Genomic DNA, 236,982 nt, shown 5'->3' with positions numbered 1-236,982 from the left:
TCATAGATTAATACATTGATACCACTCCCCTTGTTTACTTAACAAAAGAAGCACAGGAAGAAGACAGTCATAAGATGGAAGAATACAGGTCATTCATAAAACCAAACTGGAATTTGTAAATTGTATAGAGACATATTCTCCGCCCAAACCACCACAGAGGTCAGAAAGAATCTTGCCAAGCAATTAATCAAAGTTCTTTACCAGATGGAGCAGTTGATAAGAGAGGGAAATGTCCAATTCCTATGTTGCCATTTTAAGAAAACCCTTTGTACTTCCTTGGAAAGTAGAGTGAAGTACACTTATCCTGTAGTTGCTTGGCAAATAATTACTGAAAACAGAACATAAAACAAATGTCTCTGTTCAGCGTTGTTATTTGTTTAATGCTGTGGGGATTTTGTAATAAATAGTCTGGTGTCATATTTGATTTTATTTTACAGATGTTTTTCCATTAATTCAGATGACGATAAAAGCTCCTCCCACAGTTCTGGTGAAATCTTTATTTTGCTCTGAGGAGCCAAATTAGGATTCCACCCACTCCTGCAAGGGCATGTCTTCTGTAGCGAGGAGGCGTTGCCCCCCTCAGATGCAGACGTGCAGGGAACTCCGCATGCAACCAGGTGGGAGGAGTCAGGAGAGCCATGCCCCACACACCAGAAGGAGGGGGGCGGGACAGGAAGCTGAAATATAAAAGGCTGGCCCAGCTGCTTATCTGGGAAGAAGCCACTGGAGGTGATTGATAGACACTTCTTCCCTGCTGTTGGAGGCAAACACCAGGAAGAACTACTGTTGCCCCAGGGACCAGCATGAGCTTCCAGGGAGCCCCAGTGCTCTCGATGCAGAGGAGCTGCTACTGTTACCCTTGGCAGTGTACCCAAAGGACATTGAGGCTGCCTCCTGGATCCAGGTAAGCCTGAGGGGGAGAGAAGAAAGCAACCCAGGGGAGCCAGCCAGTAGCCTGGTGGAGAGCGAGCTTGAAACCAGGTCAGCATGTTGTGAACGGATTCCGGCTGACCCAGTGGCAGACTGCTCTGCCACTGATAGGTCCCTGGGTTGGGACATGGTGGAGTTGGGTGGGCCTGTGTCGCTGGTGCCACCCAACCCCTGGGGTGGAGTACTCCCACTCTGTAGGCCAGGAGGCCTGTGCTCCTCAGCTCAACCCATTGCTTGAGTGTCCTGGACTGCATGTGACACTCGCCCCAAACCTGAGACTGTGTGGTGTTCAATCCCCTACCTGAGCCCCTGCACTTGGCTGGTATGATAGCTCTTCCTGATTGCAGGCCACAGCCTTAACTGTTGGCTGCCCTGCCTTGCTTAAGGGTCGCGGAAATAGACTACTGCAGCTCTTCCTGATTACAGGCCAGAGGCTTAACTGGTGGCTGCCCCGCCCTGACTAAGGGCTGGGTGAATAGACAGCTGCACCCTGCCCTGGTCACCAGCCAGAGCCCGACTGTGTACGGCCTGCCCTGCTTGAATTCACTAATTCTCTCACCCTTCGTCTTCTTAGAGAAGGCTTTCGCAGACCCAAATTGTGAGGAGGTGTCCCCCCGCCTCAAATGCAGACAGAGAGGGACAGCTCTGCAAGCCTACACATGGTTATGTAGTCTCCAGCGTCACAAGGGTATGAAACAATTTCAAATTAGCGAAAGGCAACTCATGCAAGTTTCCTCTATTTTTACCAGTGTTATCTGACCATTTATTACTGAGCCTACTGATGTTAAGAAGCCTGATTCTTGATGCTAAGTTTACAGAAAACTCCATGCATATTAAATAAATTCATCCCATGTGAGGTCCTTTCTCCGTTGTTTTTCATTTCGCCTCTCATTTTGGGTCTTTGTCACACATGTTAAAATCTAGTTTCACAGCCTTGATAGATTGAAAAGTATTTCTTTTATTTTGGCACATGCTTAATTGCTGCGAATAGCACAGATAATAGATGATGCATGCAGTTTCTAGTGTGCCTGGCTACAGGGGATTTTTTGTCATACCTCTGTGTTGCATTTCTGTGTTCTGTAGCTGTTGTCTGGGTGTTGTTGCTTCATATCCAAATCCACCAGGACATTCCAATGAGCATCACAACTTGTATCACAGGAAATATCTGGCCCTTCTTTCCTTTTTAATTTTTATTTGTGTGAATGTAGATGTCCTGAAAGTTGCCAGAGTCACAGCATGGAATAGCTACAGCACAAGCAGTGAAGCTACAAGTTTGCCCAAACTGCCCCAGTCGTGTGCCTCATTCCTGACCAACAGGGATCTCTGGGGGGGGGCAAGGATAGATTGGTCTCCATATTAACAACTATATACACATGGCCATATAGAAGTGTTGCCAGAGTTAATATAGTACATCAAACGTATGCACTGAGGGCAAGTTTCACAATAATATGAACTTTGTACTGTCTGTTTGGTATTCATTTGTTCCTTGGCCTCTACTGAGACTACTATGAAAATTGCCAGTTAGTGCCAATTGTGATGGCTCTTACTTCCTTTTATACTTTCTTCTGTCACTAAACATATTGGAGGAAACTAACTACCCCAAATAAAATGCACAGTTGGAATAAATTTTGTATGGCTAGTATGCTGGGCTGGGATTCATGCTTGCTTTTAAGCAACTGAGGCTACTTAGCATCTTGCAGGATTAGGCCCATAGCTTAAAAATGTTGCTTAAATTGAATCGGGCAGCTTCACCAAATATGAAGTGTAATACATAGGGGTTCACAGTGAAATGATCTAGGAAACCAAAAAAATGAATGATGCTTTGGGATGTTCAAATGGAGTCAGGAGGCCTGGTAGACTAGATAAATACCCTTCTTGCTAAAGTGGCTCAGGTAACTCATGTTATTAGCAGAAATAGAGGCATCCCCAGGTTTAGAACCAAAACGTTTTAAAAGGCTCGTTTATTTACCATTTAGAGATGGTGAAAAGAACTCCTCATCCCTCCTGTCAACTGATATGCCAGCAGCAATGGAGATGAAGACAAATAGAACGTTATAGTGTCTCTCTGAAAGTATGATAATTAGGAACTTGATACTGTTTAAATAAATTTCCTTGATGGATTGTTCCTGTCTGGCCAGCTTAGTTTAGTGATTGTTTTGGGGGTAAAATTTAGTGGGCAGTAGTACTACATTTATTAATGATATCAGCCTCAAGGTGCCTTCTATTTCTGGCTTGTCTAGATGGGATAAAATTGCCCAGGTTTGACATTAAGCATGTTGTTTTGCTCAAGGATGATTTTTAATGACTTTAACCTATGCTTCATTGTTGTGCCCAGCAATTACTTTTTAAAGTGACAACCAGCATAGGTTCAGTTGGTTAATAATTGTTTTTACATATTGTTTGGTCCTAGCTTATCAGCCTTCTGAAGAAATCATCACATATTTGCACTGTAAATACCTAGTTTTGTACATTTAGTTCCCTCTGGTTCAAACTGGTATTTTTAGGAGTTCTATCTTGGTCACATTTAAGGAGATATGTGTTTGGAGGGCCAGGTTTATTGCTTGCTGAAGCATTCTTTGTTTGGCAAAGAAGATTTATAGTGTATCTATTTTAATTCAGTAGAGTTGGTTTCAGACTTCAGGGGAAGATAGAGTTAATTTCCTGGATCCCTTGGGCACTCTTTCCAGTTGAATTAAACAATAACATCTATTTTTAATTGTCTTTAGTGCCTTCATGTATAGATGACCTATCTAATATGTGCCTTGTAAAATATATGGAGAGTTACATGCCCCTAATGCAAGTAAAAGCAAGTTATTAAATCTCTGAAACCATGTAGAATTTTTTTGAAATTGTTTCTCCACCCCCCGCAAAAAAAAACAACCCTCTACAGAGGAATCATCAAAGACACACAGGAACTCCATTATCTAGCACTTAAGAAACCAAGACTGAGAAAGCAAGGCCAGGGCTTAAAGTCTTTGTCACAGCAGGATGTCAAGAAGGAAAATTGAAACTGTTGTTCTGCCCGTGTTCCACATTTACCAGCAAGTCAGTCCCACATAGGGTTGCCACCTTTCTGATTGTTGACACCCGGACTCCCAAGGCCCTGCCCTTGCTCCACCTCTTCCCCGCCAAGGTCCTGCCCCTTTTCTTGCTCTCCTCCCTCCCTGCATTGCTTCCTGGATTGTCTCAAGGAGCCTGCCTGGAGGTAGGAGGTGGCCCCAGTTGATCAGGGACCGGTTCAGGTTAATGACTCAGTGCCACCCTGCACCCCATTGTAACTTTTGGTTTGCGTGCCGTTTAGGGTTACCAGGTCCCTTTTTAAACTGGACTTTCTAGGTAAAACCTGGATGGGTGGCAACCCTAGTCCCACATTAGTGACTGCCGTACAAGCCTTCTGAGTGGTAAAGGTGTAAGTGGGTTCCTCCTTCCCAGGACATAAAGAGAGTGGAAGAGAGAACCTGGGGAGAGATTGTGAGTACCAGCCAGCATAGGCGCCGACTTCCCTGGGTGCTCGACTCCCACTCCACCCTTTCCATGTGGCCTCACCCTGCCCCTTCTCACCACTGCCCCCATTCCAACCCCTTCCCCAAATCTGTGCCCCAGCCCCACCTCCTCTCCTAAGCGTACCACATTCCCGCTCCTCCCTCTCCCTCCCAGCAGGCCACCAAACAGCTGTTTGGTGGCAGCTCCGGGGGAAGTGTTGGGAGATGCAGCACACTTTGGGGGGGAGCTTGGCTGCCAGTGGGTGCAGAGCACTCACTAATTTTTCCTTGTGGGTTCTCCAGCCCCAGAGCATGCATGGAGTCAGCGCCTATGCAAGCCAGGCAGGAAGAGGCTGTGAAAGCCTGTGGGGAAGGTACACTCAGGATTCTAGTTTTGAGTAAACTAACTGTTTAGTGACATGAAAAATATTGTTGCCCATTCAGGAGTCCTTTCATATTTATAGAAAAACAAAAATAACTGCATAAAGCCAAACCAACTACATTTATTGTAGTAAGTATCAGAGGGGTAGCCGTCTTAGTCTGGATCTGTAAAAGCAGCAAAGAGTCCCGTGGCACCTTATAGTCTTGTCTGTTAGTCTATAAGGTGCTACAAGACTCTTTGCCACATTTATTGTAAATCATCAGTAGAGTAACCATAGAAGGAAATATACACTTGACAAAAATGACTGCTCTGAATTTGAGCCCTTTGCTATGCTTCATGGAAGCCCTGACTGCATGTTTCTGACCTGATTCTGCTCTGTCACATTGTGGTAAATCTGGAGTGATTCCACTGATTTCAGCTGACTATACCCATGAAAGAAAGATAACATTCAATCTCATTGTGTTCAGGAGGCTGAGAAGTTTGAGAAATAGCCATTTGGAGGCAGATTCTGCAACTTTGATTTCAATGGGGTTACTTGCCGAATGAAGTAATACTCCCCATGAGTAATTATGGTGGAATCCAGGCCCAGATTATTGCTTCTGATATGTCTCAACATTCTGAATACCAGTGGGCCTGAACCAGACCTCACTTACACTGGTGTAACTCAGTTAAATTTGGTGTTACTTTAGATTTGCAGTGGTATAACGGAAAGCAAAATAAAAGAACATTGCATATAACATTCTACAAATGTATCTCAAAATACTTTACAGAGTTAAATGATATAGCTATGAAGCTAAAATAAAAAGCAACGGCAGAGGGAAGTATAGGCATAGAAGAAAAATGTCTTGAGATGAAACCTGAAAACAAATGATGATTTAGAAGTAGTGAGGAAGGGGAAAGAAGCTTCTGATAACAAGAGCTAAAGAAGGCTTTCAATCTAACAGTTGCAAGATTATATGTAGTGACAGAAAGGGGCCAGGGCTAGACAAATGGATGGGCAGGGAAGAGATCAAAGGTAGACAAGGTCTGTGAAGATGACTGAAACAAGTTTCAGAAGGTTTAAGGAAACAAGGTCAATTTTGAACTGATTCCTAAAATGAAAGGGGAGCCAATGGAATTGTTTGAGGATAGAGCTGATGTGGGCTCTATCTATGAGTCTGCTAGCACTTCTCCCACAGCCATCCCTTTGCTTTCTCCAGTGCTGCCTCTTACTCCTGGAAGGGAACACTCTCCGCAGAGTAGTCCATAAACCTCCTGCTTGGTACTCCTCTAAAACCTTCCTCAAGACCCACTTTATCAGGAGATAATATGGTAAATTGCCAGATGAAAATGGCTTGGCAGGTTGCCTGCAGGGATACTGAGATCACTAACTTCTTTGCTTATATTTAAAAAAAAAACCTTCTATTCTAAATCTGATAATTTTGCCTGGACCTCTGTCTACATAGTCACTTGTTCCCTCCTTCTCTCTCTCCCCCCCTCCCCCCCTTCTTTGTTACACCTACTCGAGTATTTTCTTAAATTAGACTGGGAGTTCTTTGAGGCCTAGACTGTCTCTTACTGTATGTTTTTACAGTACAAAAGTACTAACCTTTTTGTTCTGTGTTTATACAGCACCTACAGTGAGCATAGCCAATGGGTCATTTTCAAGGCACTGAAGATGTCCTGATCACCCACTGCAGCTAAGGAAGTCCCCAGCTGTAACGATTCTTCGTGCCGCTGGAATCTGGCTTCCACGGCCAAGAGTGGGACTGCCCCTGTGCAACAGCTTTCTCACTCAAAGATTTCCCACACAGGTTTTCTCGCAACTCTCATCCCATTAACATCGTTTTATCAAATCTCCTCATCCTTACATCCTAGAAGGGACTAGAAAAGGTGCCCTAAACATTGCTTTCCCCATAACATCTCGCCAGACTACCATGACTGGCAGATCATCCTACGGTGGTCAAAAAACAATACAGAAGAAAAGACTCACCTTAGGGGTATAGAATGTCTGCACTCTTATGGATGGAGGTGATGCACAAAGGCCTGAGAGAAGAACAGCTCTTGTCTCCTGAGAACTTGCCTGCCACAATATTGATATTGCAGCACTGAGGGTATGTCTACACTACGAAATTAGGTTGAATTTATAGAATTCGTTTTTTTAGAAATCGGTTTTATATATTCGAGTGTGTGTGTCCCCACAAAAAATGCTCTAAGTGAATTAAGTGCATTAACTCGGCGGAGTGCTTCCACAGTACCAAGGCAAGCGTCAACTTCCGGAGCGTTGCACTGTTGGTTGCTATCCCGCAGTCTCCGCTGCCCATTGGAATTCTGGGTTGAGATCCCAATGCCTGATGGGGCTAAAACATTGTCACTGGTGGTTCTGGGTACATCTCGTCAGGCCCCCATTCCCTCCTTCCCTCCCTCCGTGAAAGCAAGGGCAGACAATCATTTTGTGCCTTTTTTCCTGAGTTACCTGTGCAGACGCCATACCACAGCAAGCATGGAGGCCACTCAGCTCACTTTGGCAATTAGAAGCACATTAAACACCACACGCATTATCCAGCAGTATATGCAGCACCAGAACCTGGCAGAGTGATACCGGGCGAGGAGGCGACGTCAGCGCGGTGACGTGAGTGATCAGGGCATGGACACAGATTTCTCTGAAAGCACGGGCCCTGCCAATGCATGCATTATGGTGCTAATGGGGCAGGTTCATGCTGTGGAACGCCGATTCTGGGCTCGGGAAACAAGCACAGACTGGTAGGACTGCATAGTGTTGCAGGTCTGAGACGATTCCCAGTGGCTGCGAAACTTTCGCATGCGTAAGGGCACTTTCATGGAACTTTATGACTTGCTTTCCCCTGCCCTGAGGCGCATGAATTCCAAGATGAGAGCAGCCCTCACAGTTGAGAAGCGAGTGGCGATAGCCCTGTGGAAGCTTGCAACGCCAGACAGCTACCGGTCAGTTGGGAATCCATTTGGAGTGGGCAAATCTACTGTGGGGGCTGCTGTGATGCAAGTAGCCCACGCAATCAAAGATCTGCTGATATCAAGGGTAGTGACCCTGGGAAATGTGCAGGTCATAGTGGATGGCTTTGCTGCAATGGGATTCCCTAACTGTGGTGGGGCCATAGACGGAACCCATATCCCTATCTTGGCACCGGAGCACCAAGCCGGCGAGTACATAAACCGCAAGGGGTACTTTTCAGTAGTGCTGCAAGCTCTGGTGGATCACAAGGGACGTTTCACCAACATCAACGTGGGATGGCTGGGAAAGGTACATGATGCTCACATCTTCAGGAACTCTGGTCTGTTTCAAAAGCTGCAGGAAGGGACTTTATTCCCAGACCAGAAAATAACTGTTGGGGATGTTGCAATGTCTATAGTTATCCTTGGGGACGCAACCTTACCCCTTAATGCCTTGGCTCATGAAGCCGTACACAGGCAGCCTGGACAGTAGTCAGGAGCTGTTCAACTACAGGCTGAGCAAGTGCAGAATGGTGGTAGAATGTGCATTTGGACGTTTAAAGGCGCGCTGGTGCAGTTTACTGACTCGCTTAGACCTCAGTGAAACCAATATTCCCACTGTTATTACTGCTTGCTGTGTGCTCCACAATCTCTGTGAGAGTAAGGGGGAGACGTTTATGGTGGGGTGGGAGGTTGAGGCAAATCGCCTGGCTGCTGGTTATGTGCAGCCAGACACCAGGGCGGTTAGAAGAGCACAGGAGGGCGCGGTATGCATCAGAGAAGTTTTGAAAACCAGTTTCATGACTGGCCAGGCTACGGTGTGAAAGTTCTCTTTGTTTCTCCTTGATGAAACCCCCCGCCCCTTGGTTCACTCTACTTCCCTGTAAGCTAACCACCCGCCCCTCCTCCCGTCAATCACCGCTTGCAGAGGCAATAAAGTCATTGTTGCTTCACATTCATGCAGTCTTTATTCATTCGTCACACAAATAGGGGGATGACTACCAAGGTAGCCCAGGAGAGGTGGTGGAGGAGGGAAGGAAAATGCTACACAGCACTTCAAAAGTTTACAACTTTAAAATTTATTGAATGCCAGCCTTCTTTTTTTTTGGGCAATCCTCTGTGGCGGAGTGGCTGGTTGGCCGATGGCCCCCCCCCCACTGCATTCTTGGGTGTCTGGGTGTGGAGGCTATGGAACTTGGGGAGGAGGGCGGTTGGTTACACAGGGGCTGTAGTGGCAGTCTGTGCTCCAGCTGCCTTTGCATACACTGGAGCATACTGGTTTGATCCTCCAGCAGCCTCAGCATTGAATCCTGCCTCCTCTCATCACGCTGCCGCCACATTTGAACTTCAGCCCTCTCTTCAGCCCGCCACTTACTCTCTTCAGCCCACCACCTCTCCTCCCGGTCATTTTGTGCTTTCCTGCACTCTGACATTATTTGCCTCCACGCATTCGTCTGTGCTCTGTCAGCATGAGCTCAGAGAACATTTCATCACGAGTGTGGTTTTTTTTTTCTTTCTAATCTTCACTAGCTTCTGGGAAGGAGAAGATCCTGTGATCATTGAAACACATGCAGCTGGTGGAGAGGAAAAAAAAAACAGCGGTATTTAAAAAGACACATTTTATAAAACAGTGGCTACACACTTTCGGGGTAAACCTTGCTGTTAACATTACATACATAGCACATGTGCTTTCGTTACAAAGTCGCATTTTGCCTCCCCCCCACCGTGTGGCTACCCCCTCAACTCTCCCCCTCCCCGTGGCTAACAGCAGAGAACATTTCTGTTCAGCCACAGGCAAACAGCCCAGCAGGAACGGGCTCCTCTGAATGTCCCCTGAAGAAAAGCACCCTATTTCAACCAGGTGACCATGAATGATATCTCACTCTCCTGAGGATAACACAGAGAGATAAAGAACGGATGTTGTTTAAACGCCAGCAAACATACACTGTAATGCTTTGTTGTACAATGATTCCCGAGTACGTGTTACTGGCCTGGAGTGGTAAAGTGTCCTACCATGGAGGACGCAATAAGGCTGCCCTCCCCAGAAACCTTTTGCAAAGGCTTTGGGAGTACATCCAGGAGAGCCGCGAATGCCAGGGCAAATTAATCCTTTCACATGCTTGCTTTTAAACCATGTATAGTATTTTAAAAGGTACACTCACCCGAGGTCCCTTCTCTGCCTGCTGGGTCCAGGAGGCAGCCTTGGGTGGGTTGGGGGGGTACTGGCTCCAGGTCCAGGGTGAGAAACAGTTCCTGGCTGTCGGGAAAAACGGTTTCTCCGCTTGCTTGCTGTGAGCTATCTACAACATCATCATCATCTTCTTCATCCCCAAAACCTGCTTCCGTGTTGCCTCCATCTCCATTGAAGGAGTCAAACAACACGGCTGGAGTAGTGGTGGCTGAACCCCCTAAAATGGCATGCAGCTCATCATAGAAGCGGCATGTTTGGGGCATTGACCCAGAGCGGCCGTTCGCCTCTCTGGTTTTCTGGTAGGCTTGCCTCAGCTCCTTAAGTTTCACGTGGCACTGCTTCGGGTCCCTGTTATGGCCTCTGTCCTTCATGCCCTGGGAGATTTTGACAAAGGTTTTGGCATTTCGAAAACTGGAACGGAGTTCTGATAGCACGGATTCCTCTCCCCAAACAGCGATCAGATCCCGTACCTCCCGTTCAGTCCATGCTGGAGCTCTTTTGCGATTCTGGGACTCCATCATGGTCACCTCTGCTGATGAGCTCTGCATGGTCACCTGCAGCTTGCCACGCCGGCCAAACAGGAAATGAGATTCAAAAGTTCGCGGTTCTTTTCCTGTCTACCTGGCCAGTGCATCTGAGTTGAGAGTGCTGTCCAGAGTGGTCACAATGGAGCACTCTGGGATAGCTCCCGGAGGCCAATACCGTCGAATTGTGTCCACAGTACCCCAAATTCGACCTGGCAAGGCCAATTTAAGCGCTAATCCACTTGTCAGGGGTGGAGTAAAGAAATCGATTTTAAGAGCCCTTTAAGTCGAAATAAAGGGCTTCATCGTGTGGACGGGTGCAGGTTTACATCGATTTAACGCTGCTAAATTCGACCTAAAGTCCTAGTGTAGACCAGGGCCCAGTGAGATTAGACTGGCCAGAGAAGTTTCCATCAGTGAGCTAGGAGGTGATTATCGTTTCTTTTGGAAAGGAAAAGTAGAGGATGAAGACAAGATCCAAGGAGTTGGCTTTGCAATAAGAAACAAATTCCTGACCTCCCTGTTGGCCTGAATGAACGGCTCCTGAAACTTCAGTTTCCCCTGAATCCTTTACGGCATGTCACTGTCATCAGTGCCTATGCACCTACACTGATCACCGCAGAGGAAAGCAAGGAGCAGTTCTACTCTGACTTGGACTCCAGCATCAGATCAACCGCTGCATATGACAAGCTCATCCTGCTGGGAGACTTTAATGCCAGAGTTGGTAGAGACAGCAGTTACTGGAAAGGTGTTATAGGTCAACATGGAGTGGGAAAGATGAACAGCAATGGCCTCCTCCTCTTTGGTAAACGTGCAGAATAGTCTGTTCATTACTAGCATCTTTTGGCAAAATGATAAATATAAAACATGGATGCACCCACGGTCCAAACAATGGCACCTGATCGACTATGTTATCACCTGCCAACGAGACATCTGCGATGTCAGAATTACCAGAGCCATGCATGTTGCAGAATTCTGGACACACCACAGATTGGTAAGAGTAGTGCTTAACCTGCATATAGTCCCTTCACAGCACAAGTGCCCCAAACTTAATAAAATAGCCTTCAACACAGCAAAGCTCAAGCAAGCCAACTATCAGTTGCAGTTTCAGCAGTTACTTGATGACAAGCTTTTTTTCATGCCTGCCAGTCACTGGCAACTCAACAGAAAAATGGAACCAGTTCAAACATGTGATTATGACACAGCTAAATCAGTACTGAGGCCAAAGATAAGGGTACACCAGGCGTGGTCAAGGACATTTCCAAACTGCTAAGTGACCAGCATAAAGCATTTGTTGAATGGCAGAATGATCTCACTTCCATCTCAAAGAAAGATAGGTTTAAGTACCTACAGAGCAAGGCCCAGTCTGAACTGAGGAGAATGCAGTATGAATGGTGGGAGAAGAAAGCTGCAGAAGTTCAGCATTAAACAGATACAAACAATGCAAAGATGTTCTTTGACTCTCTCAAAGCAGTCTATGGACCATCTAAGTCTGGCAAACCTTCCTTGAAGTTGGCAGATGGCACAACCCTCATCAAAGAGGACGAGGAAATTGTACAGATAGGGCTGAACACTTCAATAGTCTACTCAATAGATCATCCACAGTCGATTGGCATGTCCTTGATCATTTACCTGAGAACCCCATCAAAGAGGATCTTGACCTCCGTCTATCAGTTGAGGAAGTTTATGAAAGCCATCAAACAAATGAACTCTGGCAAAGCCTCTGGAAAGGATGGTATTCCAGCAGAATTATATGAAGTAGCAGGCCCCAACACCATCAAGGTGTTTCATGACATCTTGAGTAGCATTTGGGAGGAAGAAGAAATGCCACAAGACTTCAAAGATGCTATTATTGTATCATTGTTCAAAAACAAAGGCAGAAAAGCTGACTGCAGAAACTACAGAGGCATTGTTTTCCTCTGTACAGCAGGGAAAATACTAGCTCGCATTCTGTTGAACAGACTCATTGCAAACATATCTGAGGGGAATCTGTCAGAAGTGCAGTGTGGTTTCAGACCAGGTCATAATATTATGGACTTGATCTTTTTTGTAAGGTCCAGGAAAAATGTTTAGAGCAGAACAATGGACCTGTATGCAGTTTTCATCTATTTGACCAAAGCTTTTGATACGGTCAGAGAGGGTCTATGGGCTATTCTGCATAAACTGGGATGCCCAGGAAGGTTCATTCAAATCACCTGTCAGTTCCATGAACACATGACAGGGCAAGTGCTCACCAGTGGTGCCTTTTCTGATGCATTCAAAATCTCAAATGGAGTGAAACAAGGCTGTGTACTTGCTCCAGTGCTGTTCAGCTTGTTCTTTGCTTGTGTCCTCAGCCATACTACAAGGGACTTGAATCAGGGGATATACATCCGCTGCCACCTCGATGGCTTCATCTTTGATCTTCGAAGATTCAGTGCTAAGACCAAGGTGCTGCAGAAAAGTCTCGTCAAGGCACTTTTTGCAGATGACTGCGCCTTGATTGCCCACAGACAAGATGACCTTCAGATCATCATTGAGAGATTTTCTGAAGCATCCCAGCTCTTTGGCCTCACCATCAGTCTTGGGAAGACAGAGGTCTTGTTCCAACCAGCACCTGATTCCAGTGCCCCAGTGCCAGCCATCTTCGTCCAAGGCACACCATTGAAAAATGTGGATCAGTTCAAGTATCTGGTCAGTACCATCTGAAGTGACGGTTCCCTTGATAAGGAAATTTCCTCCAGAATTAGTAAAGCCAGCCAGGCCCTTGGCAAACTTCAAACAAAAGTCCTTAACCAACATAACCTTTGTGTCTCCCCCAAACTAAGATCCATAGTGCAGTGGTTCTAACAGCTCTCCTGTATGGATCTGAGACGTGGACTCTTTATAGACATCACATTAAACAGTTTGAGCAATTTCATGTGTGCTTCCTCTGCTCATTAATGAGCATTTCCTGGCAGGATAGAGTGATCAGTATTCAGACCCTTGAAAGAACAAACCAGGACTGAGGAAATGTTACTGAGACCACAACTTAGGTGAACCGGACATGTCATCAGAATGGAAGACCACTGTCTTCCAAAACAGATCTTATAGGGGGAGCTGAGTCAGGGCAAAAGAAAGAAGGGTCATCCAGGTAAGCATTTAAAGATCATTTGAAGAGCAGTCTCCAGTGGACTGGTATCAATCCCAAAGAAGTTGAGCAAATGGCTCAGAATAGGACTCACTGGTGGTCTCTGACAAGATCAGCATGTAACTCTTTTGAGCAGGATCAACAAATTCATCTCCAGGCCTGCATGTGAAAGGCTAATAGAGCTGCATCATCAAACATCATAGATACAGACTTCCCCTGCCCTCAGTGCAGCCAACTCTGCATCAGGTTTCGGACTTTGGAGTCACATGTGTGGCCATAGATGAGAACTGCAACAATATCATCGTCATCAGCAATGGACTACCAACACATACAGCACATAGCAGAGTGTGGATCTTTGCCTTGCAGCTACTGAGGGAAGGCAGGATCTCTCCCATCAACAACTGTCTGAAGGCCCCTACCTGAGGGAAGAGAGGACCTGCTTCTGTTATACCCGGAAAGGGAGGCGTTTCCTCCTCTTCCCTACTAACCAGTTTATTTGTGTTGATTTCCCATGTTTTGTTTGCGGGCTATCCCTGAAGGGAACTGACCTGGACAGAGAGCCAAGGCACGAGAGGAGGCAGAGAGCTACCATGCTATGCCTGGCTGCAAAGAGGTGCCAAGCAGTGAGCGAACGCCCTTCACGCTCTCCTGTTACACATTGCAAACTTTGGACAATAGCAGGGTGGTAGGAAGTGGCCCAGGGAGGGCAGTTTTAAGGCGCTTCTGGGTGTCCGTATTTAATTGGAAATGAAAGAGGTGCTGGAGCTCAAGCAATATTTTTATTTTCATAACTAAAGCAGCAAGCCCAGAAGTGCCGGGGCTATGAACCTCCAGGTGCCGGGGTTCAGCCCTGGCAAGCCCTGGCACAAATTAAGCACTCATGTCAGACCCTTTGGTTGCCCCCACAGCTCTCTGGGCCAGAGCCTGGTGCAACGGGGGCACCTGGACTTCCCTACCAACCCCCCCTTTCTGAAGGTTGACGGGCCTAATCCTGAGACTACTGGGCAACATTCCCCACAAGCAAAGACCATCACATCTGGAAATACACTGGTCATGAGGGAGAGAGACTCATGTCTCTGCCCAAGAGAGGCAACAGCCTGGGAGCCAGAAGTCTAGGAGCGGGTGCCCCTGCTGAACCACAGAGGGGGAATACAGGTAGAGTTGTCGGAACTGTGACAAATGTATCCCGTGAAGTATGCAGCTGGAGATTTTCTCCAGGAGCCGCCTGCCTGATGTAGAAGGCTCAGCTAAGCCCCTATTCTCAGGGATGAAAGAAGGCTTCGTCCGAACAACTCTTGCTACAACTTCCTCATAGCATGTTGTCTGTGTATCACAAAACACTCTGGGTGCGTCAAGTCCAGGAATAATGAAGGTGTCAAGTCCAGGAATAATGAATGGGTTGTAAAAGCAGTGCACAGAGCTTGCAAATGGCTCCTTTGAAGGCTCTCACTTACTTTTTCTGACTACACATAAATCATCAGCTCCATCTGTCTGCCATTTTCCTCAGCATCCTGTGCATCGAAACTCACTAGGAAAGAGCAGGGAAGCCCATCCCAAATCTCAACTGCTTTCTCCCGTGAGTGAAAGAACATAAGAATGGCCATACTGGGTCAGACCAGTAGCCCATTTAGCCTGTTAGCCTGTCTCTAACAAGGGCAATGCCACATGCTTCAGAGGGAATGAACAGATAATATATGACTGTTGAAAAGCACCAGCCCCAGTACAGATCCTTGGGAGACCCCACTGTTTACCTCTCTCCACTGTGAAAATAGATCATTTGGGGAGGGATAGCTCAGTGGTTTGAGCATTGGGCTGCTAAACCTAGGGTTGTGAGTTCAGTCCCTGAGGGGGCCATTTAGGGATCTGGGGCAAAAATTGGGGCTTGGTCCTGTTTTTAAGCAGGGGGTTGGACTAGATGACCCCCTGAGATCCCTTCCAACCCTGATATTCTATGATTTATTCCTACCCATTGTTTCCTGTCTTTTAACCAGTTTCTGATCCATGAGAGGACTTTCTCTCTTATTCCATGGCTGCGTACTTTGTCTAGAATCCTTTGGTCAAAGGCTTTCTGAAAGTCCAAGTGCACTATATCCCCTGGATCATTCTTGTCCACATGTTTGTGGACCCACCATAAACAATTTTAATAGATTGGTGAGGCATGGTTTCCCTTTACAAAAAGCCATGTTGATTCCTCCCCAACATATCATGTTCAGCTGTGTTCTTTACTGTAATTTCAACCAGTTTGCCTAGTACTGAAGTTAGGCTTGCTGGCCTGATATTGCTGAGGTTACCTCTGGAGACTTCCCCCCCCAAAAAAATGGGCATTACATTAGCTATCCTACAGTCATCTGATTTATGTGGTAGGTTACATACCACAGGTAATAGCTCTGCAATTTCATATCTGAGTTCCTTCAGAACTCTTGGGTGAATACTATCTGGTCCTGGTGACTTACTATTGTATAATTTATCAGTTTATTCCAAAATCTTCTCTCCTCTATTGACACCTCCATCTGGGACAGTTCCTCAGATTTATCACCTAAAAAGAATGGCACAGGTGTAGGACTCTCCATCACATCCTCTGCAGTGAAGGCTGATGCAAAAAATTCATTTAGTTTCTCCACAACGGCCTTTGTCTTCCTTGATTTGCTCCTTGAACGCCACAATTGTCCAGGAGCCCCACTGATTGTTTGGCAGGCTTCTTGCTTCTGATGTACTTACACAAAAATGAACAGCAAAATATTTTTTTTTATTTTGCTTGTTGCTCTTCAAATTCTTTTTTGGCCTGCCTAATTATACTTTTACACTTGACTTGCCAGAATTTATGTTCCTTTCTATTTTCCTCAGTAGGATTTCACTTCCAATTTTCATAGGATTTCTTTTTGCCTCCTGCTCCCTCTTCTATTCTGTTGTTTAGTCTGGGTGCCATGGTTTTGGTCTTCTTACTGGTTTTTTTTCCCCAAATACATTTAATTTGAGCCTCTATTACGGTGTTTTTAAAAAATTTATATGCAGCTTGCAGGCATTTCACTCTAGTAACTGTTCATTTTATTTTACATTTAATTAGCTTCCTCACTTTTGTGTATTTCCCCTTTTAAAAGTTTAAATGGTACTATGGTGAGTTTCTTTGGCATTTTTCCCACTACAGCTATGTTTAAACTTAATTACATTACGGTCACTAATACCAAGCAGTTCAGCTATATTCACCTCTTGGACCAGATCCTGTGCTCCAATTAGGACAAAATAAAGAATTTCCTTTCCCCTTGTGGGTTCCAGGACTAGGTACTCTAAGAAGCAGACATTTAATGTGTCTAGAAATTTTTATCTCTGCATCCCTTCCTGAGGTGACATATACCCAGTCTATATGAGGATAGTTGAACTCCCCCATTATTATTGCGTTTTCTATTTTGGTAGACTCTCATCTCCCTGAGCATTTCACAGTTCTTCTCACCATCCTGGTCAGGTGGTTGATAGCAGAAGCGTATTAAGATTTATTGGGGCCCTGGGCACACAGAACATTTGGGCCCCACCCCCTACTCCTCCCCTTCCCCTAAGTCCCCAGTCCCTGACCTGGCTAGAAGCCAGGCCATGGTAAGAGCTGTCCAGGGAGCTTGGGCTGCTGTGCGGAGCCCTGGACTCTCCACCTGGCCTGGGTGGTGCACCCTGGAGGGCAGGGACACGGGCTGGGGACTGTCCTCAGGCATCCCGGCCCTCTGCCCAGGGCAGGTGGAGGCCTGGGGCTCCCCACAACTGCCCTGGCTCCCCGGGTTGCTCTTACAGCAGCCTAGGGCAGTGGTCCACAAACTGTGGGGCACTCCACCCTAAAGGGGCATGTAGGAATGCTCAGGGGATGCAGCAGGGCCTGGGTTAGCCCCCCCTTTTAAATTGCTTGGGTGGGCCGCAGGGCACCTAGGCGTGCGAGACCGCTCTGGGCCCTGCACTTTGGGGGGCCCCCTGGGCTGGCGTGGGCAGTCCCAGAAGTGACTGATTTGTCACTTCTGCCCTGGCCACGGCCCCGGCCTTGGCCCTGGCCCTGGGCCTGGAATTTCTGTCGGCGGGCCTGGGGAATGGCAGAGGGAAATACTCTCTCCATACCACAGGCTCTGTCTTATGTCTTCTCCAGGGGGTGGGACCTCAGGGAGAAGAGGAGGACCAGGGCTGAGAGGCGGGGGGGAGAGGAGGAGCGGGGGGGGACAGAGTTCCGGTGCTCCTGCAGGGGCCCCCAAATTGGCCAGGGCCCCTGGGTATAGGCCCTGTTCACCTGTGTGATAATCCGCTACTGGTTGACAGTATAGTCTTACTGCTAGGCTCTTATTGTTCAAGCATGGAATTTCTATCCATACAGAATCCATGGCATTGTTTGATTCAGTTAAGTTTTTTACTTTATTTGACTCTATGCTTTCTTTCACATATAGTGCCACTCCCCCACCAGTGCGACTTATTCTGTCATTTTAATATATTTTGTACCCCAGTATTACCACATCCCATTGATTATCTTCATTCCACAAGTTTTTGGGATGCCTATTATATCAATATCCTCATTTAATTCTAGGCACTCTAGTTCACTCATATTAGTATTTAGATTTTAGCACATGCACATTTTGTCAGTATTCAGTTACTTGCCTTCTTGTGTTCTATTTAAATGGGACTCTTTTACATCTGACTGTTCCTCACTAGCTCCTGCCTGTACTTTACAAATTGCTTTCCTAAACTCATACCTAAGTGATGTCTTCACCCAATCCATGTGTCCCTCTACACCTGTTGGCTTTCCCCCAGCCCTTAGTTTAAAAAAAACTTCTACAACTTTCTTAATTTTATGTGCCAGTAGTCTACTTCCAGTTTGGTTTAGGTGGAGCCCATTCTTCCCATCTAGGCTTCTCTTTTCCCAATTCCTAATATATCTAAAACACGCTTCTCTACTCCATTGTCTCATCCACACACAGAGACTCTATCATTCTGTCAGGCTTTCTGGCCCTGTGCATGGGAAGTGTTTCAGAGAATGCTAGCATGGAAGTCCTGGACTTCAATCTCTCACCTAGTAGCCTAAATTTGGCCTCCTGCATCTCTCTCCTACCTTTCCCTTTGTCACTCATACCTACATGTATCATGACCACCAGCTCCTTCCCACCACTGCACAAAAGTCTGTCGAGATGTCTCATGAGATCTACAACCTCCAGACCAGCAGACAATTTACCATGTGGTTCTTCTGGTCATCACAAACCCAATTATCTGTATTTCAAATCCCCCATTATTCCTACTTGATTCTTCCTAGTAACTGGGGTTCCCTCTGCAGGAGGAGTATGCTCAGTGTGAGAGGAAAGCATGATATCATCTGGAAAGATGGTCCTAACTGTGGGATTGTTTCCTTCCTCTCCAGCTTGATGTTCTCCTTCCCCGAGACTTTCATCGTTCTTAACAGGACAGAGGCTGTTAGACTGGATTCTACTGTGTCCCTGAAAGTCTCCTCTATGTACCTCTCTGTCTCTCTTGGCTCCTCTAGTTCAGTCACTCTGGCCTCAAGCACCTGTACTATGTCTCTGAGGGCCATGAGCTGCTTACACCACATGTACACATATGCCCCCTATTCACAAGGAAGATAATCATACATACTGCATTCAGTGCAATAAACTAAATAGCCCCCCACTCTGCTGCTCAACTTCTCTGTGAGTTTTTTTGAGGGGGATAGAGGGTTGTTGGCCTAATTTAGAGTATATTTGTGGTGTATCTGCTTCTCATGCTCCCTCTCCAAAGTCCCTCACAAAATTCTCATTTCATAGCTCCTCTAGTCACTTAAGGAGCTGGCTTCTTAAAACCCTGTTCTCCCTGAGGTAGCTCCACCACCTTGTTAAGGGGTCCTAAGATTATGTCTACACAGCAACTAGATACCCACGCTGGCCCAAGCTCCGAGACCCTCCCACCTTAGAGGGTCCTAAAGCCTGGGCTCCAGCCCAAGCCCAGAAATCTACATAGCAGTTAAACAGGCCTCCTGCCTGAGTCCCGTGAGCCCAAGTCGACTGGGGTTTTTCTTTGCTGTGTAGACATATCTTAAAGGGGATTAGGGATCAAACTCTGGCAGGCTAGAGCCTCCTCAGTAAGCTCTCAGTCTAGCCTAGAAGGTCTCTTGGCTCAGCACACTGCCCCCACAACAGAACTCATTATAATATTTAATCAAGCAAGCACACAACAGACAGACAAACACTCCAAGGGTCACGTAGTCTCTCCTCCTTCACCTGGAGAACTCCCTTGCAAATCTCTCCTGTTTACTATTCCTGTTCACTAGTGTGGCAAAGTGTACTTGACCATCAAGTTAATACACCTGCTTCAGAATTTTGCTGATGGTTTCGTCACAGAAAGAAATGCCTCTCCTATGCTGCCTGCTTTCTTTTACATTCTTGTTGAAGAGGAAGAAGAGCCATCTGAAAGTTTGGGGGATCAAGCAGAACATCCTTCTTCCCCTACTTGGCTTGTTTTGCAGCCAGCTGGGTGTGACAAGCAAATTTCCTGACAGATCTCTCTATCACACTGTTTTGCCTGGAGTCCTTTGGAAACAGCTCTGTACTTACCTGCTTACCATAAATAACATATTGTCAGATACAAAGGATTCACAGTTATTGATTCTGGTCCTTGCAATAGCAAGATATTTTCATGCTGTTAGTGAAATACTTTGGGCATTGACACAGATATCTGTGAGCACAACACAGAATGAAATCCAAATAGACAGTAGTGAGCTACTCTAGAGTTCTGTGTTGTTCAGAATTATTTTCTTTATCTAACTCATCCCTTTATTCAACCAAATAAAATCCATTGCAAGTTCTTATTTACTTTGGTGATCTCAGCATAACTCAGAACCAATAATATGTACCATTACATTTATTACTTGTTAAAATATGCCTATTGTGACCTCCACAGGCACATACTATGTAGTAACTAGTTTGCTATAACCATTTACACAGCCATGAGTCATCCCCAGAACAGGGCCAACCTGTGCACTGAATGAATCTGGGATTCTGTGGGGAAAAAAATAGTATGTGATTACGTAATTAAAGACTGTAGCATAAAGCACATGCACAAGAGTGTCAGTGACCTAGACATTGGTGTTCATGTGTAGTGGTCAGAACAGAGGTCAGTAACCAGGAGTGGGAGAGTCAGAGGACAGATACCAGAACCAAGGGGCTGAACCAAAGTCCAAAATCAGGAATCAGAGTCGAGGATCAGGACTGGGTTACCTGGAGTTAGGTGAGGCAGAGACAGGACTGGGAACAAGCAGGGACAGGAGCCATCACAGCCATTGGCAAATGCTTTGAGCAACTGTTACTGCTGCTGGGCTTAAGAGCTGATCTGCTGACCTTTCCAACCAATCAAGCAGTGCAGCCAATCAAGCAGCCTACTACTGATCAGCGGTATTTGTTAGGTTGCATAGAGGCTGGCTCTGCTTCAGCCCCAGCTTCCAAACTGGCTCTGCTGTAGGCTCTGATTCTTGACAAAGTGACAGGTTTCAGAGTAACAGCCGTGTTAGTCTGTATTCGCAAAAAGAAAAGGAGTACTTGTGGCACCTTAGAGACTAACCAATTTATTTGAGCATAAGCTTTCGTGAGCTACAGCTCACTTCATCGGATGCATACTGTGGAAAGTGTAGAAGATCTTTTATATACACAAAGCATGAAAAAATACCTCCCCCCACCCCACTCTCCTGCTGGCAATAGCTTATCGAAAGTGATCACTCTCCTTACAATGTGTATGATAATCAAGTTGGGCCATTTCCAGCACAAATCTAGGTTTTCTCACCCTCCCCCCCCCCACACACACACAAACCCACTCTCCTGCTGGTAATAGCTTATCTAAAGTGACCACTCTCCTTACAATGTGTATAAATTTGTGCTGGAAATGGCCCACCTTGATTATCATACACATTGTAAGGAGAGTGATCACTTTAGATAAGCTATTGCCAGCAGGAGAGTGGGGTGGGGGGAGGTATTTTTTCATGCTTTGTGTGTATAAAAGATCTTCTACACTTTCCACAGTATGCATCCGATGAAGTGAGCTGTAGCTCACGAAAGCTTATGCTCAAATAAATTGGTTAGTCTCTAAGGTGCCACAAGTACTCCTTTTCTTTTTGACAAAGTGAGGCGGGGTTGTAAAATAAGTTGTAAAGGCTATCTTAATTTGGGGATTTCCTAATTTTTGAGTAATTGACTTCGTACTTTATTATTCTTTTAGTATAGCTTTTGGCATGTGTAATTTCCTAGGTTTTAAAAAACCAACTAAAAAAACAGCAGTTCTATCATACGGAATCATGTTGACACTCACAGGGATCATCAGCAAGATTGGAATCTTTAGATCCACAGTACAGACCTCTGCCACTTAGCTAACCGTAGCTGATAGCAGCAGTAGGTTGTCATCCTCTGCATGGCCCAACGCTAAAGGGGGGCCCGAGACACTTTGCCATTGGATTTCACAGCTCTTTGCTGACATCAGAGGAATGGTGACATCAGGAATCTTGGGTTCCATTTCAGATTCTGCAGGGGAAATATATTGTAGTGGTTCTAGACCCTCTTGCTCCCAATCTTGACCTGTTCTGTCCATGTCCCTGTTAGGATATAGATATTTGGCCTGTCTGTAAAGGCGTATACTCTAAGAACTTAGGTGTATTCTTATCACTTGGCTAGTTAGACGTATAAAAGAAAGAATCAAAATCACTGTCTGCCAGTGTAAGGTCCTTCTGTTACTGTGACAGTCTGAGGCCCTGTTCTTAGGCTAAGGCCTTTGGGAGGCAGTCATAAGCTGGGAAGCGACTGGTCGCCTCCTCACATTCCAAACTAGTCACATTGAAATAAGGTACTATTGGGCTGTTAGGAATACAATCCTATCCTGATAGTGCCTATTGCCTCCAGAGAAAGGGAAGTGCCTAGAAAATGTAAAAGGAAACTTAGTCTGATAGCATCCTGTCTGGCAAGAACTCACTTACCAATAGCTGGGATGTGAAATCCTCACTTCTGTATTGTTTTGTCATTATAGTTCCCACTTTGCTATTGTTTGTCTGTATAATCTCTGTCTGGTTCTGTGATTGTTCCTGTCTGCTGTATAATTAATTTTGCTGGGTGTAAACTAATTAAGGTGGTGGGATATAATTGGACACATGTTACAATATGTTAGGACTGGTTAGTTAGATTTCAGGAAAATGATTGGTTAAGGTATAGCTAAGCAGAACTCACGTTTTACTATATAGTCTGCACACAATCAGGACGTGAGCGGGTGTGTGTTGGGGAAATGGGAACAGGGAATGGGGGTGGGGAAATTGGAATCATGTCCTGCTAAGGGCAGGAATGGGAACAGGGCCACAGGTAAGGCTCTGTGGTGTCAGAGCTGGGAAGGGGGACGCTAAGGAAGGAAACTGGAATCATGCTTGCTGGAAGTTCACCCCAATAAACATCGAATTGTTTGCACCTTTGAACTTCGGGTGTTGTTGCTCTCTGTTCATGCGAGAAGGACTAGGGAAGTAAGTGGGTGAAGGAATAAGCCTCCTGTTCTGGGCCAAGGTGTTCTAAGCACCGCAGGCCGGCAGAGGTTGTATTGGAAAACAAGGCCCACACGCAGCTAGGCAGTGAGTTATTGGCTTTATTGAAGGTTAGTGACACACCCGCAACGGGGACTGCAAGCGTTGCTGTCACGGAGGCAGAGAACCCAGCACACCGGAGCTTTGCCTGGGACGGAGTCCGACGAAGGGGTAAACAGCGAGCCCTAATAAGCAGTACACAAAATCAGCTCATGAATATATAAGAAGGTACTTCCCAACGGGGGCTTTCCGCTCCCTGCACAGGGCAGAGAGAACCGGCCGAAACCAGTTAGTGTTGGTTCCCCATGTCCTAAAGTGACCGGGCGGCTTCGAGAAAGCGGAAGTTCCCTAGCTAGGCCGTAACAAAATCTTCCGCAGTCCCTTACGCCCCCTAACAGTCCCCTTCAGTCTGTCTCTGTCCTGTTTCTTCACTGCCCCACCCCAGGCTTCTTGTCCCAGTACCCTTTCCCAGGCAGTCTCAGTCTTCTTTCCACCCATTTCCTTACCTGCTTAGTCCCTGGCTTAACAGCTGATCAGTTCAGGCAGGTTGCCTCATCCAATCGCAGTCTTTCCTCCTGGGTCCCAGTCTTCCCCTCCCAGGCAACTTGTTCCAATCTCCCCACCTAGCCAATCCCAGTCCCCCAACCTCCTTGTACTAGTCTCCTTGCCCAATCTCCTCTTCCCCACTGCTTCCACCCCCAGCTACTTGTCCCAATCTCCTTGCCCAGTCAGTCCCAATCTTCTCCCTCAACCCTACAGCTCCTCATCCAATCTAAGTCTTCTTTCCATCCGTTGCTCCCAATCCTAGGGCATGTCTACCCTATAAAATTATGTCGACCTAACTTATGTCAGTATACAGCTGCTGCAGTAATTAAACTGCTTTTGCAGGTCCACATATGCTCCTTGTGTCAACGGTGCACGTCCTCACCGGGAGCACTTGTACTGACTGTACTGTCAGTGTGGGGCATTGTGCGATGGCTTCTGAAAGGCAGTAGCAGTCAATGTAAGCAGCGCAGTGTCTACACTGACACTGCGTCAACCTAAGTACGTCAACGTTGACTCTATGGCTCTCATGGAGGTGGAATTAAGTAAGCATAGCGGGGCAGTTCCATCAGCGAGAGTGAAATTCTGTAGTATAGACCAGGCCCCAGTCTCCCTCCCCAGGCTCCTCATCTCAATCTCTCCTTCCAGGCTCTTTGTCTCAGATCCCTTGCCCAGTCGCCTCTCCAACCTGGCACCTCTTTCATTCTCTCTCTGTCTCCCATCAGGCTCCTTGTTCCAGTATAGACTTTCCACTGTTCCCCATCACTAACCAGTTCAACTGTTGTCCTATCTGCACTCAAATCAAGATTCCTCCACCTCACTGCCTGGGTGTCAGCAAGAGGAGCACTGAGAATACAGGAGAGACAATCTCATTGCTCGCAGTTCTGGTGTTTGGGTCCCACAGTGGCCTACAGCAATTGGGAGCAACAGAGGCAGGGAAAGTCCTGCTTAGCCTTGCAGCTTTGGGATTGAGCATGCCCAGTGTAGAGGGAATCTTCAGAGAATTTAACAAGTTTGTACTAAGAATGTGTTAACTGAGATATTTTGAAGGCTTATAACTTGGACAAATTTTGGTAGATTTTAATTGGGACAGGAAAAGGCAGGTCTGTGACACCACAATGACATCTCTGCCAAATATCAAGTCCTTGCTCCAAAGCATGCTGGTGCTAAAGCTTCTCAATAAAAAAAGATTCACAAATGTTTATCTTTTACATGGGCGATGTAGCGAGGAGGCCTGGCCTCCTTCAGAGACCACTAAAGGACCACAACTCACTCGCTGGCCAGGGAAGCCATGCCCACTGAAAGCTGGGGGGTGGGACAGAAAGCGGAAGTACAAAAGGCAGTCCCTGCAGCTCATTGGGCTGGAGCTGCTGAGGGAGACAGACCCTTCTTCTTTGCTGCTGGAGTGGGATGTTGAGAAGGAACTCCTGGGTCTGCAGCCTGAGGACTGGCCAGAGCTCCCAGAGCCACCAGCCAACTGAGGTGCTGATGAGCGGCTGGGCTACTGCTGACCACCAATCCCAGGGAGACAGAGGACACCAACAGCACAGAGGTACCAAACTCAGGGGAGGTAGGAAGTAGCCTAGGGAAACTAAATGACAGTCTGGTTGGGCCTTGGCCTGATACTAGGTTAGTGTGCTGTGGGCAGATCCCAGCTGACCCAATGGTGGACCATTCTGCCACTGCTACGCCCCTCCTGGGCTGGGACTTGCTGGAGTTGGGTGAGCCTTATGTGTCCCCCCTGGGGTGGTAACCTCCCTGCATTAGGCTAGGAGGCCTGTGTTTTGGTGCTCACCCCTGAGCCCTGAGATTGTGTTACTCTGTCCTGGTTGCAGGCCAGAGCCCCTACCTGCTTGCTGCCCCACCCTGACTAAGGGCCTGGGTTTATAGACTGTGTTACTCTGCCCTGACTGCAGGCCAGACCCCTAACTGTTCATGGCCTGCCCTGCCTGAGGGCTGGGGTTCATAGACTTGCTATTGCCCAGATCAAGCAGACTGAGCTCTAAAGACTGCTAATTCCCCACTAATTGATTGCAGTGCTAAGGGCTTGACAGTGAAGAGGTGTGGCCTCCCTCAGAGAGAGACCAGGAGGAATGGCTATGCAGGTTTACGGACAAAACAAATATCTTTTTTTCCCCCCTAATCTGGGTCTTGGAAATGGCTGAACTATTTTAGGTGAAACTCTCAGAAAAATTTAGCAGGAGGCAGACACCCAGCATGGAAAGTTTCATCTCAAACAGTTACAATTTGACAAAGTTATAAGCAACTGAAAATGGGATCTTGCAATGAGATGTGTTGGGCAACCTTAGCTATAGGTATCACCACTGGAGCTGGCTGGGAAACAGAATTTCTGTTTTTATGATTTTTTATGATTTACGATTTATTTATCAATTTATGATTTTTGAGTTTCCAGCAAACAAATGGGGACAAAAAGCAAAAAACTCAAATTGTCATGGAACTGAAATCCCACAATATTTTGTTTTGGAAATGCCAACAGATTGTGTTTCTGAAATCAGATATGCTCCCTTGCAACTGCTGACTGAAATTGACAAGAATCCTATAATATCACAGCTTATAGCACCACCTTATAGCAGTGGTCAGTTTCAGGACTGCCTGGTGCAGCAGGTGTGCACCACCTTATAGCAGTGGTCAGTTTCAGGACTGCCTGGTGCAGCAGGTGTGAAACTGACATGTCAATGTCAGTCAGCTGCTGCCTGGGCTTCCAGGGTCCCTGACTCCATGGTAGCCGCACCATGCTAACTGTCACCACATTGGAGATTGCAGGGTTGACAGATTCTCAGGACAGCTGGCTCCCTGAACTTCTCAACTCTTGTGGCAGCCATGTCCCCAGGCTGTGGGAGCCTGGTAGCTCAGGAAGCAGGCGAGTCCAAGGGTCTGAAAGCTTGGCTCCAGGTCAGTCTGATATAGGATCTGCTGTTCTGAGGCAGCCCTGCTAAGTACTGGGGTCCTAACTCCAAGATAACCCTTCAGGCAGGCTACTGAGGAGCTAGGCAGGTTAGCTAGCAGGAAACAAGCCTGGCAGCTGAGTTTCAAACCATGCCTGTGTTCTGTTAAAGATTTGTCAACTATTGACATGTTTCCATGAAGTGTTTTGCTTTCAATAAATTAGCAGTTTTGCATGGAAAAGCATTCCATCAGAACAGTTCTGGCCAGCTCTCATTACCAGCTGTGCCCTATAATACCCATCATCATTTGGTAGGGTAAAGGAGTACTAATTTAATTACTATGTGAGTTGCAGGACAAAGACACAGAAAAACACATTAGTGCACTCTCATTTTTTCCCCTCGCTAGCTCCTTTGCTTCTAGTTTCTATCATTGTTCCTTCCACCTCCTCTACATGTGGGCTGTATTTCTTCTCCTCTCCGCTTCTTGTCTCTTTCCATTTTTAAGTGAAATTCTGGCCTCATTGAAGTTAATGGAAGTTTTGCCATTAACTAGTGGGATTGGGATTTACCCTTTCTATTTATTCTGAGAAGCTTGGCAGCTGGTACTTCTGCTTCACACTTTGAGAAACACTTTGCATGTATTCTTGCCATACTGAGCAAGCCTTAAGCAGTTCAATATCTCAAGTCGTGTCTATACACAAAAGTTGCACCGGTTTAATTAAATGATTTAAATTTGATTTAATTAAACCAGTACAAACCCCTTGTGTGGGCACACTTAAATTGGTTTATATTGATTTACTTTCAGCTGGTAATCAAGATAAGTTAAGTGTAAAATGATTTAACTGTGTCTACATAAGAACACTACTTTAAGTCCATATAAAAACATAATTTGATTAAATCAATGCACGTGTGTATTCAAGCTTAGTGATGGCTCTTCATTTACAATTTGAATTACCCAGGCTTGGGTGGCTAACATAAGAAAGCCTGGCTGTATGCGGTGGTGTTGTAGCTATGTGGGTCCCAGCGTATCAGAGAGAGACCATGTGGATGAGGGATATCTTTTACTGGACCAACCTCTGTTGGTGAGGGAGACAAGCTTGTGAGTCACACAGAGCTCTTCTAAAGGTGAAAAAGATTGTTTAGCATAAGTAGTTAATGCATTTCAAGGGACCATTCAAGGTGAAGTGGCCAGTTAAAACCATTGCAGTCATAGGGAGGGAAGGGGTAGGATGGGAGAAGAGAAGCAGTTGGGGTGGTTATTTTTGTGGGTTACAGATTGTTGTAATAAGCCATAAATCTAGTGTCTCTGTTCAGTCCATTATTTTTAGAGTCTAGCAAAGTTAAGCTCTCAGGCTCATCTTTTGAAAGTGTTATGTGGATTTCCTTTGAGGATGAGGACTGATGGCTTTGTGAAAAGTGCTCAACCACAGGTGATAGGGTGTGTTTGTCTTTTATCATTTTCAGGTATCAGTTCATTTGGGAGGGTGTAATGATTGTCTGGTTTCACCCACATAGTTGCTATTGGGCAGGGGCGGTGGGAATAATAGGCTGGGGAGGCCGGACCCCTGGTTGCGGGGTTTGGCAGTGAAGTTTTTGTTTTTATTATGCCCCATGCAGGATGTGGGGCTCCTGAGGAAGCACATACATCTCAGTCACGCGGAACCTGCATGGGGCATATCAAAAGCATCTTCTAGGTAACAGAAGATTTCCCCCAGGTGGGTTGGGTCCAGGGAGGGGAGGCATGGCGTGGCTTCGGCCAGCCTGGGGCTTCTTGGGGCAGGCAGGGGGCTGGGGCTTCAGCCAGCCAGAGAGTGTGGGGCTGCAGCCAGGCTGGGGCTCCTCCAGCCAACGGGGGTGTGTGCTCCAGGCTGTGGCCAGGCCAGGGCTCCTGTGGGTGGCGGGGAGGGGGTGCTCCTGGCCTGTGGTGGGATTGTGGCTCTGGCTCTGTGTGTGTGTGTGGGGGGGGGGGGGGGAGCAGGAGGTCTTGAGGCTCCAGCTGTGGGGAGGGCATGGGCGGAAGGGGTAGAGCTGGGGGGTAGCCGCACCAAAGGGGTGGAGTTGAGGTGGGGTAGGAGTTTGTGGGAAAGTGTTGGGTGGGGATGGAGCCTGGGGCAGAGCAGGGTGTTCAGCATCTCTGGGGCCCAGAGAAAGCCGGTGCCTGTGGGGGGGTGTTGATCATTGTAGCCGTGGAGATATGCCTGAAGGTTTTGTATCTGTTTGTTTTTTCTGGCAGGGTCTGGTGCTGCTTTGAGTTGATGTGTCCTGGTCTACAACTTCAACAATGGAACCCTACAGCCAACTATATACGAGAGACCCATGGATCACCACACCCACCTTCATAGAGCTAGTAACCACCCCAAACACACCAAGAAATATGCCAGGCATTCAAATACCAGAGAATATACTCTGGGGAGAAAGTCTGGGATATATGTACCTTAAGACATTCAAAACTGATTTCACCAAACAACGACGTTACCAGAGAAGTAGATTGCATCATGAAATGAGCCGCCCAAATATCCCGAGAGAACCTACTTCAATACAGAAATAAACCTCCCTCTGACTGCACACCCCTAGTTGTTACCTACCACCCCATAGTGGAACCCATACTGGTGTATCATCAAGCAAATACAACCCATCCTCAAGGGGGACCACATCCTGAAATAAATCTTTCCTGAACCCCTGTCTTCTGGCTTTTAAACAATCCCCCAATCTCTCCAAGTTTACCATCAGGAGCAAGCTCCCCATAGACCAGAACACAACAACTCAAAGTGGCGCCAGAACAACAGATGCAAAACCTGCAGACATATCTCTGCTGCTACAATGATCAGCACCCCCACAACACACTGTTCAAGATCCATGGGTTTTACACATGCCTGTCAGTATCTGGTATACCTCCTCCAAGGTGCTAAATGCCCTAATAGCAACAATGTGGTGAAACAGACAATCGCTTCTCTCTCATGAACTCCCACAGGAAAATGATAGAGACAAAAACACCCTGTAACCTATTGGTGAGCACTTTTCACAAACCAGTTGCTCTGTCTGACCTGTCTGTCCTCATCCTCAAAGGAAACCTGCACAATGCTTTCAAAAGACGAGCCTCGGAGCCTAAATTCATAACTTTGCTAGACACTAAAAATCATGGACTGAATAGAGACACTGGATTTATGTCTTATTACAACAATCTATAACCCACTAGCAACCTCTCCCTCTTCCTTTCCTCCCTATGACCGGGACATTGTTATTGGGCCATTTTACCTTGAATGGTCCCTTGCAATGTGTTAACTACTTGTACTAAACAGCCTGTTTCACCTTGTATTTAGCAGTAATACTGTGAGTTGGCTTCCCGGATGTGAAGAAGAACTCCGTATAAGCTCACAAGCCTGTCTCTCTCACCAGCGAAAGTTGGCGCAATAAAAGATATTACCTCATGCACTTTGTGTCTAATAAAAAAGCCTTAGCAGATATTCAGCTTTACTGATTCTTCCACATCTCCCCTTTGTACACCTCTTTCACACATCCCAAAAGAAATTCCTAATTTGGCTAGATGGCTGGAAATGGGTACGTTTAAAATATTTCAAGTTACTGTACCATCTTGGGGCAATACCAGCTTTTGAAGGTTTTAATTTGGTACGCTGTGTTTAGATGAGCTAATAGAAAGATAGCTCCAGTATTGTAAGCTCAAAATCAGTATATTCAGAATATGCCAGAGTCTGGTCAACCATAATCAAAACCAACATTCCCCTTGAGTAAGTAGTATCTCCTAACTGTGTATATATCCCTCTTAATTCTTTAACAATACTGACACTGCTTGAGTGTATGATGCTTCTATTAAGTGTACTTACAACGCAGCTAAGGAACCGTTTTATAGATTGATATTTTTCATTTACAGGGCTTCAAATCAAAATAATTAATTATCATTCTAACCTATGGCACCACACGGGCCCTGTATTGTTTTTCTGGCTGTTCATGAGGCAATTATAATCTACAGCAGCAGGATCACGCTTGGGGGGGGGGAGTGGGGAGGGGAATTGTTCTGTCTCAGGCGCCTTGGGTATTAGGCGGAAGACCATGAAAAATGCTAGGACATTGTAACTGCACAAAAGAGAGAGCAACTGAGGTGTACCACAGCTGCTACTACAGGTTAGAGCTTTGTGATAAAATTTCTCAGGCTCCTCATTCACTGTCAGCATGCACTTGACCTGTTGTATATAGTAAATTTGTTAGGAACTTCCTGGTCTGCCAGAGCTGGATTTGTTAACCTTCTGGGTACACTGGAAAGTCTGTCTTTTCTCTATTTTCACCAGCTATTTAGGCGAGAACAGGCTGTGGATTGTGTTGGCTATCTTCATGGGCAGCCCTTTTGCGCTATTTTGTATTTTTAACCTAGGAGATAAGTTCCCAGACCATAGGATAAGCGCCTATAGCTGTATCTTGTACATTTGAAGAAATAAATAGGACTGGTGCTACTTACACTACCTCGTTCTTTATTTTTATACTGTCCCTGATTGTTTTATTACTTCGTAACATAGGCAGTTGTTCATCAGGACATAAAAGATCTGAGTTTTTGACAGTTCTAAATGTGCACTAAGCAGAGTACCAATGTTTTCAACCTATGTGGCTTTAGTGTTTTGTTTGCTTGATTTACATGCCACTGGAGTGACTAACAATGTTTTTGATTTGAGAGACGACGCTGCCACAGCGACTGCAAACAGCCATGTTTATGGTTCTGATTTAAAGAATTATTTAAGAATGATACTTTTGGAAACTACTGAATTATAAATTAAGGTTTTCAGAATTGGGTGCCTGCATTTAGGCAAGTATAGGCACCCACCTGTTTGGCCTCTATTTCTAAGTTGTGGAACTGAGCGGGGGAAAAGCTCTCTGACCTCCTGAGGTCCCTTCCAACCGTGATATTCTTTGAACTCTCCATATGTCTAGCTGTATTGTCGCTTTTTACAGCATAGTGGGATGTTGCATCATACTGAAAAGCCAGGTTTATTTTGGGAGTAAATATCAGCAGTGTTTACATAGAAAATAAAAGCTTATTTTGCATTTATATATGTGTTGACAGTATAAAGGGGCTCTGTAAGACTCTAGCAACCACACTCAATTTATCTCTATTCTTGGGCTTAGTACAGAATGGAGAATGACTCGCATTAAAACGGGTGCAAATGAAACAGATAGAAGCCTGTAGCTATCAAACATACATTACTGGGGGAGGTCAGACAGGAAACAGGACGTGTGGGTACACACGTGCCCTGTGTTTGAAGCACCTGCTTACTGAGGCAAATGTGATGGCTTCTGTTGTCTTTAATAAAGCTGTAGAATAATACCTGCTTTCTAGGGTAAACAGGGAAGCACGATTTAATATTTTTTTCAACTGAACTCATGCTATAATCAGTGTGTTCTCCAGATAGCCTCAAAAAGTTTAAACAGATGCCAGATACCGTAGGATGGAAAAATCTATCAAGCCTGGTTTTTGTGCTTTGTCTATGGCACGTGGTAGCTTGAAGTCCTGCAGAAAGACAGAAGTGCCAGGGATCCCAAAGAATTGGGTTCCCGCTGTGAGAGCTCACTTTCTGAACTGGCAATACAAAACCAGTCAGAACCTACCAATCTTTTACATGAATCACTGCATTGCACTGCAAATGACAGGCAGTATAAAATAAAGCCAGCCCTACGTTGGTCCCTGCTGGTTTTTGCTGTATTGCTTCCTAAAGAAAAGGCAGGTATAGTTTTACAGCTGGTGAGGATGTGCAGAAATTAGTCCTATATTCCTTTCTTGGTTTTCATTCTTAGATAATCTAATGCATGGAAAAGCATATTTGCTGAAACAGGCACATCTGTTCAGTTAAGCTGCTCAGCCCACCTGTACTGTGGTTGAACAAAGGATCTAGGGCAGCTCCGTTATTTCCATTGGTGTACTGAGGCATTCAGAAACTACTTCTTCTTGCTCTCTGAGTGGTCTAAAGAGATGTTGTGGGTAAAGCCATTAATAAAGAGCTGTAGTACGTTGGAAAACTGCTCCAGGATATACGACTTTGGATGCTGTTCTAGTCAGCTTGACAAGCTGGTTTTGCAGGAATATTGTATTAAATTGATTCATGCTGTGCCTAAATCAGTATAAAGAAAATACTGCAACATAAGCCCTTTTGTCTATAACCACCTTACGGTCATGTTAACTGGATGTTTTATGCCCAACCACAGTGGAGAATTATGCTCCATGAATGTCCTCAAAGAGCTAATTAGTCCTGGAAGTTTGAGACTAGAGCAGAACATTTAAGACAAAATGTTAGTAGATACAGCACATAAAAGGAATTAATCAAGAAACTACACCCACAAGATGATAAAACAATCAGGAGTAGCACTGTAACTAATAACAAATAACTTACTTTAAAAAAAATCAAAATAAAAACTGTGGCTTTGGAGGAAAAAATAAGAAGGTACAACTGGAGACAGCAAATAAAAGGGAGCCAGAATAGATCTTCTGTCCAGTAGAGGGCAGGGTGTTCTCACTAACACAGCCAGCTAACAGAGGGCCAGATCCAGTTTCTTTTTCAATCAATGGGAGACTGCATTTGCTTTGGTAGAGATTGGATTGGATTCTCCAACCTAGGGATATCAGAAAGGACAAGTAGTTGCTTGTTAAGCCCACTGCCAGTCGACGTGCATTTCAGACTCGAGAGAGCAAGGAAAGCTTTTCTGATGATTCAAATGTTGTGCTCAAATCCTTATTTTAAGTTGAAAGCCACATTTCTAATTTTTAAAAAATCATTTACAATGACGATTGTGCAACTCTGATTATTTACTGGTGTTGTCCACTGTCTTGTGGCTAAGGCATTAAACCAAGACTCAGGAGATGAGGGTTTTAACTCCTGGCTCTGCCACAAACATTATTGTGTGTGTCCTCAGGTATGTTACTTAATCACTCTGTGCTTCAGTTCCCCACCTGTAAATTGGGAATAATACTTCCCCACCTCGCAAAGGAATTGTGTGGATATCTTAATATTTCTGAGGTGCTCAGTTACTACAGCAGTGGGACTATTCATTTCCTTGCTAGAATGATAACTATAAATTGGAACTCTATTAGGGCAGTTCCTTTGTATTTACTTTATTGCTTCTTAAATCTCTCTTTAAACCTCTTCTTCTGCAGCGCTGCTCAATGCTGGTCTGCTAACTGACAACATCTGCAACCCCTATCTCGCTAAAGTGGTATATCAAATATATCTGAACTAGACTGAAAACTCTTTACAGCAGTGTAAGTCCACTGGCATAAAACTGGTGCAAGAGAATGGAGAATCAGGCCTATAGTAAAGCACTATGTACTCTTGTGGCATTCTATACACAATAGAGATCTTTATATATTATACTTTGTTATATTATTCCTGAATTATTGGCTGAATTGGCATCTTTGAATATACTTAGATTTTTATGGTATTTGGTTTTCTCTTGTGATAAGCCTTAACTGTAAGAAGCATCACACTCCACCAGCCCATACATGTTGCATAAACTGAGAACATGGATTGATTCTTGTCTCCTCTCACTTTAACCACTAGGTTCTAATCTATAACCAATATAATCCCAAGACCATTTATAAAAGCAGCATTACATGGGGTAACAGCAGTCCTCCCTTATAATATTCGAGTTTTTTGTTCCAGCAATTTTAGAAACTCCAGCTATGTCTACGTTTAAAATGCCAATGACACAGCTGTAGCTGGGCCTCTGTAGCGCTTCAGCGTAGACCTGCAGTTGACGGGAGGTACTCTCCTCTTGCTGTAGGTAATCAGATGGTATCTAGGCTAAGGGAAGAATTCAGTCACAGCAGCTAGCTAGGAATCCACATTGTGGCCTGGACACTTCCTGGTATGCACCATGGATTTATATAGGGACAAGGAGCCAGCCAGGGATCACGAAGACCACTGTCAGTCAGATCTCTTGAGTTGGAATGTCCAGTAGTGTTGCACCTCTGTGGACTGTGGGTCACAGGAAGTAACAGGTTACAGCTGCTTCTGGGTGGCAGTGTGGTGCTATTGGTTGCCAGATCGCTCTGAGTTCAAGTCCTGATGATCCTTACAGTAACTTGTGCTGAAGGGGTTTTTGTGTTAATTGGTTTTACAATATGTGATAAATAGTAAAATACTTCTTAGTAGGGCCTGATTCTACTGTGCTTACTCACTTTAAGTACCTTATTTTGCAAGCTGTCACGTTAAAAGCAATAGGACAACTCAGAAAGTAAGGTGCTGTCACCTACACCCCTGTACACAATTTAAGAAGAATGGTGATAAATTGGAGAGGATTCAGAGAAAAGCCGTGAGAATGATTTAAGGATTAGAAATGTGCTTTATAGTGAGAGACTCAAGGAGCTCAATCCATTGAGTTTAGCAAAGAGGAGGTTAAGGGGTGACTTGATCACAGTCTATAAGCACCTATATGTGGATCAAATATATATATAATGGGCTCCTCAGTCTAGCAGACAAAGACACAACATGATCCAGTGGCTGGAAGTTGAAGCTAGACAAATTCAGACTGGAGATAAGATGTAGTTTTTTAACAGTGAGGGTAATTTAATAATTGGAACAATGTACCTGGAGTTCTAGTGAATTCTCCATCACTGGCAATTTTAAAATCAAGAGAAGGTGTTTTTCTAAAATACATGCTGTAGTTCAGACAGGAATTATTTGGAGGAAGTTCTGCGGCCTGTGTTATACAGGAGGTCACACTAGATAATCAGATTTCAGAGTAGCAGCTGTGTTAGTCTTTATCCGCAAAAAGAAAGGGAGGACTTGCGGCACCTTAGAGACTAACACATTTATTTGAGCGTAAGCTTTCGTGAGCCACAGCTCACTTCATTGGATGCATGCAATGGAAAATACAGTGGGGAGATTTATATACACAGAGAACATGAAACAATGGGTGTTACCATAGATAATCAGAGTGGTCCATTCTGACTTTACAAACTATGAATCTATAAGAAGATGCTAATTCATCCCCTTACATCCCCTTACAAATGTTTAGAATCTTACTCCAGCAGATAGCCAAGGGAGCAAGAAGGAAAAGAATGTGACTCCAGTGTGTCTCCAAGGCACAATGCTTCCTGGGACAGCCTAAGCCACTCCTTGCTCAGGGCTGTAGCTCTAGTCACAATCTAACCCTCAGAGAATGAAGAGGGGAAACAAGAATTAATTGGTTTGAGTTGTCCACCTTGTCTCAGTTGAGAGGTCAGATTGGAGACAGGAAGGTGGAGGAACCTTCTAGAGCTAGATGCGGAGCTAATACCTGAAGAATGGGACAATAATAATTGGCCCAGTGGCTAGGGCACTGCCCTGGGACTTGAGACAGCCCAATTCAGTTCCCTTCTTCACCAGAGATTTCCTATGTGATATTGTACAGGTCACTTGGTTTCTTTGTGCCTCAATTTCCCCATCTGTAAAATTGGAAAGAACTCTTATCCCATCTCACAAGGGTGTTGGGAGGATAAAGACACTAAAGGCTGTGAGGCACTCCCATAGTGTGATAAAGGGGGCCATATAAGTAGCTAAGATAAATATTCAAGACAGGTGGAATTATTGTATGGGGAATAGGGAGTATTACAGAGTACTGGATCAAGCAATACCATGTGGAAAGGTTGCTGTAACCTCACCCTGAGAGATGATAAACTGATATGAGATGACCCTGGATCCAGGGATTTAAAAACAAGTTGGCTGAAGGAGTAGGGGAAAGATCTGGGAGACAGCCTGTCTGACTGAAGAGAGTCAAGGAGAGTAGACATTTCCCCCAAATTCTAGAAAGGTAATGTATTAACCATTTATTCTTCTATCAGTAAGCGAAGAGTACTTTTAAGGGCTGGTCTACACTGAAAACTTTCATTGGCATAGGTATGTCTCTTGGGGGTGTGAAAAAGTCACACCTCGAGAGACATAGCAATTCTGACCCAACCCCTAGTGTAGACAGTGCTAGATTGACAGAAGAATTCTTCTGTTGACCTAGCTACTACCTCTCTGGGAGGTGAATTAACAATGGCAATGGGAGGACCCCCGCCCGCCCCCATCACTGTAATAAGTATCACATACTCGGCCGCTCTAGTGCTTTAAGTGTAGATGTACCCTTAGTTAGCGTAGTCATTTCACTTTGTGTAGTCATTTCTACCTGCGTAAAGTGGGTGTAAAACACAGACAATCTAATTTGGTATTGTTTTTACACCGACTTTGCACACTCATTTTCCACAGATATAAATGCCTATAAAAGATGCCAGGCAGAGGAGAATTGGGCCCATTGGCTACTGGTGGGAGGTCTGGTTCATGCATAAGCTATTTTCATTTACCCAATGCCCTCTCCTCTTCTTTAAAACTCACTTTCAAAATGTAGTAGTTTCCACCATTTTTCTCCAGAAGTGCTGTAGAGAAGAGGCTTCTACCCTAGTCCTCTTCGGATTCTGATGACTTTGAGGTAGATGCTCTCTATTCTAACAAGTAATGAATAAGCTGGAAAAGTTCAACAGGGCAAACTGCACCTTAGGGGGAAATGCCCATAATGCTGTTGGTGCACTTGATCATTGTGCAATAATAATTGTTTCTGTGTTTAAGTCTTTGCATCTTTCCTAGAATCAGGGATCATACATTTTTTAAGATGTCAGAGACACTACAAAAATACAAATTAATAATAATAAATATTGTATAGTAAAACTCCAGATAGCAGTTATAAATGAGGAAATGTGTTCATGGTGTGATGCTGGTCCACAGACAAGACAGCACATTTCATTAACATGTATTTCTTTAGTAGCTTAGTTGATTTGTTAAAGGCATTTCTATCTTCGCTGAGTTCACCTTGGAAAACCTTTTGAGAAGTATAGTCAGCTAAGAGGCAGAATATTCAGTGATAGCATCTGCAATTGTGTTGTCTGACCATGGAATATGAGTTGCTTCTATGTCTATTGTATTAGAAGCTTTATAGGCTCAAACTGTGTTCCACAGAGCAATTGTTGATAGTCCATGGAGAGCTGTTACATAGTGCTGGTTCCTCCTCTTCATTTCCAGTTGCTAAGATGTATTAATAGACAGTTAAATTATATTACATACTTTCTTAAGGTTACTTTTCCATCTAGGCAACTGCAGTATTGCCGTGTGGATGTTAAGTGATTCTGAATGGGAGAGATGGGGGCTCTGAGACAAGTTCTCTATGAAGATGTGCTACCTACTACGAGAGAATTTGAAGTGCCCTTAAGCGTTTAAGGGAACAATGACCAATGTGGAGAGGGAGGAGGAAGCAAAGGAGAAAATACCCCCTGGTCTCAGCAGCCAGGAAGGTGAGGGAGATGAGTAAGAGTAGCTACAGCAATGAGCGGAGTTGCAAATGATATGGTGGCAATGCATTATAATACTCGTACTGGGGTAGTGCAGCAATATGGAATGTCACTGCATTTTGACCCAATTGTATTACTCAAATTCTTTATGACTGAGTACCAATGCTCTCAAGGTTTTTATGTAGGATACAGCATGGCAGTCTTCTGGTTTAACACGCTTTTTACTAAATCAATGGGCCAAATCCTTTCATCAAGCTGCCCTTAGTAATAGGTGTTGTCAGTGCATGGAAGGAACAGGCTTTTCCTGTAGCTATTTGGCTGGTCCTGCTAATGTTCCCTTTGGCGCTGAGACAGTCCAACTGCCCTCAGCACTACCTGGCTGAAGCACTCTATTAAATGTAAACACAACACTTACTCCTTCTCTTCCATATGTGGTGAAGTTTCCATCAAGGGCATGGTTTAGGGGCTGATAGGCTGATGGGAAGGAGAGAGAACACAGAGGGCAAGCAATTGTTTTTTCCTTTGATCCCTGGGAGAGCTTGGCCTTACACACTGAAGACTGTTCTCCACAGCTGCATTCATAACAGTCACCTCTGGTTGAATGTGCAAGGTCAGTTTTTCATTTAATGTGTCCAGTGAAATATTCAAAAGTAGCATTGTTCATTTTGCCTGATCTGTGCCAGTGCAGTTCCCTGGGATTGGGATGTTAGACTAGACCCAAAGAGAAGTAGTGTGGTTGCAGTTATCCTGGCATTTCTAGTGTCTGAGAAGGATTTGGTCAGTTTACATTAAGATACGTCATTACTAGAAATCTGCACATGGTCTTCAGGTCCTTGGGATAGCCAAACTGCAAGTGTTGCTACTGTACATGGCAGTGAACCACTCAAGAAATATCCTTCTGGCATGTCATAGACATGACCCCACCCAAATCTTTACAAAAATATTATTATAAGCATGACCTTTGTCTTTACAAAATATGGAGGGCTCAGTCTTCAGCTGTGCTCAATAAGCTTTGAGATGGAGCCCCAAAAGAGCCACTTGCAGCTCCCTGATCACGGGGACAGTTTCCACCAGCCCTGGTATATTTTACAGCAGCCTATATTATTTCTGCTGGCTATGGCCAAGGATCAATAGAGTGCAGCAGCACTCCAGCCATGTTCCCATACAAGCCTTACACGGTGGGTCAGGGAGGGGGCATAGGAGCCAGCTACACCAATTTTAAGCAATAGAGGATTTTGGGAATCCTCAGCTGGCCAGTTATGCCTCTTCTGTTGCCAAAGTGGTGTACAAAGAAGATGCAAAAGTGCAGTACAGTATGTACTGCATGGGGACACCACCTACTCAGATAAAAGCAAACCAAAGCTAGGCGAGCTAAAAGCAAACCTTCATAAGTTTTCTCTAGTAGCAGGGGAATGTCACTCATGACCAGGATGTTGGAACAAATACTGACTACACTGCCCCCAGAGAATCCATCCCAGGTTTTACAGCAGCTTGGTGAATCCTGGGGCAAGATATTGGGAGTTTGGTCTGTGCTATGTGAATATTCAGTACAAACATGGCCTGAGTTCTTCAAAGGAGCCTAAAGGGGTTAGGCACCCAACTCATTGAATTTGCTCTGACTGAAGAAGATTCCCAGTACCCTGGGACATAGATTGACATCCTCTTAGGCTAGTCACTATAGGAAAATAGGAGTACTTGAATGGGAGGAACATACTTCATCTTCACATCTTATGAGAAAAGGGGTCGGTATTTGGGGGTGGGAAAAAGAGCTGAGTGGAAGGGAGCACACAATCACTTTCTTTTACAGATCAATCACTGGATTAGACAAGGACAGACCACAAAACACTCAGTCCAGTGTGATTCTGTCCAGCAGAGGGCAGTGATACACATCGACACAGGCCAGCACATTACCAGAGTTGGTATGATGAGCTTCCACTATACAGTGTGCTCTTTTTGGCAAGAAAAGTGATTTGAATTAATGGAGAGTCTGTGATTATCTCCTCATTTGTGCACTGGCTTAACTATGCTGATGAACTGTAGCCTTCTGAGATCTGAGTGTATAAGGCTGGTCTGTCTTCTTTGAGCTACTATGACATATGGCAGCCCTTTATGGATTTTGAAAAGGATCAGATAAATGGAGGTTTTGTGTTACATTAACTCATTTTCCTGTCTCATTAGTTGCTGCCTTTGTAAACTTGTATACCTTGCCTGAGATTAATTGACTCACTTCACAGAAATTAGAGATGAAAAAGACTCATCAGGTCATTTTGTCCATCTCCGTGCCACTTTGAATACTCATTTGATTCATTCTACTTGCCTTGTGACTAATGTGCATGGAACTAAATGGATTTCTAGTATACAAGCTCCTGCTCTGTACTCTATTGCCTTATTTAAATGTTTGCTGCTTATTTTTCATATTGCTCAGAGTAATGAATCTTACTAATTATAGGGAGATCTTATAGCACTGCTTATGGATAAGGCTGCCTGACACATCCTGTTATAAGACCCTGTTTACAGTGGCTTATAATGTTTACAGTGGCTTATAACGTTGCCAGATTTTACCCAGTCAAGTTAAAATTTTCCATGCCAGGTATCTGGTCTCAGGCTGAATTTTTTTTGGAAAGTTTCAGCAAAAATTGTTCAGCTGTTTCTGAGAATAAAGTTAGGGGAAAATACACTGTTTTGCTCAAGTAAAAAAAAAAAATTCTTGATGCCAGTTTTTTGAGACGTTCCAGCACCCACCTCCAGGCTTTGGAGCAGGGACTTGAAATCTGGCAAGGGGGCCCTGCTCATGTCAGGGATTTGTCGTGGGCTGTTTTTCACAGGACCAGCACAAATGTGGCCAGGCTAGCTGTCCCTGAAATATCTCAGTTCACAGATGCTCAGTACAGACTTCTTAGAGTTCAGCAGCTTAATTCTCCAGTCTGTCTGTCTGTGCTGAGGATGCTCCAGCCCAGGGATGCAAGGGCTGAGCAGCACATTCTAGACCAGAGGTGGGCAAGCTACGGCCCACGGGACCATCCTGCCCAGCCCCCGAGCTTGTTGCCGGGGAGGCTAGCCCCCAGCCCCTCCCCTGCTGTTCCCCCTTCCCCCACAGCCTCAGCACTCTGGGTGACGGGGCTGCACACTCATGCAGGGCAGCGCATCTGGCTCCAGCCGGGCAGCGCGGCTCCAGACTTGCTGCTCTGAGTCACATGGTAAGGGGGCCAGGGCGTTGGATATGGGGCAGGGGACTCTGCGGGGCAGTCAGGGGACAGGGAGCCAGGGGCAGTTGGATAGGGCAGAGGTTTCGGGGGGCGGAATGGGGAACAGGGAGGGTAGGATAGGGGGTGGGGTCCCGGGAGGGGGTGGTCAGGGGACAACTAGCCAGGGGGGTGGTTGGATGGGGGGGTATTCTGACGGGGGCAGTCAGGGGGCAGGAAGTGGGAGGGGTGGATTGGGGGTGGGGGCCAGGCTGTTTGGGGAGGCACAGCCTTCTCTACCCGGCCCTCCATACAGTTTTGCATCCCGGTGTGGCCCTCGGGCCAAAAAGTTTGCCCACCCCTGTTCTTGGCTCAGGGGCAGAGGGCGTAGATTAGGACCAGGAGCTAGTAGAGGACGGTAGGGGTTGGGAGCTAGGACTGTATGGATAAAGAGGCTAGGACTAGGAAGACATTTCAGGTGTCCTGAAAGATGATCCTGGGAAACAAGGAGATCATATGAAAAAGAACAGGACTGTCCTGGTAAAATTAGGACATAGGGTCATTTTACAAATAGACTAAAAATTAGTTTGCAAATAGAAAAAGTGGCAAAATTCATCAAAGTGTTTTTAAATGAATTGTTTACCTCGCCCTACATACTAGACGAAAGTAGAGGAGACTAGAAACAGAAGAGTAAACAGAAAAAAGGCACAAAGATATAGGGGGGAAACATCAGGACTATGGGAAGAAAAGAGTTTGAAATTATAAAAAGGAAGACTGGCAAAGGAAATAAATGGAAAAACGGTTATAATAGTTCCTGTGAGACTTTAGAAAGTCAGTTTTAAAGTGAGAAATCGCAATTTGCCACACATTTAAAGACTGTGCCAAATAACATATTTTATACAAATGTTTCTTTCTAGAAGAATTTGCCCTCAAGATCCCTAGATTAAGTGCTGCTTCAGGACAATTATGCCTATTACTTTTCCTGCAATGTTGGCTGTGCTGAAGTAACAGTAATGTTCAATCATCAGTGAAATCATCTAAATTATCCATTCTATTCTGGACACAAAACAGAAAGGAAGACAGTTGAAGAAACAGGATGCTGGTAGTGCAAGCTTCATTACACTTTCTTTATGGCTGTGGGATATTCCAGAGAGATTAAATACAATTAACAACAAGAAACAGAAGGAAGAGGGTCAGGAGAAAAGTGGAAATGGACTTCTTAGCATAAAACTATGTGACTAACTTTCAATGCCTAGACAAAATGCAAATTTATCCTTGGCGGAGGTGGACTAGTGCTGAATTTGTGGTCAGCATTCTAGAATCAATGTGTTCTTCTGTATCCAATAGTAAGCTTCTCAGATGGTTTTGTGTATGTTTAAAGAAGGTGGTGAAAGAGCCAGGACTCCTGGGTTCTGTTCCCAGGTTTGCTACTCACTAGTTACAGCTAGATTGTACCTAGCCTTCTGTGGATAAGGAGGGCTCAAGAAACCTTTCCCACCGTTGCACTCCAGCAATAGCACTCCAGAAGCAAACATTGCAGGATGGGGCAATGGTGGGATTCTGATTCTCCTGCCCACTCCACTGTCCAAGAGCTATATTAGCGTAGGCAGAGCACAAGCTCACTCCGTAAAAGGATGTAGCCATAAGAGCTGCTGTGTGTGCTTCTCCAGTGCTCCTGGGGCCATTGTGATTGCTTCTGATGAAATGCCTCTTGGAACAGCCCCAGGCATACAGCTCCTCCTCACCCCTGCAATTCAACCAATGGCAGAAAGCTACTATTTTATCCTGAGCCTCTCTGTGCCTCAGTTCACCCATCTTTAAAATGGGCATAATAAAGCTTCCTTCACAGGAGTTTTGGATGATGTAGGGCTCATCTACACAAACATTTTGCTCTCGGCAAGCTGGGGTGTTAATCTGATCCTTTGTTTTCGATTATCTGACCGAAGGAGAGTTGTGTCCGTTTACTACTGTCAGCAAACCTCTTTTTCTCACACACTAAAATCTAGCCTCAGGCCTTCAGAACACCTTTGTCTAAGTCAAAAATGAGGCTTTATTTGTGCAGATTCACTCATGATATATTCTCATCTGACATTACGCAGTTTGCCATTTTGCATTTATCTAGCTATCTAGGGTTGCCAACTTTCTACTTGCACAGAACCGAACACCCTTACCCTACCCTCTGATCACTCCATCCCCCCTCCCTCTGTTGCTTGCTCTCCCCACCCTCACTCACTCATTTTCACCCAGCTAGCACACGGTGTTGGGGTGCGGGAGGGGATGAGGGCTCTGGCTGAGGGTGTGGACTCCGGGGAGGGGCCAGAAATGAGTTCAGAGTGTGGGAGGGGGTCTGGGCTGAGGCAGTGGGTTGGTATGCGAGAGGGGGTGAGGGCTCTGGCTGAGGGTGCAGGCTCTGGGGTGGAGCCAGGGATGAGGGGTTTGGAGATCAGGAAGGGGCTCCAGGCTGAGGCAGAGGTGTGGGGTGTGGGAGGGATGTGGTGACTGCTGCTTCCCGCAGCCCCTATTGGCCGGGAACAGTGAACCGCAGCCAGTAGGAGCTGCAGTCAGATGAACCTGTGGACCCTGCAGGTAAACAAAGCGGCCCGGCCCGCCAGCGGATTTTCCTGATGGGCCGCGTGCCAAAGATTGCCAATCCCTGGTTTAGTGGATACATTTTTATATCACAAAACCACCACTACAGTTTTAATTAGTTGATTCCTCTTGTACACTTGGATGGTGGAATTTATGCTCATCTTTATCCAATAACTTCCACTAGCATTAACTGAAATGTGCTGCATAAATCTCCCATGCAACAAGGGGAGAGAGACCGTTCTTTAGACTGACTTTTTATTAGAGCCATTACTTTATACATATGTAAGTTCTAAAGTGACATCAAAGGGTTTTAGTTTAAATTGTGTTTTATGAGAACCAGCCATTAAGCATCTGGTGCCTCTAATGACAGTAGGTTCCCCATGAAAGGTCATAGATGTCAGAGTTTTACCTTGGACCACCTCTGATACTACAATATTTAATGCAAGTGTATAATTTAGATATTCCCCAGGATCAAACTCTGAATTTTAACAGTAGACTCCAAATTTTTAAAAATGAAATCACTAGAATTTTTAAAGGGGGACCACCCTGTCAAAGGGTAGCTGGCCCTTTGAAGGAGTAGGGGCCAGTCTACCTCAGGCAGGCTCCACATAGGGGGAATGAGGCAGCTCAGGTTCACCTGGGAGTAGTTAACGCGCTGAGTAACTGGGAGGCAGTTAATTAGGCAGGGAAGGGCCTGGGCATGATAAAAGATTAAGGACCTCCGTTAGAGAGGAATCTCCTGAGAAGAAAGGCAGCTGTTAGAGAGAATGGAGAGGGAGAGGATCCCTCCAGCAGACTGGTGAGAAGCTGCCTGGGAAGTCAACCCTCCAAAGAGGAAGAAACAAAGAGGCTGGGAAAGCCCACAGAGGCAGAGAGTAGGAGGTATCTCAAGGTGTGGCCAGGGACTGAGAAGGATTTGTTCTGGCTGTTCCAGAGAAAGGCCCTGAACTGGAACCCAGTAGAGTGGATGGGCCTGGGTTCCCCTACCTCCTCTAGCCAAGGACTTGGGAGAAGAAGCCTCTAAACCCAGGAGATCTAGGGCTGTCTAGCCTCCACTAGAGCCATGGAACTTCCAACTCCCCATTGTCCTGAGGCCCCGACCCAAGGGCCGGATGATGAATTTGACAAACACAGAATTGAGTGTGGCTGCGTACGGGGGGTGGAGTCAGCTGGTGTAGCTCCCCATCCTTTTGCAAGGTGGTGCTAACAGATAAAGGCCCTTTCCTACACCCACAAACATTTATGATCCAGTGGAGTAGGATTCCACAATTCTGTTTCTTTTGTTTTTTGTTCTGTTTGTCAATTTCTCAATGAAGGAACAGTGACAATGAGAGAGACAAAAATTAGAGCAACCTGAAAACCACTTAGGAACATCCAGAGAGGTTTGATTTAGAGCATCTGCTAATGAGGCTGCCAAATGCCTGTCCAGTTTCAGATGTTTTTATTGAAAACCCAGGTAATAAGGGCTGCCAACGGATTGTTAAAAATAACACCGGGAACACACCCTTTCTAGGTGATAGCTGACTGTTGGACTGAGTGCACTGTAATTATAGTGCAGTCAACGAATTACAGTTTGAGCTAATAATACCCTACTGAACTAAAGAGCTGTAATTACACAGAGATATAATATAAGAATGACAGGATTTTCTGTGGTGATCAGACAGCATCTGGTAAAGTTAAAAGTCCAACTTGGTGGTCACTGCAAGCCAAGGCTCAGATGGGCCAGTTTAAAATTTAGTAGCTAAAACAAACCAAGTCCTGTGCTCCATTGAAGAACAAAACAGTGGGGTCCTCCCTAGAGGAGGAGACCTCCATTGCTAAGTTTGATGTAAGGAAAAGTCTAGATGGCAAGAGCATATTAAAATTGCAGGCTCAGCAATGCAGGATCCAAGTGTGGAGGGGCTTAGTGTATGGGGATCCAGGTATGGGTTGAAAGGGCTCTGTGTGGGGCAATCTGGGTGCGGGCAGGACAGTGGGTGATCTGGGTGCAGGGGGAGATCTGGATGCACAGGGGCTTGCTGGGGGGGGGGGTTCTGGGTGCAGGGGCCATGGGACTGTGCAGGGGCGTCCAGATGAAGGTGGTTGGGGCTCAGTGTGGGGATGGGTCTGGAGTGTGGGGGTATAGAGCTCAGCAGGGGAGTCTGGGTGTGGGGAGCTCTGGGGGCAGTTCCAGATGCTGGGGGAGTGGGGCTCAGTGGGATGGGGAACTAGGTGCAGCCGGTTGGGGCTCAGTAGGGTGGGGATCCGGATGTAGGTGGCTCATTGGGGTGGTCCAGGGGCAATGGGACTTGATGGGGGGGTTCTGGGTGTGGGGGCAGTGAGGCTTGGTGGGAGGGTCTGGATGCGTGGGGATTGGGCGGATGGGTAGTAGCTCCCTATACCTGAGGGTAGCAGCTGACGTGTGATGGGCGCAGAAAGTGGGGGCGTGGGGGGGGGAGGGCTTGCAGAGCGTCGAACAGCTGGGGGAGAAATCTGCGGGAGGGGAACAGGAAGTCCCATGCTCCTCAGCTCAGCTGGGACTAGTAACTGAGTCTGGCACAGGGTAGGAGCCACCAGCTGGGTCTTCCCCAGTCCTGCCCTCTGCCCTACAGTAGTCTGCCGGCTGCCCTGTGCACCCAAAACATACTGCTGGGGTGGGTCATATGACTGCTTTTGTGGCTTCCCTGGCAGAAAGTCATTTTCTGTGGGGAAGCAAAGAAATCTGTGGGGGACATAAATTCTGGGCATGTGCAGTGGCACAGAATTCCCCCAGGAGTAAAGATGTAGTTGAATTTATGGTAGCCTGGGAAGCACTAGGCATCTGACAAAGGGAGAAGTGGCATCCTACACACACACATGCTGTTCCTGAACTCATTGGCCATGAATGAGAGAACTGACTGGAAAGGGCTATGGAAAACAAGAATGGAGGAAAGAAAATGAAGACATTAGTGTCAGCAGGAGTTTGTCAAGGTTGTGCAAGTCCCATAGGGAAACTAGACCCCTTTGAAATAGTGGTGCTTGGATTATACAGTCAAAAGTATCTTCACAATGTACAGGGTAAACAATTAAACATGCAGGAAGGTTGTCAGAGGCAGAATAACCCTCCGCAATTTACAAATGCTTTCTAAGCTTCCGAAAATAGTGATCAAACACTTTAAAACCCCTCATCCTGTCCTCCTTCTCACATCAGCTATCCATCTCTGGCCCCTCTTGCCTTGATCCCTAAGTCAGCACCTAGAAAAGCAGTTCCTTTAGAGTGATTGACATAAAGCCCTGTTTGGTGGTGCGGGTTTTACACAGCAGAAAAGCAGCAGACTTTAGCAGAGAAGGTGGGATGGAATAACAAACAAAGGCAGGAAAATGAAGAAGGCAAGATGAAAACTGGTGTCATCGGGCTCTTAGGACAATAACCCCAAGGACTGATCTCTGTCCCTGTCCTAAAAGTTTCTCTAGGTGCATAGTATGAGGCATAATATTTCACATAAATCTCATTAACCCATTATAGTGTCATGACTTTCTGTGTGAATTTGATGCTCATGGAAAAGTGTTATTAAAAACACAGTCCAGAGCCATTATGAAGGCAGGGCCTACACAGATTCTCTCACACAGCTTAACTAATGTATCCCCAGTTGTGACCTGCAAAGCCCTTGGTACTCCAGTTCTGAACCTTTCCTAAAAAATAGTTGCTAGCCTTACACAATGGTGAGGGGATCATGTTTTCCTTCTCCGTTTTCCTGTCCTGAGACCTGGAGCATGCTGGTACCATTGGGCCCCCAAAATAGATTCTTTACATTGATAGACTTCTTTGGTCATCCTGAGATTCTCAGATGAAAAGCACTATATAAGTGCAAAATTTTGATCATTATTATCTTTTACTTTGTTCCCCAATCTGGTTCATAGTCAAAATATTCCTGACTGAAAAGCCTGCATCTGAACACCCTCAAACATTGTGGAAATACAGAACTGGGTTCAGACCTGAATCTGTAGCTCAGACAATTCTCTAGTTCCTCTAAAGCAGTGGTTCTCAGACAGGAGCCTGCAGGCCACATGTATGGTTGCCAACCCTCCAGGATTGTCTGGGAGTCTCGAGGAATTAAAGATTAATCTTTGATTAAAGATTATATCATCTGCTGAAACCTCCAGGAATATGTCCAACCAAAGTTAGCGCACAGCTGAGCTGTGCGCTAAAGGCCGGACTGCTTGGCGGGGTCCAGGTTCCTGGCTGTCCAGCGCCGTGGGGGCCGGGCTACCCTGCCACCCAGTGCAGCGGGGTCAGGGTTGGGGCTGATAGCCAACCCTGTGTGTGGGAGGGTTTCAGGGGCGAGGCTCCCAGCTGGCCCCGTGGGATTGGGAGTTGGCAGGGGGGTGACGAGGGGTCTGGGGCTGCTGGCTGGCCCAGCAGGGTCAGGGATCTGGGCTGCTGGCTGGCCCCACAAGCTCCTTTTTCCCGTGGTTTTTTTTTTTATCTTCACTCTTTGTACATTTCAGTCTTGGCAGCTAACTTGATGTAAAACTATCACCCATAATACAGACCCAGAGAAGTGCTAAATGTCTTTGTTTCACAGAGACAAGGTGGGTGAGAGCAACAAGATTTCAAGCCACACAGCGCTCTTCTTCGGGTCACAGTTTGTTTCACAGTTTGCTCTTGCTTGTGGCAGTTTGTAAAGTCAGTCTTCTGAGAACACTGGGCGGGCCAAAGTCTGATCTCTATTCCCTTAGTGGAAACCCATCAATTGCACAAGTTTAAAGGAAAGTAAAATGTAACCCTGCCAAGTTAAGAAACTTTTTTTTGTTTCTTTCAAAATTCCTTATAGGTCCATATTTTGGGGTCTCATGCCCTTATTTCAGGAGGGAAACCACTTTGATTAATAAGTTATTCTTAAAACGCCTCAGAATGATTCAGTCCTATTCTTTAAAGGGTACCGAAAGGATATCCTAGACTTCAATTGCAATTTTCTCTTCTGAAGCCATTGGAGGAACTGGCTTTGCTTTAGTGTCCTCTGGTGTTGAGTGAGAGCCACTGTTTAGAGTCCCTTTGCGTCACTGGCAATGCTATTTAGTTTCCATTTTTGGGTGCTAGCTTTTCGCTGTGCTTTTTATAACTTCATTTGATATCAGTCTCTTAGGAATTCAGAGTCAGATGCTGGTACTCTGGCTCACACTAAATGATACTGCAATCGTTGCGCCTCATGGGGGAGTAATACGGCCATCAAACTCTGTCTTGAAACAGTCCCTAGTAGTGTGCCAGGCATATCATGTCTCAGATGAGCACTGTAGGCACTTCAGCTGCTAAAGCTCTAGCACCTGGTGAGTCACAAATAGCACCCAACTAAGCTGTCTGCAACCCCACACTTCTCCCAGGGCCCCCCTACCAGCCCAGGCTCTGAGCCCCACTCCTCCCTAGCCCCTTTCCAACTTGCACAGAACCTACCCTGTTGGTGAACTTTGTCCTCTCAGAGCAGGATTAAGAGCGCACCAGCCAATTTACCCAGTGCAGATTCCTTGCAGTAACTTGTCCCACGAGTGGTCCCCGTTGACTTCAGCAGGACTACTCCTAGAGTAAGGCGCTTCTCATGGGGATTAATATCAAATGCACGGAGGTCTTGACATCTGAATGAAGGGGAGTGACTGAAAGTTCTTTATGTCCTGCTATCTTAGAGCTTTTATAGTTCTCCCCTTGGGCCCCCTAGCAGCCTGCCTGCATAGGCACTTCAGGCAGCCACAGCTATCCCTGTGACGAAAGGTGGCAGTATCTTGCCCGCATTGATGTTGGTAGATTTGGATGTTCCACTACTGCATTTTTTGTTCCATGAGACAATGTTTCTCAGTATTGGCATATGTGTTTTTAGAAACCGATATCCTGTAAGCCTCTTTGTGCGCCACTCAGTTTCTGATTCTGTTTAATGATTCTTTTTCAGGACAAGAGTCAAATCCATCAGGGTAGATGATCTCTTGGCCTATGTGCTAATGCCAGAGTGTAAGGGACAGTAAGACTGCCCCGTATCCATAAGCCCCTGCATGGGCTACCTTGGATTAGGTTGCACAGGGATAAACAGGCACTGTGCATCTTCTGCTTCCCCATCTCCTCACAGAATGGGGGAGCAGGCAGGATCATGGCTGTCCCACCTTGTAACATGCCAGCTGGTAGAGTGGAGCAAAGACAGAAATCTACTGTGGAACAGGCCAACAGAAAACTACTGCGACCTTGGAGGCAGTGTAGAACTAGGCTGTGAACTGGTGGCACACGCTAGCCCTGAGATGCAGCTCGAGAGTCTGTAGGCATTCCGTTGCCTTAGGGTAAACAATCAAATGTTCTCCCCTCACCGGCCCACAGCTACCCAAACAAAACCAGTTGCTGAATGTTTTGTTGACCTGATGTGCTGCTGTCTGTTCTGCTTGCAGAGTAGTGCCACCCCTGGCACAAGCTAGCACATGTTGTAATGTAACAAAAGGCACGAGTATGAAATTTACAAGAATCCAGATCCCCATAATGCTGTGCCTTGGACTAATGACCATTTGTTTCCATTTGCATGAAGTGTCTGAGGAGGTGGCAGAGATCACAGGTGAACACAGACCCAAACCCTTGGATCTTAAGAACAAGGAAAAAGCAATCAGGTTCTTAAAATAAGAATTTTAATAGAAGAAAAAGTAAAAGAATCACCTCTGTAAAATCAGGATGGTAAATACCTTACAGGGTAATCAGATTCAAAACAGAGAATCCCTCTAGGCAAAACCTTAAGTTACAAAAAGACACAAGAACAGGAATATCCATTCCATTCAGCACAGCTTATTTTATCAGTGTCAAGGTTCCTCCCCCCCTCTGAACGCTAGGGTACAGATGTGGGGACCTGCATGAAAACCTCCTAAGCTTATCTTTACCAGCTTAGGTCAAAAAGTTCCCCAAGGTACAAAATATTCCACCCTTTGTCCTTGGATTGGCCGCTACCACCACCAAACAAATACTGGTTACTGGGGAAGAGCTGTTTGGAAACATCTTTCCCCCCAAATACTTCCCAAAACCTTGCACCCCACTTCCTGGACAAGGTTTGGTAAAAAGCCTCACCAATTTGCCTAGGTGACTACAGACCCAGACCCTTGGATCTTAAGAACAATGAACAATCCTCCCAACACTTGCACCCTCCCTTTCCTGGGAAATGTTGGATAAAAAGCCTCACCAATTTGCATAGGTGACCACAGACCCAAACCCTTGGATCTGAGAACAATGAAAAAGCATTCTGTTTTCTTACAAGAAGACTTTTAATAGAAATAGGAGTAAATAGAAGTAAAGAAATCCCCTCTGTAAAATCAGGATAGTAGATACCTTACAGGGTAATTAGATTCAAAACATAGAGAATCCCTCTAGGCAAAACCTGAAGTTACAAAAAAGATACACAGACAGAAATAGTTATTCTATTCAGCACAATTCTTTTCTCAGCCATTTAAAGAAATCATAATCTAACATGTACCTAGCTAGATTACTTACTAAAAGTTCTAAGACTCCATTTCTGGTCTATCCCCGGCAAAGGCAGCATAAAGACAGACCCCCAGACCCTTTGTTTCTCTCCCTCCTCCCAGCTTTTGAAAGTATCTTGTCTCCTCATTGGTCATTTTGGTCAGGTGCCAGTGAGGTTACCTTTAGCTTCTTAACCCTTTGTCTTTCCTCAGCCTGAAATCTGGCTAATTCCAGCTTTTGTCGAGCCGTAGATTTTGTCATTCTAATCTCTCTGTTTTTAACTAACTTTACACCTGAGGTTTAGAAATAAACAAACAAAACTTGGCTGTAAAATATTGCTGTGCTGGAATAGAATACCTATTCTCTGATAGTGGGATTCTCTATGTTTTGAATCTAATTACCCTGTAAGGTATCTACTATCCTGATTTTACGGAGGGGATTTCTTTACTTCTATTTACTCCTATTTCTATTAAAAGTCTTCTTGTAAGAAAACAGAATGCTTTTTCATTGTTCTCAGATCCAAGGGTTTGGGTCTGTGGTCACCTATGCAAATTGGTGAGGCTTTTTATCCAACATTTCCCAGGAAAGGGCAGGGTGCAAGTGTTGGGAGGATTGTTCATTGTTCTTAAGATCCAAGGGTCTGTAGTCACCTAGGCAAATTGGTGAGGCTTTTTACCAAACCTTGTCCAGGAAGTGGGGTGCAAGGTTTTGGGAAGTATTTGGGGGGAAAGACGTTTCCAAACAGCTCTTCCCCAGTAACCAGTATTTGTTTGGTGGTGGTAGCGGCCAATCCAAGGACAAAGGGTGGAATATTTTGTACCTTGGGGAACTTTTTGACCTAAGCTGGTAAAGATAAGCTTAGGAGGTTTTCATGCAGGTCCCCACATCTGTACCCTAGCGTTCAGAGGGGGGGAGGAACCTTGACAATCAGCCATTTAAACAAAACAGAATCTAACGCATATCTAACTAGATTACTTACTGACTTCTTACAGGAGTTCTGACCTGTATTCCTGCTCTGGTCCCGGCAAAAGCAACACACAGACAGAGAGAACCTTTGTCCCCCATCCCGCCCCGCCCCGCCAGCTTTGAAAGTATCTTGTCTCCTCATTGGTCATTTTGGTCCGGTGCCAGCGAGGTTAGCTTTAGCTTCTTAACCCTTTACAGGTGAAAGGGTTTTTCCTCTGGCCAGGAGGGATTTAAAGGTGGTTCGCCTTCCCTTTATATTTATGACACACATGTTCTCCTTTTATAGGAAAAATGTGGAGGGGGGGAGTGTGTTCTTTCTACTTAAAGATTTTAAAATCTGCCAGTGGTTTTATTCATTTTTATATAGTCTCACTCTATAGATAATCAGTTAGAAATCTCAGGGCACATTCTTCTGGCTGGCTGAGCTCTGCTCAGTGCAGACCCCAAGGATGGAACAAAGGTGGCTTTACATCATCTCTGCATTTTCCCCCAGTCCTGAGGCTGGCTGGGGTGCAACTTAGAGCAGCTTCCAGGGTGCTTGAAAATGTGTTCAATGACCTATAATCCCAAAGGACTGTTCCAAAAGTCAAAGCACTGTAGAGAAAGGGGGCATGGGACTTTAGAGTTAGGTGTGCTTGCTCTACATCATCTGAGGATTGTTCTGCACTGGGGGAATCTTTAGGAGACCATTTAAACTGGTTTTACAATCCCTTTTTGCTGCTAGAGTGGTGCAAAGGGGATGTAATAAGCCACAGAATCTGTCCCAGCAATTGAAAGGTCTGAATCTGAGCTTTAAAATTACGCCCTTCCTATCTTGATATTCCAAATAGGTAAATAGATTTAAATTATTGGTATATATTTAATAAGAGATCTTGAAAGTGTTTCATTATTTTGAAATACAAGTGAGCTCTGTACAATCCCACCCCCTAGAATTGCTGTCTGATGTGCTTGTATGATCAGTGCTTCATCTTTGGTACACTAAGTAGCAGTGGCTTGTCTTAACTCAGAATCAGTGACTGTATAAACAGTGCTTTGTTTAGAACACCAGGAAGAGATTTCTAATTCTTAGGGATGAATTTCACCCCTGTGCAGAGAGCCAAAATAGGGCTGAAGTGGGGCTCAAGTGGCACATTGGTTCTTAACACCAGGGTGAATTTCATTCTAAGAACAGGTGTAATTCTGTAGTTTTCAAGGATTGGTGTATTTTGTTTGACACTCCATTGGAAGTTTTACAGTGATGTCTACTTGGAAAACATTCATGTATTTGTACTAACTTAACCCTTTCACTGCAGATCCTCTACACAGCATGGTGCCTGCTGCTCTAATATGGTCCATTTAGTATGTCATGGAAATCAGAGACCAGATATATTCAGCAGTACAGCAGACAGATTCACAAGGAAATATCTAGAATAGTCAACAGCAGCAGTCAAATGGATAATAAGTTAAAGGATCCAGTGGAAAGGGTTTATCAATATATGTAATATATAGAGTCTAGGATCAGTGTGATTCTCAATCCTATAGCTTTCAAAATCCTGTCTACAGTTGATCTCATACTTTTTATATTAATCAAAATGATCTATTTGCAATTGGTTCAAGTACAGGAAGAAAATTCGGCCAGATTCACTGTGCCTTGATGTCAATGGAGTTACACCTGGAATGAATTTGGCCCTCTGTCTTCTGCTGTCACCTGGGAAGTATACCAAAAGCAATATCCCAATTAGGTATGCAATATTAATGAGCTATGTCTTTGTTTAAAGGATTGTTCTACATTAATAAACCCGATTTTTGTATTGCATGGTTAATGACTGTCAACACAATTACCATTACTAGGTTGGATGGATGACTCTGAATTACAATGACAGTTTCCAAGATTTGACAGAATTGCCTTAATGGATCATTAAAACTTATTTCCAGTTTTCAGTGAGTACAGTTACATCCCTTCCCCTCAAGTGTGCAATTTTAAAAGATCACAAATAGCAAACTGGAGGACTGGGAGACTGGAAATTGATTCAGGGGCTACTTCTAGTAATCCCAATGTCTCTGGTTTATCATTACTGCACCAGTTAGGGCAAAACTCCCAACACTAGCAAGCTGTGTTTAAAAAAAAAAAAGTGCCTTTGATGTATAAAAGATGAATAGTGTGACAAGTATATATTAGGGTTACCATACGCCCATATTTTCCCGGACATGTCCGGCTTTTTGATTCTTAAATCGCTATCTGGGAGGAATTCTTAAATATCTAAAAATGTCTGGGATTTTGCCACTATTATTTTTTCCCTAAGAAGAGTTGATCATTCAAGAAAGAGAGTGAATGTTGATCACTTGAGAGAGTGCCCACTTTTTCACCCTAGCTCCCAGTGCTTGCGCCCCGAAACAACTGTTTCACATGGCTAGGAGGGAGAGGGAGGAGGGGGAACACAGCGCACTCAGGGGAGGAGGCAGGGCTGGGGCAGGGATTTGGGGAAGGGGTCCAATGGGGAAGGGAGGGGGTGGAGTTTGGGCAGGGACTTTGGGGAAGGGGTGGAGTTGGGGCGGGGCTGGGGGGCACAAGCAAATACCCCTCACCCCCCCGTGGAGTGTCCTCTTTTTTTTTGAATGTTCAAATATGGTAACCCTAGTATATATGTAATTATATAGCCCAGCTAGGTAAATCGGTGTAGCTCCAATTATGTAAATGACCCCTACCCCTTTCTTTGACCATGTCCATTGTGTCAGTGGCTGGGAGGGGTAGTATAGGAGATACTACAGTGGAATTATGCTACCCACCAATTCCCCCATGTAGGGAGAAGTCTCTGTCAGCAAGACAGACTGGCATTTTGGCTGCCTGGCTGTACCCTAGGAAGGGCCCTTCAGATTATAATATGAGAACCATTAGAGTCTGATATGTGTTGTGCTTAAAACTAGTTTGGAGGGAAAATGCTTTGGACACTTTTTTTTTTCTTTTATAACTAGATTTATCACTTTGCTTTAGCCCACGTATGCCTTGTTTGTTGTAAATGGTTCATTATATATTTTCATCTTTTGTGCGTTTGCAATTAATATAGCTTGTCAAGCGGGAAATTTTCCCAACTCCCAAATGTCGAAAACTGCTTGTTAAAATCAGAAATATTTACTGTATATGGCTAAGGGAATCTCCTTAATTATATACAGAATTGTAGGAAGTATGTACATTTTTTATTGCATTTATTTTGTCTTACAAACTAAGGTTTTATTGTTTTCTTATCTACCTACCAGAGGTTTAATTCATTCTTCATTGGGCCTATATTGAACTAAGCTGTATTTTTTTTTTTTTTTTGTTCAAAACACTACCATATAGGCATTTTAAACTCTAAGGGGACAGTTTAATTTTCCACTTGCTAAAACTGATTTTTAGGATACTGAAAACTAGTTATATTTCCAATTTCTCCACAACTTAATTTGTAATTGGACAGAGCCACTTTTGTGACTAGCAGGAATAAGGTAGGAATAGTTTGTGGTAGTTTAGTCAACAGTATTAGTGCATCTACCAAGTACTTTCACTCTATGAACTGAATGTCCCTAATTTTGAATTCCTCAATTTGTAAGGTGTATCACCTTAATAATTGAACTTCCACAGTGATTTCCATCTGAGGATATTCCAGTGCCTCACATATATTAATCAAATAATCCTCCTAAAAGCCCTCCCTCAGGTCATACCCGTAGTCGGTATCAGAGCTAGGATTAGAGTCTCCTGACTCCCAGCCCTATGATTTATTATTATTATTTATTTGGTTTTTGAGCACCAAAGCATTCTCAAAACTGTACAAGCCCCAAAGGAAGACAGAATGTGCCCAGGGGCCAGCAATTAGAAAAGCTGGACCACACAGATTGGACTCACGATACCCAGAGGATTGTTCTGTCTCAGAGTGCACCTTTTTAAGAAAAATGATTATTATATTTCGTAGAAATTTTATATTATTGGAGGAAACTGGTCTTAAATCTTATCCCAAAAAAGGCTTGCTTGTTTGGGCTCAATCTACTAGCATTATTAGAACATGGACCAGTGGCTCTGCAATTACGTTGGCTCTCTAAATTTGTAGGCCTGGAAGCTGGGGGCTACCAATGAGCCTTTTGAGGCTTGCATTAGAGTAAAGGTTTGGGAAAGTTTCCAGTGATGTTCCTAAGACCATGAGCTTAGGCTGTGAGCTTCCTAAGGCTCATCAGAGTAGCTGGAGGGAACTTGCATGGGGCAGGATTGAGCCCTATTGTTCTACATCTGGGTTTAGGAATCTAGTATAAATCTAATCCAAGAGATATTATGGACAGTTCTGTAAACTAAAGGAACTAGACTTGCTCTTCCAATTATTTTATTGTTTAATATTTATACTGAGGTATCACCTAAAGGCCACAACCAAATTGGGCCCCATTGTGGTAAGTGCTGCATAGTCATAAATTATAGTCCCTTCCCCAAACACCTTACAGTTTAAAGGCAAGATATAAAAGGTGGATGAGATGGGGTAACAAGTATAATAGGTTGTGCAAATTCTTAGCCATTTAACAGTAGTGATCACAGTTCGCCACCTGCCTAGTTGTTTTCAGGCTGTACGTTACCATAAGCATTCTATCCAAGGTGAGCTGTGAGGAAGGACTTGGAGGAGAAGGTAATGGCTCTGTTGATTTTGTCTGGGAGCTCTTCCATCTTGTAAGTAGTGGCATGGAAGTAAGTACCGCCATGCTTCTCAGAGATATGAAGCGTGATTGAGGTCAGCATCATTGGCAGCATAAAGGTGGAAATTGACCTTATGATAAGATAATAGATAGGCAAAATTGTCCTTTCTTTCAAAGCCCTGCACAATAAGCTTGTGTTTGCTACATAGTAAGAAGGAGAGCCAATGGAGAGACTTAAAGTGCACAATGATGTAGTCAATGGTGACCCAAGAAGAGACTTTTAGCAGCAGCATTTTGAATGGATCTGAGGGAGAGAGGCAAGATTGCAGGGATTAAGGCCAAAGAGATGGAGATGACAGTAGACAAGATACAAGATGATCAGGGTTTGGACAAGTTTAGCAGCATGGGTAGAGGGGAATGGTTGTGTCCTGAAGATGTTGGGCAGGAAGAAGCAACAGGATTTAGACACAGTCTGGTTGTTGGGGTCTGAGAAGAGGGATAAGGCCAAGATGATGAGCCTGAGTGACAGGGAGGATAGTTTTGTTGTCCAGCATGATAGAAATAGGTGAGGGGAGTGCTTGGGGAAAAAATCAGTTAAGTTTCATTTGACACTCCATGAGGAGATGTCAGAAAGACAGGACAAGATTTTAAATTTGGATGGAGAACAGGTTGAGAGTAGAGAGGTATATTTGTGATAGCATAGATCAGCATAAAGGTTGTATTTAAAACATGTTTGTGCCAGAGATAGGATACAGAGAGAGAAGAGGAGGGGGCCAAGAATGGAGCACTGAGGAATCCCTCCCTGAAAGCAGGAGAGGGGAGGAAGATGACCCACAGAATGAGATAGTAAAGGAGTGAATTGAGGAGAACCAAGAGAGGATGGAGTAACAAAAGCCCAGGGATGATAGACTTCTGAAAAGAAGAATGTGGTCAACACTGTCAAAGGCAGCCAGGAGGTCAAAGAGATTGAGAATGGAATACCACCCCTGAAATTTGTCCAGAAAAAGCCAAAAGGAGCTGTTTTGGTGGAGTGTCGGGAGCAGAATTTAAGATGGTCAAGAAAGGAATGAGAGGAGAGGAACTACAACTGCTGTCTTAAGACTACATGCTCAGTAACTTTGGAAAAGAAGGGGAGAACAGAGATGAGGCAGTCATTTGAGGGAGAGATGGAATTGAGGTTCATTACTTTTTAAGATGGGTAAAACCAAAGCATATTTGTTTTGTGAGGGGAAGGAACGTGATGAAAGTGAGAGATTAAGGAGAAAAATGAGGAGGGGTAAGGCAAGTTAAGATCTTTAGATAGAAACAAGAATTCTGTAACCATTCCTGAAGCTCTTAAACCTCTTACCATAAAATAGAGAGACAGTACACATGTAAATTATTTTTATTTTGCAAGTTATGTTATTGTTCCCTTGAAAGTTGCAGGAAAGCGGTATCTCTACCAAATTTAGGAGAAAGAGGAAATGGCAGTATATAGAATTAAAATCATCCTAACTTTATCCAGTCTATTTGGGCCACATTCTTCCCTGATTTGTAGTTGTCATGGGGTACAAGTCAGGATAGTATATGGCATATTATGTTTAATAGTCATTAAGAAGTTGTAGCTATTATTTTATTCATAAAGGGCTAATAACCCATCCCACACAGAATGATGATTATTATTATTCCATGTAGACCGGGTAGGATGGAATCCTTATTAGGCTGCACAGTGTGTGCTTCTGCAGCACTAATACTTCCATTCTCACTTGTAAGGACAATGACTGATGGATCCACAAACTTGCCCTACTCATTCCCCCACTTGCCTCTACCCCGCAAACCCTAGTGTGTAAGAAGGACATACAGAGACATCCCTGTGGACTCCCTATGAGGGTTCTCTATATCTCTGACCCTCCTATCCCTCACTGTGAAGTACAACTACACTGGTTCTGCTACATGTAGGGCCTTCTGCACTGCAGAGGAAGAAGCAGGATTTGCTTCTTAGTAGTTTCTCATTTAAATAAATGTTAGCGAAAGATGAAAATATCAGTGCCTTGTGTGCTCAATTTCAATGGGAAGGAGGACAAGTGGACTGGAAAAATATATTAATTTAGTGCAAAGCTTCTGATTTTTGTCTACTTCATTTGGTAACCAGTGATTTCAGAAAAGCTTTTATATAAACAAGAATATCTATGCAAAACTAAGGCTGTGTTAAGAAATCATTGACATAAAGTGAAATGGGGATCAGTGACCTGAAAACTCTGTCAGAATCCAGTTACATAATATTTGAACTAGAGTGTGCTTTTCAAAGGCATAAAGAGGCAACTTTACTCCTCTGTTTTGGAAAAGGGCAGGATAACACACCAAAATTATTTACCCCGGGGGGAATTCTGTGCCAAAAAATTATGTGCACAATATTTTTAAATTCTGCATATTTTATTTGTCAAAAGAACACAGTATAATCATGCCAGTTTCAATTATTTTGGTCATTGATTTCAAAATACCTATCAGCAAGTATGTCTAACAGTATAGCCAACAAAAATTCAGGAAATGTTTTTTGACAAATAGATTCCTTACTAGGCATATTAATACAGAACTTTGACTAATTCATTTAAACTAAAACACAGAAATGTATTTCCTGCACCCCACAGAAGCAGTGCAAAGACCTGGGGGAGTCAGGGGAATGGAGGAGCTGAGGGAAAGGGAAGTAATTGCTGGGAAAGAGCCTGGGAGTGAACTTGGAGAGTTGTTGGGTATGGGTGGGAGAAGTATGGAACAGGGTGGGTTTTTTAGGGGGTGGGGGGATTGTTAGGGAACTTCCCCATGCAGCCCCTGGTTCACCCCTAGCATTTCTCATTCAGTCAGGCACATCTGCCTCTATCCCCATGTGTTCCTGCACTCCCTCCCCCTGTTCCCATGTGTTCCTGCACCCCACTCAGCCACCCCTCCTCCCCATCCCCATGTGTCCCTGCACCCCCACACCCATTCAGTCCCAGTCTGTCCCCCCAACTCGCCCTTTTGAACCACAGTCTGTGATCCCCCAGCAGCCCCATGTGCCCCCTGCAGTCCATCCCTCCATATCCCATGCCTCCTGACCTGGTCCCATGGGCAGGGAGCTGTGAGGAATGCAGACTGTTCTCTTCCCTATCCACAGCTGGGGCTGCTCCTGCCCAGGACTGGGTTCTTGCTGTTCTAACACTACAGCAGCCCCTGGTGGACAAAAGGCATAACTGCAGCGCCTGTCTGGCAGAATGTATTTTCTGCAGAGAAAAAAATTCCACGCAGGGCATAAATTCTGCACATGCACAGTGATGCAAAATTCCCCCAGGAGTAAAAATTAGTCATATGAAAGTGTAGACTGGAAGATAATTCCAATTGATGAAAAATTTCAAACAAGATGTAACTTTTCCAAACTGACTTTTGGAGTGGAAAAGAGGCAAAATCAAAGCCACTGGAGAGGAGACATGCACACAAGAGCAGAGATTTAGAAGTTTTTCATTCTTTCTTTGCAGCCAAATTTATTGTATTTTACTAAAGAGCTACATTTTCCACTTATATAACTGCATTTTCTGCGTAAGTACCTAATCAAGGCAATTTTAATGGTGCATCAAATGTACCTTAACTCTTTGTTTAAAAGTAAATTGGGGAATGTCTGTGGAACTCATTTTATGCTGAATAGTCTGTTTAAAATTATCTGCATAGAACAAATGTATAATTCATTAGCTGGAGTGATGTAATCAGCATGTGTGTAGAAAGAACTTTAACTGAACCAAAAAGATTAGAGAGGTTAACTCCCTAACACATGGTTCTTGGCAGGTCTGGATGGTTCACGCTGCAGTCCTTTTAATAGACGTGTGCACCACTGTACTTGTGTAGATAAATGTCCAGTGAAATACAAGCCAATAAGTAACTTCTACTTCTCCAGATTATATTTAAATCTTTCATACTACAACATATTATAGCCTGCATGACACTTTTTTTCCTGGCTCACTTTATATTCAGAAATGTTCTTTACTCTAAGTTTGCAGTATTTTCAAGAGACTTTCTTCTTCTCTGTTTCATCTTTCAATGGCAGGCCAAAAAATTTTTAAGTGCAACTAGAAAAAGACACAAACTAACAGCAAATTTTTAAGTACTTCAGAAGCAGGAAGCCTGCCAAACAGTCAGTGGTGACTGGATGATTGAGGTGCTGAATGAGCACTCCAGGAAGACAAGGTTGTTGTGCAGAAGCTAAATGAATTCTTTCCATTAGTCTTCACTGCAGAGGATGGGAGGGAGATTCCCACACCTGAGTCATTCTTTCCTTTTTTATGACAAATCTGAAGAACTGTCCCAGGTTGAGGTGTGAATAGAGGAGGTTTTGGAACAAGCTGATAAATTAAATACGGCTGTCGGTTAATTTTTTTTGAGGTAATCGCGTGAGTTAACTGCAATTAATCGTGATTAAAAAAATTAATCCTGATTAATTGCAGTTTTAATCGCACTGTTAAATGGAATGCCAATTGAAATTTATTAAATATTTTGGATGTTTTTCTACATTTTCAAATATATTGATTTAAATTACAACACAGAATACAAAGTTTTCAGATTACAGCACTCACTTTATATTATTATTTTTATTACAAATATTTGCACTGTAAATATGATAAACAAAAGAAATTGTATTTTTCAATTCACCTCATACAAGTACCATAATGCAATCTCTTTTTATTGTGAAAGTGCAACTTACAAATGTAGATTTTTTTTGTTTGTTTTGTTACATAACTGTTTTGTTTTTTGAGTGCAATGTAAAACTTTAGAGCCAACAAGTCCACTCAGTCCTACTTCTTAGCAAATTGCTAAGACAAACAAGTTTATTTACATTTATGGGAGATAATGCTGCTGGCTTCTGATTTATGTCAACTGAAATTGGGAACATGTATTTGCAAAGCACATTTGTAGCTGGCATAGCAAGGTATTTATGTGCTAGGTACGCTAAACATTCGTATGCCCCTACATGCTTCAGCCACCATTCCAGAGGATATGCTTCCATGCTGATGATGCTCATTAAAAAAATAATTCATTAATTAAATTTTGACTGAACTCCTTGGGGGGAGAATTGCATGTCTCCTGCTCTGTTTTACCCTCATTCTGCCATATATTTCATGTTCTAGCAGTCTCGGATGATGAGCCAGCACATGTTGTTCATTTTAAGAACATTTTCACGGCAGATCTGACAAAACACAAAGAAGGTACCAATGTGAGATTTCTTAAGATAGCTACAGCACTTGACCCAAGGTTTAAGAATCTGAAGTGCCTTCCAACATCTGAAAGGGATGAAGTGTGGAGCATGCTTTCAGAAGTCTCAAAAGAGCAACACTCTGATGCAGAAACTACAGAACCCAAACAATCCAGAACCCAAACAATCAAAAAAGAAAATTAACTTGCTGGTGGCATCTGACTCAGCTAATGAAAGTGAACATGCATTGGTCTGCACTGCTTTGGATTGTTATCAAGCAGAACCCATCATCAGCATGGAAGCATGTCTTCTGGAATGGTGCTTGAAGCATGAAGGGACATATGAATCTTTAGCACGTCTTACACGTAAATATCTTGCGAAGCCAGCTACAACAGTGCCATGTGAATCTGTGTTCTGACTTTCAAGTGACATTGTAAACAAGAAGCAGGCAGTATTATCTCCTGCAAATGTAAACAAACTTGTTTTTCTGAGTGACTGGCTAAACAAGAAGTAGGACTGAGTGGACTTGTAGGGCGCTAAAGTTTTACATAGTTTTATTTTTGAATGCAGGGGTTTTTTTGTACATAATTCTACATTTGTAAGTTCAACTTTCATGATAAGGAGATTGCATTACATTACTTGTGTGAGGTGAATTGAAAAATACTATTTCTTTTTTTTCCAACACAAATATTTTGTAATAAAAATAAATATCAAGTGAGCACTGTACACTTTGTATTCTGCATTGTAATTGAAATCAATATATTTGAAAATTTAGAAAACATCCATTCTGTTGTTAACAGTGTGATTGATTAAAAAAATTAATCATGATTACTTACAGCCCTAAAATTAAACTAGTAAGTAATCATAATCAGATGGTGGTCACCCAAGAGTTCTGCAGAAACTCAAATATGAAATTGCAGAACTAACTATGGTACATGACCTATCACTTAAATCTGCCTCTGTACCACGTGACTGATAGATAGCTTACGTAACCTTGTCAATTTTTAAAAAGATTCTAGAGGCGACGCTGGCCATTACAGGCCAGTAAGCCTAACTTCTGTACCAGCCAAATTGGCTGAAACTATAGTAAAGAACAGAATTATCACACACATTAGATGAATATAATATGTTGGGAAAGAGTCAACACAGCTTTTGTAAAAGGTAATTATGCCTTCCCAGTCTATTATAATTCTTTGAGAGGGTCAACCAACATGTAGACAAGGGTGATCCAGTAGCTATAGCATTCTTGGACTTTCAAAAAGCCTTTGGCTAGATCCCTCACCAAAGGCTTTTAACCAAAGTAGTCAGTCATGGGATAAGAGGGAAGGTCCTCTCATAGATCAATAACTGTTTAAAATATAGGAAATAAAAGGTAGGAATAATTGGTCAGTTTTCACAGTGGAGAGATGTAAACAGCTGGAATGTCCCATAGCCCTTGCTTAGCAAGTGCCTTTATCTCCTTTTTTTTATATATAGTTCTCTCTAGTTGTATAGTAGTTAGTTAGTTGGGGGTTTCCCCACCCTTCCGACTCTCCAGAACCAGGGTATGCTGTGGTCCCCAGGTTTCAAAACCTGTAAGTCCGCACTAAGCGCATGCCAAAGAGTGACCCCCACACTTCTTGTCTAAGGTGCCTAGGGCAAGGTCACCAAAAGGACCAGTGTAGGATCTGCCGCGAGTTCCATCCCAGAACTATTAAAGAAAGGGAACAGCAGCTTAAGGTTTTCCTAAGGGAGGCAACTCTTCACCCCCACTCAGACCCCGGGGTGGGGAATACGGCACCCAGCACGTCTTCGTCGAAGTGAAGTGCCCTGGCACTCAATCCTGGGAATCTGTGCCGAAAAAGGACTCCTCCCGAGATGGTTGGCGCTGGCATGGCTCCTCCTGTGGCCAGTTGGCCAGGCACCGGTCTCAGTCACCAGTGCCTCAGAAGAAGAAGCTGGAGAGGGACCATTCTCCCACGGCTAAGTATAAGGAGCCAATGCCTGTGAGATCCCAGTTGGGCCACAGCACCAGGTCCCCGGGCAGGGCCACGTCGACTCCTGCCCAGGCGAGGCAGTTGAGTCTGGGCCCATCACAATTGCCGGACCCTACTGGCCAGCAACTGCCACTCCCCTCGACACCGGAGGTTTTTGAGGTGGTTCATGACTTGCTGCATCTCATGGTGCCGTTCTCGCCCCCTAGCACAGAGGTGGCTCCAGCCCCCTCTGCACCACCGCGACCCCAGGTGCAATCAAGAGGGAAGCCGGCGATGATGTCCCGGTGCTCTTTCACAGCACCCTCCGACCCCTCCAGAGAGAGAACCCAGTCAGTCCCTGAGCTCTGGACGCTCAGTGCCCTGAAGCACAGCTCCTCCGTGGTCTTTATATTTGGAGACCTTGGAGTCGGAGTCAGACTCCTACCGCTCTTATAAGAGCAGGAGTTCCAAGTCATGGCGAGAGAGCACTCAGGTTCTTACTGCAAAACAATCCTTTTCTAGAACACTATCACTATTCAGTTACTGGAGTTGTTCTTACCCTTGCAGTTATATTCCCAAGGTAAGTCACATATAGAGTTGGTTTTAAACACTTCATTACAGGTGAAATCCTGGCTCCGTTGAAATCAACGGAAGTTTTGCCATTGACTTCAATAGGGCTAGGTTTTCACCCTACAAATTTAGACCCTTTCTTAATAAGTGAATTTGTTGACAAAAAGACCTTTATCATCATCAGCTGTATTCATTATTGGCAAATATTCATCAAATAGTTTAGATGAATAATTTTTAGGCTGTGAATTATTTCTACTAATCTGTTTGTGTTGTGTGGTTGGTTACCTAAATCACATCACACTGTTTCAACTCCCTGAATGGATGACTGAAATGTTTCTACCAAAAGAATAACTAATAGCAAAGAGTGGCCATTATGGATAATCCTATATTATTCAATGCATAAAAAACAAACAAGCCTTTCTATGGGTTGTTTTGGGCCATCCAATAGAATTTATGAGAAGAAAATTGGATCCCTTCTATAGGATGGCTTAAAAAATTAAAACTATAGAAGGGATTTCATTATCTAGTAAACTATAGATTGTAAATTACTTTCATATCACCATATTAGTTTTACCTATATTACATTCTATAGGACTTTTCATTGTTCCCTTTACAGAAATAATTAACTACCTGTCTTAATTTTCAGACAAATAATTATTTGTGCTAAAACTTAGGAAACTTTCTGGATTCACAAAAACGTCCCACACAGCTGCTAGCAGTTTGAAAATTGACAAATAGCTTGACCCGTTGAATCACAGCCAAACAAATTCAACTCTTCATCTATCACATTCTTTAAACTATCCACCCAATTCCTGTTAGTTTTATTGAGACTAAGCCTCCCTCTTTCTGGTACTGTCCCTTCAGTAAGGTAGCCACGTGGCTCAATAACAGCCATGCAAAGTGCCTCTTGTGTCTTGGGGAGAGGCACATCCCTAATACATGTTTTATCTGCAAGTCCTCTCAAAAAGGACCCAGAAGTTGAGGGATACTTTCCTTATGTTGTTCCTGATAGGTCTATGATGCCTGCATCAGACCTGGGTAGTCTAGCCACCCTCTCCCTGCCAAAAATGTCCCCACAGTTTTTTCCCAGCCAATTTAACCAAATTCCTAAAGGGCTTCTGGATGTTTTACTCCCAATTAGAAAGTCACCTCTTCCCTGGAACCTTAGTGTGGTCCTGGCAGGCTTAAGACTCTTCCACCGCCCACCCCCCCACCCCGCAAGCTTTTGGCAACTTATTCTTTGTTCCATTTTATCCATTACAATAGCATTTTCAGTTGCAATTACCTCAGCCAGGAGAATTGGAGAAACTCAGGCTTCTATGGCAGGGCCTCCCAAAAGGATAAAGTTACCCTTATGTCCCATCCCAAATTTTTGTCCAAGATAGTCCCTGATTTTCATTTATGAATCTAAGTCATTTACCTGTTTGTTTGTTTGTTGTTTTCTTCCCCCCCAGTTTGTGTATGAATCAAGGGGAGGCTAGGTGGCATATATTAGCTGTCCTTAGAGCACTATCCTATCTACACAGGACTAAATTGTTTAGAGTCTCCCTGACATTCTTTATAGCATTTATTGAAGGGAAGACTATTTCAGCCAAAAGGCTTTTGAAATGGGCATCCAGTTGCACTAGTGTCTGTGATGAGCTAGCCAGCGTAGATTCCCCCGGTCAGATTAGGATTCTTTCTACTGGAGCTCGGAGAGCATGTGCACCTTTCTTGAGGAGCATGCCCACCTCAGAAATACGCAGAGCAGCAACTTGGGCTTTAATCGATGCCTTGAAGAAGCACTAGTCTCTAGTGGAAGCATCAGTATTTGCTGCTTCTCTTAGCAGAACTGTAATACATTTTCTGTTTGGGTAGACTACAAGTACCTGCTACCAATTTGTGAGGTCACTTCTTGTGAGTCACCAAGAGTAGAATATTTATGGGCAACGACTCGAAGAAGAAACACTTACTTAACTTACGGTAACTGTGGTTCTTTGAGATGTGTAGTCCATAGTGTGTGTGTGTGTATATATATATACACACACCGAGCATGACCCACCCAGCCTCCTTTCCCAGCACTACCAGAGTCTTTAACATTTAGATTCTATATTGGTGAAGGAGCTGAGGAGTATTTGGGCCCACTCTATCCTCTTTGCCCTCTGTATAGGCATGAGGATGCTCAGAATTCATGTGCAGCTCCAATGGATACTGCTGGCCAAAATATTCAAATCTAGGGCACATGATCACTGAGAGTGGAATATATGTGAACAACACATTTTGCAGAACCATCGTTACTGTAATGTAAGTAACCATCTCTTGTGTATTTACAGTATCATAATATTTGCATTTCCCTGCTGCCCTCTGTTTGTAAATCTCACAAGAAAAGAGCTATCCAAGTATTAATGAACAGGAGCAAAGAACAGCAGCAAACAGGGGAGTTTTGTGAGGGTGTTCTCCAGGTGAAGGCGACGAGACTAGATGATCCTTCGGGTGAGTCTGTCTGTCTGACTTCCTGTTCGGTTTTTGCTTGGTTGAAGATTAGTGTGGTCTGTTTTGGGAGCTGTGTGCTGAGCCAAACAGCCTGAAAAACAGGAGCAGCAAACAGGGGTTTTGTGTAGGAATGTGAGATGTATTCCTTCCAGGCCCCACTCTCAAGCAGACACAGCCCTATGACAGAGTGAGAGAGCATAAGACAGAGCAAGCTACCAATGTAAGGGGAGTTTGGTTGAAGTGAGAGTTCAGCAGCAGAAGGAGGAGGCTGAGGGACTATAATCTAACAATTAGAAGAGTGCTAGAAAAGTCTCTTAAAAAAAGAAACATGGGGTGGGGGAAGAAACCAATACACCTACCAAACATATTCTAAATTTAACCCAATAAACCTTCACATGTCATTTCCCTCCACCCCCACCCCCCATCAACACAAATCCCTGCAAGAGTAAAAATTAATGTAGCAGAAATTGAGCAGCAGAGTGAGGGCAATCCAGTTTATTGAACACAGCATGTATAATTACCTGCCTTGTGGGAAGGTGGCATGTGTGTGGCCCTCAGGTTATGTCTACGCTGCTATTTAACACCTGCTGCTGGCTGATGCCAGCTGACTTGGGCTTGGGATGAGGGCCTGTTTAATTGCTGGAGCCTGGGCTCTAGGACCTTGTGAGGTGGAAGCATCCAAGAGCTCAGGCTTCAGCCTGAGCCCAAACCTCTACACTGCAATTAAACAGCCCTTAGCCCAATCCCCAGGAGTCTGAGTCAGCTGGCACAGGCCAGCTGTGGGTGTCTAATAGCAGTGTAGACACGCCATCAAAGATACGGTATGGGCTCTTGACACCAAAGTGGCTGAACTGGAGGAGCTAAGGGGGAGAGAGTGTGCACAGAGGAGACTTTCAGGGATACAGTAGAGTGGTCCCAACCTAGTCTGACAGCCACTGTCCTGTTGAGGATGAAAGTCTTGGGGAAGGAGAACAACAAGCTGGAGTGGAGGGAAATGTTCCTATAATTGGTACCCTCCTTTCAGATGATGTCATGGTAACCTCTCGCACTGAGGTTACCTCTTTGGGAGGGAGCCCCAGTTAGTAGGAAGAATCGGGTAATAGGAATAGGGAGATTTGATTATTAGAAATATTGATAATTGGATTTGTAATGACCAGGAGAAGTGCATGGTAAATTGCCTGCTGGGTGCAAAGGTTGTAGATCTTATAAGACATTTAGACAGATGTATGTGCAATACTCGGGAGGAGCCAGTGGTCGTGGTACATGTACCAGTGACATAGAAAAAGGTAGGAGACAGGTCCAGGAGGCCAAATTTAAGATGTTAGGTAAGAAATTAAAGTCCAGGACTTCCATAGTAACATTCTCTGATATGTTTCAGAGTAGCAGCCATGTTAGTCTGTATTCGCAAAAAGAAAAGGAGTACTTGTGGCACCTTAGAGACTAACAAATTTATTTGAGCATAAACTTTCATGAGCTACAGCTCACTTCATCGGATGCATTCAGTAGAAAATACAGTGGGGAGATTTATATACATAGAGAACATGAAACCATGGGTGTTACCATACACACTGTAACAAGAGTGATCACTTAAGGTGAGCTATTACCAGCAGGAGAGCGGGGACGGTGGGGAGCTTTTGTAGTGATAATCAAGATGGGCCATTTCCAGCAGTTGACAAGAACATCTGAGGAACAGTGGGGGGTGAGGTGCGGGAATAAACATGGGGAAATAGTTTTACTTTGTGTAATGACCCATCCACTCCCAGTCTCTATTCAAGCCTAAGTTAATTGTATCCAGTGTGCAAATTAATTCCAATTCAGCAGTCTCTCCTTGGAGTCTGTTTTTGAAGTTTTTTTGTTGAAGAATTGCAACTTTTAGGTCTGTAATCGAGTGACCAGAGAGATTAAAGTGTTCTCCGACTGGTTTTTGAATGTTATAATTCTTGACATCTGATTTGTGTCCATTTATTCTTTTACGTAGAGACTGTCCAGTTTGACTAATATACGTGGCAGAGGGGCATTGCTGGCACATGATGGCATATATCACATTGGTAGATGTGCAGGTGAACGAGCCTCTGATAGTGTTGCTGATGTGATTAGGCCCTATGATGGTGTCCCCTGACTAGATATGTGGACACAGTTGGGAATGGGCTTTGTTGCAAGGATAGGTTCCTGGGTTAGTGGTTCTGTTGTGTGGTGTGTGGTTGCTGGTGAGTATTTGCTTCAGGTTAGGGGGCTGTCTGTAGGCAAGGACTGGCCTGTCTCCCAAGATCTGTGAGAGTGATGGGTCGTCCTTCAGGATAGGTTGTAGATCCTTGATGATGTGTTGGAGAGGTTTTAGTTGGGGGCTGAAGATGATGGCTAGTGGCGTTCTGTTATTATCTTTGTTGGGCCTGTCCTGTAGTAGGTGACTTCTGGGAACTCTTCTGGCTCTGTCAATCCGTTTCTTCACTTCAGCAGGTGGGTACTTTAGTTGTAAGAATGCTTGATAGAGATCTTGTAGGTGTTTGTCTCTGTCTGAGGGGTTGGAGCAAATGTGGTTGTATCGCAGAGCTTGGCTGTAGACAATGGATCGTGTGGTGTGGTCTGGATGAAACCTGGAGGCATGTAGGTAGGAATAGCGGTCAGTAGGTTTCTGGTATAGGGTGGTGTTTATGTGACCATCGCTTATTAGCACCGTAGTGTCCAGGAAGTGGATCTTTTGTGTGGACTGGTCCAGGCTGAGGTTGATATTGGGATGGAAATTGTTGAAATCATGGTGGAATTCCTCAAGGGCTTCTTTTCCATGGGTCCAGATGATGAAGATGTTATCAATGTAGCGCAAGCAGAGTAGGGGCATTAGGGGACGAGAGCTGAGGAAGCGTTGTTCTAAGTCAGCCATAAAAATGTTGGCATACTGTGGGGCCATGCAGGTACCCATAGCAGTGCCGCTGATCTGAAGGTATACATTGTCCCCAAATGTGAAATAGTTATGGGTGAGGACAAAGTCACGAAGTTCAGCCACCAGGTTTGCTGTGACATTATCGGGGATATTGTTCCTGACAGCTTGTAGTCTATTTTTGTGTGGAATGTTGGTATAGAGGGCTTCTACATCCATAGTGGCTAGGATGGTGTTTTCAGGAAGATCACTGATGGACTGTAGTTTCCTCAGGAAGTCAGTGGTGTCTCGAAGATAGCTGGGAGCGCTGGTAGCGTAGGGCCTGAGGAGCAAGTCTACATAGCCAGACAATCCTGCTGTCAGGGTGCCAATGCCTGAGATGATGGGGCGTCCAGGATTTCCAGGTTTATGGATCTTGGGTAGCAGATAGAATACCCCAGGTTGGGGTTCCAGGGGTGTGTCTGTGCGGATTTGTTCTTGGGCTTTTTCAGGGAGTTTCTTGAACAAATGGTGTAGTTTCTTTTGGTAACCCTCAGTGGGATCAGAGGGTAATGGCTTGTACAAAGTGGTGTTGGAGAGCTGCCTAGCAGCCTCTTGTTCATATTCCGACCTATTCATGATGACAACAGCACCTCCTTTGTCAGGCTTCTTGATTATGATGTCAGAGCTTTCTGAGGCTATGGATGGCATTGTGTTCTGCATGGCTGAGGTTATGGGGCAAGTGATGCTGCTTTTCCACAATTTCAGCCCGTGCACGTCGGCGGAAGCACTCTATGTAGAAGTCCAGTCTGGTTCAACCTTCAGGAGGAGTCCACCCAGAATCCTTCTTTTTGTAGTCTTGGTAGGAAAGTCTCTGTGGGTTATTATGTTGTTCAGAGGTGTGTTGGAAATATTCCTTGAGTCGGAGACGTCGAAAATAGGATTCTAGGTCACCACAGAACTGTATCATATTTGTGGGGGTGGAGTGGCAGAAGCAGAGGCCAGAGGCAAGATAGGACAGATTCTTACGCTGGGCTAAGAGTATAGTTGGATAGATTAATGATATTGCTGGATGGGTTAAGGGAGCCACTGTTGTGATCACTCTTCTTACAGTGTGTATGGTAACACCCATTGTTTCATGTTCTCTATGTATATAAATCTCCGCACTGTATTTTCCACTGAATGCATCCGATGAAGTGAGCTGTAGCTCATGAAAGCTTATGCTCAAATAAATTTGTTGGTCTCTAAGGTGCCATAAATACTCCTATTCTCAGATATGCTTCTGGTACCATGTGCAGGTCCAGAAAGACAGGCAGAACTGCAGGGTCTCAATGAGTGGATGAGGGTTTTAGGTTTATTAGCAACTGGGAACGGAGGAGCCTAGAGAGGAAGGATGGGCTCCACCTAAACCAAAAATGCAATGAGACTACTTATATATAAAATTAAAAAGTTATAGTGGATTTTTTTAAACTGAGGGCTGGGGGAAAGCCAACAGATGCAGAGGACCACATGGTTCAGGTGGAGACACCCCTAAGGATGACTTTATTAAAGATTGAACTCTATATCCTAGTAAAGAGGAGAGAATAGAAGTTGGTAAAGTATAGGTAGGAGCTAGTGAGAAACGTAAGAATCCTGTTTAAATAAGTCAAAGTTTGACTCAGACTCACAATTTATCAGACCACTCTGTTAATTAGCAAAGCTGCTCTGCTAATACATTTAGAAGTGAGCCCCCCGAGTGGGGCTTGTCTCTTAATTTATACAGTTTTTGGAGAACAAGTTTACAGAGAAGTTACAGACAAAAGAAGAAAAAAGATTTTAGTCACCACCCTTCGAGATCCCTGAGACCAGTCACGTACCTTCAATTACCTGCCATCCTTAACAATCTCCTTTAACAGCTTCCAGTTAACTTAACTAATTGCCCTTCACACCTTCCATTCTGATGCCTGCTGCTTAGACGTGCTGGCTCTATCTTAATTGCTTCTCCATTCAAAAGGTAACTGTCCCTACATGTGCTCCCTCAGATACTTTGTAACATGTTTTGGCATGCCCTCTCATATACAATGTATCCACCATGTCCCCTTATACAACACTATACTTACACAATGTTATACTTCCACAAATATAACACATGAAGGCAAGCAAATGACTATTGACAAAACGTATAAGTGCTTATATATAAACACTAGCAGTCTAAATACTAAAAAAAACTTATATTGGAATTGGAAATTCACACAACACACAGTCAGCCTGTGGAACTCATTGCCAGGGAATGTTAGGAAGGGCAAAATTACAATTGGGTTAAAAAAAGAATTAGGTAAGTTCTTGGAGGATAGGTCCATCGATGGCTATTAGCCAAGATGGTCAGTGATGCAACCCAGTGCTCAAGTTGTTGCTAAACTTTCAGCTGCTGGAAGCTGGGACTGGATTACAGGGAATGGAACAGTCAAAATTACTATATATTGTTCATTTCCTCTGAAGTATTTGGCACTGGCCACTGTTAGACTAGATACTGGGCTAGATGAACCATTGGTCTGACCCAGATGGGCATTCTCATGTAATTTTATAACAGGATGAATGGCAGGTAAGTATTGTTATCTCTATCATACAGATGACAAACTGTGGCATAGAGTAGGGTGACCAGACAGCAAATGTGAAAAATAGGGATGGGGTTGGGGGATAATAAGAGCCTATATAAGAAAAAGACCCAAAAATCAGGACTATCCCTATAAAATTGGGACATCTGGTCACCCTAGCACAGAGAGACTATAGATCAGTCCTGCTTTTAGTGAAGTTGATGGCAAAACTATCTCTGACATGGTTTCAGCCTAAATTAATAGGGATGGTCTTGTGCTGAAGATATCATAGAATATCAGGATTGGAAGGGACCTCAGGAGGTCATCTACTCCAACCCCCTGCTCAAAGCAGGACCAATCCCCAACTAAATCATCCCAGCCAGGGCTTTGTCAAGCCTGACCTTAAAAATATCTAAGGTCAGATATCTATCTGACCTTATATCTATATATCTATATATGTGAGAATATATAAAATATAGATATAAAATATCTATATATGTGAGAGTTATATATAAATTATATTCCCAGTGCTGCCACAGACTGTGTGAATTTAACCAAATCACTTATGCTTTTTGTACCTCACTTTCCTTCTCTCTCTCTCTCTCTCTCTCTGGAGTACTTCAAATTTATTCCTTCTTTGTTTTTGTAGTAGTACATATTAAATACATATTGGATATGGATATATATTCTTATACACTAAGAGAAAAATAACAGAAGCCTTGCAAAAGCAACTTAATAAATGTGATAATGCCATGCCTTGACATTGGTCATTCTGATTATCATCTTACTATACACTCACATACTTCCATTCCAGCATTATTTTAGCAGTCAAGATTCCCACAAACCGATAGAGCTGGAGGATAATACGATAAGTTTTCCGAGAAAGGGCTGTATTTTTTTCACATGCAAACCATTTTTGAGACAGCAGCCACTAAAATTAGGTCAGAGTTGATGTAAATCAAAATGGGAAGGGAAGATGGTATTCAGAGTGGCCTGGTTCAATATCTCATGAAACAAACTGCCATATATCTTTGGAAGACTGGGATTCTCCGTTTTCCAGTGGCCTTTAAATAGTCAATGATTCATCAGACCAAGCAAAAGTACAGGCCTTTTACTAGACAGAGCATGATGCTTTTAAGCATCTTGTGCCAGTTACCTAATTCTATCCCAACCCTGGTGAGATGACAAGGAGCAGATAGACTCTTAAATTAATATCTTTTGTTCATGCAGTTATGCATGAGATGTGTAAAGCTTTTTATGCACATGCTCCACCTCTTTTGGAACTGCAATAATCTCACACTGTACACACAGTCCTTGGGTTTGATAACAGCTGCTTATGTGAAAGGGAGGCTCTGCTGTCTGCTTTTCTAATTCTATTTGCATTTCTTTGTAAAACATCATTTCCAACCTGAGCCATTTGGAAGAAGAGCAGCTACTTTTCAGTAGTGGATGCTGTGAGTTTCTGGAGAGGATGGACAGACCACAGCCACAGACACTATTCTTGGCATTTCAAAGTCAATTAAGTTTAAAACTCAAATACTGTGTAACCAGCAAAAGGAATTCTGACTCATACTCCCCATAAAATTAATGAGAACTCGTTATCTCCCCTGGCTACATACATTTCTATGTGAGACGATAGAGAGCGTATCAGAAAAAGGGCAGTGACTTTGACAGGAGAGCAACTGATGAAAATTTAAAGGTTTGCACCATTAGACAGACTCTGACATGGAATCCTTGTTTTCCTCTATGCACCACTGCGCTCTCTCTCTTTTCATTATTTCTTCCCCATATCTCTTACGGTCTGCCTTCTTTTCCTTTGGCTCTCTTTCACTTCATCTTTACTGATTTATTTTCTTCCCTGTCTGACCACCATTCTTCTGGTTTCTCTTGTGCTCACCTGTAGCTCTGCCTCTTCCGGATTATCTTATCCTTTCCCTGGCTTTACTTCTTGGCAAATTCATTGAGACGGAACCAAGACAATGCTAGGCTACTAGCATAGTGCAAGATCTGACTCCATACCAGAGGATGGACTCTTGAAGGCTTTAGCAGCATAGTATACCTAGTAGACTTAAGTACTCTGCACTGTGCCCTTGTAGACAGAAAACTAAGCAAGTAACATGAGCATCTTGGAAAGTAAGTACCTTATCACAGAATCATAAAATCATAGGACTGGAAGGGACCTTGAGAGGGCATCTAGTCCGATCCCTTGCACTAATAGCAGGACTAAGTATTAGCTTGAGAAGCTCTGGTCTAGATATCTGATGTGGGGGACCAGCAATTTTTTTTTTCCAATGTGCGCGCAGACCAGCACCGGTCTGCAGACCACCACTTTGAGTAGCACTGGTCTAGACCATCCCTGACAGGTAATTGTCTAACCTGCTCTTAAACACCTCCAGTGATGGCAATTTCACAACCTCCCTAGGAAATTTATTCCAGGCCTTAATTGCACTGACTAAGGAATTTTTCCTAATTTCCAACCTAAGCCTCCCTTGCTGCAATTTAAGTCCATTGCTTCTTGTCCTATTCTCAGAAATTAAGAAAAACAATTTTTCTCCCTCCTCCTTGTAACAACCTTTTACGTACTTGAAAACTTATCATATCCTCTCTCAGACTTCTCTGTTCCAGACTAAACAAAGCCAATTCTTTCAATCTTCCCTCATAGGTCATGTTTTCTTGACCTTTAATCATTTTTGTCACTCTTCTCTGGACTTTCTCCAGTTGGTCCACATCTTTCCTGAAATGTGGCACCCAGAACTGGACACAATACTCCAGTTGAAGCCTAATCACCTTGAGAATGTTCTCCTTCTCCCTCCCTCACCCCCCTCTCCCCCACCGCTAACCTGTTTAGAATCCATCTTACTCTATCATAGCTCTTAAGATTGTAATTATTTATTAGTGTCTAATCTATTAAGCACAGATACCTAATAATGGTATTCCACTGGACTGGGAAGGGCAATGGGCGGCAGGTTCTGATCTCAGTACATCAATGTGAATCTGGAATAACTTCATTCATGCAAGTGGAGTCTCACTAGATTTATATTGGTGTAACTAAGAATTTGCCTCTGTATGTTAACTTTAAGAAAAGATACCGTCATTCACATCCTGAGCCTGATTTATCAGTTTTACACCAGTAACTCCATTGATTTCAATTGAGTTATTTTAGTTTACACCAGTGTAACTGGCCTAACAGTGGTGGCTCAGGCCCACCGATTTTTTTTTTCCAAGTATTTTCTAAAATTTTCATTGTGTTTCGCGTGGGTTTTTATCACTTCAAACCATAGCAGTTAGATTTTACCCCAGTATTTATGTGCTTTTAGAGGTGGCAACTCTAGGTTCTGTCTCAAAAACAGAGAAGAAAAATAATCCTTAAATCCTTGGAGAAAATATTTGATCATTGCTTTCTGTTCTTTCAAGACGACTGACAAAATGAGACAAAATTTATCAGGTTTTAATTCATGGTTCAATGTATTATGAAACATCTCAATTAATTATGTCTGTTAAATGCAAGGTATTAGAACTATAATTTCATGCCTCATAACCCTACAGCATCCTCAGTGTTTTACCATTGCTAAACAGTTATCAGGATGTTATATTTTCTCCCTTACGGATTCAAAATTTTTTTCCAGTCACTAGATTTTATTGCGAATTTAGATCAGGACAACAGAGGCATATTGTTTCCTTGCAATTATTCCCAACAGAAGTCACAACTATAAATCCAGAAAAAATGAACCCCAGTGATAAATCAAGTTAAAAAAAGAACAATGTATATGTCCAATGTTCCCATAAAAACACACTTCCTGCCATAGATTTCCTTTTTGTGGATTCATGACAGACAAGCAAATCACCTATTTCTTTCTTCTTCCTTTGCAGCAAGGACATCACAGTCATTAGAACAAAAGCTTTCCATTTCCCTCTTTTCAGCCTTTCTAACTATACATAAGGGATGCTATGGGAAGGCAGTTCACTGCTTTTTAATTTTGACTACCATTTCTCCCTGTTCTAATAAATGTGTCCGCTTCCTATACTGTAAAGCTTCATCCATAGGGCACTTATGCTAGTGCTACAATAAAAAGCTCACACAAAAACACCTGCAGACAGTGTTCTTCCAGGGACAGTCTTCATAACCTCTCTACAATTCTCCCAACTGTCCATGGCCAATACAGCAGAATTTCCAAGAACCCAACTTCAGATTCCCTGTTTTAAAATAAAGGCATCAAGTGTGACTGTGGTTAGAGTTGAATATAGAATTCCATCCTAAGCCCCAGTTTCTACTCTTCTCTAACTTTGGATGGCAATAAGTAATTTGTTTGGAAATTGGGATACCTAAAATATGTAGAAAAAGATTCCTCCGCTCCCCAAAGAATTAAGAAAACTGTTAAAAGATGATTTTTTACTTAATTGAAAAATGCTTTGCATCTTATTTATTTCACACTGTGATATTTTTGGGCATTGCTATGTTCTCAGCAGTAATAATTTTCAGAATTCCCAGTGTCACAACGGATGGCTCCTCACATGCTCAGCACAGGGCATGTCTCATAGATGCGGCATTTTCAAAAAGATATTTTTTAAGAATGCACATCCTACTGGATTACAGCCATATCACCTGGGAAGGAATCAGGCTAGACAAGCCATTTTCACAATCTTGGGAAACGTCCTACCAGTTAGAGAATAGTAGCTATGATTATGTTCTCTGATTGTAGAGGACTACAGAAGTTTATTAGAACCAGAGAAGAAGATGGGGAAAAGGCAGATAGCGGGGCAGGTGGGACTGGAGAGACACACCTGGAGGAGAGAGGACAAGATGAACACTGGTTGAAAAATAAAGCTGCAAATCTTAAAAACAATAGCTATTCTTGCAATATTTTCAAAATTTCCTGGTTTTGGTAAGGTCAAACTTGCAAGAAGGTAGGGTTTTTTCGGGGGGAGGGATTATCTGGTCCTGGCCAAAAATAGAAAGTGGTGTTGTTACAAAATATATATTTTAACAAATTTTCTTTTGCTTTTTCAACCCTCAGAAAATTATTTCAGTTTGGTTCAGCTCAAGCTGCGGGCAATTCCCATTTTGTCAGTACAAATTTACACATCCCTAATTGCTTTTGACCTTGTTCGCTTTGATTCATAGAGGAAGGATGGTGAAATTGATTAGGACTAGGAAAATGAGTGTGATCATTTAAGAACCTTTTGAGATATGACTCCAAAATAAAGTCTGGCCTTAATTCAATCCAAAAGCTTTTAGTTAGAGCTAAAATTTCAAAAGCATCTAAATGACTTAGGAGCTTGTCACTTTTAAAAATGAGACTTGGGTTCCTAAGTCACTTAGCTGCTTTTGAAAATGTTATACTATAACAGCGTTACTATTAATACTTGAAAGTTTGGTTCTGATATGAAGCTATCAGTGTCATTAGATAGTGCGGCCAACCAATTTTGCTTTGCTTGAGGGAAAATGGCATATTTCGAGTGGTTTATAGTTACTTTATTCCAGAGATATGGATTATGCTAAAATAAATTGGATTGCAGTTTATTTTTCTCTCTGTTTAACTTTGGGTAACTTAAATATAACTGAATATTTTCCATGCACTTTGAAGATGAAAAGTGGAGCATCAAGTGCAAAGAGACCTTTAACGTCTATATCTAGTCAACAACAAGCCTGTCCATTTGCCAAGCGAGGAGAGGAGCTACAAGATTTGGGAACTGAAGATTCTAGACACAGGTAGACTGAGATTATAGAGGAAAATGAAGATATTTCTAAGATCTAAGAACTTGAATAACATAGAATATCAGGGTTGGAAGGGACCTCAGGAGGTCATCTAGTCCAACTGGTCCTTTAAGAGGGAACAGGGTCAATGCACCTGTGCCTTGTTAGCTGACCCCAATTAAGTTTAAAAGAGGGCAGCTGGGCTTGGAAGAAAAGGGAAATTCAGTGAGTCAAATATAGGAAGCTAAAGCACCAGCCTTCCCTGGGAGGAGCTATTCTAAAAAGGGGCCTTACTGGAGAAAAGCCTAGGATGGTGTTTTGCTCTGAGAGCATAGTATAGAAGCAGCACTACCAGAGTTGCCTGGGAGGGGAGGCAATGAGAGCCTGAGAGGTAAATCTTTGGGGTTTGTAGCCCAAGCTTAGCTGGGGAACTGTTTTTTTCTTTGTTTGAACAATAAAAATGCTCAAGAGACTCTGGGCATGGCAGTGGGTTATTGGAAGCTGGGGAGAAGCCCAACCTTGTTACAACCTGGAGCATTTTAAATATGTTGATCTGTAGCTTTGTAAATGTCACTGGTTGTTTTTGCTGTCAACCTTCTTCTCATTAAAATTCAATCTTCCAGTGCAGCTTTCCTTGCAGACATTTTTGAAAGCATATGTATAAGCTACTAGAAATTGCTACGCCTAAGATAAATAGGGAACAAACTAACAGCAGCAGGCTATGGTATAATAAAATGCCAGTGCAATTATTTTCTATTACTGTACTACAATATATATCCATTTGTAACAGCTAAAAGTGCTATTATACTCTCCTCTGTTCAATGCCTGTGCTCTGTTCATGCAGTGTGCCAAACCTTGCAGTTTCACTATCTGAAAGCCTAAGTGGGGGAGGAGGAGGCAAGGCCCAGGCTAAAAATAAAAGATTTAAGATGTACCCACAGCACAAAATGAGTGAGGGCCTGATCCTGCAAGATGGAGTGCTGTGAACTCCTATGTCTACACTGCATGCCTCCTTCAGCGGAGTGTAGAGTACCCACATGTCTAGCCCCCTTAGCATGGGTAAAAATAGCCATGTAGACCATGAGGCATTGTTTAGGTGAGTAAAGACAGGCCTGAAGGGTGGGGGTCTGAATTCAAGTACATACCCTGCATGGTTGTTTACTCACCCACAGTGTGGTTCCCCATAGCAGCGTAGTGTCCGGCTGCCTCCCTGCTTCTGAAGCTTTTCCCTGCCAGAGGGTAAGACACTCCGGCAGCAAGGAATCCAATGCCTTTCCCAACTGCCTTCCTCCACCACAGCCTTTCCCCACTGTAGTGAAAGGCTCCACAGCAGGGTGCTGTCGAAGCCTTTGCCTGCTGCCTCCCCTCTGCCAGAGCCTTTCATTGATACACATCGCTACACATGCTGCTGCCAGTGATGTGCAGTGTAGACATAGCCCATGTGATCTGAGAACAGCTAGCACATCTCAGGGGGTATTGCCTTACAGGATTGGAACCTAAGAATATTAAACTTGCCAGTGGTGCAGATTCGCTATTGAATAAAAACTTTCTTTCAAATTGTTTTGTTATAGTAGAATACAGAAATAGTACAAGACAGACACTTTAGTCTAAGCATATTGCTCTAACACATAGGCACACTTTCAGAAAAGCTGGGAAGGATAAGACAATTAAAACAACTAATTGTTTCTGGGATCAAATATTTTTTCCCTGTAGCTTTCAATGTTTCTGATCATAGGTATTGTCTTGTTATCTGAAACAGTGAACTAGTTTTGGAACATGAGATTTATGGATTTCCATCATCTTGTGGCACTGATCTTTGTACTTAAAATTAGAACGTGGATTAGTATTGTCAGCTGTAAAGTGATAGTCAAGTTCTCTTGTGTAATTCCAAAAAGTGAGCCTCATGCAAATGGTTCATTTTCTGCCATTTCTAGTATGGAGTTGATTATCCTATGTGCCTCCTAAACTTAACATTTTAGTGAATTCAGTCTTTAGAGATCCAGAATACATTATATTTACACTACTATTTGTTTGTTTTACAGATGAGATATAGAAGTTGCATCATGTGTTAATGGTGATTGATTGTGTTAAAGTGACTGGAGTGAAGCATAGGTTCTAATTGGAGATGCCTTTTATTTTAAAAGTGGTTTGATTTTTTTTCTTAATTTAGCATTTTGAGCACTCTCCAAAGGGCAAAAAGATCGTTTAGCTACCACCAACTTTCCTTGTTGAAGCACAGCCCAGCTGATTGTGTTAGGGCCTACACATATTGTACTTGCCTGCATGCAAACATTTTAAAGAACAATTCTTTTAAATGAACTGGGAATCTATGCGACACTTTGCCTCCCATTTTTGAAAGGGTTTTGTGAGTAGTGTTGGCTTATTTTCTTTTTGTCCAACAATCTAAATAATCCAGAATAGCCAGCAGTTTTAATATAACAAATGCCTGGACCTTTTGCCTTACAGCCTCCTCCATTTTGTGGGGAGTGGCTCTGGGTTCTCCCAGATGAGTTGCCCAGATTCTATTTGGATACAGTGTTGCACAAGATGAGCCTTCCCAGCCAGAAGACAAACACCTTTTGAGAAGGCTTTTACTAAGCCTCTTACCTGGGCCCTCTGTTCTGGGTGAAGGTGAGCACGTGAGCCCCCAGGTCTGATGCAGGGGGATAAAGAGTGGTAAATAAGCTCTCTTGCTCCTTCCAGGTGTTGGGAGGTTAACATGGTAGACCTGAGTTAGTTTAGAAGTCAGTTAGTTTAGAAGTCAGGTTTAGAAAACTATAACTGATCACACAAATCAGGGTCAGAAGGCTATACCGAGAGAGAGAGAGTCTCACAACTCAGTGAAGCTTGAATTGATTGGGGTTCCCAGGTGTTGATGGCAGCTGAGGGTCCAGAGTGCTGGAGACAGGCAGAGCCTCCAGCACCATCAGTCAGGAGAAGATGAAGTCCCAGTGGAACTGATGCAGATTTTGGATCCAGTTATCAGAGCACTTACTTGAGCATGGGTATGGGTTTTTGTAGGGAAAGAACAATGGTTCAAGGGAGAACACTAGATTTGTTTATGGGTAAACTGATGGCTCAAGAGAGCATACCAAAGTTGTTTTCTTCAGGGTAGACAATAGGAACTGATCGTTCTAGGCTATGGGCGGTGCTCCTTCGAGGGAGCTCACAATGCAATTAGGCAGCTTCAGTATTTTGGATACCAATAAAGGATTCATTACTAGAACTGGTCTGATAACTACTGAGCTGGGAGCATGCAGGCATGGGTTCATTAACATCTGGAGCAGAGATTCCCCATCATTTCCTGCTTTTCTGGTCCCAGAGTTCAGTGCGGTTCTTGCCTTGGAATCTCTCTTCTCCATTCTGTATGCTTATAGAGATGCCTCCCTGTTCCATCTGTGTTGCAAATGAGGTATGGGGAGCTTCCTTAAGCCTGTCACCCTTGTCTGGAGGGGTTTAGGTGAGTCTTCTACTGCCTTTTCTTTGCTTTTTGAAAGTCTTTCTTCTGATCGGCTTTGGTTCAAGTAGAGGCTGGGCGGGGAGAAGGTCTTTCATCAGTCAGACAGACTGGATACTGCGCCCTGGTTCCCCAAGAACACAGAGCTCATAAGTAACAATACCCCAAGTTTAAATATAAACTGTAAGAGGACCCCCTAAAAAACAAGCCACTTTGGCTAAACAGAGTAAAAGAGGCAGTTAGACAAAAAGACATTTTGAAAAAAAAGGGAAATCAAATTTAACTGAGGAAAATAGAAAGGAGTATAAACTGTGGCAAGTGTAAAAGTATAATTAGGCAGGCCAAAACAAGCATCTGAAGAGTAGCTAGCAAAGACACACAAACTAAGAGCAATTTTGTTTTAACTACATCAGAAGAAGGAAAATCAGTGGACAACTGAAGTACTTTTCTATTGTGGAAAAGCTAAACAAATTCTTTGTATCAGACTTCACTGCAGAGGAAGCCATTCTTTTTAGGTGACAAATCTGAGGAACTGTCCCAGATTGAGGTCTCAATAGAGGTGGTTTTGGAACAAATTGAAGAATAAAAGTCACCAGGGCCAGATGGCATTCACTCGAGTCCTGAAGGAACTCAAACATGAAATTACAGAACTAATAACTGTGGTATGTCAGCTATTGCTTAAATCAGTCTCTGTACCAGATAACTGGAGGGTAGCTAATATAATGCCAATTTTTTAAAAAGACTCAAGAGGGGATCCTGGCAATTACAGGCCAATAAGCCTAACTTCAATACCAGGCAAATGGGTTGAAACTATAGTAAAGAATAGAATTATACGACATATAAATGACAATGATATGTTGGGGAAGAGTCAACATGCTGTTCAACATAGTCATAAATAAGGTTAAGATTTTGACATGGATACTTTTAGTAAAAGTCATGGACAGGTCATGGGCAACAAAGAAAAATTCATGGAAGCCCGTGACCTGTCCCTGACTTTTACTAAAAATATCCATGACAAAATGGGAAGGGGCTCGGCAGCTGTGGGGTGCCTGGGAGCTCTTACGGCCCCCACCCCCCTTGGGGGCTCAGAGCTACAGAGTCCCCCTGCCCTGCTAGAGAGCTGCGGGGATCCCGCTGCCACTACTGCGGTGGGGAGCTGCGGGGATCCCCCTTCCACAGCAGAGAGCTGGCAGGGTCTCCCTGCCCTGCCATGGTGGGGGGAGCTGCCCGGGTCCCCCTGCCCCACCGCAGCTGGTGGAGAGCTGCCAGGGTTCCCCTCCCCCGCCACGGCTAGTGGAGAGCTGCGGGTGACCCCCTGGCATGGCAGCATCTGGGGACCTGCAGGGATCCCCCTGCCACAGTGACAGCCGGGGACCTGTGGGGATCCCCCTGCTACTGCCACGCCAGGGAGCTGTGCGGATCCCCCTGCCACTGGCAATGACTGGGAGCTGCGGGGTACCCCACCGGGGCTGAAGTCACAGAGGTCTTTGGAAGTCAAGGATTCCATGACTTCCGCTGCCTCCCTGACAAAATCATAGCTTAGTCATAAATGATCTGGGAAAAGGGGTAGACTTTGAGGTGGCAAAGTTTACAGATGTTACAAAATTACTGAAATAATTAAGTTCAAAGCTGCCTGCAAAGAGTTACAAAGGGATCTCACAAAACTGGGTGACTGGGCAACAAAATGGCAGATGAAATTTAATGCTGATAAATATAAAGTAATGCACATTGGAAAACATAATCCCAACTCTATATACAAGAGCCCCTGGGGTCTAAATTAGCTGTTACCACTCAAGAAAGAGATCTTGGAGTCATTGTGGATTGTTTTCTGAAAACATCTGTTCAATGTACAGCAGCAGTCAAAAAAGCTAATAGAATGTTATGAACCATTAGGAAAGGGATAGATAGTTTCTGTCTTATCATAATGCCACTATATAAGTCCATACATTGAGTACTGTGTGCAGTTCTGTTCACCCCAACTCAAAAAGGATATTAGAATTGGAAAAGGTGCAGAGAAGGGCAACAAAAAGGATTAGAGGCATGAAACAACTTCCATATGAGGAGAGATCAAAATGACTGGCACTGTTCATCTTACAAAAGAGAATGAGATGACAATGGGGGGATATGATAAGAGGTCTATAAAATCATGAATGGTGTGGAGAAAGTGAAAAAGGAAGTGTTATATATTCCTTCACAGAACACAAAAATCAGGAGCAGGGAGGACAGGACTAGTTGAGCCCAGATTTCCAGGACAGGGCGATCTCTTTTCCTCCTACAGCCCTGGTAAAGAGGGAATGAAAGACATAGTGATTAAAATCTTGCACTGTACTGGTGTTGGTAGAAGAGGTTGGAATAAGATACAGACTGCGCATTAAAAGAAAGTGGGTCTGAGTGGTTTCTGGGACATCAGAGGAAGGGTACAAAGCATTGCCCTGTCACGCATGGGAACAGCTATTAGTACTAGCATATTGGGGAGCCATTGTAATCTCTTCATGGGTCATCTTGAGGAAAAATTTCTGGAAAAATGGACCAGGAAACCAGTGATATATTGATGATATTTTCACCCTCTAGACATATGATTTAAACTCCCTGATAGAGTTCCACCACAACTTCAAAAAAATACCACTGTAGCCCAAGTCTGTGGGAGTCCAGTCCTCCTCAATACGTCTGTTTGTCACCTACCATGGGGAATTAGTGGTCTGACAACAGTTTACAGCTCAAGTCTATAGCTCAGGCCTGCGGTCAGGGCCAAATAACAAATACAGTTGGATAGCCCGGGCCCTTAATCAGGGCAGGGCAATGAGGATCTATTGCTCAGACCTGTGTTCGGGGTCAAGCAACAAGGGGTTCAGGCATCCTAGATCTGGCAGATGGCTGACAAGCACTGGCTTCTCAGCCTAGAGCAGGGGGAGACTGCCACCCCAGCCCAGGGCCCTAGTGTGGCAGTGGGATTTGCCACTGGGTCAGCAGGAAACGTGACAAGCAACATGCTGACCTAAGCTCAGGTGGTGCTGCAGCCAGACTAGGGTCTGCTGCTCCTGCGCCACTTCCTAACTTCCCCTCAGGGTGTTCTTGGGTCTGTAGAGGGTTGTCCAGATCGTCAGGGTAGAAGGCTTGCGGTAGTCCTAGCAACTCCTCTGTCGTCTGGTCAGCAAACAGTTCTGGTGGCTCTGACCAGTCCTCAGCTCCCCAGGGGCCTGCAGCAGTCTCCCAGCTCGGTAGCAAGCAGGAGGTGTCCCTCGCGCACTGGAGACTTTTGCCTAGCAGTATTGATAGTGGGGCAGTGCTCATGCCTCACACCTATATCCCTTCCCCTGGCTGTATGAGGCAATGCTGCCCTAATCACACCCCCTCAGTTCCTTCTCACAGCCTGTTGGCTGGAGTCAGAGATCTGTGCTGTTGTTGCTTGTAACCTCATGAATGTATATCTTAGGCTACCGCAGTCGATGCCACAAATGGTTCCTTGGAGGCTGTTGCTGCCCTCGACATCGAGGCACACAGTTGCCCTGCTACCATTGTTTGTACTGGGACCAACTTTGCCTGTGGCACTGACCTTTTCAGCACTGGTACCTTCATCCACATCAGGAGCACCAATCCCGACATTGTTCTGGGCTACGTATAAGTCAGATTGCCTACTAGATCTCTCTGGAGTCTCTCTTCCCATGTCTCCAAGGTCCCAGGACTCCTCTGCTTCAGAATCAGGCTCCTCATCCTCCCGCTCTACTTCACTGGGAGCAGTGTGGGGGCTACCGATGGACGAATATGGCTACCAAGGTTAGCATGTGCCTCAAGGGTGGGATGGGGGTCCCTGGTCCAGCGCCTCTTGGCCACCAATGCCTAACCCATACCAGTGGCTGCCTTGGGCCTAAAGGGAAGCTCCTTGTTCCCGGAGGTCACACTTGCCATCAAAGTCAAAAGCGAGATCCCCTGCCTATGCTGCATTGGTGGCTGCAGACCATCTGCAAGTACAGTCGCCTGTTGTTCCCATTCCCATGGAGCCACAGGAGTTTCCTTGTCTGGAGACCTGCCTGTAATCCAGCCAACAGCCTCGTTCTTATCCCTGGATGATGTGGTGTTGCTTGGTTCATCCTCCCTGTCCACCTGGAGGACTTCAGGGCATACCAGGACATGTTACATCAGGTGGCCTCATCCCTGGGTATTTAGGCAGAGTTTCTCCAGGAGAATACCCATAAACTTGTGGACATTCTCCAGCCTTTTGTCCCTGTGGGTCTGTGAGTTGCAAGCTGTGATGGCTGGATCTCGTTACATGCAGTTCTCCAGGGGCAAAGTGACACATCTGAAGTTTGTATCCAAGGTGGTCTCTCAGGTGGCGTATTTGCCTGTATTTTTTCCCCAAGTCCCATTCCTCCCCAGAGGAGCAATGCCTCCATACACAAGATGTTAGAAGGCTAGACAGCATCTGTCTGAACAGTTTCATGCTTCACCTCACCTGTTCATATCATATGCAGATTGCATGAAAGGATATGCAGTCTCTGCGTGGACCATCTCTAGGTGGATAACGTCTTGCATCAAGACTGCATAAAAGATAGTGTCGGCTATGACTCCTCAGCAAACATGGGCACATTTAAAAAGAGCACAGACAATGCTAGTGGTGTTCCTCAATGACATTTCAATATTGGACATTTGTAGGGTGGCTACGCAGTCATCCACGCACATGTTTATGGACCATTATGTGATCACAATTTTCCAGAGCAGATGCTAATGTTGGAAGCATGGTCCTGTGATCCTTACTCAAGTAGACTCCAAGCCCTGCCCCCATATGTGGGTACTGCTTGCTAGTCACCTACTTGGAATACAGGTCTGCATCTAATGGAAGCAGAAGAAACGGTTACTTATTGTGACTGTGGTTCTTCAAGATGTGATGCAGACATGTAATCCACGACCCACCCTCTGTCCTCTTCGCATCGGAGTCTTCCCTGGATGTTCAGTGCGAACAAACTGAGGGGGATTAGGGAGGCGCTGCCTCACAGGACAGGGGAGGGGCTACAGGCATGAGGCACATGCACTACCCATCTAAGGGTACCGCTAGGCAAAAGTCTCTGGCTCCGGCATGCGGGACACGCATATACCTACTTGGAACACATGTCTGCATCACATCTCTAAGAACCATAGTTACAGTAAGTAACCATTTCTTCTGCACCAGCATTAACTTTCTGGACACCATAATCAGCTTCAACAACAGAAACCTAAAAACAACTATATATAAGAACCCCACAGATCACCATACTTATCTCCACAGATCCAGCAACTACCCCAGACACACAAAGAAATTTGTTATCTACAGCCAGGCACTCAGATACCACAGAATTTGCTCTGAAGACAAAGTCTGGGATACACACTTAAAACTGCCTTCACTAAACGATGACACTCCACTAGAGAAGTAGATTACATTATGGAATGGGCCACCCAAATACCCTAGAGCCAGCTCAATGCAGGAAAAAGAAACTCCACTGACTGCACACCTCTATTTGTCACTTACCACCCCACCATGGGCTGCGAGTCTAATAAGCAGGGGAAGGCTGTGCCTCCCCAAACAGCCCTGTGTGGCCCCAACCATACTCCATCCAGAGGCCCCCTCCGGCTGCTAGTTGGTCCCAGCCCAGCAGGCTGCTCCTCTTCTGGGAAGTGCGGCTCGTGCGGCTGGGACTTGGGGTAGCTGGGGCTGCCCAGCTCCAGGGCTGACAGGGAGGGGGGACTGCACGCTGTTCCAGGGCTGGGGCGGGTCTGCCTGCCCAGTGCTCCGGGGCTGGGGGGCCTGGCGCCTTCCTGTTGCTCTGGGGGGCTGTGCACTGCCCTGTGCTCTGGGGGGGCCGCACGCCAAACGGTAGTCTAGGGCTTGGGTGGGGGGAATGATGACTGTTGGCTCTGTATGTGTGTGGGGGGAGGAATCTGGGCTGGCAGGGAAAGGGGCCTCAGACAGAAGGGGTGGGCCCCAGGCTAGCCTCTCCAAACTGGTGGTTCACTCACCATCCATGCAACCCACACTGGACCCCATACTGGGTATCATCAAACAATTACAACTCATACTTGATGGGGACCACATCTTGAAAGAAATCTTTCCTGAACCCCCTCTTCTGGCCTTCACACAACCCCCGCAACCTCACCAAGCTCATTAGAAGCAAGCTATCCACAGACCAGGACCCACCAACTCAAAGTGGCACCAGACCCCTGTCAGAACAACAGATGCAAAACCTCCAGACATAGCTACACTGCTACAATGATCAATACCCAGCCACAATATACCCTTTAAGACCCACGGGTCCTACACATGTTTTATTACAACATCCAGTGCTTAAAATGCCCCAACAATTACGTAGCTTGTTCTTTGTTTCTGTGACTTCTGTATCTCAAGGCTTCATACCTGTGGTTTTTGTCATCTTTCCCACCTGCTGTTTCTAAGTCTTATATCCTCCTTTTTCTTGACAGTTGTAAATATAAATATGTTTACGTAGCAAAAGGTATTTATAGCTTTAACATTATTAGAATGTTCTATATTTTTACTGATGCTTTTCTGCTACATTTTATGAAACCAGTAGTGAGTAGTCAACAGTTGTATCATTTGTCTCATCACAAAGACAAATGAGAGCACTGTAGATAGTAACAACATAAAGCAACAATCTAATCAGCAATAACATATTGTAATTAAAAAAAATAATTATAAAAAAGTTAATTTTAAAGGGTGTTGGTTTTGACTACTCATACAGTCTCAGAATTTCTACCATGGATTGAATGTCTATTGCTTAGCTCATAACAGAAAATATGAAAAATAAAAAACCTAGTTCCCAGAAGCTCTAATTTGACTCCTGAAATCTGCTGTATATATAGTAGCTTGGCGATATGGAAAGGATATATGACAGGATATAAAAAACAATCAGTTTAGTTAGTTTTGAAGGATCAGAAAGAACACTTTGTGGACCTTCATATAACTAATAGGATTTTAAAATCTATTCTTAAAGTTGATAAGGAAAATATTTTTTTAAAATTCTTTCTTTCTATGTAGACAAAAGATATTATAAGGGTTCATCAAAAGAACCTCAAGAGAAGATTGGAACGATCTTACAAAAAGGATTAATCAGTGAAATGAATATGGTAGTTTCATTTAATCCCTTGTGCAGTGGTTTTCAACCTTTTTTCATTTGCCGACCCCTAAAATATTTCAAATGGAGGTGTGGACTCCTTTGGAAATCTTAAAGATAGTCCACGGACCACAGGTTGAAAACCACCATTCTCATGGACATTTGTGAACATCACAAAACCAACACATAATTTGGCAGAATACGCTATGACTGCTGTCTTTTCCAGAAGATCTTCCAGAGTAGGTACCCAGACATAGCTATGTGGGGAAGATGTGAAAGTCTGCCAGTAATGTGTCTGGCTCTAGTCAATGCTACAACTATCTGATTTGCATGAACACCAGATTTTTACAGAATAAAATATTGCCCCTTACTCTAAAAGAAACATATTTTAGAAAAATATAACTAGTTTCTAAAATGAGCCACTGCCTACGAACTTTCAGCCTTCAAGGGTAGCATGTTGGCAAATAAAATAGTTGCCTGGGGAAGTACAATTCTAAGTGAGAGTTCTCTCTCTCTCTCTCACCTTTTGCTTTCCAGTTCATCTAGATCACTAAAAACCTCTAATGATTGCATTAGAGAATAAGAATTTAGAAACAGAAAAATAGGGCAAAAATTTTTAAACATGTCCACTGGCTTTAGGTATCCTCTATAAGAAACCTCTGAAAAGTAACAGCAGCTAGATATTTGTCAGTAGATCTCAAAGCACTTTACAAAGGAGGTTGGTAACATCATTCCCATTTTATACATGGGAAACCTGAAGCACAGAGAGGGGGAGTGATTTTGCCTCAGGCAGCACAGCAGACCTGTGGTAGAGCTAGGAATAGATCAGTGATCTCCAGTGTCCTAATCCAGGGCTCTGTTCACTAGACCACATTTTAGCCCTTTTAAACCTTAGATTTCTCAAGTTGGATGCCCAACAATGAGGAAACACAATTAAACCATTAACTACCATCTAATAATGTAACCCTCTACTTCTGCTGGGCTCAAAACATATTCAAACAGTTATAAATAATTTGCTCAAGTAGTTTTCATTTGTTTTTAAATTAATTTACTGTTCAGGAAAGATTTGACAGCCCTTGATGAAGTCCTAGCAGTATAGCGGAGAAAAGTATAACACGATCCAATGGCTGGAAGCTGAAGCTAGACAAATTCAGACTGGAAATAAGGCATACATTTTTAAGTGAGAGTAATTAACAATTGAATCAATTTAACAAGGCTTGTGGTGGATTCTCCGTCATTGGCAACTTTTAAATCAAGATTGGGTGTTTTTCTAAAAGATGTACTATAGGAATTATTTGGGGGAAGTTCTATGGCTGGCTGTGTTATACAGGTCAGACTAGAGATCAACAAGCCTTGGACTCTATGAATCTATTTGCCAAAGAAGGGGTAGCAGAAGCTTCTGTACACAGCTGTCAACCTGCCTCAGGCTGGGAGGAGTAAGTCAGCATCCTGTCCCTTTTCAGTCCTTGGTTTGCATGCCGACACTCATGCCAGTTACAATGCTGGGGGTTTGACTAGGCTTCAGGGCCCTGGAGAGAAATTTGGAGCCCTCCTACATCATATTCATGAGGCCCCCACCTGTCCCGTTTTGGTTTAGTTACACAAATATCACAGACTAGGGGGGAAAGGGGAGGATGAGCACAGGCTCCTGGTACAATTGTTCCCCCTTCCATCGTCCCTGCCAGGCTGTGAGGCGGTGCTGGAGCCCCATCCCTGAAGCCTTGCCAACAGTACACCGTTTTGTGGCCAAAACAGTGGAGGTGTACACACTGAGATGCTCCTCCCGCTGATGTAACTTCCCTGCTAAGCTGCCATAATAAAACCACCTCATCCAGAGGCGCAGGGCTTTTGTCGGTGTAGCGAGAGGAGGCGGGGAGGCCGTGTTCCTTACACTGACGGGGGACGGTCATTCTTGCCAGTTTCACGGCGGAGCCCTCAGCTGTAAGTCGACCTGACCTAGGTCGACTTACCTTTGCAGTGCAGACATAGCCTTATAACTCACTGTGACAGGCGGCTGGGGGCCACCAGCTTTCTCACCGCCCCGACCTGGCGCACGCCGACTCCGGCTCGCCGGGAGGAAAGACCCTGGCCCTGCTCGCGCCCCCGCCCGCTGGGGTGGGCTCTTGGCTGGCCCAGGACCGCTGCTCCCGGGGGGCTGCCCACTTGCCCGCGGAGGGAGCGAGGGCTCGGGACCAACCGGAGCCGCGGGGGAACAGAGAGCGGACCCCGTCCCCGGGCGGGTCATTGCTGGGCGCGCTCCCCACCCAGCTCGCGCCACAGGGGCTCGAGCCGGGGGGGGGGGGGGGCGAGTCTGGGTCACCAGCTTCGCTCCTGCCGGCCCCTCCCACAGCGCAGCATCCCAGCCGCGGCCCCCCGCTCCGGGGCTCCCTCCCCGCCCCAGCGCGAGCTGGGGGGAGCGCGCTACCCAGCATGCAGCGGGCGGCGGGCTCGCACCAAGATGGCGGCGCCTCTGGAGGAGTACGAGAAAGAAGCGGGCTGCGTCCCCATCCTGCACCCCGAGGTGAGCCCCGCCGCGCCCTGCTCTCGCGCCGCCCGGGGGGCCGGGCTGTGGGTGGCGCGGCTGCCGCCCGTTCTCCGCTCCCGGCCCGGGGCGGCTGCTGTGCGGGTGGCTCGGCCGCCGGAGCGGGGGTGGAGGGCGCTGGCTGCGGCTGCCTTGGCCCGGGGGCCGGGCGGGGAGCGGGGGCGGCTGCGCTGCGGGAGGAGGCCGCCGTTTCCCTTACCCCGGGCGAAGGGTTGGCGGGGCGGCGCCCTGTCACCGCCTCGGGACGCCGAGGGGGAGGGTCCCGCCGGGGTGCGCCCGGGGTGGCGAGCGGCCCTGCGAGCGGGGCGCTCGCCCGCTCCCTGCCGCGGGGAGAGGTGCGGGCTGTGGCATCCCTGCCCGGTCCACAGGTGAACGCTCCGCTGGTCGGGCACGGCCCTGCAAGGCCCTGTGGGAGACTCCGCAATGCACATGGCTCCGCACAGCCTCGCTCCCCGCCGGGCGGAGCTGCACCCTGCTCCCCACCATCCGTGACACCGCAGGGCTTGTTTATACAGCATGGGAGGGTTACCGCTAAGCTGCTGGTGGCAAACGGTTCAGACCTGGAATAAACGCTTCCTGCTCTTCTTGAGCTGCAGTTCTCTGTAAGAAATTGGGCCTGGTCCGACTCAGTCCTGAACTTGCTGGGCTGTGTGTGTTTGTCTTTACTCCACCTCACCCCCTCAGTAGTATACTGGACAAGTGCTGGAGTAATTGTACAGACACTCTTTTCTTAATCTTGTGTACTATATGTTTTTTAATATTTGCTTTAATAAAACTGTAACCTCTCTTGATAATATGTAGAGGTTACTTTAGGTAATGTATCATACTGAAAGAGAGTCCTTTTTTGTGTGTCAACCATGTATAAACATTATCCAGATCCCCTCTGATGGTTTTTAAGGACATTGTAAATAGTATAAACAAAAGTTTTGTGTGTGATGGTGAGGATTGTAAGACTTGTTTTCTTAGCCTATGAAAAGATAAATAGGTGTGCCAAGTACCAGGTTTTGCCAAACAGATGGTATTACTTTTCCATAACAAATATTTTAAAGATGCTTTTAGGTTTCTTGATATCTAAAGAGACACTATAGTGCTAAATGTGACTGTTTGTCCTTCTCATTTTCATCCAGGCTTTTGATACTTAGGAACCACTCACAGTCAACAGGAGTATGCTCCTAAATGCCTAAATCTCATTTAAAAATTAGATCTAGACTCCGAAATCAGACATTGCAATGCCTAAGTGTCTTAAAAACTCTGGGCCTAAGTGACAAGCAGTGCTCTGCGAACAGGTCCTTTGGTGGTAGCTTGGGTGGAGTGCAAGTAAATATGCTGCATGTTGCTTATTGTTGTCCGTGCTAGGAGATCACCTCCTTTCTAACTTTGAATAAATACTCTTGGTATTAGAAGTTCTACGTCATCTCTTTTTATGAATGGAGTTTTCAAAATTGGCCTAAGGTATTGGTCTAACCTTCTTCTGTAGCTGATACTTTCTCCTTTGGAGTGAGATGTAAAGGAAAATATTGGTCAAATATTCTAAAAATTGCAGAAAACATGAAGTCCTCAGAGAATTGCAAAGGTCTGCCCATGCTGATCGCATTGCAAGGTCCGAACCCTAATTTACAGACAAAATGTGAAGGAACAAAAAAAATAAAGCACGTTCAAATTGTTAGGAGAATCACTGTGAGCTGAAAATTGTTTGCTGATTTGGAATAATTATATTTGCAGAGTTCATAGTAAACAAAGGTATTCTCAACATTGCTTGCATATTTGTTTTATATGCCAAGGTGGTGGTGATAAGGCAGTAAAATCAGATACTGTTTCTTTGGTATCTGAAACTGAATAGTTTACAAAGTAATGATAGAATAAGTAGCGTAAACAATAACTATGCTCTTCCTCCTAGCCTCTACCCAAACCAAACTTTAAAATGTTACCGAAGGAGACTTCTGTTTAAATCCAAAGAAGAAAATGACAGTCCAGTATTACTTTGTATGGTTAGATTTCAACCAGAGGATTGAATTTTAGACTCTTTCTCCTTCAGTCATCTTGTCGTCTTTTCACTGATTTCCTTGGGCATTGGATCGGGTCCTGGAATCCTTAATACAGATGATTTTTAAAGCAGAAGAGAGATGAATATGGATGATGTTACTGGAATTGAAAAAGAGACATTCAGTAGTTGTACTCACAAGATCCTGTGAACCGTTTGCTTGCGTGACAGAGCTCTGCACAAGCATATCTTACTGAAGACAGTTGGGGCTACTTGTTCAGTGTTTGAAGGATAGGGGCCTAAATGCTCAGATATTCCCAGATACTTTTTAAAGAATCGTTGACTCCAGATCTTTAGAACATAAATACTGAAGTACATACTGCACCTTATAATCAATTTTTTCATTTGCGTAAATTCAAAATTGAATTGTTTTTATGTGAGAATGTGGACGATCCTTTCTTGTTTCTGAGATATATTTTTTCCTGCTAGAGTAATCCATTTCTAGTAAGGGTCTTTCATATATTTTTCTTTGGTATTTTTTTATAATTCAGTATTTTTTTTTTGGTACAACTTGTTTTGTTTTGTGTCTGTTGATTTCAATGTTTTGTCCAATTACCTTATGGCTAAGGACCGAGCTATGTTGGACACCAATGCTGCCAGCTCAGTATTAAGGAGGATTTTGTAGACTGTGGAACATTACCTTTACAGAAAAGCGTTGAAGGACACAAATTCCTGTCCAAGTGACAAAACTTGATATTTTTGTGTTGACAAGAAGCTCAGCCGCAAAACAAGAGATTAATAATGAATTTTGGCAGAAGGGACGGAGATGGAGAAGAGTGCTTAAAATCTAAACTCGTTAGTTTGATAGTAAGCTCTTTGGGGGCAGAGACAAAGTGTTCCCTCTAATTTTTTACATCCTTGTGCGGAATGAATTGTGTTATGTGCATCAATATGGGGGTGATGTGTGGCGGGGGTGGGGCAGAGAGGTTTGGAGTGTGGTAGCGGGCTCAGGGATGGGGCAGAGGGTTGGGGTGCAGGGGGTTGAGGGCTTTGGCTGGGAGTGTGGGCTCTGGGGTGGGACCAGGGTTGAGGGGTTTGGGGTGCAGGAGAGGGCTAGGGCAGAGGGTTAGACTTGGGGTGCAGAGGGGTGAGGGCTCTGGCAGGGGTGCGGGCTCTGGGGTGGGGCTGGGGATGAGGGGTTTGGGGTATGGGAGGGGGCTTAGGGCTGAGGCAGAGGGTTGGGGTGCGGGGGTGTGTGAGGGATCCGGCTGGGGGTGCAGGCTCTGGGGTGGGGCTGGGGATGAGGGGTTCAGGGTTCACAAGAGGGCTCAGGGCTGGGGCAGAGGGTTGGGATGCAGGAGGGGGTGAGGGCTGTGGGGGGGGGGCCAGGGATGAGGGGTTTGGGTGCAGGCTGCCCCGGGGAGAGAGGAGTCCCCCCCAGCCCTCTCTCACTGCAGCAGCACTGGGGGAGAGGCACCTCTCCCTGCCAGCAGTCCTGCACCCCTCCCCATCCACCCCTTACCTCTCTCCTCTCCAGGCCCCTGTGGCTGCACACCTGTGCGGCTCTTTACAGCCTGCTGTGTGGCTGTGCAGCTTAGAGGGAACTTAGGCAGGGACCATCTTTTTGTTCTGTGTTTATACAGTGCCTAGCACAGTGAGGCTCCTTGGGGCTACACTATTAAAAAAAAAAATCTGCATCTAAACTAAAGAATTTTAGAGAAAATGCTCATATATTACTGCAAGTTCATCTGTGTCTGATAGAATATATTAATCACATTATTCTGTTACTCTTTTAGGGTTGACAGCTTGCTCAGTTCTGCCCAAGACCACAAAAAATAAAGGCAGTTCCTGCTTCAAGGAGCTTATAGTATATGCAGTATAATAGATTCCTGTTTATGTACAGGATAGTATGTACTGCTTGACTGTAGAAATGTTGGGACTCTCCACTGGTGTGTTGCCACATCACTAATGATGCAGCAGCAAATTGCAAAAAAATGCTTTCAAATATTGAAGTGCTGTTGTTTCTAACAATAAATATTTCCCTCCTCCCCTCCACACATACACCTTAAATTAGCTGAAGTTAGCAGTTGGATTTAGTTTTTATTTCTAAATAGTTTTTCAGTATTTGGCATTTTTTAGGAGTGGAATTTGTTGCCATTGCCTGTTACTTGAAAAGATTCTTAATGGATTAGGTAATAAATTTACTTGAAGTACAGCAGTGATTTCATGACTGTCCAGGATTGCATTGTTTCCAAAGGCTTGTGCTAGCCTCTTGAGTACATTCCCAGGAGGTCAGGGGAGTATGCATTTGGGCTGCTAGCTGAAGCTGCTGCCTTTGCTACCCTAGCTATAGTGGTATTTTTAGCATGTTAGCTCAAGGAGAGCTATCACGGGTATGTCTGCATGAGCTGGGAATTGCACCTCCCAGCACATATGTAGACGTTCGCTGTGGTTGATTGTGATCTTTCTTGTAATTAAAAAAAACAAAACAAAACCCAAAAGCAAAATACAGGGTATGTGAGAGAAATTCTCATGAAATAAAGAGTAAAATGTCTGAATTTTGAATTTTTTTGTAAAATATGTAATATTTCATAGTGTTCCTCTGTTTTCCCAACAAAATAACTTTACACTACAAAATTTGACACACATAAGTTTTAAGAAGAGGTAGTCTTCAAGGGTAGGGATAGTCCAGTGTTTTAAAAATGGCTGTTGGAAAACTAGACACTGTTCTGTCATTGAAGTTGACAGATAGGGGAAGTAAATCTTGATGATGGATAATTTCATGACATTTCATGATAATGACATTTGCATTGTCTTGGGCTACTTTTCAAACCCTAAAAGAAACAGGATAAGGTAAAATTACTTTTCCTCACTTTCACGTTCCCTTCAACTGCCCTCTGACCTGAGGGAGGAGTTGCACAAGTCTGTTATAGGTGAGTGTCTGAAGAACAGAAGGATAATTGTCCAAAGGTCTAAGGGAGTTTATGGAGAAGCTCTGAACAAATCATGATTTCTAATGCCCAAAAAACTTGGCTTAACCATTATGCTACAGTGCCTCTCATGCAGTTCTGAGATCAAACTAATAATGCTTATCCACACTTGTAAAGTGCCCTGAGCTCTTCAGATGTACTAGGTATATGCATAGATGATTTTTTTTTTTTCTCTCCCCAGTCAAATTCCCCAAAAACAGAGAGTCAGTGGCTTGGTTCCACAACTTTGACCTAATCTATGGTTAGTTTCTCTCTGCCAGAAGTCTTTAAAGGGAGGATTTCAACAAAATTTTTCTCAAACTAATTGAAGAAGTTGCATTGGTGTTGGCACCTGTGAAAAGTGTTGTAAGTTGTTGCTATTGTAAAGAAAAATGCTGGGTTAGAATGGAGTAATCAGTTCATTTACAGTATTTTTTGGTGTTGAGCAGATGCTGCTGCCTTTGTATAGTTTAGTCACAATCCCAGGAGAGAAAGGGGACAAATCACATGTACGGAGGGAATTTCTACAACGCTTCTCAGAACCTGTCCAACCTGGCACAGCTTCACCATAGTATTTTGTTGTTCACTAAAACTAAAACCGTGATCGCACTACCAATGTATTTCTGAAGAAGCTTCTACCTCTCGTTAACAAAGTTCTGCTTTTAGCACTGTGTATTTTGTATCAAGTACCATACTTAAACTAAAGTTTGGAGACATGTTGATATGAAATACTGCGTTACTTACAGCCATGGCAAAGATTTGATTCAGTTGCTAAATATTGCTGTATAAGTAGATTCCTGTTAAGTGAGGATTTGTGCATTGTTAAAATTTTAACAAAGCAGTAAATAACATACAAAATATTTTAATTCAAACTCATTAGGAGTTAATATTTTTGCTTAAACATTTTAAGATGAATATAAAGAGCTCCTGTTGGAAAATAATTTTTGATCTTTTATATAGTTTATAAAACACAATACTAATTTATTATAAAATACTATTTTAACTTTTTGTCTTTATTCTTTAGTTTACTTCCTAATTTAAAAAGAAAAGGAGTACTTGTGGCACCAATGAAGTGAGCTGTAGCTCACGAAAGCTTATGCTCAAATAAATTGGTTAGTCTCTAAGGTGCCACAAGTACTCCTTTTCTTTTTGCGAATACAGACTAACACGGCTGTTACTCTGAAACCTTTCCTAATTTAAATAGCTCAAGCTTTGTACTCAACTTTTAAAAAAAAAATTGCCTTGCCTATGTTTGTAAAACTTCAATGTATGTATGTTTGTCTTTAAATAATACCTCACGATTCTAGTGTGTGCTCAAATATTGGATATTTTGGAAATACCATTTTAAAATGTCTTAACTTTTTTGTGTATTAAAATGAATATTATCCTTTAATTCTGAGGTGCTTTTAAAGGCACTGAATGACTAGAAGTCAGCTAATCAGAATGGTCCAATTTTGGACACTTACGGCTTGTCTGCACTAACGCTTAAGTCAATGTAGCTTATGTTGCTCAGAGGTGTGAAAAGGCCATCCCTCTGAGTGATGTAAGTTGCATCAACTTAAAGCGGTGTCCACGCTGTGCTATGTCAGCGGGAGACACTCTCCTGCTGACATGGCTTCTGCCTCTCATTGAGGTGAAGTAATTATGCCAATAAGAGAGCATTCTCCCATGGTCATAGCTCATCTTCACCAAATGCGCCACAGGAACGTACTGCTGTAAAGTAGACTATCCCTCAGACCTGGTCCGCACTACAAACTTATGTTGATATAACTGTGTTGCTTAGGGGTGTGGAAAATCCACACTCCTGAGTGACAAAAGTATACCAACCTAACTCCTGGTGTAAACAGAGCTCTCCTGTCGGCATAGGTGGTGTTTTCACTTGGTGCTACAGCACAACAGCAGCACCAGTGTAAGTGTAGACAAGCCCTCACTTTTGAACAAGCATGACTTACTCCTTCATTTCTTCATGAAATCCCATGATTTTTCTGACCTCCAAATACAGTGGTTGGCTTAATGCAGGGGTGGGCAAACTTTTTGGCCCAAGGGCCATATTATGGTTGCAAAATGGCATGGAGGGCTGGGTAGGGAAGGCTGTGCCTCCGCAAACAGCCTGGCCCCTACCCCCTCCCACTTCCTGCACCCTGACTGCCCCCCTCAGAACCCCTGACCCATCGACCCCCCCCCCCCTTGTCCCCTAACCGCCCCCTCTCAGGACCCCATCCCTAACCGCCCCCCTGGGACCCCACCCCCATCCAACCCCCCCGTTCCCTATCTCCTGACCCCCCCCCACCTGAACCTCCACCCGATCCAACAGTCCCGAGTGCCCCCCGGGACCTCCTGCCCCTTATCCAACCTCCCCCCGCCCCCTTACCATGCCGCTAAGAGCGGCAGGACAGGTTTATTGGAAAGCATGGGAAGTGGACGGGTGCAAGCTGTGCTGCCCAAGCGGCGGCATGGCTGTGGGGGAGGAGGGACAGCAGGGGAGGGGCCGGGGGCTAGCCTCCCCGGCTGGGAGCTCAGGGGCCAGGCAGGACAGTCCCGCAGGCTGCATGTGGACCACCTCTGGCTTAATGTCTCCAGTTGAGTATCTTTATCCACCCATTTATAAAGTAAAAATTTGCATCTGTTTTGGGAAATGTGCAGGATTAATCATTTAGTTTGGTGGTTGACTTTGCTAAGAAGAATTTTTCCACTTTCAATTTTTGCATTCAGTGAAAGGATTATTTTGGAATGCTTGAAATAACAGAAGGCTTTTTCAAATACGTTTTTCTGAGTTCTTTTGACTTTTTTTTTTTAAGGAAACGCTGTCCACTTGAACTTTTTTTAGTTTCCAAAAAAAGTTAAATCTTGTTTCGGGTACAAACTTTCGGGTACAAACACTTTCCAGCTTTAATTTTTTTTAAAAAGTGTTTTCCCTTATTGCTGTGTGAAAGACCCCCACAATTAAGAGAAACTGATGTACAAGGGAAGTAAGTTATACCCAAAGTGTTTTCAAATGCACAAAGTAAACAAACTGAATAATGACTATTGGAGAATAAAGGGCTTATTTTTTTTGTCATTTTTGCTACTCATCTTGTAGCAGTAAAAATATTGTGATACAGTAGGAAAAAAAATTCCCAATGAAAGTGTGTGCGCACGTGTATGCACGCAAGATAATGGTATCTCTTTAAACCAGGGTTTTATCTGGTTCAGTTTTAGCCAAGGCTACCCCATGACCAGCTAAAATCATGCTACCTTTTTCCTAGCATAGCTACAGGGTATGTTTAGGTTAGGCTTAGTTAACATGTGTTAAACCTGACCTAGGAAAAACTTTTTCACTAGGAGGATGGTGAAGCACTGGAGTGGGTTACCTAGGGAGGTGGTGGAATCTCCTCCTTTAAAGATTTTCAAGATCAGGCTTGACAAAGCCCTGACTGGGATGATTTTGTTGGGGATTGGTTCTGCTTTGAGCAGGGGATGACCTCCTGATGTCCCTTCCAACCCTGCTATTCTATGATTCTATTCTTTGGAGCTTTGCAGACCACTGTTTGAACTATAGTTTTAAACTATTAGGACATGATCATGTAATTGTACAGGAGCTGTGTTTCTCTAAAGGAAAAAGAAAAGTCTACTGGCATATGAAATTACTAGGAATAGATTGAACATCATTGCCCATGGTTAGCCAAGGTCTATGTCCTGAGTCTGGGATTGAATTAGAATGACTAATGATTCAGGCCTGGATTCACAAGGGATTTAGGCATTTAATCCCCAGATTTAGGGGATCTATCTGGGTTTAGGCAGTTAAGTCCCACTTTCAGGCTCCACTGTGATTCACAAAACTCCACTGAACCCTGTAGGTGCTTAAACTCATTTGGCACTTCAATTTTCAGAGCGAAAGCTCTCAAAGCACCTACGTTTCTGCCTCTGAGCATGTGCACTGCTGCCTCACTCTAGGAGTCTGAACAAGTATCTCTAGCCTAAACACCAGAGCAGTTTGCTAACCAGGGAGGATCAGTGTTTGGCTGCCTACTGGGTTGGGTCACATTAAAAATCTAGCTGGTGGAGGTGGTGGTGCCCACCTTATAATTTTTAACCCAGTGGGTAAAGCACTTGCCTGGGATGTTGATGACCCAGGTTCAATTTCCCCTATCTGCTGGAGAGGGAGAGAGGCTTTGAACAGAAGTCTCAGGAAGGGGCTCTAACCACTGAGCTATGGGATATTCTGATGTGAGGCTCCTTAAGCATATGTCTACACAGCAGTAAAACACCTGTGACTGGCTCAGGTTAGATGATTCAGGCTCAAAGAACTCAGGCTGCAGTGTAGACATTCAGGCTCTAGCTGGAGCCTGGGCTCTGACACCCATGAGGGAGGAAGATCCCAGAACCTGGGCTCCACCTTGAGCCCTACCATTTGCATTTCAATTTTATAGCCTGCAGCCCGAGTTCCAGGAGCCCAGTCAGCTGACCTGTGCCAGCCACAGCTGTTTTATTGTAGTGTAGACGCTCTTAATTTCTCGTGCTGCAGGTATTTCACTCTCTGTAAATAGACTCATCAGAGTAGGGGAAATGGACACTGGGTCTTCCAGGTGGATGCCCTAACTACTGGACTGTAGAGTTATTCTCTCTCCCCTCTTCCACCCAAGTATTTATAGACTGTGGAACAGTCATTGGGCCAGAGAATGGGATGGGTCAGGAAAGGATGAAAGGTAAGATAAAAGGAATGGTTAATCAAAGCAAGGTGCAGCATTAGGTGTGTCCTAAGTTTCCCTAAATCCTACCCAAATTTGAGAGGAGGAACTATTGTTTTTGAGAAGAAAATTGCAAGATCTTCAGTAGTTCACTCTGCAATGCAGTTAATTGCTTTATGTACCCATTTTAGAGAGATTTTTACTGTGAGCATCTTACCGGTAGTATTGGTCCATGATAAGCAAGTAAATTTGGAGTTTGTAGAGTCAGTCATTTGTTCTCAGAAAACATATGATTTCCGTGCCTCCCTCCCCCCCTTTTTTTTTTGTAAAATTAGTGTATTCAGCTTCTCTGTACTTCATGGGTCACTTTGCTTTAAGGGTATGTCTACACTACGGAATAAGGTCGAATTTATAGAAGTCGGTTTTTTAGAAATCGGTTTTATAAATTCGAGTGTGTGTGTCCCCACAGTAAATGCTCTAAGTGCATTAAGTGCATTAACTCGGCGGAGCGCTTCCACAGTACCGAGGCAAGCGTCGACTTCCGGAGCGTTGCACTGTGGGTAGCTATCCCACAGTTCCCGCAGTCTCCGCTGCCCATTGGAATTCTGGGTTGAGATCCCAATGCCTGATGGGGCTAAAACATTGTCGCGGGTGGTTCTGGGTACATATCGTCAGCCTCCCGTTCCCTCCCTCCCCCCGTGAAAGCAAGGGCAGACAATCATTTCGCGCCTTTTTTCCTGAGTTACCTGTGCAGACGCCATACCATGGCAAGCATGGAGCCCGCTCAGGTAACCGTCACCCTATGTCTCCTGGGTGCTGGCAGACGCGGTACGGCATTGCTACACAGTAGCAGCAACCCCTTGCCTTGTGGCAGCAGACGGTACAGTACGACTGGTAGCCGTCATCGTCATGTCTGAGGTGCTCCTGGTCGCCTCTGTGAGGTCGATCAGGAGCGCCTGGGCAGACATGGGCACAGGGACTAAATTTGGAGTGACTTGACCAGGTCATTCTCTTTAGTCCTGCAGTCAGTCCTATTGAACCGTCTTATGGTGAGCGGGCAGGCGATACGGACTGCTAGCAGTCGTGCTGTACCATCTTCTGCCGAGCAGTCATGAGATGTGGATGGCATGCAGTCCGTCTGCTGCCAGCCAAAGATGTAAAAGATAGATGGAGTGGGTCAAAACAAGAAATAGACCAGATTTGTTTTGTACTCATTTGCTTCCCCCCCCTCCCCTGTCTAGGGGACTCATTCTTCTAGATCACACTGCAGTCAAGGTGCAGCGAGGTAAATCTAGCCATGTATCAATCAGAGGCCAGGCTAACCTTCTTGCTCCAATAAGGACAATAACTTAGGTGCACCATTTCTTATTGGAACCCTCTGTGAAGTCCTGCCTGAAATACTCCTTGATGTAAAGCCACCCCCTTTGTTGATTTTAGCTCCCTGAAGCCAACCCTGTAAGCGCCCCTCCCAGCGTCAGAGCAATGGCAAACAATCGGGCATCTGAGAGTGCTGTCCAGAGCAGTCACAATGGAGCGCTCTGATGGGGCTAAAACATTGTCGCGGGTGGTTCTGGGTACGTGTCGTCAGGCCCCCGTTCCCTCCCTCCCTCCGTGAAAGCAAGGGCAGACAATCATTTCGCGCCTTTTTTCCTGAGTTACCTGTGCAGACGCCATACCACAGCAAGCATGGAGCCCGCTCAGGTAACCGTCACCCTATGTCTCCTGGGTGCTGGCAGACGCGGTACGGCTTTGCTGCACAGTAGCAGCAACCCCTTGCCTTCTGGCAGCAGACGGTGCAATACGACTGGTAGTCGTCCTCATCGTGTCCGAGGTGCTCCTGGCCGCGTCGGCTGGGAGCGCCTGGGCAGACATGGGCGCAGGGACTAAATTTGGAGTGACTTGACCAGGTCATTCTCTTTAGTCCTGCAGTCAGTCCTATTGAACCGTCTTATGGTGAGCAGGCAGGCGATACGGACTGCTAGCAGTCGTACTGTACCATCTTCTGCCAGGCAGGCAAGAGATGAGGATTGCTAGCAGTCGTATTGCACCATCTTCTGCCAGGCAGGCAAGAGATGGGGATGGCTAGCAGGCGTACTGTACCATCTTCTGCCAAGCAGCCATGAGATGTGGATGGCATGCAGTCCTTCTGCACCGTCTGCTGCCAGCCAAAGATGTAAAAGATAGATGGAGTGGGTCAAAACAAGAAATAGACCAGATTTGTTTTGTACTCATTTGCCTCCTCCCCTGTCTAGGGGACTCATTCCTCTAGGTCACACTGCAGTCACTCACAGAGAAGGTGCAGCGAGGTAAATCTAGCCATGTATCAATCAGAGGCCAGGCTAACCTCCTTGTTCCAATAACAACGATAACTTAGGTGCACCATTTCTTATTGGAACCCTCCGTGCAGTCCTGCCTGAAATACTCCTTGATGTACAGGCACCCCCTTTGTTGATTTTAGCTCCCTGAAGCCAACCCTGTAAGCCGTGTCGTCAGTCGCCCCTCCCTCCGTCAGAGCAACGGCAGACAATCGTTCCGCGCCTTTTTTCTGTGCGGACGCCATACCACGGCAAGCATGGAGCCCGCTCAGCTCACTTTGGCAATTAGGAGCACATTAACCACCACACGCATTATTCAGCAGTATATGCAGCACCAGAACATGGCAACGCGATACCGGGCGAGGAGGCGACGTCAGCGCGGTCCCGTGAGTGATCAGGACATGGACACAGATTTCTCTGAAAGCATGGGCCCTGCCAATGCATGCATCATGGTGCTAATGGGGCAGGTTCATGCTGTGGAACGCCGATTCTGGGCTCGGGAAACAAGCACAGACTGGTGGGACCGCATAGTGTTGCAGGTCTGGGACGATTCCCAGTGGCTACGAAACTTTCGCATGTGTAAGGGCACTTTCATGGAACTTTGTGACTTGCTTTCCCCTGTCCTGAAGCGCATGAATACCAAGATGAGAGCAGCCCTCACAGTTGAGAAGCGAGTGGCGATAGCCCTGTGGAAGCTTGCAACGCCAGACAGCTACCGGTCAGTTGGGAATCAATTTGGAGTGGGCAAATCTACTGTGGGGGCTGCTGTGATGCAAGTAGCCCACGCAATCAAAGATCTGCTGATATCAAGGGTAGTGACCCTGGGAAATGTGCAGGTCATAGTGGATGGCTTTGCTGCAATGGGATTCCCTAACTGTGGTGGGGCTATAGACGGAACCCATATCCCTATCTTGGCACCGGAGCACCAAGCCGCCGAGTACATAAACCGCAAGGGGTACTTTTCAATAGTGCTGCAAGCTCTGGTGGATCACAAGGGACGTTTCACCAACATCAACGTGGGATGGCCGGGAAAGGTGCATGATGCTCGCATCTTCAGGAACTCTGGTCTGTTTCAAAAGCTGCAGGAAGGGACTTTATTCCCAGACCAGAAAATAACTGTTGGGGATGTTGAAATGCCTATAGTTATCCTTGGGGACCCAGCCTACCCCTTAATGCCATGGCTCATGAAGCCGTACACAGGCAGCCTGGACAGTAGTCAGGAGCTGTTCAACTACAGGCTGAGCAAGTGCAGAATGGTGGTAGAATGTGCATTTGGACGTTTAAAGGCGCGCTGGCGCAGTTTATTGACTCGCTTAGACCTCAGCGAAACCAATATTCCCACTGTTATTACTGCTTGCTGTGTGCTCCACAATATCTGTGAGAGTAAGGGGGAGACGTTTATGGCGGGGTGGGAGGTTGAGGCAAATCGCCTGGCTGCTGGTTACGCGCAGCCAGACACCAGGGCGGTTAGAAGAGCACAGGAGGGCGCGGTACGCATCAGAGAAGCTTTGAAAAACAGTTTCATGACTGGCCAGGCTACGGTGTAAAAGGTCTGTTTGTTTCTCCTTGATGAACCCCCCCGCCCCTTGGTTCACTCTACTTCCCTGTAAGCTAACCACCCTCCCCTCCTCCCTTTAATCATTGCTTGCAGAGCCAATAAAGTCATTGCTGCTTCACAGTCATGCATTCGTTATTCATTCATCACACAAATAGGGGGATGACTACCAAGGTATCCCAGGAGGGGTGGTGGAGGAGGGAAGGAAAATGCCACACAGCACTTTAAGCACAGCACTTTAAAAGTTTACAACTTTAAAATTTATTGAATGACAGCCTTCTTTTTTTTGGGCAATCCTCTGTGGGGGAGTGGCTGGTTGGCCGGAGGCCTCCCCACCGTGTTCTTGGGCGTCTGGGTGTGGAGGCTATGGAACTTGGGGAGGAGGGCGGTTGGTTACAGAGGGGCTGCAGTGGCAGTCTGTGCTCCAGCTGCCTTTGCTGCAGCTCAACCATACACTGGAGCATACTGGTTTGGTCCTGCAGCAGCCTCAGCATTGAATCCTGCCTCCTCTCATCACGCTGCCGCCACCTTTGAGCTTCAGCCCTGTCTTCAGCCCGCCACTTACTCTCTTCAGCCCGCCACTTACTCTCTTCAGCCCTCCACCTCTCCTCCCGGTCATTTTGTGCTTTCCTGCACTCTGACATTATTTGCCTCCACGCATTCGTCTGTGCTCTGTCAGTGTGGGAGGACAGCATGAGCTCGGAGAACATTTCATCGCGAGTGCGTTTTTTTTTCTTTCTAAGCTTCACTAGCCTCTGGGAAGGAGAAGATCCTGTGATCATTGAAACACATGCAGCTGGTGGAGAAAAAAAAAGGGACAGCGGTATTTAAAAAGACACATTTTATAAAACAGTCGCTACACTCTTTCAGGGTAAACCTTGAAAGTTAACATTACATACATAGCACATGTGCTTTCGTTACAAGGTCGCATTTTGCCTCCTCCCACCGCGTGAACGGATTTTGGTTGAATGCCAGCAAACATACACTGCAATGCTTTGTTCTACAGTGATTCCCCAGTACGTGTTGCTGGCCTGGAGTGGTAAAGTGTCCTACCATGAAGGACGAAATAAGGCTGCCCTCCCCAGAAACCTTTTGCAAAGGCAGAACCGCAAATGCCAGGGCAAAGTAATCCTTTCACATGCTTGCTTTTAAACCATGTATAGCATTTTAAAAGGTACACTCACCAGAGGTCCCTTCTCCGCCTGCTGAGTCCAGGAGGCAGCCTTGGGTGGGTTCGGGGGGTACTGGCTCCAGGTCTAGGGTGAGAAACAGTTCCTGGCTGTCGGGAAAACCGGTTTCTCCGCTTGCTTGCTGTGAGCTATCTACAACCTCCTCCTCATCATCTTCTTCGTCCCCAAAACCTACTTCTGTATTGCCTCCATCTCCATTGAAGGAGTCAAACAACACGGCTGGGGTAGTGGTGGCTGAACCCCCTAAAATGGCATGCAGCTCATCATAGAAGCGGCATGTTTGGGGCTCTGACCCGGAGCGGCCGTTCGCCTCTCTGGTTTTCTGGTAGGCTTGCCTCAGCTCCTTCAGTTTCACGCGGCACTGCTTCGGGTCCCTGTTATGGCCTCTGTCCTTCATGCCCTGGGAGATTTTCAGAAAGGTTTTGGCATTTCGAAAACTGGAACGGAGTTCTGATAGCACGGATTCCTCTCCCCAAACAGCGATCAGATCCCGTACCTCCCGTTCAGTCCATGCTGGAGCTCTTTTGCGATTCTGGGACTCCATCATGGTCACCTCTGCTGATGAGCTCTGCATGGTCACCTGCAGCTTGCCACGCTGGCCAAACAGGAAATGAGATTCAAAAGTTCGCGGTTCTTTTCCTGTCTACCTGGCCAGTGCATCTGAGTTGAGAGCGCTGTCCAGAGCGGTCAGAATGGAGCACTCTGGGATAGCTCCCGGAGGCCAATACCATCGAATTGTGTCCACAGTACCCCAAATTCGAGCCGGCAACGTCGATTTAAGCGCTAATCCACTTGTCAGGGGTGGAGTAAGGAAATCGATTTTAAGAGCCCTTTAAGTCGAAATAAAGGGCTTCATTGTGTGGACGGGTGCAGGTTTAAATCGATTTAACGCTGCTAAATTCGATCTAAAGTCCTAGTGTAGACCAGGGCTAAGGAGTTCTCACTCCATATTAGGTAATGATCCACAATTTTTGTTTTTCACTCCTTAGTCCTCAGAGGCAACGATTTTGAAAAAAATCGATTGTAACAAACTAAACTACACTTCTTGTAATTACTAGTTCTATTATTTATTTAATTAAGTGGTTTAATATTTTATTATGGTTGTACCCAGAGAAACTGGTCATGATCAAGTTGTTGTACAAAACACATGTGTAGGCACAGTCCCTGCCCTGAAGAGCTGATAGTCTTACCACAATCTCTCCTTGTTTCCTGGATTTCTTAAAGCTAATCTTCATCTAGTTATTGCATACCATGCCTTTATATGCAATTCTGCATTTTCACAGAAACTTTTAGTACCTTATTGGTATTTTTTTGTTTTGTTAGGATTCCCTTTGAAAAGCATTGGTTTATTAACTCTGTCAGAAACCAGAATCTGACTGTACAAATTTGATCACATTACCCCTTGGCAGCAATATTACTTAACATTTTAAAGGAACAAAAGTCCTAGCCATCTGTTTTTGTCCTCCACAACCATATGTAACAGATGTAAGCAATAGTATTTCACTCCACTCCTTATGTCCCAAGCAGGCATGTTGACCTGCTTGTTGCCTCTTGCTATATATACTTTGGAGTTGCTACTGCTTCAGTATTCTGTGCTTAGACCACTTATTCACACAACCTTAAAACTTCTTTTTAAAAAAACATTTCCTATGGATCCTCTTCTATGTGTGCTAGCAAACTTCTCCCCCTTCCTCATCTACTACTGGAAAATTGGGGAAATTTGTATTTGTCTTTAGATGGAAGATGGGCAGGCAGGATTGTTTGTGTATTGTGTATTTTGTGAGAAAGGTTGATTTTTTTTTTTTTTAAATGCCAGTCACTTGTTTCTGTTTCTAAAACGAAACAAGAAATGTGTCTACAAAAAATTGATTCAGAGTTAAGGTTGAAAGCTTAAACCCACACATGTCAGTAAATCTCCATTTAAACTGGTACTACTCATCAGTGGTGTGTGAGATTTTCTTCATTCTCAGAAAAGTCACTTTGGATATGTCACCACTAGAATTAAATATCCAGAGCTGCTCCATGTCAGCTGACTAGGGCTTGCTGGGCACAGGCTGTTTAATTGGGTCTGTTTAATTGCTGTGTAGACATTTGGGATTGGACTGTGTCTGGCTTGTAAGTAGAAGCCCCACTTGTGTGGAAGGAACACAAGCCCCACTTGTGTGGAAGCCTCCTCCATTCTTCCCCCCTTCGCCCACCAAATTTCAGAGCCACCTGGCTGGTACAAATTTGGGTGAGGTTCTCCATTTCTCTACCCTTCCCCCACATTTTTGAGTATTCCTCCCTGGGTCTGGATCTTGCACTAATGAAATCAGTGTGAGAATTTTTTCACTAATTCAGAGGGAGCAGGGTGCTACTGAGTAGCAGCAATCCTTGCCTCTTCTGCTGCATTGTAGTCTTCCCAATCTGCAGCAGAGTTCAACTGAGTTCCTTCTTGACAGTTTCACTGCTGCCCTTCTGACTATTAGAAGTGAAAACAGACAACAATCTGGTCAGTTTTAACTGTTGAAATTAGTAAAAGCTTTGAGCGGCAACAGATGGATTGGAGTTCTTCTGAATTAGGAAGGCAATACTGCATTGGTTGATTAATGTTTGGTGTTTTATCTTTGTAGCCACAGAGTTAGAAATTGTTGGTTTCTTAATGGGGTTTATGTTTCAAAGATGATTCTCAGAGAGAATATCTTTGTCACTAGATGTGGAAAAATACTGAGAATATCTCTTCTGTTTAGGTTGGAAAGGTTCTGAACCCCCTCTGTGAAGAGAGAGAGTGACAAAATTTTAGGGTAAAAATTTGACATAAATGTTGACTCACCATCAATTTGAAATGAATTCAATTATAAAAACAAGTAAAAAAAAAAAAAAGCTTCTGGTGCTAAACCTGCACCTTCCAGTTTTGTGTGTTGCAGCCATATTTTCTGGTTTTTAAAAATGTTTTTCTTTCCCATGCTATTGAGTAAGAACCCACATAAAGCTGGAAAATGGTGACAGCGAAATAATGAAACTGACTATATAAAGAGCTGTCAAATGCAGAAAGTAAACAAAGTAGGGGGGAAATGAGAAGCTATTTTTTGTTAATCTTTGTTACTGTTGTCTTTCTTACTTTTAATAATGGTAGGTAAAGCATTCTGAGAGTAGGATTTGTAATTTGATAGTTTCCTTTTAAGTTAACTGTGCGGAAAATAATCTGTATTTTCACATGCTTTAATCTTCCGTTCCACCATAAATAAAAACAGCTGACTAATTTATTGGGCCAGACTCAACCCTTATATAACTCCATTTAACTAAGTGACACCTGGGATGAATTTGGTTTATTATCCTCAAATCAGATTGACAGGCCGCTTCATTTGGTTAGCTTCCTATTAACTTCCCCAGGGCTCTTGGCAGGTTCAGGGGTCTGTCTGTGTGGGGCACTTGCAGGGTCAAGGTCATATCCATATGATGGTGCACAGATACTGTGTTTTGACATCCTGTGCTTTTAAAATTGAAATAATTTAAAATTAAGTTTAAAAAGCCATATTAAAATAATCTCTCAAAGTATGAGAAAATGTTTGGGAGATGGAAAAGGGCTGTACTGGCAGGGGAACAAATATTCTAGCTTCTATGACTGTATTACCAAAAAAAGTGTAAAAACCTAAAAAGTAAATTTGTGACAATGCGCTTTATGTGATTTAATGGTTTAATAGCTGAAAACTAGCCATTACAATGCCTTTTATTTTAGTAAGCTTTTTTTTTTGAGAGCGAGAGAGAGTAGTTATGTATGAAGATGATGTGGTTACAGCTGATTTGATCTTATTGGTCTGCAGAATCCTCTCCTCTCTCTAAAATCTTAGAGGAGGGTTAGTGAGAAGTCTCTTTTATACGTATTTTTGTACACTTTATACTGGAGAAATCTGTTTTTTGAAGTATCACTACTGTTCAGCAAAGATTTATTCATATTTAGATATATAATGTAATTAGATTGTATCCATAATTTTGTTAATTCAGTTCACTTTTTTTTACACAAAGAACGTAGCTAAAAAATTGCCCGCAAATAAAATAAAATTTTAAAGTAAGAGGGTCCTCAAGTACTTCTGTTCTCCCCTTCTCTTACACATTTCTCTCCATATTGTGTTCCAACTATTTTGACTTCAGAAGCAGGACCTAGCACAGGTCCAGTTCTGAAAATGGTTACAAGGGTAGAGGCATCTTAATGTTAGTGGCACCAGGTGCAGTAATGTACTGTAAGTGAAATATCTGTAACTACAAAACAGGGCTGGGACTGCGTACTTGAAAGAGTGTAGCTGGCATTGCAAGGTATTTACGTGCCCACATGCTAAACATTTGTATGCTCCTTCATGCTTTGGCCACCATTCCAGAGGACGTGCTTCCAGTAGAAGCCGTGATCGGCCGAACCTGCGGATGTGGCAGGTAAATAAACTGGCCCGGCCCCCCAGTGGCTTTCCCTGAACAAGTGGCGTCCCAAGTCTGGGAAACACTGCTCTAGTTGGCAACTATTAAAATGTGTATTTACAAAAACTATAGCCTTTACAGTACACTAAGTTTGTTACGACTGGTAATCAGGATGATTCTCTCTCTCTCTCAGTATACCTATATATGTGTATACACGCATACATTTAAGCTATCATATATTCACATTTTTAACTTTTACATTTTCTTATGTTACATTTACTAACATTTACTAGATGATGATGAATTACTCATGAAATTGTGTCAAGCTGCATTTGGATGGAAATTGGAATTCAATTAAAACGCATAAAAACAGCGTTAGTTTTAACTAATTTTACTAGTTAAATAGAACTTCTTTAAATGTGCTAGATATATAAGAAAAAGTGAGTTTATCAAAACATATTTTGCATTTAAAACGAACTGATTTGTTAAAGCTGAAGCTAGTTTAATTAAACTGTTTCTGGTCACCCTGACCTTCAAGACTTTGGTACTATAGTAGCTGTCATTCTCTCACACCTAGTTTTTATTCATAGACTGGAAGAGGAAAACAAGCTTTCCTGCTTTTTCAACTTCCAGTCAGTTTCTCAGCTTTGAACTAGTCATTAAACTGAACTCATTGAATAAACTGAAATGAAGAAAATATTCTTTCTAGACCTGCAGAAGGTGCTACTGACTGCTAAAAGCTGATTTAGCACTTCAACTCTGTTCCAGGGCTTCCATAAGTCCAATGATTTGACTTTCTTTAAAACTTCACCAGCAAACATGTACCACTTAAAAAAATATTCATGTTGTTTAAATGATTATTTACAGATTATAGTGAGTTTAGGCCCATAATCCTGACAGGTTTTATACAATAAGCAAAATTGGCATAGTCATTATTTGAAGGAAAGGCTACCATGGAAAACTAAAGTGCTGTGGAAAGTGATATCTAGGTCGGGAAGACTCTTCCCTCTGATTTAATACTTAAGCTACATAGTTGCATGACTCCCCCCCCAAGTAACATCCAGGAGGGGACTGGGGAAATAGTGAAGTTTTCCAGCCTTAATGTCTGCTTTACAGCAGTTAGGAGGCTTGAATAGGAAAAAGAGATGGTCCATCTCTAAGCATCTGAGAAAGGGCAAGAAATAGGCTGAACTAGAGTACTGTGCTGGAATTCTGTAGTGTCATCTTTTGTACTAACCTTTCTCTACTTGGTTTATCCTCACATTAGTATGTATCCAGTAAGCTTTTCAAGCTCTGATTACTATGATTTGTGGTATGCAAAATCCTTACTGCCTAGTGTAGCTGTAGGTGAACAGTGCTGATACAGTTACTGGCACTGTGATAACTTTGCATGGCATCACCTTTCAAATTCAAAGTAAAAAGGGCAACATCCAGGCATTTATGTTTGGATTTTGTCTTACTTTATTTTAGGCCTTGATTTGCATCTTACAACTCTTTCTATATTTGGTACTTTTTTTCAGCACTGTTCCTCCATATAAGAGAGCCTGATTTATTCTGAGACTGCAAAGAGAGAATTTCTGCAAAGCTGCCTCCTCCTTTGCAGACATAATGTGTCTCCCTTCCCAGACACCTAGAGCAACAGCTGTACTATGCCTGGTTCCCATTTGCTTTGGCAGTAGGTGCCCTGCTGCTATTATTAGGGGTCTTGCATAGATGGCAGCATAGCACTGGAATATAGAGATTTTAACCAGTTTTTCTGCTTAGCTTTCAGGCTAATGGAATGTTGAAAGGACTGAACTATGTATGAAGTAGTGTGACGGTGAAATGGGAAAACATGTTCCATGTGTTGATGATTTGGGTACCAGATGCGTTTGCTAACGAATACTGCCAGTGTAAGCATAAGGTCAAGTTTATTTCGTAGATTCTCTACAGGTTTATATCCTTTGTCTTCAGAATGGCATTGAGGAAACAAAGGTGTTGTATTCTTGTTATGTTGTCATTCTGACTAATCTGAAAAGTGTAACAAACATTAGACATACAGTATAGTGACTAAGCTCTTACTCTTTCCCTATCTCTCCCCTCCCCTTCCCCCCCAAGCATTATGGACTGTTTGCCCTATGGAACAAGGAAGTTCTATAGAAACATAAATTTAGATCATCTTGTGTGGTTTGGTTTGAGTTACTCTTGAGTATAGGTTTTAAATATTGTCTTTTAGTGCCCCTTGTATCTCTTTTAGGGCCTCCTCCTGGCTGCTCCTGGCGATTAGCTCCTTCCAGGTGCTAGACCCTCCTCTGGATATCTCTCCACCCATCTTCTCTCATCCTGCAGCTCCTCTTGCTCCAGGAGTTGCAGCTTCCTCTTCGTCACTTGGCACTCTAGCTATGTCACTGGGGTCCTCCCCTTCCTGGATATCAAAGCCTTCCAAGGAGAACTGTCCCAGGCAGTCTGCTCTCCACTGTCTGGTCTGCACTACTTCCCCAGTGGCTAGTAGGGGAACCTGGGACTGCCCTTTACTCTGGGTTCCAGCTCAGGGGCCCTCTCAGCAGCCAAGGTCTTCTGTACCCCATACCTTGCTGCCTTTACCCTTTCCTGCCTTTCTGGTTCTCCAGTCCAAGCTCCCTCCTCCAAGGGAGTAACTGCAGGCAACCTATCTCTAGCCCCAAACACACCTCCCTTCCCCCAGGGAGTGATTGCAGACTACTTCACTACAGCCCCCTTCTGCTCTCAGCTCCTTTATACAGACCCCTCCTGTTTTTGCCCAGCTGAGCTTCATTTAATCAATCCCTGCTCCCTGACTCCTCCTCCAGATGCAGCCTGGGGAGTTAATTGGTCTACCTGGCCCCTTCAAGCCTTCTGTGGGTTGCATGACCTATCACACTTATCGTGTATTTGTCCTATAAATTTATTGCCCAGAGTAGGGTTGCTAGGCGTCCGGTTTTTGACTGGAATGCCTGATCGAAAAGGGACCCTGTGCTGACTGGGCTGCTAAAAGTTCCATCGGTGACGCAGTGGGGCGAAGGCAGAACTCCCTGCCTGCCCTGGCTCCGTACGGCTCACAGATGCGGCTGGCATGTCCGGCTCTTAGGTGTCCGGCTCTTAGGGGCCAGGGGGCTCTGTTCACTGCCCCCACCCAAAGCACTGGCTGCGCAGCTCCCATTGGCTGGGAACCGCAGCCAATGGGAGCTGTGGGGGCAGAGCCCGCCAGCACAGACAGCACATAGAGCCCCATGGCCCCTCTGCCTAGGAGCTGGACATGCTGGCTGCTTCTGGGAGCCACTTGAGGTAAGCTCCGCCTGGCCGTAGCCCACACCCTGAACCTCCCCTCCCACCGTGCCAAAACTCTGAGCCCCCTCCTGCACCCCAACCCCCTGCCCGAGCTCTGAGCCCCCTCCCACACCCAGGCTCCTTCCTAGAGCCTGCACCCCAGCCCTGAGCCCCCTCCTGCATCCAAACTCTCTCCCAGTCCTGGCACCGCCTCCTGCACCCCAACCCCTCATCCCTGGCCCCACCCCAGAGCCCACACCCTCAGCTGGAGCCCACACCCCATCCCGCACCTCAACCCCCTACCCCAACCGTGAACCCCCTCCCGCACTCCCAACCCCTCAGCCCCAGCCTGGAGCCCCCTCTTGTACCTCAAATCCTTCATACCCAGCCCCACCCCAGAGCCTGCACCCTCAGCCAGAGCCCTCACCCACTCCTGCACCCCTGCCCCAGCCCAGTGAAAGTGAGTGAGGGTGGGGGAGAGCGAGTGACAGAGGGAGTGGGGATGGAGTGAGTGGTGGGTGGGGCAAGGGTGTTCAGTTTTGTGCGTTTTTAGAATGTTGGCAACCTGAGCTCAGAGCTGGAACAAGTTGATACTGATTTTTGCTTTCAACTTCATTGGTAACCTGCTAGGCTGGAACACTATCTGGCATTACCATAAAACTTTTGGAAATTGCCCTTGCAGTTTTGGAATAATCCATGAAGTTAAGGAGTTCTGTATATTCATCCTCTCTGAATATTCATGAACAAGTGTGGTAAAAGTAGTATCACTTGTACCATACATGTGCAAAATGCTTTTTTTTCCAGAGGCTTATAACTAAATAATTCAGGGATTTTCATTGTAAAGAGAAACACTTCTAAGTAAAATTTCATTTTTGAATCTCCAGTTGTTTCAGTGATAGACCTGTTTAAAAAAAAAATCCCTTTCAATAATTTTTGATGTGGAAAAAATAAGTTTTCCATCATGCTGAGATCATGAAAAGTTTTTGCTCAGACTTTCCAAATCATTCACCTCCAGAAAGAGACCAAAACTGGAAAATTTCTGCTTGCAGGGTGAATTGACTCATGTTCTGCGATGTTTGATTTCTGAGTCTTGCTTCATGGGAATCCCAGGTACTTGAGTAAAACAGGGTTGTGACCTCAAGTGGGACTCATTTCCACCAAGGCAGAACAACAAACTTTGCTGCAGGTATTATGATCCTGTGGTGGGACACATGGATACATTTTCACGGAAGTGGGATTGGGAACTTATTTGTTTTGTGTTTTCACTCCAGTTCTCCTGACATTTATCTCCTAAAAGATATGTTCTGGTTCAAGCCTAGGTTATTGGGCTTGGTGCAGAAATTTCTGGGTGAAATTCTATTGACTGTGTTGCTAAGGAGACCAAGTGATAATATTAATAGAAAAATTGCTAAGTAAAGCTGCATTCATCCCAACAATCTGAAATGTCACAAGTTAAAGAAGCACTTCACCATGAATAAACTGAGATGTTTTGTTTGCTTTAGAAGTTTAAAGATACAGTATGAGTAACTGAGCCTGATGCTGGAGGTTACCATTTTGCTAAAGTATGGCATTTACAACATTGCCCCATAAACTCAATAGAAGAGATTGGTAGTCCATTTCTAATCTGCTTTATTAGCTACTGGTTAACAATGAGGAAATTGAGTCATTAGTTTCTTTTTATTGTTAAACTATTGTTAAAGCAGGTTGGACATGTGTTCTTTCTAACACTGGTTCCCCTCTTTGTCACCTCATTGATTCATTTTTGGGGGGTAGGAGGGCTAGGAGTGACAATTTTTAGGCTGTACAGTTCCTCTCTTAATTTAACTGTCTGACCTCCAAAATGTTCAGTTAGCTGGAAAGAATAGGATGTCAGGACCTATTGAAGTGTGGTGAGTGAGCAAACAATCATCCATTACAAACTTTGCCCCAGGAAGGGAGCAGCTGCAAAATTATTAATATAACATTCCTAAACTGCTGTAGGAAAAGGTACTTTCTTGTCCGAATAGGAAATAGCTGAAGTTATTTGTGAAGCCTGTTTTCTGCTGCATTGAGCCCATTATACCTGCAGACTTGCTGAAAAGAATCACATCTTCTGTATTATCTAGCTGTTTAGCCATTCTTTTACAGCACTGTAGGTTGTAGTAAACTACATTTCTAAATGAAATAACTGACATTTAATCTTTCTTTTAAAATTTTATGTAAATTATAACTTAGAGTGGGGAAAGCAGTCTTTTTGTTTGGTTTAGACTACTAAGTATGATTGTTTGCTTATCTGTATTTAATGTGCTGATGAGGATGAGAGTGAATTCGTGCGCTCTCATCACTATAGTAATGATGGAGAACAAAAAAAACTTATTTAAAGGGAGGTGGCATGATATAGCTAAAGCGATTAATGGTTGAGAGACTCTGCAGCTGACAGTTATTTGCACGTTGACAATTTGAGCGCTACACCTCAGAGGAAAACATGGTCCCTGACTTAGGAAATGTATGTGCTAAATCAAGGCTGTACAATGAACAGACTAGGCCATTTTTGCTTTGAAGCCTAGACCTCTTAACTCTTTTGGTAGATCCAATTTTTGTAAGGTCATATGTTTTTTATATACTTGAGAATAGCTGTCTACACACACACACATTCTCTCACTCATTCTCATTCTTTCACTTTCATTCTAGGGAGGTAAAAGGATAACCGGTAAGTATTAGGCTTACTGTTAACTGACCTTAACCGTTAACCCCGGCAGCCCTGCACTGGCCAGAGGGACTCTAGCCCTGGTGGCGAGGCTGGGCTGGCTGGCTGGAGTGACTCCCGCCATGAAGTGCCGGACGGGCTGGTGGGACCCCAGGCCCAGCCAGCTGAAGCGATTCCAGCCCCATCTGTCCTGGTGGGACCCAAGCCCTGGCTGCGTCAGCCCGGCCGGAGCGACCCTGGCCCTAGCTGTGCTGGATGGAGCAACCCCAGCCGTGCCGGGCCGGCGGGACTGCGGCCCCCAGCCCTGGCAGCACTGGCTGGCGGGACCCCAGCCCTGGCCGTGCCAGCGGGTCCTCAGCCTGGCCAGAGTGACCCTGGCCCTGGCTGTGCTGGCCGGAGCAACCCCAGCTGCGCCGGGATGGTGGGACCCCTGGCCAGGCCGGGGCAGCAGGACCCCCAGCCCTGGCTGCCCTGCACCAGACCAGCTGAAGCAACCTCGGTTAACCTGTTAAACTATATAATTTTAATTGTTTAACTGGTTAACTTTTTTAATCAATATTTACATCCCTATTTCACTCTCACTCCTCCCCCCCAATTGAAGTAAGATGAGGATGTTTCCTGTTCGTTTTTTCTTTTCCCTTCCATTAGGTCTATAACAAAAGAAGGGAACTCATTTCATGTTAGTAGGGTATTTTGTGTGTCTCAGAGTCTTCAAATGTGATTTCTGTTGCCCAGTTGATAAGCTCCTAGTTATGATCAGAGAGCTACAATAGAATATAAAAACTAGGTTATAGTCACCATAGTAGTAATTATCCCAAAAGCACTTTACTACTACGCATATAATAGGCATCATCTGTGGGGTAAAATATGGCAGCTGTTCAACAGCGTACAGTTACAGAATTCAAGACAAAAAGTAAACAATCATACATTTGATACTCATTTTTGATTGTGTTGATATATAATTCAAAAGCTATAAGGTGTCATATTTTACATACTTGTAAAGATGGCCATTACGGTTGAGGAGGCACTCTGTCTTCTAAAACAGTACTGAATGAATGCCTGCAGCATGGGATTTGGTGATACTGCACTGCTGCAGGTGTGCCATCTCTTGGATGAGACCTAAAACTAAGGTCTTGAAATGTATTTATTAAAGAATACTGTGGTACATTTCACAACATTTAAAAAGTTTTGATCATGTATCCTGGCCAGATTTAACTGATTTTATTCTATGTTCAACTGGATATAGTATTTTTGTGTTCATATGGAAATATTTCAAAATAAATGCTGTTCAGTTACAAATATTTTAAGAATTCTAGCAGTAAACCTAAATCTCATGTCCTAATAGCAGATTTCCATTTTGTAGGAAATCAAGCCCCAAAGTCATTATAACCATGGATACAGTGATTCTCTTGGACGGAAAAGCCACATTGATGATTACAGCACATGGGACATTGTCAAAGCTACACAGTAAGTGCATTTTTTTGCAGTTTTAAATTTGTCAATATTTCCATTAGTGGAATGACAGTAAAATCTCTTTGTTTTAGTTGCATAAACTTTGAATGAATAATTTATTTTTTGTATCCTCAGAAACAGCAATCCTGGGCTGGTGGATTATAGTACACGATTTGAAAAATGAATTAAAAAAATGCTTTTGAGGGAAATTTACGCACACTGTATGAAAATATACAGAAGCATTTATGCAGAGTTTTGAGATTTAGATTATTGCTTGGGTGGATGATGGAGAAGAGATTAAATGCTTTCCGAAATTAGTTTTTCTTTCTATTTATGGTGTTCCTTATGTTTTAAAATACAAATAAATTACTAGATGGAGTGGATCATACACAGTTACAAAATGCTTATGTGATTTTAGGTGCTTAGACCATTGGCGCTCAGGTGGGATTCGCCTGATCACCTTTAAATCTACAATTTCAACACTGCCATAAAACTGTAAATTGGTTGCCAATCAGCACAGTAGCAATTAATCATTGTACGAATGAATCACTGGGATAAGTATTTTTTATATAGGTGCTAAATTACATAAAAAACAGATTATCTCAAATATGAAGCAGTTATTATTTTATATTAATACACAATGCAGAAAGTGGAGAGGGAGGCTGGTTGTTTCTCCTGCAGTTTGGGTGCTTATATGATTTTCATAATTATAATATCGGAGTGCATGCAGTACAATATAGAGTTGTGTTGTGAGTGGTATGAGAGAAAATATGAGAGTACACTGAGCCTTTTTGTTTGGCTTGCTGAACTGCTGTGGTTATTTTTGTTTATCTCCATGTGACAACAATGCAACATCTTTTCTGCAACACAGTGAAGATAACCTCACTTGTGCTTTAGTTGACATGGTAAATGAATTGAAACGTTATTCTTTTACAGGTTTCAGAGTTGTAGCCGTGTTAGTCTGTATCAGCAAAAACAACTAGTCGTCCTTGTGGCACCTTAGAGACTAACAAATTTACACTTGCATGTGATTGAGACTTTGTCTACAGGTTGCTGCGATATAACTTACGTTGCTCACACCCCTGAGTGACATAAGTTATACCGACCTAAAAGCCAGTTAGACAGCACTATGTCAGTGGGAGAGCTTCTCTGGCTAACATAGCTACTGCCTCTCACGGAGGCAGGAGTTATTAAGCTGACAGGAGAGAGTTCTCCCGTCAGCTTAGAGCATCTCCACCACACACTCTGTAGTGGCACAGCTGCGCTGCTGTAAGTGCTGGAGGGTGGATGTAGCCTGGGTAATTTCTTTAGTGAACTGTAGCCAGCCAATATTTAATTCTTTGTGAACACTGACTTCTTGGAGGTAGATGGGGAGGCTGAGATTGCCTATTTTTCTTAATGTAAAGAGGGAAAGTTTTATATTTTCTGGGGGAAACAATTTTTTAATAAGCTTTGGCTACTATTGGTCATTGTGCAGGAATAAGATATGGTTGTGTCAGTAGGGCCAGTGCCAGCTTACATGGGAGGCCAGGGAGAGGAGATCAGATCCCCACCAGAGGGATACGGTCCCTCAGATGCACAGAGGGCAGAGAAAGAGGGGCTCAGACCCTTTATATTGGCAGGACTCCCCTGATCCCTGTGCATACCGGGAGGCAGGGAGAGGTGCTCAGATCCCTCCCAGAGGGACAGGGGCATCTGTCCCAATGCATGTACTGGCGGGGAAGGAGAGGGGCTCCCCAAAGAGAAAGGACCCCCAGATCCCATCTTCCACATGGCAGGCTGAGAGACGGGCTCAGACAACCAGTGAGGCAAGGGCCCCCAGATCCTTGCACACATTGAAGGGGAGATTATGGGACTGACAGGCACCCTGCTCCTTACCTCTATATCACCCCTGTTCCAGTAAACAAAGGAAATTTGCAAGGTGGGGGCTTTGGACAACCCTGAAAGTGTGTTTTGTTTTGATTTTTGTAGTTTTTATAGTCCCCTCAAAACACAACTCTGGAATGTCATTTTAAATGATCGCATGACTATAATTGTAATCAGAAATACCATGTTAGCATAATAAAACTTAAAGCATGCAGCCTCATATTTGTTTTATTTTAAAAGTAAACCTGTAAAGCTGTGCAGGTGAAAAATATTTCTTATATTTAGGAGGGAGAAACGTGAGCTATTTAAATAATTATTTCATGATTTGCATTGCGTTCAGAAAATCTCAGTAGGCATACATATTCACAGTGGAGTTGAGCCATTTCCTGTTATGTTGAGGGTGTGGTAAATAACCATTATTAACATTAGTTAAAAATGAATATTAAGATTCAATGATATCAATGACAAATGCTTCTGTGGCTCCTGGTTCTATGTGATTGCTTCCTTGAGTGTCTTATTAGGGTTTTATAACTATACAGAGGTAATTTTTATAGTACCCCAATTTTCACATCTTAAGGCCATTCAAGAAGAGGCTCTTACACACCTGTAAAAGGTACAGAAATGGTGGAGTGTACTATACATCTCTTACACTAGCTGGATACATACTGCCATATCAATAGTTGAATCTGAAGGCATGAAAGAAATGTGAATGGTTACAAAGAAACCGTGCAGGGAGGGATAAGGGTGGGGATGGAAGATTACTGTTTAAAATGTGTGTGCATGTGTGGAACTCGATACTTTTTTCTTCTATAGAGTGTTTTTAAAAGTTAATTGTACAGCTTGTAAATTTGTTACTCTTTAAATTACTATAATAATAGCAACTTAACCCCTTTCTCAGAGACTTTCATGCTTTCTTGCCTACTAAATATTTGAGGCTCAATTTTCCCTTTTATCTGAGCTCTTCTTAGCACTGTGGAGGGGAAAAGGGGCCATCAGGGAGCCAGTTATGATGTTATATGTGCCTGGTCCAGACATGTTACAACAGCTTAGGTTTTAGAGGGTCCTTAAGCCAATGGGGAGTAGCAGGGGAGAGGTAAACTGTGTACCTAGCAGCCCCATCTCTGCGTTGTCACACAGATGGGAATCAAAAGATGGCTGGCTCAGGAGCCAGCTCTGCTTGCTTTGTTGACGAGAAGTTCCCCTCAACTTGGAGAATTTTCCACTAGCTATTTAAAATCAGAATCCATCGTGTTTGCACCAGTGCTATGGGGTTGGAAGCACAAAAAAGGATCCAAGCTCTTTGTTTTATACAGAAGACGTGAGCAGTGATACATGATTGGACAGCATTTGAAAACATGTTAAAAATATCAGATACTGACCTAGATGGTGATAATTGACACCCAGGATTAAAAATACCATCTCATTTTTCTATAGAGTTGCTGCTGTAGTTTATACCCTTTTAGTACGGAAATGTAACTTTCCCATCCTGGGGCCTGGCTGGACTAGTTAGTGTTTTTATAGTAGTGGAAGTCTCAAAATCTGTACTTCTGGACTCAATGCCCAAAGATACATTGTGCAGTTGCAAAACAGTAGGCAAATAAATGATGTTGCAGTGATTACATCTATCAGATCAGCCACTAGCTAGTATTAGGTTTGCTGGTGAAATCATCATCAACAACTTGTATTGCCTTCATCACAACAATGTCTCTGGGTGCGCTACAAATAATAATACTACTAATAATGTAATTTTCAGTTATTAACAATTATAAGGAACAATTAATTATATAATTATATATAATGATAATAAATATAATTATAAGGTATGTCCACACTGCAAAAAACCCCATTGTGGTCGTGAGTCTAACAGCCTGACTCAACTGACTTGGGCTTGCAGGGCTCGTGCTACAATAAAAATAAAAAATATGTAAATCTCCCCACTGTATTTTCCACTGAAATGCATCCAATGAAGTGAGCTGTAGCTCACGAAAGCATATGCTCAAATAAATTTGTTAGTCTCTAAGGTGCCACAAGTTACTCCTTTTCTTCTTAATAAAAATGGGAGCATTAGATGTTCCTGCTTGGGCAAGAGCCCTGGCTCTGGAACCCAGTGAAGGGGCTTGGTCTCTAGCGCTAGCGGTAATGTCTTCACTGCTATTTTTAGTTCTGTAGTACTAGCCTGAGTTGCTTGAGCCCAGCTCTGAGACTCACTGCCATGTTTCGGTTGGTTGATTGTTTTTTTCCCAATGTAGAAGTACCCTGAGATTTCTTTACTCTGTCCTTAAATGATGAGACTGGCTGAGTATCTTTAGTTTCAGTAGGCCATGAATTTTATAGATGAGACACCTATTGTAAATGGGAGTCAGGGTATTCCACTAATTTATATCTTGGACAAAGCAAATAACCTAGTGATTCAGACATCTGACTAGTGTTGGCCACTGCTGAAGGCAGGATACTAATTATGTGGACCATTGGAATAGTTTAGTATGGCAAACTCCATTTTTCTGTGAAAGAATGTTGCCACCCTCCAGCTCTCTTTTTATCGCTATCAGTAAAAATATTGGAAAGCATAATTCTATCTAAATTATTTATTCTTCTTTCAGTTTTCTCAGAATATTCCCACTCATGGGTTGTGCCACTGGTGTTGCTTTGATGGTGGAACCTTTTCATAGCAGTGCTGATTGGAGCACTCTCACATCCTCTGTTCTTAGTGCTCCTGAATGCTCTGAGGGTATGACCGTCTGTACCCCTGTGTTCACCCCTTTTACAAAATTATGATAAATTTCATACAAAGTATGCCTTGTGAGGTATCATGTGAAAACTCATAATTTACTGATCATTATTGTCCTGGTAAAATATGTGTAGCAACGTTGCATGTAAAGTTGTAAGACTCCTCTGTATGGCATTGCTAGACTTGTTCCAAGTCTGGGGGGAGCAGCCACAAATCAGTTCCCCAGAGACAAAAGGTTAGCCAATGCCTCAGTCAGGTGTCAGCAAAATTAAATGGACTGTCACCTGATTAAATAGCTATTCTTTGGCAGGAAAGAGGATGTGGGTAAAATTTACATCTTGACAAAGAAACAGCTGGGTTCCCATCCACACAGACTTTCCGTCTTCTGAACCTCAGCTGGAGACCTTTCTCAAAGAAGCGAGAGAGCTATAAAGAGGAGAGAGGAGACACCCCAATTGATTCCTTCTGTCTCTCTACCCATGGCATCCACAACACCTGAAGAATAAAGGAAATAGCTTTGGACTGGGGGAGGGATCCTGATTGATCCCCTCCCTGTCCAAAGCTATTTCCTTCATTCTTCAGCCAGTAAGGCTGCTAAAACATGTGCTGAGAGAGACATTTGTTTTGAATTTACACTAGTTTGTTAAGTTAGGCATTAGTTGCAATTTACTTTTATTTTCTTGTAACCAATTCTGACTTTTATGCTTCATTACTTGTAATAACTACAGAAGATATAAGTGAATAAACTTGTATTATTGTTTTATTTAGACCAGTGTGTTTGGATTGAAGTATTTGGGAAGCTCCATTTGGGGTAACAGATTTATGCATATCATTTTCAATTAATAAAATGATGGACTTTATATGAGCTTGTATTGTCCAGGAGAGTGCTGAGCAATACAAGACACGCTTCTGGGAGGAGGTCTGGGACTGGGGATTTGCTGGTGTTACTTTGCAGTGTAAATAAAGGGTGGCTGGCTGTAGCACTCGGAGTATAACTGGGAGTAATTGACATGCTGGAGGCTGTGTGTGAGCTAGCCAGCAGTGGATGCTCTCACAGCAAAGCAGTGTAAAAGGCATCCTAGGCTGGAGAACTGAGAGGACACAGCTGTTATCGGTCCAGATTTTACCCGGGATAATGTCACAACAGGTGAGGCTATAAAAGGGGGCCTGGTGCTGTGGTTACTGTAGTCCTTCCAACCTCCGCAGCTGGTGGATCGGGAACCATTCGGGGCCAGTGGCCAAGATCCTTATCTTGAACAGTGGCTTGTTATGCTTTTATCTTACATTTTAGATTAGATTATAGTGTAAATAGTTATTTAGTTTTAGTATTGGGTTTTGTTTCTTAAGGTTTTCTAGTTAGTTGTTAAGTGGAGCTTCAGTTCTGCTGTTGGGATCAGATGCTGGGTCTGAAAGTCAAGAGTCCTGGCTTCAAGAAGTGCGACCTTTCTTTGGTTCCAAGCTCCAAGAACCCTGTGGTATCTAAAAAGGATCTCGGATCTTTGTGCCTGAAATTGAAAAGCAGAGAGACTCCATTGGTGACGGCCTCTGTAAGCGGAGCCATTTTGTAGGAGCAACCTCCCTCAAATCCAGGAACTCGGGTTCAGGGGAGACTCAGTATGTAAGAATGATTCAAAAGATACTTGAGGAAATTGGTGGATCCAGTGTCTTTTAATCCAAGATCATTGATCCTAAATTGAGAAAGAGGGATCCTGAACATCTAGTGCAGTTGGCAGTTAATGTGTGGTCCCACAGATCAGACTCAGTTCAAGCCTGCTCAGCAATCTCCTATAACAGTGGTAGTTCAAATCCACTGTAAAAATCCTTAGCCCTATCTTATCTTGGATCTGGAGGGGACTGATAAAGACATGAGAGAGAGGAGCTTCTTTGGATCCCCATAATACTACTTCCCCTCCAGAGAAGTGAAGGATAGAGGAGCTATTGTCTCTCACCACCTCTCCTGCCACCTAATGCTCCCCTTCCAGTAAAATGCTACTACTTCTAATCTCTCCTTTACTATCATGCTTGGATCAGAAATCGGATCTGTAGTCAGACTTGGAATCAGAGATTAACCCACTCAATTGCCACATTGTCCTTTTCTTAAGGGAAGATATATTGCTGAACAAACATGTGGAAAAGATGCATGCTGTAGCAGATAATGTGAGATTGAATAGCAATGGACTGTTGGCTGGATTGGCACCCACCGTGAGTTGGATGGCCCTATTGGCCCTCTCCCAGGCATTACCAAGAATGACAGCATATCCATTTCTCTTTTGAGAGCTTTGGGAAGATTTCATTCATTGGATCCAAAGCTCATGGATCTGTCTGCAGTTCATAGGGAAAGAGAGCAATCCCCAACTATTGCATCAGACGTGCTCTCAGAAGAGGATGAACCTAGGGTGGTCGAAGAACATAAAGAAACAGACTGGAAGACCCGAAATCTCTGGATAAAAATATGGGAATTGCGTCTTTGTTAGAGGATGCAGTATTTCATGAAATAGCTGACAACTACTCTGAAAATTCCCTTGGTAATAGTAGAGGAGATGTCTCTTGCCGCATCTTTGACGTCCTTTGTTCTCCATCCAAAAACAGAATTACACTTCCTGTTTTAGAGAGGCTGCACTGAAAGCCCTTAAGGCTGGTCTGCCATTTACTGTATTCCATAAAGGTAAGGTTGTCCTATGTCTCCATCCCAGGTTCCTACCTAAAGTATTGACTAAGTTACTAATCTGTCGGTATTGCTCCCTCCCATAAGACTGCATGGACATGCAGGTGAAAATAGGTTGCATATTTTAAATGCAAAAAGGGCTTTAAGTTTGTTATTTGAATGGGACTAAAAAATTCAGAAAGTCTCCAAATCTTTTCATATTTTATGCTGATTATACAAAACGTCAAACAATCTCTTTTCAAACATTATCAAAATGATTGTGTTCACAAGAGGCTTATATATTGACATCTATTTCTATCCCTGAAGGATTTTGGTCCCATTCCACTAGGGCCAAGGTGACCTCAATAGGATGCCTTCAGTGCATTACGCTTACCACTCTCCCGATTTCTGTAACATGAAGCTCCAGATATTCGTGTACACAACGCTTCTATTTGGGCTTAAGGTTTGTCTACACATGAGGCTTAGTGCATGGAAGATCATGGTGTAAATACAGCACACTAACTGACCATGTGGACCCTGCTACCACATGCTAAAAGTTCTGTAATGTACTTTAAAACAACAAAACACACTAAGGAAGTTTCATGTGCGGTAGCAGGGTCCACCTGGCCAGTTAGTACATGGCAAGGTAGGGTGTTGTAGATTTACAGTCCTAGATTCTTGCATGCTTAGTTTCCATATAGACAAGCCTTGAGTGTTCAAATTGGATGCTCAGTTTGGCAGAACAGTACTTCAATCTCTCTCTAATTAAGACTCCATGTTCCACCTTCTCCAAAGAGGAGTACTGCTGGTCAAACTATTCCATGAGTCAGAGATGTGCAGAGGACGCTCAGTCAAGAAACGAAGGTTACTCACACTCAGAACATTCATGAACAGTGAGGGGAGGGGGCAAGAGTGGTTGCAGGAGCACTGCGACAGGCACTTCTGTCAAAAGATTCCAATGTGAGAGCTGCACCGTCATCACATCCATGAGTGGGAATATGCAGAGTACACCTTGAACTCCAGTTAAAGGTGAATAACCTTCATTTCTTGCTGTTTTAATAATATACCCTGAGCTTTTAGGGAAGGTGTAGCAATGGCTGGTAGCAGAATATTCACAGCTCAATAAAAATAAAGATCTCTCAAGAAGCCACCAAGGCTTCATAACCATAGTTTCTTCTTCCTGTGCCTGGTTTCAGAGTAACAGCCGTGTTAGTCTGTATTCGCAAAAAGAAAAGGAGTACTTGTGGCACCTTAAAAGCTTATGCTCAAATAAATTTGTTAGTCTCTGTGAGCTACAGCTCTCTTCATCAGATGCATTCAGTGGAAAATACAGTGGGGAGATTTATATACTCAGAGAACATGAAACAATGGGTGTTATCATACACGCTGTAAGGAGAATGATCACTTAAGATAAGCTAATACCAGCAGGGGGGTGGGGGGAAGAAAACCTTTTGTAGTGACAATGAAGGTGGGCCATTTCCAGCAGTTAACAAGAATGTCTGAGGAACAATGGGTGGGGGGAGAATAAACAAGGGGAAATAGTTCTACTTTGTGTAATGACCCATCCATTCCCAGTCTCTATTCAAGCCTAAGTTAGTTGTATCCAGTTTGCAAATTAATACCAATTCAGCAGTCTCTCGTTGGAGTCTGTTTTTGAAGTCTTTTTGTTGTAATATTGCGACTTTTAGGGCTGTAATCGAGTGACCAGAGAGATTGAAGAGTTCTCCGACTGGTTTATGAATGTTATAATTCTTGACATCTGATTTGTGTCCATTTATTCTTTTACGTAGAGACTGTCCAGTTTGACCAATGTACATGGCAGAGGGGCATTGCTGGCACATGATGGCATATATCACATTGGTAGATGTACAGGTGAAAGAGCCTCTGATAGTGTGGCTGATGTGATTAGGCCCTATGATGGTGTCCCCTGACTAGATATGTGGACACAGTTGGCAACGGGCTTTGTTGCGAGGATAGGTTCCTGGGTTAGTGGTTCTGTTGTGTGGTATGTGGTTGCTGGTGAGTATTTGTTTCAGGTTGGGGGGCTGTCTGTAAGCAAGGACTGGCCTGTCTCCCAAGATCTGTGAGAGTGATGGGTCATCCTTCAGGATAGGTTGTAGATCCTTGATGATGCGTTGGAGAGGTTTTAGTTGGGGGCTGAAGGTGATGGCTAGTGGCGTTCTGTTATTTTCTTTGTTGGGCCTGTCCTGTAGTAGGAGACTTCTGGGTACTCTTCTGGCTCTGTCAATCTGTTTTTTTCACTTCAGCAGGTGGGTATTGTAGTTGTAATAATGCTTGATAGAGATCTTGTAGGTGTTTGTCTCTGTCTGAGGGGTTTGGAGCAAATGCGGTTGTATCGTAGAGCTTGGCTGTAGACAATGGATCGTGTGGTGTGGTCTGGATGAAAGCTGGAGGCACTTAGGTAGGCATAGCGGTCGGTAGGTTTCCAGTATAGGGTGGTGTTTATGTGACCATCGCTTATTAGCACCATAGTGTCCAGAAAGTGGATCTCTTGTGTGGACTGGTCCAGGCTGAGGTTGACGTTGGGATGGAAATTGTTGGAATTCCATGGTGGAATTCCTCAAGGGCTTCTTTTCCATGGGTCCAGATGATGAAGTTGTCATCAATATAGCGCAAGTAGAGTAGGGGCATTAGGGGACGAGAGCTGAGGAAGCATTCTTCTAAGTCAGCCATAAAAATGTTGGCATACTGTGGGGCAATGCGGGTACCCATAGCAGTGCTGCTGATTTGAAGGTATACATTGTCCCTAAATGTGAAATAGTTATGGGTGAGGACAAAGTCACAAAATTCAGCCACCAGGTTTGCCGTGACATTATCGGGGATACTTTTCCTGACGGCTTGTAGTCCATCTTTATGTGGAATGTTGGTGTAGAGGGCTTCTACATCCATAGTGGCCAGGATGGTGTTTTCAGGAAGATCACCGATGGATTGTAGTTTCCTCAGGAAGTCAGTGGTGTCTCTGTCATAAATATAAAGGGAAGGATAAACCCCTTTGAAATCCCTCCTGGCCAGGGGAAAGCTCCTCTCGCCTGTAAAGCGTTAAGAAGCTAAAGGTAACCTCACTGGCACCTGACCAAAATGACCAATGAGGAGACAAGATACTTTCAAAAGGTGGGAGGAGGGAGAGAAACAAAGGGTCTGTGTGTCTGTCTATATTCTGTCTTGGCCGGGGATAGACCAGAAATGGAGTCTTAGAACTTTTAGTAAGTAATCTAGCTAGGTACGTGTTAGATTATGATTTCTTTAAATGGCTGAGAAAAGAACTGTGCTGAATAGAATAACTATTTCTGTCTGTGTATCTTTTTTGTAACTTAAGGTTTTGCCTAGAGGGGTTCTCTATGTTTTGAATCTAATTACCCTGTAAGGTATCTACCATCCTGATTTTACAGGGGGATTTCTTTATTTCTGTTTACTTCTATTTTTATTAAAAGTCTTCTTGTAAGAAAACTGAATGCTTTTTCATTGTTCTCAGATCCAAGGGTTTGGGTCTGTGGTCACCTATGCAAATTGGTGAGGCTTTTTATCCAACATTTCCCAGGAAAGGGGGGATGCAAGTGTTGGGAGGATTGTTCATTGTTCTTAAGATCCAAGGGTCTGGGTCTGTAGTCACCTAGGCAAATTGGTGAGGCTTTTTACCAAACCTTGTCCAGGAAGTGGGGTGCAAGGTTTTGGGGAAGTATTTTGGGGGGAAAGACGCGTCCAAACAGCTCTTCCCCAGTAACCAGTATTAGTTTGGTGGTGGTAGCGGCCAATCCAAGGACAAAGGGTGGAATATTTTGTACCTTGGGGAAGTTTTGACCTAAGCTGGTAAAGATAAGCTTAGGAGGTTTTTCATGCAGGTCCCCACATCTGTACCCTAGAGTTCAGAGTGGGGGACAAACCTCGACAGTCTTGAAGATAGCTGGGAGTGCTGGTAGCATAGGGCCTGAGGAGCGAGTCTACATAGCCAGACAATCCTGCTGTCAGGGTGCCAATGCCTGAGATGATGGGGTGTCCAGGATTTCCAGGTTTATGGATCTTGGGTAGCAGATAGAATACCCCAGGTTGGGGTTCCAGGGGTGTGTCTGTGCGGATTTGTTCTTGTGCTTTTTCAGGGAGTTTCTTGAGCAAATGGTGTAGTTTCTTTTGGTAACCCTCAGTGGGATCAGAGGGTAATGGCTTGTACAAAGTGGTGTTGGAGAGCTGCCTAGCAGCCTCTTGTTCATGTTCCGACCTATTCATGATGACGACAGCACCTCCTTTGTCAGCCTTTTTGATTATGATGTCAGAGTTGTTTCTGAGGCTGTGGATGGCATTGTGTTCTGCATGGCTGAGGTTATGGGGCAAGTGATGCTGCTTTTCCACAATTTCAGCCCGTGCACGTCGGCAGAAGCACTCTATGTAGAAGTCCAGTCTGGCTCAACCTTCAGGAGGAGTCCACCCAAAATCCTTCTTTTTGTAGTGTTGGTAGGAAGGTCTCTGTGGATTAGTATGTTGTTCAGAGGTGTGTTGGAAATATTCCTTGAGTCAAAGATGTCGAAAATAGGATTCTAGGTCACCACAGAACTGTATCATGTTCGTGGGGGTAGAGGGGCAGAAGGAGAGGCCCCAAGATTCTTCTGTTGAGCTAAGAGTATAGTTGGATAGATTAACATTATTGCTGGGTGGGCTAAGGGAATCATTGGTGTGGCCCCTTGTGGCATGTAGTAGTTTAGATAGTTTAGTGTCCTTTTTCTTTTGTAGAGAAGCAGAGAGTGTGTTGTAAATGGCTTGTCTAGCTTTTGTAAAGTCCAGCCACGAGGAAGTTTGTGTGGAAGGTTGGTTTTTTATGAGTATCCACTTTTGAGAGCTCATTCTTAATCTTTCCCTGTTTGCTGTAGAGGATGTTGATCAGGTGGTTCCACAGTTTCTTTGAGAGCGTGTGGCACAAGCTGTCAGCATAGTCTGTGCGGTATGTAGATTGTAATGGATTTTTTACCTTCAGTCCTTTTGATACGATGTCCATCTGTTTGCGTTTGGAAAGGAAGATGGTGTCTGTATCTGTACGAGTTTTTTCATGAAGTTGATAGATTTCCATTCCATACGGCTAAATGTAGTGCCTTGCGTAATGACAGGTTTCAGAGTAGCAGCCGTGTTAGTCTGTATTCGCAAAAAGAAAAGGAGTACTTGTGGCACCTTAGAGACTAGCAAATTTATTTGAGCATAAGCTTTTGTGAGCTACAGCTCACTTCATCGGATGCATTCAGTAGAAAATAAAGTGGCTCCCATGTACTGTGTCAGTTCCCTTGGCACAGAGGTTTGGAAGTTCAAATAGCAGTGTCCAGTAGCGGTTGTGCAGGCATCTTTCATGCTGACATGCCCAGGCATAAAGGAGGCAGTGCGACCCATTCACCCTCGGTTCCTTCTAACTGCCCTTCAAGGGTAAGTGGGAAGACTGTGTCCTTGTTCAGTTAGTTACTGTTACAAATTATTAATCTTCTAATGTAGTTATTAGTTGCCTTGTCATTGACAACTTTTTTTAAAAAAAAGACAGCTAGTTTATAGTGGTCTGTGAGGCTAGTCAATTACTTTGTCAGTTTCAGGCTGAGCCCTGTTTGCAGGTTTCAAATTCTGGGAGTGTCAATTTCAGATTTGATGCTGAGGGCCTGCTCATCAGGCTTCAAGTTCTGGCCTTCCTGCAGGAAAGTCATTCTGCTCATGGATGAAGACAACCATTGCCTTTTTTGTTCAGGGGAATCTCATAGTGTGCTATCTCAAGCGCTTTTAAGACCGCACACAAAGGTCCAGAGAACATGGACTGAGGCTCTTTTTAACTGAAAAATCTGAGACCCCAGTCAGATGCTGATCTACCACAGTAATAAGGAAAATACTGAACAGATCTGTGGATCTGTATCTCCCTTCACCCTTTTGGTTCCCTTTCTTTCTTCAGGGATACCTGAGCCACAATAACATCAGACTGTTAGGTCTTGCAGGTCATTCAATAAGCTTATGCCCTACAATTCTATACCATACACCTGATAGCCTCCCCATCTCTCTTCAGGGACCAGTTTCAAATAAGTTTCATGCACCAAGAGATATAATCTCTATTGGAGTTGGGTGCCATATAGCTGATACCACTTGCCTTCAGAGGAAAAGGATTTTAGTCTGCTTACTTTATGATACCAAAGAAAAAGGGAGGGTGGCAACCTATTCTAGATCTCAGGCTCCTCAACAGTTATATGTCCAATCCAAAGCTTTGCATGGTGACTCTGGCATCCATCACACCCGCATTAGATCTTATGGACTTGTTTAGTACCCTCAACTTGCAAGATGCTTATTTTCATGTGGCGATACACCCATCATACTGAAACTTTCTCTGCTTTGCAGTACTAAAGGACCATTATCAGTTCAAGGTTTTCTTGTTTGGTCACTTGATTGCACCTTGAGTTTTTACAAAGTGCCCATAAGTGATTATTGCTCATTTACATCATCAGAGTATTTGTGCCCATATCTTGATAATTGGTTAGTCTGAGGCAAATCAGTCCAGCAGGTTTCCAACTCAGTAAGATTGATTCTGTGCCTGTTTTCAGATTTAGGAATGAAACTCAACCTAAAGAAATCTCAGTTGATTCCATCCCAAACCATAAAGTTTATAGGTACTTTCCTAGACTCCAAAACAAAGAGTATGACCCAAGGACCTCTTGATGCTGGCAAGGGCACAGGAATACATAGGGGTACGACGACCCCATTGGTTCACCAAAGGGGTAATGCCACACTGGTGGTCCTTATTTTCTGACCATACATCTCTCAATGATATATGTGAGTATGTGAGGAAGTGTGTGTGTGTGTGTGTGTATATATATATATATATGTGTATATATACTAAAAAAATAAGTTATCTCGGTCTGTAGTTAAAAGCGGGTCACTCAAAGTTAGCATGGCATGAGATAAACTCCTCCAGAAGGTGGGTGGGAGATGCTTATCTCCATGGTGGACCATTATGTATTGTATGTCATACAATAGGAGTGTACGATGAAGTGAGCTGTAGCTCACGAAAGCTCATGCTCAAATAAATTGGTTAGTCTCTAAGGTGCCACAAGTACTCCTTTTCTTTTTAATAGGAGTGTTAGCATTTTAAGTCAAATGCTAATGAAGAGCTGTGGGAGACTTCAGAAAGGAATCACTAGGAAGAGGAAAAAGAAAAGGAGTACTTGTGGCACCTTAGAGACTAACCAATTTATTTGAGCATAAGCTTTCGTGAGCTCTTGAAAGCTTATGCTCAAATAAATTGGTTAGTCTCTAAGGTGCCACAAGTACTCCTTTTCTTTTTGCGAATACAGACTAACACGGCTGTTACTCTGAAACCTGTCATTATGCTAGGAAGAGGAAAACAGTGTGTAGGTGGCATTGTTTTGAGGTCAACATCAAAGATCTGTTCTGGTATATTTGGGGGAGCAGAAAGACACCCTGACATCCTTCATTTAGGAAGTTAAACTGACAGCAGGTTTGCTTCATGAAAAAGAGATCTCAGCCAGACTTAGCTGAAAATGCTGAAAAGAACTTTGTGTGAGATAAACTTCTTTAGATAGAAGGATAACTTATTAGTTAAGTTTAGTATCAGAGGGATAGCCATGTTAGTCTATAAGGTGCCACAGGACTCTTTGCCGCTTTTACAGATCCAGACTAACAGATGTATTGGAGCATAAGCTTTTGTGGGTAAATACCCACTTCGTAAGTTTAGAATGTGTGTTATGATTTTGTTTGATATGTAACCATTTGTTCCCATCTCTTAAACTAGTTTTTATTTTAATCTCTGTTCTTTCTTAAATGATTTTTTTTTATTTTATAATTGAATTCAATTGCTGTGTGTAATACAGGAGTGGTGATCTAAGGTAAAACTGGTAAGCTATGTTCCTTTGGGACCAGAGGATCTGGAATTTCTGTGGGTATCCTGTGATCAGAGGTTGGATTCCACACGGGGATACTTCGAAGGGACTCAGGGCCATCTATTGTCAACCTGAAAGGCAATGAAAGGGCTGGTATAGCCCAAAGAAGAGTGCTTGAGTATCTGACAGGCTGGTTGCATTGTGGCACTAACACCCAGCTAACACAGGCAAGACTCCCTTGCACTGGAGGCAGGTGGTAACAAAAGACTCGGCGCTGGGTGCCCTGAGAAGTGTCACCTTGAGGGCTTGCCTATGGAGAGATTTCAGAATCTTTCCCGTCTGATCCTGTTGCTTCAGTCACACCCTCAGTAGCCTTGAGGCTACTCGGTCACATGGCTCTTACACCCAGGTGACATCTTTTGTCAGATTGAGACTGAGACCTTTTCTATCTTGGATCCAAGCATTCACAGGACGAACCAGCAAATCATGATTCCATCAGTTGATACTCTTTTGTCCCTTCATTAGTCCCTTCATTAGTGGTTAGAGCCAGACAATATTTATTAGGAATGCCCTTCTCCCCCGTATCTTCCACCCTGATATTAGATATTAGCAGCTGGGGTGCACATCTGGGTCAGTTCCAGACTCTCAGCCGATGAACCTCGGTAGCTCTATCAACTCACATAAATATGCTGGAGCTGAGAGCTTTTTGTTTTGCTTGCAGATCGTTCCTACTGCTGTGGAGAAACCAAGCTGTACAGATTTTAACAGACCACGCCACAATAATGTATTACATAAACAGACAGGGAGGAACAAAATTCAGTCACCCTCTGTCAAGAAACCATTCTACTCTGGGAATAGTGCATCAGTAACTGCATAGCTCTCCTAGTGATATGTCTCCCAAAGGAATCAAATGCTCTGGCAGATGAACTAGGAGAAGTTGCTCCTTTCACTAGTAGTCTCTGAAGGAGTCATTGCTAACACATATCTTCCAAAATGGGGATTTCAGAAAATAGATATCTTTGCATCCAAGGATAAGAAAAAATGCCCTCTTTTGCTCTCGAGGGGTCTGGGTTCTCTAGCACAGTGGTCTCCAAAGTGGGGTGCACAAGCCGATTGATTGGGGGGCGCAGCAGGAGGAGCATAGCTGGAGCAAAAGGGTGGCATGGCAGGAGGAGCACCGCTGGAGGGGGAAAAAAGTGAGGGGCGGCCCTGAGTCCTCCAGCCCGTGGAGGAGCAGGGGCAGCCACGCAGCCAGTGGCCAGAAAGAAGCGGCACTTTCCCCTTCAAAGCCTACCGGAGAGAAGCAGCACTTTGAAGGGGAAAGCACCCACTTCTCTCCATCCGCTGACTGTGCAGCTGCCCCTGTTCCTCCTGAGTCCTCCGGCCCATGCTCTCAGGGCCGCATTCCGAAAGGGGCTTTAGAGCTGCAGCCTGGGGCCCCCTTAGCCCAGGGACCTGAAGCTCCTAGAATCCCTGCGTTCCGGGTGGGCCTGCCTGCCCCGGAGGGGTGGGGGGCGGCTCCCAGAGTCATGGCCATGGGGGTGGTGCTGCTCTGCAGAGAGCCACCTGCATGCCCCCTGCACCAAACAGAGCTGCCCCAGCCCTGAGCCTCTTCCCCCTACCCCTACCCTGAGTGCCCTCCCACACCCTAACTCCCTCCCAGACCGCACACTCCACCCTGGGCGCCCGCTGTATCACAAAGTGTTAAACCAAGATTTTCAAAAATAATAAAGCATATTCAATCACATTGCTCTCACTAAAAATATTATTATTATTAATATTTTAGTGCAAGCAAAAAGGTCTTCTGTACCGTTAATAAATAAAATATTATTTATTTCATCTTTCTCATTGTTTTTTAATTTCTTTTTTTTGTGTTTTATAATTTACACAATATATTAGTACAGTAGTTCATGTATATAATTTATACATAAATAAATATACATATATTGGGAGTGTGTGCTCAAAAATTTTTTACTGATAAGGGTGTTCAATCAAAAAAGTTTGGAGACCACTGCTCTAGCAGATGAGTAATCTCCGGGTCACATCCCACTGTCTGTGTTCTCCCCCTCCACCCCCCCCCCCCTTTACTTTCCAGGATTCTAAGGAAAGTGCAGCAGGACAGTGCTTAGATGATTCTTGTACCCCCAGGATGGACTCATTATTTTTGGTATCCAGACCTATTGTAACTTTCCAATCATTTTGTCCAATAACTCTCCCATTTCTACCAGACATAATCTCTCGTGACTCAGAATGCATACTCTATCTCAGGGGTCAGCAACCTTTCAGAAGTGGTGTGCTGAGTCTTCATTTATTCACTTTTTAATTTAAGGTTTAACGTTTTTTAGAAGGTCTCTCTCTATGTCTATATATTGTATAACTAAACTACTTTCGTATGTAAAGTAAACAAGGTTTTCAAAATGTTTAAGAAGGTTCATTTAAAATTAAATTAAAATGCTGATCTTATGCTGCCGGCCTGCTCAGCCTGCTGCCAGGCTGATTCTGTTCACCTAGGCCGGCAGCAGGCTGAGTGGGGCCTGTGGCCGGGACCCTGGCTGGCAAGGGGCCGGCAGCCAGAACCCCAGACCAGCAGCGGGCTGAGTGGGGCCGGCAGCCGGGACCCCAGACCGGCAGTGGGCTGAGCGGCTCAGCCCACTGCCGCTCAGCCCGCTGCTGGTCTGGGATCCCGGCCCTGCCCACATAGAGTGGGTACCTTCCTTCTCCGTAGTTCTAGCCCATTCTCTTCCTCTCTCTCAGCACTGAGCTGAGGGTGAGAGTGCACAGAGCACAGGGCTGGGGGTGAAGGAGCCTGTTGAGGTGTACGGTCTGACCAGGAGCTAAAATGAGGGAGGGGGCTCAGGGTTGGGGCAGGAGGTTTGGGTGTGGAGTGCTTACCTGGGCAGCTCCCATTTGGTGCGAGGGGTGCAGGTGGGAATGTGGGGTGGGGTGCAGGAGCTCCCGTTCGATGCTCAGGTCGGAGGTGGGAATATGGGGGGTGCAAGAGTCAGGGCATGGAGTGGGGGGGGGGGTTGGGTATGTCTGGGGGGGTGCAGGGGTCAGGGCATGGGGTGGGGGGGTTGGGTATGTGTGGGGGGTGCAGGAGTCAGGGCAGGGGGCTGGAGGCATGTGAGGAGGGTGCAGGAATAAGGGCAGGGGGCAGGGCAGAGGGCTGGGAGTGTGTGGGAGAGTGCAGGGGTCAGGGTAGGGGGCTGGGGTTGTGGGCTATGGGGGTGCTCCCAGCCCAGAGCGGCTCACAGAGGGGGCTGGAGGGGAAATTCCCTGATTCCACCCCCCTTCCCCAAGTTCCCGTCCCCACCCCCACCTCTTCTCCGTCTCCTTCCTGGAGCAGCGAGCATGCTGCGGCTCCGCTTCTCCCCTCCCCCGGCCCTGTCCCATCAGCTGATCAGTGGCAGGGAGGAGGGGCAGGAACCCAGCATGCTGGGGGAAGAGGCGGGGGAGTGGGGAGCTTGCCTGCCTTGCACCAGCAGGCAGGACCAAGCTTCTTCACCCTGCTCCTGGGGGGAAGGGTGGGGGGGATGGGGGCGGAGAAGAGCGGGCCGGGATGGGCAGGATTTTTAATGGCATGCTGCTGCCTGCCGAGGTCCCAGCCGCCAGCCCCCCTCAGCTCGCTGCCGGCCTGGGTTCGGCAGCGGGCTGAGTGGGACCGATGGCTGGGACCTGGCATGCAGCAGTGTGCCATTAAAAATTGGTTTGTGTGCCATCGGTTGCCGACCCCTGCTGTATCTGGACCCACTGTGTCTTCACCGCACGACCTGGAAACTTCCAAGTTATACTTCTGGGGCAATTCTGCGCCAAAAAATTAAAAATTCCTTGCACAATATTATAAAATTCTGCAAATTTTATTTTTCAAAATAGCACTATATAATCATGCCAGGTTCAGTTATTTTGGTAATTTATTTCAAAATACCTGTCAGCAAATATGTCTGTAACAATACAGACAAACAACCAAATTTCCCCAGGAGTAGAGTTTAAAGAAACCCCTATGACAACCCAGTTCCTGCTTCTCTGCTCCCTCCGCCCCAGAGCCCAGCCATGGGGCCCACCCCAGCCAAGACACTCATACCCCCTACCCCCGAGAGTCCAGCCACACACCCCACCCCCCTCGGGCCCAGACACACACCCTCTGCCCCCCCAGCCAAACACTCACACCCTCCAGAGTCCAGCTGCAGCCCAGACACTCCTAGACCCTACCCTCCTAGAGGCCAGGGATCCAGAGGGAGAAACAGCCTGATGCTGGGTCCCTGGGCTTGCAAGGAGTTCCTTGCATTCTGCCTCCTCCTTCCTTCAGGGCATGCTGGGAACTGAAGCTGCTGGGAACCCTCCGGTTCCTTCCCCCTGGCCTTGTCTTCTATTTGGGAGCTGGCCTCTGCCAGGTCCAGTGGCCCCTAGTGGCAGCCAACATCTCTGCAGCCCATTTTGGGGGTGGGGGGAATTTTGCATGCCCAACATTAATTTCTGAAAAATTCTGCATTTTGCAGTGGCACAGAATTCCCCCAGGAAAAGTTAACGTGATTGGATAGTTAATTGGATAGCCTAGGTAGGGAGCGTCGAATCGTGGAAGTCAACGAATGGCTACGCAGGTGGTGTCGGAGAGAAGGCTTTGGATTCTTCGACCATGGGATGGTGTTCCAAGAAGGAGGAGTGCTAGGCAGAGACGGGCTCCACTTAACGAAGAGAGGGAAGAGCATCTTCGCGAGCAGGCTGGCTAACCTAGTGAGGAGGGCTTTAAACTAGGTTCACTGGGGGAAGGAGACCAAAGCCCTGAGGTAAGTGGGAAAGCGGGATACCGGGAGGAAGCACAGGCAGGAATGTCTGTGAGGGGAGGGCTCCTGCCTCATACTGGGAATGAGGGGCGATCAACAGGTTATCTCAAGTGCTTATATACAAATGCACAAAGCCTTGGAAACAAGCAGGGAGAACTGGAGGTCCTGGTGATGTCAAGGAACTATGACGTGATCGGAATAACAGAGACTTGGTGGGATAACTCACATGACTGGAGTACTGTCATGGATGGTTATAAACTGTTCAGGAAGGACAGGCAGGGCAGAAAAGGTGGGGGAGTAGCACTGTATGTAAGGGAGCAGTATGACTGCTCAGAGCTCCGGTACGAAACTGCAGAAAAACCTGAGTGTCTCTGGATTAAGTTTAGAAGTGTGAGCAACAGGAGTGATGTAGTGGTGGGAGTCTGCTATAGACCACCGGACCAGGGGGATGAGGTAGATGAGGCTTTCTTCCGGCAGCTCACGGAAGCTACTAGATCGCATGCCCTGATTCTCATGGGTGACTTTAATTTTCCTGATATCTGCTGGGAGAGCAATACAGCGGTGCATAGACAATCCAGGAAGTTTTTGGAAAGCGTAGGGGACAATTTCCTGGTGCAAGTGCTAGAGGAGCCAACTGGGGGGGCGCTTTTCTTGACCTGCTGCTCACAAACCGGGTAGAATTAGTGGGGGAAGCAAAAGTGGATGGGAATCTGGGAGGCAGTGACCATGAGTTGGTTGAGTTCAGGATCCTGACACAGGGAAGAAAGGTAAGCAGCAGGATACGGACCCTGGACTTCAGGAAAGCAGACTTCGACTCCCTCAGGGAACGGATGGCCAGGATCCCCTGGGGGACTAACTTGAAGGGGAAAGGAGTCCAGGAGAGCTGGCTGTATTTCAAGGAATCCCTGTTGAGGTTACAGGGACAAACCATCCCGATGAGTTGAAAGAATAGTAAATATGGCAGGCGACCAGCTTGGCTTAATGGTGAAATCTTAGCGGATCTTAAACATAAAAAAGAAGCTTACAAGAAGTGGAAGGTTGGACATATGACCAGGGAAGAGTATAAAAATATTGCTCGGGCATGTAGGAATGTTATCAGGAGGGCCAAATCGCACCTGGAGCTGCAGCTAGCCAGAGATGTCAAGAGTAACAAGAAGGGTTTCTTCAGGTATGTTGGCAACAAGAAGAAAGCCAAGGAAAGTGTGGGCCCCTTACTGAATGAGGGAGGCAAACTAGTGACAGAGGATGTGGAAAAAGCTAATGTACTCAATGCTTTTTTTGCCTCTGTTTTCACGAACAAGGTCAGCTCCCAGACTGCTACGCTGGGCATCACAAAATGGGGAAGAGATGGCCAGCCCTCTGTGGAGATAGAGGTGGTTAGGGACTATTTAGAAAAGCTGGACGTGCACAAGTCCATGGGGCTGGACGAGTTGCATCCGAGAGTGCTGAAGGAATTGGCGGCTGTGATTGCAGAGCCATTGGCCATTATCTTTGAAAACTCGTGGCGAACCGGGGAAGTCCCGGATGACTGGAAAAAGGCTAATGTAGTACCAATCTTTAAAAAATGGAAGAAGGAGGATCCTGGGAACTACAGGCCAGTCAGCCTCACTTCAGTCCCTGGAAAAATCATGGAGCAGGTCCTCAAAGAATCAATCCTGAAGCACTTGCATGAGAGGAAAGTGATCAGGAACAGCCAGCATGGATTCACCAAGGGAAGGTCATGCCTGACTAATCTAATCGCCTTTTATGATGAGATTACTGGTTCTGTGGATGAAGGGAAAGCAGTGGATGTATTGTTTCTTGACTTTAGCAAAGCTTTTGACACGGTCTCCCACAGTATTCTTGTCAGCAAGTTAAGGAAGTATGGGCTGGATGAATGCACTACAAGGTGGGTAGAAAGCTGGCTAGATTGTCGGGCTCAACGGGTAGTGATCAATGGCTCCATATCTAGTTGGCAGCCGGTATCAAGTGGAGTACCCCAAGGGTCGGTCCTGGGGCCGGTTTTGTTCAATATCTTCATAAATGATCTGGAGGATGGTGTGGATTGCACTCTCAGCAAATTTGCGGATGATACTAAACTGGGAGGAGTGGTAGATACGCTGGAGGGGAGGGATAGGATACAGAAAGACCTAGACAAATTGGAGGATTGGGCCAAAAGAAATCTGATGAGGTTCAATAAGGATAAGTGCAGGGTCCTGCACTTAGGACGGAAGAACCCAATGCACAGCTACAGACTAGGGACCGAACGGCTAGGCAGCAGTTCTGCGGAAAAGGACCTAGGGGTGACAGTGGACGAGAAGCTGGATATGAGTCAGCAGTGTGCCCTTGTTGCCAAGAAGGCCAATGGCATTTTGGGATGTATAAGTAGGGGCATAGCGAGCAGATCGAGGGACGTGATCGTTCCCCTCTATTCGACATTGGTGAGGCCTCATCTGGAGTACTGTGTCCAGTTTTGGGCCCCACACTTCAAGAAGGATGTGGATAAATTGGAGAGAGTCCAGCGAAGGGCAACAAAAATGATTAGGGGACTGGAACACATGAGTTATGAGGAGAGGCTGAGGGAGCTGGGATTGTTTAGCCTGCAGAAGAGAAGAATGAGGGGGGATTTGATAGCTGCTTTCAACTACCTGAAAGGGGGTTCCAAAGAGGATGGCTCTAGACTGTTCTCAATGGTAGCAGATGACAGAACGAGGAGTAATGGTCTCAAGTTGCAGTGGGGGAGGTTTAGATTGGATATTAGGAAAAACTTTTTCACTAGGAGGGTGGTGAAACACTGGAATGCGTTACCTAGGGAGGTGGTAGAATCTCCTTCCTTAGAGGTTTTTAAGGTCAGGCTTGACAAAGCCCTGGCTGGGATGATTTAACTGGGAATTGGTCCTGCTTTGAGCAGGGGGTTGGACTAGATGACCTTCTGGGGTCCCTTCCAACCCTGATATTCTATGATTCTATGAACATGTAAAGTTAATATGATTGGATAAAGAATTTTCCAATGAAGTCAAGAGAATTTTCATGGAAAGTTAGAAAAACTTTGACTAGGAAAACATACATAGCTCAATAAAAACATTTTTTCCTAAGGATATGGTCAAAATATTCTGATCGCCTCTGAGCATCTAGTCCAGGATTAATGATATATCTTCTGTTGCTTAAAGTCAGGACTTTTGCTTAACTTCATCAAAGTTGCAATCTCAGACTTTCATCCTTTTATTCAAGGTTCTTTGTGTTTTCTTATACAACTGTCAAAATATTTAAGAGCCCTATTGTACTGTCTTAGAATGAGATCTTTCAGACAATCTCTTAAACTCTTTACAGCAGTGGTTTTCAAACTTTTTTTCTGGCGACCCAGTTGAAGAAAATTGTGATGCCCATGACCCAGTGGAGCTGGGGATGAGGAGTTTGGGGTGTGGGAGGGGCTCAGGGCTGGGGCAGAGGGTTGGGGTGTGGGGGTGAGGGCTGCAGCATGGGGCTGGGAATGAGGGGTTCAGGGTGTGGGCGGGGGCTCTGGACTGGGGAATGGGGTTGGGGTGTGGGAGGGGGTCAGGACTCTAGCCTGGGGCTGGGAATGAGGAGTTTGGAGTGCAGAAGGGGGCTCTGGGTTTGGGGGGGCTCAGGGCTGAGGCGGGGAGTTGGGATGAGTGAGGGGGTCAGGGCTGTGGGGTGGGGCTGGGAATGAGGGGTTTGGGATGCAGGAAGGGGCTACGGGTTTGAGGGGGGGCGGAGATCAGGTCTGGGGCAGGGGATTAGGGTGCAGGCTTACCTCTGGCGGCTCCCAGTAAGTGGCGCAGGCGTGGTGCAGAGGCAGGGTTTCCATCTGTTCTAGCACTGCGGACTGCACTGCGCCCCGGAAGCGGCCAGCAGCAGGTCTGGCTCCTAGGCGGAGGTGCGCAAACGGCTCCACACAGCTCTTGCCCGCAGGCATCGCCTCCCCAGCTCCCATTGGCCAGTGCTCTGGGTGGGGGCAACACACGGAGCTCAATGGCCCCCTCACCTAGGAGCCTGACCTGCTGCTGGCTGCTTCCAGGGCACAGCGCGGTGTAGGAACAGGCCCAGTCGGCGGTGCTGACCAGAACTGCTGCAACTCAGTGCTTTACGTTCTGCAGCCTAGTACTGGGTCATGACCCACAGTTTGGAAACCACTGCTTTAAATGTATCAAAATGTAGACAAAACTCATCTCAGATATTAACCAAATAGATTGTGAACAGTATCAAGATTTCATATGTCATCCATAAGTTACAGCTACCAAGTTGAGTGACTGCTCATTCTACCAGTAGCCAAGCTACCTCAGCAGAGTTCCAGTCATTGAAATTTGTAGAGCAGTGACATGGTCCTCAGTTTGCACGTTTACCAACCATTACTCTCTCGTATCAGCATCTGGGGTGTATGCTGAGTTTAGAAGACCAGTTCTACTGTCCATGTGCAGATGAGCTCCTATCTCTCACTGCTTAGCTTACCAAACTGCTAGTTAATCACCATAAGTGGGAGCCACATGCAGAGGACCTTGAAGAAAAAGAAACAGTTACTTACCTTATAGTAAGTGGTGTTCTCTGAGATGTTTTGTGCATGTGGATCCCACGACCCCATCATCCATACTTGCAGCTCAGAAACTCCTCTTGAAACTCTGAGTGGTGAAGGAATGAGAGAATGGGTCACTTTGCCCCCTGTGAGGAAGGGACACATGGGCATAATCCTTTAGCTGGCTGTGTGTTAAATGCAACAGTCTGCATTATGGTTTTTTATATTACCCCCCAAAGCCCCAAATGAGTTCAGAGTTGTGGTTCCAGCGCAGTTCTTCTTGATAAACTTTGTTGAGAGCTGCTGATAGGTGCATCAGCAAGAATGTTTGTGTTTCAGCTGTGACATTGAGAGAGACTAGTGCAACCTGAGCTGTCACGATTCCTTATCAAAGTCTGGAGCTTGAGCATTTAGGACTCAGACATTAATAGAGTACAGGTATTGTCATAATTTTCCCTGTAATTTTGCCCATGAAAAGGAGCATGGAGACAGGGTAGTAGCTAGCTGGGTTATCAGTAGCTAGTAGTAGTTTTTTGAATTCTGCCCAAGCAGCTACATGCTTCTCAACATTAGTAAACTTTCCTCCTGAAAGGAAGTGCTGATGTTGGTCAACTTTGGTCCCAGGTAGTATTGACTATCCATGAAGAACAGTAAGTTTTGCATGTGGTTGCACAGGGGTCACTGCTTTCAGTGCTTCTGCTTCTGCTTATTCTTCCATAAACTGAGATTATATTGTCTGTTTTTTTTTTCCCCAGGGAAGTGGGAAGAGAGCACTTCTTGGTGGAAAACTGTAGTCTCAGGTCGACCTAGATTGATTAATTAGTTCACAAATGAAATTCTATGGCAGAGGAGCAAAATCTTCGTTTCTTTCACATACGTAATATAGTCTTTCAAGAACTCCTTATGCAGTTGACTGATTGTCTTGTCCTATTTGTGCACAAGTTTCCTGTCTTCATGCTTCTCCTATTAGCAGCAGGTGGAAAAAAGAAAACTTTGTCATGGTAATCCCTCTGCATAAGAAGTTTGCTGTTTCTTACTCACTTTTTGTTTATCTCCAGCAGGTGAGAACAATCTTGTAATTGCGTAAGTTCTTATACTGTGCTCATCTCTCTGGTATCTAAGTACCTGATTGTTTCCTATGTGTTGGTTTTTGCTTATGATAATAAGTTGAAATTTTTTTTCTTCTTCAAGGTATGGAATATATGAACGATGTAGAGAGTTGGTGGAAGCAGGTTATGATGTACGGCAGCCAGACAAAGAAAACGTTACACTTCTCCACTGGGCTGCAATCAACAACAGAATAGATCTGGTGAAGTATGTATTAATATATAGCTAAACATCAATGATGTCTTTAAGTAATTTTTGTGTTTGTCTATAATGCTAAATAGATTTCATAGTTCCTTTTTAAGCCCACTCGTTCTCAATTTTAAGGGTAAAAAATAGGGCTGTCGATTAATCGCAGTTAACTCACGCAATTAACTAAAAAAAAAAATTAATTGCAATTAAAAAAATTAATCATGATTAATCACCCTGTTAAACAATAGAATCTCAATTGAAATATATTAAATATTTGACTGTTTTTCTACATTTCAAAATATATTGACTTCAATTACAACACAGAATACAATGTGTACAGTACTCACTTTATATTAATTTTATTACAAATATTTGCACTGTAAAATGATAAACAAAAGAAATATTATTTTTCTGTTCACCTCATACAAGTACTGTATGTACACCAGATTTGTACCAATGTAAATAATTCTACATTTGTAAGTTCAACTTTCATGGTAAAGAGATTGCACTACAGTACTTGTAATGAGGGAATTGAAAAATATTATTTCTTTTGTGTTTTTTTTACAGTGCAAATATTTGTAATAAAAAATAGAATACAAAATGTATTTTAGATTTATCTTGTAACTGAAATCAATATATTTGAAAATGTAGAAAACATCCAAAAATATTTAAATAAATAGTATTCTGTTATCGTTTAACAGCACAATTAATCACGATTAATTTTTTTAATAGCTTGACAGCCCTAGTAAAAAATAAAAGCCAGAAACCCCAGTCTAGATATTTTGCAGAATCTCTGTGATGCCGTAGTACCCAAGAATAAGACCTGTTAAATGCTTAGTAGCCAGTTTTGTTTTTTTTTGTCTTATACAATACAAGAAGTGATGACCAAAGAAAAAATCCTTTAGGTTTTTAGAACAGAGACTAAAGTAAGTAAGGAATAATCATTAGTGTTTGTTACTCTGCAAGGTCATAGGTGTGTGAATGGTACATATGATTCCTTTTGCATTAATTAAAAAAATGAGCTAAATGTATACACTAGATAGGTAGTCAGTATAACATGGGGGTTGGCAGGATGCCAAGAGCACTTGACATTAAGTTCACTGACTCAATGGCAGGTTTCAAAATAGTTCTACTGTGTTAATGTGCATGTGCAGCCACACACACAACCAAATATGCAAAGGCAAAAATGAGGCATAAAGAGATTCTCCAGGTAGTCTCTAGGTCCTATCTGTTATTATAGGTTCTTTGGCCACCAGATCCTTCACGAAGCCACAGTTGTCATCATGATTTGCTTTTTAAGGGCACTTTTTTCCTGTTGCAGTTCATTTTGCCTTCCATTATGCAGAACCACTGACGGAGAAATACAGACATGGAAGTACATTAGTCATTGGTTTTGAAAGACAGAAGAACAAGTGTTATTGCAGCTCCCATGGCAAAGACAGCTAATCTCCTTTTACACTGTCATGGAAAAGTGTAAAAGAATAACAAGACTGATTGTATGTCCATTTTCTTTTAGATAAAAAAACAGGCAGTCTTCTACCTCTCCCTATCATTTTGAGGGAGAGTCTATGTACAGAACTGATAAAATGTAAGACACCTGATTTCTTTAAGCAACCAGGGCTCTTTTTTTGAGAGGTTTTTGTCTTTTTCTTGCTCTTCTTCCCTTTTTTATACCCCTTCTTATTTTCCTTCTCCTTCTGGCTTGTCTGACAACTGCAGTGGCTGGAATGTCAAAGAAGTCTTAAACAACTTAAACTACCAACATATGTGTATTTTTTTTGTCTGGTATCTATATTGCTTTATTAAAAAAGGTACAATAGCATCTGAAAGCCATTGTTAAAAAGTAATCTTACTTGTATTTTCTTATTCATTCAATAAATCCAAAGGGTTGACCAGTGTTGAGTTCTTGGATGACATGTGCTCGTATTACAAATACTCCCCTCTCAGTTGGCACTGTTCTTAATAGAGTCCAAAGGCTGAATGAGCGCTGAAACAGAACTATTCTCCCCTCCAAAAACGGAACTATTCTCCCCTACAAGGTCATTCCCTTGTCAGGGATTTGCTGAAAGTATAGAAGTGATGTAGGTGAGAATTGAAGTTAATGAGGAAGTTCTGCACAGTACCATGCCTGTATGATGGCTAGTTCTGAGTAGTGTAGTTATTCACTCACTTCCATAAGCACTAAATTCACCTGCAAAGTTATATATAAAAAACCTCCCTCCTGACTATGCACTTGCTCCCCTCTTTCTTTATTAAATTTAAAAGCAAATGTAAACCCTGTAGTTATGTCACTCCTAACTGGCTGCATGCAGGCCTGCCTCACTGTCAAAGAGGCAAACAGTTAGTGATATATAACTTCTCTTTGGCATTTAGAATTTAAAAAAGAGACCCAATATTCTCCATGTTTCTTCTATTGTAGATGTTCTTGTAACTAGGTGTTTTGAGCCCTATCATATGATTTCTTCATACATGATTTACTAGCAAAATAACTTATTGAAAATTGAGAGGGTAATGAACCAAAATGACAGATCTGAACATCCACCAGGTTAGGGATGGCTTGGAGGGTTGTTTTGGAGTCCAGATCAGAATTTTACAGGTGGTTTCTTGCTTTATACTGGGCTGAACACCTCCAAATTTTAAGATGCCTGAAATCTGGATCTGAGACCAAATTTTGCATGTAAGATTCAATTTTAACTGTTAGAGGTTTCCATTGACCTGCACTGAAGTAACTGTATTGTTAAAATTTCTGACAAGACTTGTGCTTAAAAAAATGTTTGCCTTTTTTGTTAGTTAACTATGACTTACATTGTCTTCCACATTTTACCAATTTAATCTCTCAGGGAAAGCATACTTCAGTAGGGAAAAGAATTATCTCAGCTCACAAAAACTGCACATATGTTATAAATATGAATTGCTACAGATTAAATGTGGATAATTCAATTTGTCCTACAGGTGGTTAGTCTGCTAAAAAATGTTTTTCAGAAAAATTAATTTCTATCCAGTCATTTTTAAAGTATCTAATTTTTTTTGTCCCCTGTCTAATAACTGTAATTGAGAAGCGTGTAAAATCTTTACACTTGGTTAAAAGCATAACAGAAACATTCATTCTTGGAACAGTGATTTCAGTAGGGACATTCCAGTGATAATACATGCTACAAATTGAATTGTCTAAAACTGTGTTTTACCTTCACTAAAATTCTGCAAGTATTCCTGTCTGTTTTTCATAGTCAAACACAAAGATCTCTTTTACTCCACTGAACTTAAATTATAACTTAGTTTTTTTTTAAAAAATATTGTAAATAACCTTCCATCTATTTATAATAATGTAAATCTTTTTACATTAACACGTATAGTGACAACTAAATTAGCAATTTTGAAGTTAATAAAAGTAATCTTAAAATAAGACTAGACCAGCAAAAAGCTGTGTGTATCAAAAATTCAAGACTGGTAATTTCAAGGAGAAGATCTGTTATAGGAAGGCTGGGCATATTTTTTTTAAACCTGCATCTTATGTCTCTTTTTAATTATATGTTTGTCACTTATCTTTCATGTTTTTGATTGTAATCAAAACAATTTAGATTAAATGTATATTTTTCATTATGTTTTTAGATTCTACATATCAAAGGGTGCTATTGTTGATCAGCTGGGAGGAGATTTAAATTCCACCCCACTTCACTGGGCAACGAGGTGGGGAAAAAGTCTGGATTTTCTGTACTTCCAGTTTAATTAGACAGCAATTTGTTGTTTGTTATTTGAATTAGATTCCATTATATACTTCTATTATGGGTATGAGTTGTGTCTCCATGTACGAGTGAACTTGAGGAACTGGGTTGGTGGCAGTAACTGAGTACATTTATATGTTTGGTCTCTAAGGACGGGACATTCAGTTCATCTGAAACTAGCAAACTGGTCTATAGATGTAGAAGAGGCTGATCGTTATGATAAGAGAGGATATATATTGTATAAAAATTTGAGTCAGTTGTCGCTTTGCGGCTCTTCACTGTTGCTTTGAGAATCTTGCTATTGAGTATCTGGTGGTATCTAGTAATACAGAAGTGGAGGATGACAGTCAGGAGACAGTTTGTGTCTGATGCTGTCCAGAGCATTGCCTCATAAATTCAGGAGATTATTAAAGGTGCATTTTAAACACCAGGAGAGACCAGAATTATTATGTAGGACACTGTCAAAGAATAAAAGGGGTGAATGAACTCCTGTGTACAGTACTGGACAGACAACTGTCTTCTAATAGGTACTCCTTCAGATACAGTTAAGTAGAAATGAATGGGAAAGGAAGTATATATGTACTAATATTCATAATTATGTACTGCAAAAAGAAGGCCTGGGATATTGGCCTTTGGAACATTTAAAATATTAAATTATGTTGATACTTGGCAATGAAAAATCCGCTCATTAAGCTAATGTGTTCGGCTTAATTTTAAATATTAAAACTAATTTATTCCTTTTGGGTTAAAGATCATATTTGGTTATATATGTATTATAAGGTGAACTGTTAAACAGATTATTACTGCTCTAAATTAAATCAGGTTCAGAGAAAATTTGTGTCACTTTGAACACCAGTTGACCAAAGCCATATTCTGATTGACTGGAAGGGCCTGGTTTGTGGTGTCGCAGCTGTGCACTAACTGACAACTGTGCATATTTGGCACCTTATCACAAAAATGGTGAGAACCCTGATGGCTATTATGCTAAAAAGATTTTGTGGATGCTTTTACTGCAGTGCAGGAAAAGTGTCGGTCCCAAAGCAGCACTCGTTTTCCCCGTAATAGAAGGATACGTTGCATCTCCTCCCTGCAAAAATAAAATAAAAAAAAAATCAACTAATCTGTTCATAGACTTTTAAAAAAAAAAAAAATCCAAAATTTAAAATTAATTAGTCTCATACTTGGTTGTTCACATATTTGCAGAATCAGATGCATAGTGATCATCGTTTTCAAAGGAAAAGTTGTCTTAATCTTTAATTCAGAGTGATATAATGATATAATTGTTTAATTAATTAAAAATGTTGGAATTTAACATTTTTCCTATCCAAATATGTTACCAAATTTTATATATATAATTAACCAGGTGTGTTTGTTTTCACTGTTATGTTTAGACAGGGTCACTTATCCATGGTTGTACAACTGATGAAGTATGGTGCAGATCCATCACTAATTGATGGGGAAGGATGCAGCTGTATTCACTTGGCTGCCCAGTTTGGGCATACATCTATTGTTGCTTACCTGATAGCAAAGGGACAGGTAAATTCAAATAAAATAACACATTTTAATAAATAGACTCCTAAAGAGAATATTTCAGTAGTAAGAAAATAGTTAAAAACTGTGCTTACAATTTGAGTAATGTAATGTTCTGTCGTTTTGGAAACTGTAATGTCTTTTTGTATTATTACTGTTTTGTAGTTTTAGACTACTGCATTTTAATTGAAGCATATACCATCTGTTAACAGTTGTGTGAGCACTTTAGCTTTTGTTCATATGTGTTTAATGCCAGTATAATATGTGTAAATACTAGTGAATTTATATATTATTTTCCTTACTTTCATTGAATATCATTTTAATTAAGTATATTTCACTTATCCACAAATCTCCAAAACATTGAAACCTCACGTAAACAGCCAAACAAGGCAAAAGAGGCATGATGATATCATGAGACTGAACATTTTTGTTTTAGCTCCCTGTACACCTTTGTGCATACACCCAACAAAACAATTAATAAAACAATCTCCCCATCCTTGCTGTGGGATGTGTCAATACATCTATAAAAAATAATTTGCTTCTCAGATTAACTCATCTAATGTCCCACCATCCTTCATTTTGTGTGTCTGAAAGGCATCATTAAACCAAAGTCACCATTAGTATTTTCAAAATAAATTATAGATAAGGCTAAGATTTTTTTTTTTTTTCACAGAGGTTGCAGAAGTCACGGAATCTTGTCACAGTTGCAGAAGTCACGGTGACTTCAAGCAACCTCTGTGAATTCAGCCCTAGCGGCCGGGAGTGGCGGGGGGACCTGAGAGCGGTCCCTGCAGCTGCCAAAACCTCTGCTGGCAGTGTGGGGACCCTGCAACTGGGCTCCCCATTTTGTCAGGGATATGTTTAGTAAAAGTCACAGACAGGTCACAGGCTTCCGTGAATTTTTCTTTATTGCCCGTGACCTGTTTGTGACTTGCACTAAAAATATCCATGAAAATATCTTCGCCGTAATTATTGGCTAGCTTGCACACATGACTCAGCACTGTTTTGTTCTTGGTAGAGGAGAGTTCAGGTATGGTCTCCATAACTCATTTAAAAAAAAATCCCCTCTTATATTTTTTAACTAGGTACTTCCAATTGTGTATCTTTGTTATGCTGCTGTTCATTCAAATCAGTCTGATGAAATTTAACATGACCATAAAAGTCAGTTACAAAAAATTAGTCTGTTACCACTTACGCATTATGTAAAATATAAGTTGAAATAATTTTAATAACATCCCAGCATTACATACTATAACCCATTCTTTGTAGTAACAATCTTTTAAGCAATACAACAAAATCTAGTGAATCTAACACCTCTATCCCTGTAGAATCGGTGTCTTTGTGCAAATAATCCTATAGCTATTAAGTATCAGCATATTGTGTAATTAAAAACAATACATTCCAGGTAAATGCTCTGTAGCAGGCAATGACTATCCAGGCATAACTGAGCTCCATCAACCTGTATTCTACTTTATTCTTGTTTTCTGGCTGCTTTGACCTTGTAAACATATACAGTATACTCCCATTTATCCAAAATTCTATTATTCAAACCTCTGCATTTTCTGAATCCCGTTCTTGTCCACCATGTATCGCATGCTGGGGCATAAAGAAGGGATTCAGATAATGTGAAGGTTTGGATAATAGAACAGAGACCCCCTGAACAGGACTCTGAGGAAGAGGCGGAGCTCCCGGCCATGAAGGAGGTCACCCTGCTGCTAAACGGCTCTTGCAGCGGCCCAGAGAACCCTCTGCATCCTGCTATCATGGGAGTGAATGAGTAGGACCATGACATCAGAGCTGTAGAGGGCTCCCTGCCCTGCTGCAGGGCCAGTGACACCCAATCCCTAAAGGCACAAGATAGAGGGAAGACTGAAGTCCTGGCAGGGCAGAGCAGAGTCCCAGCCCCAGAGTCTGTGCTCTGCCCCATACTTTGCCCCTGCAGAGACTGGGTGTCACCAACCCTTCAATAATTCAGGGAGCCTTCTGCAGCCCTGTTGTCAGGGGAGTGAGTGAGTGGAGCAGGGCAGAGTAGAGACCCCTGGCCAGGACTGCAAGGAGGAGGAGGACGACGACGAGACTCCAGCTGCTGGGGAGGCTATCCCACTACTGAATGGCTTCTACCCTCTTGATTATTCACACTCTAGTTTATCCAGATAAAACCCGTGTCCCCCATGCTATTTGGATAATTGGGAGTATATTGTATTATATTTAGTTCCTTTATAAAGTAGCTGAGATGGAACAGCAGATGGTGCTGTAGCACAGATAACTATCTTCAATCTCATATTGCTGTATATCAGTCCTTGCCTCATATTTACTTTCTGCTTAGATTCTGCTGTATAGTGACAACAGTAGCAGAAAATGGTCTTGGTATATTCTTTCTAACTTTTAAAATACTTTTTCAAAGCTGTTGCTTTCAGTAATCAATTTTTTAGGGCTGTCAAGTGATTAAAAAAAATAATTGTGATTAATCGTGCAATTAATCATGCCATTAAACAACAATAGAATACCATTTATTTTAAATATTTTTGAATGTTTACTACATTTTCAAATATATTAATTTCAATTACAACACAGAATACAAAGTGTACAGTGCTCACCTATATTTATTTTTGATTAGGTATTTTTACTGTAAAAAAACAACAAAAAAAGTATTTTTCAGTTCACTTCGTACAAGTACTGTAGTGCAATCTCTTTATTATGAAAGTTGAATTTACAGATGTAGAATTATGTACAAAAGAACCTGCATTCAAAAACAAAACAATGTAAAACCTTAGAGCCTACAAGTCCACTCAGTCCTACATCTTGGTTAGCCAATCACTCATACAAACAAGGTTGGTTACAATTTGTAGGAGATAATGCTGCCTGCTTCTTGTTTACAATGTCACCTGAAAGAGAGAACAGGCATTCGCATGGCACCGTTGTAGCTGGCGTTGGAAGATATTTATATGGCAGATGTGCTAAAGATTCATGTGTCTCTTCATGCTTCAACCACCATTCCAGAGGACATGCTTCCATGCTGATGATGGGTTCTGCTTGATAATGATCCAAAGCAGTGCAAACTGAGACGTTCATTTTCATCATCTGAGTCAGATGCCACCAGCAGAAGGTTGATTTTCTTTTTTGGTTGTTCAGGTTCTGTAGTTTTTGTATCAGAGTGTTGCTTTTTAAAGACTTCTTAAAGCACGCTCCACACCTCGTCCCTCTCAGATTTTGGACGGCACTTCAGATTCTTAAACCTTGGGTCGAGTGCTGTAGCTATTTTTAGAAATCTCACATCAGTACCTTCTTAAAGCACGCTCCACACCTCGTCCCTCTCAGATTTTGGACGGCACTTCAGATTCTTAAACCTTGGGTCGAGTGCTGTAGCTATTTTTAGAAATCTCACATCAGTACCTTCTTTGTGTTTTGTCAATCTGCTCTGAAAGTGTTCTTAAAACGAACATGTGCTGGGTCATCATCCGAGACTGCTATAACAAGAAATACATGGCAGAATGTGGGTAAAACAGAGCAGGAGACATACAATTCTCCCCCCAAGGATACAGTCACAAATTTAATTGACACATTTTTTTTTAACGAGCATCATCAGCATGCAAGCATGTCCTCTGGAATGGTGGCTGAAGCATAAAGGGGCACACAAATGTTTAGCATATCTGGCATGTAAATACCTTGCAATGCTGGCTACAAATGTACCATGCAAATGCTTGTTCTCACTTTCAGGTGACATTGTAAATAAGAAGCAGGCAGCAGTATCTCATGTCAATGTAAACAATCTTGTTTGTCTTAGCGATTGGCAGAAGAAGTAGTAGGACTGGGTGAACTTGAAGGCTCTAAAGTTTTACATTGTTTTGTTTTTGAGTGCAGTTATGTAAACCCCCCACAAAAAATCTGAATTTATAAGTTACACTTTCACGATAAAGAGATTGCACTTCAATACTTGTATGAGGTGAATTGAAAAATACTATTTCTTTTGTTTATCATTTTTACAGTGTATATATTTGTGATCAAAAATAATAATACAAAGTGAGCACTGGGCACTTTGTATTCTGTGTTGTAATTGAAATCAATATTGAAAATGTAGAAAAACATCCAAAAATATTTAATAAATTTCAATTGATATTCTATTGTTATAAGTGTGATTAATCACAATTAATTTTTAGTTAATCGTGTGAGTTAACTGCGGTTAATTGACAGCCGTACAATTTTTATTAAACTGTTTGTGTAGTTAAACAGATAAAGTTTGTTATACTAATCATTATGCAGTAAGATACACATGAAGATGTTGACCAAACATAGTAGATAAACGTGTGTTTGAACAGCATAAATGGTGTAGACAGAGATCAATAGAATTTTTATTAAGGATCTCGCCCTGCATCAGAAAATTCCATAATCATGCATTTTGTTAATGAATGTGTGTGTGTGTGTGTGTGTGTGTAAAACGGTGACTTTTGGTAAGGCTTTTTATGTATGTGTAATATATACACAGTGTTTTTTCTTTCAAAAGTCATTGGTTAAAGCAGCACTGTTGGGTTTAAAATATATATTTATTGCAATCAAACTACAAATTTATAAATAAATAAATAAAAACTTGTATATTAGTTGCAAAAACACCAAAGAAATGTTTCTTTATAATTGTTACATACTATATAAATAATAAACTTTTATTACTTATGTAATATATGTATAAATATATAATTTTATTTCAAAAGAAACTGTATAGGGAGGTGTGAGTGTATGGATGTGTAGCTGTATTTTGTTTCTTTTGGAATTAAAAATATCCTCATGGAAACATTTCTCCTGGTCATGAGTTTTTTGTAAAAGATTATTACTACTAAACCTAAAAATTGTGCCCATTTTGCCTTTACAATGTCTGTTTAATATTACATGATGAATCTGTAATCTGTATTAATTACTCTGGCTATTTTGGAAAACAGCTGAGAAAATGAAGTTGAAAAATTATGCATTGTGCCTGCATATGTTATCAAAATCCATAGTAATTTAATCAATAAACATTGTGGTGTTATGTATTTAGGTATGTTTTTACATATTTATGGTTATTGAAGTTAAAATACTATTTCATGTTTTGTAATAGAGAAAGATAATGGAAAATTTACAAAACCACACTTCTATGTGTATTTTAAAAGCAAAAATTTAATACAACCTTTTATGAAACTATTCTGCCACTGCACTTGTAAACTCCCATCCTGTAAATGGATGCAAGTAACTGTGCATACGACTAGCCCCATTGAGTGAGTTCAATAGGAATACTCAGATCCAGGAAGTTAGTTACTCATTTGCAGAATTGATGCCCTGCAGTCACTCAGCTCTCCCTGTGTTCACTCTGGTTCCCACCTGCTTCTTTATGGCACTGTCTGGGAATGGAAATTGCAATTACTGTTGCCCAGATAGGATCCTTATCCTGTTACTTGTGAATTTTGACCTTCCTCTACCAAGTGCTCAGTGTCTTCCAAGACTCCTGTCACTAGCTGTCCACAAGTATCAGAATCTACAACCCAGTTTAGGTTGTCATAGATAAAAACAGATTCTTTCTACAGATCAATGAAATAGAGAGGAAAAACTTGAAGCAAGGTGGTTTTAAAATAAAACCACTGTACTTGTTTATCTTGTCACTACATAAAGTGGTACAAACCAATTTCAAAGGTTGCTTACGTAAATTGTTAAAAAATCATGAAGACGTTGCCAAGCACTAATTCATTTTTTTAACACTCATAGCTGCAGTACTGCTCAGAAACTCTGATTCTGAGCAGTGCCAAGGACTACTTGGCGGGTGGAGTGTGTGTGTATGTAACCTTTGCACTCATGAAGCTTGGGCCCTGTGTTTCTGGGCTTGGCCCTCTTGCACAACTAAAGTAGCTATGAGGCTGCTCTAAGCATTACTGGATGTCCCTGGCTCCAAGGACCATTCTGGCAGCCATGGATCAATGGGATATAAGCATGCCCCAACCCTCGTCCCTTTTCCCCTGGGCAGTTCCCACTGCACCATTAGGAGTAAAGATGTGTGGAAACTGGAATTTTTTCTTTGAGCGATTTATCCACACAGATTCCACTCTGGATGCACATGTAACTCAGGCGTGTGAGGTTGGATTCCTTTGAATAGCAGTGTCCACTGGGTCCATGCTTGTGCCCTGAGTGCACTTTCGCTCCCTGAATCTGAAATGATAAAGTGTGGGCCAGCCGCAACCTGCACTTAGTTCCTTTTTACTGCTTGTGACTGTTAGACCTTGTAATATCCACATTCTTTGATCTTAGCAAGTAGCTAGCACAATTCTTTCTCTCACTAGGAAAAGTTTGTTAGCATTAGTTCTTGTTGATAAATTTTCTTTGCCCATTGCTTTGAAGTACTTAATTTTAGATACAGTAATGATAGTTCCCACTTCCATTCCATACAAGAGATCTCTCCTTTGTGCAGAGCCCCCTTGTACAGTGGTTAACCCTAAGTCACCGGCGTTAAAGATCTACTCCTGTGACATTGCTATGCCCATGAACAACAGACGCTCCTTGTGTCTGCTGTCCTTTGAAGAGGGCTGTGCTCTCGAGTGCTGCTTAATCTGCGTGTCATACTTCAAGAGGACTCAGACGACAGAGGCAAAGCTGAAACTCTTCTTCTTGGAAAGATGCAAGCCTCATTGGATCCGGGTAGACCTTCAGAGACGCTCCAGGTGTCTGGTCAGCTCCATGCTGCCAATGCCCTGATGAATTGAGATGCCACTCTTGGTGGCTTTTCATAAGACCCACTTGTCAGCCGCATAGATGATGTGTTCAGAAACGGGCCCTAAAAAGCACCGCTTCAGGGACCAGGGCAGGCACCAATCCCACTCTCCAAGCGTGGGATGGAGAAAGCCTCTCCTAAGGCTTACTCCTCCAAAACCCTTGAAGTGGAATCCTATACCAGCGCCCCAGCACCAAACCCAAAGTTGCTGTAGATGGCCTCTTCCTATACCAAGGACAGTGCTGCCTCCGGGTTTGATAGAAAGACACAGACTTTGGCACCAAATGTATCATCATCGAGCATCTTGGCACTGTTCACACAGGCACTGGGAATTATGGCACCAAGTGTCTGTGTAATCAGATCTCTTTCCTTGACTTCAGTTTCAGCTGTGTGCCAACTCTCTTTGTCGGCATCACTACCCTCCACAGCACCAGTGAGACATCTCTCTGTAGGAATGGTAACGGACTCGCCTCTCATTGAGAGGCTATGGGGGGGTAGTTGCCCACAAGATGGAGTACACCTGATAGATCTGCCCCAGTTTTGGAAGAGGCTTACGTTTTTTCTTTTTCCCCAGAGGTACACAGCAGAGCTTCTTCTCCGGAGTTGCTCCCACACCTCTGTGAGTGTCACAGTGAGAATCAGGCAGAGAATCTAAGGAAGAATATTTGAGGGGCACCAGAAGATCATCAGGGATCCATAGAGCACACCCCACCTTCTACCCACTCAAGAGCCATCCTCATTATCCCTATCAACTGAGGCTATACTGGTCCCTCAAGTGGGGGTGAATCCCTATTCCAGGAAGGTGACTTTATCCAGTCTTGAGAGCCAGGTCCCTCTTGTCAAAGAAGCAGCTCCAGTCATCTAGGGTTCCACTTCAGTATTGAATTCAGCTTCTGGCAGGTGAGGTTATACTACTCTCCAGCAGTATATCAACTTCCAGTCAGCTCATTCTGTCCAGACAGAGTTGGTTAAGCCTCCATCCACCACTTCTGTGGATGAGCTAAAGGGACTTGCTAAAAAGATTGGTGGAGATGCTGCTTATCCTGTTGCAGGTTACCCAGGAGAAGCAACACAGACTTCTGGGTATAGTGCAGCCTTCCTCTATGGGACAGTCAGCCATGCCCATTAATAACAGACTGTTTGAATTGGCCAAAGTGATTTGACATAGGCTGGCCTTGGTCACATCACATCAAAAAGTGCTGAGAGATGTCTGCTGTAGGGTTGGAATATTTTTACCAACACCATAGTCCTCATGAGAAGTCAGGCTGGCTATGCTGCTTTAAGACCATCCTTTGGGAGAAAGACCAGAAGTTAGACCTCTTTGGGAGAAAGGTGTACCCCATAGCAAGCCTGCAGATGAGAGTAACGAATTATCAGGAGCTGTTCCCCAAATACATTTTTTTTTTTAATATGGGACAAAGATTGCAATTTTATGGACAGACTCCTGAAAAACCAGCATGAGGAAGTGAAGTCCCCTTTGACAGAAGGCCAACTCACAGCCTGAATGCCTCTCCAAGGAGCACTCAGTGTATCAGACAGAACAGCCAGGACAATGGTAGATGCCATGGTGATGAGGAAGTCTGCTTAGTTTTAAGGCATTGGGAATTCCAAGGGAGGTCCAGGTTACCATTGAGGGCCCCCTATTCAAGGGCAATTACCTCTTTAATAGTGGTACATATGAATTGCTCCATATACTTTAAAGACTCCAGAACAACCTTAAGATTCTTGGGCCTGTATGTCCCAGCCTCCAAGGAGGAAGAATTCAAAACAGCAACTGTTCTACCGACAGAGACCACAATCTCAGTATGGTACTAAGCAACTGTCCGAGGAGACCCTGAGGAAGAAGCAGTGATTTTACGAGAGGCAACCCTCTGCTTCTTCCTTGGTTGCTTCACAACTTGGGGCTTCGGGAAAGAACCAGTTTTGATGTGTGTGTTGAGACTGTGGCTGGATCACTTTCACATCTTTGTTCGTCCAACACTCCTTTTGGCAACCGCCTGGCATGGGATAACCTCAGATCTGTGGCTCCTTCAGATAATCAACAAGGGATATCCTATCCAGTTTCAAAATGTTTCTGTCCGCTCCTCACCCATCCTGTCCATCTTCAGGAACCCTTCTCATGGGAGACTGTTTAAGCAAGAAGTGGACTCCTTCATTCAACTAGGATGGGTAGAGGAAATGCCACAGAGTTCAGAGGCAAGGGATTTTATTCCAACTGTTTCTTAATCAAAAAGAAGAAAGGGGTTGGAGACCCATCCTTGATCTTTATCTCAACCTTCTTTGCTTGTTTCAAATTCCATATGGCTACCCTTGCTTCTGTGATTCCCCTCTCTGGATCCCATGGACTGGTGGATCTCATGGTGCTCTGCACCTCCTAGGCTCCAGAACAAACTGGCGGACTGACTCATCAGAGAACCCTCAGTTGTGCCTCAAGATTGCAGCCCTCCTTAAGCGTCTTGCACAAATAGGGATTTACAAAAGTTGCCCTGTTTGCACCATGACACAAGTGCCTCAGCTTCTGCTCCAGGGAGACATGAGCCCAGGTTTCCTTTTGGATGCCTTCCTTATTCTGTGGGCTCCTGGTCTATTATACCTCTCTTCATCAATGCCCATGATACTCAGGTTCTTCAGGAAATTGAGGCAGTACACAGTTCAGGTCATTATGATAGCACAGACATGGGCTAGATAATTTGGTACTCAAACTTTATTAACCTGTAAGTATGGAGACCCATGACCTCGCTGGTCCTACTGAATCTGGTCTTGCAGAACAGTGGTCCAGTCCTGCATCCAAATCAGACATCCCTGAATCTGGCATTTTGGATGTTAGCTGGCTGACATCTGTAGAAAAAGCTGCTCGGCTGTATTCTCAAGACATCTTGGTCCAAAGCAAGAAACCCTGAACCAGAGTGACATACAAAGCCCAGTGGAAGAGATTTTCTGTGTGGACAAGGCACCATTGGATTTCTCCAGTAGCAGCTCCAAATCCAGTTGTACTGGTCTATTTACTTCCTTTAAAATTATAAAGTGTATCCCTCAGTTCAGTAAGAACACACCTGGCAGTGATCTTTGTGAGCCATCCTCCTGGACAAGACTACACCTCCCATGGTGGCAGAATTCCTCATGTTTTCCTGTCATCAGCGCACTCTGCCTCTCCAGCTCCCAGAGCTGGCTGGGATGGGGGTACGGGGGAGACAGGCAACAGACAATGGGGGCTCTGTGCTTCACTAGTCCTAGGGGAAAGCTTTTATCAGTTTCACTAGCAGAAAGTGAAATTGACAAGAGCCTTTTGGACAAGCAGCCAAGACGCAAACATTACAATTTTCCTGTTGGAAAATCAAAACTTTCATATGGAAAACTTCAGTTTTGCAAAAAGGACATTTTTAGCCAGAAATTTTTGACCATTTGTAAATGACTGGCGTATTCATCCAGTTGATGGCCTTTAGACCCTTTTAGAATGGTTTGTTGTCATACAAACTGAGATTTACCTTCTTTGCAGTTAACCTAAAAGCATAGCTGATCATAAACATAACTATAGAATATTAAGTATTAAAATTACTTAGGAGCCATCATTCATATTTGACAAGTTGGACACCATCTATCACAGATACAAAAAGGGAAATTAGGTTGTTTGAATTACATGTTTCTTATGGTGCAGTTTAAGGCAGCCCACGTTCAAGAATTGAAGGAAAATTAGTTACAATAATGTCAAACAGCCCCAGTGGCTCAAAACCAATAATATAATTTATTTGGTGGTGATACAAAACCAAAAATATTACAGGAGTTGGGCTGGGGATCAAGTAACTAATTGGCCACGATACTTACTTTTTTTTTTTTTAAAGTGTCAGCCAGACTCCAGACATTGTAGGTCAGTCAGTCATCCTTCTAAGCAAATAGCTTGTTCAAATTTTCAAGAGAGAGAATATAACCAGTGATCTATGATATGTATTCCAGGGGTTATGTGTGTGGGCATATGTACACATAATATCTATTTTGTTTTAAAAAGCGATTTTTGTTGTTGTTGGATATAACATCCTTTTCCTACCAGTAAAGTTATTAAAAGCAGAACGAGGGGGGAAATAAGGTATTTTAAGTATTCAGAAAATAAAATGGCTGCTAATATACAAAAATGAAAAAGAATGAAAGCATGTTCTTACTATACATTTAATGATTGTCCACACATAATTAAACACAAATACTTTACATTTAGCCAGTATTTATCATTCTGAGAACCTAACATTGTCACTAACTACATTCTGTTGCCTCATTCATTTCATCTAGCTAAAATATGTTATTTATAACATGGTACTGTTTAGAATTGTCATATTTAAAAATTTCCATGTAAGGATTCTTTCTGCCAGTTAAAAACATTCGCAAGTGCACATTACTGCAATTTCGCTTTTTTATGGACTTGCTCACTAATTTTACAGTTAATGTTACTTGTTCCAGTATTCCTCAACAATAGTTAATACAAATATCCTGGAGGAGAGAATGTTAATTCAATACTGATTTTTGTGGATACAGAACCTGGCGTTGTAAATACAAAAGATGTATTAAAATGCAGAAGTGCTTGATTATGCTTCCTGCAGGCATTCATCAAATCTTAAATATTAGGGCATTATCTTATTTATGCCAAGCACAGAGGGGGGAAAAACGTCTCTTGCTCCCAGGTTTTGCAATGCACAACTTCATTATATTTTGTTTTCTTGTGAATCATCAGTTTGGCTATGTCTGTACTGCACTGCAATAGGCACTATGTGGGTGTGAATTGCAGCACCCGCCAAAGAGTTGTGCTGTAATTCACCCATGTGGGCAGTGTTGGTATGAACTAAAAGGTACGTGGTTTGCATTAACAAAGGCCTTTCCAGACCAGTACTATGTTAATACAAACTAGGTATCTTTTGGTTTGCACCAGCAGAGATGGTGGGGCAGTTACAGCACAGCACTTTGGTGCGTGCTGCAGTTCATCCCCCTGTAGTCCTAACCGTGGGGCTGTGTAGACAAGCCCTCAGTGTCTACATTGAAGATTGGATACCAGACTTAAATGACCAATATCTGATCCAGCATGGCAAATCCTCTGTTCCTATAGTATACTGAAATTGTAGCATTTTTTACTTCTCTCACTAATGCTTTTCTTTTTATCAGGATGTAGATATGATGGATCAAAATGGAATGACACCTTTAATGTGGGCAGCTTACAGAACACACAGGTAATAAACTCATTATAATACAGACCTGTTCAAAGCACTTTGCCTTAGTCAGACAATATAAAATACAAAAACAAACAAGTCACTATCTTTTTAGCTAGCTAAATTATTCCCATAATGTCATCAACCCTACTATAATTTGCCTGATTTATGACAGTTAGTGAAGAAGAGAGGGCATTGTTTGTTTAACATTATTACTGTGTTTTCTTCCCTCTCCTTCCTCTGCTGCTTCTTCTATAGGAGTTGTGTGATGATGAGGAACGAGAGAAGTTTTGTACCCTCATTGCTATGCATCAAATACGTAGACATTTGCATGGTATTATATATTTGTAATGATACTGTCACTTTTCTGTGATACATGGGAAAACAAGAATTTATGTAAAAATATGTGCTCTGCTACCATCTAGAAGAAGCTTTGTTACACTTATTAACTAATTTATAGGCCTGTGCAGATTCCATTGGATTCAAAAGTAGTTTTATAATTTATTTCAGTGGAAGCAGAATTGGCCATTAGTACTTAACACTATAAAAAAGGGGTATTCTGATTAATATTGTCTGAGTTGATGCACTAAGATGCTTAAGTAGATCAAACCCATAAACAAAGTGCATTGTGATTTTTAATTCTTTGTAGATCTAACCAAGCTTTTATTTTTCTAGTGTGGATCCAACTCGATTGCTGCTTACTTTTAATGTTTCCATTAATCTTGGGGACAAATATCACAAAAATACAGCACTACATTGGGCTGTGCTAGCAGGAAATACTACAGTAATTAGTCTTCTACTAGAAGCTGGCGCTAATGTTGATGCCCAAAATATCAAGGTAAACATTTTAATCTTTTATTATAAGTGATGTACAGTAATATTATTACTAGAAGTTAGATAATTGCTAGGAGGTGATGTGGGGTCATGATGATACTGAGGAAACTATATTGTTTAAATTTGGGACCCATTTTTCAGCAAGAGTGGCCCATATCCTCTAATTCTGCATCTGCAAAAACACATAAGCACTCAAAGATGTGCACATCAGTTTTTGTGGGAGCATATGCTTCTGAGTATAAAATTGAAAGAGTGTGACTGAAAATTTAATCTTGCTAAAAGTTTTGGGGTGATTTGAGGTGTGGGATGTTTGCTGCTTTCTGGAAAGAGGACAGAAGCTCCAATTTTCCCCCGTCTCACAAGGCAGTCAGAATGTTCCATAACTACAGAATATTGGTTAAAGGAATATAATTGTCTCATTTTTCTCCCATGTGACTAAGTTTTGCTTGATGGTAGGGATGGGGTGGAGTCATCAGGGAGCCAGTTACAGTTCTGTGGTTTAGCATTAGAACCGCCAAGTAGCTGCTCCAAGTTAATCCACTGGCACAAAGGCCCTATGTCTACACTGCAGTAAAAGACCCGTGGCACAGCCATAACTGGGCTGAGTCAGCTGGTTCGGGCTGCAGGGCTATAAAACTGTGATGTAGATGTTTGGGCTCAGACTGGAGCTTGAGCTCTGAGACTCCCTGGAGGGGGGTGGGTCTCAGAGCCCAGGCTCCAGCCTGAGCCTGAACATCTACACTGCTATTTTTAGTCCCCCAACCTGAGCTGTGCAAGCCAGAGTCAGCTAACCTGGGCTCTGAGACTCTGTGCCACCCGTTTTTTATTGCAGTGTACCCTAAGGGATCAATAGATAATTGGAATAGTGGAGCTGCAATACCTCAGCCATTTACCAGCATACCATGTGTGCTAGAGTTGTGGCAGCTGGCATAAAAACAGGCTCCACTGCTTGTGCATGCCAGAGGTGTGTTCATCTCCACAAGGGGGATTCTCCAGTGGCCATTTTTAGCTTGAATCCTGGGTGGCACAATAAGGATGGACAGACTGGAGAACCCAACCCGATATTTGCAATTATTACATACTGCATGTGGTATAGGTCAGTTAATTTGTTCTGTGGGTTCACTCGAGGTGATCAAGGCATTTGTCTTATGTTGTCAGCCGCAGAGACAATCAACTTATGAACTTTAAGTAATATACATATTTTATCTGAATTCACACAGTATTGTTAAGGGTATCCATTTTCTTGGCCAGTGTAGGTCAGACCCACAAGCAAGTGCAATATAAGTTTACAGCAATTGAAGCTATGTTGTTGCATTCTAGACGGTCACAAATCTTGGTATTCTTGAATGAAAATTCATCACAAAGTCTACTTTGCTTTTTCCATGCTTTGAACCAAAGAGGCTAGCCTCACACATTTGCTTGCATGACTATGCTGTAATACTCTACTAGTTACCTGTATAGTTAACCATGGATGTATTATATTTTCAGCCTCAACTCTTACAAGCCCACACATGTGGCTACTTTCTGTGGCATCTCTTCAACTATTAATTATAAAATGACCATATATGCAGTGTATATGTAGTATTATATATAATAAATCACTTCACCTAAAAATATTGCTTTTCATAAAGGGATATCCTTTAGTCTGGAACAGCATATTGTATCGTCTCCTCGGTTATTGGCAGGCAGCAGCAGTCAGACAGAAAATAGGCTTTTAACTTGCTGGATCATGGTATGTTCTCCACAGACATTCTTTCTCTATCACAGGTGCTTACTCCCTAGTCTATGATTTTCAAAGTCAAATATAGAAAGGAACTACAAATGGATAGAAGAAAATATGTAACCACTGATCTAAAAAGCTGGATAAACTATTGTGTAATAAAATAGCCAGATAGATCTTATTTATTAGAAAGAATAAGCTAATTGTGGTCATGAAAACAAATGATCATGACTCTTATTGCACACTTGATTCAGTAATGTGAAGTTCTGTGGTCTTTGTAGTCAGTGTGGGTAGATTCTGAACAGACACAGCAGCTGTCCAAGTCTTGCAGCAAAAGCTCCTATTCTGTGTTACTTAATAAAATAATAGAGTGAGAGAGACCATGTACATATCTCATGTACAGAAGTGTCTCCTTTTTCTACCTAGGACAAACCCATAACTTTGACCTAATTAATTTTAATAGAAATTGGACAAGGAACCTTTTTTTGTCATAAATAGTCCTTATTAGTACATTATAGAACTAATCAGGCAATTTGAGTTTTGGAAATGATAGCTCCATTTTGTGACTCCTGCAAAATACAAACAGTCTTGAAGCGTAAATATTCAACTTTAATACTCACTCGAGGTATAAAGCTGGGGGTGTTTTGTTTTTTGTTTTTTTTGCGGGGGGGGGGGAGAAAGGAGGGAAATAGGCATGGGCATGTCCTGATTTAAATGAAGATTTTAGTAAACTCTCAGAGTAAATGTAAGCTCTGGCCTTTGAACAACTTTTTCTTGCAAGAGCACTATAAAAGGAAATTTGCAGGAAAGGGCCGGCAGTTTATCCCCCTTCAGGCTGGGAAAACAATTCAAGAAAAATGCTTTCAAGGGTAAGAAAAACTGAGATCTTCTTGATTGCCTAATCTAGTGTGACAGAACTTTCTCAGGGGAAAGTTAGAACTCCAGATAAGTACAATAGATTTAAGGGAGTTATAAATGCAGTCTGTTCTGTAAAGGTGTGTGAGTAAAGGATCACAACTACATGTCGAGTGTAAAGACAGACAGTAATAAATATTGAACCCCAAGAGTGCTTGTAGCAACTTCTTACCTAGTGTCCCCTTATAAGAATAATAACATTTGTATGTAATGTTGTACACATTGGGAATAATACTCTTAATATGCTTCCATGTGACAAATCATCAGACTCAATAATTTTCAGAGTTAGATTTTATGAGAGTCTCTCTAACTTTACTAGCTTGGTCCTAGTGCTATCTTTCTGTAAGCTTTGGTAGTTCTTATAAAAGGGACATGGTTTTCAGGAGTAGAATTATAGAAAATCTCTGCTGATTAGATATAAATATGCATACCAAATCCATGGCAATTCTGTAACCACTAATAGTGGCTCAGGCTCTGTCTTAAGTTAATTTCTTATTTTATTGTGCATGAGAGTTAGAGGGAGAGGTGGGGCTCAAATACTTCGATAGCCACTAGCTGAAAAACTAAGCCTACTAGTAAATATCAGAGATGGGAGGGGAAGAATCTATTATCAAAGTCCAGGGTCTACCGTCCCAGTTAGATTCCCAAACCTGTGCACTTGGAAGTGGGTAACTGTTGAAATTTTGCCATGTTGCTGTCTCTAAAGAGGTGGAGACTTTTTTGTCTTTCGTAGCAACCTTTGGTAATAGGTGTCAGATAAATGTGAAGTGCCTTCCCTTTATGGCAGGTGAAGAGGTTTGTCTCTTCATCCATTTTCCTCAGCTGTTGAAAGGTCTGGGTGAGTTTTTTACCCTTGGAGAATTTTGAGGAAGGCTAAAAAGTCTCTGCTATTCCGGATCTGGATACATTCTTCCCACCTGTGCTACTGTGCTCATAGCATGCTATTGTGCTCTTCCTCCTTGTGGCCGAATGGTTATGCTTGCTGCTCAGAAAAGGGACCAATGTGACTATATATAACGGACTGGGAGAGAACTTGCAGAGGCCCTAATGCCACCTTTGGCAGCATGACTGTGTCCTACTCTGGGCCCCCCCAGAGATGAACCGCCAAGTGGCTATAAGTGAAACCAAGAATAAGCTGTGATCCCTAGAAAAATCAGTAATGTACATTCAGATCTAGCAGTTGCTCTACAGTGGCTTTTGTCAACTTGCATTTTCAAGGTTATCTTTGCAAGGAAAAGGTTAGACCTTTTTGTCTAGAACTTGTCAGAAAACGTTGAAAAAACAAGATTTTGATTATTTTTCATATATTTTTTCCATCAGCTTTATTGGTTAAAACACGAAATCTGAGATTCTTCTTTGCATGTGTATCAGTTTGGATCCCTCCGTAGGTGCACATTTGCTTCATGGGTGCAAGATCATTCTTTTGAATAGCACTGTCCATTAGGGCTGCACATGTACCGTGTGTTGCCTCATCCTGCTATGTGAGATCATAAAGGGCAGGTAGCCACAACCCGCCCTCTGATCACCTGTGACAGTGGAACAGAAACTAGCAAGTGTCCAACCTGCTACTTTTCTTAGAAGCATTAAAACCATTTCTTTCATTATGTTTGTGAAGAAAACATCTTCACAATCCTTTCATTCGCTGTACCACAAAAAAAGAAAAAAAAAATGGAAGAAAAGTTAATACAGACCCCTCTGTACAGTGGGGCAAGGCACTTCGCACCATCCATCATGCCTCACGGCAGACTGCAAACCTTCAGGATTTAAACCCTGCCCGTACTATGACAGACTGATCCCTATTAAGGACGTACACGGTGGATGATAGGATAGAGTCACATCCTGGACAGGTGCTCTATGGGCAAATGCTTTTGGTCCAGGACCCACAAATCCAGGGATGCCTGACTCAAGTAACATGTGCTAGAGCAGTCCATATTGGACCTGGATGTGATGGTCACTACTAGACAAGCCAGAATTGGCCAATTCTCCCACAAGCACAATTAGACCCCAAGGTCACGCACTGGAAAGAAGGTAAAAAGAAGCACGAGTGGAGCTGGCATCAATTAATTCGACACCAGCTACGTCAACATAGACAAAGCCCTCAGCCCTGGAAATCTCAGCACCAAAAGCCTTAGTATTGACAGCCTTGGCATTGACAGCTATCGCGCCTGCATCCCAGGCAGTTAAGCAAGCACCTGTGCCTGTATGTAAGGACAGCCTTCACTCATGGAGGCCAATTATAGCTCATATGTGAAGGGAAGTTCTGGAAGACAGACACAAAACATCACTGTTCAAAGAATAGTGTGTCTGATTCCTCAGTCAGACTGGAAGCAGCACAGGGAATGAGACCTTTGTGGCTGACCTCTGCACCAGAACCTGTGAGGGGGAGCCTAGCATGAGTGCGAGATACCCACTGGAGGAATTTGGATCATGTTTAGAGGTGTTTCCTGTACTGGAACCGGTCCTGATACTATATCTCTCTACAGCACTGACATTTAAAGAGGAGATAAATTCCTTCTTGTGGGCATCAAGTGGAGATCCCTCCCCTCTGCCTTAAGAATGCAACTCCCAAAGAGAGTACTGGGGTGTGAGGTGGCACTGATCTGGCCAGCACCCATATGGTATACCATCCTGGTCATACTGGAATTGTTGGGGACTGCTGTCTCTCATGTCAAGGAACAGATTTTCCCTCCCATATTTCCAGGAAAAGGAGATCCCATTCCCTGGTGGCCTCATTAGCCAGGCCACCCACATCAGAACTTGATGTGAGCCCCAAGGGTCAGCAATGACGGAGGGATCACAACAACTCCCATCTTCACACAAGATGTCATCTTCCTCATTGGACAAGGTGGTGACACCAGCCACAGCCTTCAAATAAATTGTCTTCAAAGCTTTTCAAGGCTTCCTGTCCTGCATTATGGAGGCCTGAGATATTGAGACTACATTTCTACATTGGTGAGAAGTCTCACAGACTCTTTGATTTGATGAAGGGATACTGGAACCAGTCAAAGGATTACACTACTCTTGCTCTCACTTCAGAAAAATGGAGGAGGAATATTAGATGTCACCAAAGAGCTTTGAACATTTTTATGCTAATCCATACTCAGGGTCCCCGATTGTTTCAACAGCACTGGAAAAAATCGAAGTCCACAAAAGTCACACCCAAGGACAAAGATCCGAGAAGCTGGATGGACCACTCCCCCCCCCACTTTTTTTTTTTTTTTTTAACAAGGCATATTCATCAGCTTTACTCTACCTCCAGGTGGCAAATTACCAAGCCCCGTTTACTAAATACAATTTTCTCACTTGGGAGAGGGTCCTTCCCTTCCTATCTAAAATCTTGTAAGAGAACGGGGTGAGTTAAAGGAAAAAATTAAGAAGGGCCAAATGTTTGAGAGACCATCACTACACGTGGCCATGGACACATGTGACAGAACCCCCGGTCAATGGGAATTGAGCATTTCAGACAGAAAGTGGACAACACACGCCACTCCCTCAAGAACTTCATGGGCAGCACTACAGTCCTTCAGAATTATATGCTACTCCTTATAGGAAGTCTTGCGAATACCAGCCCCGGCAGAGGACTCCATCATACTCAGAGAGTTGTCAGCCAAAGTATCCACAAGAAAGAAGGTAATGTTCTCTAGAAAGTGCCCATCTTCCACCTTCTCTACTAACCTGGCTTCCTCTCAGAGGCAGCAAATTTGACAGGAGAATCGAGTCATTCTGGATTCAATCAGGAGTCGACATGTGTCTTTGGGAACTGCCTTGCCCCTTTCCACTGGTCTTGGGTGGTAATTACAGCTGACAAATGGATGCCAGACATCATTGTTCACAGTTGTCCTGTCCATTTCCACACACTACCCTAAACCCACCCCTTTCCCCACCGCTCTTCAGGTTCATTCTCATGAGACACTATTACAAACAGAAATAGCCTCATTGCTTCAGCTAGGAACCATAGAAGAAATAAGAGCCATAGAAAAGATACCTGCAGAATACAAGGGATGAAGCTTCTAGAACACCTTTATTTTCTTATCTCAAAGAAGAAAGAGTGTCTTTGTCCTACCCTAGACCTGAGGAGACTGAACAAAAACATATACTGCCTCAGATTTAGGATAATAGTGCTTTTACCATCCCGTCTTTTCAGACTCAAGACTTCTCTGTGCCTCTCAGCTTACAGGATATGTACTTCCATATGCCATCTACCTGTCCCACAGGAAGTACCTAAGGTTCACTCATTACAAGTAGAAGCTGCTGTCATTCATATTCTCCATGGCACCGAAATCTTCACAAAGTGCCTCGCATAATAGCAGCCCATCTCAGAAAGAAGGGCATTCAAATCTATTCTTAACTCAAGAATTCATTGATCTAGGGGAGATCCTAGAAGGAGACGGCAGTTAGCCTGGCGTATAGGAGTTCACCAGGAGGCATAGCTGAGACAATTATGAAAAATCGTTTCTTATCCCATCAGACACACGACTTCATAGGAACCTTGGTCAATTCTAAGTCGGCGAGAGCATACGTTCCTGATGACAGATTTCTGTGGGTGCAGGTGCTGTTACTCAGAATAAAAATGAACCTGACCGTGACAGTATGGGTGTGTGTGTGGTTCCTCGGCCATATGTCAGTGTGCATGTACATAATGCCACTTGCCAGGCTTCACCTGTGGCCACCCTAGCTCTGTCTGTTCACTGTTGAGACACCAGCTGAACAAGAATATTTTGGTTCCTTCTCATGTCATCACAGAACTGAGGTGGTGGAAGAAAACCAAGAATGTTTTTAGTGAGAGGATTCCATTCTCTTCCACCTCCCCAGCAAGAACTTTAATATTGATGTATCAGTCGTGGTTGGGAAACCCATCTGTACCATCTACAAATTCAGGGGACCTGTTCTTCAGAAGACATAGGTCTCCACATTGTAGGAGAAAGAGAGCCTGGAGCACTGGGCTTGGTGAAAGATCTGAGGCCTGAACCATAGTCAGCAAAGTTAGGCCATGAACCAAAGTCAGGCCATGTATTAAAGCAGATCCTTATAAGTTTACTGTCTGATACATGACCTTGGCAAAGGTATTGTTAGTGTTGCTAAAATACAAGTATTCCTAAGAAGCAACAAATACTGGGTATGTGTATAAACACACTCCAAAAGATTAGCCCAGGTACCTCGCGACTTGACACCAGATAAGAGGGTTTGACAGAAATGATGAATAGGGATGTTTTGCCTGGGACATCTGTAAGCAAGGTACAACGGGAGGTAACAAGTGGATGTTATGAAACATGTAAGGGGGTACATAAGTTGTTTGTCTTAGTCTCTAAATGTTGGGGTACCTTGCCTTAACCCTTTGTGTGGCCCTGGGGACAGGAGAGACTCCTGCTGCTGACTGAACCGCTCCTTACCACAGGGCACTCACGTTTTAGTGTACCTGTAACCGTGGAGCCAGGGTGCTGGGACTGTGCCTTAAGGGCAATAAACCTCGCCAAGTGCCTTTGTCACTGAACCATGCCTGGAGTTATTTCTGAATAACATCAGGGTTTGCTGAATTAGCAAGCCGCATTCTATGCTGGTGTTAGTAACACTGGAGTTCCACAAATAGAAACACTGAGCAGCTGTAACAGCTCAAAGCACTATGTCAGCAAGCAAGGAGGTGTATGCTTGTCTCCTCTCTTTCTAGGGGCCATCAAGTTCTGGACATGGTACCACTGAAATGGGTTACCCCAACGGGTATGTCTACACTGCAAATAGACACCTGTGGCTGGTCCATGGCAGCCAACTTGAGCTTGCTGGGCTTGGGTGGTGGGGCTGTTTCATTGCAGTGTTGACTTCCGTGTTTCCGCAGCAGCCTAAGTTCTGGGACCCTCCCACCTTGCAGTTGTCCTAGAGTCTGGGCTCCAGCCTGAGCCTGGAAGTCTAAATTACAATGAAACAGTTCCGCAGCCTGAGCACTGGCCAACCACGAGTTTTTCATTGCAGTGTAGGCATACCCAATGGCTCTATACCTCCTGCAAATGAGCAGTGACCTGACAGACTTCTGGAACAAATAGTCTATTGCTAATCATGAGTGGTCCCTGTGGAGATCCATCATTAGAGGTTTCCATAATAGATCTTTGTGCCACGCGGGACAACACTAAATATCAGAATTTCTGCTCCAGAGGCTTTGAAATGCAAGGGAAGTGAGAAAGGGTTGCAGCTGCTTCTCCCTTGATGCCCTTGTCTGGGAGCAAAAACAGGCACACGCTCATGCATGGTTTCAGCAGATACTGCTATTTTATAGAATCCAGTCTCACACACAAGGCACGTACACGCCTACATGAGGATCCACACTGACCACACCATCTCAAAGAACAACAGTTACTGTAAAATAAATAACTGTTCTCTCTCTTTTACATTTATAGGTTCCCCTTATTGAGTTTGAGGAGGCCTGGTCACAAAAATCTGGCTTTCTATTATAGGAACGTTTTCAAAATAAAAATTTGTTTTAGAAATGTAGGTTTAAATTAAGTTGATGCTGTCCATAATAGAAGAAAATTGCCCCATCTTGTTCCCAGTTTTTCTGTTGACTAATGCTTCAACTTTAGATTTACCTGCCTTTTTAATCATAGCTAGTTATCCGTAAATCAGATTTTGATTTTTTTTCAGACGTTTGTCAATTCTGAACTGTTGATGTGGAACAGATGGTGATCTGGACATATCCATAACCCTGTCTAGTAAAGTTCTTTCCTCAGAGAGCTTCTTGGAATTGACTGAAAATGTAGTATAGCTAAAGTATTTCTTGAATCCTCTGGATGGAAAACCCATCTTATTTCCTGATTTGTTAGAGACTGAAATGTTACAAGTGAGCTCAAGCTTTTGGAAAAGTTTGCAGTCAGCTCCAGGCACTAAAAATGTTAGTAAATGACATCACACTACCCTTTAAGCTTTTTTGAGGGAGTTGACCCAGGTCAGAACCAGTTATCCAAGTAAGGCAATGGTTTTCTTTTGAACAGAAAGACTACCTCCAGGATTTTGGTTAATGATCAAGAGACAGTAGGGAGAAAAATCAGTGCTCTCTACTGAAATAGGAAAGCTTCTAGAGTGAATCTAGTCAGCTTGATACTTAGAAACATGGAGACACACATCTTGGAGATCTGATGACACTAGGCAGTATACTGGGTTGATGATATAGCATCAATTTGCCATTTCTAATTTAATTAATATGGGGTTGTCTGTTTCAACTCTTTTTTGAACAATAAAAATAAGAAGATAAATAACTCTTCCTGGTGGTAAGATCATATTCTTTTCCTTTGAGGATTGGATTGGAAAGGAGATAGAATGACTTTCATTACTGAGAGAAAGGACTGAATCTTAGGCAGTAACCCCATGTTATAATGATTCTCTCACAGTTATCCAGTATTTTTACCCATAATTTATTGAACGGACTGAGGTAGTCTCATAGATGAGGCAAGTATTTTGTCTATTAAAACAAATCAGTGGAAATCTTATTTGAGTACTTGTAATGTCTTCCATTTCCAAAGGAAGAATGAAAGTAATAATTATGCTATTAAATCATGAATTTCTAAAATAAGGAGAGCATTTACTGAAAGAGGAATTAACTGACTCTACCAGTGAATCTTAGAGTGGATCCTTGATGTGTTTTCTTGGTATGAGGTTTCAGTCATATCTTTTAAAGGCTTGACTATGAATGTCCCGTTAACGTGCCCTTAGACTATTGTTTTCTGATCATTAAGATCACACATGATGGATCACATCAAGCTAAATAGTTATTACTTACTGGCACAGAGATAAGTGTATTGATAGACCAGAATTGATTTCCCTGATGTAGGTTATAAATATTAAAATGTATTTAATAAATCAGTTATGCCTCCATATTAATAAAAGGAATACGCTAAAATGGCCAGTTGATTAGAAGGATAGTCAAAGGATTTCTTTGAAGCTCCTGCAGTCTTTTTATCTAAGCAGTCACTAGGTGTCACATGGCCCTCTAGTAGAAGGGATGATCAGCTGGAAATGGGGCAACCGCAGGATTTACTTAGGAGAACAACTCCTAGAGGGGATTACTTGTCCACAGGTAATCTTTATAATTTGGATATGTAAAATGACACCAAAAACTTAGTGTCTCAGGGTTTTCCAGAGATTAGTGATCCAAGAAACCAATAGATCTGTGAGTAGACAGGGTATTCACTGTGGTTGATCCCCAGAATTTTCTGTTTCCTCAGAGGGTTGAGCTAGCTTAACCTATATTTTAATACTCTGGTTGAGTAACAATGAGAATAAAGATAACTTTTGGTGTAAGTTTCTGATGGACTAGGCTGGCTCAACACTCATATATAGGACGTGGAAGGAAACTCCCCAGAGGAGCCACAAAAATGCACTTCAGGGTTTCCATAATGTACTACTTAATCCCTTAATGGAGACTCAGGATGAGACTTTCAAAGGCTCAAATGGAAGTTAGGTGCCCAACTCCCACTAGCATTCAGTGGTAGTTAGGTGACTGTCCTATGTGGCTTTGAAAGGCTCCTCTTCAGTTGCTAGTACACTGTGCCCTTTCTGGGTAACTTCAGTTTCTGGTACCTGTCTCATTTTTTTTTAGGCATGGCCGAGTGATGGAGGATTCAGCTATTTTTCAAGCCTCCATGAATGCTTTGTTTAGGAGGGGAGTTAACTCCAGTAGAAGAGAGGAGGAGTCAAATGCGAAACTGGAGCTGGAGGTACCTACAATTGGTTGTCTCTTGCCTCCGCTATAACATCTGACCCTAGTCATGAATTTTCACTTAGCTCTTTTTCTTGGAGTAGAAAACAGATGTCAATCTCTGTGGATGGAAATCCATTTAGTCCGTGCGCTCGCTCGCTCTCTCACTCTCTCTAACTCCCCTCCTGAGTGTGCAATGAGAGAGAAACTAGGACAATGTCATTGCTGCCTTGGGACCCTTCAAGATAAGTGAAGAACCTGGCACAAGCCAACCATAAGGACCTCATAATGGTAGGATAAACTGGATGCCAGCAATCCATATACTTCCTGTCCTTCTCCATTTTCTTCCTAGGACCACAAAGGCTGGGGCTGACCTAGTAACATTAAATTGTGAGAAACTTTTCTCATAGAAAACATTTTGTAGTACTAGTGACTTCTTGTGATAATGTCTTCCTTGAGGTAGAGAAGTAACCGAGGAGTAATCATATACAGTGGAGAGTTTCCATGATCCAGTGGGCAACAAATGCGTATGTTTTTGGTTTAGTTTCTGCTGCCTGTCAATAGTTTGGGGGGGCGGGAACACAGATAAGGAGACTGAGTGTTCAGGACATTTAAACACAGATTTGTTTTGCCAGAGGATCCCTAAAGGCAACAGTTGTTGTCGCATTTGAGACATAGAAATTATGTCATGAGCATGGATTTAGCATTGTGCTCATCACTCACGCAGTTATAAGGGAAGTGAAAAGAAAAAGACTGGAGGGAATGAACAGTCTATTTGGTGTCAAAGTAAGCATCAGAGTGAAATAATACCAGAATATTATTTAATGTCTTTTCAATATGACGATAATTTTATGTGGGTGATTTTCTATTTTAAAAGTAAAACTGTTCTGAATACTTTCTATTTTTAAATTAAATTTCTCCCATTTTTCAAACTCCTGGCAGGGAGAATCACCGCTTGATTTGGCAAAACAGAGAAAAAATGTTTGGATGATCAACCACTTACAGGAGGCAAGACAGGCAAAGGGATACGACAGTCCATCATTTCTCAGAAAGCTAAAGGCTGATAAGGTGAGAAGAAACCTCACATTTTTCATTATGTAAAACCATATTTTTGGCATATTCCTCCCTTTTCAAAAAAGGTGCTTCAATACTACAGTGGCTGGCATGGCACGAGAGCTCGTGTAGATAGATATTAACAAGAACTTTTTCCCATGTTTCAGTTCTGGGATTATCTCATATCGTCGTCTTATATCCATCTTCTATATCAATGCCATAGCAGCCTTGTAGTTTTTTCCAAGGGTCAACGGCAATGTTATTGCATTGACTGAGCAGCAGGGAGAGTGCCTTCGGAGCAATGCGGTATGCTTCCTGCGGAGAGCCAAGATACTTTGACAAATCTGATTCTCAATCACCCTCAGATAATAGAAGTTTCAGGCTATTTCCTAAACTTTGCTCTCCTGTATAACTGCTGGTGAGTGTTGTATGACAAAGTGAAGGAACATAGAGGCTGACTGCGACAGTATAATGGTGGCATATGAAGCTACCTAGTTTTCAAAGGTTTTTTATTTGATTGTAAGATAGAATCCTAATTGGAATATTTAACCTTAGCAGTGGTATTAGATTGATGGATAAGCAATTCACCTGTCAGCTTTAAAAATAAGCAGCTCAATTTAACAAAAACATACATTTTCTACAAAAATGAACTGCTTTTAAAAATTGTTTGTAGTGCACTGGCGTGGTGGGCTAATGACATTTTAATCTTTTGTTACCCAGGGAATGACAATTTAGAACCTAGGCTTATTTTCGAACTCTGTGCACAGGAAGAATATTGGACCTGAGCTGAGTGGTGTTTACTGACTTAAAATCTTACAGAGGAAGAATGGATGGAATACATTGTAGGATCTTTGAGGAGGACTGGGAAATGGAGGTGTCTAGGAGAGAGATCTGTCAGTCTCTGTAATAAATAGCTATCTATATAAAATATATACAGGGGATTTCCATCTAGAATTAATTTTCATCTGTTAGCGAAATGGCTGTGATGCCAGATATTCTCTAAATGCGGCACATGAGGCTTGAAATTATTGTTTCTTGGTTCGAAGATAGTGTATCTTGGTAATGAAAACCTTAGTTACAGTCTTTGAGAAAATCTTTTCTCCGGCATTTTTAAGTTAACGCTTGTAAATACTTAAATTGTTAGTCTTTTTATTCATATTGTGGTAGTGCCTAGAGGCCCCAATTAAGGATTGGTATGCCAGTCAGTAATTGAGTCCCCTCTGTGCTTGGCAGTATAGACACACACGACTAAAAGATGGCCCCTGTCCCAAAATGCTTACAGTCTAACTATATGAGATCAAAGTTACATGAATATTAGGTAAGCAATTTTACTTTTTGTAAGCTTCATAGCATTTACTATGTAATATATAGTAATTGCATAATTCTGCTGATTGCTTGATAACTTGAATGTAGCCTGTATTCTGACCTAACTGCGTATTTAAATTGTAATTGGCTATTAGTTACCGCCTACACTTCGCTTATATGTCAGATCATCAAGAGTTACCATGAAAGTAGTGTTCTTGTGTGATATTTGTGCACCAAAATGAACCACTTTCATCTTTTTATTTTGTTTTTACACTTTAGTTGTTACTTTTCTCGTCATATATACTAAACTCAGAGTTATATGGCCTCTTGTAGATAGTGTGGCTAACTCCCTTTTTGAGTTATTGAGCATGTCACCTGTGCTTCATGTCACTGTCTAGTACAATGCAGAGAGTTGTTTCCACCCATCTCTACTGGGGTATCTTTATGTAATTTCAGTGTACTGGCTCTGCGCTATTGGGATAACCGAAATAAAAGGTTTGCTTTAAACTGTGGCTATTGTCACAGAGACAAAAGTGAAAAAGGTGATTATGTAAACGTAGAACTTTCTCATCCCACAAACCTGCTTCCTATGTGTAAGATTAGCCTACTGACAGCAATAAGTTTCTACTATTCTTCTGTCCTGCTAGGATAGCAGAGCCCCTATGGTGCTGATAGTGAGCTGGATTTTGTTCCCACTTGGGCATGATCAGTAGAATTGTTAACTGAATTCCAATTGCAGAATATTTACCTCAAGATGTATAGAGCTATACATCTCAATAGCTCCTGTGCTACACGTAAAATATATTTTAGTTGGGTAAAGGTTACTGGAGATAATGTGCTAGTCAGAAAGAACATAACTTGACTTTATATCCCAGAGTGAGTTTGCAACTATGGCATGTATAAAATCTTTTTTAGTTCTAATCTTAGCACTTTTTTGATCTGAAGGTGATTGAGACACAAATGTGGAACATCACGGTACTATTTTTAGCCATTTTCCACTCCACTTTACTATAGTTGCTTTTACCTCTTATTTATCAATCTACTCTTAACTAGATTTCAATATGCAATGCTGCAAATGATTTTACAATCTTCCATGTTTTAAATAAATTTCTTTCTTAATTTGTCTCTAACTTCCAACCTAATTGCATTATGGCTTTTATGTTTGTTTTTCTTAGTGTGTAAAACATAGTTGCCAATTTGAACGACTCAGGTATCTACAGAGGTCAACCGTGTTACTTGATTCGCTCAAAAATTATGAATTCTGAATTTGGTCTTTAACTAGTCTAATTGAATATAAAGCATTTTACACATGAAAATTGTTCGACTAATCACTGATGCTAGAAGAGAAATCAAGACATCTTTTAGTAGGAAATCTCTAGTTTCCATTTAGGAAAGAAATGGCTTGCATAGTATGAGCAGGCTTAAAAGAAGAAAAATACATTTAGAAAAAGCAGCTTTTTTCCCCCTTCCCATACTAAGGCTCTTAGACTTAAATGAGTTATGACTGTTTTAGTTAGATTGTTAAAGAACTGTAAAGAAGAAACTAAAAGAACTGTAAATTGCTTACTGAAATATTTGTTTCTGTGCAGGAATTTCGTCAGAAGGTGATGCTAGGAACTCCATTCCTAGTTATTTGGCTGGTTGGGTTTATAGCAGACCTAGATGTTGATTCGTGGCTCATTAAAGGGCTAATGTATGGTGGTGTATGGGCTATGGTACAGTTTCTTTCAAAGTAAGTATTTTATCAGGCAACTTTTTCAATCTAGTACACCCAGACAAATGTTTAAAATATGTCTTGTTCATTTACTTAATAAAAGTTGTATTAGATTTCTTTGACAGATCTATATGCATCTTTTGGATATATAGCATTCTTTGCAAGAACTTCTGTTTTATCACTGTTACATTTCAGAAAAAGGTCTGTGAGATTTGGCTCTCTAATGCTGTGTCATCTCAGAATGTAGCCTTTGAATTAATTTTAGATGAAAGGCACTGAGCTAATAAGGCTAGGAGCAGAGAAACATTCAGTCTCCAGAGGGAGGGTACTGAATGTCTGTTAAACCATTGGTGTAAACTGTGAAGGGAACAGTCAAGAGGAAAGTTATTAGAGAGGGATAGGGGAAGCAACGTAGAATTGTAAATAGGTTAATAATTAATTACTGTTCAGAATTAAAATTCTGAAACATTTTGAAAGTCATTCAGAAACTCATACAAAGTGGAATATAACATCAGGAATTATTGCTGTGGCCAGAAGAGATGACTGTCAAACAGAAAGTTAGTTAAATCTGTTGTTTTAAATCTGTCATCCAGTCATTAAAATAATTATGTTCTATGTTTTGAATAATGACTGTAAATATCAATATCCTCCGTAGCTCTCCAGAGGACTTGCAAAGTATGTGGACTGTTTGACCCTTAATCTACTTCTCAGTACTACACATTATATTCTTTGAGTAGCCTCTGAATATTCCCACATGTGAGCTTGGTGCTCCCTGGCACTGAGTGACCCAGTGTCCTCTGTGTCCACTTTCTTCTTCCTCTTTTGCCCCATGTGGAGGATTTCAAAGGTATAAAACTGTCCCTCAGTTCCTCCTTAACTGCCAAAAGAGGTAGTGAGTTTGGGTCACATGCAGTGTCCTCGCTTCTTTTGTCAGTGGTTTTCTTCTGCCCTTTCAGGGCTGTTTTAGTTAAATTATCACTATGGGTTTCTTTATTTAAAAGAAGAAATGGTATCTGTTTGCACAGGTGTCATCTAGAACTATGCGGACCACAAGGGCTGCCTCACACATCCCTACTGCTAAAAGAGATTCCTCAGGCCTGGTCAGCTAAGTCTGGCAATGTGCTAACTTAAGTGGCTCTGTGTCTGGCTTACATATTATCCAACTCCTCAGTCTTAATTGGTTGGCAGTCATTTCCAAGGTTCTTAAACCATGAACAAGGCACCAAGATCCCCAGATTCCTCCAGGTTGATCTAATTCAGTGCTGTGGTCTCAGTCCCTTAGATATGGCTCTGGCTGGATTGGCATAATTCGGTATGAAGGTTCTGGCACCGTCACAGTACCAGAGTCCACGTGGAAATCTGGACTTGTCTGCCTAATTTGGTGCCGAAGTCTTGGCACTGGCACCAAAATTTTGGCACCATAGACTAGAGAACAAGGAGTGGTTCAGAGCATACTGTATGTGGCACTCAGATCTCTGGATCCATCTCGGTCGACTGAGTCCAGTGTCTAGAGTCCAGCATGCTGGACTCTGGTGAACTTCTCAGTGAAGTGATCCAGTACCAGTACAAGTGACATCAGTCCTCAGGAGGGCTGGCCCAAGATATTTTTCCTCTCAGGATAGTAAATGTTATCGGTGCCCCCTGAGAAGCTTAGGAGGAGGAAAAAAAAAACCAGGCATAGTGATGAGGTGCCTCCAAAAGTTGGCATCCAGGGCAACCATCCTGCTTGCCCTCCCCGAAAATCTACCTGGTCTTTGGATCCATTTAGGTTGACTGAGTCTGGTGTTGAGGTTTCAGCACGATTGACTCTGGTAAGCCACTTGCCTGAAATGGTTTGATTATATGGTATAAGTGGCAACAAGTCCCTGATTTCACAAGTTTCTAGACTTTGATCCACAGACACGTTTTGTAACAATGTAACTAGGTGATACCGCTATCCAGGCTATGTCTGTGCCTCCATAAGACTGATAGCAAAGGTACTGCTTCTTATTCTACTTACACCTGACCCATTAATGTCTTGGTTCATAGAAAATGCAAAAGGTGAAAGTAGCACAAGCTTATTAGGGGATTCTCTTCTCACCTCCTTTACCTTTAGTGTGTTGTTTCCACATAGTGGACTGGCATGTTCTCCTTGTTTTTCAGTCTTTTCAAGGTTTGTGGACTCTCTAGGAGTTGTCTACACATCATGGTTCTGGAGTTGAAAGCTGGTTGCCTAGCCTGCAAGACTCTCTCCCTTTGCTCAAGACCAAAACTTTTTGCCAGAGAAAAGCTATGTCCAGGCAGATTATTTAAACAGAATTTTTGTACAGCAGCACAAATGTCTTAGGTATAAATCTGGCAGTATTTGTTATACAAGGGGAGTAAGTCCCAACTAGATCTCATTATTACCAAGGACAACACCCATTATTTCCAGTTCTGCTTCAGGGTCAGCAAAGACCCAGTGACATTGGTAGACTCCCCTATCTTGGACTGGAGGTGCCAATCCCACAAGTGTGAATACACAGAGGCGACACTCTCAAAGAACAGCAGTTACTGGTAAGTAACCTCTCTTTTTAAAAACAAACTTAAATAACAGTAAGGATATGATCCGTTGTTGTTTGCAGTGTTACTGTAGCCATGTTGGTCCCAAGATATTAGAGAGACAAGAGTGTGAGTTAGGTAATATCTTTTATTGGACCAACTTCTGTTGGTGAGACAAGCTTGTCTCTTAATAAAAGATATTGCCTCACCCACCTTGTCTTTCTAGTGAGAATATGAGACAAACTGAGAAGAAAAGCAAGATAATGCATGGATAACAGTTGACTAGAAGAGAAACGTAATTGTGTAAATCCAAGATGTAGTACAAGTTTCTTTCTCCCATTCTGGGTAAAGGAGAGGTAATGAAGAATAGTCTCTTAGCCATTGGAGGGTGGGTATTAACTGCTGACAGAAATGTTTTGGTGATAAAGTGGTGGTCAGACAGCAAGATAGTGGAACAGAAGCTGGGATTGTTCTTACTGGATGTCTTGGTAAACAGGTGAGTGAGCTTGCGGGAGTAGGCTGGTGGATATGTGAAAGAGTTAGGTTGAAAGGGTATGAGAATTGGTGATTGGGTTAAAGTTAAAACCAGGTGTATACCAAACTCTTATTATAATTATTACATTTTTCTTTGCCTTTTTATATAATTATCAGTGGTTCTTCTATACTGTAAGAAGAAAAGTTAATGTGTTCTGTAATATTAATGTTGCCATACTATATGTTTCACAGGCACTTAAAATGGTGGGAAATTGCAACTAGAATTAATTAATCCAAATAATTATAAGGGTTTTTTTTCTTTAGACTTATATTATTTTGTTAGTTTTCAGGTTAAATACAGATTTTATACACCAATTTTGTCTCAATACCACAGAGCAAACAACAGGTTACCAAATTAAAACAGAAAACTCTCAGTGTAAATTTTGGGTACGGAATACCTTTAAATTTGAAGTCCTTACGTTCTATTGATTCATTATAATTGTAATATTATTAAATTAACCTCTTTGTATTTAGCTTCCTTGTTTATTTTTTAAGGAAAGAATATTTTATTGGATGGCTACAATATAATATTACTGCTACAATATTTATCTGATTCCTGTGGTGGTGATTTCTCTGTGTCTAGATAAACTTACATAGCATTCTAAATTCTTAACCTAAAAACAAACTCCCAGATCAATCTGTAAGTATGTATTCAGGAAAGTTTAGCAAATGCATGTGTAGCTTGTTTTCCTAAGAAAGATGTTTGGAAGCCCTTTCAGTCTGCCCTGTAGATAGTTTGTAGGACACGTACTGTGCTAGATATATTTAGCATTCATATAATAATTACTTATGGAAAAAGTAGTTTTTACTTTTCACAGTTACCACTTCAGTAAGTTTCTGATTGTCTCCAAAGTTGCCTTTGAGAGTTATAGTGTTCCTCAGTCTAGTGTCTGTTTTATTTCTGTGTCAGAACTCTGATTGAAGCATGCTAATTTCAAGAGGAAAGCCTCAGAGCAGTTTACAAACTTATTATAAAGCACCCCAGAAGTAAATTTTTGAAAAAAAACTAAAAGCTAATTTTCCTTTTTCCTTTTAATCATAAAGCAAGATTCTTCTAAAGATGGGTGTCTCCACCAGGGAATCCCCTTGGTGTAAATGTGTGATGTAGATGAGGGCTAAGTTCCCTCTAAGCTGCGTGGCCGCTCAGCAATCTATCAAGTGCCACGCACTTCAGGTGCCCCTCCTGCCACTAGCGCACTGCTCCTGCCTCTGCTTTGCAGCCCCTGGCCAGCTGCTCAAAGGAACCTCCCGCTTGCTTCGCAGAGTGGGGAAGTAGGAGGGGGGCACTGATGTCAGGGTGTCCCCCCCGTCCTGTACCCCATCTCCACAGAGCTGGGGGACAGGACACAACAGGGCTCAGGAGTGGGACGGAGAGAGCTTGCTGGTAGCTGCTGCTGTGTCTGAACAAGCAGGCTTCAGCCTGGTGAGTGTCAATCTACTTAAAGGGGCAGCATATTTAAAGGGGCAAGCCTCTCTCTCTCTCACACACACACTCACACAGAGTCTGTGTGTGTGTGTGTGTGTGTCTCTCTCTCTCTCTCTCATCTCCCAACACATACTTGTGGTGGTGGTGTTACTTGTTGATACTGTTTTCAAAGCGTGCTTTTTTAGTTTTTTGACTGATCTGTGCATTTCATAATTTTTATTTCTCTCTTATGCTTAAATTTAATTGTTTGAATAGTGAGTTATAAAATGCCTAACCTGTCCTGGCTGGAGTAATTATCCCCATAGTAACTTCTTAAAAATATATATTATATCTAGGTTTTTTGTTTCTACTGGTGGCACACATCTGCACATTACCTCAATATAGTGCACATAACCAAATTCATTCTGCATGTGGATGGAAAAAAAATTAGAGGGAACATTGGATGAGGGTGACTATTTTATGTAGGTATGATGGAAGGCAGGATGTGGGAAGGTTGTTTAAGTTGTTCAGTGTTGTGGAGAGGAACCTTGAGGTGTGTCCTTGAATGGCCCGCTTCCCAGTGATTGACCTATTCTGTGACAGGTAGGCTCAATTTTTTTCATTAAAACGTAAGAATGGCCATACTGGGTCAGACCAAAGGTCCATCTAGCCCAGTATCCCGTCATCTGACAGTGGCCAATGCCAGGTGCCCCAGAGGGAATGAACAGAACAGGTAATTATCAAATGATCTATCCCGTCGCCCATTCCCAGCTTCTGGCAAACAGAGGCTAGGGATACCATTCCTGCCCATCCTGGCAAATAGCCATCGATGGACCTATCCTCCATGAATTTATCTAGTTCTTTTTTGAACCCTGTTATAGTCTTGGCCTTCACAATGTTCTCTGGCAAAGAGTTCCAAAGGATGACTGTGCATTGTGTGAAGAAATACTTCCTTTTATTTGTTTTAAGCCTACTGCATATTTATTTCATTTGGTGACCCCTAGTTCTTGTGGTATGAGAAGGAGTAAATAACACTTCCTTATTTACTTTCTCCACACCAGTCATGATTTTATAGACCTCTGTCATATCCCCCCTTAGTCATCTCTTTTTCCAAGCTGAAAAGTCCCAGTCTTATTAATCTCTCCTCATATGGAAGCTGTTTAATGCCCCTAATTATTTTTGTGCCCTTTTCTGAACCTTTTCCAATTCCGATGTATCTTTTTTGAGATGGGGCAACCACATCTGCATGCAGTATTCAAGATGTGGGCCTTCCATGCATTTATATAGAGGCAATATGATATTTTCTGTCTTACTATCTATCCCTTTCTTAATGATTCCCAATATTCTGTTAGCTTTTTTGACTGCCGCTGCACATTGAGAGGATGTTTTCAGATAACTATTCACAATGACTCCGAGATCTCTTTCTTGAGTGGTAACAGCTAATTTAGACTCCATCATTTTATATGTATCGTTGAGATTATGTTTTTAATGGTAAATGTTTTCATAGGTATTCTTAGCTGGAACTCAGGACAGCTCTTGAGAATTAGCTGGCTTATATGCAGTGTTTAAATTTCTTTTTGGCTTAATTGAAGAACTAGCTTCCTGTCGTAGAAATAAGTGAATTAAATGAAACGGAAAACTGACTCTACTGTTTTCCTTCTGATAATGTTTCTGTGAAGAATCTCTGTCTGAAGCTGTAATGAGAAAAGCAAGAGATAGGAGAAAACAGGCATTTTTGTTGTAACTACAGACTGAGGAAAACAAGGCATATATATTTCCTTTTTTAGATCTTTTTTAAAAAATATATTTTGTGTTGTATGGTGTTCTTGAACACTCTGACATTGGAATCTCTTGTGTAAATGTAATTCACAACTTCTGTCCATTCTCTTGGCTAGGAATTCACTTCAAACTCTATTAAAATAACCGCAATGTGAATATTGCTGAGTGAGCACTTTAGCAGTGATTTCTAACTGCTGTCAGCATGTGGTTTTAGAGTAAACATTTGTTAAGACTTCTCCATTTCATCAACAGTTCTAAAATGGTGTAATGTCAGTGGCATATGAAGTATTTTATTATAATCTAAGCATGTTATCCTACTAAAAATATTTTGAGTCACTGATTAAGGCAACATGACACTTGTGTGAGCAACTTCAAAATAATCAATTCAAAGATTTTTGTTGATTACACAGAAGACTGAATGCCTTTTCTTTGTTTTGTTGTTGATGTTTCTGTGGTAAAAAGTGAAGAGCCTGATCACTGATTACACATGTAATTTATAAGATTCAGGTGGCTAACTGATAAGTCTCCAAATATAATTGTAAATGGGGAATCATCATTGAGCGGGTATGTTTTCTAGTGGGGTCCCGTGGGAATCAGTTTTTGGCCTTATGTTGTTTAACATTTTTATCAGTGACTTGAACGAAAACATAAAATCATCACTGTTAAAGTTTGCAGGTGACACACAAATTGGAGGAGTGGTAAATAATGAGAACAGGTCATTGGTAAGATGGGCACAAGCAAACAATACATATTTTAATATGTCTAAATATGAATATATAAATAAAATGTATAAAGATAAATATATGTCTCTAGAAACACAGAATACAGGCCATACTTGCATGATGGAGGACTCTATCCTTGGAAGCAGTGACTCTGAAAAAAAATTAGGGGGTTGTGGTGGTTAATCAGCTGAACATGAGCTGACAGTGCGATTCTCTGGCCAAAAGGGCGGATGCATAAACAGGAATCTCAAGTAGAAGCAGAGGTTATTTTACCTCTGTATTTGTCATTGGTGGAACCCTTGCTGGAATATTGTGTCCCGTTCTGGTGCCCACAATTCAAGGAGGATGTTGATATATTGGAGAGGGTTGAGAGAGTAGCCATGAGAATGATTAAAGGATTAGAAAACATGCCTTATAGTAGTAGACTCCAAGAGCTCTATCTATTTAGCTTAACAGCGAGAAGATTAAGAGGTGACTTGGCCATAGTCCATCAGTACCTACATGGGGAAAAATATTTGATAATGAGCTCTTGCATCTAACAGATAAAGATATAGCACAATCCAGTGGCTGGAACTTCAGACTGGAAATAAGGCATACATTTTAAACAGTGAGGAAAAGTTCTATGACCTCTGTTATGTACAAGGTCAGACTAAATGATCACAGTGGTCTCTTCAGGTCTTGGAATCTATTAATAGGAAATGATATGATGTCTATGAACATAGAAGAGAATGGGGTAATTGAGTCCAACTCAATGCAGATTGAGTCCAACCATTAATATCTTATTTTAGACTAGGTTTAAAATTGTTTTTTTAAGAGTTTATGTATTGACCTAGGGATAGCATAAAACATTAACATTATGTTTGATTAAAGATTCATATCAGCCCCGCTTCCCTTGTGTCTTATATTACACCATAGTTACCCCTTTGACCATCTGAGGAGTGACATTAACTGACTCTCATCCATCCTTCTGCATCAGGGCATCTTGAAAAATGGGACTTCTACAGGCTCTGAGGACCTCCAGAAGCAAAATCTTTTACTAACAGTACTGGGAGATCTAATTGTTATTTAATGTATTACATTAAAAGGAGGTTTTTCATGTGTACTGATACTGAATTTAAATTATGTATAAAAGAACATACTATGTGATGACATCACTTCTGTTGTTTTACAGATCATTCTTTGATCACTCAATGCATAGTGCACTGCCTCTTGGAATATACCTGGCAACTAAATTCTGGATGTATGTGACATGGTTTTTCTGGTTTTGGAATGATATCCTTTTTCATTTTAGTGATTTGTATATGTTTAACGTCAGTGCTGAGTTCTAAATATGACCTCAAAAGTAAAGAATGAATAGTAATTTTAAAAATAACTACAACCGTTTAAAATTCTTAATGCTTAATTGGTTTTATTAAAATAGAACTTTACTATGCCATAGTAATCAAAACTCTTAATGGTTATTTTTGTACTGCTTTAAAATTACATTATTGCTTTATGCCAGTAACAATGTTTTCCTCAAACCTTTTCCTTAAAAATGTCTATCCAAACTTTCTCTGTGTTTTTTTCATTTCTTTAGCAGAGAAATGCAAGTGGCTGTATAGACATGTCAAGGCCATATGTTGCCAAAAAGGTTATAATTACATGAACTCACCGTGACCTATAGTCTTTAAACTTCAGTAGCATATATGCTTTTCCTAGGATAAATAGATAACTTCATTTTCCCTGTTCACTCATATTTATCACTTCTGGCATTTTTACTGGCAGTGCAGCCATAACTAGCTATTCCTAAGTAGTTTGCAAGTTCCATTTTATATGGACTTAAAAAATGTGTTAAATAAAATATTTCAAACAGCTTATGAAACTAAATAGAATATATTCTACGAAAATAATTAGAATTGCTGGGTTTTGACAACATCACATCTTTATAAATATTAGCCACTGGACAGAACATATAACTAGATCTGCCTAGACATAAACTTGCCATGTTCAGAAAGAAAGTAGAAATTGAGTCAGATTTCATCAAAAATTCAGTTTACCATATTAATCAAGTTAAATTTCTGTTCTACTTTCTCTGGGATCACACATTTTAATGATATTTTATCATTTGAACAAAGAATCAACAAACACATTGTATTAACTCCTGTTTAATTTTTACTTAATGTTCCTAGTTTTAAGTATTTTTAAGTGAATGTAATGCTTATGAAAGATATTGGCTCGACAATCCAATATCACTGCAGTCACTGATATACCTTTGATTACTACTGCTTTTTCATGATTAAAGAGTGATCTGTTACTCCTAGATACTATTTAAGCCCAACTTTGAAGTTAAAAAGTAGTGTTGCAAATTTTGTTTTTATTTTTGGGTCTTTCATGTCTCTTAGGATGTAAACATACAAGTTTGAGTGCCACTGTGCCTAAAATCTTTGAGAATCTTGTTTAAAAAGTGTTGTCTAACATAATCAGTCAAAGATATATAACATTAAGTTCTTCTTTGATTGATGGTCCCTATTGGATTGCACTGAGGGTTTACACATCTAAACCACACATCCGGAGCTGGAGATTTTTTAAGTACTAGTGTCCGTTGGTCTGTGCATGTGCCCTTGGCTCCCTCATGGTTTCGTCCGAGGTGATAAAGGGCAAGGCAGACAGACTGCGTCTCCAGTTCCTTCTCCCTGCCTCATCGTCTGGGTTGGAACTATTAGTGTCCTCTTACATGTGACATACTTTAAAAACATACAGTTCATAATTTTACTGTTTTTATAGTAATCTTTAGTAGTTTGATAGTTTTAGGAGCAGGATTGGGGCTCCTTTTTGGGGGTAGTTTTAGCAAGGAAGATCAATACTTCCTCTACTGCTTGAGAGAAGCCCACATTTCATCCAGGTGCAGTATCTGCCAGCCCTTTCCAAGTCATACCTGAGAATGCCAGACTCTCCGATATGGAAGCACCTCGTGGAAGTCACTATGAGACCTCATTCGGACCCTGGCCAAGCAACCTCCCTCTCCCCCCGATATATTGGTTTGAGGTTGCCAGGAGTGCACCTCTAATTACAAAGTCTGAGGCAGGCACCAACAGTGCCACCATTGTGGTCCCTGCGCCAGGGCCTAGTCAGGAGGTAAGGTTATAAGTCTTCCTCTGAGCCTAAGAAGGGAGAGACTCCTTCCATGAGTTCCAGTCATAGGGATGGAGTGCCCTAAAGCACACAAACACAGAAAGAAGCCACATAAATTTATGGATCCACTGGTATCAAGTGGAACCAGCACACACATCGGCATCCCTCAGGGTCAGAGAATCATCCACTCTGGGTAAGACTGTTGCTCCAGTTCCAGGGACTTGACTCCAGGGAGGTTGGAGAAGTGCCAGAGCTCCAATCAGGTTTGCCCTGGAGAGCCAAGGTCTCCACACCTTCTGGGGCCCTCTACTTCCAGGGAGATATTATCTCTGGCACCAGACATGCCATGTTTGAGGCATTGCGCGACCCCCCACTCTGACGGTGTGCACAATTCTGCCGATTCCACCAGTGAACCAGCCTCTGAGGGTATGTCTACACTACGGAATAAGGTCGAATTTATAGAAGTCGGTTTTTTAGAAATCGATTTTATGTATTCGAGTGTGTGTGTCCCCACAGAAAATGCTCTAAGTGCATTAACTCAGCGGAGTGCTTCCACAGTACCAAGGCTAGAGTCGACTTCCGGAGCGTTGCACTGTGGATAGCTATCCCACAATTTCCGCAGTCTCCGCTGCCCATTGGAATTCTGGGTTGAGATCCCAATGCCTGATGGGGCTAAAACATTGTCGTGGGTGGTTCTGGGTACATATCGTCAGGCCCCCCTTTCCTCCCTCCCTCCGTGAAAGCAAGGGCAGACAATCGTTTCGCGCCTTTTTTCCTGAGTTACCTGTGCAGACGCCATACCACGGCAAGCATGGAGCCCGCTCAGGTAACCGTCACCGTATGTCTCCTGGGTGCTGGCAGACGCGGTACGGCATTGCTACACAGTAGCAGCAACCCATTGCCTTCTGGCAGCAGACGGTGCAATACGACTGGTAGCCGTCCTCGTCGTGTCCGAGGTGCTCCTGGCCACGTCGGCTGGGAGCGCCTGGGCAGACATGGGCGCAGGGACTAAATTTGGAGTGACTTGACCAGGTCATTCTCTTTAGTCCTGCAGTCAGTCCTCTTGAACTGTCTTATGGTGAGCAGGCAGGCGATACGGATTGCTAGCAGTCATACTGTACCATCTTCTGCCGGGCAGGCAAGAGATGAGGATGGCTAGCAGTCGTATTGTACCATCTTCTGCCGGGCAGGCAAGAGATGAGGATGGCTAGCAGTCCTTCTGCAATGTCTGCTGCCAGCCAAAGATGTAAAAGATAGATGGAGTGGATCAAAACAAGAAATAGACCAGATTTGTTTTGTATTCATTTGCCTCCTCCCCCGTCTAGGGGTCTCATTCCTCTGGGTCACACTGCAGTCACTCACAGAGAAGGTGCAGCGAGGTAAATCTAGCCATGTATCAATCAGAGGCCAGGCTAACCTCCTTGTTCCAATAAGAACAATAACTTAGGTGCACCATTTCTTATTGGAACCCTTCATGAAGTCCTGCCTGAAATACTCCTTGATGTAAAGCCACCCCCTTTGTTGATTTTAGTTCCCTGAAGCCAACCCTGTAAGCTGTGTCGTCAGTCGCCCCTCCCTCCGTCAGAGCAATGGCAGACAATCGTTCCGCGCCTTTTTTCTATGCGGACGCCATACCAAGGCAATCATGGAGGCCGCTCAGCTCACTTTGGCAATTAGGAGCACATTAAACACCACACGAATTATCCAGCAGTATATGCAGCACCAGAACTTGGCAAAGCGATACCGAGCGAGGAGGCGACGTCAGCGCGGTCACGTGAGTGATCAGGACATGGACACAGATTTCTCTGAAAGCACGGGCCCTGCCAATGCATGCATCATGGTGCTAATGGGGCAGGTTCATGCTGTGGAACGCCAATTCTGGGCTTGGGAAACAAGCACAGACTGGTGGGACCGCATAGGGTTGCAGGTCTGGGACGATTCCCAGTGGCTGCGAAACTTTTGCATGTGTAAGGGCACTTTCATGGAACTTTGCTTTCCCCCGCCCAGAAGCGCAGGAATATCAAGATGAGAGCTGCCCTGACAGTTGAGAAGAGAGTGGCGATAGCCCTGTGGAAGCTTGCAACGCCAGACAGCTACCGGTCAGTTGGGAATCCATTTGGAGTGGGCAAATCTACTGTGGGGGCTGCTGTGAAGCAAGTAGCCAACACAATCAAAGATCTGCTGATATCAAGGGTAGTGACCCTGGGAAATGTGCAGGTCATAGTGGATGGCTTTGCTGCAATGGGATTCCCTAACTGTGGTGGGGCCATAGACGGAACCCATATCCCTATCTTGGCACCGGAGCACCAAGCCGCCGAGTACATAAACCGCAAGGGGTACTTTTCAATAGTGCTGCAAGCTCTGGTGGATCACAAGGGACGTTTCACCAACATCAACGTGGGATGGCCGGGAAAGGTACATGACGCTCGCATCTTCAGGAACTCTGGTCTGTTTCAAAAGCTGCAGGAAGGGACTTTATTCCCAGACCCAAAAAATAACTGTTGGGGATGTTGAAATGCCTATATGTATCCTTGGGGACCCAGCCTACCCCTTAATGCCATGGCTCATGAAGCCGTACACAGGCAGCCTGGACAGTAGTCAGGAGCTGTTCAACTACAGGCTGAGCAAGTGCAGAATGGTGGTAGAATGTGCATTTGGACGTTTAAAGGCGCGCTGGCGCCGTTTACTGACTCGCTTAGACCTCAGCGAAACCAGTATTCCCACTGTTATTACTGCTTGCTGTGTGCTCCACAATCTCTGTGAGAGTAAGGGGGAGACGTTTATGGTGGGGTGGGAGGTTGAGGCAAATCGCCTGGCTGCTGGTTACGCGCAGCCAGACACCAGGGCGGTTAGAAGAGCACAGGAGGGCGCGGTATGCATCAGAGAAGCTTTGAAAACCAGTTTCATGACTGGCCAGGCTATGGTGTGAAAGTTCTGTTTGTTTCTCCTTGATGAAACCCCCCGCCCCTTGGTTCACTCTGCTTCCCTGTAAGCTAACCACCCTCCCCTCCTACCTTCGATCACCGCTTGCAGAGGCAATAAAGTCATTGTTGCTTCACATTCATGCAATCTTTGTTCATTCATCACACAAATAGGGGGATGACTACCAAGGTAGCCCAGGAAGGGTGGTGGAGGAGGGAAGGAAAATGCCACACAGCACTTTAAGCACAGCACTTTAAAAGTTTACAACTTTAAAATTTATTGAATGCCAGCCTTCTTTTTTTTGGGCAATCCTCTGTGGCGGAGTGGCTGGTTGGCCGATGGCCCCCCCACCGCGTTCTTGGGCGTCTGGGTGTGGAGGCTATGGAACTTGGGGAGGAGGGCGGTTGGTTACACAGGGGCTGTAGTGGCAGTCTGTGCTCCAGCTGCCTTTGCTGCAGCTCAACCATACACTGGAGCATACTGGTTTGATCCTCCAGCAGCCTCAGCATTGAATCCTGCCTCCTCTCATCACGCTGCCGCCACATTTGAGCTTCAGCCCTGTCTTCAGCCCGCCACCTCTCCTCCCGGTCATTTTGTGCTTTCCTGCACTGTGACATTATTTGCCTCCACGCATTCGTCTGTGCTCTGTGGGAGGACAGCATGAGCTCGGAGAACATTTCATCTCGAGTCCGTTTTTTTTTTCTTTCTAAGCTTCACTAGCCTCTGGGAAGGAGAAGATCCTGTGATCATTGAAACACAAGCAGCTGGTGGAGAAAAAAAAAGGGACAGCGGTATTTAAAAAGACAGATTTTATAAAACAGTGGCTACACTCTTTCAGGGTAAACCTTGCTGTTAACATTACATACATAGCACGTGTGCTTTCGTTACAAGGTCACATTTTGCCTCCCCCCACCGCGTGGCTACCCCCTCAACCCTCCCCCCTCCCCGTGGCTAACAGCGGGGAACATTTCTGTTTAGCCACAGGCAAACAGCCCAGCAGGAATGGGCTCCTCTGAGTGTCCCCTGAAGAAAAGCACTCTATTTCAACCAGGTGACCATTATATCTCACTCTCCTGAGGATAACACAGATAAAGAACGGATTTTGAACGCCAGCAAACATACACTGCAATGCTTTGTTGTACAATGATTCCCGAGTATGTGTTACTGGCCTGGAGTGGTAAAGTGTCCTAACATGAAGGACGCAATAAGGCTGCCCTCCCCAGAAACCTTTTGCAAAGGCTTTGGGAGTACATCCAGGAGAGCCGTGAATGCCAGGGCAAAGTAATCCTTTCACATGCTTGTTTTTAAACCATGTATAGTATTTTAAAAGGTACACTCACCGGAGGTCCCTTCTCCACCTGCTGGGTCCAGGAGGCAGCCTTGAGTGGGTTCAGGTGGTACTGGCTCCAGGTCCAGGGTGAGAAACAGTTCCTGGCTGTCGGGAAAACCGGTTTCTCCGCTTGCTTGCTGTGAGCTATCTACAACGTCATCATCATCATCATCTTCTTCGTCCCCAAAACCTGCTTCCGTATTGCCTCCATCTCCACTGAAGGAGTCAAACAACGCTGCTGGGGTAGTGGTGGCTGAACCCCCTAAAATGGCATGCAGCTCATCATAGAAGCGGCATGTTTGGGGCTTTGACCCGGAGCGGCCATTCGGCTCTCTGGTTTTCTGGTAGGCTTGCCTCAGCTCCTTAAGTTTCACGCGGCACTGCTTCGGGTCCCTGTTATGGCCTCTGTCCTTCATGCCGTGGGAGATTTTGACAAAGGTTTTGGCATTTCAAAAACTGGAACGGAGTTCTGATAGCATGGATTCCTCTCCCCATACAGCGATCAGATCCCGTACCTCCCGTTCGGTCCATGCTGGAGCTCTTTTGCAATTCTGGGACTCCATCATGGTCACCTGCAGCTTGCCACACTGGCCAAACAGGAAATGAGATTCAAAAGTTCGCGGTTCTTTTTCTGTCTACCTGGCCAGTGCATCTTAGTTGAGTGTGCTGTCCAGAATGGTCACAGTGGAGCACTCAGGGATAGCTCCCGGAGGCCAATACCGTCGAATTGTGTCCACAGTACTCCAAAATCGAGCTGGCAAGGCCGATTTAAGCGCTAATCCACTTGTCAGGGGTGGAGTAAGGAAATCGATTTTAAGAGCCCTTTAAGTCAAAATAAAGGGCTTCATCGTGTGGACGGGGGCAGGTTTACATCGATTTAATGCTGCTAAATTCGACCTAAAGTCCTAGTGTAGACCAGGGCTGAGTTTTCGTGCTTGGAGGACTTGAATGAAAGTCAGGGGGCATCCATCTTTTCCTGCCACTACGAGTACCAACGGAGGCTTTCTACATTGTGGCAGTATCCTCCACTCCAGCTGCTGCAGAGCCACTGGTTTCCTGTGCCATAAGGCCCTCCTCAGCACCCTCCGGATCCATTGTGCTGGCCCTATTGTGGATCCCCGTGAATACTCCCACTGCAGTACCCACGTGTGGGTACTGGACTATGCCAAAAATCCAGGCTTTAAAAATCTGCTCCTCCTGCCCACGTTCCTTCTAGGTCAGCAAGCAAGATCAATACTGCCTCTACTGTTTCAACCACAGCCATCCTCCATGATATGCTGCCTCAGAATATATGTAGAGTGGACACATGGAGTTCAGTGCATACCTTTGCCGCACATTATGCCTTGGTGAACTCTGCGACAGATGCCTCATTCAGCACGGTGTCCTACGCTCAACTGTTCTCGTCCTTGCACCCTCTTCTGGCTTAGATACTGCTTGTTAATCACCCTCAGTGGAATACAATGGGGTCATCACTCGAAGAGGAAGAGGAGGTTACTTACCTGTAGCTGGAGGTTCTTCAACATGTGTGGTCCCTATCTGTATTCCACTTCCCACACTCCTTCCCTCTGCTGTGGATCTGTTGGATTTGCGGTAGAGAAGGAACTGGAGATGCGGTCAGTCTTCCCCAGCTTTTATCACCTTGATATGCACCCGTGAGGTGAGCCACAGGTGCATGTGTGGATCAATGAACACTATTACAAGAAAAATCTCTGGCTCAGGATGCATGGTGCATATCCATAAACCCTCAGTAGAATACAGATAAAGACCACGCATCTCAAAGAACCTCCGATTACAGATAAGTAACCTCCTCATCTATAAGTGTAGAAATTAAACATCTAGTATAAAAAGTAGTGAGAAGAATGAATGCTGGATATTAGAATGTTTGGGGCAAATTATTTTACCTCAGAACACATGCTGAGATTCCGCAATGGATGATCTATGTAACAGAAGCAGTCCTGAACCAAATAGAAAATGTTTGTGCAAACCAAGGGAAAGAGAATTTTAGGTCTGTTTTTTCTGATGATTGTACTAAATAACTGGCTGTAGTATTATGTGGCTATGTTATGAAAACGGAAGCAGACGTGTAGATTAAATCCTCTTTAAAGCAAATGAATGCACATCAGCTGGATAATGTTGCTTTATGCAATTTGATGACTCTCATTTCCAGATACAATATGGAAAAGAATGAAGGCTACACACTAAAATTTTAAGCACAATGCACATTCTATAAAGTTATAGAAGGCTCTTTGATTTGTATCTGAAAATCCTGATGAACTGTCTTGCATTCAGCACCATTACTAAAAAAAACACCTCTATGAAATGATATAATGATATGACACCTCAAGTTGCAGTGGGGGAGGTTTAGATTGGATATTAGGAAAAACTTTTTCACTAAGAGGGTGGTGAAACACTGGAATGCGTTACCTAGGGAGGTGGTAGAATCTCCTTCCTTAGAGGTTTTTAAGGTCAGGCTTGACAAAGCCCTGGCTGGGATGATTTAACTGGGAATTGGTCCTGCTTCGAGCAGGGGGTTGGACTAGATGACCTTCTGGGGTTCCTTCCAACCCTGATATTCTATGGTTCTATGATATGCTGCACATAGTATCTTTGTTCCCCTTTCCCCTGCAAAACTTATCAATTTAAAGAGAAATTTCAGGTCCCTTTCTTTGTCAAGTTAAAATACACGAACGGGAATGCCTTTTCATATCAGTGGAGAAATTTAACTACAAACTTCTTTTGGCCTGGAATTAACTTGGCTCACATTCTGTAAGCTGCTTTAAGTTATAAATCTTGCATTGTATAAAAGAGAGGCTAGAAAATATCTAAAATCAGTTGCATGCTATGGCTATACAGAGAAAAATGATACTATGAACAGTTTAGTTTATGAAATGCAGATATCCTGGAAAATTATTCCTATAAAAGAGCATTTTGATATTTGTTAGGGATTATTTGCAAATATCTTACTCAGCTGTATTTGAGAAGAGATTGCACAAACAGCTTTATTATTCATACACTACTGTATATCCTGTATTTTTACAACAGATATGGGGTGAAATTCCACTTGTAAACACAAAAAAGACACAGTGGGACACATGGAGCCATTTTCAATTACTGCTGGGGGGTATATGTCTCCCTCTTAGCTGTTGTTTTGTATATCCATCACTCATCAATAGGGGAACGTGTTCCAATTCACGTCCGTCCCGAGCCGCATATCCATCATTTGCAGTAAGTTGTAAACGACGGATGTGCGGATTGGGACTGATGTGGATTGGGACTGATGTAAATTGGAACACGTTCCCCTATTGATGAGCGACAGCTATGTGTAGTCATGGGTGGGCCGCAGTCCACCTACTTAACATCCAGGCCCACCCCTCCCCAGTTCCGGCTCTGCTCCCGCTTCAGCGCTTGCCCCACACCGCCCGCCCATCACTCCATCTGAGGAGCGGGGTCGGGGCACCGGGGCTTGCCTAGCTCCGGCGCTCCAGCCGCGGAGTGGGGTCTGGCTGGAGCGCGGAGCGGGGCAAGCTCCTGCACCCTGATCCCACTCCCCTCTCAGTAGGAGTGCCAGGCAGAGTTGGACAAGCCTCGAGCACTGCGGGGTGGGGGGGGCAGAGCAGGTGGTGGTGTGGGGGTGCATTTTTACGCCTCCCCCCCATTTTTCCGGGAGCCCCTGGCCAGATCACTCCTACCCCTCCTGCTGTCACCCAAGTGTCCCATTCTGCCTATACCACTGTTCTACCAGCAGGTCCCCGGTATATGTCATTTCGGTATCCGTTGCCCTTCTCAAGAACACAACCCCGACGTATACTGGGGACCCGCTGTGTCACATATTACTATAATAATGTACTTTCAGGTAAATTACTTTTAAATTATTTCAGTTCATTTCCACAGAAATAAACATAGATTTTGTTTGCATTGTGTGATCACTCCCACCACTTAGAGCCACATCAGACAGGGATTGTAACAAACAAATCAGTTTAAGATACAACAGAAAGCCTAATGTGTGAAACCTTGTGATTTAGCTAAGTTGCTTCACTTTTCACGTGACTACCCTGGAATTGCAGAAAATCAGCTGTAATCTTAAAGTTTTTAAATATTTGTCATGATATTCAGTTTCTTAACTCACTGGCTTCTGAAGTAGAAAGTTGTATTACCTTAACTGGACGTTGAATTGTGTATACTGAATTGTTATCTATATAAATAAGAGTGCTTATTATAAAACATATCTGGACTGTTAAATGTTACTTTATAACACTTTCAGAAATGAACATAAATTTAAAGTAGAACAGATCATGAAAACTAAACAGATCTTGAGATCATTAGATAGAAGGCAATATGGAAATGCAAAGTATTATTTTTACTTAATATTATTGCTTTGAAAGTCCCCATAAAGCAACTTGATGTGTAATGAATCCTTTTGGAAGTGTTTTTGAGTAAAATGACTTGCCAGATTCATTTAATGAAAACTGCCACAACGAGGAATTTCATCAGATATCACTTTACCGACACTACGGAGAATAAAGAAATATTGTGCTCTGCTCTAAGTAATCATGTAAAGCTGTAAAAATATAAAGATTCTTACTCTGACCACAGTTCTCTGTCTTATGCTACAAAAATAAAGCAGGCATGCAATTTCTTTTTTTCAATGAAGCTATAGGGCAATTTGCCAGAAGAACTAGAATGAATTTGGCATCTTATTACAAAGACTTCTAACTTAAAATTATCAATTAAATTATGACAGCTTACAGAATTCAATCTCTCAACTAGGTTGTCACAAAACATTCATCCCTAATGAAAAAATACTAATAGTAACTTAGTTTTCACAATGTCACTTTTGAATACAATGAAGTTGTTGCAAAGGCTTATGGGGCACTTACCTTTAAATGTCAAAATGACTCTTAATGATCTACAACTTTAACTTTTAAAAAATCAATATAATACTAGCTAAAAAAGAAAAGGAGTGGCACCTTAGAGACTAACCAATTTATTTGAGCATAAGCTTTTGTGAGCTACAGCTCACCCCACCGGATGCATTCAGTGGAATACATCCGATGAAGTGAGCTCAAATAGATTGGTTTGTCTCTAAGGTGCCACTATTACTCCTTTTCTTTTTGTGAATACAGACTAACACGGCTGCTACTCTGAAACTTATAATACTATCTAGTTTCTTGTGTTTACTATGTTTATTTGCCAGTGAATGTTCTTACTCGGCATGTAATTCCCAAGTAAAGATCTAACAAGTAAACAACTAAAGAAAAACCAAAAGGAAACCTGTAAGGAGAGGGAAACAAATCTGAGATGGTTTAGTGTCTAAGGATTCTGCATTTTGGCGCTTATTTGCCAAAAATTGAACATGATGCTATCTGGCTTCCAAACAACAGATGAGTTTCATTTTCCACCATATATTGATCTTACACTTCATGTGTGCACCCTACTAAGCAGTTAGTCTTGCTTCACCAATCTGAAAGAATTAGGAACAATATTAAGTCTATTTCAAGAAATGCTGCTTGAAAACCCTTTTGTTTATACAGCAGATCTGCCTTTCTAGTATAATTTTTACTCGCAAGTCAAAAAAACAAATCAATGGCAATCACTAGTCCAATTAAAAACTGACTACATTATATCATTTTTATGCCTTTCTTCACCTTTGATATCCCCTCATGTTATAATGGTTGAATGTCGGATTTTGAGAAGCAGGTAAGGGAGTTAGGCATAAACTTTCGTTCACGTTCAATGGGAGTTAGACCTCTAGCTCCCTTAGATGCTTTTGAAATTCCCTCCCTAAATTTCTACTAGTTGGCCAGTTAATGCTGATAGCTGAACAGATAAGACGATCATAGTTTTTTTAAATAAAACTTTACAAAATGAAGTAATCACACATACATACAGTCAAAATTATAGAGACAAATCCAAGAAAAGAACAAAGGAAGACTTACATTCAGAAAGACAAAGAGGCTACTAGTTATGGAAGTGTAGATTTGAGACCTGTTGAGTAATTGGATTTCTTCAGAATGCTCTGGGGGAGTGTCCTGATATGTCAGTGTTTATATACATACACTTACATACACACACTCTCTCTTTCTCTCCCCCCTCTGGCCCCCTCCTTCAATGTACAGCTCTGGTTCCAACCAATATTTTGCTTGATATGTAGTTGTAAATTAACAGCAATTTGTGTGTAATTGAAGCCACTAAATAGGTTGCAGTTTTGGATCGAACTTAGCTAATCAAATATTCACATCACCATTTATGTATTCTGTCACTTAAATGGGACAATAATAATTGTTCAGACTGCTCTGATAATTACAGTGAAAGGTGTTACTTTGTAGTAAGGTAATAAATGGGTCATGGATTTTTGCACTTTGTCTCACACAGTGAAAACCGGGAAGTGTCTTGGTTAAGTTCATTTTAGTATTTTGCTTTAGGGTTAAGACCTAAATATTTCTGGAACCCTTTACTGCATAGAAAGTTGCTGAGTGGGAAATCTGCAGAGGGGCAGTTGCTGCCAACATTATGCTTCAGCTTTGCAGCCACCCCTACAGCTGTGTACTTCTTTTTACTTGGGTCTGAGTAAGGAAAATATTAGGGCTGAAAAGTGAGGCCACAACTTTTGCTGGGCAGATAACAAAGTTTTGAGTTCATTGGGAGTTTGAAAAATAAATAAAATAGTTTCAGCTTGATCCAAAAACAGTTGTTTAAATTTTTCAGTGCGTAGAAATTAAAAACAAAACAAATTAAAAAAAAAACGGTTAATCACAATGTTTTAATGTTACCAAAATGAAAAATTTCAACACAAAACTTTCTGGTAATGTCAAAAGGAAATGTTTAGTTTTAACCTGAAAAATTTCGTTTAGACTTTCAGGCATTTTGACGAAAGCAAGCAAACAAAAGTGGCAGCAGGGAAGAGGTGGGTGGGGCCTCCCTTATAAGCTCCTTTAAAGAAAAGAAAAGAAAACAGCTTCCAGAGGGGAGAGTGAAAAAGCCCCATCTCACAATATCCCTTAGCACAGTGGCTAGGGCACTCTCCAGTGATGTGGGAATCCCAAGTTTAAATCCCTTTTCCTCATCAGTTTCAGTTAGTGTGTGGACTTGAACCTGAGTCTCCCTGCCTCCCAGAAGAGCATGTTAACCACTGGGCTAACTCTTTTATGGGAGGAAAGACACCATCTTTGTGAATCCTTTGCTTGCTGTTGTGAAAATGTCTGTCTAAAAGTCCAAACAAAATTTTCATTTTGATATTAACAAAGCATTTTGACTCTCTTGGTTCCATCAAAATTAGTCCATGAACTTGACATGAATTCACAAATAGTTTGTAGACCTGAAACTGCATTTTCTGATAAATAAACTCTTCATCCAAAAAATTTCATCCCGCTCCAGCCATCAGTGCTTTGCCTCCAGGTAGAATGTCACCTATACTGTAGATGTTTCAAAGTGTCATGTATTTTTCCACATACACTGCAGGTGTCCGTAAAAGTTCTGTAAATTGCCATAGGTCTTCCTTGAAGTAAATTACTCTAATGTCCAGAGTGTGCCTGCCCTTTTCCCCAGGAGGCTTCTGAATTGCCTCTGTCAGCATAACCTTCCCCCACTCAGATTCTTCTTTGTTCACCTCACTTTTTTGCTCCCTGTTTTCATTTTCCCAAAATTCTCTGCTGAGATTTGACCTACTCCCATCCCCTTGTCATTCATCCATAATCCTACTGCCCCATTCAGCCTTCCTTTCAGTTGCAGTACGCATATGGCCTATTTTCTGTCTTCACGAGGATAGTTTTCCTATCAACGCTGCACTTATCTTATGGAGTCCTCCTAATAAAGGATAGCAAGGGAGGGGTTGAACTTTGCCATTTTATCTTAGAACTCTTAGGCCTGGTCTACACTACAGAGTTAGGTTGATGTAAGGCAACTTACATCCACCTAATTCTGTAAGTGTCTACACTAAAATGTCACTCCCATCGAAGTAACTTGCCCACTACACTGACTTAATAACTCCACTTCCACAAGAGGCATAGAGTCAGTGTTGATGTAGTTAGGTCGATGCAGTGTCAGTGTAGATACTGCATTGCTTACGTTGATTGTTGCTGCCTTTCAAAAGCCGTCCCACAATGGCAAACGCTTGTCAGATAAATTGGTGCAAGTGCTCCTGGTGAGAATGCACACCACAACCCAAGGAGCGTAGTGAGGACATGCCCAAGCGATTTAATTACTGTGGTGGCTATACGTCGCCATAACTTAGATTGACATAATTTTGTAGTATAGACATATCCTTAGACTCTGTCCATATAATCTGTGTGAGTGAAGGGTACACAGAGTGAGAGGAACATGCAGAAAAAAAATATCTCTGAGTTACTGCTTGTGGGACCCAGGTGCATGAGCAGTGCTTTGGTCACAGGAACATATTGTCCAAATTTTATACAGTAGATTTAATACAGTGGATTAAAAGTAAGGCCACAAACTGAAGTTTATAAAGCAATTTTACTGGACAGAAAATAAATTGTCATTGTATTTCTTTTTAGCAGTCTAGACGTGACATTTAGTAATTTGGAATGAATCGTAATTTTTTTCAGTTGTACCTTATTGTTCATAGCAGATGTCTGTTTAAGGGATTTTAAATAGAAGATGTTTCAGTTGTTCTGCTTTTTTATTGTTATGACACAAATATCAGTGAAAATAGTAAGTATTTTAGAGAAAATGTAAACCCTTAAAGCAATATAAATAAAGTGAACTTATTTTTGGCAAGAGCTAATTTCAAAAAATGCACTTAGCAAGAAACTGAGTTAGTAAAAAAAAGATTAAACTCAACTTTTAATCAGTAGAGATCAAATGCAGTGGGGCATATAGTAAGTTATGGTGTACATGGAGGTATGTGAGTTATACATTTACTAAAAAGAGCTTGTTCTATTCAAGCTTAATTAGTCTTTATAGTGAGCTAAAATGCTAAGAGGCTACTGTGAAGAGCACAATATTAAAAATTAAAATTAGCTTATCAAACATTTTCAGTTACAGTTCAAATCTACAATGAGTGTCTTCCTTCAGAGAACCGAATCAGAGCAAGGAAGTTTGTTTAGAGTACGATAGGGTACAAGACATACAGAATTAATGAAATATGTTTCATTTCAGCAAACAATTGTTTAAATACTGTGGGCTTGATTCTCAGAGTTTTCCATAAAATTCCTCACATAAAATTTTACAGATTATCAATGCATAAAATGTTCAGATGCCAATTTTAGTACATACAGCCATGTAAAACACTATGCTTATCAATCCATATTCAGGGTTTGATGCTGCAAAAATGTACGTAAATAACAAACTTTACTCATATGGGTAGTCCCAATGACAACTGAAGTCAGTGGGACTTCACACGAGTGACTTTACTCATGTACATGTTAGTCGGAATGGTACACTAACGTGCCAGATTTTTGGCTCCCTCAGAAGTGCTGTACTTCATGCTCATTATTGGCTATTACTAGGAAATCTGTTAATTCTATGATTTAAACCACTATAAAGCTGTGTATATTCTAGCATAGGAAACATTTTTAAACTAGTGGTTATTCCTTGTATTTGTGTTGCTTTTGAATTTATAAACACTTTCAGGAATACTAAGAATTCTTATTTTATAGGTATTAGATTATATATTTTTAAATGGTTTTCATTGGTCTGAAATATGAGTATTTGCTTATAAGAGGATCATGTTTCAAACAGCACCCAAAAAACCCAACAGTTTTGCTTTTTCAATTATTTTGCTTTACACTGGGAGAGCTTTCAAATTAGTGTATAAATTCTGAGTTGAGTATCTTGGAAATGAGCATAGGTTGAGGGATTATGGCCATGTAACATCATTCTCTGTTAGACAATCCCTTATATGGTTAAAAGCATTCTTTTTGGTGATTTTACTGGAATTTTAAGACAATGAAAACATAAGCAGACAAATGAGCATCTTATAAATAGAACTTCTGGATGTTTACTGTAAAATTAGGAAATACTTTAAGGAGATAATATTATATGGAATTTAAATTAAAAACAAAGAACAGATAGGAATAACTGAATTATGATAATTCATATTTTAACATAGTGTAAATAGTTATGAACAGACAGTCAAACTGCCTTAAGAAAACTTCTACAGACTATAGAGTACAATAGATGTCCTTAGGACACAATATTTTGTGCTTATTTTAAGTGTTGTTGATTTTGGCAACTTTTTAGAACAAAATTATTCTTGGTCATCTTATTTCAAGTTGACAGATGGTGTTAATTCAGCCCGGTTTGGTCTTTCTGTAATTTTTTTCATTTTGAACTTCTTTAGATTCCTTGACTTTAAACACATCTCAATTTTCTCTTTATACATCTTCCATTCCTTGCCAATAGTGTTGCACTTTTCTACAATTTTGGAAAATCCTGGAAATCAGACCCAGGAATCATTAAAGCCACAGAAGAACAAAAGAAAAAGGTAAAAAATACGACAGACTTTTTTAGGAGGATGGGGAGAAAATACCATGTCCTTTTTGAAGGATGAGTTACCTGTGTGTTTCCAAATGTTGAGTCACTTGCTGTTTAGCACAGGGAAATAAGAGTAAATTGTTGTGAAACAAAAGCATAGCAATATCAAAAGGTTGATTCTGCATTTATCTTACACGTTCCCTTGTCTTTATTTGCAAGTAGTGTGCAGTTCTTGCTTTCTAAATTTAACATTCATGATGTTTTAATTAACAAAATAAAATTGTAGTTTAAATTTAATGAGATGGTAGTGTGTGTAAGTCTTTATATTAGGCTCAAAAAGTGAGGAGATGAGGTTAAAAGTGATGATAAATTAGGTAATCCAGATTTATTTATGGAAGCCTAAAAATCTGCTCTGTTCTATGTACGTTCTTGTACCTCTCTCATTGCAGTAGTACCTGAGTGCCTAATGTACTTAATTATGGGACTAACTTAATATTAGCTGTAGACAATGTTATAGCCATGTTGATCCTAGGATATTGAAGAGAGAAGTTGGGTGAGGAATATCTTTTATTGAACCAACTTCTGTTGGTGAAAGAGATGAACTTTCAAGCTTACACAGCTCTTCAGTTCTGGGAAATGTACTCAGTGTCACAGCTAAATATAAGGTTGAACATATTGTTTAGCATGAGTAGTTAACATATATTTCAAGGGACCATTAAGGTGAAGTGTCCAGTGAACACCTCTCCAGAAGAAAGGAGGGGAAAAAAGCTAGGGGCGGGAGGTAATCAGCACCCCCCACAACATACCTATCAAGATCCATGCGTCTTACACATGCTTATCACAACATGTGGTGTACCTCACAATGCACTAAATGCACCAATAGCAACTATGTGGGTGAAACCCAGCCAATCACTATGCTCTTGAATGAACTCTCACAGAAAAATGACAAAAGCACTCTATCACCTGTGGATGACCAGTTTTCACAAAGAGATCACTCTATATCAGACCTCTCAGTCCCCATCCTCAAAGATGCACAGCACCTTCAAAAGACCAGCCTGGGAGCTTAAATTCATAACTTTGCTAAACGCTAAAAATCATGGACCGAGTAGAAGCACTGGATTTATGACATATTACAACAATCTATAACAGGAGTGGGCGATAATTTTCACAGGGGCCACTCCACAAATTTTGGTAAGTCGTCATGGGCCGCACATTTCTACTATATTAATGGAGGGGGCTTGGGGTCTGGGAGGGAATTTGGGTGCAGGAGGTAGCTCCGGGCCGGTGCAGAGTGTTGGGGTGCAGGAGAAGGTGAGGGGTGTGGACTCTGGAAGGGAGTTTGGTGCAGGAGGGGGCTCCAGGCTGAGGCAGGGGATTGGAGTGCAGGAGAGGATGCAGGGTCTGAGAGGGAGTTTGGGTGTAGGAGGGGAGTCCGACCTGGGGCAGGGGAGAGGGAGGGGGTGCAAGGTGCAGGTTCTGGCCGGGAGGAGCTTACCACAGGTGGCCCTCCCGGACCGCAGCTCAGCAGGCTGCCTGCATGCTGTGCCCCCACGCCACTCCTGGAAGTGGCTGCGGTCAGCTGCTGCTGGCACGTCTCTGCGTGCCCCTTGGAGGGAAGGGGGCAGCGGGTCTCCATGCGCTCCAGCGCCCACAAGCACCATCCCCTGCAGTTTCTGGCCAATGGGAACTGTGAGGACGGTGCTGGGGGTAGAGGTAGCACGCGAAGCCGCCTCCTCCGCCTGCCAGAGGCGCACAGAGACATGCCAGCAGCAGCCGGCCACTTCCAGGAGTGGCATGGGGCCATGGCAGGCAAGCAGCCTGTCTGAGCCCCCACTGCACTGCGGGACTTTTATCTGCCCAGAGTTTGCGAGGGAGCAGCCAAAGAGCCTGGCAGGCTGGACAGAAATGTTAGATGGGTCAGATCTGGCGCACGGGCTGTATTTTTCCCACCCCTGATCTATAACCCACTAACACCCGTCCCAGTTTTCCCCCTATGACTGGAGAGATGTTAACTGGCCCCTTCACCTTGAATGATCTCGTGAAATACGTTTTAACTGTTTATGCTAAACAATCTCTGTTGCACCTTGTGTGTAGTTGTGACACTCATGCCTGCGCTGCAGTTAGACACCCGCAGCTGGCCTGTACCAGCTGACTCAGGTTTAGGCCATATCTACTGAACCACTTATGTCAGCAAAACTTCTGATGCTCAGGGGTGTGAAAAAAACACGCCCCTGAGTGACAAGTTTCTCCAGCATAAGTGGTAGTGTGCACAGCGCTGTGTCAGTGCGAGAGCTTCTCATGCCGACATAGCCACCACCACTCTTTGGAGGCGGTTTAATTATGTTGACAGGAGAGCTCTTTCCCGTCAGCATAAGTTCTCTAGTGTAGACATAGCCTAAGTAGCTGTTCAATTGTGATGTAGACGTTTGGGTTCAGGCTGCAGCCCAAGCTCTTAGATTTTCCCACCTTGTGGGGTCCTAGAGCCAGGCTCCAGCCCAACCACAGACATCTACACCCCAATTAAACAGCCCCTTATTTCAAGTCCTAGGATCCTGAGTCAGCTGATAAGGGCCAGCCATCGGTGTCTAATTGCATTGTAGGCATACCCTCTGAGTACATTTCCCAGTCCTCAAGAAGAGTTTTGTGTAAGCTTGAAAGCTTGCATCTCTCAGCAACAGAAGCTGGTTGAATAAAAGATATTACCTCACTCATCTTGTCTCTAATACTAGTCTATCCCACACACCTTCTGGGTGTGGTGTTCTGTCCCATCAAGTGGCACCAAGATCACTTAGAGATGAATCTAAATGAGTCTGCTGTAGAGGCTTATGCACTAAGGTCCAGAGGTCCCCAGTTTGATCCTGCCCGACGACGACTGGGGTCTGTCTGCGTTGTAAGTAGGGGCTCGTCCGGATTTCAACTGGGAAGTCTCTGAAGCTCAGGATGCGCTTCCTCACCTAAGGGAAGTATGTAACCCACACACCTCCTGGGTGTGGTGTTCTGTCCCATCTAGTGGCACCGAGACCACTTAGAGTTCAATGAGTCTGCTCTACAGCTGTAGCTAAAAAGCAGTTGTCTTTTAGTTCATGCTGTAGAGGCTCATGCACTAAGCTCCAGAGGTCCCAGGTTCAATCCCGACGACCGGGGTCTTTCAGTGTTACACTAGCTGTCACTTTAAATGTCATTGCTTAAAGATTTTGCCAATTCTGTTTTAAAAATGAATAAAACTTACAAGTTACTGTAATTTAAATATACTACACCAATAAAGCTAGAGCTTCTACTGACAAAATATTGACTTCTGTTAGAGTTAAGCTTCTTCTTTGGTTCTGATGCTGAGATAGACATCTGAGATTAGCTTTCATTGGCATTTGAGAGTAATTCATCTTGGCATATAATTTATGACCAGATGCATTTATAATCTTTTACCATAATCATTTTCTGATACTCAAGCCCGTTACTCTTAGCAGTTCTAACTTGCCCTTTTTTGAAATGAAGTTTTTGAGCAATCAAACCTAGGAATCCCACTCTCCAGCATGCTATGCAACTCTCTGCAAATCACAGCGGAATGACATCAGGCTGCCTGGAATTATATATTTGTCCATGTGCTGAGTAGTAATCTCTGATGAGGTTGTGATTGGTTAGATTATTTTTGTTTACATGATAGATCAGTTGTTTCTTTAATATCAGTGAATGTGCAGATTCAGGCATACAGAACCGCTTTTCCGTTACTGTACATCCACCAAGTTGGATGCTGGGTTAGTCCGATCTAAGTACCATTCCTTCAGCAGGACTAAATAATTACGGTAAGTAGAATTTTAACACTTTGTCGAGTAGTAAGTAAGCCTCCTTGTGGCCTCAGGTCAGCAAACCACATAAACACAGGAGTCCCACTGAAGTCAATGGGACTGCTCACCTACTTCAAATTAAGCACATGCTTCAGTGCTTTGCTGAATCAGGGTCTAAAAAAATTAGCCAGCTTCCAGTCTTCTTCCATCAGGATTTTGTCATTGTGCTAATGTTATGGATTTTTTGATGCACACACTTTGCAACTAATTCAGCTCTAGAATGGACCATCATAAAAATGACCAGCTAAAATATTCTGGGCATTGTAGTAGTTTCCCCACATTGCTTCGTAACTTACCTTAAAGTGAACCAAAGTCAGGGCACCAAATAATTTGTGCTTCCCCTCCCTGTTGAACAAATAGGCAAGGCAATCCAGCAGACCACGGTAAGTGTATCTGGAAATGCCAGCAACATCAGAGTTTCCAGATGTTTTTTCTTTTGACATGCTTGCCCTTTTCAGTGACGTATTTCTGCTTCCTAGACTAATTTGAAGTAGTTCAGGCAATTCCCCACTTTCCAAACTGTATTCAGATTATTATTAGGTGTAGTAGTAGCAATTTATTTACTTTTATTCTGGTAGTGCCCAAAGGCACCAGTCAGGATCTGGCCTGGATTGTCTCACTGAACAAACATACAGGAAAACAGACCCCAAAGAGTAAAAGGCATGCAGTGTATTGTATAAGCAACAGACCATGTTGAATAGTGCTTTATTCTACAATTACTCCCATTGAATTCAATGGAACTACTTTGGAGAGGTCCCAAACATGCAAGACGGTATCAAAAGCCAGCCCAAAGTGATCACAGTGATGGTGGACATGCCTCCTGTTCTGTGTATTTTGTTTTTCATCTGTTTGTTTTATTTATATTAGTTTTTTGGAGGAGTCACTTGGAATTGAAGTGTAGCGTAGAGGAAGGGATTGTCAGAGAGAGGAATGAGTAAGGGGAGAAGGAAACTGCTGCTGCTTCCCGTTTGGAGGAGGGAGGAGAGGCTCCTGGTCCTAGTGCCACAGTTAGTTCCTCTGATTTCTGCAGAGAGGACTAGAAGGCCCTGGTTTTTCCCTGAACCATTGACTGTAGCTTTTACTGGCTGCTTTGGAGAAGGAGCCCCAGGGTCGAGTGTATTTCCATATTCACCCCCTGCCAGTTCCTCCGTGTAGTGTCTTGGAAGAATTGAAAAGGCATTTGGGGATCTTCGATTGAGGTATCCCCCTTGGTGGCCATCATCTAAACTAGGAAGTAAAGGTAAACCTTCTTGCATACCAACTTCATTTGGCTTGTTCCACTGACAGAATAGTCGTAAGTACCTTCTGCTCCTTTTCTAATCGAGAGAGGTGAGGAAGGAGTTAAAATCATATGGATCCAAAGACACCAACGTGACAGGGCACTTAAAACCCAGAACCATGGTTAAAATATATTTTGTGTACTATGGCTGAAGGTACACATTAGACAAGCGTATTGGTCTTTAATTTTATTCCCTAACTATTCATGCTAATCAGAGTGAATTCTTCCCGGGCCAAGAAAAGTAGCTTTGGCAAAAGACATTTTCAGGACAATTCCTGTGACTATACATTTTCCAGACACTGCAGACTTTATATAAAAGCCTCTTGTGGCACAATCTTCAGCTGTTGAAATATAAAGTTTGTTGGAAATGTAGACTATTTTCATTTCCTAGAGTAATAACTCACCACTATTCCAATAACAAAATAGATACTGGAAGGACATATAAAATGAAAGGATCTAATTTAATGTAAGGAAACTGGGATCTTGTAACTGAAATCCACCGTTGTATATCACTTGAGCCATAAGCGTAGCATGATGCATAGTGGGTTGGAGGTTTGGCTTTTATTAATACTTTTGTGGTTACGAGAAGAACATTCTATGGAGTAGGTAATTGCAGCTTTGAGACTTTGGACTGTATACCACTGAATTTAAATGTCTCCTTCTTGACTGATGGGTCCTGACTGGAAGGTAATCTCTGAGGATTTATCAAAATGCAAAATAGTTTGTTTAAATGTGTGATTTTAAAATCAATTTAGTTAAACCTGTGTGCTAAATTCTGTGTGGATGTTCTAAGTCAGTCTAAACCTGCTTTATATCTGTTTAGCTTAAATCAACTAAGAACAGGTTTCAGGTAAACTAAATAAGCCACTTTTAATTGGAAATAAATGTCTACATAGAGTTTTGCTCTAGTTTAAATAGGTTTAAAATTTATTTAAATTAAATATTCCGTGTGTAGGCAAAGCCTGAGAGAGTCTGAGCATACAGGCCTGAATATGAGCTACAGAAATAATTTAACATAGGAAATTTGATGGGTATGTGTTTAAAAGTTTAAATACTAATTTTATTTCTTGTTTCTTCTGAAGACAATAGTTGAACTTGCAGAGACAGGAAGTCTGGACCTCAGTATATTCTGCAGTACCTGTTTGGTAGTATACTTTTTATTTATTTATTTTTGTTTCCACTTAATTGACATATAAATATCAGTGTTGGGGGTGGGAGGCTGTGTGCGGTGGGCAAAACTGGATATTTATATAGTAAATGAGACACCACCACCCCTTGTCTCCACGTTATTTCAGAGATCGACGTTATTTAAAAAAACTTACATCAAAATAGTGTTTTCCAAAAAGCTCAAGTGGGTCTGTTCATAAGAATTACGGTAATGTCAGGGGGAGATAATTTTGACTTTATGCAGAGAATTTGTTAATCTTAACACAATGCTAGAATCTAAGTGTCTTTACCCAGTAAAAAATTATTTGCTGGGCATGCTACATATTATGAAGATTGTGGGGGTGAAATTCTGCTCTCTGTGCAACCAGTCTGAAGTAAATGGGATTGTACTGACTGATATAAATGAGAGCAAAATTTAGCCCAATATTTGATCTCATTGACTCACATCTAACTCGCTTGTTTAGTTTGTATATAGGTTGGCTCATTTTTCCTTCTTCAACTTGATACTGTTTCCACCTTTTAGTCTTTTGCTTCCTAAATTCACTGACTTGTGAAATTTCAGTAAAACTAACTAAATTAAATGCTGTTGATAAATGTCGTAGTTAAATAGTTTCTTCAGTATCCTGATTGCCTTGAGCTGAAACATTTATCCACAGAATTTAGTTTAATAGTTTTTTCGCTTCTGCAAGTTGATTAATAATATCCAATTATTGGGTTGCAGTCAAGAACTCTCATCTCATTTTTTCTTGTGTTTAGCTAATGCACTGATGAGAGAGCTTTGACCATCAGTTCACGCTACTGACCAATGTATTTTGTACTTCCAGGCATGCTTGCCGATGACTTTATAAGCATTATTGTTTTCTTAATACCTGTACACTTTTAAATCCTTTTGTGTTTTGATAATTATTTGGAAGAGCATACTTTTTAATCAATAATATTAAAGGAGTGCTTTGATTAGCAGTTTCCATATGGCATACAATCATTTATGGAGTCATTCAGTATGAGGAACCATTTTTCTTTAGATAATTGTCTGACAGTAAAAAAGATGACAACTTTAAATTATGCCTTTGTATAATGTAAAGTTGTTTTTCTCATTAATGAGGTATTAGCTATTTCTATAGATAAAATGATAGTTTCTATAGCAGCAGGTAAAATCAAAGAACAGCATGGGGTAAAAATTGTGATGGAGAACACCCTATGGATTGAGTTTTGCTAACTTTGACACAGTCCTGCAACTGATAGCTTGTAAATAGATAGCTGCATCCATGCAGAGCCCGCTGGAAGTCAGTTAGCTTCCATGCAGGCTCAAAAGTATATTCCCCCATGCTCTTAGTTGGAGGATCAAGGTCTTTGTTTTAACTTCATGTTTATTAGGGGACAAAATTTGCGCTAAATCTTGTATCTTTGTGAACACCTTAGTTTAACTTTGAAGGATATCTAAACCAAACCAGACTAAATGTAATTGCTTCAGTTTTGGAAAACTAGTGAACCATTCCTAGCTCTTCACATTTCTAGGACTTTCAGATTGTTAGGCAACTAGAAAGGACAGAGGCTTAAAGGAAATATGTGTGTTACATTTTTTATTAAAAAGAGAATTGGATAACTAATTTTATACAGTTTTTAAATGCGCTATTCAGTTGTGTTTTTTAAAGTTTCTAGTAACTCAATAATATTTTACATTGATGTGTCCATTTTTTTTCTGGTGTTGGACTTTACAACATTCTATCTGGCATTGCCATAACTAAAATAATCTCCTTTAGAGCGTGAAAATAGTTTCTTTCCAAAGTAAGCTGGACTTTTTAAATTTGGCTATAATCTTAAAAAGAAAAAATACTAATTTTCACACCCCTCCTCAAAACATTTTAAAATGGAAATCAGTTTCAAGAAAACAAGGGCCGCTATCTAGTTCCACAAGAAAACATAATATGCACATTCCTTTTAAAGTGTGATTAGCAAATATAAAAGACTATAAAGTCTACTAATAGTACATACTCATGCTTTGCATGAGATGGAATACTAATAACAAAATGCCAACTTTTAAAAAAATTGTCAAATCTTCTTAAATATGCACACATACAGTACCGTTTTATTCGTCCAAATGGCCAAGCATTGGCCTTTTGCTGCTATTAAGAGAAATCACTTAACTAATAATCTTAACCCCATTTTAATAGTAGTGGTTCTATCTGAGCTGCAGAACCCATCTTGTTACCTAAAGTTCCATGCAGTTGGGAGTAGGAGCTATCTGCCATATAACAAAAGGCATGCTGCCTCCCTAGTGCCAACAGAAGGGACAGCTGAATAATATCCTTTGTAGCAGTCTGTTATGTGGCATTGGCGTGGAAAAAGCAAATCAAGATCAAAGAACATGCAAAATTGTATTATTGGTATTGGAAATTATTTTCTTAATAAGTTTATTAAGGTTTACCACGACTCAGTTTCCACACAAGCATTCCTTCATTAATTCAATGGCCGCTTAGTGATAATTACACCCAATGTACGAGCATAAGCATATACTCTTGTATTATGTACCCAACAGCAATACAGTTATAAATACTGGCCAAAATACTCTCAACAAGATCAGGCCTGGGAGGGACCTTCCCATCATGGGGTGACTCCAGAGGAATACGGAAATGCACTGACAAAGTACCCCGAGAAAACCTTGCTTTTTTAATACACTATAACAAACAGGTGATGTCATTGTTTGTTGTCAGACCTTACTAACTCCAGATGAAGGAGCTAAGTTTGAACCTTGTCCTCTGCCCCGGTCAAGACAAGATTAATGACTGGGCCTCTTTCTTCAAGGTTTGCATCTTATCTCATTTGGCTGTATTTCTCTTTGACTACCAAACTCCACATTTCTTTATACTAAACTAAACAAACCAATTATTTACCATGCCTGGTGCCCAATTAACTATATTTTCTTTATTTCTGTTACCTCAACCCAAACCTTAAATGAGATAACACTGGTATTTTTAAGGGTCACTACAAGATTAACACAAATAACTTGTGTTTTCTCATGATCTCATCCTTTTACATGCTTCAGTCCTACCACTCATGCTAAAAAATACAAACTCAGTTTGAAACCATAGCCTGCTTAAGCCTAATGTGGGCCTATTTTACTACAGTTGGCAAACTTTTCAAAGTTGGCTGCCTTAATCCTGGGCATCAGAATCCATATTTAGGCAGATCATACAAAAACTGGGGGAGCTATAAATAACGAAGAGCAATCTGGATCGCTTGGTATTCTGGGTGTGAACAAACTATGTATTTTAATACAGCTAAATGGAAACACATAGGAGCAAAGAATGTAGGCCATACTTACAGGATGAGGGAGACTATCCTGAGAAGCAGTGACTCTGAAAAAGATATGGGGGATGTGGTAGATAATCATCTGAATGTGCGCTTCCAGCATGTTGCTGCGGTTAAAGGAGATGGGAATCTGGAGTAGGAGTAGAGAGGTTCTTTTACCTCTGTATTTGGCACTTGTGTGACCCCTGCTGGAATACTGTGTTCAGTTTTGGTGCCCACAAGTTAAGAAGGATGTTGATAAATTGGAGAGGGTTGAGAGAAGAGCCACAAGAGTGGGGAAGTTCTATGGCCTGTGTTGTACAGGAAGTCAGACTAGATGATGAACATGTCCCCTTCTGGCCTTTATACAGGACACATCTTGTGAGAAGCTGCAAAGTTTTGACAAATAAAAATAACATTTTATAAAAGGTTTATTGAAATAAACCAATGTGATTGGTTGTTGCATCCTTACAGCAACTTCAAGCTATGTAGCAAAACTGTTATATTTTGAACAAGCATTCAGTTTCTCCCAAGTATCCTGGTTGAAGAAGTTTTGTGTTATAAAAAAGAAAAGTATGTTGAGAAGTTTATGTACCTTTGTATTCTGTGATTTTTTGGAGGTGGGGGAAAGGGGAGAATTATGAATATTTGCAGTAAACATTTCAGTTTGACTCAGAATTGCCATTGCTGGTTTAACAAAAAGTTTAGGCCTTTTTCTACTGAATCATGAGAATTGTAATGGTTTTTTAAAAATTTTAATACTTTCAGAGGTTTTGTGAAACTGAAGTACTTTGATTTTTCTGATGTAATGTAACATGATGTACCTACATATATACATGTATGTGTGTCTACATACAGTTTAGTCACATGGGGCTTTGTCTTTTGTTGATCCGTATAGGCAACATCACAAAATCATTATTAGTTATTGTGAAAGCTGCTTGAACTGTTGTGTTATACTCCCTTCTACCATACAAAGGAAAACCCCTCTGGGTATATGCATTGCAGATTAGTTGTTTCAGGATCTATGTACAATAAAATCTATTTGGGGAAGGCTCTTAAGAGATAAGTAAGCTTCACAAAGCCTTTCAAAACTATTATTTTATTTTAAAATGGGCTAGAACAAACTTTGGGTTAAATGACACGTTGAGCCTGAAAAAGAAGTATCTTTTGCTTTGTGTCATAACTGTCTGGATATTTTCCAGGTTAACTGGAAAGTTTCTCTAAATCCTGAAGTGTTTTAACATTTCCTAATTGTGGATTAGTTGCTTAGACTTGCAAGTTATGTTTAAAAATAGTTTCTTCCTGCATTTACCTACTGAGACCTGAAGTATGCATTTTGTTTCCCATGGAAGAATTAATGACATGACAAACAGCTATTGGAAATACTTTTTCTATAATGTTTATGGTGTCATTAATTTTTGTATAATAAACATAGAACTTTAAACTCAGATTTAAAGGGATAAGCAATTAAGTTTTTTTAAATATTTAGTTTTAAAGTTTAAATGTATTTTAATGTCAAGGTTTGTTCATATATTTTGTATTTCAAGGTTTGTTCATGTATTTTGTTCTTGATTTTTCATCATAACCATGTTATATTTAATTTACAAAATATACTCAGTTTGGGAGTGGTTTTCAAAATTGTCAAAGTGAACATTGGAGCAAAAGTCCCATTGGAAGTTCTCTTTAAATTCATATTCTTGTCTTTGGTAAATAGGCTTCATTAACAGCATTCTGTTTACATTAGGGTTCATTTATGAATAATGCCCAAAGAATCATCTCAATCATAATGTCAATACTCTGTCAACATAAAATAGCTGAAATGAAACAAATCTGCACCCAAAACTCAGATACCTAGAGGATTTAGAGGGCTTGGGGTGGATGGAAAGAGAAATAAATATTTGATACTTTTTATGATATGACATTTTTATTTAAGGGAAAAGATTTTAAATAGATTTTTATACCATGCATATTATAGCTGACGTATGATGAAATTTTAAGACACTAATTGTTTAATGGAATCTGAATTACCCATTAGGCTTTTAAATTCCTGTTGACCTTGATCTAAGGGATTAACAGCAGCAAAGTATTTTAACATGCATTAAAGTTCATTTTTTTCTGCCAGTATAAATGTCAGACTTTTATTTTCACTTTGCTGTAAAGCTTTTTGTAATTATATGTCCATAAATATCTGTCAAACAGATACGGAAGCCAGTGAGGTCTAAACATTGTGGCGTGTGCAATCGATGTATAGCAAAGTTTGACCACCACTGCCCATGGGTGGGTAACTGTGTAGGTAAGTGATTGCTCAAACATGGAATCTTAACAAATAGAGAGGGGAAAAATACAGTTAGGTCAGTTTGTCCACCCCTTTCTCAGTGCAGGATCGTTCTCTACAGTATATTCCTCTATACATTGTAAATTCTTGTTTTAAATGACCACAGTAACATGGTTTCTGACAACTTCCTGGGAAAGACTATTCTAGGTCTTCAGTTTCACCAAAAGCATCTTGATGTTCAGCCTAAATTTTCTTTCTTTCTGATTCATTGCATTATTCACAGTTCTCTTCTCTGTTACCAATCCACGCATAAGTACTTCTAGCTTTGTTTCTGAGGGCTTATCTATATGGAGCAGAAATGTGCACTGGAGGGGTGTGCACTAACTGACCCATGGTATTCCTGCTGACATGAACTAAAATGTTTGCATCACCAGGCTTTACACAGGCCAGTTCGCATACGACACGTAAGTGTCCTTTAGAAAGCAAACCCCTCTGGTGCACATTTCTGCTCTGTGTAGACAAGTCCTAAGTAAATTGCTTTCATCCCTATTTAAACATTTTATTTCAGCTATAATTATAACAACACATAAACAGTATGCAAGTATGTTTTTGTCAAATATGAACTCTAAAGCAAATCGTTAATCACATTTTCAGATACTTATCAATACAACAGCTTTTTCATTTGCTACAAAAACAAGAGCGCATATACTGACTGCAGTGGTGACTATTCTCTTTAATATATATATGAGGTGAAGCGTGGAGTACTAGGAAATTAAAGCCTGGGTAACAGAGAAACTCACAAACAAGTATTTTCCTTTAGGGAACTGTAGTCAAGTGCTCAATTAATTCTTGCTATGTGTCCGTAGATTCAAAATGGCTTCCCATCTCGGTGGATTTTCTACTCCTGGGGAATTTCTGCACACAAAAAAAAAAATTCTGTGCACAATATTTTAAAATTCTGCACAATTCTGAATAGTTCATTTGTCAAAATGACACGATATAATCATGCCAGTTTCATTTATTTTGGTAAATTATTTCAAAATACCTTCAGCAAGGAAGTCTGAAATAATACAGACAACAAAAAAGATTCAGGAAATGTGTTTTTTTTACGAATAGATTCCTTACTAGGCATATTAATACAGAACTTTGCGTAATAATTCATTTAAACTACAATACAGAACTGTATTTCCTGCACCCCTCAGAAACAGTACAAAGGCTTAGGGGAGTCAGGGGAGCTGAGGGAGAGGGAAGTAATTGCTGGGAAGGATCCTGGCAGTGAACCTGGAGGGTTGTTGCGTGTGGGTGAGAGTATAGAACAATTCTTTTGACTCTCATTCAGTCAGGCACATCTGCCCCCGTACCTCTACCCCATCCCCATGTTTCCCTGCACCACCCTGTCCCCATGTGGCCCTGAAACTGTTCTTTGTAAGCTGTGCACTTGGGTGGCTGCGCAGGAGAGATTCAAGTGCCTCCCAGCTGATTAGCAGAGCGTGCACAACCAGCAGCATGTGTTCGGGTGCACTCTCTCTCACACACACACACACACACACACACACACACTCTCTCTCTCTCTCTCACACACAGAGTCTCTGTGTCTCTCACACTCACCTTCTAACATATACTTGAGGTACTTCCAACATCATTCCTCATATATTCTTTGCTTATAAAAACAACATTACAACATGTTTACAGATGAAGGAAGCTGTTTGATTTTGGAGGAAGGAAGTGCCTTGTGTGCTTGTTCTAATTTGTATGTTTGGGTTTTCTGCTTCTGCTTATTTATTTGTTCATTTCACTTGTTAAAAGCACTTGATTATTTTTTGCCTCTGGAGGAAGCTCTTGGTTTAATCGGCAAAATATTTGACATAAATGACCAATTAAGTGCTCTGCTTCTTGGATACTGAGGGACACATCTTTTGTAGCCTATTATCGTCTGCAGTGTCTGTGTGGTTAGTGCACATCCTTGGGTCATTGGAGTGCTGTACTAGTGAACGTATTCTACAAATTGAGGGAAAGTTGAGAAGTTCCGAATAGTGTATATATACAAATAAACGTATCACAATATTAGAAATGCATCTATCAGGTATATTAACACATGTAAAAGTGGTTTCATTTTGAGCAAATGCTGTTATGGTATGGTATGGTATGGGTCATTCACTCAATTTTAAATTCAATTACAAGTAGAATTTTTTAAATTTCATTCATTAATATAACCAGTTTTTTTAACAACTTGTTTAACCTAAATTGTTGTCTATCCATCTTTTGTATGTTTTCTTTTCAGTTGGCTGTCAAGCAGTTTAAGGTCAACTTTTCCTATACCTTTAATTGTCAAAACAGGATGTGGATTTTTGTCCAGATTTCTATTTTCTGTCCGTCTTATTAAAAATACCTGCCCTCTGCTGCCAAGAAACAAAAGTAATTCAGTATTTTTGAGACATACCAAAACAGTTTTTGAGCTCTTCCTGGCTCTGCAACAGCTGTTAACTAACCAGTTCCTAAAGCTGTGTTGATATCAATAAAGCAGATCGTAAATTACACAAGCGTGTGTGAATTTCAGCTGCAGTATGGTAGGAGCACAGAAAAATAAAACAATGTTTGGCCCTACTGAAAGGGCAAAGTTGTAAGGGAGAAAAACACCTATTTTCAAGCTTCTAAGAAGTCATATAGATTTTACAGACTAATGTAATGTTTCTGGAGAGTAATGTTTCCATATAAAGTAATTAGCAGTGTTGTGTTAAAATAATTTAAATTGAATTCTCATGTACATCAGCCCTCAAGCGTATTACTGACCTTTTCTCAAGGTGGAAGAAATTAATTCCTGTTGTTTGTGTTCATCTTTAGGGGCAGGGAACCATCGCTATTTTATGGGCTATCTGTTCTTTTTGCTTTTTATGATCTGTTGGATGATTTATGGCTGTATCTCTTGTGAGTAAATTTTTTCTTAATTGTTTTTAAGTACAATATTTCATTTAGTTCCTCCTATGAGTGTTTGCACTATCAGAGTTATACTTTGATACCATTTTTGTATTGGGATCATAGAATATCAGGGTTGGAAGGAACCTCAGGAGGTCATCTAGTCCAACCCCCTGCTCAAAGCAGGACCAATCCCCAACTGAATCATCCCAGCCAGGGCTTTGTCAAGCCTGACCTTAAAAACCTCTAAGGAAGGAGATTCCACCACCTCCCTAGGTAACCCATTCCAGTTACCTCCAGGAATTGAGGTTTGCTTTAGTAACTGCCCAGTTTAGGTGTTCTAGAATAGAAGAATACCTAGTTATTACAGAAAAAATATCTAATTAAGAATTCTATGTAGTCCTTGTTACTATTATTCCATGCCCTTCATTAACTTACTATCATCTCTGTGAATTTAAATTACAGCTGCTTAGAAAAGGAGGGAGAAATTGGGAAGATTTTTGCAAATTATTTCCATATTTCATTTCAAAAATTGCCCTTTGTCAGTTTTCTGATCAGTTCAAATTTAAATAGTACATTGATATATAGAAAAAATGTGTGATCTGAGGATTTTATATGATTTTTAAATCTATAATTTTTTTTCCTCTTCCAGACTGGGGAATCCACTGTGAGACTACTTACACAAAGGATGGATTGTGGACATATATTACACAAATTGCCACCTGTTCACCTTGGATGTTTTGGATGTTTCTAAATAGTGTGTTTCATTTCATGTGGGTGGCTGTGTTACTCATGTGTCAGATGTATCAGGTATGAAAAGGCACTTTATTTGTTACTTATTATAGTCAACCCTGAATATTAAAAGTAAATTTGCATTCCCGTTACATCAAATATTCCTTTTCAGTTTACTTAACATTGTTATAAAACAAGGTTCAGTGATCACAGAAACAAGGTTTGCAGAGGGAATAGAAAGCTGATTGTGTTGTCAGTCATAGGGGTTGCCTCATTTAGGATAGGGAGGGGATCTAGGGTCACCAAGCAAAAGGGGAATTGTTTTATTGGGATTTGAAAGAGTGTGAAGTTATTTGTATACATGTACAAATGATCATTTTAGTAAGAGTGAAAGGGATCAGAAGTCTCTATTCAGTAGCTCCCTTGACAGCCATACAAGTGAAGATAGTTTAAATAGGACAGTCATTGAATTAGATTATAAGGCTTTCTTCAATCACTTTTGGCTGACATTTTCTTGGTTTGAAACCTTGGATAATTTTTTTCAAAAGTGCCTAAGTCACATGTTTAAGAGCAATTCAGGCACTTAGGCTCCTAAATCCCATTGACTTTCAATGAGACTTAGCCTCCTAAGTCACTTTTCAAAATGGGACTTAGGCTCTTCAGTCACTTAAGTGCTTTTGAAAACTGTACCCTTATTTCATATTACATGGTAAAGCCTGTTGCAAATTATTAGTGCTTCTAAATGGCACTCAAAGAGATTTAAATGCTGATACTCTTTCACTTATCACCTTCATGACGCTCCTAGCTTTTAGTGGAGCAGTCATCAGGAACTTGAGACTGCTTGGCTTGTCTACATGGCACGGCACCGCTCTCTAGAGGGGTGTGATTTATAAAGCACTCTAACATGTTGTGGTCTAATTGCCCCAGGTAGACCCTGCTGGCATGCTCTAAAAGGTATCTAATTTGCATCTGCATAGTCTTTTTCAAAAATTCAGTGCAATGGTTTATATGTCAACAGTAACTGTTCATTGTTAATGATTTTAGCAGAAGCTTCCAGCTAAATTGACTCCCACCGGGGTCCTCCCAGGTGCTGAGGTCCCCAACTTACCAAACTTCCAGCTTTTTCCTCTTACAACATTTTCCATGTAGTTCCTTGTCATAAAAAAAAACTAGGACTGTCAAGCGATTAAAAAAATTAATTGCGTTGTTAAACAATAATAGAATACCACTTATTTAAATATTTTTGTATGTTTTCTACATTTTCAAATATATTGATTTCAAATACAACACAGAATACAAAGTGTACAGTGCTCACTTTATATTTATTTTTAAAACAAATATTTGCACTGTAAAAAACAAAATAAATTCACCTAATACAAGTACTGTAGTACAATCTCTTTATCATGAAAGTTGAACTTACAAATGTAGAATTATGTGCAAAAAAAACCCCTTCATTCAAAAATAAAAAAATGTAAAATTTTAGAGCCTACAAGTCCACTCAGTCCTACTTCTTATTCAGCCAGTCGCTCAGACAAACAAGTTTGGTTACAATTTGCAGGAGATAATGCTACTGGCTTCTTGTTCACAATGTCACCTGAAAGTGAGAACAGGCATTCGCATGGCACTGTTGTAGCCGGCGTTGCAAGATATTTACGTGCAAGAAGTGCTAAAGATTCATATGTCCCTTCATGTTTCAACCACCATTCCAGAGGACTTGCATCCAGGCTGATGATGGGTTCTTCTTGATAAAGATCGAAAGCAGAGCAGACTGAAGCATGTTCATTTTCATCATCTGAGTCAGATGCCACCAGCAGAAAGTTGATTTTCTTTTTTGGTGTTTCAGGTTCTGTAGTTTCCATATCAGAGTGTTGCTCTTTTAAGATTTCTTAAAGTGTGCTCCACACCTCGTCCCTCTCAGATTTTGGAAGGCACTTCAGAATCTTAAAACTTGGGTCGAGTGCTGTAGCTATTTTTAGAAATCTCACATTGGTACCTTCTTTGCATTTTGTCAGATCTGCTGTGAAAGTATTCTTAAAATGAACATGTGCTGGGTCATCATCCGAGACTGCTATAACATGAAATACATGGCAGAATGCGGGTAAAACATAGCAGGAGACATACAATTCTCCCCCAAGGAGTTCAGTCACAAATTTAACAAACACATAAATTTTTAATGAGCATCATCAGCATGGAATGGTGGCCAAAGCATGAAGGGTTATACAAATGTTTTGCGTATCTGGCATGTAAATACCTTGCAACTCGGGCTACAAAAGTGCCATCCAAACACCTGTTCTCACTTTCAGGTGACATTGTAAATAAGAAGCTGGCAGCAGTATCTCCCATAAATATAAACAAACTTTTGTCTTAGCGATTGGCTTGACAAGAAGTAGGACAGAGTGGATTTGTAGGCTCTAAAGTTTTACATTGTTTTGTTTTTGAGTGCAGTTATATAGCAAAAAATTTCTACATTTGTAAGTTACAGTTTCCCGGTAAAGAGATTACACGATAGTCCTTATATGAGGTGAATTGAAAAATACAGTTTCTTTTGTTTATCACTTTTACAATGCAAATATTTGTAATAAAAATAATAATATAAAGTGAGCACTGTACACTTTGCATTCTGTGTTGCAATAGAAATCAATATATTTGAAACTGTAGAAAAGCATCCAAAAATATTTAATAAATTTCAGTTGGTATTCTGTTTAACAGTGTGATTAATTTTTTTTAATCACAATTAGGTTTTTTTAGTTAATCATGTGATTAATTGACAGCCCTAAAAAAACCCTGTGGCACAGGGAAAATATAGAGGAATAAAATAAATTTAATTTGATATCAAAATAAATTATAGATGCAATACTGTACTACTTGTATTATTCAATTTCATCTTAATTTAGTAAAAACATTCATCCTTAGTTTAGCAGAAACTGCCACAGAATTTCCAGTTTCTCCTACTGGAACACACAGATATGAATGGCTTTGCCACAGAAGTTGCATTTAGCTTGCAGCAGAGTATGTGTTGCCTACCCCTAGACTATAGGTTTGTCTACATTGGGAAACTAGCCCATTGCTGATAGTGGTTGTCAGTAGTAGGTCTTCACTGTCTCTTTTTCAACTCGTGTTTGCAAACTGTTTAATTGCTTGTGTAATGGGACAAAAATATTTAACACCATTGCAGAAGGCAGGAGTGAAACATGATTAAAACAGTTCAGTACTGTGAGTGCATACAAGTTGTGTAAGTCTGGTCTCAGTTATGCATTGTATAACTAACTGGACAAAACCTTTTCAATGGAATCTACACTAATAGTTAAACAGTTTCCAGCACCAGTTGAGGGGACCCATTGTTGTTAACTATTGTCAGCAGTGGTGATTTTCCTAGTACATATATAGTCTAAAAATAGTAAGTTGGGTCTACATATTGTTAGCTCAATGCAAAATTAGTTCAGGCTCTTGGCTGGTTACATAAGATAAAAGTAATAGAACTACAAATGCATATAATAAAGAAATAAATTGTGTGTATTTGCTGTAGATCAGAGTAGTTACAGATGAGATCCAGTTTTGTAAACCTAACTTTACTCTTCCAAAAAAGTCTATGTATACATCTCTGTAAAGTACAATACAAAACATCAAAGTTGATATTATGCAGGTAATATTTCTTATACCAAGAACTATATTAATTTTTCAAAGTCAATAGGTTATTTACGTATATTTTGGTATAGTTTGTGGAAAGGATGGTGGCAGTTATAAATCCATTCTTAAAGCTCTCAAAAATGATAATGGGAGGCATACACATGCATGGGAGGATTGAACAGACATCTAGACAAGGAAAGAGCTATGCAACTGTTCCATTGGGAAAAGAGTACTCCTGAAAGGATTCTGCGCCAAAAAAATTAATAATCCTGCAAAATTCTCCATATTTATTTGTCAAAATAATGCAATATAATCAGACCAGTTTCAATTGTTTTGGTAATTTATTTAAACTACAATACAGAAAAAAGTCACAATAACTATTCAACATTACCTGAACACATGAAAGATAAGTTACAAACACTTGGTAACTGATACCCTGCATTCCAGTTATAATCCTGGATTGTCATTTAAATTACATTACAGAACACCAAACGGGGGGGGGGGGAGAAAAAGTAGAATGTCATTTTAAATTGCTCAGACTTTCACACATGAAAGTCATTCAGCTTTGCTAATCATTGTCCTGGACCTGGCTGGGTACTTTGGGAAGTGCTTGGTTCTGATTGTCCTGACATTGTATTGACTGCTTGGTAAATATTTTATTTGCCCTCAGTCTTGTTTTTTTTTTTTTTTTAAATGGATAAGTAAAATAAATTCTGAGCTGTAATCTAACTAACTCCATTGTGCCACTTTGGCACAGGAAAAAACACATAGATCTTCCTAGCTGATTCCCTTACTGTCACTCTGGCAATGTAGTGGCCTTAAAACTTTTAGAGGTTTTATGCTCCTGGGGGAATTGTCTGAGAATGGGAACAGTTAACTAACGATAGGAACGTTAACAATATTACTGTGCAGGCAGGCTGCTACATTTCTGCCTCCAGGACAGTCTACCTCATGCATAATAAAAAGCCCTACCCCTCCACGCCAGGTGAGCCTTAGTAGCAAGTGAGAGGGACAGAGTTTCTCTCACTTGTTGGCAGGCACACACGCCTAGCCCCACCCACTGATGGTGATCAACGTCTCCCACACAGGCACTTCTTTCCCCCCCCAGTGATTTGCATGTCTGAGTCTGCTACAGGCACACTGGAACACATGCGTTGCCAGGGAAGAGGTGTATGTCCCCCTGCAGATTTCTTTTGCATTTTTCTGTGCCCGGCGGGGTGGGGCACAGAAATATGCGGACCATATAAATTCTCTGCCCCTAGAGAGGTGCAGAATTCTGTCAGGAGTAAAAGATGCACTATACTGAAACAATTTTCATGCATTTTGTGCGTTTTCCTCACTAAGAATCACTGAGTATTCACGTATCCCACTGAAATCAATGAATATGTTCACATAATATGTAATTCTAGAAATAGAATTAGATTCTTTGAATTTTCTCACACTAAAGATCTCTTGTGATCAGACATTTAGCTTTTCCTTTGAATGCAATTGTCAGTCTTCCTTCCCAGATACCTCATTACCATGTCTGACCAGCACTCTTGTAACACAGACTGAAACTCTAACCAATACCCAAAACAGTAGCATGGATGAACAATCTGTCTGAGTAGTCTTGGAATGAGCCAAACAGTTCAATATGTTCTGTGGGGGCTGGGATCTGTATTTCAAATGTTCCCATGTCTGCCCATCTAATGAGACCATTGTGTGTTTTGCACAATCTGTCAGTACAAAAGCCAAAGGAGGAAAGTTTATTAAAATATCCTAACAAAATCATAGGCCAAGTGTTTGTAGTTAATGGAATTATCAACTACAGGTTTAGACAGGAAAATAATATTCAAATACATCACATTAGCTGTATTTTCCTTATCTATTCTAACAGTCTTATCACAAAGTCTCTTCACAAGGGCTTAGTTACCACTTCAGTGTTTCCCGTTATATCAGAAATAAGATCCACACTCCAAACTTTGAAGTAAACTATCAGGCATCTCAGCTTTTTCCTTCTCTCCTGTAACGATGATTTAGAGCAACCACAAATATAGATTCCAAGTTTATACTTGTGAACCAGGGCCACCACACTACCTTCCAGTGGGATTTCCTGCCCAAGATAAATGAGCCAGGGTGACCATATCTATTCAGTGTGGCTTCCAAACCAATATAAAGCACCAGAGTACTAAAGCAATGTGAACATACAACTTTCCAATGTGCCTTCCAATCCCCAATAATCCCAGGATCCATTAAACTCCATACATAAATTACTTTAGAATGGGATATGTTGGTAGATATTTCTTCAAATTCTATGGAACCTGGAAGAACACTTTTCTCACGGTGCCTCATGAAATGCTTTACACCCTTAAATGTGATGAAGACAAAGTTATTATAATTGTAGTATTTAATACTATTTACAAGGCAGAAAACATGCAGTGTAGGAAATATGAAAAATGAAACGTGCAATAACTTCATTATTAAATGTGTCCAAATAATTATTTTTACGATTGTGTGAAGGAAGATAAAAGGTAACTTAAAAGAACTTGCCAAAATCTGTTCTTAGAGATCCTAACTTGGCCTTTCTTAGGAGCTTTGTTCTCTGCTTTTTTAACTCCACAGCCCGTCTCTTGATTCCTCTTTGATGGCTTGAAAGTAAAGTTGACTGATCCCTTGATTGACCATTCTGATGGGATCACTCTCCTATCATTCTTTACCACTCTCTGTCCTGTCTTCCAAACAGCTTCCTTATTCCCTGGAGAAGATTAAAAGACCTAGCCAAGATTTTCAAAAATGGTTTCCTAAAGTTAAACTCCTAAATAAGTGGCTTGATTTTTTAAAAGAGAATATGAGTACTCAGGAGTTCTCATTCATTTTTGAAAATCAGGCCTCTTCCTGGAGAACCTGGCCATAGGTGCCTAACTTTAGGCTTTCATTTTTTTTAAATCATGTCCTCTTTCTTTAGATACCTGTCTGTTAAAGGGACAAAACTTCAGTATATCCAGAAAAGGCAAGTAAACCTGAGTGTAATTTCCTGAATGCTCAGGATTCTCAGACCTGGCTTGTTGATCCCATAACATGGGGCTGAGTTACCATATGACACTAAGAATTCTAACGTTTTAGCTTATGATAGTGCTCCTAATTGTTAAGGGAGTTCTACTACTTTTGTTTCCAGTGTTGCACATGCAATACACTACAGTAAATCCAGGCCTTGCATAATTGAAGACTTCTTCAGACTCCCCCTTTTTAAGACAAAACAATGATGGAGTAGTTGCTGAAAACTGTTAACTCTGCTTGAGCCAAGTGACCCATGCAGAAGGTGCTTTCAGCCCAATTTATTATTTCTTTTAGGGGAAAAAATTACAAAAATATCTCACAGTTACTTTAAGTATCAGCGCCAAGAAGGAAGAAAAGTTGTTTCAAAATTGTTTAAGATAATTCCTAAATATCTACTATAATAAAAATAATTGCTTATCTTATTTATTATCTCCAATATAGATTATTAGGGATTTTTCTTCTGGATATCGAGATTTATTAAAAATGAAAACTACTACACAATTTGACACAGCTGGTTCTGTTCACTCAAGAAAGACTCGAATAACGCAGGTGGTTGAAATGTACAGGCAGAGTGATGCAGCTTGCATTGTGTGTGGTCCCACACTAAACAGCCCTGTGGAGTTTTTTTTCCAGCCTTTCTCTCTCCTGGTTTGCCTTAAATTTTGGAAATTCTAAGTGTTTGTTTGCGTATCTCCCATCTTTTCTAGATATCTTGTTTAGGTATCACTACCAATGAAAGGATGAATGCAAGACGATACAAGCACTTTAAAGTCACAACAACATCTATTGAAAGCCCATTCAAGTAAGTTTATAAAAATGTGTAAAACGCTATTTCTCATATGGATAGCCAAACCACAAATGAACTTCACAACTGAATGCTGAAAACTGTCTTCCATATGCTGATAGGATCCCAAAAATTCAGTTTTTAAAAGCTGAATTTGAACAGCTATTTTTACCATAAGCTAATGTATCTGATTATGGAAAGTGACTTATAATTACTATTAATATTTCTAAATGAATCCAGCCATTGATGATTTAACATAAAATAATTTTTGCTCCCAGGAGGGTAATAGTCTTTCTCTTGGTAAAAAAAATAGAAAGCACCTTCCTTGTAGGGGATGCTGCTACTTCACTAAGTTTGTTTTTGTGCTAGTAAAAGGACTTTCCTTCAACATTTCTTCTCAAGTCCCACCATGCAAACGAAATTAGCAAGTGAGACTAGTAACATGACTTCTTGTGGTCATGACCTTTCTAGAGATGCAGCACAGCCGCAATCAGATCTCTTTTTGTCTGGGGAACACAAGGCTGTGCCCAGAGCAGATGCAATGTATTGCTTTCCTCATGATTTCAAATTCCACATCCTGTAGCCATTTCTATCAGCTTAGGAGCTTTTAGAGGATGTGCTTCTTAAAATGATGAAACGAGTGTTTGAACTGACTAAATAAGCACTGCCTACAAGATGGAGCAAAGGTGTCAACCACGGATGGTTTACTCAATGTCCTTTCAGGAATTCAGATATTCTCGTTGTTACTTCTGATCTTTCTAGTCTACATCCTGTTACCTAAGTTTTAATTTCCAGAAAATCAAGGCCTACTCAGCTTCAGTGTAATTACAAGCAAAAAGAAACTTTCTGATGAAAAATCAATTTCCTTCCTGAGATTTTTTTACATATTAGAGACTGTAAAACTTTAAGAAATTGACAATGAGCTCTATGATGTAACAGCTGTTGGACTTGGAAGCTATCACTCTTGTCTAGGTCCACAGAGATGTGTATACTCTATATTTTGTAGTGTTCAGGGGTTCACACTGATCTTTGATCTGTAGCCTATGAACCACCACATAATCTGAAGACCAGTATTAATTAAATTGAAGGTGATCCTGGGAGGACAATCACTTCATATTCATGTCTGGCACTTCTTAATGATGCAACGATTCCTTTTGGATAGGGGACTTACGAAGTTATCCATGCCTTTGCCACTTCCAGAATGGAACCATTCTGCCACTTCCAGAATGGTTCCAATACACTCTGTGTGGGACTAGCTTTCAAGACCACTCTGAAACTTCAGCTAGCGTAAAATGTGGCCGCCCAGTTAGCAATGTTTGTGGCATGGAATATATTACACCTGTGCACTGCAGATTACCTTGGCTTCCAGTTCATCAATGGGTGTAGTTCAAGGTGTTGATTTTTGTCTATAAATCTCTACATAGTTTGTGTCTTAGCTTCTTCATACTCTGTACTTTGGAAGCTCTTGTTCTCATATTTCCCTAAATTTCAATGTTATTTGTGATCTTAGTGGATGGCACTGATCTCTGAACTTTGCTTTCCTGTTGGTTCAACAGAGCATGACCTTCAGGATGCATTGTAATGCCTGTTTTATTGGTTCAAACTATTTATTGCCTGTGGTGGGGTAGAGATTGGTTCCTGGTTCAGGAATTTCTCTTGAGCTGATTCAGTTTTGTTATTTTTGAGTTCATGTAATTTTACAGTCTATGCTTAGAAGTTGTAATATTCACATATTATAAAATGGAAAAAATAAAATAGGATTATCTGAGATTAAAGGCAGGATAATGCTGCAATTCTTTTTATTTAATGTTCTGTTGTTGCTATTGTTTGCTTTGTCTATCAAATATATTCTAGTAAGTCTTTATTTCCCTCTCATTTTTTCTTAACTTTAAGATAGGATGATGTCCAGTCATTGTTGTATAACCCTGGCATACTTGGGGAATGGCTGATTTAAGGTTAAAGAGTCAGTTGTGCTCTCAGAGATTCAGCGTCCACTTTGGGTTTTCTACATTTGGGGAACTTTTTGGAGAGCAAGCAGACATGGTAAATTTGGAGGTAGACAAACTTGCACTATGCTAAGTGAATTGTGATGTTACTTACTAACATATGTCGTCTTGTTTGGTTTTTTTTAGCCATGGATGTATAAGGAATATTATAGACTTCTTTGAATTCAGATGCTGTGGTCTCTTTCGTCCTGTTATTGTGGACTGGACAAGGCAGTATACAATAGAATATGACCAAACTTCAGGAGCAGGCTACCAGCTAGTGTAGCACCACCTTCGTCCTGTGAGCATACCATATCTGAGTGGTGCCTGAAAATTTCTCTCTCTCGAATCCACATCCTTTGAACCGTAGCATGCTATGTGTAGGGCTAATGATGAATCTTACGATACCTTCTCTTTATCAGAGTTTTATTAACAAAGGTAAAAATGGACAGAATAAACTGCCAACCCTGATAAGGAAGAGGAGGAAGATCAAAAAGGGATTTTAACCATTCTTAACATGAGAATTATTCACAACAACATATTCACTGCATTTGTTGTTGGATTTTTTATTTAACACCTTTTACAAAGGAGCATGAGATTATTAAAGTATTGACATACCTAGTCATGTTGTGCTGAACAGAAATATTAATTTCCCAATTTGAATAATTCCACTGGAGCAAGAATCTGGAGTCTAAAACTAAATTTCACAATGCAGTCAGACTTCATTAAGATTGCTGCATTTAAGTTCCTGTAATGTGATTTTATATTGATTTTCTGTAGTATTATGTACATGGGAAAATGTGCATTTCAATACTGTGATTAAAATCATGTGGTTTTATTGGGGATCCACTGTAATGTGTTAAGCTTCGGAAGCAGGGCACATGAGGATAATATAATGTTCACAAATAAGTGTGTTACCTATATTTTATGGCTATCAGCAGTTATGGCCATCTGTTTCCGGTACAGTGAAATACTTGTAATAACCTTGTTTCGAGGTTGTATAGTCTGAAAATAAACAGTTGCACAAGTAAGTAAAGCTCTTCTGTCGAAGTTAAAGCCCTGCTTAAGTGCATGATATACCTTTTAAAAATAGACCACAATATATACTATATGATATTCAGCAAAAAATAAAACAGAATTTAATTTGATATCTTTGAACAAATGATATAAGCCATTTAATACTAAGAGTGATCCAGTATAATATATTGCATAGTGACTGGAAAGGTTTGAAGAGAAGTTGTATAGGGGTACCAAAGATGTGAATGCAAAATCTTAGTAATGGAAAAGAAAGGTTTATAACCGTTTTAAATTCCATGTGATTGCAAAACAAATCGTGAAAACTGACTAAAACACTCATTTTCTTTGCATATAAAATGATTGAATCCAAGCTTAAGTAAAGTGTGATCTCTGTTAATAGCACATATGAATGGAAAATCTAATAGGACATTCTGAAGAAGATGGTATGTCAGCAAGTGGAAATCACCCTTGAGATTTTTTTCTGTTAAGTTCTCACACTGCAAATATGTTTGAAAGGTAAGGAATGATCTGAAATCTCATTCCAAATGGGCTTTTTGTTTTTGAATGTGATGCACTGATTTTCTGTTATGGCGTTTTCCTATACTCATGGTGAATTATTCACTGTTTCCTTAACTATTGTTTACAGAGAGACTGAGACTTGGATTAGTTCTCTTTTAAGTGCTGTAGCAACCTAGTGGTTCGAGAAATCTGTGAAGGGAGTTTTCAGAGGGGACCTGAAAGTAGTTGATGAGACCACTGTAAAGAATGTGTATCTGTATATAAATAATTTATCAAATAGTTTTCTCTTTGTGAGTGCGTGTTAGTATATTTAAGGTTGCTCATTTCATTTTATCAACCAAAAAGTGTAGGAAGATATCTAATGAGCTTTTAGTGATGTTCAATATTGCTGTTAATAGGCGTTATACCCTGCAAATTCACTGCATGTTTGATGCTTGGCAAAATTAGCATTCTCTGTAATATGCAGATTACAAGTATAAAAGCAATCTAGTGGTATTCCAGCCCCTTGCCTTAGTAAGAGGAGCAGTGAAACTGTAAATAGGTGATGTTCAGTATTTGCAAGTAGACATTTTTTTCTTTATCTGTTTCTTTGAACACAAGACACTCGCATAGTTTGCAAGTACCAGATATCAAGATTTACAGAAACGTAACGTTAGTGTACTTGAACGTTTAATGCTGGGGGAAAAATCAACATTATCTTTTATACAATATTTGGGAGGAGTTGGTTACAGGGTGGCAAGAGGTTTGTGCCATTTTGTCAGAATTTAGAATTATAACAATTATTCTGTTAACATGAACAAAAACAAATGACACCATTATTCATCTTTTTAATTTCTAAATGGGAAAAAAAGCAGGAATAAGCCTTCAAAATTTCATTACTTATTTTACAATCAAAGGTAATGTTCTGCACCTCCAGGAAAAACTTTTTTCCCGTTTCTATTTGGGGTTGGCTGACATAAAGAACTTCAATCAATTGACAGTGTTTAGTAAATACCTTTCATAGCACCAGTCATCTGATGTTTAAAGTACATTATTATTTTAGTTGTCCAATTAACTAACAAAGTCTGTGTACCAGAATGTTTGCAAAACAAGGGTGGACTTTGGTGGTAATATGAGGTTAATTTTGCAGTTTTTAATTGAGCATAGCTCCCTAGTGGGAGTTATGCTTCATTATGCTTCATTCACAGTTTGGCTAATAGAAAATATAATAGGTTTAGAATCAACTTACAAATGTCCTGGATTTAGGGCATATAAATAATTCTAATACAAAGAGTTAATTATCTTGAGGAATACTGAGACCTATGACCTGAAACCATCCGAATGGGAAAAGCCATCTTTGCAGCCTTTTTCTGTCAAGTAAACTATTAAACTTACAATTTGCGTATTACAGCAAAACTACATCACTTCCAAAACTTCATGAAGCTGATCCAGACTGAAATCAGATCAGCTTTATCTCATCTAGGTTGAGTAAATGGAAATTTTGTCTCAGCCCTAAACATGTGCTGTTTCTTTGCAGGTTTCTGTGTTCTTTGGTGTCCACCAGATTTTCTTTTTGAAAATTAATATGCATAAAACAGCATCATTACATTTTAAGCTTATGGATACATTGTTTTGTATTTTATTTATAACTGTGCCAAGTATCATTTTACTACTGTCAGGATCTTGATGTATTACATGGTGAACAAAAATCTGTAAAATGTTTAATAAATTAGCTCTCCTTACATAAATTAAATCTGTGAAATTTTTGTAAGTTATTAATCAAATAAATATTGACTCTTAGTTTCAGTGTTTGTCTTGACTTTTTGTGTCACACTAAGTTTATTCAATAAGCTGTCTAGCTCCATCAGCAATATGGTTGAACAGTTGTCTCATGACAGGGTCTAAATGAACTTATGGTGCAGCACAACACATTTCCAGATGTTATTTTGTCCAATGTAATTCTGAAGAGAGGATAATATAATTGTTTTCTACAGTGTTTTGAAAAAGAAAATAGCAATATCATAATACTGTAATATCTTGTATTTACTTTCGTAGCACCTTTCCAAAAAGATTCCCAGGTGTCTTACAGATAGCATGAGCCAAATTCTGTACTAACATAAACATTGGCACACCTCTCTTTTCATCGGTGGGGTTGCATCAAGTAAATTTGCTCTGTGTTTTAAAATAAATACTATCCACCAATGAATTGTATCATTCTCTGAAGTAGAATATGCTGGCAACACACCATTCCTGTTTTTAGGAAGAACTGGGTTCTTTTCTTTTAATAATTTAACTTTGCAAAGACGGAAAGTAAATTAGAAACTTCCCCTGCTTTTGCTTCACCTATAATAAAGACTGGAAACAACTTTAAGGGCATCTTTGGTTCAGCCTCACTGGTAGATACAATAACTTGTTTTGATTCCTGATGTCAGATTCTGAGAAGACACAGAAATTAGTGGCGGTCTGCATCTCTTCTCACGTCAGTTCTTCTCACATCCACTGGGCCTGATTCTTGTGTATATTGGGGCAACTTTGTGCCACTCTGCTAGCACAAACATGCCCTAAAGCCAGCTTAGCCAGCCACTGGAATTTAAGTGCAAAGTTGAGTAGCAAATTAAACACACCCCTGGCTCCTGAATGTGAGGACATGGAGGAGAGAAATGGGTATGGCCCAGACTTTCTTATGGTTGCCAGATCCTGGACTGACAGAATAGTTCCTTGAGGCTCCTGAAAGACAAATTAAATTTGCCCAAGATGTTGTCATTTATATCAGGGACCAAACTAATGCTGGGATGGACCTTGGGATCAGCACAGTGCAAAGGTAGCTTATGACCACAGCCAAGCATTTGACACACTGACTGAAATGCAGTTAGTCCTATTTTCACTAATATGAGATGAGAATTGGATCGTGATATCAGTTGATCAAAAATAAAATAGAAGGGGTAAATTAGTGTAACTTGCACTAGTCAGGCATTTTAGCAGATGAGCAATATAAATGTAATTTACACTCTGCAGCAGCAAAAACAAGGTGTGAAACAGAGGATGGACCGTGCTGTATCTTCCATCCTCCTGTTCCTGGTATACCTTTATTCCAGCTAGCCTGCATGTGTTACACATGTGTAACATACCCCAGGCTGGATTAGCCCCTTAGAATTGCACATGGAAGGGACCCTCTCTGCACTGATCTTCCCATCCCACAGGGAAGAAATGTAAAGGGACAGCATCTCCAAGGCAGTGCACTCCCCCTTTTCCTTGGACCTGTTAGGAGTAGAATGGGTTGGCTGAGGCTGGGGCCAGAGCCTGCCTTGTGGTCAGGGAGGAGGAGGTATATTGTTCTTGTACGAGCTCTACGAAGATCAGGGAGGAAAGATAATGACCCTTCCTATCATAGGGCACTCTTGTGGAAAGTCCCATTTTAAAAAGGAGATAGGCGGTGGGTAGTTCTGAGACAGCTGCCAGCAATGAGAATTGCTGGGGAGAGGGTGGCTGTTGAGGGCTTTGAGGTTGATTCCTAGACCTGTCATTTGGGATAAAACCTACCCTCCGCAAACTCCCTATGGAATGTCTACAATTTGGAATCTCCCAGGGGCTGCTTTCCCCTTAGCCCACCTAATGTCAAATTAGTCCTAGTTACACAAGTATAATTCACAATCGTTTTCTGAGCAGCTTACACCACTGATTGCCACTTAGGATATGTCCACCCTGCAGCTGGGAGCGAGTCTCCCAGGCCAGGTAGACAGACTCTTGCTAGTGGGGCTGAGCTAACATGCTAAAAATAGCAGAGTGAACCTTGCAGTTCAGGTGGCTGCTTGGACCCGCTGGGTGTGGTCTCAGATGGCTAGTCCAGGTCTCAGTTGGAGCCGCAATGTCCAGTCTGCTATTTTTGACACGCTAGCTCAAGCCTTGGTAGCACAAGTGTGTCTACCTGGGCTGGGATGCTCACTTCAGCTGCAGTGTAGACATAACCCTAGAGACTTAGATTCATAGATACTAAGGTCAGAAGGGTCCATTATGATCATCTAGTCCGACCTCCTGCACAACGCAGGCCACAGAATTTCACCCACCCACTCCTGCGAAAAACCTCTCACCTATTTCTGAGCTATTGAAGTCCTCAAATTGTGGTTTAAAGACTTCAAGGAGCAGAGAATCTTCCAGCAAGTGACCCATGCCCCATGCTACAGAGGAAGGCGGAAAACCTCCAGGGCCTCTTCCAATCTGCCCTGGAGGAAAATTCCTTCCCGACCCCAAATATGGCGATCAGCTAAACCTTGAGCATATGGGCAAGGTTCACCAACCAGATACTACAGAAAATTCTTTCCTGGGTAACTCAGATCCCACCCCATCTAATATCTCATCACAGGCCATTGGGCCTATTTACCATGAATATTTGATTACCAAAACCATGTTATCCCATCATACCATCTCCTCCATAAACTTATTGAGTTTAATCTTAAAGCCAGTTAGATCTTTTGCCCCCATTGCTTCCCTTGGAAGGCTATTCCAAAACTTCACTCTGATGGTTAGAAACCTTCATCTAATTTCAAGTCTAAACTTCCCAATGACCAGTTTATATCCATTTGTTCTTGTGTCCACATTGGTACTGAGCTTAAATAATTCCTCTCCCTCTCCGGTATTTATCCCTCTGATATATTTATAGAGAGCAATCATATCTCCCCTCAACCTTCTTTTAGTTAGGCTAAACAAGCCAAGCTCCTTGAGTCTCCTTTCATAAGACAAGTTTTCCATTCCTCGGATCATCCTAGTAGCCCTTCTCTGTACCTGTTCCAGCTTGAATTCATCCTTCTTAAACATGGGAGACCAGAACTGCACACAGTATTCCAGGTGAGGTCTCACCATAATCATGCTATGATCAACCAATACTCCAAGGTCCTTCTCCTCCTCCTTTACTTCTAATTGATGCGTCCCCAGCTTATAACGAAAATTCTTGTTATTAGTCTCTAAATGCATAACCTTACACTTCTCACTATTAAATTTCATCCTATTACTATTACTGCAGTTTACAAGGTCATCCAGATCTTCCTGTATGATATCTCGGTCCTTCTTTAAATTGGCAATACCTCCCAGCTTTGTATCATCCGCAAACTTTATTAGCACACTCCCACTTTTTGTGCCGAGGTCAGAAATAAAAAGATTAAATAAGATTGGTCCCAAAACTGATCCTTGAGGAACTCCACTGGTAACCTCCCTCCAGCCTGACGGTTCACCTTTCAGTTGGACCCGTTGCAGTCTCCCCTTTAATCAATTCCTTATCCACCTTTCAATTTTCATATTGATCCCCCATCTTTTCCAATTTAACTAATAATTCCCCATGTGGCACGGTATCAAATGCCTTACTGAAATCTAGGTAATTTAGATCCACTGCATTTCCTTTGTCTCAAAAATCTGTTACTTTCTCAAAGAAGGGGATCAGGTTGGTTTGACACGATCTACCTTTTGTAAAACCATGTTGTATTTTGTCCCATTTACCATTCACTTCAATGTCCTTAACTACTTTCTCCTTCAAAATTTTTTCCAAGACCTTCCATACTACAGATGTCAAACTAATAGGCCTGTAGTTACCCGGATCACTTTTTTTCCCTTTCTTAAAAATAGGAACTATGTTAGCAATTCTCCAATCATACGGTACAACCCCTGAGTTTACAGATTCATTAAAAATTCTTGCTAATGGGCTTGCAATTTCGGGTGCCAATTCCTTTAATATTCTTGGGTGAAGATTATCTGAGCCCCCTGATTTAGTCTCATTAAGCTGTTTGAGTTTCGCTTCTACCTCAGATATGGTAATATCTACCTCCATATCCTCATTCCCATTTGTCATCCTACCATTATCCCTAAGATCCTCTTTAGCCTTATTAAAGACTGAGGCAAAGTATTTGTTTAGATATTGGGCCATGCCTAGATTATCCTTGACCTCCACTCCATCCTCAGTGTTTAGCAGTCCCACTTCTTCTTTGTTTTCTTCTTATTTATATGGCTATAGAACCTTTTACTGTTGGTTTTAATTCCCTTTGCAAGGTCCAACTCTACTTGACTTTTAGCCTGTCTCACTTTACCCCTACATGTTCTGACCTCAATAAGGTACCTTCCTTGCTGATCCCTTCCATCTTCCACTCCCTGTATGCTTTCTGCTTTTTCTTAATCACCTCTCTGAGATGCTTGGTCTGCAACTACTGCCTATGAATTTCTTCCCCTTGACAGGTTTCAGAGGAACAGCCGTGTTAGTCTGTATTCGCAAAAAGAAAAGGAGTACTTGTGGCACCTTAGAGACTAACCAATTTATTTGAGCATGAGCTTTCGTGAGCTACAGCTCACTTCATCAGATGTATACCGTGGAAACTGCAGCAGACTTTATATACACACAGAGAATATGAAACAATACCTCCTCCCACCCCACTGTCCTGCTGGTAATAGCTTATCTAAAGTGATCAACAGGTGGGCCATTTCCAGCACAAAGCCAGGTTTTCTCACCCTCCACCCCCCCACACACAAATTCACTCTCCTGCTGGTGCTAGCCCATCCAAAGTGACAACTCTTTACATAATCAAGTCGGGCTATTTCCTGCATAGATCCAGGTTTTCTCACATCCCCCCACCCCCATACACACACAAACTCACTCTCCTGCTGGTAATAGCTCATCTAAACTGACCACTCTCCAAGTTTAAATCCAAGTTAAACCAGAACATCTGGGGGGGGGGGGGGGTAGGAAAAAACAAGAGGAAACAGGCTACCTTGCATAATGACTTAGCCACTCCCAGTCTCTATTTAAGCCTAAATTAATAGTATCCAATTTGCAAATGAATTCCAATTCAGCAGTTTCTCGCTGGAGTCTGGATTTGAAGTTTTTTTGTTTTAAGATAGCGACCTTCATGTCTGTGATTGCGTGACCAGAGAGATTGAAGTGTTCTCCGACTGGTTTATGAATGTTATAATTCTTGACATCTGATTTGTGTCCATTTATTCTTTTACGTAGAGACTGTCCAGTTTGACCAATGTACATGGCAGAGGGGCATTGCTGGCACATGATGGCATATATCACATTGGTGGATGTGCAGGTGAACGAGCCTCTGATAGTGTGGCTGATGTTATTAGGCCCTGTGATGGTGTCTCCTGAATAGATATGTGGGCACAATTGGCAACGGGCTTTGTTGCAAGGATAAGTTCCTGGGTTAGTGGTTCTGTTGTGTGGTATGTGGTTGTTGGTGAGTATTTGCTTCAGGTTGCGGGGCTGTCTGACTTGATTATGTAAAGAGTTGTCACTTTGGATGGGCTAGCACCAGCAGGAGAGTGAATTTGTGTGGGGGGGTGGAGGGTGAGAAAACCTGGCTTTGTGCTGGAAATGGCCCACCTGTTGATCACTTTAGATAAGCTATTACCAGCAGGACAGTGGGGTGGGAGGAGGTATTGTTTCATATTCTCTGTGTGTATATAAAGTCTGCTGCAGTTTCCACGGTATACATCTGATGAAGTGAGCTGTAGCTCACGAAAGCTCATGCTCAAATAAATTGGTTAGTCTCTAAGGTGCCACAAGTACTCCTTTTCTTCCCCTTTCTTGGGATGCAAGCTTCCGATAGCTTCTGCAGCTTTGATTTAAAGTAATCCCAGGCCTCCTCTGCCTTTAGATCCATAAATTCTTCAGTCCAATCCACTTCCCTAACTAATTTCCTTAATTTTTGAAAGTCAGCCCTTTTGAAATCAGAAACCCTAGTTGCAGATTTATTTGTGTTAATCCTTCCGTTCAGTTTGAACTGAATTAGCTCATGTTCACTTGAACCGAGATTATTCCCTACAACCATTTCTTCTATGAGGTTCTCACTACTCACCAAAACCAAATCTAAAATGGCATCCCCTCCAGTCGATTCAGCAACTACTTGATGAAGGAATCCATCAGCTATCGCATCTAGGAAAATCTGAGCCCTATTATTATTACTAGCACTCGTCCTCCAGTCTATATCTGGAAAGTTAAAGTCTCCCATGATCACACAGTTTCCATTAGTATTTACTTTATTAAAAACATTAAAAAGGGCTCTATCCATATCCAAATTAGATTCAGGTGGTCTATAGCACACCCCAAGCACTATCCCAGGGGAGGCTCTAATAGTTTTCTTCCCCAATGTAATTTTTGCCCAGATGGACTCTGTCTTATCCATTCCATCGCTTGTTATTTCTTTACATTCTACCCCGTCATTGATATATATAATGCTACTCCACCACCTTTACCTTTATTTCGATCTTTCCTAAACAGCACATACCCTTCAATACCTGTAGTCCAGTCATGACTACTATTCCGCCATGTTTCTGTTATCCCTATAATATCTGGTTTCACTTCCTGCACCAGTAGCTCTAGTTCCTTCATTTTGTTACGTAGGCTCCTCGCATTGGTATACAAACACCTTAATTTTTGCTGTTTGGCCTGGCTCACATTCTGTACCTGGCCTAACAAAGAAAATAACAGAACGCCACTAGCGGTCACCTTCAGCCCCCAACTAAAACCCCTCCAACGCATTATTAAGGATCTACAACCTATCCTAAAGGATGACCCAACACTCTCACCAGTCTTGGGAGACAGGCCAGTCCTTGCCTACAGACAGCCCCGCAACCTGAAGCAAATACTCACCAACAACCACATACCACACAACAGAACCACTAACCCAGGAACTTATCCTTGCAACAAAGCCCGTTGCCAATTGTGCCCACATATCTATTCAGGGGACACCATCACAGGGCCTAATAACATCAGCCACACTATCAGAGGCTCGTTCACCTGCACATCCACCAATGTGATATATGCCATCATGTGCCAGCAATGCCCCTCTGCCATGTACATTGGTCAAACTGGACAGTCTCTACGTAAAAGAATAAATGGACACAAATCAGATGTCAAGAATCATAACATTCATAAACCAGTCGGAGAACACTTCAATCTCTCTGGTCACGCAATCACAGACATGAAGGTCGCTATCTTAAAACAAAAAAACTTCAAATCCAGACTCCAGCGAGAAACTGCTGAATTGGAATTCATTTGCAGATTGGATACTATTAATTTAGGCTTAAATAGAGACTGGGAGTGGCTAAGTCATTATGCAAGGTAGCCTGTTTCTTCTTGTTTTTTCCTACCCCCCCCCCCCAGATGTTCTGGTTTAACTTGGATTTAAAC

At 42.5% G+C, this 236,982-nt stretch overlaps 2 protein-coding genes across 4 annotated transcripts; one reads left to right on the top strand and one right to left on the bottom strand.

Moving 5' to 3' along the window:
- The first annotated feature begins 90,914 nt into the window (after positions 1-90,914).
- ZDHHC17 (zDHHC palmitoyltransferase 17) lies at positions 90,915-229,610 on the top strand. 3 transcript variants are annotated; one of them, XM_048835718.2, is made up of 17 exons: positions 90,915-91,048; positions 117,449-117,552; positions 143,123-143,245; positions 146,837-146,914; positions 148,341-148,485; positions 160,349-160,413; positions 161,068-161,230; positions 173,484-173,609; positions 176,489-176,631; positions 179,038-179,148; positions 201,296-201,377; positions 207,571-207,633; positions 213,143-213,236; positions 216,060-216,143; positions 216,784-216,941; positions 224,234-224,328; positions 226,443-229,610. In XM_048835718.2, the coding sequence occupies exons 1-17, from the start codon at positions 90,986-90,988 to the stop codon at positions 226,579-226,581; spliced, it is 1,836 nt and encodes a 611-aa protein (XP_048691675.1). In that variant the 5' UTR covers positions 90,915-90,985; the 3' UTR covers positions 226,582-229,610. The 3 variants fall into 3 exon arrangements, with proteins under 3 accessions (XP_048691675.1, XP_048691674.1, XP_048691676.1); XM_048835717.2 differs by lacking the exon at positions 179,038-179,148 and adding an exon at positions 184,745-184,847 and having other exon boundaries at positions 90,920-91,048; positions 201,255-201,377; XM_048835719.2 differs by lacking the exon at positions 179,038-179,148 and having other exon boundaries at positions 90,920-91,048.
- Positions 104,767-106,657, bottom strand: LOC142070798 (uncharacterized). Its single transcript, XM_075124766.1, has 2 exons — positions 105,741-106,657; positions 104,767-105,352 (listed from the first exon to the last, which is right to left on the bottom strand). Exons 1-2 carry the CDS (start codon positions 106,318-106,320, stop codon positions 104,811-104,813), a joined length of 1,122 nt encoding a protein of 373 aa, XP_074980867.1. The 5' UTR covers positions 106,321-106,657; the 3' UTR covers positions 104,767-104,810.
- Positions 229,611-236,982: the final 7,372 nt, after the last annotated feature.

This window comes from Caretta caretta, chromosome 1 (assembly GCF_965140235.1).
Source record: "Caretta caretta isolate rCarCar2 chromosome 1, rCarCar1.hap1, whole genome shotgun sequence".
In the NCBI taxonomy this organism is placed as follows: domain Eukaryota; kingdom Metazoa; phylum Chordata; order Testudines; family Cheloniidae; genus Caretta; species Caretta caretta.
This window is presented reverse-complemented; position numbering and strand designations above follow the sequence as displayed.

Excerpts from the sequence above, each read along its gene's own strand:
- ZDHHC17 (XM_048835717.2), top strand. The coding sequence starts at position 90,986 with ATGGCGGCGCCTCTGGAGGAGTACGAGAAAGAAGCGGGCTGCGTCCCC. Across the intron at positions 146,915-148,340 it reads CCACTTCACTGGGCAACGAG|ACAGGGTCACTTATCCATGG; the intron begins GTGGGGAAAAAG and ends TGTTATGTTTAG. Across the intron at positions 160,414-161,067 it reads GCAGCTTACAGAACACACAG|TGTGGATCCAACTCGATTGC; the intron begins GTAATAAACTCA and ends TTATTTTTCTAG.
- LOC142070798 (XM_075124766.1), bottom strand. The coding sequence starts at position 106,320 with ATGCAGAGCTCATCAGCAGAGGTGACCATGATGGAGTCCCAGAATCGC. Across the intron at positions 105,353-105,740 it reads AGGCGGAGAAGGGACCTCTG|CTGCATGTGTTTCAATGATC; the intron begins GTGAGTGTACCT and ends TTTCTCCACCAG.